Source organism: Apodemus sylvaticus, chromosome 1, assembly GCF_947179515.1.
Source record: "Apodemus sylvaticus chromosome 1, mApoSyl1.1, whole genome shotgun sequence".
Classification (NCBI taxonomy): Eukaryota; Metazoa; Chordata; class Mammalia; order Rodentia; family Muridae; genus Apodemus; species Apodemus sylvaticus.
The window spans coordinates 15651329-15939686 of record NC_067472.1 but is presented as its reverse complement, the minus strand read 5'-3'; the positions used below and the strand labels follow the sequence as shown (position 1 = coordinate 15939686).

Genomic DNA, 288358 nt, shown 5'->3' with positions numbered 1-288358 from the left:
CTGTCTCGAAAAACCAAAAAATAAAAATAAAAAACAGATTGGCTCAGAGGAGCAGGTTGTAAGGGCCTATGCCCCAGTCCCTAAGAACAAGCAGGACTTCTCTCCTACAGACAATTACCACATCTGTCTGCTGAGGGTCCGGGCCTTAGGCAGCCATATCTGCTTGAGCAAATGCAAGGTTGAGAGAAAGGCAGGCATCATGGGCACCTTGATCTTTGCCAGCTCCTGGGTGACCTCAGGCCCTCGGGCTACTGAACTGTTTCCCCAAGAAAGCAGTCTCCTTGGAGGCTCAGCGCAGTTTCTTCTTGTACCATTGAGTGGAATCGGTTCTCAAGCCTGAACTCAGGTGTCCCACCTCCTCTCCTAGAATCCCTCCCCACAGAAGCCACTGTTCCAGGGAGTGACATTGTAAAGCACCCCCGGACACTTCCCCTACTCCCGCAAACACTGATCCTGACAACTCTAATCAGATCCAGGATCTTCCCAGCCCCTGGTCTCTCTGACCAGCTGTTCTCAGCCTTTGGTTTGCAAGTCCTTTGGAGGCCAAATGACTCTTTCACAGGGGTCATATAACAAATATCCTGCCTATCAGATATTTACATTACAGTTTGTAACAGTAGCAAAATTAAAGTTACAGGAGCAACAAAATAGTTTTCTGGTTGTCCTTTCCACAGCACAAGGAATTGTATTAAAGGGTCATGGCATTAGGACGGTTGAGACTGTCTCAGGCTCCCCAGTCTACGTTAACTTTAGAAATTTTAGATACCACAAACTTAGGCCCTTTTAATCTCCAATCATTGTGGCTCATTCTGTCTCCTGACTCTTAAACGCTCAACTAACAAACCACACCTCACTTCTGGGTAAGCTTGAAGCCACTCTCCCTCCCTGGGCTGCTCCATCACATCCCTTCCCAGAAACCTCCGCGGGCAGCCCAGGGTCTGAGCTTCCAGCTTTCCCCTGGGAGGATCGGGACCAGTTTCAGGGAAGTGGCTGGACCTGAGCCCAAGCCCAGCCTCCACTGACCCGCCCGCTCTATGCTCTATCAGGACAGCCATCGGCAGGTCCGCCACAGTGGATTACCCACCATGAATGTTTCATGGGCTCGCTCTTAGGCACCGTGGAGAAGGCAGTGACTCCAGGGAAGGCTGTAGAAGAAACCAAAGGAGGCGGGGCAGGAGGCAGTGGAAGGTCGCAGTATAGCTCAGGTATTTGTCAGGATGGGATGCAGGATTTCCATGTGAAGAAAGATACCGTGGGAGTTGATGGTGTTTGTCAAGCTGAAATGGCTGAAGCTGGAGCCTTTGTCCAGCAGACACAGGGTCGAGGGGTCCATTCCGGAACCGGAAAGGGAGAAAAAGGGAGATAGATAGATAGATTGATAGACGATAGATAGATGATAGATAGATAGATAGATAGATAGATAGATAGATGATAGATAGATAGATAATAGATGATAGATATATAGATAGATAGATAGATGATAGATAGATAGATAGATGATAGATAGATGATAGATAGATAGATGATAGATAGATAGATGATAGATAGATGATAGATAGATAGATGATAGATAGATATAGATAGATAGATGATAGATAGATAGATAATAGATGATAGATAGATGATAGATTGATAGACAATAGATAGATGGATAGATAATAGATGATAGATAGATGATAGATAGATAGATAGATGATAGATGATAGATAGATGATAGATAGATGATAGATTGATAGATAGACGATAGATAGATACATAGATAGATGATAGATTGATAGATAGACGATAGATAGATACATAGATAGATAATAGATTGATAGATAGACGATAGATACATAGATAGATGATAGATTGATAGATAGACGATAGATAGATACATAGATAGATAATAGATGATAGATAGACGATAGATGATAGATAGATAGATGATAGACATGGTGTATACCTTTAAACCCAGCAACCAGGAAGCAGAGGCAGGTAGATCTCTGTGGGTTTGAGGCCAGTGGTATACATAAAGAGGGGACCGTGGACATTTAGGGGACTGCTGTGTCTTGAGTTCAGGTCCCAGACACCTCCCTGAAGTCTTCCATTTGTACGTTTGGGCAGCAGGACAGATGTCATTTAATGGTGACCCTGGTCACTCTTCCCCTTGAAAGTCACTGACCTGTTCTCCACACAGTTGCCCTGGGTCTCAGGGCCAAGGTGTCCAGGCTGCTGGTGGGGGTTAAGGATCCTCCCAGGCCCCCTTGCAGGCTTCAGGCTCAGGCATTTCCCAGAGGGAGGGGCGGGTTCCTTCAGGCTTCTCCTGCATCCCTCAAGGCAGCAGGCCTGGCTCTTGTTCTGAGCACTTCCGGTCAGGTCCTACACTTCAGCCATCTGAGCTTTAACCCCGGGAGTCAGGCCACGGATTCCTAGATGTCAGTGCAAAGGACCATGATCAGCTGGGCATAATGTCTGGACAGTCCTTTCTCTCTCTTTCCATGGACAGCCAAGCAAGGAAGGACAAACAAGTGTTTCCTGAATCAGCCCAGGGCTCCTCTTGTTTTTTGCTGAAGGATAATGTCCAGGCCTTGCTCAGGATCTGCCGGCCAGTGGGGGGGAGCTCACAAGCCATCAGATCTGGGCCCGCCCAGACGGACAGTCACTTCTTAGGGTGCAGAGACCCAGATGGGAAGGAAAACAGCCGAAAGGACCTTCTTGGCACAGCCTTCCAGAATGACATGGGACTTGGGGATCCCCCTGGAGTTCCCGCCAGCTCCCCATCTGTCTCCCCACCACTTACTCCTCCTCTCTTCTCTGCTCTCTGTCTTTTAATTCCCCACTCACCATCTTTGCTGAAGGCCCTTGGTTGCTATGGAAACCCAATGCAACCAAGGAAGCTTGGAGTTTGGAGGGGTTCTGAGGTTTCCAGCCCAGTAGATCCTGCTTTGATCTCCATTTCTCTGAGCTTAGGGGACATTATTTATTGTGCCTTCAGAAAATGGCAGTACATTAACAGTAGAGGTGTGACCCGGGTACCGTGCTTCACCCCTATAATCCCAATATTCAGTAAACTGAGATGGGAAGATTGTCAACAGCTCAAGGCTAGCCTGGGCTACATTGTGAATTCTAAGTCAGCCCAATCTTGTCTCAGATAAGTAAATAAGTAGGTAGGTAGGTAGGTAGGCAGCACAGCTTAGGTGAGTTAGGTGGTCAGCATACACTGTCAGCAATGTCGTGTCTGACATTGCCTTAGGCAATGAGCAAGTTACACCAAGGTTCTTGCTCTTTGGGAAGGTACAGCTAGACAGATCAGAATTTAATAAACAGAAACCAAGAAAATACCAGAGAGTGGGAAGAACACCATAGAAAATATGACAGACCTTGGTGGTGCCAGGCCTGTTGCTGGCTAACTGTCATCAACTTGACAGAAACAAGCCACCTGGGAAGAGGCCCTGTCTAAATAAATAAATGAATGAATAAATAAATAAATAAATAAATAAATAAGGTGGAGGCCAGATATTGGTGGCAGAGAGGCAGACAGAGACGCTCTCTGAGTTCAAGGCTGGTAGCTTGATAGTGAATGACATGGTGAGACACTGTGTCTCAAAAAGTAAAAGGGAAAGGAAAGAAAAGGAGAGGAGAGGAGAGGAGAGGAGAGGAGAGGAGAGGAGAGGAGAGGAGAGGAGAGGAGAGGAGAGGAGAGGTGGCTTGGAGCAGGGTGATGGCAACTGACAAGCTATTGGATGGAATGGACAAGAGAAAGTTCTGGAAGAGAAGCCAGCAGGCCCAACTGAGTGAAGCTCAACTGTGTGTTGGAAGAATCCAGGAGGCTCCAGATGAAGCCCTTCTTGGGTTTGGTCACTTCCTGGCTCTGGACTTGGCAGGTAGATGTGGAGGCAGCTAATGGACAATAAAACTCTTGACCACAGTTGGATTCCATGTTCCTGCTTCAGTATGTGGACAGTCTCCTGGGGCTCCTACCTTCCCCCAGGCCTCACTTCCTCCATCTTTGTCCGTGATCCCGTTCCCCTCCACCCCGAGGCTTAGGAGTCCATCTCTTTACTCTTTTAGCTCCTGCACGCCCTAGTCTGTCTCCTGGCTCCGAGCCTCGCTGTGTGTTCCACACTCCTATTACAGCACAAGAATGAGACCTCACCCTGGAATTCCACATCCAAGAAGCTCCCCTCTCACTGCTTCCTCTGGAAAACCGAGTCAGCACCAACCTCCCATGTCCAGATTCAGACTCCCGAGCCTCTCTGGAAACCCGGTTCCCACCTAGAACTGCCTCAGCAAACCACCTCAGCACAGCCAATGATGAGCACTTTCAGCTGCTCAAGCCTTCAAGGCATTGAAGCCACCTAGCCAGCCATCTTCCCTTCCTACCCAAACCATAGCCAAGCCCACCTGCAGCTCCTGCCATGGCTACCTGCCCCTCCCAAAACAAAAAAACAACAAAAATCCCCACCAAATTCCAATGGCTTCTCACCTCTCCCAATCCACTATTATCAATCACTTAGCTTCTCCCTGTCACCTTGTAACTGTCTCCCTTGCCCCCCCACTGTCTCTACTTAACACACAGCAGCCAGGCAATCTTCACATCCCTGCCTTCACATCATGCTGCTGTGCTGTTGTAACCTCACAATGGGGTGCCACCTCACCTCACCAAGGCTAAGGCAAAGTGGCCCTGTATGATCTGACCTCCACCGGGTGCCTTGACATCCTTGGCATGGCTGGTCATCAGCTCTGGTATTCAGGCGCTCCCTCCCCCCAACCCCTGTCAGCACACTCCTCAGCCCCAGGTTTCCTCTAACCTTTGTTCCAGCCACGCTGATCTCTCTAGTCCCCTCTAGTTTTTGAGCTAGCTGTTCCTCTACCTGGGTGTCCCCCCACCCCCCATCTAAAAGCCTCGCCCCAACAGGTGTCTGTTCAAACACGAAGTTCTCAGCAAGGCCTTCTTTGATCCGCGATGTTTACGCCAACCGGGACCCTTCACACTCATTCCTGTCTCTGAGGCTGTGTCTGATATGCTCTGTCCTGTTGGCTGTGCCCCCGCCTGCCTCCCTCTAGAAGCTGAACAGAAAACAATAGGGATTTTGGGTTGGTTTATTTTTTTTAACTTCCTGCTCTATCTCATCTGCCCAGAGCAGAGTCAGGTGTATAATAGACCCTCAGTAAATATTTATTGAATGAATGAACCGTATTAGGTGAGACCTACAGTCCTCAAGAGGCAGCCTAGACCTGGAAATGTTCTAGCGTTGACACTGTGTGACTGCTGAGCCACAGGCTGTCCTTCTGAGAGCAAGCCCTGAGGTCCTTTGCATGCATGCCCAAGCAGTGTCACAGAGATCAGGATGGGTGGACAGGGCCCATAGCTGTGGGAGAAGAGAACACTTGTTCATTCATTCCTTCATTCCAGCCAAGACCTGGGGCTGGTTCTTTGGTGTCTTTGAAATGAAACGCAAGTTTCTGATATAGACTTGGCATGGCTCTGGGAATCCCAGGGGAGAGGGTGAGCGAGGGTCTAGCCCACCCTGCTGAGGAGAGGCCTCACTGAGCAGTCACCGCCAGGCTTCTCCCTGTGAGGGCATCATGAGAGCACGCTAAAGGCACAATGTCTGGGAGGCATTCGGAGGAGGCTCAGGAGTTCAAGGCTATACAATGAAGCTGATGCCAGCCCATGAGACACCATCTTAAAGAAAGTGGACAAATGAGAAAGAAGAATCCAAGCAGGACGTGGTGAGGATGGGAGGGAGAGGCACTAACCTTGCTCCAGCCGACCCAGGGAGACTGGTCTGCCTTTTGCCTGAGTCTGAGCCCAGGCCTCCTCCTCTGGGCCTTGCTTCAGCCCCCTGCTTGTTTTCCCCAAAATAAATGGCTAAGCATATTGGGCCGGCAATAACCCCTTGAAATCAGTTGTTATCACAGTTAACAACCAGTTTGGCTTCAGTTCAGGCTGTTAACTATCAAACCACTAAGTACGGTAATGATTGATTCTTGGCCAGTTGCAGCTTGAGTGGGCTGTAAAACCCCATTAGTGAGGGCTCTGTGGAAGCAGCAACTCAAAGATAAACAAATTGCTGGGTGCTCCGGTCCAACTTCATCCTTACAGATCCCTGTTCAGCCCCCATGGGTCCCTGGCCTGGGGGCCTACTCGAATCTGCTCCTTCGCAAAGCCTCGGGCAGCCTCAGCAGATGCCCACCCTCCTGTCCACCTCTCTGGCCTCTCCCCTGTAGGGCATCGCTTCCCTCTTGTTGAAGGCAGGCCTGACCCTCTCTACTGCTCTCCTCCCTAGATGTGACCATACCCCAGTTCCACCAAGTACCTCTGAAGACTCTGATGCTGCCAGCGCAGAGGCCGAGGCTTAGCTTTGGCCTAGCTGCTGACCACCCTTGGCCCAGCCAGGCCTCACTTTGTAGCCTGGATCACAGGGGAAGAGCCTGACATTCCATCGCTGGTCCCCCCCCCCCCCAGACTCCCTCCCACCCTGTGGCTTTCTCCAAGAATTGCTCTCAAACAACTGACATGTGGGTAATTACTGGGCTGGGGGCTGGACAGGCGGCCGTGCAGATGAAAGCGTTTCCTGGACAGGCCCTCCATTTGCATGCCATCAGAAGCTGCTCAGAAGGTGTGACTTTTCCCACAGTGAGACCCCAGCTCCTCGCACAATAAAGCCAGGCTGCTCACCCAGAATTAATTAAAGGGGGAGGGGAACAGAGGATGAGGCACTGTGTGCTGGGGGAGCTGGAGGACCTAGCCGAAGCCCCTTCCCCAGATCCCCAGTGTCCACGCACCTGAAGATCCACACGCGACCCAGAGGCCTTGCGATGAGCAGGCAGGGCCTGAAAATCCCCAGCCTCTCAGTTTAAGCTTTCCAGACTTGGTAATAATCATGATCACCCTGGAAAGGCTGAGCCTGAGACTTCGGCTAGAACAACTCTGGAGTGCCCCGTGGTTAGGAAGCCTTTGGCTGTCCCAACTCATGCCAAGTGAGGTGCCAAAAAGAGGCCTACCAGGAAGAAGTTTCCAGATTGTACTAGTAGCTGGGCTTTAGGAACAGCCAGTGTGGAAGGCCTGCACCGTGGAGAGCAGGCCAGCTCTGGGCACAGGAATCCTGCTTCTGACCCTTCTTTAGTATGGCATGGTCCTCATCCCAGAAGCCTCTTTTCCACTCTTGTCCATATAGGCCTAGCTCTTTGCCCTGAAGGCCCAGGTTCCCCAGTTGGCCTCTTCAAGGACAGCAGTGCCTTCAGTTTTTCAGGAGTACCTGAGCCTGGACAGCCATGACCTGAATCTCCCAAAGTTGACTCAGCTCATGTCAACCAGCCTAGGCAGTGCCCACCATGCCCCACCCCTCCAACACTGGGCAACTGTTCTTCGGCTTTTGAAGTCAGATTCTAGAGACTATATAGAATCAGTCCTGTGGTCTCTGTCCTTTTACTCATATAGATTAGAGGGACAGAGCCAAGAAATCCCAGCCTGCCACCCACAGAGGGCTCCAGTGTGTTCATTTTGTCACTGGGCTGGACTTGGGAAGTTAGCAGAACAAGGTGGTCCCTATCTGAAAAATCCAAGGCCAGCTCAGAACCTTTCTGTCCCCCTACCCATCTTCCCCACAAAACCCTTTCAGTAAAAGGAGAGAGCTGGCAAACAGATCCTTAGATGGAGGGCGGCTTTGGACCTGCATTTGGGAGAGCACCGTGGGAAGGGGCTATTCCTGGCAGGACTCAAATCTCCAAAACACATTTCTAATATGCAAGTTAAATAAACGTTTCAGTCATTTAATAGTAACTAGAACACAACCACCTTCACTGACACCCACCCCTGAGGGACTGACCTAGGACTAATCTTTTTATTTTTTTTTTCTCCCTACCCCTGCTTGGGGTACAGAGTGGCCCTGGTCGGCCTGGCCAGGTGCTCCTGTCAGTCCTGGGATTTCAGGAGACCCGTCTGCCAGACCAGAGAGCCCCACAGGTACCCAGTCTTAGGTCACCAGTGGACTTTCCTGAGAGCTAAGAAGACAGACACCACAGCCAGTGGAATACAAAAATAGAGCCTCTCTTTTGTTTAAAAAAACAAAAACAAAAAAACCCAACAGCAAACAATATGCACATCTAGAAGGCTTCTCCCCAGCTCCTCCCCTTCTTCGCAGGGCGGCCGCCGGCCGAGCGAGATCCGCAGCCGGGCGGACGGGGAGGAGCTGGGCGAGCGCCTATCGGGGCTCCGGGGCCCAAGTCCTCTGGCTGCCGCGCAGGCTGCGCGTGAAGGGCGGGTAGTTGAGGAACTCGAAGCGCAGGCTCTGCTCGGTGGTGTGATGGCCCCGCGGCAGGCGCTTCATGAAGTGCACCTCGCGCTGGTGCTGGCGCGTCTTGGAGCCCTTGCGGGGCCGGCCCTTGCGGGTAAAGGCCATGTACCAGCCTTCGTACTTGGCGTTCTGCAGCGCCGTGTAGTTGTTCTCCAGCACGATCTCCGTGAACACGCAGTCCTTGCCTTTGCCGTTGCTCTGCAGGTAGTTGGGGGGTGGGGGGTGGGTAGGGATGAGGGGACAGACGAGGTATTCCGGAGCCTCCCTCCTTGTGAGACAGAGGGCCAGCGGCCCCAGACAGCAGGTGGGCACCCCAGCAGATGGTGAGGGGAGCCTGAGCCCAGCCCCACCCCCTACCCGGGCACCCGCTCTCTAATCCCTCACAACCCACAGCCCACCCGGCAACTTCCTGTCCTCCTGGGCAGCAGTGACACATGGTTCTCTACCGAGGGGTGGGCCCGAGGCAGAGGGGCCCAAAGCCTGCCTGTTCTGGCCTACTGCCCACCAGTCTGGCCTGGACTGCGGGAGTTTCTCCACCTGCCCCCCAACAGCCCCCCACCCAGCATCTCTGGACTCAGGATCAGCCCCCAGGACAGACACCCTATGCGGGGGAGGGGAAGCCTTGAAGGGACTCTGAGGCCCAAGCCCTGAAGCCTAGGAAGTGTGGAGCTTGAGACTGGAGAGGAGCCGTGACTAATGGGCCATTTGAGAGCTAGGCCGAGGGGCTGGGCCTGCGGCTTACTGAACATTCCAAATGCTGGTACCATGTAATTGGACATAATAGCAAAGCAATTTGGCGATTTGTTAAAAAGATATATGGAATTTGCCATCACCACCCCCAACCCCTTCTCTGGCCTTCATCTTCATAGGTTTTACTCTCTCTGGTTCTTTCTTTCTCTTACTCCTCCGTCGAATCACCAGGCAAGCCCTGAGGTAACCAAGGTACCACGCCTCTCCACCCACCTTACAGGGATTAGAGTGTACAAGAGAGGCTCAGTCGGTCCCCACCACCTCTGGAGGCCCACGGGCCTTCTGGGGCCTCACCTTGGCAATTAGCTTCCCCTTCTTGTTCATGCAGATGTAGAGCCCTGTCTCTGCTCCGCGGACTCGGACTCTGCTCCCAAAAGTATCGGTCTCCACAATGAGCTTTGCTGTCAGGGAAGTTATGGGATGGACGGTCAGTACTTCTGTGACCTCGATGCTCAATAGCTTTACCCGGTCCAAGGATGTCTTGTCCCTGGAACAACTGCTCTAAGGGGAAGGGACATAAAACGCAAGCTCCAGCCCAGCCCATGTGTGGATGTGTTGGGCAGCCCTCAGAAAGATGGACCCGAGACTCCACCTCTGGGCTTACATAGGGTCTGAGACAAATAACACTTTACGAGAGAAGTTTCATAGAAATGTTTGGATGCATCACATTCCTGATCCTTTAAACCCCCTTTCACGCCAGAAGCTTTTTTCTTTAAGGTCCAAATGCCAAGTACGATTTACGCTATGTAGATTCTGTAGGTATTAGAGAGATCTCTGAATGAATGGCCTTCCAACTTAGAATCTCATGAGCTCATAGCCCACAGACCATTAACATCTGGGAACAGTGGTGGCTTCCTATCATGAAGCTAAAGGTAAAAGCATCCTGTTCTGCTCTTTCGTAGTCAGTTCTCATCACCAGCCTGCGCTGTCCTCCGCCTCTTGGGCCTCCCTGTTCTGCAAAGTGACAGAGTGGGGCTGGAGAGACAGTTCAGCACACTGCTCCTGCAGAGGACTGGAGTTCAGTTCTCAGGACCCACATAGACTGGCTCACAACTTCTCTGGACATCTTGTGTGTGCACACATGCAAACCTCCCCCAATATATAATTTAAAATAAGAGAATCAAAGAGGAGGAAGAGGGTGTTTCTGCCCTACACACTGCCTTTAGCGGGCCGCCTTTTCTGGAACCAGACTCTCATCCTGCCCTTCTTCTTCAGAGTCCAGCTCCAACACACAGACTCAACAACTCATTGTCTTTTCTTTCTTCACCTCCATTACAGCAGGGTTTCTTAGGCACTGGCCAAAGCTTTCAGAGGTGATGTAAGCTTGGGCTGAGTTCTGTGCCCTCCTCTACTTCCTGTTCACATGGAGCTGCCGCCAGCTTGCCCCAGACCTGTCCTGACCACCTCTTTACATAACAGCCCTCTTAGAGGCTGCTACCAAGGAGAGGCAGAAAGAACTGAATTCGATGACAGGGCAGACGAGACTGAATCTCCTGCCTGCCCCAGTACAAAGCCCAGACGTTTTCCTCCTTAAGAAAGCAATTCTGTCTTGACATGTATGTCTCTCTATAACCAATGCCGAGGGCCAGGGTGCACAGGGACATCAGTGAAGTCCCCACACTGCCTCGCCTCTCACTGCCTAGTTCACCTAGACACAAAAGTGGAACCCAGAAGCTGAAGTCCTCAGTCTGTCCCCAAGTCAGCTGGGAAGTACAACTGTTTACCTCTCCTCCTATCACCTCTCCAGGCAAACTGTTCATTCCTCTTATGCCTGCTTTGTAGAGCAAGAAGCAATCGCTTCATGACCAGGAGAGGATGCTGGCTAGAGGTGGGTACAGGACCCTGCTCTGAGGATTCCAGCCGAGTGTCATACTGCAGAGTGGGTACCTCTGCCCATTCTTGAGTCCTAACATAGCAATTGGGACCTTGCATCTGCTCTCTTCAGTCTATATACCTTAATGCCTCTCTTATGGGCTTTTTGGAGCCCCAGACTCAAACTTCTGCCCTTCAGGCAGAGACCAGGGAATCCTGGAAGCCTCCTCTGGGTCTGAATGAAATAAGTGGGCATTTAACCTCGCCAATGCCTGAAGACCAATTTCACCACTGCCAGCCTGGTTTCTCCTTCCCACCCCAAAACCCAAGGATGCCGGGCCATTTGCTCCAGTAGAGTAAACGCTGGAGAGCCCGGCATTCTTTCCTTTTCCTTGTTGGGAAGCTGAGAAGGGCAGCAAGCAGCCAATTTGGAGGGACAAAGGGCCCGAGGACCAGCTCTGCCAGCCCAGCGGGGGAGCTCGGCCACCAGGCAGGCTGCCCCCACCCCCACCCCCACCCAAAGAGCCCCTCTCGTCTCCTTGGATCGATCAGGGGAGCCTGGCCGGGCAGTTTACAGAGACTTTCCCAACCAGGCTTTCCGAAAGCTTAACATTTTCGAACCTATTCTTCCACCCCAGTGACAGATTTATCCCAGGAAAATTATGTCTCCTCCTCTAGCTTTGAAGGGAAGTCAGCAATATCGATGCTGGGGGAAAAAATGCAGCGAGACATACTCGATCCCCCAAACTGGCTGGAGAAGAGGAGAAAGTATTCAGGAAATGTTAAAAAAGGTGAAAGTAAGAAGAGTTTTAATCGCTCTGCCAGACGCGGGGGTCTCTCCAGAGATTCCGCCTTTTTTTTTTTTTTTTTAACATTTACAGACTTGCAACCCCTTTCAAACTCTACATCTGAAAAAAAAAAAAGGCCTGGTTCTTTTTCTGTTTTATATCATTCTTCATTTTTCTTGTTCACTCTTCCACTGCCTCACCCTTTTATTACATTTTAATAGGGCCTTCCTTTCTCCTCTCATGCTTGTTTAAGTTGGTCATTATTTAAAGGTTTTTAAACTCACAATATTCCGCTCTCTAAAAACACCACCAGCCGCCCAGACAGTTTGCCTTCCTTGTGGTACATCCAGGAGTCTGGAAATTGGCCCCATTTCAAGACAAGAATATTGAATGTTTTAGAAATCAATCAGTCCTCAGCCCCTGTCCCATAGCTCCCGGTCCTCAGAAAACCCTCGGGGGAGCCGCCAGCCGACTCAGCCCCCTGGGGAGCCACCGTGGAGCACCGAGTCTAACTTCCAGGCCAGGCCTCCCCGTGCAATTGGCCCTTCTGATCAGTTAGCAGTTGTCTCCCTTTCAAGCTGGGCAAACTGGGGGACTTCTCTACTTTCTTTTTCCCACTCTCCTTTTGTGGGCCCTGGCGACATATCCTCTTTCAAGAACTTCCCTTAAATCTGGGCCTCTCCCCTGAACCGTCTGCCTCCACCTGCAGCTGGGAAGAGGTGTGTGAAGAGGGGGAGGTTGTGAGGGAAACTCTTGGATTCATTCGTTTGGGGAGCGGGGAAGAGAGGGCACCTGTTGGCCGCGATCTCCCCAGGGGTCCCTTCCCTGCTCTCCTCTCCAGCTGACCCCAGTGCACCTTTCCCCCTCAACTCCTTCCCTTCTCAGGTGGGAGCCCGCGGGCCTTTCTGGCCAATGCAGCTGGGCCGGCCGGCGGCGAGGTCCAAGCTGCCTCTGCTCTCCAGGGTGCGGGGAATGCGCCTTACCGAAGGGGTCTCCGTCTTCTGCCATGGCGTTGATACGCTTGTTGGCCAGGACCTGCACGTGCTTCCCGCTGGTGCGGCTGTAGAGCTGGTAGGTCCGGATGAGGCGGCGGCTGAGCTGATCCGTCACCAGACTCTGCTCCCTCACATGCTGTGTAAAATTAGGTGAGGACTGAACAGTTACCTTTAGGAAATTGAAAAATACACAGCACGCCATTATAATGCTACTCCGCCCAGGGGCCCTGAGTTGGTCCCCACTGCCCTTGTTACCCCCCACCTCCCGCCGCGCCAGGCAGCCAGCGGGGACTGGGGGCATCCCCACAACATGCCGGCTCAGGCCACCAACCCCCTCGGGGAAGTCGCGCAGACCCAGCCCAGGATGGATGGATGAACCCGGGATGAAGGAGAGTCTGGACCCACCTGTTGGGAAACACCCTGGGGCTCCCGGCCAGCTCGGAGCAGGGAAGCGGGCTCCCTGCCCAGCGCAGGCCCCCCGCCCGGGCCTTCCTAGAGGAGCAGGGTGCTTTTAAGTAGCGAGGCAACGCTACCCGACCCGTGACATTTATAAAGACAAATTTACGGAGCAAATGTTGAGAATGCAAAGGGCCTAGGATAACACGATCGTTGGCCCAAACCGGCCACACGTCTCCCCAGAGAGCAGCGGAGAGGCTATTTGCTACAACTACACCCCAACTACCCTTGACAAGGAACACCCGCTGACTCCGGCTCCCGCCTTCCTAGGAGGCCAGGTGTGGCTACAGGTAGCCTTCCCATCCACCCGAACTGGCTAGCGCGCCTTTGAGAGTAGCCGGGCTCAAGACCATTATTGGGTTCTAGTCTCTCCACTCACTCGCTGTGTGACTTTAGGCAGGACACTGTCTCTCTGTTCCTTAGATCTCTCCTCGGGGTAGTTTGGGGCTGGATTTGTAAAGTTCTTTCCAGCCCTGCTGCGCTGGCCGAAGGGTCGGTCCTCGTGTCCCTGCCCGAGAGTGTCAGCTGGGTCCCCCGCGCCCGGCCCCCGCTTCTGCGCAGCGCTCCTTACCTGGGCTTGGAGGCAGAGAACCAGCAAGTGCAACAGCCTGTGGGAGACAAAAGCGGGCAGGAGAGGGGCGCGGGGTGAGCGGAGAGGGCTCGGCGGGCGCTGGCCGACAGGGACGCGGGGGTGACCGCGGTACTCACAGGCAGCTCAGCGCGGAGCGGGGGCTGCCCATGGCGCGCGGCCCCGGGAGCACCGAGAGCCCGGGTGGGGTCACGCTGTCCCTCTGGAAACCGAGGGAGGACAAGCCGAAGATGCGGAGGCCGAGGAAGGTCGGGGTGCGGGAGCCCAGCGGCTGTCCCGACGCGGCTTGGCGGGTCCCGTGGAATGTCGTGCTCGCCGCGCGCGCCGATCGCCTCTGCGCCGCTGCCCGAGCCGGTGGCCGCTGGCTGCTCAGGAGCCGGAGCAGGCGGGAGGGTAACGGGCCTGTGGGGTGGGTGGGGAGGTGGGAAGGGAGGGGGAGGGCAGGGGCGGGGGGCGCCGCACCGGCCGCGAGGGGGGAGCGCGGGGCGGGCGGCCGGAGCCCGCACCCCCGGCTGGGCTCTGGGGCCGGGTCGCCGCCCGGAGCGGGGGCGGGGCGGCCCGGGGCGGGGCGGCGGGCAGAGCTGGGATTGGGGGGTCTGGCCCAGGGGAGGGGTCTAGGGACCCACGGGAGGGGCGGGGGCGACTGGTGTGGGCGCCTCCCACTACCCATGCCTGTCTCTTCCAGCGTTCCGGGGGCAGGATCGCCCAGGGATTGGGGGGCGCCCGGGACAGCATGTTTAGTGGGGTCTCGTACGCTTGAGACCTGCAGGTCTGTTTTTCCTAGGGTCGGGGTCTGCTTATCTCTGGCCTCCTCGAAGGTCTCTGTGTCGCCTAAACTGTGTTTCGGTTGCACTCGCCCCTCTTCGAAGCGGCAGCTAACACAGTGATCAGTGCCCCGGTGCTGAGCGTCCCTTGGGCGCTGCTGGAACCCGGAGCCTTCACCTTTCAGAGAACCCAACCCCGCTGGTTTCCTGTCTCACAGTCTCCAAAGAGGCTCTGGGAGGGAGAAATGCCCCTTGCCACCCCATCATCACCTTCAGCCTCGCTCCTGTCGTCCCCATCCAACTCCACTCTGAAGCTTTGAGAGGAACCTTGAGGGGTCTCTGTGGTAGGAGCTCAGGGGGCTCTGAAGGACCCACAGTCACTGCTTCTAAGCAATTAGCAGGGGCAAAACTAACTGCATTCCACAACGTGCAACGTTCAGGACGTGGACCCAAGCCACTTAGCCTTTGCCCTTCTGAGTTCCAGGTTTTCCTCTAGCAGGGACCTGGTATCTTGTGTCACTTGGAAGAAGGGAGACGCTGGTGAGAAGGTAGAACCTTCTGTAAGCCTTCTCAAGCCCCCACCCCATTGCTTTCTCCATAGGGCTTCTGGGAACCCAAGGCCACTATTTTGTTTCTGTGGGCACAAGCCCTGTAGGTAGATTCCCAGGCCAGGGGATTTTGAAGAGCAAGTGGCTCCACTGAGACACCACCCTTCATCCCGTCTCCTCTCTACAGACCCGCTGTGCCTCTGGGGCAGAGCTAGAGGTCTGAGGTGGCCCTAGGGGGAGTCTTTGCAGGCTAAAGAGGCAAGCAGGTCCTTGTCAGTCAACATCCGGTTTTGCCTGCCGCCCCCTTGCATCCCATCTTTCCCCACTCCCCGCTGCAAATGCAAGCACCAGCAATAAATGTAAGGTCAGGGGAGTCCGCCTCAGCCCTTCAAGGCTGAGCAATATGTAAGACTGATTCCAAGGAGTCAGTGTTGGTCCTCCTCAGAGTAGACTTCCTGAGCCCATAGGTGACAGTCCTCACAAATTCTGTTCCTCCCGGTTTTGATCCACACAGGCCTGGAGGTCAGAGGTCTGTCTTACAGGCTCCAGGAGTGCAGCTCATGGCGGAGCTGGGCAGAGTTGCCCCACAGGTAGTGTTGGTTGGATGGATGGGGGCGACCTGACTGAGTATTTAGACTGTCTTCCACCCATGGTGACTTTGCAAGGAGACTTGGCTTCACCTGCCAATCGATGATAGCTTGTATCCATCAGTGATTTCCCACTATGAAGGGGAAATGGGCTAGAGGGGATCCAGTGTCAACAAAGGCCAGCCCCTTTCTTTCGCTTTGCTTTGCAAACGGGCCTGGGGGATGGCTGGCAAAGGTGATGTCTGTTTGCTCACAGAATTTACTTCATGCGTGGAGCATAAGAGATTACTCAAGACTGCTTATTTTTTTTTAAGATTTTTATTTTATTTTATGTAAATACACTGTCGCTGTCTTCAGACACTCAAGGCATCAGATCTCATTAAAGATGGTTGTGAGCCACCGTGTGGTTGCTGGGATTTGAACTCAGGACCTTCAGAAGAACAGTCAGTGCTCTTAACCACTGAGCCATCTCTCCAGCTCAAGAGTGTTTATTCTTGAATGTATTAATGAGTGAATGCCAAAACAGATGGAAAGCTAAGTATGGGTTCCTCTGGAAAAGGAAGGGCCCTCTCTTCTCTGTGGACACAACACTTTGAAAATAAGCTTGAGGAACAAAGCCACAGGTAGGGATCAGGGAAGCAGCCTGTCAGTAGAGCCCGGGTTCTATCTAGTTCTTCCCAGGCATGCGTGAGTGCGTGCATGTGTGTGTGTGTGTGTGTGTGTGTGTAGGGTGGGGCATCTGAGTTTTAATAGGGCTATGCATCCTCCAGAGCTGAACCTTATTGATTCTCCATCTGTGAATCACCTCCCTCACCCTCAACAGACACCAGCACCCCCACTTTAGACAAGGTCCCAGGTCATGGTTTTACTCCTATTTTTGAACTCTGCTTCCTACCTCTCAGAGACCAAATTCTTTTACATGTGACAACGCCTATGAATTCACTAGAGCGTCACCTAGATCTTCGGGATCCTTCTCCTCTCCCCAAAATTCCCTGTTTTGGGGGGCGGGCAAGGATAGATGTGCCTCCCCCACGGTGGGCACCCAGAGCAGGCGGTGACTGACAGATGCAAATGGTCCATCGGGCTCCCGCAGGCCGCTCTCCCCCCCACCTCCTTGCCAGCCTGCCTCCCGGCCAGCTCCCTCCTTCCTTTATCTTATCAAAGCCCAGTAATTACAATTGCTATTTTGTTTCCTCGAATCTGCAATCAGAGCTCCCGCGCCTAGATGAGGGAGTGCCTGTCATCCTGATCTCTGAGTGACAGCCTGACCACCTTTGCCGCCCCGCCCCCACACTCCGCAAACACAAACACACACATGCACACACTCCCTCCTGCAAACACAAACACATACTCTTTGCCAACACAAACGGTCCTCTCTGCAAACATGCGGTGGTTGGGACCCAAACGCACCCGTCACCCGGCCCCAGACCCCTCAGATCCACACCCAGGCCACCATGCCTGCAGGACACAGCCTTGCGCGCTTCCAGCGCCTAGCGTTCAAAGTGACACAGACTCTGTCGGGATGGTTCAAATGCAAATCTCCGCGATCGCGTTAGCAACGGGGAGCTGGCGTTCTTGGTGTCTGTCCCCCACCCCATCTCGGGTTGCTCTCCTTTAAGCGTTCTTCAGATACCATCCTGCATCCCGATGCACGTTCTCAGAGGCCAGATAATTGGCAGCACTCCTGTTGTGCCCTGAGAGTGCAGAAAAGGGGTATCCCGAAAAGGTGTGATCTGGAAAGAAGGAAAAAACAATTCCCAGGTCTGTCTGCACCGCGCCGCAAGGGGCCGGGAGACTCCTGAACTAGAAGGCGAATGTGGATTGGGCCCCCACTGCGGCCTGGGCTGTGCTCTTAGTCTACCCGCCAGGAAAACAGGCCAGAAATACAATGGGCGATCAGTGGAGTCCCAGGGGGTACACTGATGGTGGGGAAGGATGAGCGTGGGCTAGGCCAGTGAGTTTGGAAGGCTTCCGGAGAGATGGCTAGGGTAGTCGCTGCACTTAACGCACCTAACAAAAAATTGGAGGAGGTAGGAAAAGTGAGTGCCACCAACTAACTCCTCTCCCGTAGCACGGGCGCTTCGGGTATGCACTCAAAACTTAAGTGATTTATTCCCTCCTACCCTGCCTTACATTTAGCTAACTTTGATCCGGAGTAGAGCGGTGCGACCAGGAGCAGTTTTAAACACGCCCGCCAGAGGGCGCCAGCTCCTCCCTCCCCTCCAATCCGACACTCCGCAATGGCTCCCCGCCAGGGCCGGCCGGCCGGGGAAGCACCTGGAGGTTAAGGTCCCGGCCTCTAGAAAAGGCACCCGCGACCCTGATCTCTGAAACACAGAAACACATCTCTCACTTGAGAAGAAGGGAGGCTGAAAACTTAGCCCTAACTCCTCACACAGATGGGCGAAGACTTTTACAGTCAGGAGGAACCACTTCCCCTCTGCCCCAGCCCTACCTCACGGAGCCCAAGCTGGGCTCCAGGTCCCACTTTTCTTGCCTCCTGTGCCACCACCCCGGGGCTAGGTTCCGCCTTCTGTGCCGTGGGGGACACTCTAGCTCAGGCAGCCTCTTTGTGTTGAGAGGCCCCCTGCGTGTTGGCCGGCTGGTGTGAATTGGCCGGGCTCAGGCCCTGCTCCCTGTCTGTCTTCAGCTGTCTGGGGAGGTAACCTTCTGTTTGTTTGTAGGGCGTCGCCCCCACCCATCCCTACCCATCAACACTGCTGAACTGCTGACCCCGGGTGCAGTCCTCACATAAGCAACCCCTTTTCTCTTCCTGGCATAACAGTAGCCAGGCCCAAGAACCAGCTCACGCCAGGGTAGGGCAGTATGGCGGAGTGCTGGGGCAGCCGGGAGGGGTGAGGCCTCCGCAGAGGAGGTTGATTCCCATGGGCTTCTTTCTGCCCCCATATGCCAGGCCACCCGGATTCTGGTTTCCCTGTCACCCAATCTGGCCAGTTCCCTCCATCTGGCCCTGGGAATCAGGTTTCTAAGGGCCCTCTCTACTCACCCTACCTCAAAAGACCAGAGGAGCAGAGGCTGGTCCCCACCCGTCACAGGCCCTCTCCCTGGGCTCAGTCCCTCAGGGGGCAGGGATGCACATTCCTCAGGTTTCCTAAGCCCACTTATCTGTCCCCTGCCCATCAGCCTGAGTGCTGACAGAGGCCCAGACCCCTTGTTTGGAAGCTGATAACCTCCTGCCTTCGACGGCCCTCCCCCACCTGCAGGAACATGGAACAGGCTGGACGGGAGGTCGGTCTGCAGCGAGGCCGAGCTTAGGCCTGCTGTGGGCCCAAAGCCCTGGGGAACAGGATCGCACAGCTCACCAGCCAAGCCCTAGGCCAACCTTTGTGCTGCCACAGTGCCACCTGGTGGTCCCTAGGGAAATGGAAATGTCACCTCAGCATTGAAAAAAGCCACACAAGGATTGCAAAACAACCATACACCACTTTATTTAGATATTTACCTAAAAATGTAAAAAGTGTTAAAAATGTGTTCTGAATTTTTTTTTTCAGTTCTGGGGACTGAATCTGGGTAGGTGGGTCAGAAGAGGTGTTCAAAGGTGGTCCCACCCCAACAGAAAAGAAAGGGAAGCCTCAGGAACCACACAGGACTCTCAGCACCCGGCCCTCCCACCCCATCCTCTGCATCCAGAAAACCATTCTTGAACTTGTCCGGGAACATGGTGCATGGCACCTGCGGCAAGCAGCGACCTGACCTGAGAGGACAAGACAGAAGTGAGCGTCTGCGGCCTCTCCTGCTCCCTTAACCTCCCGGGTCCTGCGGGAGCCCCGTCCCCTCCTCACCGAGGCTAGGGCCTGCCCCTATGCTTTTTGGCAGGAAGGATGCCACACAGCTTAATTTCTTCTTCGCTGTCATCGTCACTTTCTTCTTCTTCAGAAAGATCGTTGTTTATACACACTGGTGGATACACAGTACACACAGGTTAAAGCCAAAGGCCCTTAAACACCACAGGTCACTTACTAAGTGCCCTGAGCGGCTAGGCTGACAGGGAACCTCATCTCCCAGGGTTCCGAAGTCTCGATGGGAAGAACCTCAGATACCGAATTGGAAAAAAACCCCAAAGTGCCCAGCCACGTCGCTGGAGCTGGGCACCGGGGCAGGGCACCGGAGTCCCCGGGCCTGAATGCAGGACACAGGGGTAAGTCGGGTGGGGAGGGAGGAAGGCTGAGGAGAGGGCCCGCTCTTCTCACCGATCTGGTGCCGACCAGTGATCCGCACCGGGCCAGAGCCGGACTTCAGGCGGAAGGTTACAGGTGGCTGGAGCTGGAAATCATCCAGACTGAGCTGGAAAACAAGAACGAAGGCGGCCTGGCCCACGGTGGCCCAGCGTGGCCCGCCCCGAGCCGCCCCGGCCCACCCGTTTAGAGATCCATCCACACGGAAGTCCTCGATCCATCCCAGCTTGCCACAACTCACCATGGGCTGGCACGACAGCCTGAGGTTGGCCACAGGAACTGCAATCTCCTGGTGGTCGTGATCGCGGGCCACAACTTCCACCACATTACACTCGTCCTTGGCCCCCTCGGTGAGGCACAGCTGAAAGGCAGCCCGACCCTCAGCGTCGAGGGCTGACACCACAGCCACGGCGTCGGCCGGCCTCAGGGTACCCGAGGAGGGGACCGGAGAAGCAGCCCCGTAAGGGAGCCCCAAGTGCCTCAGTGCGAGCGAGGGTGGGGCGCGGGCGTGTCCGTCGCCCCAGCACCGCACCTCCCTGCGCACCCCCTTACCATGTTCAAAGCCAGCACGTGTTCCGTGTCTTCCTCTTGCTCAACCTTGAAGGTAAAGGAGCGGGTGTGGCCGGAGAGCTCACAACCTGCAAGAGCCAGTGCGTTCGCTGAGGTGCACTCGTGGCGGGGCAGCGCGCCGGGCGTTTCACAAACTCCGCGGTCCCTCCACCCGGGCGTGTGCTCCGCGGGGTGAGCCCGGCCGCCGGCCCACACCCACGCCGCCCAGCCGCGCTCCCCAGCCCGACGCCTCTCCCACCCCCCTCTCCCACCCCGTACCGCTCGGCCACGCCCGTGTTCAATACCGAAGAAGAAACTATCCATCGTGACCGGGCCCGGGGCCCTCAGGCCCCCGCCACCCCCTGCCCGGACTCGGCTCTCCTGGTTCAAGAACGCTAAAGCTGCCGCGGCGCCGGCGGCCATGCTGAAACGGCCGTGAGAGCCCCGCCCCCCACGCACCGAACGCAGCTCCTCAGCCAGTTCCGGCCCCGCCCATTAAAGGGGCCGCGCTTGCGCCTGAACCTGAACCGCCGCACGGGGGAGAGCAGCTGTCTTCTCTTCCGCAAGGACAGGTAGCAAGGCCTCAGACTTTTTCGAGCGGGCTTAATGTTAGCGTCCATTCACTGAACCCCTTTCTTCCAACCCGGGGATATGTACAGATATTAGTGTAAACCTTTCCTATTTCCAGTAAACTCCGGGTACAAGCAGCCATTTTTACTTTCCCCGGGAATTCCCACCCACATCCCTGGCCAAATTAGCCCCTCCTTACTAATCGCAAACTCAGATGTTGGAATCAACTACCATTACCATTACAGCCTCCTCTCTTCTTAGGCAACTTCCCCTAACCCCACACACCAATATCCCTCCATTTAAGGGGATCAAGCCATGTGCCCCCTACCTATTCCAAAGAGAAACTGAGTGACACCACCCAACTTCACACAACTTCTACCTGCAGTAAGAGTGCAACTTACTTAAAAAACAAGCGTACTTTTCTGAGAAAAACCTTTGCTGTGGAAGGCAGGAGGGGGAGGGCTGTCTTCAAAATCCAGCCTACACTGAATTTGGATACCTGAGGAATCAAGAGATGTGAGGAAAGAAGATGGGAGAAACCAGAGAAAAGGCAGCACACCACACACTCACTTCAAGTTTTATTGTGCCTCTTGCATGGTCTGCAGATAGTTTTACAGTTCGTTTTCTATAGGAACTGAGCTGTGATCCAAACAATCAATGAAATGTTATTCCAACCTTAATAAATAGAACCATCAAGATGGCATAGCACTTTATCCTACAGTGATGACAGTATAGACCTGGACATGCTCAGTTATGTCCAGAAGATCATCCCAAGTGATTACTGAAAGCCAGCATTAAACAAAAAAGCAACTTGTTTAAAATTCCTGATTCCGTATGAAACTCTGAAATCCTCCAAATAAAACGTAATTCTCACTAAGACATGAAATGTATTCAGAAAGCTGAGGAACATTTATATCTAGTAACAATTTTGCCCCTCACCCCAGCCTTCAAAACCAAACTTGATTTAAGTTTTTCCAACACATTCTATCAAAGGTTTGTACTCCAATGAGGTGGCATATTTCAATACACTCTTGGGTCTCTGGTGCAAGTCACTGGATCCATTATATATACTGCTAAACGAAAAACTATCATCTCACAAGCTCACACTGGAGTTCTAGAAAGGAAAATGTTTCAAGCTTCCTTTTCTCTCTCCCCCCTCAGCTCAAAGTTCAAAAGCTGATGTAAAACTGAAAGAAAGCAAGGTAACAAAATACTGTTGAAAATCTATAAAGTTACTAGATAGCTAGCCATGATTAAAAAATAATAATCCTGCGGAGAATATCTGCCAGCTTCATGCTCAAAACCCTTAAATTCACCAAATCTAAATTAAAATAACATGAAGTTTTCAGAATCTCTGACTAAAAGAAAAAGTATACTATGGTTAACATATACTTATCTTCTTTTAAAAATTAGATACAAACATGCAAGAATTAAAGACTGATTCAATTAAACCAGTAGTTAGTTAACAGGCCTTTGCGATTAAATGACAATTGTTCCAAAGGCAAATGAGACTATTAGTCAGTCCCCTTACCCTTACTTGACAATGTCAAAACATTTCACATGCGGATCTGCTATTAAGGTTAACTCCCAGAAGTAACTGCACTTCCAACAGATTTGAGTCATATGAAGTTAGGTGCTCATACCCCAAAGTCAGGGCCTATCCCTACGTGGGAGGCACTTCAAAAATAAAACTTCTTAGGAAGAAAGGGACAGATGTAAAGGAAATCCACCATCCTGGTTTACATTATTCAAAGTGCTGTCCTATCCAACACCTTTCATTTTCAAAGGGGAAAAAACATAATATATAAAACAGTAAACAAAGCAGTCGGGACACAGCTATCTATATACAGAGATGTACAAGTTTTGTCAGTTTAGGCCTCTGCCACAAACAAATGCACACTTGTCCCTAACAGAGCACAATGGCCTGAACCAACAGTTACATGAGACAGTTGCCCAGAACTTTACAAAAAGCAGAAAAATTGCCCCAAATTGAAACTCACTAAATTTTTCTCATTCCTGCCATGTCTCCAAAGAACAGAGACATTTCATTCTGCACACCAAGGAGAATAAAGAGAGTGATTGATCTTCATTGCTCTTAGGTGAGAAATGCAACCACACTGGATGCAGAAAATAGTGCTGACTACATTTATTTAAGAACCTCTCCCTAGAGAACCCCATAGAAGAGGCCCTGACACTGACACAAGACCCAAAGAGGAGCACACCAGCGCACGGGATACGCAGCAGTACTATCTTCTCCCAACCAGCGAGCGTCTGAAAGTGTGATGGATGCACGTTACAGTCATCTTTGTTTCCAAGTCAACTGGTTGATCTGCTGCCGCTCCAGACACTGAACTGTGTGAAGACCTCAACCACCAACCACAAGGTGGAGTTAAGAGACTTTTGGACAGTTCACAGTGCCAACAAGTGTCACAGGCTTCGACCAAGTATAACCACATCCTTTGGAAATCCTTCCATTTTCGCAATTTCAAAACAGCCTAACTTGCTGTAAAATTCCAGAATCCTTTTATCATCTGGTCTTACTTCACAGAAAGCTCCCCGGGAGCCTAGAAATGAAACAAATGTTTTAAATGTCAGTCAGTGTACCATAATGATATGAATCGTCATGTTTAATATAGATACAGCTTCATCTATTCCCTAAATCTCTATTACAACTTTTATAAATGTTTTGTCGTAATGGGGTATATAATGGGGTGCTCTGAGCTATATTCCTAGCCCAACAACTTCTTAAAGTCTTTGTAGTCTGGCTGGCCTAGAACTCACTAGAGCAGGCTGACTTTGACTTTAGAAATCCACCTGCCTCAGTACTGGTTAAACATACATGTCACCAAACCTAACTTTAAAAATATTTTTTTTTCACTCTGGAAGGCAGGCAGGCGGATTTCTGAGTTTGAGGCCATCCTGGTCTTCAGAGTTAGTTCCAGGACAGACTGGGCTACACAGAGAACCCCTATCTCAAACCCCCCACACCAAAATTTTTTAAAGATTTACTTATTTTATGCATATGAGTACACTGTAGCTGTCTTCAGATTCATCAGAAGAGGGCATCAGATCCCATTACAGATGGTTATGAGCCACCATGTGGTTGCTGGGAATTGAACTCAGGACCTCTAGAAGAGCAGTCAGTGCTCTTAACCACAGAACCATCAACCCAGCCCTGGCTTTACAATTCTTAATACTCAGCCAGCAGTGAGTGAGAAAAGTCCTTCCCACGAAAGAAAATTCTTGGTGGGTAGTGGCAGCTTGCACGCTCCCTTAGTCCCAGTGCTCGGGAGGCAGAGGCAGGTGTAACTTCTGAGTCCCAGGACACCCATGGCTACACAGAGAAATTGTCTTTAAAACAAAACAGAAAACAAACAAACAAAAAACACAAGTCAAAATAAAAAAGGATAGGGCTAGAGAGATGGCTTAGCGGTTAAGAGACTGCTCTTCCAAAGAACCTGAGTTCAATTCCCAGCAACCACATGGTGGCTCACAACCATCTGTAATAGGATCTGACGCCTTCTTCTGGTGTGTCTGAAGACAACTACAGTGTACTTGTCATTTACATAAAATAAAGTTTTTTTTTAAAAAAAAAAAAGGATAAAGGAAAAACAAAAGAAAAAAAAAGGCTGGTATAAAGGTAAAAACAATCAGTGATCGGGTGGTGCATGAAGGTACCTGTGACCATATTACTAGACATCTAACTCTGAAAATGGCTGACTAACTACTCGCTATTAGCTAAGGGCTAATAAACTGTTGTCAGATTCTCACTATGTGTCCTGGGCTAGCCCTGTTATCATCTTCTTACCTCAGACTCTCGCACTCTGAGATCATGCGTACTACAATGTTAAAGTCTTAAAATGTGGTCTCACAGTTTTTTAAAGGACTGCCTAAAAAAATTCAAGAAATACTATCTGTGGTACTCAGAGCCTAAAGCATCATCTTGCTCTATATAGATTTCATCCGAGTATTAATGTGAAAGAAGGAATTTTTGAAGGCCCCATTTAGGTAATATACTCCAAAAAAAGTTGCACAAATTTCTTCATTAGGTTAATTTAAACTTCAACTATTTATGGGCTTCTGAACAAAATAAAGTATCTCATGTGTTCATTTCTCACTCAACTGAGGCTCAAAATGAGTGTTAATGTTCTAAAAGAGCAGCCTTTGTCAAGACCAATGCGTACTAAACACCAGCTAATTCAAAGTAAATGAGCAAAAATGTGCAGACCCGAGCTACTTAAGAGAACAAGGCAGGAACATAGCTTGAGCCCAAGAATCTGAAGCTAATCTGAGCAATAGAGATGACACACTACCCAAAACACACACACACACACACACACACACACACACACACACACACACACACGGGGGTGGGGTGGGGATGTAACTAGAAAGAAAAATTACTGAGCCACAGCATATGATGGAGGCCAGAGGCCAACTCTGGAGTGGGTGCCTTCGGGAGACTGAACTCAGGCCATGTGTGTGTGAACATCAAAAACAAAACAAAAACACCCCAAAAAACAAAACAAAACAAAACAAAAACAACTTTGGTCAAGTCAGTTCTCATCTTTCACATTAGTTAATATGGATTCTGGGAATTGAATTCAGGTTATCAGACCTGCCTCTGAGAAGCAAGGACCCTACCCATCCAGTGTCACTGTCATCCTCACCCCCAGCTGGCCTGGTACACACAGCCATCCTAGTGCTTTAGCACTTGAGTCCTGGGATTTTAAGTGTTGAGTGACCAGACAACTCTATTTTATTTTCAATCCCAAAACAGGGCTATAAGGCCTGACGTAGCACAGGCAATCTTAGCACTTAGGAAGCTCTAACAGAAGACTGGATTCTACCCCAGACTGAGCGAATACATATAAGACCTTGTTGCAAAAATCCAAAACTAAACTGAATGCTTTAAAAGGTATGGATGGGGCTGCTGAGCTGGGTCAGTAAGAAGACAAGCTACCAAGCCTGCCTGCCTGAGTCTGATCCCCAGCACCCACACGGGAAAGGAATCAATTCCCTCATGTCCTCCATGGATACGCACCCATACACACACATGCACACAAGGCAGGTATAAAACACGGTAACAAAGACTTGCCCACGGCTTGTGCATACCGTTGGCCTTCAGTGATGACAGGAGGCAGGCCATCATGCTTTTGGCGACACTCGGGTCAGTGACTTTTTTATGAATATCCATCTTGATCAGAGAGGGGAAGTTGGCAAGGAAAGTTTCTGGCAACACCTCCTGCTCTTCATGGAAACTCAACATTATTTTCTGCAAAAGAAATATTAGAATCTTATACTTGAATCCAAAGCTAGCCTCATCTATACAGTAATTCCAAATCACCTATAAACAGACCCTATCTACAAAATGAAAGAACACAAACATAGACAAACACACATACCCAGACCAAGTTACCAAGCACTTAGGGACCTGATATCAGCAGTTACCAACACTTATTGCACAATTATGAGGACTGTACTTGAGGACCCCAGCACCCACTAAGATGCCAGGTATGTGGCACATGCCTCTAACCCTGCTTTGAAGAGGCTAGATATGGGGCTGCTGGCTTCCAACTATATAAAAAATATGAACCCTAGGTTCAACCTCGCCTCAGAAATATGCAGAGTAACAGAGTAACTTTCCCAGCTCAGTCCGGGCCTCCATGTATGCATACAGGTATACATATGCACATACACTCATACAGACACATACAAACACAAACCACTTTAAGAAATGATTTGTTTAAACCAGTATGGTTGTTCATGCCCATATCCCCGAGTCCTGTGAGTTTAAGGTAAGCCTGGTATGCCACCATAGTTGTGTGAATGCTGGGCTACTCATGGAGAGTCCATCTCAGAAGACAAGAGAGTCAATCTAAAGGCAGCAACAGAACACTTGCTTACATGTGTGGAGCTACAGATTCCATCCTCAGCAATATACAGACTTGAAAATAATAATCTAAGGCCCAGAATGATGACACACATCTGTAATCCCAGCACCTGGGCGACAGAGGCATGCGAATCTCTGTGAGCTCAAGGTCAGTTAGTTCCAGGACAGGCAGGCCTACATAGCAAGAATAGTCTTGAAAATCCAGAATGAATACACAAACTTAAAAAAAAAAAAACCAAATGGAAATCTGAGTCAGCTATTCAGGAGGACAGGAAGATCTTGAGTCCAGAAGGTTCAAAGTTAGCCAAGGCAATATAACATAATAAAATCCCGTTTCCAAGAATAGACAAATATTCATGTTGTTGAATAGTTTAGAATTTTGTTATTGATAATACATCAGCAGCGGTTTCTTAAGCTTGAGAAATGTTTGAACGGACAGATTGGAACTCTATACTGAAACTTTTACCTGGAAATCTATAAATTATATTATTTTTTTATTCGATATATTTTTTATTTACATTTTAAATGATTTCCCCTTTTCTGGACCCCCACTCCCCGAAAGTCCCATCAGCCCCCATCCCTCCCCGTTTTCCCACCCAACCCTTCCCACTTCCCTGTTCTGGTTTTGCCCTATACTGCTTCACTGAGTCTTTCCAGAACAAGGGACCACTCCTCCAGTCTTCTTTTTTTTTTTTTTTTAAAGATTTATTTATTTATTATATGTAAGTACTATGTAGCTGTCTTCAGACACTCCAGAAGAGGGTGTCAGATCTTGTTAAGGATGGTTGTGAGCCACCATGTGGTTGCTGGGATTTGAACTCAGGACCTTCGGAAGAGCAGTCAGTGCTCTTAACCGCTGAGCCATCTCTCCAGCCCCTCCTCCATTCTTCTTGTACCTCATTTGATGTGTGGATTATGTTTTGGGTATTCCAGTTTTCTAGGTTAACACCCACTTATTAGTGAGTGCATACCATGATTCATCTTTTGAGACTGAGTTACCTCACTTAGTATGATGTTCTCTAGCTCCATCCATTTGCCTAAGAATTTCATGAATTCATTGTTTCTAATGGCTGAATAGTACTCCATTGTGTAGATATACCACATTTTTTTGCATCCACTCTTCTGTTGAGGGATATCTGGGTTCTTTCCAGCTTCTGGCTATTATAAATAGGGGTGCTATGAACATAGTGGAACATGTATCCTTATTACATGCTGGGGAGTCTTCTGGGTATATGCCCAGGAGTGGTATAGCAGGATTTTCTGGAAGTCAGATGCCCAGTTTTCGGAGGAACCACCAGACTGATTTCCAGAGTGGTTGTACCAATTTGCAACCCTACCAGCAGTGGAGGAGTGTTCCTCTTTCTCCACATCCTCGCCAACATCTGCTGTCTCCTGAATTTTTAATCTTAGCCATTCTGACTGGTATAAAATTACATTATTAAAGTAACTCTTAAGTTTGTGTACTGTGTCTGCCAAAGTGTGAATACAGTTTTAACAGAGTAAAAGAATCATGGTTTTCCTTCAAGACTCGGATCTTTTTAACTAAGCTTTTATTTAAAGTAATAAAACAGAGTACTGTGGATTTAGGTCAGTGACAGGGCACTTGCCTAGTGTGTCCAAGGCCCTCAATATAACTGGAAGCACAGCAACAAAGTAAGTCTTCCTTGAGAGACCAGCAGCTAGTGGGTGATGTCATGGATGCCAGTAAAGCGTCTACACGGGATTCAGCTGCACAGGTACTCACAACACAAGTCTCATTGGAGCTGCAGGGCTTTCAGAACTAAAGCTGAAGACAAGAGGTAGATCCCCATCACCAAACCTGGCTGCCTGGTCAAGGACACGCATGAAGATGGGACCTGGAGGAAATCAACATCTTCTCCCAGCCCATGAAGAATTCTGGAATTATTTTTTTCATGGACACATCCCTTAAGGATGAGGTGGGTTTTTGTTTATTTCTGCCAGAACAAAAGCAGATTTAGGCTGACCAGACCAGACTTAGGGCTTGTGTCATTTCTGGGGGCTCACTGTATAGTCATGTTTGTCCTAGATGCTGAGCTCTTCAAAGTGGAGCTGTTGCTCTCCAAAGGCCGTGGCCATGCTTTTCATTGCCCTGTGGAAAGGCTACAAGGGGGAACAAGACTGACAGCCCTACACTGTCCCATGCATCGTGATAGGGTTCTGACACTTGCATCTTTTCTGCTCCTGTGTTCTAGAAACTACCAATAGCCAGTACTGATGATTACTACACATCAACTGGGGTCTGGACTGGTGCCCAGGACAGCTCTGCCAAGGCTTACTGCTATCTGATACCCCCAAGCTACACAAAGCTAGTCTCTCCATCAAGAATTCTCAGACCATCTTTTGAAAAGTCATACTACTCTTAAAAGCCACTCAAAAGACTCAAGACTCCAGCTGTGGCCATCAGACAGGATTTTTATAAAACAAAACTTAAGACAATGAGCTGCCAAGTGATAGGTCTCACCTATCACTTTCGATGGGTAGAAGGAAGAGGATCCGGAGTTTGTGGATAGCCTTGAGGACATGTGACTCTGTCTCAAAAAAATGTAATTCAGAGCAAAGGTGTCTCAGCAGTTCAAAGCTGTTGCTGTTTTTCAGAGGTCGTGAGGATCCACATTACAGCTCACAGCTATGGGATTCCAGTTCCAGATCTGATGGCCACAGGGAATAAATCCCAGGTACACATAGGTATCCATGCACACAAAACACCCATACAGACAAACAACTAAAAGGTTAAAACAAAACAAATAATAACCAACATTGTAACTGAGTGCATCACATGAAATAAACATGTTAGTCCACACAAAGCCATAAATTCAATCCCAATCAGCATGAAAATAAGAGTGTAAAAAAAAAAAAAAAAAAAAAGACACAATTTCCCCTGTCAATCTGGCTGGCCTGGAACTTGCTATGTAGACCAGGCTGGCTTCAATGCTACTTCTGCCTTCTGAATGTTGGACAAAAGTATGCACTACCACACTTGGTGATTTTTCAATGGTCATAATTCTAAACCAATGAGTTACCTCAGCCTCTGAGAGCTCTTTGTCACCATTCGGCTTGGTGTATTTCTCCTGCATGAAGGGAATCCAGGAAATTTTACACTTCTTAATGAAGGGGGTCACATCTACAGTGCCTAAGGCATAACCACAAATACCATCTTCATCTTCTAGGACGAAGCAGTAATCCAGGCTGAGGGAGAGCAGTCCTCCTACTAACCTGCTCAGAAGAAAGGAAGAAGCCAGAGTGAGCGTGTGAATTACTAACACGGAATTCACAAGCAGTGACACGAGGCCCAATGTACCTAGCTTATGAACACGACCTCTGGAATAACATTAATAAAAATAGATATAACATTCATTTTCATCTTAAGATTAAACTGCAATTTAAAAAAAAAACCCTTCCAGTCAACACCTCCCCTTAAGCCAAAACACTGGCTATTATAAGAAGTATATCTACCACCCAAGCCAAATAGGTATCACATACTTGTCTCCAATAAGGTCAGGCTGACTTTGAAAAGGTAAACCCACTCCATCATCATACATTTCTCTGCAAATCTTGTACACGGAAGCCTGAAAATATAATCTAGTTAGTCAACGCACCAAGAAAAATGTCAAAAAAAATGAATAAAAGCAGCTGTGTGTGGTGTACATAGAAAGCGGAGGCAGGAGGCTTGCAGGTTAAAGCCATGTTGCTTAATGGGCTACATGCTGAGTTTTGAGGCAACTCTGGATCACAAACTGTCTCAGAAAAAGAATTACAAGTTTAAAGGAAAAAAAAAGTGTGGCCTATCAGAAACATTAGCTGGGGGATGCAGAATCATCTCCATTGTATTATTAAATATTCTTGGTTAGGTCTGTAGCTCAGTGGGACCTAACACATACAAGGTACTGTACATTTGATCCCCAGCACTAACATTTTATTTATTTGGGTCACATCTGTAAAACCAGTCGCAAACAGCAGGGCATTAATCAAGACTGAGAGACCTTTAATTTTTACTACTATAAAGCTGTGCACACGTGTCCCGGTGTAGGGTAGAAACATATACGTACAGGCTCTCTAAGGTACCTCATTCCCCAGGGCACTAGTCACAGAAGTTGTGAGCTGCCTGAAGAGACTGGGCTGGGACTGAAATCTGGCCTTCCCTCCCACCCACCCCCTTTTTTTTTGGATTTGGTTTTTCAAGGCAGAGTTTCATTGTGTAGCCATGGCTGGCCTCGAACTCAGAAACCCGCCTGCCTCTGCCTCCCAGAGTGCTGGGATTACGGGCGCCACCATCACCCGGCTTCTGGCCTTCCTTTAAGAGGATAGAAGTGCTCTTAACCACTGAGCCATCTCTCCAGCCTAGGAGATGAGTTTTTAAAGTAAGTTGTGGATTCAAAAGCCAGTAAACTTTTATGAGTCTCTTCAACCTTTCTTCTTTGAGGACAGAGTCTCACTACACAGCCCAAACTTGTTCTAGACTAGAACTAGATCCTGGGATTTCAAGGCTCAAGTTCTGGGATAAACCCATAAGGACCTGCTAATCTTTCACTTTTTGAAAGAACAATTTCACAATACTTAAACATGTTACTGTCTTTAAAGAGACTTTCTTTAAATACCTGATTGTCAACAGCCAGGAAGCACTTTACAGCAGAAAATTCAAGGACATACAAGAGAAATAGCAGTCAAGGATAACACAAACTTAGGATACACTGGAATTTGTGAATTAGGCATTTTATTCATTTACTGGGCTTTTTAAAAACATTCTATTTTTTATTTTATATGGATCCGTGTTTTCCCTGCATGTAGTCTATGTGAGACTGTTGGATATTGGAGTTACAAACAGTTGTTGCCATGTGGGTGCTGGGAACTGAACCCAGGTCCTTTGGAAGAGCAGTTAGTCCTCCTAACCGCTGAGCCATCTCTACTAGGCTTTTAAAAACAAGGTTTCTTTCACCTATTAGCTCAGGCTGTCTTAGAATTCACTAAGGCCCAAGATGGGCTGACTCAACATCTTAAGTGCCAGGATTACAACCCTGTGCCACTCTTACCTAGCTGCCATTTGACTTTTAAATGGATACTTCTCTGCCTCCCCCAAATAATAGTGATTGAAAGAAGGGCTAGGCAAGACTGCAATCAATGAATACTTGCTATTAACTATCACCAATCCTCAATTTTTCTAAAGGTTGTAAATTTTACTTATGTGTTGGCCTGTGTGAGCTGAGTATGTGTACTATCTGTGTGCAGGAGCCATGGGCCAGAAGATGGTTCTGGATCCCCTGGAACTAGGATTACATACAGGCAATTGTGAGTTGCCATAAGGGAGCTAGCAATGATCTCTGCTTCTCTGCAAGAGCAGTGAGTGTGGATAACTAATGAGCCATCTCTCTAGTTTAAACCTTATTTTATTCTTTTAAAACTTTATTTTATCTATATATGAGTATATGATATATATGAGATATCTATATATATATATATCTTTATTTTATGTATATGAGTACACTGTCGCTGTCTTAAGACACACCAGAGGAGGTCAGAGGTCTATTACAAATGGTTGTGAGTCACCATGTGGTTGCTGGGATTTGAACTCAGGACCTCTGAAGACCAGTCAGTGCTCTTAACTGCTGAACCATCTCTCCAGCCCCCTAACTTTTTTAGACAGTGCCTTACCATGTAGCTCTGGCTGGCTTTGAACTCAGAGATCTGTCCATTTCTACCTCCCAAGTACTGATATGCACCAACACACATGGCACCATTTTGACTTTCTTCTTTTTATTTTTGGATTTTTTTTTTTTTTTTGAGACAGGGTTTCTCTGTATAGCCCTGGCTGTCCTGGAGCTCACTCTGTAGACCAGGCTGGCCTCAAACTCAGAAATCTGCCTCCTACTGCCTCCCAGAGTGCTGGGTTTACAGGTGTGCGCCACCACCACCTGGTCCATTTTGACTTTTTAAAGGTAAGAATTAAGAGACTCAGCTCAAGTTATTAAAAGTTCCAAAGGAGGTAAATAAGTTACTTAAGCTCCTCAAAAATTTCCTAAATTTAGTCCTCAGTGTTTTAGTAGAGGGTTTAATGTTTTAGTTAATTTCCTCAATTTCAGGGCAGTATTTTGAGGGCAGAGCCCCTCTGGAAGGTGCAGGCTGACTGAGCAACTCTTTCCTCTCTGGCAGCTCTACTCTGCTCTGCCACTGCACCGTGAAGATGAGGCGACATAAAGCATTGCAGTCCATAAACTGAAACCATGAACCAAACCCAGCCATATCTTCTGAGACAGCCTCACCCTGTAGGCTTGGATGGCCTGGAACACACTGTGTAGACCAAGCTGGCCTCGCAATCAGAGCCCTGCCTGCCTCGCTCCACACCTGGCTTTTGGGTTAGTTTAAAGGCAGGTTGAGGACTGCAAGCCTGAAGCTCAGTGGCAGCCCAGTCTGATCCCTAATCCCATAAACAAATTAATTGAGCAGTAATTTAAGACAGAAGCAATTCCTTCAACCATCTAGTTCAAAGGGAAGTCGTAAACATGCATATAATCATATACTAAGTTGATAAGCAAAAAAATTTACCTCATCTTTAGGGAAATAAGGTCTGATAGTATAAACTTTGGAGGTAGGAGTCAGTGGGGGTGGTTGAAAAAAGAGATCATTTGCTCCATCAATAGGCAGCAAACGCTGTAGGAAGGAAAAAAAGGGAAACAGATTAGTGCTGAGAAGACACTCATTTCTTTCAATGAGTGTGCACTGCAGATTACCAACTTAACATTAACTGGCTACTGCAGGCAGACCTAAAGAAGAGGGGTATACTACACTTTACTAATATAACACCTCTTTCCTGGGGGAGGGGTGTTTTCAGAATAGAAATTACCCAAACTGACTTACACAGCTTTAATGACATTATTAAAAGAAATCTAATTTTATAATCAAAACAACAACAACAAAAAAAATCTAGTCCAATTATGACATAAATATGTTTTTAAAACCAATTTTAAATGAACCATCTTTCTACAAGATGGCAGAACAGAATGTCAGGAGGAGAGGTTTGGTCTGAAGAGGGTTATCTGTCCAGGAGACACTTTATCCCCAAAGCAATGCGCTTCAGTTTGCTGTGCGCAGCAGAGCACCTGTTGGGGGGAGAAAAGTAGAGCACCTGAAAAATCCATGAACAAATTCCAGCAGCAAGAACACGTCTATCTTGTCCAGACTATCACCAGCAGACAAGTTTTTGTTTTAAGTATATTCTTTTTATTAAGTTACCAAGGAACTACCCTTTAGGCCCTTTGTCAATCACTTGCATAATTGGCCATCTTTTTTTGCTCATGGAGTTTCCTATGGCAGACAAGCATGCGCGCATTGTGCATTGCGGGCGCAGATTTAAATGCTGTGCGACCTGCAAAGAAACAATGTGAAGTGTAGACCTAGAGCCGCTGCGCTTCGCAGGCGCGGGGGATTGACAGCATCTCCTTCAGAAATTACTGTGAAAGAGGAGGAAAATTTGATTTAAAATCCAGCTATGTAACTAAATTGAATTTGGGACTAGAAAGCCTTCGGCAGACCAATCCTTCCAGCCATCAGATGCGCAACATAAGGTTTCTCATAAAACAAAGAAAAATGTCAATTCAGTTGTGAATTCATATTGATACCTGGAACTCTCCTGCTAGACCACCTCTAAAGGCCCAGGGTTCTTGGTCTCCAATTAAGAACTGTGCTGAAGAATGACTACGACACCCTGTTGAGATCAGATCCAAGCGGAGAACGTTACGAGAAAGGGGATTTCCTGGGGTCTCAAATGTCCAACAAACTAACACACACTGGAAATAGCTCTCTAAAAGTTCTAATCCAGGGTTTCAAGGCAAGGCTGTGATAATAATTATTTTAAAATTTATAATGGCATTTCAATACTTCTATTCCTTCCTTCTGTTAATGGAATCAATCAGTTCTACTCTTTAATTATTGGAAGGAATAATTATGTTATCCACATAAGTTTCTATGTTTCTTACATAGAGCAAAATCAAAACTGCTTAACTATTGTGAAATTTTGTAACTATACACTGAAACGAATGAGACACTTTATTATCACAGCCCATGAAGGAACTGAGTCACACCTGTCTGAAGTCACATTTTACATTTTAAGGAAGGGTACAGAACAGGAAAAGGGGTCAATCTTGTCAGAAAACTTAAGGTCAGCAGACACTGTTGACAAAAAATGAAATAATAAAGATTTTGGTTTCAGTGAACAAGAACCATCTAAATTCAGACATGGCCGGTTAAAATACTAATTTAACAAGATCTGAGAACTAAGGAAGAGCCAAATGAAATTCTTAATTTGTCAAAGCTCAAAGCACACTTTTCTTAAACAACACGACAATGTGTGCTTCTTTTAAGTATCTGCTAGAGCAGCACAGGTGACGGGTGCGGGCGGCAAACGGCAGGCTTGAAGACGGCCAACCTCACAGGCAGGCAATAAAGCCAACTTTATAACTAAAATAGCTAATGTTTGGAAACCAAATAGAAATGACCTGCCTAGTTTTCTGACAAGATATAGCAGCGCAATATAGTTCTTTTCCATTGGAAGACAGCCTTCTACCTCCTGTTCAAGTTAACAGTCTCATCAGTACAAGATACAGTGTGCTAGTCAGACAGTCCCAAAGCAAACCAAATTTTTGTTGACAATTCGGCCCATTAAAAAGATCACATCTAGGTTCGTTATGTTTTAAGGGTAGGGTTATTTATTAAAAAAAACAAAACAAAAAACAAAAACAACAAAAACCCAGCACACACATACACTCACACACACACAAAAAAAGAAAAAAAAGAAAAAGAAAAAGTGAACACAAGCCCCATAAAGTGTAATATTTGTAAAGTAAGCATGAAATGGGCCGCAATTTAAACTACAGCAAGAGCTTGCCCCATTCCATTCAGTGATTTACACTACAGGAAATAAAATGACAACAAAGTTAAAAAAAAAAAAAAAAGCACAAAACAAAAAAAAGTAAAATAAAAAAAAAAAACCACCAATATATTTCTCAAACTTTAAATTCAGCCAATTTCCCCTACCCTCCACTTTGAGACTCCAACATAACTAGCACTTCCAACTAGTACAGTAAAAAGCTGCATGTACGAAGGAAGAGCTGTGCAAATGAAAACATGGTTAACGCCTGAGACGCTGCGCAAACGTGACTTCAGTTCCTATCTACTGCCCTAGATTTATTCTATCTGAGCTACCTCACAGACAGCCTTTCAACTTAAACTAATTAATCATGACGCGCTGTGAACATCTGCCGCTGTCCATCCAATAGTAGTAGACACTTGTGCTGAGGATTCTCCCATCTGTACACAATGGGGAAGAAGATAATAGAAGTCGTTAGTCATCAGAAGTACTGCATAGCACATTCTTTAAAGGACTGAATGCCAGCTGGACTGGAGAAAGGAAGAAAACAGAAGAGTCTAACCCTAAGTCCCTGAAGTTGGTCATGATGTTCTCCCTGTTGTGGGCATCAGTACAGCCTCACAGGTGTGATGGTAGTTATTTAAAACTACAAGCGCTGAGACTATACAACTTGGGGAAATGAACCTCACTGTTGCCTATGGCAGAGATGGCTTAAGAAGAAAAATGAACACTACTGGATATAATAAAATTTAACTTTCAGTAGTTCTTGGATTTGGGGGGCAGGGTGTGATACTGAGGACTGAACCCTGGAATGGAGCATATAATATTTAAGTGATATATTTTCAAGCTCAGTCTGAATTTCAGGTTCAAAATCCCTAGGGGCCTTAGAATCTTACAATGTAAACCCCTAAAAGGATTAGTAACTCCCTGGCGAGAAGCCTGGAAGGCAAGTGCTATCATCCAACTATCAATAGAGATGTTTTCCCCTTTAACCTAAAAAAGAGATTTCTGCCCTTAATAGATGTCTAAGATAGAGGCACCTATTTTTCTCAAAGGTGCTAATTAAGGCTCCTGTGCTAATAGATATAGTTCTTTCTACATTTTAAAATCAGTAATCAAGATTTATTATATGTAAGTACACTGTAGCTGTCTTCAGACACTCCAAAAGAGGGCGCCAGATCTCATTACGGATGGTTGAGAGCCACAATGTGGTTGCTGGGATTTGAACTCAGGACCTTCAGAAGGGCAGTGTTCCTAACCGCTGAGCCATCTCTCTAGCCCCAGAAATTCTTTCTTAATATTTAAGAGGCCAAAGACATGTGGACAGAGAATTAGAAATCTGAGAACTTGGGAGCTGACTGTGTTCTGTTAGAGACCATGAGACCCCATTGCAGTCTTTGTGCCTACTATGAAAATGGACACAGGAGTTAGCTTTGCTGCCTGCTGTGTGCTGTACGCCCATTGCATGAAACCTGAAAATGAAAGGAGGTCCCTGGAGAACCTTGGCCATGCTGGTGCTTTTGTATCAAGTTTGGGAATTTCCAAAAGGGAAAAAAAAAAGAGGCACACAAAAGTCCATTAAGTGAGGCAGAGCTTATAGGGTAACTTCCATCCCGTGCTAAAATCAATTAGCTGGTAAAGGGACAAAGAGCAGCCACAGGAAGTAATACCAAGTAGCACCAGAATAGCCTTCCTTACTAAAGCTCGCATGCGCACAGGGCTGGGAGGACAGCTTCCTCTGGCCAGGCCCCTGAGGAATTTCAGCAGTTGTTCTATCAACACAGCACTAATGTTATCAAGACACAGCAAGCAGCAGAAAGCTTACAGAGTCACATCTCATAGAGTTTTATCTCCAAATCAGATCAGTGTCAGACTCAGGGTTCCATCCATCCAGGAAGCATTCAGTCAGAGCATGTTAAAGTCAGTACTTTCTAACATATTTTCAAGATATTTATTATAAAATTAGCCCAAGGGAGAAAAACTATTTTGCTCAATACAATTACTAAGGCTTTCAAGTTTTTCAATTATGTTCACCTTTGAGAAAAATCTAGACAAAGAACTGAAAAACATGGAAATTTGAGAATTCCCTAAGTGGTTTTCTCCCTGTGGGATAATTTTTAAAAGGACAATCTATATGAATGAGGAGATTACTGCTGGTGCACCTACCTAACCACTGCACAAAAGATTTCACCATAGACATTATACTCTTGATATCCCACACATAGGAGTACATGTCATAGAGGATCGTCCTGTTGGCGCAGTTAGAGAGCCGCGTGAACATCCCCATCACCAGTGCGCACATCTCTTCAAACTTGGCTGCTCGTGACCGCCATTCTTCAATCTATACGGAATTAAAAAGAAAAATGAAATGACTCATAAATGATGTAAGAGTTATACACTGAGTTGTTTATCAGGTATACACAATTTATCTTAAACATTAATCACTGGTTTAAACTGTAGGTGAACAATTAGTTTGTCTCCCCAAACTGACAAATACCTAAAACAGACTTTCCTCCATTTCTAACCAGAACATCAAACAAAGGAAGTGAAAGCATCAGATGTATAAAACTCCCCCGCTATTTTAAAGAACATATTCTAATTGTGGTCAAGTTTATACCAGTTACAATTATGTCCAATTAAAAATCTCAAGGGTGGAGAGATGGTTCAGCAGTTCTTGTAAGGAACTCACAAATTTGTTTCCCAGCACACACATAGTGAGGTTTCACTAACACACATAAACTCTAGTTCCAGGGAATGTGATGATGCCCTGTTCTGGCCTCAGTCACTAGGCACAAATGTGGTGCACACACATACATTCAAGGAAAATATCCATACATATGAAATAGAAAAAAATTTCCTCACAGCAATGTGGCTGAGGGGAGAAAAGGAAGAAATCAAACTTGGAGAGGGGGAGGGAGACAGGGTTTTTTGTTGTTGTTGTTTTGAGACAGGGTCTCCTATACTCCAGGCTGGTCAAGCCTGTGATGTAGTGGAGAACAACACTGAATGCCTGGATCCCTGATCCATCCTTAGGAAATGCTGCTTTGTGGCAGGTATGGTGGCTCACACAATCCCAACACTTGGGAATCTAAGCAGATAGGACCACTGGGCATTGGAAGACAGCTGGAAATCCGTCTCAAACCCAGCGACCCCATCAGGGGGCTCACAACACTTCTCAGTCTAACTCCAAGGGACCCAATGACTCTGTGGAAACATGTATTAATGCATGTACACACACACACACACACAGACACACACACACACACACACACACACCAGCACTTAAATACAAATAAACTTTAAAGATGGGCAGAAATGGTCCACATCTTTAAGCCACCACTTGAAAGGTGAAAGCAGGTAGGTAAGTATCTTTGAGTTCCAGAAGAGGCCAGGGCTACAAAGAGAAGCCCTGTCTTGAAAAAACAAAAACAAAAACAAAAAGCCACTGAAGGACAAGGAGCACACTTACCTTCTCAGAGTCTTTCCCTTTGCAATTGACACTGACAACACTGCTGTTTGCGCGAAGCCACTGGAATTCCCGTAACATCTGTGCTCCTTTGGGTCCATGCTCATAAGGTAGGTAGAAGAGATCAGCAAGTAATTGCAGGTCCTCTAGAGTCACTGGCTCTGCAGTGTACAGAGGCTTTTCATTAGGACCTGGCACAAACTGCTCCTTGTTTGTCTGCTCATCTGTCTGCATAGGAGCGACGTCATGAATGCAGTCTTCCTGCATGGACATCTCTGGGGACTTGGACTCTGCCACGCCCTCCTTATCAGTGTCCATTGGTCTCAACTCCTCTGCCATTTTTGCTTCAACAATTTCAGTTAGTATTTGGTTTTCATTCTTGTGCTCTGGCTCTTCTTGCTTTTCTACCACCATATCCATGGGTTCCTCATCTGGCTGTTTCTTTTCTTCTTCTTTGGTCAGCGCTGAGGGTTCACCACTCAAAGCTGCTCCCTGGCTCATAATGGGCTCCTGGTAAACTGTTGTAACTACAGTTGTGGCATTTAAAGAGGGCGCTGCAACTACGGGAGTCCCGTCCACTACACCTGTCTTAGCGCCACTGTGTGCAACTTGCCTACCTACAACGGGGAGAGGAGGAAGCAAAGGCATCAAGGTTAGAAACAACCCACTGGCTTCACTAGACTGTAGGATGCTGGCCTTCCACCCCAGGCCAGGAAGGCAGCCCAATGCGCACGACACTCCCCACCAAGCCCATGATACGGAGTTTGATCCCTGGGATTGACATGAAAAGAACTGACTCTGAAAATTGTGTCATAGTATGTACATGCCTGTGTGCACATAATAAATCAATACACTTAATTAAAAATTGTTTAAAAAGAGGACATGATGGCACATTTTTGTAATCTGTAGACAAGCATGGTGGCGCATGCTATTAATACCAACACTCAGGAGGCAGGCACAGAATCTCCCTGAGTTCAAGGTTAACCTATAGTTAGTCTCCAGGATAGCCAAAGCTACAATATGATACCCTGTCTCCAAATAAAAGTGTGTGTACTGTGTTTGCAGAGAACTTGAGTTCGGTTCCCAGCACCCATATCAGGGAGCTCTGACAACTACATGTAACTGTAACTCCAGGGGGATCCAATACCTAAAGAGTGTGTGTGTGTCTGTTTGTCTGTGTATCCAGAAGATGTCCTCAAACTGAAGTTACAGATGGTTGTGAGCTGGCATGTGTAGGGAACTGAATCCAGGCCCTCTGCAAGAGCAGGAGTGCTCTTAGCTACTGAGCCATCAGAGCTTAATAACTTATGCAGGGAGGGCCTAGTGCAAACACCTGTCCCTCCCAGCATACAGACAGCTGAAGCAGAAGCTGTTGTAGGCCAGACATACAATAAAACCTTGCCTCAAAAAGAGCACCGACTGTTCTTCCAGAGGTACTAAGCTCAATTCCCAGCAACCACATGGTAGCTCACAACCATCTGTAATGGGATCTGATGCCCTCTTCTGGTGTGTCTGAAGAGAGCAATGGTGTACTCATATACATAAAATAAATAAATCTTTAAAACAACAACAACAACAAACCACTGGCTGTTCATCTACAAAACCAAGATTCAGTTCCCAACAACCACGTGAAAGCTTAGAACGATCTGTAACTCCAATGCCAAAGGCTCTTGCACCCCTCTCACACCCCTCTCGCTTCCCGGCACTGCATACACATAGTGTACACGTGTACACAAGAACAATACAAATTAAAACATTTTTTGTTTTTATTTTGTTTTTTGTTATTTTCTGAGACAGGGTTTCTCTGTGTAGCCCTGGCTTCCCTGGAACTCACTCTGTAGACCAGGATGGCCTCGAACTCAGAAGTTTACCTGCCTCTGCCTCCCAAGTACTAGAATCAAAGGCATGTGCCACTACTGCCTGGCTAAGTTTTTTTTAAAGATCTGACCATGGTAATACATTCCTAAAAGCCCAGCACTGGGGAGGCAAGGCAGGAGTAGGAAGGACTCCAGGACACCTGTGGCTACACACCAAGTTCTAAGCCAGCCTGGGCTACACACCAGCTTAAAAAAAAAAAAAAATCCTATATTCCAAAAAACAGGTCTATATTTCAAGAACTCAAGAAGTAGAGGCAAGTGAATCTGCTGAGTTAGAGAGACCCTGTTGCAAAACAAAAGTTCAAGCTTGTTGGGTTCCATGTTAAATTAGAGGCCAATCTGGGTTCCATGAAACTTTATCAAAAAGGAAAGTCCCAGGTGGACAGTTTCTGAGGAATGACACCCAAGGCTAAGGCTGACCCTCTGGCACCTGTATACACAGCAAATGTGCATTTGCATGACCATTCATACACACATACAAAGGCATATACACAAACATGAATAGAAAACCCAAAATAAAACATAAAACAAACCATGACTCTAACCTCATCCCAGCCTGCCCCCACAACCCACTCACTGCTGTACTGATGAGGTACACCAAACTCCTGCAGCCACTCAGTTAAAGCCAGCTTTAAAGCCATCTGCGGGCTATAGAGCACATCAGTCTCAATGTCTTCGTCACTGCCTTCATTTTCTAACTTTATCTGTATTGATACAGTACTGTCTTCACTGTCAGCTGTGGGGGGAAAACACAAAAATAGTTTTTATTAGAAACCTCCTCATAAATGAAGATGTATGCCTAAGTTTCACTTGTAGTATGCTCAAAGCAGCATAAATAAATAAATAAATAAATAAATAAATAAATAAATCCTCAAATATAAAACACAAATACCTTCGAGGCCAGCCTGGGCTACAGAGTGAGTTCCAGGACACCAGGGCTACAGAGAAACCCTGTCTCGAAAAAAACAAAAAACAAAACAAAACAAAACCCCCACAAATACCAGATCCTCCAATAACCATCTAGAAAGTCACTTACTTGCTCAAGGTTCCAACTAAAATAACATGTTCACAAATACCAATAAAGAGACGGCAAGGTTAAATAAAAACATTACACTAACCTTTGCATTAAAACAAACAAACAAACAAACAAACAAACAAAACAAAAAACCTAGCCGGGTGGTGGTGGCGCACACCTGAAATCCCAGCACTCTGGGAGGCAAAGGCAGGCAGATTTCTGAGTTCAAGGCCAGCCTGGTCATCCGCCTCAGACATCCGCCTGCCTCTGTTTCTGTGTGCTGGGACTAAAGACGTGCACCACTACATCAGACTAGACATTTACAAACTCCAGTCTAGCATGGAACATAGCTGAGTTTGGCTAATCTAGCACCTATTATGTAAGTGTTATCATGACGTCGATGATACGTAGGATATGCAGATTATACTCCTAATTGTGTCTTTTACTGGAGTGAAACAGCAATGACCAAACCATAAAAGGCCTCACTTCAATGACAACTTGCAAGGGCACAGACTACAGCTACACACATGCACCATTCGTGATGACAGAAAACACCCCTATCCCAAATGTCATGTTAGCATGCTTCAGACTAACTACATTTTTAAATTGTTGTTCATCGGTATGTGTACCCCATGTCTGTGGGCACGGATGCCTTGGCACACACAGACCAGAGAACAACATTGTGGAGTTCCTCCTTTCCTTCCATTATGTAGATTCCAGACATTGAGTTTCAGGTTGCTGGCTCGCATAGCTGGCATCTTTTACCCTGAGGATCTCTTGCCTGCTCTAACTTCAAAGTGTTTATGACCAGTATTTTCCACTGAGCCCATATGTAGCAACACCTGTCCAGCTGTTTATCAACACTGCAAGTTATCACTGTTCCTACTACTATACTGCAGACAGGCATCACAGCATGACAGACACTACAAATACCTGCACGTATTCCCAAACTTAAGATTGTTTTTTCAAAAGTGGTACACTTAATTATTTCTACTTAATATCCAGGAAGAAGCACCTGTCACACAATATCACTGAATGCAAGTCAATAAACAGCCAACATTCTCACTTATAACTCTATTAGGGACTTTGCAAAAAACTAACATGTGCAAGACCACTCACTCTTTTCCTGTAATATATCTAAGTAAGAGAAATGAAGACACATTGTAACAAAAGCTGTACTGTGAGACCAAGGAACAGTCATACAGCAGGCCCCAGTCCACCACCAACCACAGGTACTTACTCATCACCACATCCTTCCTCACTCCATTCATGTTAGACTTGTACCAAGTGGCAAGGGTGTGGATGGCAACATAGTTAGCTTCAAATTCACAATTTGGATTAGTCAGTACTCCCTTTAGCCTTGGGATGAGCTCTGTGGATCTTCCTTTGTAGGGACCCAGGAACAGCCTCTTCTGATCATAATCATTAGCATGGATGTTATCCCAGATCACTGGAGCTCTTTTAATGATCTTAGAAACTTCTTCAATAGATTCTACTGGAATTTCTTTTGAAACAACTTTTGGACCTAGAAATAATTTATTAAAAGAACTTATTTACGAAACTTTCTACATGGTTCTTAAAATATACTATAACAGGGCTGAAGAGAAGGTTGGGTGGTTAAGAGCATTTGTCACTCTTACAGAGAACATGGGTTAGATTCCAAGCACCCACACGGTAATTCACAGGCATCCCTAACTCCAATTCAGGGAAATCTACCCCTCCTAACCTCCATGGGCACACAAGCATGCAGTAGATGCACATACATGCACACGTACATGAAGAAAAAAAGCTGCTTATGTATTTTAATTTTTTAATGCTTGGTTTCTGTAAGTGGCATATGTGTGTAAGCGTGTATTATCATGGTATACATACATGTGGGGGTGAGGGTACAACTTCTGATGCCATTCTCTCCACCCTGTGGGTCCTAGGATCAAATGTAAGGTCACTGAGCTTGGTGGCAGGCTCCTCAGCACCAGCTGAGCAGGCGCCGCCCCCTGGCTGTATTTACATTTTTCATTACACTTATGAGAGAGGCTGTGTGTCCCTCTCACAATAAACATAAAAATAAATACATCTTCGAAGGCAAGTTTGACAACCTAAGTTCAGTCTCTATGACCTACAGGGTAGACGGAAAAGCAAGAAGTCCCACAAGCTGTCCTCTGCATGAGAGCTCACGCACACAAACACCCCACCACCAAACAACCATAATTTTAAAAAAGCAAAGAAAAAAAGACAAGGAGCTGGTGAGATGGTTCAGTGGTTAAGAACACCGGGTTCTCAGCCGGGCGTGGTGGCACACGCCTGTAATCCCAGCACTTGGGAGACAGAGGCAGGTGGATTTCTGAGTTCGAGGCCAGCCTGGTCTACAGAGTGAGTTCCAGGATGGCCAGGGCTACACAGAGAAACTGTCTTGAAAAACCAAAAAAAAGAAAAAAAAAAGAACACCGGGTTCTCTTCTAGAGGTCCTGAGTTCAATTCCCGGCAACTACATGGTGGCTCACAACCACCTACAAAGGGAACTGATGCCCTCTTCTGGCATGTGGTATACATGAAGCCAAGAGTTCAAACATTACATAAAATTAAAACCTGTAAAGAGATGAAATGAGAGCTGGGAAAGGTTAGTAGTATGGCTCAGTATATAAAAGTGTTTGCCAGCCAGGTGGTGGTGGCGCACGCCTGTAATCCCAGCACTCTGGGAGGCAGAGGCAGGAGGATTTCTGAGTTCAAGGCCAGCCTGGTCTACAGAGTGAGTTCCAGGACAACCAGGGCTTCACAGAGAAACCCTGTCTTGAAAAACCAAATCCAAAAAACCAAAAAGTGTTTGCCCACCAAGCTGAATGCTACTGCCAGTACCCTCGTGGCGATGGTCTCAGTTCCCACAAAGTGTTCTCTAACTTACACACACATCCTAGAGCAGGGGTTGGAAAATGGAGCCCCCCACACACACACAGTCTCTCTCATAAGTGTAATGAAAAATGTAAATACAGCCAGGGGGTGGCGCCCGCTCAGCTGGTGCTGAGGAGCCTGCCATCATGATGCTCAGTGACCTTACATTTGATCCTAGGACCCACAGGGTGAAAGGAGAGAATGGCTTCAGAAGTTGTACCCTCACCTCCACATGTATACCACAATAACACATGCAACTACACACATATGCCACTTACAGAAACCAAGCAATAAAAAAATTAAAATACATAAGCAGCTTTTTTTCTTGATGTATGCACTTTCAAAGCTCCTCTCTCCACCCACCTGGTTTTTGAAGCAACAGAGATTAAACCCAGGGTTCCACATGTAGTTAAGCTGATGGGCTGCACTAAGCTGTATCTCATCTTCCCTGCCTCCCTTCTCTTCAGTTATTTATTTGTAAGGTTGGCTTCAATCTAATGATCCTTCTACTCCAGCCTCCCCAGCACGGAACAGCCACTATACACCACCTCACCCAGCTGCTCAATTTTTCTTCTTTAAAAAAAAATTTTTTTTTTCTTTTTTTTTGAGACAGTCTCTTCTGTGCAGCCCTGGCTGTCCTGAACTTACTATGTGGACCAAATTGGTCTTGAACTTATAAAGATCCACCTTCCTCTGCTTCCCAAATGCTAGGATTAAAGGTGTAATGCCAGTATGGCTGGCTTCAATTTTCCTTGCTGAACTAACATATCCTTTTATTCATTTTATAAAACAGAAGTTTCTTAAGAGTCTAGTGAGACAAATAAATGGTTAAGAGTTGCTAGCATACATGATGCCCTAGGTTTGATCCATGGCACCACAGAAACTGGGTCTATTAGATATAATTGTATTCCCAGTACTTCGGAGATAAGAATTGTTAAATTCAAGGTCATCCTTGGCTACACAGCAAATTCTAGGCCTGGAATATACAAGACCCAGTCTCAAAAGATAATACTTTTGTTTTCACCCAATAAAGAGAGACCAGATTCTCTAAGCCCTGGAAATGGACGTTTTACTATAGATTCTTTAGGACTTACCTGTCCAAAGCACCTCAATTCCAGGGAGCAGCTTTTCACCCACAGTCCTCAAGTAAGGAGACTGAGATACATTTGGATAACAGAAAGTGCCACAGTATTCTGAGTATAGAAGGGAAGAAAAATAGGTCAGGACTGAAGTGCTCATTTGCAACTGGGGAAAATGCTTACAAAGTCTATATTATTTTTATTCAAACAATAAAGGGCTCGTATCATACATAAAAGTAACCTTAAGCAGATGTTACCTATGATAGTTCATACAATCAGACATTCAAACCAGGTGGTGTGCCTGCCTGTAAACTCAAATCCAGAGTGCTAGACCCAAGTTTCCATTAGGCCGGTCTAGGTTCAACATACCAATGTCACAAACCAGCCTTTGTTATATGGAGACAATTTTTTTCTTTTATTTGGGGAACAGGGTCTGTAAGTAGCCACAACAGCCTTGACCTGGCCGAGGTTCACCTTCCTCTGCTCTCTAGTACTTAGATTACTGACAAGAATCTCCCTGCCCAGTTTCTAGAAACAAACCAAACCAAACAGGGCCTTCCTATGAAATAGTCATTTCTGGTTTCTTTGGAGACCCAGTTAGGTCATAATGTTTTGCTGTGGCACACAGGTGAGAGGAGGTTTTGCTAAAATGGACACATGATGTTTAGAGAGAATAAAAACAGGAGCCCACAGGCAGTGGGAGGAAGCTATCGCACTGGCTCGCTTTGCTTTGCTTCAACTGCTGACACTCAAAATATTGGTTTGCCTTGCCATCAAGTTGCTGATCCTCACTCATTTAGACTTCATGGAGTAACTTGCTAAAGAACTTCTAATGATAATCTGGCAGTTTCTGGCAGAGCCCTGAAGTTTATTCTGGATTGAGATGCCAATGCTGATCTGTGCAGGATCACAAATCAATGCTGACCTGTGTCTCGACAATGGACTGGACTGCAGCTGCTGATTTGTGTTGGTGTTTTGCTAGAAGACTGGATTGCTGACAACGAAGATGGTAATCACCTTGAACTATTTCTAAACAGGTCCACAACCCCCTTTACCCTGTTAACTTTTGTTATCCACTACCTCTGGTGGGTGGTGGGCTAGAAAGGAGATTGACACCTTTAAGAACCCTTATTAAGGGCTGGAGAGATGTCTCAGCAGTTAAGGGCACTGACTGTTCTTCCAGAAGTCCTGAGTTCAAATCCCAACAACCACATGGTGGCTTACAACCATCTGTAACATCTGACTCCCTCTTCTGGTGTGTCTAAAGACAGCTACAGTGTACTTATATACAAAATAAAGAAATCTTTAAAAAAAAAAAAAGAACTCTTATTAAGCTTTGAATATTCTAAGTGTACCTTTAGGCAGGGGGATTTCTGAGTTCCAGGCCAGTCTGGTCTACAGAATGTGTTTCAGGACAGCCAGGGCTACATAGAAAAACCCTATCTCAAGAACCCCCCTGACACCCCCCCCCAAAAAAAGAAAGATAAGAAAACTCTAAGCCTACAATCCCTATGATTGTAGCCTTACTCAGCTTTGAGAACCTAGATCTTAAAAACAAACAAAACCCTAGTATTTTTAGTAGTACCAAGCAATTGTTATGATCTCAGTCATTAGAAAGTCATTACAGGCCGGGTGGTGGTGGCGCACGCCTGTAATCCCAGCACTCTGGGAGGCAGAGGCAGGTGGATTTCTGAGTTCGAGGCCAGCCTGGTCTACAGACTTGAGCTCCAGGATAGCCAGGGCTATACAGAGAAACCCTGTCTCGAAAAAAACAAAAATCCAAAAAAAGAAAGTCATTACAGGCCAGGTGGTGGTGGCGCAAGCCTTTAATCCCAGCACTTGGGAGGCAGAGGCAGGTGGATTTCTGAGTTCGAGGCCAGCCTGGTCTACAGAGTGAGTTCCAGGACAGCCAGGGCTATACAGAGAAACCCTGTCTCGAAAAAAACCAAAGGGGAAGGGGAAGGGGAAGAAGGGGAAGGGGAAGGGGAAGGGGAAGAAGGGGAAGGGGAAGGGGAAGGGGAAGAAGGGGAAGGGGAAGAAGGGGAAGGGGAAGAAGGGGAAGGGGAAGAAGGGGAAGGGAAAGGGGAAGGGGAAGGGAAAGGGAAAGGGGAAGGGAAAGGGAAAGGGAAGAAAGTCATTACAAAAATTTAAGGTTTTTAAAGAAACAATTAGACCTGCCATGTGATCTATGCACCTTATGCACATCTGTATACAGCCCTGACTTGGGAGAATGAGGCAGGCTGGTGTTTAAAAGTCTGAGGCTAGCCTGTGATCCATGAGACCAAAATCTAATACCCCCACCAAAAAAGAATTCTGACTAAATTATTTCTTACAACTAACATCCATCCGTCCGGAACAAGAAAGGAAAGTGGGAGCCAAAGTTTTGTGCAGGCGAACCATGAGAGGCGACAGAGACTGACCCTCTTTCTAGCTCTGTGGTCCAGCTGCTGCACTTCATAGTGCAGACCCAGAGGCAGAGGAAGAGTGGGAGGAGTGAGAGGGAGAGATCAGAGCCATGGGAAGAAAGAGGAAAGAGGAACAAGTAGGAGGGAGGGAGACAGGGCTAAGTTAAAAGCATGAGAATTTGATTCTTTTCAAGCTTTCATTTCAATACTATTTTCCTTAACACTAACAATATAACGTTTACATCTAGTACTAAAAACCCAAAACATCTCTAACTTACTTCTTTGGTATTATAAGGTCCTAACTTTTTTCCTTTGTAAGATTTTGAGGAATGTCTTCTAAAAGAGCATCTCTCCTTTCACTCACAAAGGAATGAAACAGGTCCAGTCTAAGGGGTCCTTAAGTTATTTCAAGACTAATTAAATCCAGAGTTATTATATACAATACCTGTAGGACAGAAGAGGAAGGTTTCTGGCTCTCCCAGGTACTGATAAATTTCATTTGTGATGGAAACTTGTGCATGTGCAAAAGAACTGAACACCTCTTTGTCTGCTGCACACATATTATGGTCAATATCATCAAAAAGCAAAGCAAATGACCTGCATCCAAACTGAGAGACCTTAGAAAAGAAAACCCAACATGATTATTAGCTTATCACAGAGAGAAAATTCTTTTAGAATATATACTAATGGTTATCTGAAAGGCAAATATTTTACCTAGTATATCAAAGCATATCTAATCGTTTTACATTTTCAGTGGCAAAAACTCCAAGTTAATATAGCTAGCACGAGGTAGCTTTTAACTCTCGTGTTCTGGGACCCAATTTTAATTTTGGATTGGACTGTATAATTAATGCTTATACAAAGCAGCCAATCAGAGAGGGGTGGTGGTGCACAACTTTAATCCTGAAACTCAGGAGGCAAAGGCAGAAGAATCTCTGAGTTTGAGGCCAGCCTGGTCTATAGAGTGAGTTCCAGGACAGCCAGAGATACGTAGAGAATCCCTGTCTTTAAATAACAAAACAATCCAAAAGAAGTCAGCCTATGGGATTTCTGAGTTTGGGGTCAGCCTGGTCTACAGAGTGAGTTACAGGACAGCTAGGGCTACACAGAGAAACCCTGTCTCAGAAAAAAAAGAAAAAAAGTCAGGCTATCTTAGAAGATTCAAGAAACTCACAAGCTTACAAAAAAACATGAACAAGTGTACTCAATCTATGAAATACTTAGGCCTTGCTCTAGCCCCCCAAAACATACTTACCTAACCAGCTCCTTTTCAGATGCCTAACTAGGCATCCATCAGAATGAACAGTCTAACAAAGGACTAACGTCTCAAAAGTTCATTCATCAAAGTGTCATCCTAAAAGTATCTTGGGGATGTGACTACTGAAGTTAGAGCCTGACATACATACACTAAATACCCACCCACCTAGAGCTACACCCTTACTTATTTTCTTATTCATATGTATATATAAGTGTATACCAGATTGCACATGTGGTGATTAGACAAAAACATTTCAGCAATTGAACTGTTCTACCTCCTTAAAGTAGGGTTCTTTACTGTTGCTATCAATGCTCTGCACTAAACCTACTTGTCCCACTGAGCTTCTGGGTAATTTTCTCCTATATCCACATCTAGTTTCTGAGTAGGAATGCTGAGTCACTGCAAGCCACTGGACCCTCTTTTTAAAAGTGGACTTCAAGACTCAATCTGAGTTCTTCAGTGCCCCTGCAGCAAGAGCTTTGACTTACTGAGCCGTCTTCAACTGGTTCTTATTTTCCTTTTCCTAAAGATCTCTTTTTATGTATATGGTTTTGCCTGTATGCATTTCTGTGCACCACATGCATGCTATGCCCACAGACAGGAGCAGAGAGCACACACTCTCCTGGAACTGGATTTAAGTTGTGGGAATTAAATCCATGTCCTCTAGAAGAGCAGTCAGATGCTCATCTCTGCAGCATCCTACCTGATTTTTTAAGAGTATCATACTATAGGCCAGGCTGGCCTCAAATTCTTAGCAATTCCCCTGCTTCAGCCTCTCAAATGCTGGAATTATGGGTTACCAGACCCAGCTTCTATCTTAAGTTTTACTAGCCATGTGATGCCACTAGTACAGTGATATACCAGTGATGCCGTTACATAGTCTTTAAAGAATAAAACATGCATATGGAAAACCCACTAAACTTAAAAACCAGTGAGAAACTGGGAGTCCTACACTACTCAGAAATACAGTTAATACAAGTTAGATATGAATCAGTAAATGACAGTGTATATGCTATTTATCTATCTTCCTGCCTTTTCCTTCCTGACTAACATCTACTATGTACATCAGGAAACTGACAGCTATCATTTTTCTAACATCAGTCAAATATCCAATGGTATATGTAGCTTCTGAAAACACAGTTAACCTAACAGCATCACCTGAGCTAGTGTAAGAATTTGAATAGAGCCTCATAGCCACATCACTTTTACACTGCAGGGGCTGCTTTTGTGTTTTGTGCTTTGGGACTTGAATCCAGGACCTAACACATGCTAGGCAAAGCTCTACCATTAAACCAAGTCCCACCCTCCAGTCAACTGAGAGCTGCGAATTGGAACATGAGCAGCACAGGTACTTCTAATTAAGGTTTTGATCAGCAACTATTTCTCTACCCAAACTTGAGTTCCTTTTAACACCATAAAGCAAAACAAACAAACAAACAAAACCATAAAACCTCCACTTCAATATTGAGTCAAAAAATAAAAAAGAATTACCTGGTCCAATTTGCGTTTCAATGTTGATACTTCCTTGGGGTTAGAAAAAGTGATATCTAATCCTGGCGAAATAGCATAGATGAATTCTATTTCATATTCTCGTGCAGCAGAGATGAGAGTCATAAGTTGCTCTAGAGAACAGAGTCCATAATCATAAAAAGCAATAGGAACACTAAAGGAAACGACTTTCTACCTGAAGAAATCACCTCTCTATTTACAGTAAAGGAAAAGTTCTTTTTTTTCAAAAGTTAAAATTTAGAAAATACCACATTCCTGTAATGCATTTTAGTACACCCTGGTAATCTCAGAAATCGGGTATTTGAAGCAGGAGGATCAGATGTTCAAGACCAGCCTCATCAGCATAGCAAACAAATTCAATTGCCAGTCTGGGCTATATTAGTGATGATGTCTCAAGATAACAAAAAGAAAAAAAAGTCTATCTAAGGTGGTAACAGGCCATACAAAATGGCACAAGCTTAAAGTGAGCATACCAAGAGAAAAGAACAAGTTTCACAAGCCCAACATGTTGGTTCACACCTAAAATCAGCGCACTCAAGAGGCTGAAGCAGGAGACTGAGTTTAAGCCAGCCTAGGCTACACAGCAGGATCTGCATCAAACACACATACAGGGAGTGGGGGTGGAGTTTAATATCAGTAAAGCATGCTCCTTTTATTATTTTTAAATTTTTGTGTGTTCACTTGTCTGATTTGCAAAGTTGTTCTAGGAGATCCACCTATACCTCTCTGCCTCTTAAATGCTGGAATTAAAGGTGTGTGCCACCATACCTGTGGTACTTTGAATAAGTAATGGCACCACAGGGTCATGTTTGAATACTTGGTTTGGTCCCTGGTTAGTGGAACTGTTTGAGAAGGATTAGGAGATGTAGCCTTGTTCCAGTTTTGAGGCTTCCAAGCCCATATCCTTCCCAGTTGCTCCCTCTGACTCACGCATGCATGTGACTCTAGATGTGATTTCACAGCTATTGTTCCAGCTTACCGGCCTATTGCCATGCTCCCATGGACATGGACTCTAACCCTCTAGAACATTCTAAGTTGCCATGATTACAGTGGTTTGTCACAGCAACTGAAAACTAAAACAATGCCCCTCCCCAAATTAATTATACAAAATATCTCCATTCCTTAAACCTCAACGGTCCCTTAAATTTGCACTCAAAGCAAGCACCTTATTTCTTTGTCCAAATCCAATCCCTGGCTTCCTTCAGTATTTTGCCCACTACTCTGTGGTCTAAAGTCCACTAGTAGATGTAAAGAGTTCCCACGAGTCATGCTCAACAACCGAGGTGTTTAGTACCACATTTCAAATCTTCTCTAGCTCAGACTTGTTACCAGATAAAACTACTCATAAAATAAAATACCGTGTTTAGTAAGTGTAGTGTAACTACCTTAAAACAGTCCCTTCACCTATTCATAGGCCAAATTTGAACTCATAGATCAAAATTTAAAAGTTGCCACCATGCCAGCAAGACAGTTAAGGATAAAAGTACTGCCACAGAGTCTGGCAGACAGAATTAATTCCTGGAACCTTCAGTTGCAAAGAGAAAACCAACTCCATACTCAAGCACCTGTCTGCACAGGTGTGCAAATTCAGGCAGATGCAAACACACACACACACACACACACACACACACACGTGCGCGCAGATTACCAGCTTCTTCCACTGAATACATCTCTCGCCAAAACATCCTATGTTTGTAGTCATCTTTTGGAGCATACAAGTATGTATTTAATTCCCATTTTTGAAGCCTTTAGAGAGAAAAAAATTACATATGCATAAGTAGGCAGCAATAGCAGGCTACTAACCTCAATTTTCACTTTTTTTTGTGTACCTCTACTCATGACAAAGTAATATTCTACTTTAAAACTTAACATGGCCTCTTAATAAAGTATTACCAAGTATGTCAACCTGTTAAATCTTCAACAAAAATACAGCTCTGAATGAAGCAGGCAAAACCCCAAACCCCTCCAAACTTCCCCTTTCCCATGGGAAGGTTGAAAACCACTAGCTTAGGCAAAGTTGTAAAGGACTGAAAAAGTGACTCCTACACTAACACCAGGCTTTTCAGTGTCTCAGAGTCTCCTTTGCTTCACAGAACAAAACTTACCTTCTAAAGAGCTCTTTTCTCTGCTCCATAACCCAAGGTCTTCCATAAAACCCTAGATTTAAAGAAAAATAAAAATTTTCTCAGGTTTCAAAATGTGGTTCAGTTTTATTGAAAACAAATTACAAAATGCAGATTCCCTTCCCAAAAAGATGTATAAAGGTGCTAATAATGTGGTGTATTGGGGAAACAGCTAGCCCATCAAAGGCCCTGGATCTCAACCTCAGCATCTGAAAACCATTTGGTGACACACTGTTTATCTGTGAGATCAATTACTCCCTCACTGCTCAAATGTCTCTATTTCCCAGCAGGACATTTATTACTATTATTTATTATTATTATTATTATTCACACAGGCTTTTGTCTCATTGTGGAGCCCTGCCTGGCCTGGATCTTTTCAGGCTGCCCTCAAACTTGCAGCAGATCCAGTAGTACAGGAAATGCCACCATGCACAGCACTGACCTCTATTAAGAATCAACTCGCCGGGCAGTGGTGGCGCACGCCTGTAATCCCAGCATTGGGAGGCAGAGGCAGGTGGATTTCTGAGTTCGAGGCCAGCCTGGTCTACAGAATGAGTTCCAGGACAGCCAAACCCAAAAAACAAAAACAAAAACAAAACAAAACAAAAATCCAAACTTACCTTCCTTTTTTAGTAACTAAAATAAGGACACAAATACTGTTTATTCCCTCTGGGGATACAATTCTGTGATAAGAGCACTGGCTTAGTATTCCCAAGACCCCCACATTTCCAGTTACTCACCTAAGACAACACACATGCTGGAAATGAAATAAAACCTTGAACACACTAGGCATGCACTCTCACTGAATGAGACATTAAAGAGTAACTCTATCTTACGACAGGAGACTGACTAGAGCAAACCAAAGTGTTAACACTGAGGAGGGACTGAGATAGGCATGGTGGCTCTGCCTATATGTCCCAGTATAGAAAAGGTCAAGGCTGAAGTAGTTTGAAACCAGTCAGGGCTACAGAATTCCAGGCTAATCTAAGCTACAGTATGAGACCCTATCTCAAAAAAACTAAAAAGGCAGCTTTATTACTTCTAGAGAGGTGACTTTAAGAGCTAAACAAGGTAATAAAATCAAATTAAAAAAAGGTGTGCGACCCCCACCCCCCCACCTACCCACCCACCCACCCACCCACCTACCCACCCACCCACCTACCTACCTACCTACCTACCTACCTACCTACCTACCTACCTACCTACCTACGCCGCTTTGCAACAGAGTTGCTCTTTAATGTAGGCTAGTCTAGAACTTGTAGCCATCTCCCTACCTCTGCTTCTAAGTGCTGAAGCTCCAGGTGTGAATCATCACACTTGGCTAAGATCACCTTTTTAAAAAGTTCCTACAACAGAGGGGACCAAGCGAATGAATAAACAAGAGGTAAGCGTGAGATCACATTCACAGACCCAACAGTGGCACCGACCTCAATTCCACGGCCAAATATGAGATGAAGTTAGGGACTGAATTGATGTCCTAGTGTCCAGTGCAGGAAACAAACTTCTAACTCTTTTGTTACAACTATTTCTGCACTTAAATGAAAACTGCAAATACTCAAGATACTGTCTACAACACTGAAGCTCTCTGGCACTCTAGGAACACCTCAGCCTATCTAACCTTGCCCTCAACCTGCCTCAGCCCAATCACTAGCAAGAGGTAAGAAAATCTCAGCAGCCCCACTGAGATGGTCACAATAAGCACTCTAGGAACAGTGACGTGGCTGGGCAGATGAAGGTGCTGGCCAGTCCTGACAACATCGGGACCCACATGATGGAAAGAGAGACTCTTCAAACTGCCCTCTGATCTCCACAGGCATGCTGTGCCATGCCCACCTCCCTACAAAATACTCAAATCTTAGGCAGATACTCTGCACCCCCAAAAGAATGATAAACATCAGGAAACAGTAGCAGCACTCTCTAGTTTCTCTTCTTTTTCCTTTTTTCTTGAGACAAGGTTTATCTCTGTGTAGCCCTGGTTGTCCTGGAACATGCTCTGCAGACCAGGCTGGGGCTAAACTCCACAAATATCTGACTGCCTGTTTCAGAGTGCTGAAATCAAAGGTGTGTAAGCCACCATCCAACGAGAGCTGTTTTAACAGACTTCAGGGACTCACTTTTAGTACTACCAAGAGAAGGCACAGTAAACTACCTCCTTTCACTTCTGAGAACACATTGCCTTACCCCACTCCAGCCTATCTTCCACTTCAGACTTCCCTTTTTTTGTTGTTGCTAAAACAAGATCTTACTTTGTTGCCAGGGCTGGCCTCCCAACCCTAGACTACAGACTGTCAACATGCATGGCTAGCTCTGAATTCTCTGGTCTCCCCCAGAATTCTCTTCCTACCCTTCCCCACCCTAGGACCTCAGACAATACAAAACAGACTCCTGTGTGGCAAGATGACCTCAAACTGACTGACGGCTTGGGACACAAAGTGAGTTCCACAAAACACTGGCATAGTGTGGAGAAATTAAAACAAAAAACAGCAGCAAAAACTTACACCTACAGTAGTACGGGGCCTACTAGTAATCCCAGCAATCCAGAGGCCAGGAGAACACAAGTTTAAGGTCACTCAGTGCTTCATCCAGTTCCTGGCTCACCTAGGCTACAGGAAACCCTATCTACAAACAGGACTTCCATCTTTTCTCATTGACACAAGATTGCAGGGACTAACAAAAGGTAGTCATGCAGATCCTAGCACTCTGTATAACCCATTTCTGACCCATGGTTTCTGTCAGAAATGAAACTGTGATGAATGTCTTAAAAAAAAAAAAAAAAACAAACCATCCCCCCCCCCCCTAAAAAAAGTCTGTATTCTAGCAAGCCCAGCCTGTACAACACACAAAACACTTGTGTTTTTATAAATCCAGGCTCTGGGAACAGTGTTCCCCGAAATTTTGCTGAGTTGTTTCATGTCTTACTGTCGCTGCCAAGAATGTTGTCCCCTGCAATTAACCTTCATCAAACACCACAGTGACCATCTTTCTGTCTTTCAGACAGTGGAGAAGCTGGTGATCTCAATCATGGAAAGCCTACCTTTAGCCTTTTTGGTTTGAGCGTTAGTCTTTAAAAGGGGTTTTGGTTTTTTTAAAAAAGATCTTATCTATTTAATGTACAAGTACACGGTAGATGTCTTCAGACACACCAGAAGAGGGCATCTGATCCCATTACAGATGGTTGTGAGCCACCATGTGGTTGCTGGGAATTGAACTCAGGACTTCTGGAAGAGCAGTCAGAGCTCTTAACCACTGAGCCATCTCTCCAGTCCTGAGTATTAGTTTTTGTATTTTCTGGTAAATAAAAAAATGATAAAAGAGAGAAAGAAAATAAAAAACGTTGAGTTTGCCACCAAACAAACAAACAAAAAAAGGATAAGAAAAATCAAATTACGATGTACACAAGGAAGAACTAGGCTTTCCTGATTTCACTATATACTCGTTCTACCTCAGAAATTGCAATTAAGGTCTTCCGGCATCTTCCCTCACTATCAAAACGCCCTCATTCTTTTCAACTGTAAATGAGAAGACAGAAATCATAAAAATTAAGCCTTTCACTGAGTTCTAGCCTCACATCACAAATGCTTTGAGATGTGATATACTGATATTTACACATACATTCCCAAGTCAAAGAACAGCAATTGGTAATGGATGATACTTTTCTAGGCTGCAAATGAGTTAAGAGGGGAAAGAGGCTTGCGGGCTAACAAGAAAATAAAAACAAAAACTAAACAACCCTAAGCCCGGAGGAAATTGGTTATATTATAAGCCGACTGCGCTCCTCTTCACGCGTAAAAACACGCCTGTGTGGGGTGATTTTTTCCCCCGTTACAGGACGGGGGGGGGGGGGATGGGAGCGCTGCACAAATTTCCTCATTTGAAAGCAGGCAACCCTGAGGACTAGGATCCCAAGGTACAAAGAAGTGAAACGCACAGCCCGACGACAGGCTCATTGCCACCGCCTCCTCCTCCGACAATCCGTCTGGCTCTAAGCCAAAGGAGGGTGGGGTAAGGCTCAATAGCCCGGAGCCTGCGAAGCCGGGAAAAACCGGAGGTAAAGAAGTGAGCCCCTGGTCTACCCGCGCCCTCCCCGCAACCCCTTGCTAACCCCGTTAGCAAGGACACCTCCCGTCCTGGGGGCGGGGAGCCGCCTGAAGAATCACCAGCACGCCCCTCCCGGGGAGAGAGGCTGAGCCCGACGCGGGGCTGGAGGGCCAACTCACCTTCCACTACGCCGCACAGGAACCTGCGGGCCCCTCCGGCCGCCCCGGCCACGGCCGCCGCCCCGGCTCCCGAGGGGTTGTCTTCTCCGGGGCCCGGAGCTGCAGACGGCTCCAACGAAGCCCCCGAGGCGGCGGCAGGATTGGCGTTGCGCTCGCTCTCCCGCTCCTCCAGCGCCGCCTGGCTCTCCTTCTGCACCATCCTCCTGCCGCCGGCCGCCGCTCCCCTTCGGCCTCGGTCCGTTGGGCCACAGGCCCGGAGCCCTGCAAAGGGCCGCGGCTCCGAACGCGCGCCTCCTGGGCTCCTTCCCCTCCCCCTCCGCCCTTCCCCCTTCCTCTCGGCGGGGGCCCGGAGTGCCCGGATGAGAAGGGCGGCGGCACCGGCTCGAGCCCTTTGTCAGCCGCTGCCTCCGCCTGCGCTGGAAGCCGGGAGCCTAAGCGGAGGGCGAGGCCGCCACCGCGTCTTCACGGAAGGAAGGCCGAGGAGGCGCCTTCGTTCGTCCTCCACGTCCGCCGCCCTCCAAACAGCCTTATTTCCCCGGCTATCTCCCGCACTGGGGTCCCTAAGCTGTTTCTGCCGCTGCCTCGGCCACCCGCTTCCTGTTTATCCGCACTGCGCCTGCGCCACAGACCGGCTCAGACCGGTCCCTAACCCGGCTCCCCCTCCTTTCCTCAGGATCAGCCCATTGCGCTTTATTTGCTAGGGGGAAAAAGAACACAGGCGCCGTGAACACCGCGGAGGTGTGCGGCGGTGGGACGTACCATTTTGGCTTGTCACCCTCCAGGATGAGCGCCACACTCTGGGTCGGACCATTACCCCACCCGGAGGAGGGGAACATGGGAGAAGGCGGCCGGCTGGGGAGTTTGGGAGGAAGGGGGAGGAGGGCGGAAAGGTGTTTACTCTCTCAGTGCGCAGGCGCCTGGGCGATGCCTCTGGTTCTTAAAGTGGCAGGAAACACTGACCTACTTTGGAGACTGCCGTACCAGTTTGGCTCATCGGGGCTGCCTGACCCACGTTTGGTTCTGTGAAGACACCATGCCAAGGAGCTCAGCTCACCCCTCTGTCCTGACTCATTGTCTTCTACTCCCTCCTCGGAGTTAACCCTGTTTTAAATTGAGCAGGCAACTATTAAGTTTGCATCATCCTGGGCCTGTGGGACCATTATGACCTCATAATACGGTTAAAACAAGCTGTTACGTTTCTGCTTGATATACCCCTAGGTTTGGTTTGGGAGACGTTGTAGTTTTGAAATTCACCAAACTACCTATGGAGAAGGCTGCATTCCAAGCACGTGTAAAACAAGTCCCTTAAAAATATATATTTATTTAATATATAACATATTTATAAATATTTATAACATATACAATATATTTGTAATACATTTGTATTTCTATAATACATAATATATTTGTATAATTTATATATTATATATAACCGATATTTATGTCTCCCTATATATGTATATGCATATATTTAGGTTTTTTTTTTTTTCTTTCGATCCCACTCGCTCTGGCCCCGGCCCCGCTAAGTATGGAAGGCAAGTTTGTTAAGGCATGTGTGTAAGAGACATGACCCTGGGAGCTGGAGAGATGGCTCAGAGGTTGAGAGCCCTGACTGCGATCAACTCAGGTTGTCAGGCTGGGCAATCACCTTTATTGCCAGCCCCATGCAAGGTTTTTTTTAATGTGTTTGTGCCACGTTTGTTGGGGGTGGGGCAGAGGCAGTTTCGAGCAACTGAACGTGGTGTTTATTGGGTACTGAACTCAGGTCCTTTGGAAGAGAGCTGTACCGTCTGGCTCCAGCCTTCCATGTAGGAACTTGTACCAGTTCTTTCCGGTGCTGGGTTATTGAGTGGGGAGTTAGAGGAAACAATGAGTAATTCGTACTCTTTTCTCCTCCTGCCTCTGGCTTCACAGTGAGTGGTTTATAGGTATGAGCCCCGCCTGTGTCCAGCTTGTCTCCTTTAGTTTTGTTTTGTTAGTTTGTTTCTTCCATTTCTCTTTTGAGAAAAGGTCTCACTCATTAAGTAGCCCTGGGTAGTGTGAAAATCATTCCTGTCAGCCACCATTGCCAGGTGAAGAGCACTTATTTTTCCTTCAGTGTGGTAATCAAACCCAAGGCCTCATATATGCTAGGTAAGCACTCTACTTCTTTTTTTTTTCTTTTCTTTTTTTTTTTAAGATTTGGTTTTTCCAAGACAGGGTTTCTCTGTGTAGCCCTGGCTGTCCTGGAGCTCACTCTGTAGACCAGGCTGGCTTCGAACTCAGAAATCCGCCTGCTTCTGCCTCCCAGAGTGATGAGATTACAGGCGTGCACCACCACCGCCCGGCAGCACTGTACTTCTTTAGCTACGTCCCAAGTGTGAAAGGTGGGAATTTTTGTTGTTTTTGAGACAGGCTTTCTCTGTAAAGCCCTGCCTGTCCTGGAACTCACTCTGTAGACCAGGCTGGCCTCAAACTCAAAGAACCACCTGCCTCTGCATCCCAAGTGATGGGATTAAAAGCATGGTTGATCATCACCCAAGTTAGGATGTGATTCTGACTACTCCCCTGGTCCACATTTTCCATGCTACCCAATGCTTACCCCTGTGCCCCTACTCTATCTCCTACCAGAGGTACCAGTGGGGGCTGGAGAAATGACCCTGCGGCTAAGAGCACTGATGTGCCAGAGAACTGGGTTTGATTCACAGCACTCACTACAATACAGAGAAACCCTGTCTCAAAAAAAAACCAAAAAAAAAAGAGACCTTCAGGGGAGGAGATGTTTCATGAGCACATGGCCAATTCAAGTCCTCAAGCTTGAGACATAAGCACTTCCAAACGAGCCCTCTCAGCTGGGCAGTGGTGGCACATGCGTTTAATCCCAGCACTTGGGAGGCAGAGGCAGGCCGATTTCTGAGTTCAAGGTCAGTCTGGTCAACAGAGTTCCAGGACAACCAGGGATACACAGAGAAACCCTGTCTTAAAAAACCAAAAAGAAACAACAACAACAAAAAACAAAAACAAAAAGAGCCATCTCCCTAGTTCTGTTATTGGGACAAGGCTTCACTCTGTAGTCTTGGGTATCCTGGAACTCAACATGCAGATGAGGCTGCCCTGAAATGTGTGATCCCTCCGCCTCCCAAGTGTGAGGGTTCTAAGCTTGCATACCACACCAAGTCACACAGGTCTTTTTATTTTTATTTTATTTTATTTTATTTTAATTTTTTTTTTTTTTTTTTTTTTTTTTTTTGGTTTTTCGAGACAGGGTTTCTCTGTATAGCCCTGGCTGTCCTCTGTAGACCAGGCTGGCCTCGAACCACACAGGTCTTAACTCCAGGGCCACCCTAGACAGAGATTTGGGTCTGAGTCTAGTCTACTGTGCTACAAACTTCCCAGATAGCTTTGAGCTAGTCCACTTCCTCAGAAGGAGGAAGAACTAGAGCCCAGACATGACAGCTTTATACCTATGACCCTAGCCACTGAGCTGTGGGTCAGCCTGGGCTACATAATGAGACTGATTCTATTAGGTAGCCACTTAAGATGGACTGTTCCCTCACAATCAACTGTGGATCTCACCTCCTGTTTCCCTAGTAACTCTAAAACTGGGCGTGTCACAAATGCCTCTCCTTAGAAGTCAACACACTGGGGCCAGTGAGGTGGCTCGGAGCAGAAAGGCCCTGGAGCTCACGTGGTAGGAGGGGAATGAGACCTGGCAAGTTGTCCTCTGACCTCCACACATGGTACTGTGTGTGTGTGTGTGTGTGTGAGAGAGAGAGAGAGAGAGAGAGAGAGAGAGAGAGAGAGAGAGAGGAGAGAGACTAAAAGCCTTTTTAAGGTGTAAAATTCCTTATGAGAAGGCAGAAGTATCAGGACTCTGTAGAGGCCCTTTTAGGGAAAGCTGCTTTCTCCAGGTCTACGGGACAGACTCTAAGTTCTGCCTCAACATTGGAACATTCCATCCCACCTGCCTCAAGAACTAGAGTATTGCATACTGTCATCTCCTCCCTTAGGAATGAACCCAGCTGGAAGCTAATCGTAATTTTCTATATCTTCTTCGGATGCCAGCCCAGCCCTAAGCATGCTTGCCCGACTCTCTAGGCTTTATCTAGGTTTCTCGGAAACCTCCCCACCTCCCTCCCTCCCTCCCACCCATGTAGCTCTTTGCCAACCTCCCCTGCTGAACCTGCCAGATTTCTTGGGCCTTAACTCAAAAGACATGCCTTTGCTTTTCCTCACCTCTTTCCTCCCAGTAGCTAGAGATTTACAACCTGCCTGCCCTGGTTTTTTTTTTTTTTCCTAATTAAATTCTAATAAAATGGTCCTTGATCTTAAAATTCAAAATTCAAAGGGGTGGGGAATCTAATTGGGCCTGACAATCATCAGGTTAGGACCACTCATGAGGAAAACTGATTCACCTAAAGACATTAACAAAAAAAAAATCAGAGGAAGCTGGGCATGGTGGTACACACCTTTAATCCGAGCACTTGGGAGGCAGAGGTAAGTGGGTCTCTTGAGTTCGAGGCCAGCCTGGTCTTACAGAGCTTGTTCCAGGAAGGCCAGGGCTATACAGAGAAACCCTGTCTCGAAAAACAAAAACAAAGAAATGGGAGGAACAGCCATCTCCCCTCCTTCAGGAATGTGTGTGCTGATAGCTGCTGAGCCTGCCAGCACCTCATTTTTAACTCAAAATGTATAACTTTGCCATTTCCTCCTCCTCATTTGAATGTCAGCCCAAACTCTCAGCTGGTTGCTGTTACACTCTGAGCTTTGTTCTTTGGAAGACTCCTCCCTGTGCAGATGTCATTGCTGACCCCATCTCAAACCTTTCCTCCCCTCCTCCAAGCTGTGAAGATTCACAGTTTGCCTACTCTGTTGTTTTTCTCCCAGACACAAAATAAAACAGTCCTGAACTTCCTTCAGAGTGTGTCTCTAGGCTCATTTAACTTAGAACTCAGACTGAAACCCCAATTCCCAGGTAACAATTCCAGAAGCCACCGCCAACAGCAACAACATCAAAAAGATGGAAATCTGGGGGGGGGGGTGTACTCAATTCAAGGTTCTTTTTGTTTGTTTTGTTTGTTTTTTGGATTTTTCGAGACAGGGTTTCTCTGTATAGCCCTGGCTGTCCTGGAACTCACTCTGTAGACCAGGCTGGCCTTGAACTCAGAAGTCTGCCTGCCTCTGCCTCCCAAAGTGCTGGGATTACAGGTGTGCACCACCACTGCCTGGCGATTCTAGGTTCTTGACTTAGGCTCCGAGAATGAACTTCAGAGAGTGGGCTGGGGTACAGCTTGGTGACAGAGTGCTTGTACAGTATATGTACAGGACCTTGTACAGGTCCTGGGTCTCACACCCAGTAACCTCTCAGAACCAAAACAAACATTAGCCCACTCCGCACCCCCTTCTCAGCCACTGTGGATCAAACCCGACAGTTTTAATCAGATCTTTAATTTTGAAACCAAAGGACCAAAGGAACAGGGTTCTCAGATGAGATCCTCAGCAAACAGAAGACAAAACCACTCGGGAATTTAGATACTTTCTGTGATGCGGGCCTCCATAGTGAGTATTTACTCTAGTCCTACAAGGCGCTTTTGCTTCTCTGAAACCAAGCTCTCATTGACCTCATCAGTGTGTACAGGTAGGGAGAGGGCCTGACTTCCTCCTTTGGATGAGTCAGCACACACAGGAGTTCCTACCATTCACCACTCCCAGTAGGGCTGACTTCCGTAGTGAGCAAGCACTCAGAAAATCTGTCCTCCTTGCCTGCACCCAGTCAGTCCTTTTGATCACATGATCACTTACATAAAGGCAGCACCCATTTGCATTTGGTGGGTGAAATTTTTTTAATCAACTTGTGACTTGGTGACACGTGTGGAAATCAGAGGGTCCAAGGGATAGAAGTCAGGTTGTCAGGCTTAGGGGCAAGTCTGGCTCTGTCCTTCCACCTCGAGCATCCCAGGGATGGAACTCAAGTCACTAACTAGGCTTGACAGCAAACATCTTAACCTGCGGAGCCGGCTCACAGGTGGTGGACTCTTTAATCATGCCCAACTCTGCTTGGGTTAAGGCAGGAAGGAAGAGAGGGAGGACATCTCCAAAGGCAGCATTCTCAGTAACTAATTACTGTAAGTCTGAAATTCTTGATTCCAAAGTTAAGAATGTTTGCCAAAGCTGGGTGTGATGGTACATGCCTGTAATCCCAGCATCTGGATGACCCAGGTAGAAGGGTCAGGAGTTCCAAGGTCATTCTCGGTTATAAAGGGAGTTTGAGCCTGGCTACATGAGTTCTTGTCTTAAACATTAAAAGAAAAGGGGGTGGGGGGGAGAAGTGGATGTTGCCAAAAGAAGACAGCTTGCCTCTATGAAAACTTGAACTGCCCTGAGCAAAGATGGTTGATAATCAGAAGGCGGGAGCTGGTTACCTAGCACACTGGTCAGAAGACAAGTGTTTCTGTAAGCATACATGTGGCCACAGATGAAAAATCTGAAAAGCTCCCCCATATATACCATACCACACTGTGTCTCCAATGGAAATGAATAGCCTTGTCATTTGTATGTGGACAGAGTCTGTCCGAAGCAGCTGGTTCCTTATGTGGGCTGGTTCGGGGTGTTCACTCAGCTGTAAAACACCGAAACAAACAACGGTACCGCCTGTCTAGGATCCCAGCCCTGAGAAGGCAAGGTTTAAGAAGATTCAGAATTCAAGGTCATGTCCCTACAGAGTGAGTTTGAGGCCAGCCTAGCCATATGACACCCTGCCTCAGAAATCAATGCCCCAAGAGAGGAGGAAGAGAAACTGTGTCATTTGGATGTAAAGAAAGGGGGAAAGAAAAAAAGTGTACACTTCCTCTTATATGCAGAATCTAGATTTTACACGCACGCACGCACGCACACACGCACGCACACACCAAAACAAAAGGGAGACTACTGGGATGGAAAGGGAGACCAGCAGGGCAGGTGAGGGAGGGCAGCTGAGCGTGTGTATGGGAAGATACAGGGATAAATACTTATGGGGAGGAAGGCTCTGCTCAGCTGGTAGAGTACCTGCTGCTGACCTCCTGGGGCTGACCTCCAGCTGGGTTAGGAAGCAAATGTCATCTCTGCACTGGGCAGGTAGAGAAAGATGGACTTCTGGGAACTGTCGGGCCAGCCAGCCTAACTTAACAAGTGAGCTGCATTTTCAGTGAGAGACCCTGCCTCAAAAATAGGCTGGAAGACACTCAAGCATTGCCCTCTGCCCTTCATAGGCACACTCAGGAGCACCTACACCCACACGGAAAACGCCCACATACAAATAGGCACACAAGCCAAGCAGTGGTGGTGCACGCCTGTAATCCCAGCACTCTGGGAGGAAGAGGCAGGCGGATTTCTAGTTCAAGGCCAGCCTGGTCTACAGAGTGAATTCCAGGACAGCCAGGGCTATACAGAGAAACCCTGTCTTGAAAAAACCAAATTAAAAAAAAAAAACCAAAACAAACAAACAAACAAAACAAATAGGCACACACAAAAAGAGAGAAAGAAAATATCATAGGAAACCCTATTTTTTTTTTAATTTTTTTTTTTTTTAGCAATAATCATGCCTCGGATAAACCTCATTGGCTACGATACTGCCACTGCACAAAGCTAGGAAACCCTATTATTTTGTATGCTAACAACAAATTCTAAGGAAAAGATATTGAAGGTCATCCTTGGTTAGGAAACATTTTCTCAAAAAGTGAGAGAGGGGAGAGGGAGAGATATAACAAAGATTCAGACACCAATGAAGCTAAAAATCTGAAAATGTGTAAATGTATAAATGCATTATATATCTTTATAAGCATATATATTCATGTGTGTGTGTTTGCTTCAGTTTTCAGAATTCACATTCATTGCCGGGCTGTGGTGGCGCACGCCTGTAATCCCAGCACTCTGGGAGGCAGAGGTAGGTGGATTTCTGAGTTCAAGGCCAGCCTGGTCTACAGAGTGAGTTCCAGGACAGCCAGGGCTACACAGAGAAACCCTGTTTCGAAAAAACAAAAAAAAACCAAAACAAAACAAAAACAAAAAGAATTCACATTCATGTAGAAATGGAATGGCAAAATTTTCATATTCCAGAACTGGAATAAAATATATTTATGGCAAAAGGGTGGGGGGGGGGGGCAACATGCTTGGCACATACGGTCTTTAGACAGCATCCTAGCTTTCCCGCGTCCTCTCAAGTCATTTGATCTGTGCAGGGCTGAGGTCAGATGATTTCCAACCTGAGTCTTGGTCACGTGCCAAGCCACAGCCACACTTGAAAAGACGAGCACTTCCTCGAGTTTAAAAGGCTGCAGGCCTGTCGCTGCATCCAGTGGCAATTGTAGGGTAACGGGTTAAAGAGGCAGAGACAGCGGGCTGTGCATAGCCATGTGTTTTATTGGATCTGGTGTCTTTCTTATTTTACAAAATAGGTAGAAGAGCCCAAAATGCAAAGCAGTCAACAATGTCTGAAGGGAGCGGGAGTGCGGGGGGTCTTCCCCTCAGACCCTGGCTGACTGGGAAGGGGCGTGACTGAGACAAGCAGGTTTATTAATAAGGAGCAGCATAGCAGGATGCTGACAACAGGCTGGACCTGGATCCTCTGGTCCCTGCCCTCTAGGTGAGCTCAGGAGCATCTCTGGGTAGACTAAAGAGAGGGAGAGGGTCCCTAGGGCCCCTGGGCATGGTGGGGAGCCGGGCAAGGAGTCTAATGGGTACCCCCACACTGGGTTCAGATGGAGCACCCGTCTTCTTCCCATTCCCCTAAGGCAACCACTAGGAGTGATCAGACTCAAGTTCAGGAAAATCCCTGACTCACTCCATGCCTCTATATCTAGATAGGGGTCATGGAGAATCAAACAGCTGTCACCGGAAGGGCTGACAGCCAGAGGGTAGGTGGGGCCTCGACAGGCATCATTGATACACGGGTCACCCCTCTTCCGCTGCCAGTCACCACTCCCACCATACAAGCCAGGAGGAGGGAGAGGATTCAGGATGAACCAAACATCTGCATCCCGGGCTCTCCTAAGACACTGAGAAGTGTATGGTGAATTTCTGGGACATTGCTAAGGACATAAGGCCTTCTGAAACCCACACTATGCAGCGGCAGTCCTGAGGAACCAGGCAGTGACAGCCCACCCGGCCTCTCATAGTCTGCCCAGGCCTTCTGGTCTCTACTCCAGTCAATTCCTAGGACCTAACTGCCAGCTCAGGGCTGAGATTTTTCTGCTTTCTTGTCTCCCCCCGACCCCACTCCCTCTGGGCCCTCAAAGGCTAAGCTGAAAAGCCAGTCAAGGACATGGACAAAGCATGTTCTCTGAGAAGGAAGTCTTAGAGGAAAAATCTATGAGATTAGGGATGGGGAAAGCACCATAGCAGGAGACATTCTGTCTAATGTGGTTTCTAGAGTGGGGCTGGGAGGAGGGGGAGAACCACTCAGTCCCTACACCAGGGCTGCCCTCAGCACTGGGTCTAAGAGCTGTCGGGGGCTGGGAATCCACCCCCCAGACTGAACTTGCCTACTCTGGCCACTTAGCTCTGGGATCTAGACTGCTGAAGCTCCAGGAATTGAATCCCTACAGCCCCCAGGGTACAGGTAGGATGAGGACAGACCTGGGGAGAGGAGAGTTAGGTTCACCTGGACTAGGGCTACAGCGTGGTCACCCCAGGACACACTAACCCCTCCCCCTGGGGAGCTAGATGACATTATCAAAGAGTTGCATGGACCTCATGATGTTCTCGTCCTGTGGTCAGGGCATGAGGGAAGACAGGTAGAGAGAGAGAGAAAAAAAAAACAGCTTGTCAGAGACACAGAGAAGGACATTTACTCAAAGATGGGGATATTCAGGCATTAAGAAGAAGGTTACCTAGGGGGATCTGAGGCGGAGACAGGGCAAATCTGCCCTGGTCATGAGAGAGCAGGATTGGGAGTTGGGGTGTGACATTTTGTTGAGGGAGCCTTTTCCTGTTTCATGGATTTAGGTCTAGAGTTCAGAACAGGGGTGTGGAGAGGGTGGAGTCATACCTGCTGACAAGACTCAATGAATTCCTCGATGGTCACCACACCGTCCTTGTTTCTGTCCATCTTCTGTACAAAGGTAGTCAGGCAGAGGAATGAGGGGAACAATGGGAGAGGGAGGGAGAGAGAGAGACTTAGGGAAGTGACTTCTTGGGCCCTGGTGTCCCTCCCCTCCACCCCGCCCCCCACTCCCCCCAGCCACCAGCCTACTCAGACCCAGGCACCTGAAAGAAGCTCTCCACATGTTCTCTCGGGGCCTCCTCCCGGAGGGCAGGGTACGTGTGCTTGCCCATCATGTCATAGATGGACTTCATAATGTCAAGCATTTCCTGTTAAGCCAAATGAGATTTTTCCTAAGAGATTCCAAATTTAGGGGTCTGGGGCCAAGGATGGACCTCACCCACCCCTCAGTGCTGACACCTATGACACTTTCTTCTGGAGCACATTGTCACCCGGCACCCCACCCGCCACCCCCTTGCCCTCCGGTGGCCCTGCACCTCCTTTGTGATACAGCCATCCTTGTTGAGGTCATATAGGTTGAAGGCCCAGTTCAGCCTATCATCTATGGTTCCCCGAAGAATCACCGACAAACCAGCCACAAAGTCCTGGAAAGGAGGTGGAGGGCACTTTGCCAACCCGTTCTTTGGGTTTGGCATGGAAATCTTGCCCCCCCACCCTTGTTTGACCCATCTCTCCTAGCTCACCTCAAAACTGACAGAGCCATCATGGTTGGTGTCAAAGGCATTGAAGAGAAAAGTGGCATAGTTGCTGGAGTCTGTGGATGGGTGTGGGACAGACAAGACATGTTCTCACTTCTCCTCAGCCTTCAGTTTCTCAGCACTCCCAGACCTCTAAACCCTCTTCCCACCTCAGCCTAGGGATGGGCATCTGGTGCCCCCTTGGGTGTCTGACTCCTCACCTCCTTGGGGAAAGAACTGAGAATAAATTTGCTTGAAGTTCTCCTCATTGACAATTCCACTGGGGCATTCCTGGGCGGGGACAACCAAACTGAGCTGACACACAAACCCCACTCCCCTCCCACTCAGTACCACCCTTAGAGAGACTCCCAGAAGGAGGAAAAAAAATCATCTTGCCTCTGTGTAATTTACCACAGAGTTCTTTCTAGTAGGGACTGGCAAGCAGACTTCTTCCCCGTGTACAAATAAACACAAACTAAACCATCACAAGCCCAGCACCCGAACCTCAGGCTAGAAGTTGGGTCCCCCATCTCCCTCTTCAAAGCATCCAGGCCATGTTTGCAGCTAGTCCTCCCCGACTCAGCCCTTGTCCAGATGGCTATGCCCTCCACTCACATTCTTGAAGCCTCGGTACAGGACCTGCAACTCTCTGCGTGTGAACTTGGTTTGTTCCTGGAGCTGTTCCAGACCCTCAGGCCGGTGACACACCGTGGACAGTTCAAACTCATCCTCCACGCTGTCTGCAGGGAGTGGTAGGGGGATAGCTTTGCCTCAGGTCAGGCCCCTGAGATCGCTTAGGCAATCTTCAAAGTACCTAATCCATCCCCGCCACACCTTTCTCCCTGTCCCATCTTCCACACCCAGGAGAACAGTTTGCCTGACTCGGAGCTGAGAACGTCGGGTGTGTGTGTGGGGGGGGGGAGACACTGGTCAGCTTCGAGGTCAGTTGGAGCTACGGCTATGCCGGGCTCCAGACTCAGTACTGGCCCCTGGCCCGTGATGGGGGACAAGCCCTTGTTTTATCTTCTCAGTAAGAGGATAGAAAGGGGCCCAGGCACGCCAGAAGGTCGGAACCTTTCTTGAACCAATTTAAAGCTTCCCAGCCCCAACTCTCTGGAGGGCCCACAACCCAATCGAATCCCAATCAAACCCCGCCCATCCCAGCCATGCCCGAGCCATGCCCCGCCCAGCTCCAGCCAATCATCATTCAGATCGCAATCCCAACTCCGCCCTCAGTCCCACCCTAGTTCCCAACGTCCATTCCCCCCTCACCCGCCCCCCGCAAGTACCCCCATCCCGCCCCAACCAGGAGAGTAAGTCACCTGGGTCCAGCGGGCGGGCTCTGTGGGGGCGGAGGGAGGCTGGGGCAGCTAATGCTGAAGGGAGCGAATTGTCACCGAGAAGGCGGCAGAAGACCAGGCCAACTGCAGACACTCCCCTGGCCCCACCACACTCACAGGAAATCTCGCAGACTTGAGAGTTTCAACACACGAACCCCAGACCCACAACAAAGGCACATCACAGTGCGCACAGACATTCGTGATGAAATGGACTCCCCACAAACAGTTCCCTTCTTTTACCAAATTCACTCTCCATGGCAACACCATCTGAGTGATGCAACTTTAAGTGATCAAATAGCTACTGGGCCTTTATGGCTTACAACATTCGGTATGCTTTTATAAGGTGGACAAGACTCAGCGGGAGAAATGGAACCTATAGACAAAAGGAGGTCACTACTCAATCCGGGGCCATTTAGTTGAAGATCAGGCTAGCACAGGAAAACCTCAGTATCCTGACATCTGGGAAGGTGGGCTCCATCCTCTCCACCTGTCACCTGTTAAGGCACAGGTGACATACATTTGAAGGTCTGAAACAGCAGGGTGGGAGGCCACAGAAGTGCAGACCAGCTAAGCCACCACATCCCAGGCATGACCATGCTTTTGCGGGCTCGGGCTTTAGGCCTAACACACTAGCCCCTGCTCACCATTTTGCAGACTAAGGGTGCTCATGAGCATTCAGGATCTGAGTATACATTCCAGTTTGTAGCTACACCCTTCACATCCAGACCCAGCCAGTTCCCATTTCCCACCACACTGCACACATGCACGCACGCAGGCACGCACGCAGGCACGCACGCACGCACACCCCACCCCCAGAAGCATAGGAGAGGCACTTGCTTTCACTGACAGAGGGCAGGGCTTGGGGCCCGCAGCACGGCAGCAGCTTGAGGAAACGCTGCTTCAGGGCTTTTTTACTGGGCCCTGGAGGGTGGCCTGGGAAGAGAGAAGACCCCAGGAAGGTACATTAACTCCCACTGCCCCTCGGTTCGTGGTTTGCCTGTCTGCTCCCCCACCAATCACAAATCGATACTGGCTGGGGTGGGGATAGGAGATGAATGGGGGCTGTGTAGGCAGGTAGGATAGTTGAGGCCAGGTTGCCTAGTGGGTTGTATAGACAGGGAAAGTCAACTGGGGTCAGGCTTGGTCATGCTGCATAAGGACAAAAGCAGGCAAGAGGGAGGCAGCCTCAGTCTGCTAATGGCTAACCTGGGGTATTGTCTAAGGGATTGTCTGAATAAGGATTTCTCTCTCTCTCATGCACTCGCGAGTGCACATACACACACACATACACACACACACATACATATACAAACACACACATACATACACAAACACACACATACACACATACATACACAAACACACACATACACACAAACACACACACATACATATACAAACACACATACATACACAAACACACACATACACACACATACACACATACATACACAAACACACACATACACACATACAGACATACATGTAAGCACACACATACATGCACATACACACATACATATACAAACACACATACATACACAAACACATATACACACATGCATGCATACATGTAAGCACACACACATACATACATGCACATGCACACACACATACACATACACACACTAACATACATACATATATACATGCACATACACATACATATACACATATACACAAACACACACATATACACACATACATATATACATGCACATATACATACATACATATACACACATACATACATACACATACACACACACAAGCATGTTGCATAGTAACAATTTAGAATGGTAGGTGACAGAGAAGACAGTAACACTTGATGGCCTGAGCATGTTTCAAACACAAAGATAGAGACCTAAATACTCTAATATACACAAATATGACCAAAGTAAACCATGGTCACACATATGAGAGCCATATAGACCATCTCATGCCCAGCATGATCAAACCACGGAAAAGATACAGGCATCATAACGCTCTGTCTGAAGGATCTCAAGACTTAATGGCCAAAGTTATTATGACACATCTAACATTCTGACCTATATCGCTGTAAAGGTTAATATCTATTGTTAGCTTGCCTGGAGTTAGAACCATCCAGAAAGCTGGGCAGTGGTGGCCTATGCCTTTAATCCCAGCACTCAGGAGGCAGAGGCAGGCTGATCTCTGTGAGTTCAAAGCCAGCCTGGTCTACAGAGTGAATTCCAGCATAGCCTGGGATACACAGAGAAGCCCTGTCTTGAAAACAACAACAACAACAACAACAACAACAAAACAACAAAAATAATCTCCTAGGAGATACACCTCTGGACATTTGATTGAAGATGTCACCCACCCTGAATGTGAGTGACATCATCCCATGGGCTGGGGTCCAGACTGAATAAAGGGGGACAAAGGAGAAGGCAGGCTGAGACCAGCAATGTGTGTAACCCTCACTTCTGCACCTTCCTGATGTGATGGATGGCAGCTACAAAGGTCTGCCCATCACTTCTTCAGTGGGAAGCAACAAACACAGAAGACTGGTCCAGGAATGGGGTTATTACCACAAACCTGGGTGCTGTGTAGGCCTTAGAACCGGTGTATGAGAGAAATGGGGCGTCTGAAGCCGTGGGATAGAGAGGGCCTAGGACTTTAAGTTGGGCTTGCTGGGCCATTTCAGTGAGACCCCCGTGGCAGATGAGCATGCCCGCGGAAATGCAGACAGTGGGACTCATGACAGCTCAGTGGAAGAGTGCCTGCCCTTGAAGACCCTAAGCTGCACTGGAGCCCTCAGGATGCTGGGGATGCCAGAGCTATGGAAAAGTTGCAGACATTAAAGAGAGCAGGTCCAGAAGAGAGAGACTAAAAGTAACAGAGGAAAGGGACTGCCCAGACGTGCCCAGGCCATGCCACCAAGACCCCCAATACAGATGCAGCACTGCAGAACTTACTGTGTGCCTTGCTGGGCTTAAGTCTTGCTTTGGTCCAGCCTGTCCTTGGCCTGCCCCCCTCCCTCTGTTAAAATGAGAACAGTCACTCTGTACCATTGTGCACTGGAATCTCATCACTTCCTTTGACTTTACTGGGGTTCGCAGTTAAGAGATTGCCCTGAGTCTCAAAAGGGACTTTGGGATTTTTTTTTTTTAAACAAATTTAAAACTGTTAAGATTCTGGGAAATTTGGCGCCAAGGAAAAAGCTCACTGGGCAAAAGCATTGGCCATGCAAGTCTGCTGACCTGAGTTCAGTCTCTAGTACCCAGGTAAAGACTGGAATGTGTTGGCACACATCTGTAATCTAAGCACTCCTCTAGGAGATGGGAGGCAGAGACAGGGTAATCACTGAGAAACTCCCATGACTGCTCACCTGGAGTACACAACACGGCAGTAGCAGAAACCAGAGAAACCTTCACTCAACAGAAAGTGTGAATGGACTTCTGAAGGGTGACCTCTGACCTTCATCTCATGGTATGTGTAGACATACACATGCTTAAAAAAATTTGTGTGTGTGTGTGTGCATGCGCGTGTGTATGCTCATACAGATGAACTAAATACATTTGAATTATGAGGTAATCACACGAGCCTTTGAAGACCAGGGATAGAAAAGTTGACAAAGGATAGGCTTGTGATGACTGGGTTTAGAATCACCTAAGGATGCCTATGTGTGTTTGTGAGAGTTTGAATGAAAATGGCTACTATGAATACTTGGCCCCTAGTTAGTGGAACTGTTTTGGAAGGATTGGGACGTGTGGCCATGTTGGAGGGTTGGAGGAAGTGTGTCACTGGGGAGTGGACTTGGTTTGTTTCATTATTATTATTATTATTTTGTTGTTTTTCGAGACAGTGTTTCTCTGTGTAGCCCTGGCTGTCCTGGAACTCACTCTGTAGACCAGGCTGGCCTCAAACTCAGAAATCCACCTGCCTCTGCCTCCCAGAGTGCTGGGACTACAGGCGAGTGCCACCACCGCCCAGCCTTTTTTTTTTTTTTTAAAGGTTTATTTATTATTATATGTGAGTACACTGTAGCTGTCTTCAGACACTCCAGAAAAGGGCATCAGATCTCATTACAGATGGTTGTGAGCCACCATGGGGTTGCTGGGATTTGAACTCAGGACCTCTGGAAGAGCAGTCAGTGAACCATCTCTCCAGCCCCACATGGAGGTTTCAAAAGCCCACATTAGGCCTAGCTCGTGCTCTCTCTCTCTCTCTCTCTCTCTCTCCCTCTGTGTGTGTGTGTGTGTGTGTGTGTGTGTGTGTGTGTGTGTGTATACGCGCCTGCAGCCTGCGGACCAGGATGTAAAGCTCCAGCCACACACTTCAGTCCATGCCTGTCTGCTTCCCACCAAGATGACCACTGACCACGGCCTAACCCTCTAACTGGCAATCAAGCCCCCAATTAAATGCTTTCTTTTCACACGGTGTCTCCTCACAGCACAGGACCAGGAACCGTCCGCCTCTGAGGATATTTCTAAGTTGCTTTAACTGAGGAGGGAATCCCCACCCTGAATGTGGGGCAGCAGTATCCCACGGGCTGGGGCATAGACCGAATAAAAAGTTAAACAGGTCGGACTGGGCTCAACATCAGCATTCGGTTCTCTTTCCTGACTGTGGACACGATGCGACCAGCTGCTTCGGGGTCCTGCTGCCACAGCTAAAGACAACGCAGCACCCTGCCTTCCCCACTGTGGACTATATAGTCAAACTAGGAGCCAAACAACCCTTCTTTTAAGTTCCTTTTGCCTCAGCAATGAGAAAAGTAACGAATACAGTCACCACATACATGGCACCCCCACACTATGACTGTCCTTCAGCCACAACAGCCTAATTTGTCCTGGCACATCCACCCGGCCCTCTTTACTCTATTTATTTATTTATTTATTTATTTATTTATTTATTTATTTATTTATTTTGGTTTTTTCGAGACAGGGTTTCTCTGTGTAGCCCTGGCTGTCCTGGAACTCACTCTGTAGACCAGGCTGGCCTCGAACTCAGAAATCAGCCTGCCTCTGCCTCCCGAGTGCCAGGATTAAAGGCGTGCGCCACCACCGCCCAGCTCACCCAGCCCTCTTGAAATCCCCCCTCCATAGCACCTCAATCTTCCTTCTGAGGAACAAGGTTTCTTGTTCCCGAGTCTTTCACTGAATGACCAGCTCTTTGAAGGTGACATAGCAAACTATTACAAAGTGACAGATCTTAGCTGGATGTGATAGTTCGAGCCTATAATTCTAGCACAAAGGATCGGGGTTCCAGGCTAGCCTGCTGGTTGTGTCCTCCTCCTTGTTTCTACATGTGCCCTTCACTGCAGCTGAACCCCAGGAGACCCCTAACACTATCACATGTGTGTCTCGGCTGCACTCACTACTACTACAGCTCCACTGGCGTCGGGACTAGGGTTACTGGTACCTAGACTGCCGGACTAGGGTTACGGCATTCCTAGTGGGGCCCAACTCCCTTCAGTTATATTCCTCTTCTGACATAACTCTCTATGCCACACTGTCCTCCTAAGACAGGCTCTACCCAGAGGCCTGGCCCTCGCTCCAAGGGGGTAACTGTATAAGGTTACCACCTTCTCCCCTCCAGTCCATCCCAGCTCACCCAGGAGTTACTGAAAGGTAGTGGGGAGGCAATAGGCCAGGCCAGGATCGATGGTGGCCTGGCCCTTGGCCCAGGCCTCCATTAGCCTGGACTCTGGTTTCCCGAAGCTGGATTATATATACCCAGGGCCTCTGGTGGTGGTGTCAGCTACCCAGGTGGTAAATGGCTCTCCTGGGCCCCCACCTTCCTTGCTTCCCCATGTTGCCTGCTTGCACACTCCTAAGCCTCATGTGTCTCCTCTCTTGCATATTCCGTGGTAATGGGGGTTTCCAGATGGCCCTCGATCACCACCACCATCTAAAGGGGATGTGAATCAGAGGCAAATGACTTCATCTGTAATGAGATGGTCCTCAGTTGGTCTGGGTCTGACTCCTTGTTTCTACCTCTGTGGTGAGAGGATGGAGGTGCTCTTACTGAGCCCCAAAACAGGCAATCCCTAGACCCTCCTCTTGTCTTTGGCTTCTTTAACATCTTTCCAGTTCTGCCAGCTGTCTATCCTAGACTCCTCGCCCTCTTCCCTTGCCTGTCATGGTTCTCGCCTGTCTCTGGTATCACTGGGTGCCACAGATTCTTGCTGTGAAGAAGGGGATGCAGGTGGAGCGTGAGTGGTTCGCTGTACCTGGCAATGCTACCCTCCCAGCTGACATGGGACAGGACAGATGGAAGCCCTGGAGACCATTCTTCACTTCAAGGAATTTGGGAGGTGAAGGGCTTTAGATATCCAGGCTAAGACCTGATCCACTCTTGATCCCCAAGCCTGGACAGAGCCACAGATGTCTTGGCCACAATGTTCCCGCTCTTATGCCCCCCTGAATACACTCCCACCTATGCCTCAGTCTGGGGCTATATATCCTCTGGGAACACTGGGAACAGTTACACATTCAACCTGCTACCCAAGGAGGCTGGGCCATCTGTCCTGCCAGCCCGGGAACAGTAGCATCCACCATCTCACAAAGTCTTGTGACTCCAATATGCAGTCATGTCTGCATACACATACACATACACAAGCTTACACACTATCTCCTCTTACACATGAACATAGAGGGACACTCCATGTCTCACACAGTGAGTCTACCCCCCACCGCTTCCTGAAAACCTTTCAGTACCCAGACCTGGATACACATATCTCGAGAGTGACTTTGGGACCCTGGCTCCAAAACAGACTTATCCTGGTGTGTTCTCTGGTCCTGTGTGCCAGCTGGCTCCCGGTGTGCCCAGGTCCTCCTCACTCTCTCTCCATCCCCTCCCCGCCTCCGGATGCTAACCTCTCTTGCCTTTGTCATCTCCCATGAATCCTGTTGCCCGCATTGTCACTTGTCCCTTCTCCTAGGCGCCTCTGCCAAGCCTGCGCACTCTGCACTCTGGCATGAAGAGAGCACACCCCAGTCCCCAAACAGTAACTCGGACATGCCCAGCTACCTGGGTTACCTTCCAAGGAGACAGGCTCGAACAGGCCAAACTGTTCCAGAACCTTGACAAAGAGAAGCAGGACCACGAGTACAGCCACCACTTCCAGCCCTTGCAGGGGCATGGCCCCCACCTACTGATGCTCAGACGGGATGCACTGCTCCACACCTCTGCCCCTCAGACTCCCCTGCTTGGGTAAGGCTGAGTAAGACTGCCCTGCAGCCTCCCTCCACTCCCGCCCTGGGTCTCCTCCCTTCCCCTCTCTCTCTCCCCGCCTCTGCCCCACACACCTCCCAGCCACAGCCTCCGCCTTTCCCCTCCTCTTCATGCTGCTGCCTCAGCCTCGGGGCCAGCACAGCACTTCCTCCACCGGATCTTTTGGTGTGAGGGAGATGGGATTAGAAGAGCGACCTGCTCCAGTGTGGAGAGCTTCCCCCAAGACACCGTGATGCAGGAGGGGGCAGCTGAGCTTTAGAAGGCAGGCAGGGAGGATGCAGGGTGTGTGCATGCGTGTGTGAGAAACTATGAACTGTAACTGTACCCGGGTAAGTAAGAGATGGGGAAGAATATATCCTGAGTTCTGAGTGTTTTCCTATGTGTATAATCCCCTTTTATGTGCGTCTGTGTTTGTGTGTGATTGGGTGCTTGTCACAGAGGTGTGTTTGGAAGTATGATCGGCCTGGGTGTCTATGGAATATACATGTATGTGTCAAATCTGTGGGGATTTCTGAGAGTGTGGGGTGAGGTGTGTTTTAGGAGGCTTCTGGCCTGGGATCCTAGGTTGGGTAGACATGCATGTACTGTACAGAGAGGCAATGGGTCTATGGCTACATTAATAGATTAATATAGGATTGTGTGAGAACATAAGGGGAAGAGAAGTCGAGTGACCTCTCCTGTCAGAAGGACACTATCAGCATCGATTGCGGTTGTCATGGAGACTGTGAGGCGGGAAGCACTCTCTTCCCACAGGCCACAGGCAGTGAAACTGAGGCCCCGAGGATGGGAGGATTAGGTCTCACCACAGAAGCAGGGAAAAGGCCACTGGCCCTTTTATGACCCTCCAGGGCGGGAACTTACTGAGGCTGCCTCTGGGACTCAGACAGCTAGAACTCCTGAGGGAAGAAAGGCGGGAGCTGTGGTTTCCCTTCTTCAGGCTAGAGATTCATCCTGATATGCCAAAGCCTGATCCCTCCTCTGGGAGAAGCCCAGGATAGGAGGGAAATATGAACCCCCACAGTGTCGTCTCCCAACGCCTTGAATCATTTCTGAAGTCTCACCCGTCCTGCTGTGGGGCAGTGAGAGGGGGTAGAGAGGCCTTCTGGACTGTAAACCACAAGACAAAGGCCCTCTCAGTTAACACTGTTACCATGACATTCAACTGAGCACTCACTTCTACTAGATGATGCTATGTTATAACTTACAGATGCTATCAAACACATACCAAACGGAGCTCTCCCTACAAATCTTTGAAGGCATTCTCCCCTGCGCCCGAACCAGAGTAAGATTATGTCCAATGTCAGTGCCTCCACTTCAACCCAGTCTGGCTCTGAGCCTATCCTCTGTGGCTCCCTTCTTGAAAAGCTCCCACTTTTGGGGGGTGGCCCTTGCAAGGGTCCCACTCTTGGGTTGCTCCAGGATTATTGGGTCTCAGTTGGGCAGGTGGTCCCTTTGCTCCAGTGGAAGGTCCAACTGCACTTCTACAAAGCTACCACTGGGGGTCAGTGTCTACCTCATACCCTATCTTAGCCCTGTGTGTTTACCTGCCCTGGAAGGTTGGGGAGGAAGGTAGCTGTGTCCACTGTGCCTCAACACTCTGTTGCCCATCTCCCGATGTCGGTGGCAAGAAGGGAGTCAATTCACAGTTGGCTGCAGTTTCTCATACCTTAGAAGTTATTGCTTCACAGATGAAAGCAGTCTATATCCCAGGAGCACACCACCCCTGGCCTAGAAGGCCTTTAACATCAAGAGAGCCCTCAGTTTCAGCCACTGTCCCACAGGTGGTCCTACCTGAAGACCAGGGACTCATCACCCTCTAAGCCTATGAAGCCTTCCCTTTTTGCTACCCCAGAATCCAGGTGTCCCCCACCTTTCCAGGCAGCTGAATTCCTTTCTTTTCTCAGCCTTCAGACGACTACCCAATTCCTGGAGCTGGGTGGACTGAGGCAGCATATTCCTGAAACGCCAGCACCCTTGCAAATGGCTGCAGGAGAGTCAGACACTCAAGGACAGCCTTGGCTACACAGGTTATTTAAGGCCAATCTGGGCTACTTGAGATCATAGGTTTTTTTTGGTTTTGTTTTTGAAATCCTGTTGAATCTACAAAATGCAACACCTAATTCAATAATGTTTAATAAGCAGAAACAGGAGAGAAGAGAGGTGGTATCAGAAACTAAAAATGCCAGACTCCCCCGAAGTCAAATCACTGTAACTTGTACTCAACTGGGTGAACCCCCAACCTCCTTTATTTCACATTTAAAAAGCATTATTTGAGCTGGTCAGGGTGGCTCATTCCTTTAGTCCCAGCATCAGGGGTAGCAGAGGCAGGCAGAAGCTCTGAGTTCAAGGCTAGCCTGGTCTATAGAGTGAGTTCCAGGACAGCCAAGGCTACATAGAGAAACTATGTCTTGAGAACAAAAACCAAACCAAACCAAAAGAAAAAACCCAGTATTATTTGGGGGGAAGAGTTTAGGGAATTGTCATGGCACACGTGTGGAGGTCAGAAGACAACTTGTAGGAGTCTCTTTTACCTCTAGGGTCCCAGAGCTGGAGCACAGGTCAGGAGGTTTAGTGGCAACTGCCTTTGCCGGCTGAGCCATTGATGAGAGGTTTTTATTTAATTTTTTCTTTTTGTTTCTTGAGACAGGGTTTTTCTGGAATTTACTCAGTAGACCAGGCTAGCCTGAAACTCAGAGATCCTCCTGCCTGTGCCTGCTGAGAGCTGGGATCAAAGGTATGGGCCACCACCACCGCCGCCCTGCCATCACCACCACCTGGTCCCCTTAGCTCTTAGCATGTGTGTGCTTGTGTTTCTCGCCTTACAAAGCTTTCCATGGCAGCAAATGAACTAGAACGTGAACACTGGACAATTCCGTGAATGATGAACAAGCTTTACCACTATGACCAACAAGGCGTTAGGGTTCCACAGCACACAGGAGCTCACAGATGGTTCAGATTTGTTACTGTGATTTTTTTTTTAACTTTTCCCCCCTTTTAGATTAATTTTATGTGTATACGTATTTTGCCTGAATGTATATATGTGCACTATATGTACACATGGTGCCTGTGGAGGTCTGAAGAAGGGATCAGATCCCCTGAAATTGGAATTGTAGATGATTGTGAGCTATCCTGATGCTAGGAATCAAATCCAGATCCTCTGCAAGAATGATAACTGCTCTTAACTGTGAGCCGTCTCTCTTAACCCCTAGTCAGGGTTTTAACATAGCCTAGCCTGGCCCCAAATGTAACTAGCCAAGAAAGGCCTTGACTCCCAGATATTCCTGCCTCTGCCTCAAAAGTGCTGGGATTACAGGTGCGTTCCACCAAATTGAACAACATTCTCTTCTGACAGCTTTTCCCACTAGCAAGGTGCACAGTGCTAGTGGCTGTAAACTTCAAGTCTGTCATTAGGTGGGGAGACAGTCCTCACGGAGAAAATTGTTCTGTTGTGTGACTACTGGAGATAAACTGTTCTAGGCAGGCCACTGAAAGAGTTAGTTACATTGCAAATGTCTTCTGATTGGGAGGTCTAAGCTGGTATCATGGTACTGAGGCCCAAACCCAGGGTCTTGTATGTGCTAGACAACAGTTTTACCACTGAGCGGATGGAGAGAAGACTCAGTACCTAAGAGCAAATACTGCTGCTGCTCCAGAAGACCTGGGTTCAGTTCCCACACCCAACAGCTCTCTGCCTCCTGGAAAGCTAGCTCCAGGATACTTGGTGCCCTCTTCTGGCCTCTGAGGCCATCTGCACAAACATATACAAACATATATATATATATATAAAGTAGTTCTACCATCAAGCTACAGCCCCAAATCCCCAACCTTGAGTGTTTGGGTTTTTTTTTTTTTTAAAAAGCCATATCCTCAGACCAGGGTCTTGCTATGTAGCTCAGGGTAGCCAGGGTCTTCTGCCCCCACCTCCTAGGTGCTGGACTCACATGTGCTACTGGGTCTAGCTTTAAGCTGACCACACATGCCCGGAATACTAACACCTAAGGCTGAGGCATGCAGCTCTTGGAGTTTGAGGCCAGCTTTTACTACTTAGCTAACTGCAGGCTACCCAGCCATGGCTATGTAATGAGAATCCATCTTTAAAAAATGCTGGCTCAAACATCAACGGCCCACCTTAACAAAAGGATCAGCATTTGGTAAGCACACTAGTTATCAGTATGTATTATTCTATGCCACCTCCATGATAAACCTGAGAGGAACTGATATTCGTGAAATGACTTTTCCCAAGAAAGTAGTTACTATTCTGGTAAAGAATGACTTTGGTCACAGCCTGCCACCTGTTGCCTCTCTCGGGCCATCTCCGACCATCTTGGTAGTGTCAAGAAGACAGTTTATGGTGGGAGAGCTAAGGGTGACAACATTTAAAAGGGCTGGGTTCTATGACTGCTAAACAGACTACCTGGATGGAAAGAGGCACCATCTTTACATTAAAGCAAAAGGCGGCATCATAGCAGTGCCTCCTGTGCTCTGCTGCTGGAGAGACGAGGAGACAACCCCGTGTCCAAGCATCCTGTTCACGTGTCTTCTTTTCCCCTCCAGCTATGAGGCCTTGATCTAGCCTCCCAGTGACTCCCGAGTCTAAATCCACCAGGCTTCCTAGGTAGGAAGAGAAGGAGCTCTTCTCCAGAGTCCCCCTTCCTCCTACAAAAAACTTCAAGTCTTGAGAGCCCAACTGGAGACTGACACTGACTGACTCCGGCTGTTCCATGGGCTTTAATCGCCCCGTTTGCCGTGCTTGGGGATCAAACTCTGGGTCTGTCACCTGTGAGGCAAACACAAGACCCGTGAGCTGCACTTATAGCAGTCAAACAAGGAGGTGGTGGCACACACGTACTGGGGAGGCAGAGGCAGGAGAATCTGAGTTCGAGGCCAGCCTGGTCTACAGAGTTAGTTCTAGGACAGCCAGTGGTAAACAGAGAAACCCTAATGGTCTCTAAAAACTAAAACCCAAACCAACCAAACAAAAGAACTCACAGCAGTCCACCTGCCTCAGCCTTCTGGGTGCTGGGACTAAAAGTGAGCTCCCTTTCACCCAACCTGAATTTTTATTTTTTATTTTTTGGGATGGGCTCTCACTGTGTATCTGTAGCCCGAATTACCTGAGTACTCATCATGCACTTCAGGTTAGCCTCAAGTGCATGGCAATCCCCAGCCACAATGCCCAGACTTTTTTTTCTTTTGAAGACAGGGTCTTTATTTATTTCTCCTTCTCCTTCTCCTCTCCTCCTCCTCCTCCTCTTCCTCCTTTTCCTCCCCAGTTTTTTGAGACAGGGCTTCTCTGTTTAACAGCTGTGGCTGTTCTGGAACTTACTCTGACTCAGAGTTCTGCGTGGCTTCACTCCCCCCCCCCCCCAAGTTCACGGTCTTTCTATGTAGCCTTGGCTGGCTTGATACTTAACATGTGACCTAAGACAGTTTTGAACTCTCGGCAATCTTCTAGCCTCAGTCTCTTGAGTGCTAAGATCCCGGGTATGTGTGGCCAGACCGTCTCTAATGACATTTGTTTGGGTTGGTACTGGGGATTGAACCGAGGGCCGTGCACATGAGGTGAACACGCTACGACTGAGCCATATAGTGAGCTCCAGAGGGAAATCTTAATGGAACCACTTTAGGCAAAGTGAGAACTCAAGACTCAACTGTTAGGGCACTGGACCGGTCCTTCCCAGACATCTCAAATCTCACCACAGAGATGCTGCTAGCATTAAGTCATTTACTATCCACAGTTCAAGTCTGGAAAAATACTGCCTTATGGAGGAGCCCACACCCTAAGCCACCTGCTCTCCTCTGTCACTCCACCACCAAAGACCCCAAAGTCCTTGTCTCAGCCCCCCAGACTATTCCATCCCCAGCTAATCAAAAAGATCCTGCAGCCCCCAGCTGCATCAGGTGATTAATGACCTCCCTAGGCGTTGGGGCTATTTTGGGTCCTGGAAGTCAAGCCTGCAATGATTGAGAGCTGGCCCCGCCTGGCTCCAGCCATCTGTCACTGGAGACAAGCACGAGCAGGGGGCTTGAGGGGATACATGCTCCCCGAGAGACTTGTAAGCATGGCTCGCACCCGGCCCCAGCCCGCCGCCTCCTGAAGGCGCTTGGCCTGAAGCAGCCACAGGCCCTGCATGTACTGCAGGGCTCAGGTGGAACTCCAGGTAATGAGGCAGAGAACTGTCATGGGGCCAGATTGTTTCCGTTTCTTTGAAGGCAGATGGGAGAATTCCAAGTTCTGTGGGCCCAGATAGCCCTAAGGAAACCTAAGTGGAAGTGTATGCAAACCTCAATGGCACCACATGGAGCCCACGATTCACAGCATAAATCCACAAACTTCATGCTGACGTACGACTTCATGAAAGCTAGTTATCTGACTCAGGGTCCTCAAACCAAACTCCAAAGCATTATAACCCTGGCTGTCCCAGGATGCACAACCTTGGAGACACACAACTCCATCTGTCTGGTCTGGTCAGGCATGAACTCACCTGTGAGCTCAGCTTGTTCTAGCTTTTTTTTTTTTTTTTTTTTTTTGACACTGATAAGTCATTGTAAGACACCCCCCACCCTACCCCAAGTGATGGCGATACAGGGCTGCGCCTTTCCCCAGCCTAGTGACCAGCTTCTTCCTTCCGTCCCCGCGCTCTGCCCCTTCCTTGAGGCGTTACCTTCAATGAGCAGCCCTTTTCGATGTTGTGGGCCATGATGCCTGATGCTCCGTGAGTGATCCTTATCCCCTGCTCTACTCTGAGCGAACTTGCCCTCTTACCCTGCTCCCTCCGATCTCTGTGAGAAGCCCTTCTCTCCGGCTCTGTAAGGCTCCGATCCCGAGCCACTCACTTTTAGAGGAGTCCTCCCTTCCCCTCCTCATACCTGGCGACAGTGACCCAGTCACCAACTGGTAGAGAGATCGAGCTGCCTGCCCCAATGGGCTCCGGCACCTGCGAGGGCAGCGGTTCATGGCTCGGCTGAGAGCAGTGTCCAAGCTCCGCCCCCAAGGTCCCTGGCTGAGGGCGGCGCCGCCCCCATTAGAGTGGGTGGTGCGAGGGCAAGACTGACAGGCGAGTGTCTCAGAGCCTGAGCCTTTCAGATGCAGGCTCCTGGCCTCACAGGGGCACCTTGATCAGGTCATCTTAAGCACTCTGCACCCACCCGCAAAGCTCTTAGAGACGGGGGTGTGCCGGAGGGGCGGGGCGTTCTCTCCTCACAGCTTTCTCTCCAAACGTCTTCTGGATTTCTGGTAAGGAAAAGAGGTACACACGAATTTTGAAAGAAAACCTGGATGACTGAATGATGAATGACTTGTTTATTTTAGATCGGGTCTTGTCTGGCATTTGCGACATGATTCAGGCTGGCCTCAAATTCCCAAGTGCTGGGATTAGTGATGTGAGCCACTACAGATCTTATTTACCCTTTTTTGCTCCATTTCAACCCCTATTCCGGCTGTTTTCCCCACCCCCACTTATTAGCACAGGGACTCTACAGGGGTGAGAGGACATAGTTGTCATGGCAACTCTCCACACTTCCTGGACCAACGGGAGAAAAAGCAGGAAGGAGGAGAAAGGACAATCATTAGCTTAGTAAACCTAGTGTTGCCTCCTGGCTCCAGATCCCTTTCAAAACTATGCCTGTCCCTGGCTGTCCTAGAACTCACCCTGTAGACCAGGCTGGCCTCGAACTCAGAAACCCACCTGCCTTTGCCTCCCAAGTGCTGGATTCCAAGTGCTGGGATTAAAGGCATGCGCCACCACCGCCCTGCCAGTTTTCTCAAAAAAAAAAAAAAAAAACAAAAACAAAAAAACCCAACTCAACCATCACATGCTGGCTCCCAGCAAACTGCAACAGATAGAAGTCCCTCACCCATCAATCTCTGTGCAAACTCCTTTCTAGGACTTACTGCTATCAATAAAACCCTATGTAAATCCTTCCAGCACCTACACACAATTCAAAGCCATAGGAGATGTATGTCCCATTTCTTCCACTGGAAGCGAGCCTATATTAAGAGAAGACAACTACCACCAAACGCCACACCTGGTCCACCATTGGCAACAGTGCCCACGAGGAATTAGTTTCATACGCAGGGCTCTTTGGCCACATGGGGGCGCTCCGCCCATAGGAACGATACTTTAATTACCAAAGGAAGACTCCAGAGGCCCTGGGGCATGGCCAGTCAGGACCCAACTCTCATCTCCGCTTGTACTGTTCTTGCTCGGGTTCTTTTTGATTGGGTTACTGCTGAACGCTGATGCAGCCTTTCCCCGCTGAGCAGCACTGCCAAACAGCCCCACTCGGCAGGTAAGAACACGAAGAATTGGGGGCGAGGGAGCAGGCACACCTTACCCTAGCCCTACGAAACAGTCTTTCCCAACTGCTCCGAGCTTGGGGTAAGATTGCGACGGTCAGGGTGTATCCAAGAGGCTCCGAGTCATAACTTTAAGACCACTTTGCTGCCAGCATAATGAACCAATATGACAGAGATACGGCCTCTTCTTTCCCCTATCCCAAATCCAAGTGAGGAATCCCGCCTGCACAGGGAAGGGACGGGCGGGAGCACGCTTCAGCACCGTGGACAACGACTCTTCCTTTGGGCCTCAATCAGTGGACTCGAGTCACAAGATGAGCCTCTCTTTACCAAAGGAGAGGTCTCCATAGTGTTCCCCAGTCACGTGCAGGGCCATCTACGGCAAGGATGCTGATGATTGGAGCGTTTAAGGTTTGGGTCCAGCCTAGACTACAGAGTGAGTCCAAGGCCAGGACTGTGCAGCAAAACACTCTTCTCATGATAAATTAGTTAAAAATAAATGAATCAGGTTGCCCAGCAAGGAGAAGATTTCACTAATGGGGAGCATCGGGGTAGGAAGTAAACTAATAGCATGTTAATGGGGGCTCCTGGACCCTAACTGCTTTCAAGGATATGGAGTTGATGGTGGGTGCAGAGTAGAACCGGATCCCACACAGGTGAACATTCTTCCTTCTGGGGGGTCTTGACATTGCAACTAGGGTCTTCCCAAAGTCAGCAGCCGAGACTTATTCTCAAAGCACAAGATCCTGGCCCCTCCACTGCTCCCCAGGTTTTACCCTGACTCCACTGAGAAGGGCAAGGATTATGGTTTCCCCTTCCCCAACTCGTCCAGCTTTGCCTCTTAGGACAGACAGCCTCCCTCCTCCTCTTGGATGGAGTTCTTAGGCAGACTGCACAATGAGACACACAAATATGGAAATATGGAAATTTGGGAATATACAAAGGTGACAAAGTCATTTATATAAACAATCTACCTACCAAGCTCAGGACTCTACACATGCATACAGACAGACATACTTAGTCTCACAGACCCTCCCAAGGTGGGCCACAAAGTGTCAGGGGTGTTGGGGGGGTGAGGGGAGCCTTACTGCACTTCGTAGGCCCATAATTTCTGTTTTTGTTTTTTGTTTTTTCAAGACAGGGTTTCTCTGTATAGCCCTGGCTGTCCTGGAACTCACTCTGTAGACCCGTCTGGCCTCGAACTCAAAAATCCGCCTGCCTCTGCCTAGGCCCATAATTTCTATCTTTGGTTCTGAAGGAAAACAAGAGGTTTAGATGAAGTTCTAATAGGGTAATTAAAGGGGCTTTGCATGTCCAGAATGATAATGAGTAATTACACTCCAGGGTAGAAACTAACCCGGCACTAACTGGAGGCTCTCTACAGGGGCTAGGTGCTAGAACCACAGGGTGCCTCTGCTGGCCAGGCTGTTTGGGGGTGGGTCTCTTTTTGGGTCCTTGAGCTATTTGCAGGAAATGGAGAGAGCAAAGGGGGGTGGGGGGAGAGGGGAGACACTAAAGATCCTTGCTGACACCAGCAAGGCGGAGAGGCAAAGAGGACAGAAATGCCACTAACACTTACAGGGCCCCCATACATGAGAGGAGGCAGCACCAAATGCTGAAACGGCCCATAGACCACCATTACAAACACACTTTTAACAAATGCTCATCCCAGAAGTCTTCTAAAGGGACAGAACACCACCAAGTGACACCCTGATGCACTCTGGTGGTCACATGCCAGTTCATACAGAATCACTCAAAGCACATAGTTGAACATGTAACAGACATACGGTTCAAACAAACTTTACTAGTGCAGCCAGGGTCCTACGCAACCGCACTCAAACATCTGGCAAGACCATAAAATCGTACTGCCTCATGCAATAGCACTCACCCTGGCTGTCACCAGAGCTCAAGGCACATGGTGACTAGCTGTGGGAGGTGCACACATACATACACAGACACACAACGACAGGTGCTCACGCACGTAACACCTCCCACTCCAGACACACTCCTAGCCCTGTGTCACACACGCCTACACCTGCTGCCTCTCTACACCTGCCCCACCTGTTCTTCCTCAGCGCCCTAGGGACCCAAAGCTTTGAATCCCAGGGTCTTGCTCCCCAGACCAGCCTGGAAGGGGCATAGGAACCGGGCAGAGTGTGTGGAAGGGCCAAGCCAGGGTCAGAGAGATGGAAGGGTCTAGGGCGATGGAGTCTGCTCACCCTCCCAGGACCCCTGAGCCACCGACTCACCCGTAAGCTGGTCATAGGAGCCGTCCAGATCTCGGGATTCGGACAAACTCTCCTTTCGGCCTTGGCCCCGCATGGCCCCCGGCGCCCCGCTCCCGCTCGGGCCGTGGGAGGGGGCGCCGGGTGGCCGGGGTAGGGCGCTCACACAGCGCCCCCTGGCGGAACAGCGACCTGCTGGGGCTGGGGGCCGTGAGTAGGGGCTGGCAGGGCTTTTCTCTGGGGAGCGCTGGGTTTGGGGGCCCACCTCAGAGTCCTGGGGCAGGAGCAGGAGCCTTGGGCAGCAAGTGAGAGCGGAGCAGAAGGCAGAGTGGAGCCGAGAGCGGAGCCCGAGCCCAGCCGCCTCTCCTCCGCCCCCTCCCCGCGGCTGTCACTGCCGCCTCCCCCCTTAGGCGCTGCCGGGATTGGCTCCCCCTACCCCCGGCCCCCACCCTCTGCAGCTCGGAGGAGGCACCGGGTGAAGGGGTGAACTGGAAAGTGCCGGAAGGGAGAATAGCTTTCCAGCTACGCCACCCACTAAATTGCGGGGCTTCGGAAGAGGGGGCCAGAAAAGCCCCGCTGTGAAGAAACCCCGCCTCCAATTCTCAGGCACCCCTTTCCCTCCACTCCCCCCAGCCCCTGTCAGCCAGTCCTGGCTGCACAGCAGGGCCAGAGCTTGGGGTACATCTGAGTCCCTTGTTCCCTCTGGTCTTCATCTCAGCCTTGTTTTCTCGGTTGTTCCTCCTGCCGCGTGCTGCGTGCTGCCAGTCAGCAGCTACCCTTCTCCAGCGGAATGGATGCGGGGCCAGCCCGGCCCCTGGACGCAGGCTCACAGGTGGTACTGGGTAGTTGTCTCTCTGAGATCCAGAAGGGGCCTCTTTCCCAATGCCCTCTTCCCAGATCTGATGAGTCTTCCTCCTCACCCCCCTCCCCAGGCAACTGGGAAGGCAAAAGAAAAGTAGTGAACTTCATTGCTCCTTTCTCTTCCTACCTGCTGTTCTAGACTTTGTTTTCCAGCACATTTAGAGAGCTTCTGAAAGGTTTGGGGATCCCGGTGTGATGCAGAAGAGAGGTGTCTTTCTCATGAAGCCACCTTCATTTTCTGAAGGGAGGAGGAGCACTGCACAGAGCCCCCCACCTCATGTCTCCAGGAATGGCCTGTTGAGACCAAAGGTCTCAAATACCTCAACACATTGAGTCTTTTCAGTCAGATTTACTTTCCAAATGTCCAAATGCTTGAGGAGGTGAACTGTGGTGGGTGTTCATGTATGAGCCTGGGACAGGCACTGCCTTAAGGAGGCCTGTCTTTGGGAGGAACACTCCCAGAAACCACCACAGCTGTCAGAGGCACCAGCCACGCTCATTTCCAGATGTAGACTCCAGGTTAAAGGTCTTAGGTGTACAGGGAACCGACCAAGAGTCACCCGCCAGGAGTCGCCCACCAGGAGTGGGAGAAGGAATCCTGCTTGGGGCTGCTCGTCCTTGACTGGTCCTTGTTCCACCCTAGGAACCCAAGGGACCTGCTCATAACATTTCTCTTCTTTCACCCAGAGGCCAGGGAGACCATAGTTCTCTGAACCCAGCTGGCCTCCATCAGGACCAGGAGGTCCCTTTATGACACGAGACCAACACCTGTATTAAAGAGATGAAGAGGGGAAAAGACACTGAGACACTAAAGACACACAAATCAACTTTTAATAGCTTTGATTTGCCAGCAGCTCCAGCTCCAGCTGCTTTGGGTTTATCACCATGGGAAACACTAAAACCTCAGGTCAAGTTATCCATCTGTGACCAGTGATTAGAGATGACCCACCTCACAATGGCTTAAGATTCTATATCTATGTATGCCAGTCTGTCGATGAATTCTCTAGAACTATCACACTTCTGCTCCATCAGAACTCTGGCTTCCAGGGAGGGCAAGTATTCCAAAGAGACATGCTAACAGACAGGAGCCCAGAGAGCCCCAGGCCTCCTCAGCCTGGGCTGATTGCCCCTGTCACCCTAGGGCTTTACAAAGCTTTACACTGGAGAGACCTTAGGGCAGCAGCTATTTCAGGGGAAGCTGTGGGAAGGGAAAACCCTACAGTGGCTCCATGGAGACCATCTGATGACAGAATCCACAGGCCAGAGTCATGGAGGTTGGATGTGGCTAGACAAGATGGAGGCTGGAGGCACAGTGCTCACCAGCCTGTCTGTGAACAGCCCCCACCTCAGCAGGTGCTCCCCAGCACAGACCACAGCAGGAACAGATTCCTCCCCAGAGGAAACTCTTTGCAGGCTGAATGTAAACAACAGCAGGGTGAGGGGGTGGACCGACCACGTGGAGGAGCTAGGCTAGGCTCCCACTGGAGGGGTGGGTGGGGAGGGGGAGCTGCTGGAGAGGGAACCAGCAAAGTAGGCACCTTGAGGGCTCCAGAAAACCTGTCAATGTTTATTTCACACACACTCTTTTAAGACAGTTTAAAACAGACTAAAAAGGCGAGGCTAAAGTTGTGGGCCTATTGTGCTGACGAGTCAACGTGGGAAGGCAGGGGAAGGCGAACAGGTGCTCCTGGTGCCAAAACTGAAATCCAGAAGGAGAGGTGGGACAGCAGAGCACCAGGCAGATCCAGCTCCAATACCTCAGAGGTGTCAACTTCGAGTTTAGAAGACAGGAAGCAGGCGCCAATCCCTGACCTACTGTGCCTGAGCTGAGGACCTAAGGACAGGGCAGACCAGTGGGGGCAGGGGCCTTGTTCAGCCCCAGGTCCAAAAGGAAACAGGATGTGGCATCAGCCAAGATCAGTCATTGGCCTTCAGAGTGCTGGCATCACCTGAATAATCAGAAGCCAGAACGTGGAATCTCAACTGGAATCATGGGCAGTATCCAGGGAATGCAGCCAGGAAACCCCACACTTTTGGTTGCCTCTCCCATTACCCTCCCATTTCTCTCCAAATAAGACCATCCTGGGCTTGCCCCTGTTGTCCAAGCTCACTGAAGTTCGGCCTTCACCAAGAGCCTTGGGGTCTGTGCTTCTCTCCAACCTTGAAGGCAGTCCCCACTCCTTGTGCTCTCCCTCCAGCCCAGGAGCCTCATGGGTAAGGCAGTCAGTGGCTCTCGGGCAGTGCAGCCTCAGGAGATGGTGGAGAACTCCTTCAGCAGGGCTTCCTGGCTGAGAGTGTGGAAGGCCAGGTTCCTCCGGACGTTGGTACTAATGGACCGCACCTGGGAAGGGTCGGAGAAGGCGAAGGGCAGAGAAAACAGTCCATTACTGACAGCAGAGGGCAGGCCTGGGGCCCTGGGCCAAGACAAGTGGTTGGTGTTGGCAGTAGATAGACTTGTAAAGAAAGGCTGCGAGAGCCAAACTCCCAGCTCTGGGAGGCTTTATGAGGAACTCAGAGTCTCTCAAGGAGGCTTGTCCGTGGAAATAAGGATGCATTTTTATGAGGAACAAACCAACCACAGAGGGAAAGAATGTGTATGCCTTAGTCCTGGAAATCCAGGGGGCTTTTCTTTTTGCTTTGCTTTAAGAAAGTAAGTGGAGTCATCAGGCAGGAAGCAAAGAGGAAGAACAGCAGGCCACACAGGCAAATCCACCGCATTAAGGACTACAGCCTTGCTCCTCTGCCAGAGGTGCTCAGGAGTGAGGAAAGCAGAGGCAGGGCTGCAAGCCCAAAGTCCGCTGCTACTGCGGAGGTCAGGCCTGGAACCCCAGGCCAGACCAGGCTACAGTGAGATACTATATCTGAGAGACAGGCAGGCAGGCAGGCAGACTGATTCTAATTCTTCTTTGTAACCCTCTCCATGAGCTGAGCAGGGGTGGTGCACGCCTGTAATCCCAGCACTTGGGAGGCAGAGGCAGGCAGATTTCTGAGTTCAAAGTCAGCCTGGTCTACAGAGTGAGTTCCCAGGACAGCCAGGGCCACATAGAGAAACCCTGTCTCGAAAAAACAAAAAAACAACCAACCAACCACAACCCTCTCCGTAAGTCTTTCTCTTATTTCTTTCTGACACCCAGTAAATCCCACGTAGACATAAAAACCACTGCTCATCTCATTAAAGACACTGTGCTTTGTTATTACAAGGTGGCTTTCTTTCTTTTTTTTGATTTATTTATTTTATGTATATGAGTGCAATGTAGCCGTCTTCAGACACACCAGAAGTGAGCATTAGATTCCATTAGAGATGGTTGTGAGCCACCATGTGGGTGCTGGGAACTGAACACAGGACCTCTAGAAAAGCAGTCAGTGCTCTTGACCACTGAAAAATCTCTCCAGTCCTCATGATGGTTTTCTTGTTTACAACTAACTCACCACAGAAAAATCCTGAGGCCTTTCATGTGTGGGTCAGAGCTGGACTGTGATAACTGAAATCTAGCACCACAAACTTGGCTCATTATGGGAAAGCTTGGCTGATGAGAGCCTGAGTGGGTCCAAACCTCTCTGCCCTGGGCATTCACTGCCAGGGCCGTGTCAACCAGGAAGGCAGCACACCCACGGGGAGGCAGAGCTCTTCCTGGGGAGCTGAGTACAGAGCAGGAAAGGGACACTCAAAAGGGAGAGGTCAGCTGGGAGCCATGCTGGGAGAGACTGCGTGGAGAGAAATGGGAGTGGCCAGAGAAGCCTGCAGACCTGTAGGAGGGGCTCTCAAGTGAGGAAGAACGACTGCAGGGGGAGGAGAAAGACCAACTACTCTGTTTAGTTGCTCTACGAACAGGAAAGGGGGTAATGCATCATGGCTACCACTGGTAAACACAAGCCAGACCCTAGCCCAGCCCAGCCCAGCCCAATCCAGCCCAGCCCAGCCCAGCCCAGCCCAGCCCAGCCCAGCCCAGCCCAGCCCAGCCCAGGCATGCAAGGTTGTGTCTGTGGCAGCGGACGGACGAGGTGGTTAAGCTGGCTTGCCACTATCTGTCTCTCACTGCCTCATTCCAAACTGCTTTGGTAGAAAGGCTGCATAGCAAACCCTTTAGTTTTATTAATCTTTAGCAAACTGCAGACATACCCTAGAATACAGCAGATCCCAGTGTCTAAAGACACAGGCAGGGGTGGGACTGGGGAACTCACCAGCTCTTTGAAGAAGGCAGCCTCCTTGTGTTGCTCAGAGTAGCGTTCATACTGGTCCAGGCCGTCTTGCAGCTTCAGGGTGAGGGTGTCATAGTTGGCTCGTACTACCTCTAGAACCTGAGGGAGTTGAGGGTCAGCAGGCTCAGTCCTGGCAAATGACTTTGTAAAGCAAGGAGGAAGGATGGCAGGGGGAAACTCTTCTGGTTTATAGATTTTGTGTGTGTGTGTGTGAAAGAGAGAGACAGAGACAAGAGAGAGACAGAGGGAGAGAGAGAGAGAGAGAGAGAGAGAGAGAGAGAGAGAGAGAGAGAGAAAGAAAGAATATATTTCTCTGTAGTTCTGGAACTCACTTTGTAGACCAGGCTGGCCTTGAACTCAGAGATCCACCTGCCTGTGCCTCTTGAGTGCTTGGATTAAAGGTGTGCATCACCCGTCACCCTCCCCTGTTTTTGAGATGGGGGTTCATGTGGGAGGCTAGCCTTGAATTCTTTACCCTTAGGCCCTTGCCTCCCAAGTGCTCGTAATATAGGCATGCATCATCATGGCCAGCCTCTAGGACCACTTTTGAATCTCTTCCGTTCTCTGCCTTTCCTGACCAGACCAGCCTGGATACAAACCTGCGTACTCTGGTTATGGTCGCCACTGTCCCTGAACCACCGTGTACTCTCAGCCTCTGCATAAGTCTTCCTCTGGTCAGGCTGTCCCAGATATGAAGTAAAGCCTTTGCCAATGTCTAACTGCTTCTCCCTTTCTGGAAACCATCTTTCTTCAGCCCTGGATGTTCTTAGTACCATCTGCCACTTGTTTTCGTCTCTCAATGCCAACCCATCAGTCTTATCCATCTCCTGGAGCAAACTTTTGGGTATCCAAGCATGGAGTTACAGTGGACACTGATGGGGCGTGTGTGTGTGTGTGTGTGTGTGTGTGTGTGTGTATGCATCCTCAACAATGCTGCTCTGACTTTTGTTTTTGAGACAGGGTCTTGCTATATAGTCTAGGCTGGCCTGAAGCACACTATATGGCTCAGTTTGGTCTATAATTTTGTATCTTTATGTCTCACCTTCTGATATCTGGGCTTGTAAGTATCTACTACCACACGTGAGCTACTTGAGCTGACTCTCTATAGGGTGAGGAGTCAAAATTCAAATGACTTCGGGAACCCGGGATATCTGAGGTTAATAATAATCAAGGGTCTGAAAGCCAAACTCGATGTGACTTGAGTAAGACCCTGAATGAAACAAAATCAAGGGTGGGGAAGGTGGGAGGTGAAGTACTAGCCGAGTTAGTGGAGGTGGACAGGGCAGAGGAGAAGAAGCAGCCAGGAGGACGAGGACTCGCAGTCTGGTAACCCAAATGTAGGTATCTGATCTGCAGCACGACCGTGACATTAAGGAAAACCTTGCTCATTGGGGAAGTGGGAAGTTAAGTGTGAAAGACTTGGCTCTGACAGAAGACAATGGAGTCAGCCAGGGTCAGGACAACAGTGGGACAGAGGCCAGGCTCCCATGTGCAGCATGGTATGTCTCTGTGGATTGTTTTCAATTCTTTTTATTTTTTTAATTTTTGGATTTTCGAGACAGGGTCTTGCTATATAGTCCTGGCTGTCCTGGAACTCTGTAGACCAGGCTGGCCTCGAACTCAGAAATCCGCCTGCCTCTGCCTCCCAAGTGCTGGGATTACAGGTGTGTGCTACCACCGCCCGGCTGGATTGTTTTCTTTTTCAGATCAAATTTGTGGTTGGCCAGACATTACTTCTGCCTGCCCAGCCCCTGTGGCGATAAGGGAAATGGTGGACACTGAGAGGAGAAGCTCTGCATTTGGGTCTCACAGGAAGATGGCATGAGGACTAAGGCTTCTGCTCTCCTTCCCTCAAGCACCAAGTCTGCCTGCTGGGTCCCATGGAGTGGGCTGTTTGCTCTGCCTCCACTTCCACAGCAAAGGGACTGGTGCCCAACAATGGCAGGACGGCAGGCACACGGACAAGCCAGTCTCACACTGTGGGCAGCACTCACAGCTGGGGCAGCTGCAGCCAAGAACTTGGCATTCTGCCAAAAAGGGGGGGGGGTGGCAAAAATCCTCCAACATGGTGCCAAGCCCTAGAAACCAGGCAAAACAGAGTAATATATGCTTTCCTAAGCCCTAAAACCTGGGCAGCCTCAGCAATGCCTATAATCTGACACCTTGGCTTAAGTCCTCCCTGAGGAGAGTCAGGTACCAAACAATAAAAATCACACTAAAGCTAGCTGCTGACAATCAGGTGCAGCTCAGGGAGATAGCTGTTCCTCCGAGTGTGTCCCCAGAGCCTCAGCCTCAGAAACTTTCAGGGCAGCCTGGATATTCTCTTTCTGCCAGGTCAGAGAGGAGGGAAGGTGAGGCTCTGTGTGCTCAGAGCAGGAAAGGGCCTGCGGGTCCCTGTCGCCTCGGCGTCTCCACTGCGCTTTACTTCTTTTTTTTTTTTTTTTTTTTTTTTTTTTTGGTTTTTCCAGACAGGGTTTCTCTGTGTAGCCCTGGCTGTCCTGGAACCCACTCTGTAGACCAGGCTGGCCTCAAACTCAGAAATCCGCCTGTCTCTGCCTCCCAAGTGCTGGGACTATGGGTGTGTGCCACCACTGCCTGGCTTCTTTACTTGTAATAGACATAATTGGCTCAGGTCTGGCCTGAACCAGTGACTTTCCACTGTATCACTTTTAATATATCACTTTTTAAAATGTAGACTAGGGGCTGGAGAGATGGCTCAGCGGTTAAGAGCAACGACTGCTCTTCTGAAGGTCCTGAGTTCAAATCCCAGCAACCACATGGGATAGCTTCAGAGTAACTGAAGCTATTATTCAAATCCCTCTTCCAGTGTGTCTGAAGACAGCTACAGTGTACTTACATATAATAATAAATAAATCTTTAAAATGTAGACTAGGCTGGCCTTGATCTCAGAGATCCATTTGCCGCTGCCTCCCAAGTGCTGGGATGGAAGGCGCGCACCACCATCACTTGGACATTACTGTACATCTTACTTGAGCCTCAGCACTGGCCTGGCTCATGGCAAAGGCAGAGCTTGGGCAGACAGCAATCTTGCAAAGCTCCATGTGCCTAAACACACTGAGCTTCTCCACAGCTCGCACACAGCTCCTGCACCCAGCAGCTTGGCACGGCAGGCTCCTCTCCCCCAAGCGTGGTCTCTGTGGCGTAGGCCTTAGACTTGCATGCTCCTGACTTGAGACCGGAGGAGCTGGGGTGAGAGGCCTGTGTCACCAGGCTGAGCTCAGATCCCCTCAGACTATTCCAGTCAAGTGTAAATCACATACCTTTAATCCTAGCAGTGAGGAGGGAGAGGTAGATAGAAACCTGTGAATCTGAGGCCAGTGTGTCTACACTGAGTTCCAGGCCAGCTAGGGCTACTGAGTGAGACCTTATCTTAAAACACCACCACCACCACCACCTCCACCTTCTCCAGCACCACCACCTCCACCACCACCACTAACTCCACCACTACCTCCACCTCCTCCACCACCACTACCTCCTTCTCCACCACCACCTCCACCACTACCTCTACCTTCACTACCACCATCACTACCATGACAACAACAACAACAATATCATTAATACCACCAATACCATGACTACCACATAAATAGCCTATTCTCTAAACACAGGGCTACCTTTCTTCATACACAGCTGGGTTTGTAAGGCATCCTAGATCTATACCTACAATTTAGCCCACAATAGTTTCAGGGTAAGAAAACTACCGACTAGCCATGTTTTCTAAGGAATCTTCACAAACCACTATGATCCTGGGTGGTCAGAAAACTGAATCTGGAAAGGCTCTGACAGAGTAACTGAAGCTATTATTAAGATTAACTCTTTAAACAAAAAGATTGCCATTCAAAAAAAAAAGGGGGGGGGGGCTGGTGAGATAGCTTGGTGGGTAAGAGCACTGCATGCTCTTCCAGAGGTCCTGAGTTCAAATCCCAGCAACCACATGGTGGCTCACAACCATCTGTAATGAGATCTGATACCTTCTTCTGGTGGTTCAGAGACAGCTACAGTGTACTTACATATAATAATAAATAAATCTGAAAAAAGATTGCCACCAAAAAGAATAACTATAGCCCTCTTGCTACAGGAATTCAGATAATGCTTGACATCTTATGTCTATGTGCAAGTGCATGTGATCTATGCACAATAGTATGCAGGGGAGAATTCATGCTGGTGTGTGTGCATGCGTGTGTGCATGTTTGTGTGTGTATGTGTGTGTGTGGGGGGTGGGCGGCCAGAAGGCTATGTCAGGTGTGTGTGGGGGGGGGGCGCAGAAGGCCATGTCAGGTATCTGGTCCATCACATTCGGCCTTATTTCCTTGAGACAGGGGTCTCTGAACCTGGTGTTTTGCTGGAGGCCAGTATAGTAAGCCTCTTGTCTCTGCCCCTCACAGCACTGGGTAGCTTTTGAGAGGATGTGTACATTTCTAACTGTCACTCATTGTACTGGCTAGTTTTGTGTGTCAGCTTGACACAGGCTGGAGTTATCACAGAGAAAGGAGATTCAATTGGGGAAGTGCCTCCATGAGATCCAGTTGTGGGGCATTTTCTCATTTAGTGATCAAGTGGGAAGGGCCCCTTGTAGGTGGTACCACCTTTGGGCTGGTGCTCTTGGGTTCTATAAGAGAGCAGGCTGAGCAAGCCAGGGGAAGCAAGCCAGTAAGAAACATCCCTCCATGGCCTCTGCATCAGCTCCTGCTTCCTGACCAGCTTGAGTTCCAGTCCTGTCTTCCTTTAGTGATGAACTGCAATGTGGAAGTGTAAGCTCAATAAACCCTTTCCTCCCCAACTTGCTTCTTGGTCATGATGTTTGTGCAGGAATAGAAACCTTGACTAAGACAAACTGGTACCAGAAGTGGGGTATTCCTGTGACAACCTGACCATGTTTTGGGGAGGACTGTGGAAGGACTTTGGAATTTTGAGCTAGGAAAGCTATTAGAATATTAAGAGCTCGGTGGAAAGTTCTGTAGGAGCTTGGAGGACAATGTTAAGAACAGTGCAAAAGATGGAGGCCTGGCTTGTGAAATTTCAGAGGGAAGATTAAAGACTCTTAAAGTGGCCATGTTTTGATTGTGAAGATTCTGTGGTTTTGGTTAGCTTGGGCTGAGGAATCAGCTGTGAGTAACAAGATACCAGAACCACTAAAGCAAACCTTTGTGTTACTGGGACTGTTGATGCTGGTTAGCTGGAGCTAAGAAATTAGCGGTGATTAAGAAGAGACCAGCATCACTGAGATGAAATCTTCTGGGAAGTGTTTTCTGAGAGCACAGAGAGTGTGTTCCAGAGATAGCCAAAGCTGTATTTTGTGCTGTGGCTGGACTTGGTACTGTGTAAGAGTCACCCAGATGATACTGGTTTTGAAGGCATGAAGGGGTCATGAAGAGTAGCTGAGGCTCTTGGCACAGTGAGAGGCCATGGAAGGCCATTAGTGAAGGTGCAGCCTCAGTTGCAATTGATGGCCCAGGACTTGAAGGGGTCATGCATAGGAGCAGAGGCTTGTCACCATGAAGAGAGCCTATGGGAGGCTATTGGTGAAGCCTAATTACAGTAGAAGTCAGCAGTGTTTGGGAGATGCCAGTGCCATGAGATGACCACCAAGAACAGCAGCAGCAGTGGAGTACAGGCAGCTGGAGCCTAGAAGACAAGCTGTGTGCTACAAAGAGCAGAGCTGGAGAAGTGACCCACACCCTTGGAGGAGCCCAGAAGATCGTGAGTTGGATCCCAGACATTGAACCATTGGAGTTTGAGTTTTGCTTTTGGTTGTGACTGTGCCCTGATGTGTTTCCCTCTTGAAGGAAGAAAGTATTTTAGTGGAGCCCACAGTTAAAAGACTTTGAATTTTTAAAAGACTTTGAATTTTAAAGATATTAGACATTTTAAGGTGATTGAGCTTTTAATATGTAAAGACTGTGGGACTTTTAAAGTAATTTAGATCTTGGGGATGAATAAGAAAGTAAGGGTTGAGGCTTAATAGTGATGTGTTTGTGTGTCAAGTTGACAAGGGGTCAATTGTACTGGCTGGTTTTGTGTGTCAACTTGACACAGGCTGGAGTTATCACAGAGAAAGGAGATTCAGTTGGGGAAGTGCCACCATGAGATCCAGTTGTGGGGCATTTTCTCAATTAGTGATCAAGTGGGGAGGGCCCCTTGTGGGTGGTACCATCCCTGGGCTGGTGCTCTTGGGTTCTATAAGAGAGCAAGCTGAGCAAGCCAGGGGAAGCAAGCCAGTAAGAAACATCCCTCCATGGCCTCTGCATCAGCTCCTGCTTCCTGATTTGCTTGAGTTCCAGTCCTGACTTCCTTTAGTGATGAACTGCAATGTGGAAGTGTAAGCTCAATAAACCCTTTCCTCCCCAACTTGCTTCTTGGTCATGATGTTTGTGCAGGAATAGAAACCCTGACTAAGATACTCATGCTCACAGAGCAAGCACTTTTTCGCTGAGTCCTTTCCTCATCCGCAACAGTTGACATCTTTGCGCCTCAAGCCTTCTATGAAATGTAACTTGAATTTTCCTTTCTAAAATGACCTAGCAATAAGGTTTTGAGTATCATAAGGTTACCACAGTTGATGGAAACACTGGCATCCCAAATGGCTACACAGCTACTCTGACAGTTCCTGGATCTCAGGAGCATCTCCCTTTACAGGCCAGGAAGAACCTATTTTAAGAGTCTCACGCTCTGCCGACTGAGTTAGCCAGGCATTGGAAGTACCTATTTTAAATTCTCCCAAAGGTACTATAGGCCTAAATGATTCTTTATCACAAAGGAATGTTTAGATTCTGGTGAAAGATGAGACAGACAAATGGCCTGAGTTTCTAAGACCCACCTCAAAAAAACCCAAGAGAAAGCAACTAGGCACCTGTGTCTCGGGGTCTGGAGAAAAAGACAGGAGAAAACAGCAAAGTAATTAAGAACGTGGACTTTAAAGTCACAGTTCTGAATTCTGGTTTTACATTAAGCACTGATTAACTACATAAGTTCCCTGAGTTTCTGGCCGTTTAGCTCTAGTTTTTATAAGCTGTAAAGGGCTGAAACACTACCCGCCTCATCCAGCTGACGGGACACAACAGGAGACAGTGACTTTCCAGGATCTGGCGCACGGTAAATAGTTACTAATTATATAAAGAACGCTTTCTGGGGATGAGGGTTAGATGTTTTGGCTGTCCCCAGATGACCCTAACCATAGGCAGGAGAAAGGCCTCACAATCCTCATTCACTGGCAGGTTCTCTGCTAAGGACACCGGACTCTCCAATGCAGGGTAAACACAGGACAGCAGCCCCAAGTCAGAGAATGCCTAGAACCCACAGCTGGAGGTTAGACCTTGGTCATGCAAGGGGACACAGGTCATAGGAAAAGACACCTGAGGAGATAGGCTCAGAGAAGCCTGGCTGTTCATAGCGCAGGTAGGTCATGGGCTGTGTTTTATTTTGTTTCACTCTTTAAAGCAAGGCCTCTGACTCACTGTGGCCAGGCTGGCCTCAAACTCACTGAGATCTACCTGCCTCTGCCTCCCTAGTGCTGGGACTAAAGGCCTGGGACACTACGCCTGGCTTTAAAACAAGACATGACTCTAGCCTATCACAGTGAACAAGAATCACTAGGTTAGCTGCAAATTACTTCCAGTGGCTGACCTTTGAGCTGATTCTGATAAGAAAAAGCAAATGCCAATTCTTCCCCAGAATTAACATTTACAGTTCCTAATTCAGCACAGATTATGGCTGATCATTGAAAAGATGTTCACCCTGGCTGCTGGGCCTCCCTGCTCATGGGTACTGAAAAAAAAAGCTTCAATCAGAAGTATCTGGGAGGGCAACACTGCAGTTAAGAGCAGAGGTGAAGGGCCAGAGAACTGGCTCAGTGGGTAAGGTACCCTTATTACGAACCACGACCTGAGCTCGATCCCCAGAACCTACTAAGCAGGAGAGAAATGACCCGGGAGCAGTCCTCTGGCTTCCACAAGTGTGCCGTGCTCTGGCTTCCACAAGTGTGCCGTGGCACGATCATGCCAGTTTTCTTATTTCCTGGTTTGTTTTTGAGACATCCCTGGCCTGGAACCACACTGGTCGTGAACTCACAGAATCTGCCCACTGGTTGGAATTAAAGTATATGTTACCATACCCTGTGCAGTTTTCTTACCACTCGGGATAATGATACATTTATCAAATTATGCTAATTCTGGTGACCACATAGGGCAATGAACATAAGGTACCAGCCACCATGTTTGACACAGCAGTGCTTATATCTGCAGCTATTCCTACTGTTACTTTTTACCTGCCTGAACCTATCATTATTTTAGGGCCTTCCTCCCATTCCTTTCATAAACAAGCCCCTCCTACCCTCCTGATCACTGGAAGACACCTATATTTTTACAGGTGTCCCAAAGAGATATTTGCTGGTAGGCCCTCTCCTGGGGCAACAAACATGGGATCACTACCATTAATCTCCTTACTCAAAATTACCATCTTAGTGGGCGCTTCACTATCAACAGAGTCAGTGTGACTGTGGATTTCTCACACTGCCAAACAGAGTCCAAAGAACAGTAAACACTCAACAAGCTTGTGGAATTAATTTAGTAACACAGACTCAACTAAAAAGGTAAGGAATCTCTTGTTAGGGTCACATGGTAAGATCAGAATTAGCCCCAACGAGCTAACACTCAGCACTGCTCTTAGTACTCTGACAGGCTTCTGAAACCTTCAAGCCAAGTCCTGCCTTCAGGGAGCCAATAAGAAAACAGGGACTCAAATACATGTGGAGCTACGCAGGGTCAGGTGTGAGACAATGAATGTGCCCTAGGTTGAGATCTGCAACCTAGAATCGCAATTCTTTGAAATAGGGTTTCAAGTAGCCTCAGACTCCCCATGTGCCTGAGGCTGTCTTTGAACTCCTGAGTCTTTGCCTTCCAAGTGCTGAGATTACAGCCATGAAACCCTATGTCTGGCCATACACCTGACTTCACAGACGGGAATAAGGGGCTTAAGGTTTCTTCTCTTTAAAACAAAAGTTTACACTGTGTGTGTGTGTGTGTGTGTGTATGCACTTGCCATGACATGTAGAGGTAAGAGGGTAATTTGTTTGAGTTCATTCTCTTCCACCATGTGAGTCCTACGGACTACACTCAAGCCTTTAGCCTTAGTAGCAAGTGTCTCTCTCTACCTCTGAGCACTGAGTGCCAAGGTCTCTTTGGATCACCATCTCGTCCACTGTGTGCTTTATGATAGTTAACTCAGAATGTCACATTCTAGCAGGACAGGACAAGTGTGCCCTGCACTGACAGCTGCAGCTCCCATCAGGGCCAACCAGAAAGGCAGACTTTCATATACAAAGCATGGGGTGAGGAAGACAGAAAGAATGGGAAGGTCCCTTCATTCCACAAACTATACTTTAAGTTTCTCAGAAATCGGACTCACCCCATTCTGAAATGTCATACTGAGGTGTATAGTTAGGGACAATTTTCACAGCATAAATTCAACTCAAATGTACAGTGTACTCATTAGATAACTATGCCAACAAGCTAAGCAGACACACACACATGGTGATCTTCGAGCAGCCAGGTTCAAATACTTGCCGAGTTATTTTTAGCACTTGTTTACATAGAACAACTAAAAGATTTGCACCTCAAAGGACAAGAACAAACAAGGAGATTCATGAGTTCCAGGTCTAACTAGTGCCCAGAGGATACTAATCCGTCAGACACTGTGCCACATCTCCCCTCATTGCAGAACAGTATGTGAATGTGGAGTGTTTGTGGAGGTCAGAAGACCATGCGGGTCCCCAGAGCTGGAGGACAGGGCACATGCGTCCTCTCCTGTGATGGAACTGGAAACCGAATGCCAGTCCCCTGTGAGAGCAGGGAACACTCTTAACCAGAGAGGCATCTAACCAGTCTCTAGCTCAAGCTTAAAATTTTTTTAAAGATGGGTTTCTCTGTGGAGCACTGGCTGTCCTAGAACTTGCTCTGTGGACCAGGCTAGCCTTAAACTCACAGCTTCTCCTGCCTCCGCTTCCCAAGTTCTGGGGTTAAAGGTGTGTGTCATCCTGCTCAGCTCCCCATCTTTACATTTTTTCTTTCCCTTCTAAAAGAATTATTTTATTCTTGTGTGTGTAAGTGTTTGGACTGAACTGTGTAACATGTGTGTCCAGTACTTCTGGAGACCAGAAGAGGACCAGGGCTAGAATTACTGATAGTTGTGAGCCACCATGTGGGTGCTGAGAATTGAACCTAGACTTCTGAGCCATTTCTCCAGCCCCCTATTTTTTTAGTGAGTGAGTGTGTGTGAGTGTGTGTGTATGTGAGTGTGTGTGTGTGTGTGTGTGTGTGTGTGTATGTGTCTGGGTGGGTATGAACGTGCCGTGGCCCATGTGGAGGTTAGAGAACAACTTGCAGTTGCAGAACTGGCTCTCTCCTTTCATCATGTGGATTACAGGAATCAAACAGGCTGTTGGGCTTGGCTGTAAGTGCCTCTACCCACTGAGCCATCTTGCCAATCCTATAATGGTATGCTATGTCACACCATGCTGTGTCATGTCCTCATGAATGTGTCCTAAAATAGTCATGGTATCAAACAGATGGTTGAAAGGACAGAATACAGAAATCTAAGAGCTTCATGTTTCAACTCTCTTTGAGACAGACAGATAGACAGACACACACACACACACACTAAGAAAATATAAAAATAAAAACTCACACTGCATGTATATAGGTCAGGTAGACAGAAGGGATGTCTCAAGGTGAACAATTCTCAGAGTGCACAGGATACAGAGATATCTGAATTTTGACCAATCAACTGAGTACTATTTACCCACCCTTCAAAATCAGTACCAGGTGCCAGGTGGTGATGGCACATGCTTTTATTCCCAACACTTAGGAGGCAGAAACTGGCAGATCATTGAATTCAAAGCTAGCCTGGTCTATAGAGATAGTTCCTGAACAGCCAGGGCTACAAAATAAATAAATAAATACACTTGATCTTAGCCAAAAGGCTGGGAAGCGATATAAATAAATAAATAAATATCCTTTCTCAAAAACCAAACCAAACCAAAACCAAAGCAAACAAGCAAATCAGTATTATCAGGCAGGTTATGCTCTTGATGGTAACACTACCATAGAAGACGCAGATGGAGCATAGTGCTCTGCAAATTATCTGCCTTCTTGAATAAAGTCTAACACTGCTTAAGAAAACTAATGGAACTAACTGGTTAGATGCCTCTGGGAGTAAAGACGCTGGCCACCAGACCTGACAGCCTGAGTGTGACCCATGGGATTCCCATGTTGAAGGAAGAGAATCAATTCCCTCAAGTTGTTCCCACCTTCACACACAGGTTCACCCCAACTGAACACATGCAAAAAGAAAAATAGCAGGCACTAAGAATCAAATTCTACGACGGAGGAATCAACTCGCCATGAGACGTAACAGCCCTGCACGTGTGTGCAGACAGGAAGAGAGCTTCCAACCCTGAATGAGGCAAACCTGACAGACTGGAGGGAGAGAGCAAGGGATCTGCAGTTACAGCTGCAGGCTCCATCACTGCCCTAGGGAACTCACGGGACAAGCAGACAAAACTACCAGCCTACTTGACCTAAAGGGTATTTATAGAAAAACTCTACTCAACTACAGCAGAATACATTCTTCTCAAGTGCACACAGAACATTCAACAAGACAGAACATATGCCACACCATAAGCCAGATCTCAATGCATTAAAAGAACTGGAATCACACCAAACATATTTTTTGACCACCAGGGAATTAAATAAGGAGTTAATAACAAATATATCTAGAAAATCCCTAAATAATCAAAATAAAATGACACATTTCTAAATGTCATAAAAGAAACAAGAAAATATTTTCAGCTGAAAGGAAATACAAATAGAATTTATGGGATGTTAACTACAAGGAAAACTTAGGCCACTCAATTTCTGTATTTGAAAATATCCAGGCAGAGGCAGGCAGGTCTCTGTGAGTTTGAGGCCAACCCAGTATATAGAGTGAGTTCCGGGACAGTGAGGGTACACAGAGAAACTCTGTCTTAAAATAAACAAACAAACAGAAAAGGAAATAAAACATGGTCTAAATCAATCACCTGTTTCTGACTTAAGTTCGAGAAACTTAAACCAAAGTGAAGAGGAGGAAGTAAGATAACCTTATAAACCAATCAAGACAAAACAACCAAACAAATAGATGAGACTGAAAGTGGATTTATTGACATGATTAATAAAATGGATAAACTTCTAGCCAGACTGGTAAGGAACAACACAAAAAAAGTTCTACTTTACCCACATCATTAATGAGAGGGGACAACATTTAAATCCTATAGCCATATCAAAGCAAAGAGAACATGGCAATGAACCATCAGTAAATTCAATAACCTATATGAACAACTTTCTCACTTTCTCTCTCTCTCTCTCTCTTTTTGTTTTTGTTTTTGGTTTTTCGAGACAGGGTTTCTCTGTGTAGCCCTGGCTGTCCTGGAACTCACTCTGTAGACCAGGCTGGGCTTGAACTCAGAAATCCACCTGCCTCTGCCTCCCAAGTGCTGGGATTAAAGGCGTGCGACACCACCGCCTGGCTATGAACAATTCTCTTAAATAAACCTGGTGTGTGTCATATGCTTATTAGGAGGATCAACATCACCCTCACCTACACAGGAGCTCCAGGCCATCCTGGGGTACCTGAGACCCTGGCTGAGAAATTAATAAAATTGCTGCAAGCACAAAACAAAAACAAAAACTAAAAACCCCAGGGCTAGGGAGGATGGCTCAGCAGAAAAAGGTGCTTGCCTCTATGCCTGACACCTAAGTTCTACCTCTAGGAACTGCAAGGTAGAAGAGAACTAACTGACTCAGGCCAATTTTCATACTGTTAAATTTCAAACCTGAAGGGTGAGGTGCCTATTTAACATATTAAAGAGGACATGACCTCCAGGTTCCCAGCATCCCTCAGTTCCTACCAGCTCAGGATAAGGCTGGCACACCCCACCCTCTACTCACTCTTCCCTCCAACTCACCAGCCAGGGGCTGGGCCGTCCTTCCCCAGAGAGCTCTTTCCTATATAATCCAGCCATTTTGGTTTCCTGCCCCTTGTACTTTTGGCCTCCTGGATGCTACACCTGGCTCCCTCTCTGACCTCGCCCTTTCCCCTTCCCCATGTCCTCACACGCACGGCTCAGGGTCTCGACCACTCTGGACTCTCCCAGATGTGTCTGACTCTGGCTGTGTTCTCCCTCTCACTCCACATGGACGGGAAGTTCTGGGCAGAGCAATGAGAAAAGAGAAAGAAACTAAATGCATACAGATCTTAAAGAAAGGAGCAAAAGAACGCGTAAATCTGTATTACTCATATACAGCATGACTGAGAGCCAACAATTCTAAAGACTTAAAAAAAAAAACAGAACAAATGATAGGCACAGTGGATTATCCTGCTGTGGTTCCAGTAACTGAGAGGCTGAAGCAGGAGGGCAGTATCAAGATCAGGGCAGTATGAGACCTTCAAAATCAACAAAATAAAGGAAATAAATCATCACTAAGTCTATTCAGATTACACCTGGAATCCCAGCACTCAGAAGACGGGAGCAGGAAGACCTGGACACTGTTCAGAAATTATCTGATATCATATCTAATATACATACAATATAATATACATATATCTAATTCCCCCTCCAGCGATGGGCAGATAGCTCAGGTAAAAGAGTGACTATGCTGGTAGTGGTGGCTCACACTTTTAATTGCAGTATTTGGGAGGCAGAGCTCTGTGAGTTCGAGGTCAGCCTGGTCTATAGAGTGATTTTTCAGGACAGCCAGGGCTGCATAACACAATGAGACTCTGTTTCAAGAAACAAAAACAAAAAAGCAAAATTGAAAATACTACTTATATAACATAAATGTAAGATTATCATGGGAGAGACAGAAATAGGTGAAAATAAAATAGAAAATAGGTGAAAAATAATACCCTAAAAAGTATAAAACACTGATGAAAAAACCTTAAAAGATCTCCAGAGATCCACTCACAGACTTGGGAGACAGTGCTGTCATATTAAATGCTGAGTGCTGCTAACACTAAGCCCAAGTCCTGCGGACGTGAAGTGAATGCTTGACCACTGAGCTACAGCTCAAAAACATACCAAGACAGCAGCTCTCTCCCAAAGTTTCTACAATTATCACGATTCCAATCAAAATCCCAGCAGCTTTATTTTCTTTAATAAAAAAGTCATTTTTTGCTTTATATGTGAATTCGAAGGATCCAGAAGATTAAAATCAATTTTTAAAAAGAATGAGTATAGAAGACTCATTATTCCATTATTCCATTTCAAAACCCTACTACAGTCCTACGAAGATGGTGACAGTGTGGCTGTGGTGTGGAGGGTGCCTCAGGGGGTGGCTGTGGTGTGGAGGGCGCTTCAGGGGGTGAGAGCACTTACTTGCTCTTCTGGAGAGTTTGATTCTCAGCATCAAGGTGGTATCCCAAAATCATGTGTAATTCCAGTTCCAAAGGTTCTCCTGACCTCCACGGGCACTGTACACTCGTGGTGTACATATATACACATACATGCTTGCATGTACAAAAAAAAGTACATCTTTTTTTTTTTTTTAAAGATTTATTTATTTTATGCATGAGTACACTGTAGCTGTCTTTGGACACACCAGAAGAGGGCGTCAGATCTCTTTACAGATGGTTGTGAGCCACCATGGGGTTGCTGGGATTTGAACTCAGGACCTCTGGAAGAGCAGTCAGTGCTCTTAACTGCTGACCCATTTCTCCAGCCCAGTACATCTTTTTAAAAAAGACATTGTGTCCAGGTCTAGACATATAAACCAACAGGACTCACTTCTGAATGGACTTGCACGAGCCTGGCCAACAGGCTCTTTAACAAACCAGGGCATTTAAATAAGCTGTCCATTACTCACTTGTTTATCCATTTTGGTTTCCTCTTTTTTTTTCTTAAAGATTAATTGTTATATCTAAGTACACTGTAGCTGTCTTCAGACGCACCAGAAGAGGGCCTCAGATCCCATTACAGATGGTTGTGAGCCACCATGTGGTTGCTGGGATTTGAACTCAGGACCTTTGGAAGGAGCAGTCAGTGCTCTTAACTGCTGAGCCATCTCTCTAGCCTCCATTTTGTTTTATTTATTTATTTATTTATTTTTATTTATTTATTGGATATTCTCTTTATTTACATTTCAAATGTTATCCCCTTTCCTGGTTTTCCCTCTGAAAAAACCCTATCCCATCCTCCCCTTCCCCTGCTCACCAACCCACCCACTCTCCCTTCCCTGTCCTGGCATTCCCGTATACTGGGGCATCAAGCCTTCTCAGGACCAAGGGTCTCTCCTCCCTTTGATGTCCAACAAGGCCATCCTCTGCTACATATACAGCTGGAGCCATGGTTCCCTCCATGTGTACTCTTTGGCTGGTAGTTTGGTCCCTGGGAGCTCTTGGAGGGGAGTCTGATTAGTTGATACTGTTGTTCTTCCTATGGGGTTGTAAACCCCTTCAGGTCCTTCAGTCTTTTCTCTAGCTCCTCCATTGGGGACCTTGTGCTCAGTCCAATGGTTGGCTGAGAGCACCCACCTCTGTATTTGTCAGGCACTAGCAAAGCCTCTCAGGGGACAGCTATATCAGGCTCCTGTCAGCAGGCACTTGTTGACATCCACAATAGTGTCTGGGTTTGGTGACTGTATATGGGATGGGACCCCAGATGGGGCAGTTTCTAGATGGTCTTTCCTTCAGTCTCTACTCTACATTTTGTCTCTGTATCTCCTCCCATGGGTATTTTGCTCCCCCTTCTAAGAAGGATCAAAGTATCCATACTTTGGTCTTCCTTCTTGAGCTTCGTTTGGTCTGTGAATTGTACCTTGGGTATTCCAAGCTTCTGGGCTAATATCTACTTATCAGTGAGTGCATACCATGTGTGTCCTTGTGTGACTGGGTTACCTCACTCAGGATGATATTTTCCAGTCCCATCTATTTGCCTGCGTGCACCACCACTGCCCAGCCCATTTTGTTTTCAAACTAGGCTTCATGAAAGAGTGGCCTCAAACTTATTCTCTAGTCCAAGCTGGCCCTGATGTCCTGATCTTCCTGCCTCTACCTTCTAAGTGCTGGGATGACCAGTGTGTGGTACCACACCGGGTTTGTATAGTGCTGGGGATCAAGTCCCCAGTTTTGAGTCTGCTAGGCAGGTATTCTACCAACTGAACTAGATCTTTATCTTTCAAGGTATTTAAATGGGGGAAAGATCAGTTGTTAGAAGAGACAGCAATGGAAGACCTGAGTATTTGAAGGGAAATGGATATTTACTTTTACTATACAATAAACACACACTCCTTGAAATAAGTCACAGATCTAAATGTAAAAGTCTGAATTATGGCAAGATGGCTGAGAGGGCCACTTGTCACCAAGTATAAAGGCCTAACTTCAATTCCTGGGGCCCATAGAGTGGAAAGACGGAACTGACTCCTGCAAGTTTTTCTCTGACCTTCACACACAAGCATCCCTTCCCACCTATAATAAACAAATGCAATTTTTGTTTTTTGTGACAGGGCTTTTCTGTGTAGCCCTGTCCTGGAAGTCACACTGCAGAACAGATTGGTTTCAGATATCTGTCTGCCTTTGCCTGTGCTGGGATGCTGAAATACTAATGGCCCTACACTTAAAAATGTCTGACTGTCAAACCTGTGTGGATAGAGCAGTGGCCCTCAACTAGGGAAAAATTACAGTCACATGAGCAGGCGGTTCAAACTCATAATCTTCCCACTCTGGCAAGTTGAAACTGGGTGGAAGGACTCAGAATGGGGAAGAAGCACCCACAAAGTAGCAAAAACCAGCTACAAGTGGCGCCACAATGTGGGGCTTGAAAGTAAGGATACAAATGGGAAATATGATTTCAAATGCCACAGAAGCAGGGGATGAATTTTTTTTCAAGAGGCCAGCTGCTATTTCTGTTTTGTTCCCAAAGGGGATTTTTCTGATCTGATTTTTTTCCTTTCCTTCTTCCTTCTTCCTTCTCCTCCTTGTTCTTTTTTTTGAGACAGGGTTTCTCTGTGTAGCCCTGGCTGTCCTGGAACTCACTCTGTAGACCAGGTTGGCCTCGAACTCAGAAATCTACCTGCCTCTGCCTCCCGAGTGCTGGGATTAAAAGCGTGCGTCACCACTGCCCGACTTTTCCTTTTCTTCTTAAAGTTTGAAAGACTGAGCAGTTGGAAAAATTCTGAGTGGAAATGGAAGAGCCTGAGAAACAAAAATTGGCTGAAATGGGAAAAGAAAAGGGGGTGGCTTTACTCTCTCTTTTCTGAAAGGGCTGCAGAGTTGGCTGCACCGCTGGAGAGGTTGTGGGTGGAGATGGGAGCTCCTGGGAGGCAAGGAGCGCTGGGAAAGGGACAACAAAGGGAGCCAGTCCCACGAGTGAGCAGGAAGTGGGTGTTTCATACAGGAGGACAGAGGGGAAGAAGCAGCACTTCTTCCACCAGGAGGGTGGTCGAGTCAGAGAAAAGCTGAAACAGCCCATTTCAAGAGAAAGGGTTAATCTCAAACTAACCACTCCACCAGAGTGGGAGGGTAGGAGGACTGGGTTATGACATCACCAGCAGCTTTCCACTGGTCTCGCAGCAGATGCCTGCTAAATGGTAGGACAAGGTTGTGACAAAGTAGAATGGCATCCTTTGGAAATGGTTAATCTAAGGCATCTTAAAGAGGTTATGATTTCATATGAGATGTGTGCCTTATCTGAAACAAATTCTAAATAACTACTCAAAATAGACTTATTCAGCAAGCCCGGAAGGGGCTGTGACAGCTGTGTCAGAGGCTGGCCCACAGCTGCAATGGTGGAGGGAAGAATATTCAACAATGAGACAGTTTGAGGGAATGAATACAGTAAAGACCCATGGCTGGGTGAAGGGCAGGGCTCTATCACAAGAACAGATTCGCTTTGATGATGCGACTACAGACCAATGCTGCACTGTGGCTTTACGAGCTTGGGAAAAGTCCACCTCATTTACAAAGATCACACAAAGCTCTGGAGAAGCCTTCACTGATTCTTTATGATGATTAATCTCAGCTATGAACAAAGCCATATCAGACCCTGATGCAAGACAGGTGTTGATAGAGACCTTGGGGTATGAAAATGCAAATACCAATGTAAAAGGTTATTGGACCATGGAAAGTGTGAACAGTGCTGACAGGTGAACAGAAAAGGGATGGGACTGATATTGGTTCCAATGCATACCATGCTAATACAATAGGTCAAGGTATAGCTTCAGGTTCCTGATACCAAAATGCCTAGTGCTTCAATTGCAGGAAATACGGTCATTTGCAAAGAGACTGTGACCAAACCATTAACTGCAAGAAATACAACACTTGACACTGGAAAAGGGAACAAGCTGTTTTTAGTTGCAGCAGTTTTCCTAACCCTCAAACAGAAAGCACGCTTAGGCATCCCTGGGTGTGTAAGTGATATGGAAAAGGCCAAGCAGGGCTCAGGAATGCACATCCAAAGATTCAAGGCAATTTCTGTCAGGAAATGGCCTTGGGGGCCTGGCTCAGGGCCAGAGCAAAAATTACCAGCCATTTCAAGCCAAGGAGCAACATGCTACAAAGAAAAGTAAAAAAACCCAGACATAGAATCAATAGTGTTGTTAACTTTAAATTTTCTAAATGTTAATGAGAAAGGAACAACAGCATCGAGAGACATTGGGTTACATAAAAAAAACTGTGGAAGTAAATCAGCCTTTATACTGTAAGGGTGTGTTAACATTAGAATGAAAGCCAGCAAAATGTGTTGGGGACACAGCTTATATATTCACAGAAAATGAAAAGCTGTGGATACTATTAAAACAGATAAAGATCAGAATTGAGCAGGAGGGGTTCAAAGAAAACCTTGCCCACTGTCCTGAAAAGTGCTTAGTTCATTGAAAATATCTCTGTTTATAATTTGTCACTACACACCGCATAACTAATATATTAACAGGGAGGAAATATCATGATAATTCTGGAACTTTAGTTTCTTAAAAAAAATCTACAGAAATATTTTAAGAATATGTTTTATTTTAATTCCAGGTATGGGGATATGGGGTTGTTTCAGACTGTCTGCAACAGCTATGTTTTACCCCCATGCTCTAACAGAGGTATGGTTTTGCCAGCTGCAGATAGTTTCTGCAATTGTGTGATGTTTGAAATTCTGGAAACTTATCAGAGTGTATATAATGTGAGAGCCCCAAGGTGGTTGGTGATCATTCAGGGGGATTAGTTAGGGTTTGATCAAAAAAAGCTATGGTCAAAGAAGAAACAAAAAGAAAGACATTAGATTCAAGGATCTGTCTGTCTGTCGTCTGTCTCTCTCCTCTATCTTTCTTTCTCTCCTATCTAGTGAGAGGGTATAAAACCAAGGGATAAAGGGTTGGAAAAAGAAGAATCCACAAAGTAGCAAAACCCAGTGTACTGGCTAGTTTTGTGTGTCAACTTGACACAGGCTGGAGTTATCACAGAGAAAGGAGATTCAGTTGGGGAAGTGTCTCCATGAAACCCAGTTGTGGGGCATTTTCTCAATTAGTGATCAACTGGGGAGGGCCCCTTGTGGGTGGTACCACCTTTGGGCTGGTGCTCTTGGGTTTTATAAGAGAGCAGGCTGAGCAAGCCAGGGGAAGAAAGCCAGTAAGAAACATCCCTCCATGGCCTCTGCATCAGCTCCTGCTTCCTGACCAGCTTGAGTTCCAGTCCTGTCTTCCTTTAGTGATGAACTGCAATGTGGAAGTGTAAGCTGAATAAACCCTTTCCTCCCCAACTTGCTTCTTGGTCATGATGTTTGTGCAGGAATAGAAACCCTGACTAAGACAAATTGGTACCAGAAGTGGGGTATTCCTGTGACAACCTGACCATGTTTTGGGGAGGACTGTGGAAGGACTTTGGAATTTTGAGCTAGGAAAGCTATTAGAATATTAAGAGCTCGGTGGAAAGTTCTGTAGGAGCTTGGAGGACAATGTTAAGAACAGTGCAACAGATGGAGGCTTGGCTTGTGAAATTTCAGAGGGAAGATTAAAGACTCTTACAGTGGCCATGTTTTGATTGTGAAGATTCTGTGGTTTTGGTTAGCTGGGGCTTAAGAATCAGCTGTGAGTAACAAGATACCAGAACCACTAAAGCAAACCTTTGTGTTACTGGGACTATTGATGCTGGTGAGCTGGAGCTAAGAAATTAGCGGTGATTAAGAAGAGACCAGCATCACTGAGATGAAATCTTCTGGGAAGTGTTTTCTGAGAGCACAGAGAGTGTGTTCCAGAGATAGCCAGAGCTGTACTTTGTGCTGTGGCTGGATTTGGTACTGTGTAAGAGTCACCCAGATGGTACTGGTTTTGAAGGCATGAAGGGGTCATGAAGAGCAGCTGAGGCTCTTGGTACAGTGAGAGCCCACGAAAGGCCATTGGTGAAGGTGCAGCCTCAGTTGCAATTGATGGCCCAGGACTTGAAGAGGTCATGCATAGGAGCAGAGGCTTGTCACCATGAAGAGAGCCTATGGGAGGCTATTGGTGAAGCCTAATTACAGTAGAAGTCAGCAGTGTTTTGGAGATGTCAGTGCCATGAGATGACCACCAAGAACAGCAGCAGCAGTGGAGTACAGGCAGCTGGAGCCTAGAAGACAAGCTGTGTGCTACAAAGGGCAGAGCTGGAGAAGTGACCCACACCCTTGGAGGAGCCCGGAAGATCGTGAGTTGGATCCCAGACATTGAACCATTGGAGTTTGAGTTTTGCTTTTGGTTGTGACTGTGCCCTGATATGTTTCCCTCTTGAAGGAAGAAAGTATTTTAGTGGAGCCCACAGTTAAAAGACTTTGAATTTTTAAAAGACTTTGAATTTTAAAGATATTGGACATTTTAAGGTGATTGAGCTTTTAATATGTAAAGACTGTGGGACTTTTAAAGTAATTTTAGATCTTGGGGATGAATAAGAAAGTAAAGATTGAGGCTTAATAGTGATGTGTTTGTGTGTCAAGTTGACAAGGGGTCAATTGTACTGGCTGGTTTTGTGTGTCAACTTGACACAGGCTGGAGTTATCACAGAGAAAGGAGATTCAGTTGGGGAAGTGCCACCATGAGATCCAGTTGTGGGGCATTTTCTCAATTAGTGATCAAGTGAGGAGGGCCCCTTGTGGGTGGTACTATCCCTGGGCTGGTGCTCTTGGGTTCTATAGGAGAGCAAGCTGAGCAAGCCAGGGGAAGCAAGGCAGTAGGTAACATCCCTCCATGGCTTCTGCATCAGCTTCTGCTTCCTGACTTGCTTGAGTTCCAGTCCTGACTTCCTTTAGTGATGAACTGCAACATGGAAGTGTAAGCTCAATAAACCCTTTCCTCCCCAACTTGCTTCTTGGTCCTGATGTTTGTGCAGGAACAGAAACCCTGACTAAGATACCCGGCTATAAGCAAAGAAGAAAGCAGAAGAAAGAAATTAGAATCAGATCTTTCTTTCCCTCTCTCGCTCTCACTCTCTCCTGTATCCTTCTTTCTCTATCTAGTAAACGGAGGTGAAGTGGGGGGTGGGGGTGGGGGAGGAGTGTGAGAATAAAGGGTGGGAAAAGAATCCACGAAGTAGCAAAGAAGAAAAAAATTAGATCCAGGGATCATTCTCTTTTCGCCTCCCGCACTCTTTTTTCTCTCCTATGTAGGGAGACAGGGGTGAGACAAGGGGTTGGGGAGAGATAAAGGTGGGGTAAAAAAAGAGCCCACAAAGGAGCAGAGACCAGCTACACTGGGATCAAAGGCATGTACCACCACTGCCAGGCTAAACAAATGTAATTTAAGAAAATTATAGAAGAAAATAAGAGTTGAAAACTTTTGCAACTAGGAATAGGTAAAAATGTATACAGAATGCCCTGGAACTTGTTATGTAGCAAGGGGTGACTCTGAACTCCTGACTCCTGCTCTGTCTCACTGGTATTACAGGAATGAAGTGGGGGCGTCCTTAAGATGGACATGGTGGCACATGTCTGGACTCACAGCACTTGGGAAGAGGATACAGAAGGATCACAACCAGTTTAAAGCCAGCATTGTCCACCTATTGAGTTCTCATCCAAAGATAATTATGCAAAGAGCCACGCTGCACACGGCTTCTTGGGGCAGATGCAGCTTTGGAGTTTGTGTAGCTCCTAGATTGGTACAGGAAGTACTTCTGTACTATCTGCACAGAAGAAAGCTGGGAAGAGTCAGCCTAGGCAGGCACATATTTCCTGTCTTGCACCAAAGAGGCTCTGAAGCAGGGAATTCTCAGACAAAAGCAGTTCCTGAGAATTTCCTTCAGAGGTAAGTACTTGTTCTTTTTCAGAGTACTTTAGCTCAAAATGGCTGAAAAAGGAAAGAAAGGAACAGAGAGGAAAACACACACACACACACACACACACACACACACACACACACACACACACACACGTATATATGTAACCCACATGCACAAAAAAATAAAAAACAAACCCAAAGCCAAGAGCCAAACAGCCAGCGGTCCAAGGCCAGCCTGTTGCTGAGTATCTGTCCTTCCACTGGGTACTTTAAGTGACTTTCTATCTGATATAACTTGATTTTCTCCCAGGGAACTACTATTTAATAATGGCTTGCTTGGAAACAGGGTAGAAGCCAACGTCTTGGCTCTCTGAGAAACAGTGTTTGAAAGGGCACAGTTTGCTGCCTGCGGCTGCCTGCATACAATATGCACAAGTTTGTTGTTTTGCTTTTCTTCCCCCCACCCCCATCTTCATCTCCTGTACTTCAGGAACAAACTCAATTTTAAAACCAATTTAAGCTGCCCTGGTCTCACAGTTGGTCTATGTCTTTCAAGGCTGCTACCAAAGGGCTTTCTAGTACCTTGAGACTTATTGATTTGACAGGCTATACCTGCCCTTCAGCAAGGTGGACCAGGTAATGAACCTCACAGTGGGTGATTAGTAAGAGGCTGCCACTAGGGTAAAGGATTGGTGACAGTGACTTTCCTTAATTTCCCTGGGCAGCCACCCCACCTCCCTGTATCTGGCTGAGACCATAGACAGCCCTATGAAGCTTTTCCATAGACAGCCCTATGAAGCTTTTCCATAGACAGCCCTATGAAGCTTTTCCATAGACAACCCTATGAAGCTTTTCTTTGCACTAATTGCATGCATGTCCAGCACATTCACCCAGACCCAGGCCCTTTATGAGCACGGCACCTAATCATGTCTGTAAGGTAATGGGAGGGGAGGATGCATAAAACCTCCACCAGGCCTTCCTTACACACCACCCAGATCCAGCCAACAGGCAGATGTGCCTGAAGTCCCCACCTGCAGTCTCTTTCCTTGGAAAAGGAGAATTTGGGAGAGTTCAACTCTGAGCTCAAGAGATCATCATCTGTTGCCAGACAGAGCGGCACACAGAAGTTTCCAATCCAGCCCTTGGGAGGTGGGAGGGAGCAGGATTAGGCAGGATTTCAAGGCCAGCTATGGTGACACACAAGGTCTGAGGCCAGCCTTTCTGACTAACTCACCAGTCTGCCTCTGTGGCAGGGTCTCGCTTTCTCCCAACCCCCCCCCCCAACCCTATGTGTGAGCCATGCTCAGTGTCCCTTTTAGCTGAGTGCTTTATTCAGATCTCAGTTATCACAAGATCACAATTGTTATGAAAATCAAAATATTGTTATGGTTCCCGAAACAATTTCAGCTGGAGAAATGGCTTGCCAGTTACAGCACTTGGTCGCCTTACAGAGGACCTGGGCTTGCTTCCCAGCACCCGAGTGGTGGCTGTAACTCCAGTTCTAAGGCTCTATCATCCTCTTCTGGCCTCTGTGGGCAACGGGAATTACATACATGGTGCTCAGGCAGACATACAGACAAAACACACAAAATAAGAATGATGAGAATATTTCAAGTCAATATAACTTTAACAGAGATACAACTTAGCAAAGGGTACTTCTAGTCTGCTACTATCAGTGACAAACCAGGCTCTTCCATACCTCTTGAAAGTTCTCAAGAACTTCCTAGAAGAGATGGTGGTGGAGATAAAACCATCTTCCCACAAATCAAATGGAAGGAAGTGGTTGAGACCACCCTTAGTAGAGGGGAGTGGCCCTGAGCATTCCCCGCTATCCCCAGAGCAACTGGAGGGAGACCCTTCAGTGCAAAGGAAGGCAGAGCACTGCTCTGAAATTACTCTGAGGATGACAAGGTCCTCAGTGCCGTCTGTCATTCTCTAACACTGTTCCTTCCGCACACTGACAAAATGGCTTCACAGCTGCCACACGGAGGAAGTCCAGACACTAATGTGGTGGCCATTTCAAGGCTGTTCTGCAGCTAAGAAGCATGTGACAGCAGCAGACTCAAAGGATGAACTGAGCGCAGCAGCATCAGGGTGTGGCCTCCGACCTTCAGCCAGCCTGGCTGTGTGTGCAGGACTAGACTTGAATGAAAAGACCACAGCAGTTAAGAAGCTGGATAGAGATTGAGTTGTCAGGAAGCTTGGCCAGCACGGCAAGGCCTGGGCTAGATCCCCAGTACCATAGAGAAGAGGCACGCTAGGTAGCACATGCCCTGTAATTAGAGCACTCAACAAAGTGGAGGCAGAAAGGCCAGACATGCAAGGTCGTTTTTAGGTACAAAGTGAATTCCCAAAGGGTGATTAAGCTTTAGTGTGAAAAAAATGTGAATATATAAAAAAATCTACTTTGTAAATAAAAATGTTTATAGAAAGTCACCACACCCCTCTGGCTTGGAGGAAAACTTTCCTAGGATACCTGTTTGGAATAAAGGGACTCATTTCATTGATGAAGTTGTCACACCACGTTAGGACCCTCTAGACAGATATTTGTGGCAAGCAAACTCTCCAATGGATTGGTACTGTGTATCCTCAGCTAAACACCTTCTAAGACTACCTTCTAAGGCTACCTTCCAGGAAGGGAACCACTTCCACTCTCCTGCTTTTTGCTCCGTCATAGCCCGGGCTTACCTATTCCTTCAACCTATGTCATAGACTCAAGTGGTCATACATGTCTCAGCCTGACAACACAGAGACACGTAGACACTGGAGAGACCGGCCTAGCTACGTCTGTAGCCTGAACAAGTCTGTTCTCTGTAGTGTTCACACCCATAAAATGATAACTATGTCTAGCCTTAATATTTTTCTTTTTTCCTTTTTGTTCTTTCTTTCTCACTTTCTCTCTCTCTCTTCTCTCTCTCTCTCTCTCTCTCTCTCTCTCTCTCTCTCTCTCTCTCTCTCTCTCTCTCTCTTGGTTGCTTGTTTTTTTTTTTTGTTTTGTTTTTTTGAGACAGGGTTTCTCTGTGTAGCCCTGGCTGTCCTGGAACTCACTCTGTAGACCAGGCTGGCCTTGAACTCAGAAATCCACCTGCCTCTGCCTCCCAAGTGCTGGGATTAAAGGTGTGTGCCACCACTGACGAGCTGGCTTATCATCAATATTTGATAGAAGATTAAAGTAAATAATCCATACAAAAGTATTCCCTCAATAATTATAAAGTGTTCCTGTCCATTGTGTATTTGCATCTGGTTTAAATCCAAGATACTTTCTCTCCTACACAGATCTCTGATGGTATAGTCAACTCCTGGTCCAACTAAGACATTCACCCAGGAGCTGGCTTTCTTCTGTGGGGCTTCTCAATATGCCTATGGGGTATCAACAGCATGCAGGAACCACCCTTCCCTCTGACTTTGTGTCTTTCTTGCTTAGGGAATGAATTCAGTGAACTAGCAACTTCATTGAAATGTCTTCTGCCCAACAAGTCAACTGAAATGCAAGAACACAAATAAAGGCAGTAAGGCAGGCAGGGGACCACTACAGTCAGGGTCACTGTCTCCCTCAGCCAGAGTTCCAACAGCACACAGCACTCATGGCTACAGAGAGGCAGTGCTTGGCTATAGGCTGTTGTAGGCTGCCTTGCTCTAAGAGGAGAATACAGCACTTGGGAGACTGCTTCTCAGAGGCCGCAACCACCCTGTTTAAAAGGCAAAAGCATCATAGGACATCCTTTTTACTTTACTTTAGTTCTATTTTGGGAGAGACAAAGTCTCTGTGTAACACTACCAATTCTGGAACTTTCTATATAGACCAGGCTGGCCTTCTGCCTCCCAGTGCTGGGATTAAAGGTATGCTCATAGCCAGGGTTGTGGCACACGCCTTTAATCCCAGCATTTGGGAGGCAGAAGCAGGCCGATTGATTTCTGAATTTGAGGCCAGCCTGGTCTATAGAGTAAGTTCTAGGACAGCCAGGGCCACACAGGGAAACCCTGGCTCAAAAAAGCGGAAGGAAGGAAGGAAGGAAGGAAGGAAGGAAGGAAGGAAAGGAAGGAAGGGGAAGGAAAGGAAGGAAGGAAGGAAGGGGAAGGAAAGGAAGGAAGGAAGGAAGGGGAAGGAAAGGAAGGAAGGGGAAGGAAAGGAAGGAAAGGAAGGAAAGGAAGGAAAGGAAGGAAAGGAAGGAAAGGAAGGAAAGGAAGGAAAGGAAGAAAAGGAAGAAAAGGAAGAAAAGGAAGAAAAGGAAGAAAAGGAAGAAAAGGAAGATAGATAGATAGATAGATAGATAGATAGATAGATAGATAGATAGATAGATAGATGTGCTCAACCATGCCTGGCCAGGGAGAGTTTTTACAGTGGTGGCTCCCATGAGGAAAGTGAACCAACTGTATGAACTTCCTGCTTAGAAAAATCCTGATAGGAACAATTGGCTTCATCTTTTACCCATGGCAGGAGCTTCACACCAAAACACACAAATCAGCCCTCTCCACTGCTCACACTCAAAGAAGCTGTTGCACACTCACACAACACACCAAGGGGTAGCAGCAACTCTGAAGATGAAACAGCAGCCTTAGTTGGTCGGTGGTGGCGCCCGCCTGTAATCCCAGCACTCTGGGAGGCAGAGGCAGGCAGATTTCTGAGTTTGAGGCCAGCCTGGTCTACAGAGTGAGTTCCAGGACAGCCAGGGCTATACAGAGAAACCCTGTCTCAAAACAAAAACAAAAACAAATCCAAAAAACAAACAACAACAACAAAAAAGAAACATCAGACTTGGTTTTCCTCAGAGGACTTTAAGTTTTAAGGCTTTCTACCAAAATTTTTCTGAGAAAGTTTTCTCACACAAAGTATTCTACTTGGGCCCCTAAAGACAAAGTGCCACACAAAGTGGGGTTCCCCTTTTATTAACATTTCATTTTTCACTGAAAACAAACCAGGCTGGGCCTGGTGGGTCAAACTTCTAATTCTAACACCTAGGAGGCTGAGGCAAGAGTACGGTCACTAGTTGGAGGCCAGCCTGGGCTACATGAGGAGTTCCAGGTTTGCCTCAAAAAACCAAACCAAACCAAACCAAACCAAACCAAAAAAAAAAAAAAAAAAAAAAAAAAAAAAAAAAAAAGCTAGGTATCATTTGGATTTCTAAATACCTAGCAGTCATTGGTAGTTTTTAAGATTTATTTTTATTTTATATGTATCTGTGGGTATCGGCAAGTATGTATGTGAACCGAGCACATGCTGGTGTCTGTGGAAGCCTGATAAGGGCATTGGATACCTGAAGCTAGTTACAGGCGGCTGTGGGCTGCCTAAAGTGGGCTCTGAGAACCAAGTCCTGATCTATAAAAGCAGCGAGTGTTCTGAACTGCTAAGCCATTTCTCCACCCTTCCGCAGGGTGGAGAGCTCTTAGGATCAGGAGAAACCAAATGTATTTAGAAACCTTACTGAAATAATACTTAGATGCTTTCAATGCTACTCTGCTTGTAATAATACTTTTAAAAAATGTCTTGTGGGCTGTCAAGATGGTTCAGCCGATATAAACATTTGCCACCAACCTTGACCACCTGAACCCTCAAAGCCTATATGGTGGAAGGGAAGAACAAACTCTTGAGCATACATACACACATGCCCCTACACAATATGCACGTATGTAGTATGTGCATAGGTACATGTAAAAGTGTCTTATACAACTTTATATAGGATTCCTCTGGATCCAAAACCCAAAACCCAAAGCTCTAGGTAGAGTAGAAGAAGAGAAGATAGAAATGCAAACCTCAGCAAAGATTGCTAACACAGCTGGCCCATACCTATAATCCCAGAATTTGGGAAGTCCGAGATAGGAATTTCACCAACTCACTGTCATTCTCAGTTACAAGGAAGTTAGTTCTGGGGTAACCTGGACAATATAAAACCTTGACTCAAAAACAAAACAAAACAAAACAAAAAACAAACAAAAAACAAAAACAACAACAACAACAACAAAAACAAAGGCAGGAGGACTGGAGAGATGGCTCAGTGGTTAAGAGTACTAACTGTTCTTTTAGAGGTTCTGAGTTCAATTCCCAGAAACCACATGGTGGCTTGCAACCATCCAATAATGGGATGTGATGCACTCTTTTGGCTTCAGTGTATTCATATAAATCAATCAATCAATCAATCTTAAAGACTAAAAAACAAACCAACAAGGCAGGAATGTAGTAAACATGAACTAAAAAACACTAAAAAAATAAGGTAAATAAATCTAAAACAACAAACTGATTTTGATTATGTCATAATACTACAGTAACAATTCCTATCATAGAAAACAAGAGGATCTGACTGCATCAACCTAGGGTCTATAACGCCATGGGTCCCAACAGAATTTCTTTCTCTCTAAGCATTTTTTCTTTGGAGCGGTGTACTGGGAAATTAAACCAGGAGTCTCCAGAATGCTAGGCAAAGACCCAAATTCTGAGCTATAACCCAACCCTTAAGATTGTCTCAGAAAATCTATAACTTTGTATGCAGAGGAATTTTTAGCAAGCTCTAGGCCACTGGGGTGAAAGCAAAGCTTCAAGATAGGTTTCTCTACCCTTGGAAACAGAAAGTAGGATGATGGTTGCCAAGGCAGCAGGCGAAGAGGAGCAGGGAGTTGTTCAGAGGACAGAGCTTCACTTCTGCAGGATAGAAATGGCTCACAGGGCTGTGGCACAACAATGTACGTGCTGTTAACTTTGCTGTTTCATACCCCAAGAAAGGGTTAGGGTGGCAAATATTTTTAACTGCAAGTTCAAAAAAAAAAAAAAGGTTTGTCCATCAGGCCTCACCACATGCCTGGCATCCATAGGCCCTTAATAAGTGTCTGTAATCAAATTAAAAGCAAATAATTAGGAAGAGACTCTGGGTATGGTGGTGCATATATGTAACCAGAGTATTCAGGAGGCAGAGGCAGGTGGATCTCTGTAAGTCACACCAGCCAGAGTTATATAGTTACATGCTACATTTTAAACATTGCCTGTTAAAAAGAAAAAAAAAGGTGGGGGTAGATCTTGTGCATTGTGTACTCAGATGCTGATTTCTGTGCTCGGAGATCTTGTTACAGTGTAGACGTTGGCATTGTCATGATTATTGAACCAGTTCCTATATCTACATGATGTAAAGAATGTTCTCCCATTGTCTCTGATTGGTTAATAAAGAACTATCAGCCTATGGTTCTAGAAGTGGAGAACAAATAGTTGTGAGGTACCATGTAGGTGTTGAACTCAGGTCCTCTGGAAGAGCAGCCAGGGCTTTTAACTGCTGAGCCATCTCTCTGGTCCCCAAGGACTTTTCTTAAACATCAGTGGGATCTGCTGGCACAGGCATGTATGTATCCCCAGGCACCAGGAGGCCTGCAGCTTGCCTGGGCTACACAGCAAATTAAAGAACAGTCTAAGCAAATTAGTAAGACCCTATCAAGACAAAACATAGAAAGGGGGGCTGGGGAACATAGCTTAGGGCAGAGCCCTTGCTTAGCTAAGTGTGTGAACCGCTGGGCTTAACTGCAGTACAGGAGGAAGGGTCTCCATTATATGCCTTCAACCCACATTAATTAGTACAGATAAAGTATCACTGAAATGTCTCAAGGAAACATATAGGATGTTTGATTCAACTACCCTATGGGAATGAAAACCAGGGCCAGGGCAGTAGTGAGGGAAGAGACAACTCACGATGACTTAAAAGGGCAATGGGCTGAAGTTGCTCTTTCTGTGTCCTTTTAAAAGGACCGAGTTCTTGAAGTGAACACCAAGGAAAGTAGTTGTGAGAAAGACAAGACTCAAAGCCAACGCAAACCTGTTCAAGTCAGAAAGTTCTTTGCTGACATGCATTTTGACAGGGTCTCATTCTACAGCCTGAGCTGATCCTGACCAACCATTCTCCTGCATGCTGAGATTACAGGCATGAAGAACAGTGACATCATTTTAGATTTATCTTTTTAAAGATTTGTTCCTTGATGATCAAGGAATTTTAGTGTCTACTAGGTAGGCATGAATGTTTACTGCCAAGCTACACGGGAGAGAAGAGGTAAGTCTCAGTTGAGGGCAGATAACAGGACTGAAGAGTGATTTCTCTAACTGTTCTAGAAATAGCTATACCTCACAGTTTCACTATTGACAGTACACTCCCTTTTGTTTTGTTTGAGACAGGGTCTTATTATGTTGCTCTGACTGTCCTAGAAATCACTCTGTAGACCAGGCAGGCCTCAAACTCAGAGATCCACCTGCCTGTGGTATTAGAAGAGGATACCACCACATCCAGCAGGATTACAATAGTGTTCCACAATGCCTAGTGTGCACAAAACATTTAAACTTATAAAAATAAACAAATCTTCAAAAATCTACCCCAACCTAGGGGCCATGGTGGCCTGTCTCTAATGCCAACACCTGGGAGGCTGAAGCAAGAGAATTCTGTGAGCTGAAGGCCAGCCTGAGCTACACAGTGAGTCCCAGGTTAGCCTAGGCTAATTCTGTCTTTTAAAAAAAAGGATTCAGCCGGGCATGGGGGCACACACCTGTAATCCCAGCACAGAGGCAGAGGCAAGCGGATTTCTGAGTTTGAGGCCAGCCTGGTCTACAGAGTGAGTTCCAGGACAGTCAGGACCACACAGAGAAACCCTGTCTTGAAAAACCAAAACCAAAACCAAAACCAAAACCAAAACCAAAACCAAAACCAAAACCAAAACCAAACAAACAAAAAAGATTCAGAGGCAGAGGCAGAGGCAGGCTGGTCTCTGTGAGGCCAGCCTGGTCTACAAATCGAGTTTCAGAACAGCCAAGACTGTTAACACAAATAAACCATGTCTTAGCAGGGCGGTGGTGGCACATGCCTGTAATCCCAGCACTCTGGGAGGCAGAGGCAGGCGGATTTTTGAGTTTGAGGCCAGCCTGGTCTACAGAGTGAGTTCCAGGACAGCCAGGGCTATACAGAGAAACCCTGCCTCAAAAAAACAAAAACAAAAACAAAAACCCAAACAAACAAAAAACAAAAAAACCCAAACAAACCAAAACAAAAACGTGTCTTGAAGCCCTCCATCCACCAAATAAGGATTCACAAGTCTTTTCTAGGAACAAAACAGAAAGTTGGTAGGCAGAGCTAACAAGGAGCCTGTCCTGTCTGTCTAACGTACTAAATGCTGTAAATCCAGCTAATGCCTAGTAACAGGTTTTAGGCTTTATCTTAGAAGAACTTTAGAATCTACTAGAGATTAAAATCCTGTTTTGTCCCCCACCCCCAGGGTTTCTCTGTGTAGCCCTGGCTGTCCTGGAACTCATGCTGTAGACCAGGCTGGCCTTGAGCTCAGAAATCCGCCTGCCTCTGCCTCCTAAGTGCTGGGATTAAAGGTGTGCGCCACCATTGCCTGGCGCTTTTCTTTTTCTTTTTTTCCTTTTCCCTCATTACTATGTAGCTGTTAACAGCTGCAGGGCCTCACTGCCCTCAAAGCCAGCTCTTTGGGAAGCTGTAAATCCTCTTGATTTTGTAGCATTAGTATTAATGAATTAGTATTCATTAGTATAATGAATGAATATTAATTCATAACTAATGGGCGAGTACTCCACATGTTGGAGACAGGCAAGGCAAATCAAATGTCTCTAACCTGATAAAAAACAAGTGCACGTTCTGTTGCTACAGAGAGGAAGGGGGGAGGGAAGAGGGAGGGGAAGAGAGTAGGGGAGGAGCAGGGGAGAGGGGGAGGGAGAGGGCCATAGTGTAGAAGCCTTCAGAGGCAGCTGGGGAAGAGAAGCAAGCATTCCGGGAGCAGCGGCTGATAGAGGAGATAAGCACAGGGGTGCACAGTAACCATGACTGCGGAGAGGACACTTGGGCTTGTCACCAATGGTCCTCACTGCCCTTCATCACCGAGGACTGCTCCTCTGGCTGTGCTGGGGAATGAGTCAGCACTTCATACATGTTAGATAAGCACTTACACGCACCTCTTCCCTGTTACTGAGTAAGCTGAGCTCCTTCCCTGGGAGCCGCCTCTCCTCTGCCTTGTGGACCCAAGGACCATTTTTATCATCACTTTTAACCCTGAGCGGAGGTGAAAGAGGATGAGGATACAGCTTGTCAATTTTCCCTTTTCTGATGTTCTCATGTACCACATGTTTTTTTATTTTTATTTTTTGTCTTGTTTTGTTTTAAATTATTATTGGATGGTGGCTGCTACTTCTGGAGAAAGATGTCAGCTGTCCTTCCCAAGCTGCTGCACGTGGCTTTCAGGCTGTTCAAAGCTTACAGCAGTAGGAGGGCCATATTCTTCCCTTAACATACAGAGTATAATATACAGACATTCTGTATGAAAATGACACAGACAGCTCCAATATCAAAGGAACAGGATCTGCTCTGCTACACAGGGAAAAAAAGAAAGTGAAAGCCATTTATAAAGGCAGCTTTAAGTGTGAGGATGGAGCACACAGCTGGCATCACAAAAGAGAACAAATATTGACTAGGAAACAACTGACAGATTAATAGCGCTCCATCCATCTGGCTGCAGAGAGCTGCTGGGGGAGCACTGAGAAGGCTCTGTCAGAGAAAGCTTGCCTGCTGCCGCACTGGGCGAGAACACTGGAGCACATGGTCACAGAACAGTTGCTGGCTGGTCCTGTCAGTTAAGAAACTCAGAAGAGCTACAACGATGCACTGGCAAGAAAAAGACACCAGAATATACAAGGTTTGGAATTTATTCCTTGGCTTTTCCAACTTAGAAGAAGGATGAAATGCAAAAAATGAGATTCGGGTATGTACAGACATATGTATGTATGTATGTATATGTGTGTATGTATATATGTATGTATGTATGTATGTGTGTGTGTGTGTGTATGTATGTATGTATTTAGTGTGGATATGTACAAGTGAGCATGTGTGGAGAACCAGTTCATGACCTGTGTCTTCAACTGCTTTTACCTTTTGTGTGTATGTGTATGTTGGAGTCTCTCACTAAACTTAGAAGTCACCTGTTCAGCTAGACTGTCTAGCTGGCAAGCTCCAGGATCCACCCACCTCTGCCGTAATGCTGGGATTACAGGCATGCCAGGCTCTTATGTGGACGATGGGGGCTGAGCTCAGGCCCCACGCTTGAGCAGCGAGCACATCACCCAAGTAAGACATCTCCATAGCTTCTTATTCTGTGCTTTTGATACAGGACACAAAAGCCTCAAATGAAAGAGCAAGGTGGGAATCCCTGCACTGGGTGGGCGGGAAAGGCAGGAGGCCAGGAGCTGAGGGTTAGCCTCAGCTACACAGGGAATTTAGCTATACACATGAGCTAAATTCATATAGCCAACGTAGGCTATATGAGTCTGGTTTTATATCTTTACTTTGTAGCAGCAGTTTTATATAAAGTTATACACTTATCAAGCTATACTCTAATAAAGACGAGAGAGAGAGAGAGAGAGAGAGAGAGAGAGAGAGAGAGAGAGAGAGAGGACTCAGATGGAACAGTGGGTCTGACTCCATGCCATGCTGATTCATTCGCATCTGTACTTTTCCATGGTATAGAGCTGAGCATGTGTGCTAACTGAGAAGGGGAAATCAGGCCAGACTCCAGGAAGACAAATGTCCAAGGCTATCTGCATCCTGGACTCAAAGCTGCCCAGAAGTAACTGTTCAGGGCAAAGAGCACAATCATGACTGGCAGTCCATCTCCTGAGCTCTCAGTTACAGCCAGAAGCCTTCATGGCGATCTGAACTCAAGTGTTCACATGGCTGGGATTTATGTCCATTTCTAAGTTATCGTGTCTTACTTTCTTTTGGTTTGTTGGAGTTTTAAGACAGGGTGGCATGCAGCACAGGCTGTTACTGAACTCACTGTGTAACCAAGGATAACTCTAACTCCTGCTTCCACCTTTCAAGTGCTGGGATTACAGGTATGAACTATCCTGTGGACATTTCTGACTTTCAGAAATCAAAAGTCACTGTGACTGGGAGCTCCACAATGAATGCCTCATCACCTGCTCTAAGACAGCAACCCATCAAGTTCCGCCCATCCTCTCCCTACAATGAAACAAACCCTTCAGACAGCAAGAGTGAAGGAGGCATTACCGCGTTTAAAGAACCAGCAAGCAATCTTGCACCGACTCTTCTCACCAGCCTGGTTTGACACCACCTCACCCCTACCCTTGCTCAAAGCTCTGTAACAGAGTCCCATCACTATAAAGAGCTCCCTGATCCTCCCCACCAGCGAGGTCATTGTGAGGAGAACAGTGACTTACCTGTTCCTCCGACAGTTGAGATATGTGATTCACAGCAGCATAGGACTCAATTTTGGGATTAAAGTGATTGATGATGGCTCTGAAATAAAGAATTAACATTACTATGGTCCCAGAGGGAAGACAGTGATAATCCAGATAATGACTGAGTATCCTTGGGTTTATTCTCATAAACTTGACATAAGCTACAGTGTCAAGCCTCCATCACACTGGCCTCTAGGCAAATTCTTAACAAGATTTCTTTGATTAGTGATTATTGATGTGGTCCTAGAGAGTAAGAAAGCATGCTGAAGTTCTAGAGAGATGCCTTGGTAGTCAATATTGACTGCTGTCCTTACAAAATACTCGGGTCAGTTCCTAGCAGCCAGCCAGTCACACAGGGTAGCTCACAACTGTCTGTAACACCAATTCTAGGGGGTCTGCACCCTCTTTAGGCCGCAAGGACGCTGCATGTGCCTGGTATATACACATGGGCAAACACACACAGACACAGAAATAAAAGTTAAAGTTAGGAGGGAAGGAAGGAGGGAAGAGAAAGGAGGAAGGAAGGAAGAAAGGAAGGAAGGAAGGAAGGAGAAGGAAAGGAAGGAAGAAAAAAAGAAAGAAAAAAGTATGCAAGTAAGCAAGTTGGGCAAGCCACAAAGGCCTATGAAGGCCCACGGCCTGTTTCAGCCCCAGCCTCAGGTTCCTGTCCGGAGTTCCTGCTCTGACTTTGCTCTGAGGGAGTGAACTGGGAGCTGTAAGATGTAATAAACCCTTATCTCTACAGTTGCTTCTGGCCTCGGTGTTTATCACAGCATTAGAACAAGGACCACAGTCCTTTTCCTAACTGTGAGGTTACAAATGGTGTGAACTGGAAACAAAGTGGGAAGGATTTACTAACCTACTGAAGAACCGAATTAAATGCCTCCAATGTGCAAATGAGCTACAGAGAAAAACATAAAAACAAAAATCATGCTAAGATTTCCTGAGATGAAAAGGGCCCAGGAGGTGTCCACTAGGGGGCCATGGTGCTCTAGTCAGAACGTGGAGTATAGGTGGGTACTCTGAAAGTAGACCAACAATGTAGACCAACAAAATACAGTCTCTGAGGAAGCTAAGCCTTATCAAAGGTGACATTCAGTCTTTATGCTTGTTAGTATTAGTTCCAAACCATAATTTAAATTCCATGCATTGAAACCAAAATCAAGTCTATCGCTTGATCACATCTAAAGTCATCACATCTTGTTAAATTTACCTCTCAAAAGAATCTCTGAGGGTCTGGAGAAAAAGTGCTTGTTAAGCAAACGTGAGAACCTGAGTTCAGAGCCCCCAGCACCAGTATAAGAGCTGAGCACAGTTGTGTGCTTGAGTCCCCAAATTGTGTGTGTGAGCGTGCGCGCGCGCACATGCGCACACGCACATACTCATGCAGAACATGTGTTGATGCAGACAGAGAGTTGGGTGCTAGTGTAGTGAAACATAATGAACTCCAGATGCAGTGAGACGAGATTGTGTTTTTAAAAAATTAGGTTCCCATGGGTACAGTAGTGTTGTGAATGTGAACGGTAACTACTTTCTGCTTGGCTATAAAGGCCTGCTGCACAGTCAGAAACACATGTCTAATACTGTAAATCTGGCCAAGAACCCGAGGTTGAAGAGCTCAAAAGTCCCAGGGATGAACCTACTACTACTGTTGGCTCAATGAACTTAAATGTCAAACTGCCCTACAAATCGGTATCTCTCAACCATGGACTAGTACGGCGGCTCTCAGACCTCATCAGAGAAGAAACTCACACTTGGTCAAGCACAGAGAATCAGGGTCAGTGGAGAGCTCAGCTACAGACGGGACACATCTATCTCACCCCTATCCATCAGGTTACGGGGTCACCATTGAAGATGGATAGGAAGACTCTGAGAGCCAAGATCAAGGCGAGGAGAGCAAAATGCTATCTTCTGAATCCTATCAGCTGGAGCTGCCTGTACAAATCCAGCCATTCAGTCCTGTAGCACGAGTCCCCATTCCAAACTGAGGAGTTGTGAACAGATGATAGTTTCTGGGGGAGGGAGAGGGTTTTATTTAAGGTGTGGCTCCTGGAAACTTGACCACACTCTGGTAATGGTCTCACACCCATGGGCAGCACAAACTGTAGACAATAGGTTATTTTTTTTTTAAAGAGGATTATACCCCAAGTCAAAGTTAGGGGTGTATTAGGAAGGGGATGTGGATCTGGGAGCAGTTAAAGGGAAGAGTTGGGGGTACATATGATTGAAGTACACTATAAAATACTCAAAGAATTAGCACAAGTATTAAAACATACATAGTGGAGAGGAGCTGATGGGGGAGGGAGAAACATTTTCTTCAGTGGTGTATCCACCAGGAAGGAGCCCATGATCTATAAAATAACCTTCACCCATGTTTATGTAAGCACCCTTAACTAAACTCGATGGGGTCACACCTGCCAGAAAGGGCCATTAAGGTTGAAGGGACTGAAAGCGGGGCAAGAGAAGGTAATTAGGGCACTGATATTACCAAAATACAGTAGATACATATACAAAAATATCCTAATAAATCAATTATGTTAACATATGCAAATAAAAATAAAAATACAAAATTGTAGGCAATATAGTTTACTGAGAAAAATGTAAATTGCTCCTCTCATCCATTATGAATCTGGCACAACTCTTCCATAGACGCAATTTCCCAGGTCTAAGATATATCACATGGATGAAACATACAGAAGTTTTTTATGAAACAATAAATAAATCATAGTTTTCATTCAGGAGCCCAGAAGAGAACAACTGTTTCCATCCCTGGGTTCCCTGGAGGAATCAGCAGTCTCTGAGACTGTGTAAGCCCTTTGGGCAGGAACGGAAACAAAGTCAAGGTGTTCACTGCAAAGATTCTTCAAAGTTTTACACTAAGATGATCTCTTTAAGATCGCCAGATTTACATTAAGAGTCTGAGGGGACACAGGTGTGGCAGCAAAAAGCAAACACCAAGTCCTAGTGCAGGCAACTGCCTGAAGGTGCTAAGAGCTTGGACCCTTAAGCTCAACCTTCAGAAGAGGTTCAGTCCTTATTTTCAACTGTGATCATCAGGGAAAAGGTCTCCATTTTGTTTACTGGGTTTTGGTCATATGGAATGCTATTTCTCTTCACCACTAAAAAGCTTGAGTCTTATTTTTTTCCAGGAGGCCTAGATAAAATAACACTGTTTCCATGAACATAATGAAAAAGAAACAAAACAAAAAACAAACAAAAAACCCAAACCCAAGGACTTTAGATGTGGAGAAAGAAGCCCCCCCAGTGCTTAGAGTCCTGACTCTTCACTAAGCACTGTGGCACATAGCTATAATCCCAGCACTCAGGAGGCCGAAGGATTTAAGGCCAGCCTGAGAAAAGGAGACTCTATCTCAAAAATACAGGATCGGGATGTATCTCAGTGGTAAAGTATCCAGCTAGCATGTGTAAGACCTCAGGTTAGATCACTTAGTAGTGGGGGAAATCTTGACTCTTCTACTTATTTGCTGTAAGAATTAAGCACTGGGTTTTTCATGTTTTCTTATACACCATCTCACTAACTTGGCCCAAAGGGTAGGTATGAGTGAGTGTGTATCCCTGTGTGTGTGTGTGTGTGTGCATCTCTGAGAGTGTATGAGTCTGTATGTGAATGTGTGTATATATGTGTGTGTCTCTGTGTATATATGTGTGTCTCCGTGTGTGTGTGTGTGTGTGTTTGTGCATGTATGTGTGCCCCGGTGTGTGTGTGTCTGTATGTGTTTATGTGTCTGTGTGTGTGTGTCTCTATGGGTGTATGTGTCAGGATATGAGTGCGTTTGTGTCTGTGTGTTTCGCCACTGATTACCAGTAAGCTAAATCCTCATCTGTTTTTTGTTTGTTTTGTTTGTCTGTTTAGTTTTTTTCTTTTAAGCAATTTCTCCTTTCCTTGACCATTCTGTGATATAGTATACAATATACTACAGAGAGTATTCCTGGGTATCTGGTGATCATAAGTGGGGAAAAACATTCTATGCTTTTAAATATTCCTAAAGTAGAAACCTTCACACACACACTGGCCTCTGAGAAGAGGGGAAGGCACGACTGAGTAGTGTGTGTCAGTTGATAGTTTGTTTGAGGTTTAGTTCTTTTAATTTTACACTAACTTTTCTTTTCACCTTCACAACTTCACACACACTCCCATTTCATGCAATAATAAACTTCTTACCTTATGGAGCCAATGAATCTTTAGCCCATACAATTCAATAACAAAAGCAACAAAAAAAGCAATTTCCCTTGATGCCAGTTAACAGCAGTGCATTACAAGCCTCAGAGCCTCTACTGATTAACATTTAACAAAATAAATCCGCAAATAACAATTCCTTTCAACCTTTTCACTTTGAAACTATCTAAGCAGAAACTTCCTCTACTGACTTGTTGGGCGTTCCTCTATGCTATCCTCGAGCTTTGTCCGTTCACACCAGTGCCCTCCTTACAAGCCTGCCCCTGAGGCCATTCTTCTCAAGACCAAAGACCAAAATAAATAAGTAAATGCACGCACTTTTAAACTTAAATGGAAAAAGGGAACCCTAGTAGGAAAGGCACTATGACAACAGATGATGAAGCCCATGAAAACAAAGATGGCGGTCCAGGATGTGGGCGGAGCCAAGATGTGGGCAGGGCCAGGGTGAGAACATGCAGGAGAGGGTTGGTGGTGTGGCTACATTGGTGCAATGCTTGGCTAGCGGGAAAGAAGTCCTTCATTCAACTCCCAGTCCACATTGACTAGGTGTTTGTGATGCCACCAAATGGGAGGTAGAGGCAGGAGGATCATGAGTTCTGCAATAAATATAAAAATAATCAAAGTGATATCATATTACATGCACATGTGAAAGGCCGTAATGAAGCTCCTTATTAACATGATAAAAATAAGAGAAACATCCTAATTAACATGATAAAAAGGAGATGAATAGGCATTTTGCCAGCTGACAAGAAGAATCAGCCACTGGCCAGGACAGCTAGTTGCTGGCTTGCTGTACTAACTGGTCAAGGGGCCTAAGACACTATTGTTGTTGTTGTTTTGAGTTTTTTGTTTTGTTTTGTTTTTCTGAGACAGGTTTTCTCTGTGTAGCCCTGGCTGTCCTGGAGCTCACTCTGTAGACCTCGAACTCAGAAATCTGACTGCCTCTGCCTCCCAAGTGCTGGGATTAAAGGCATGCGCCGCCGCCGCCACCGGCGCCACCGCCACCACCACCACCACCTGGCTATTTTCCTGATTTCTAAGTGGAAAACACATGTGTCAGGCCAGGGAAGTTACCTGCCTACTGTCTTCATTTTTCAGGGGAATGAAGGTTCACAACTTGCTAAACTGGAGACAGCAGGGGGTTGACATGTATGAACATGTCCTCCTGGCAGCTGCCGCCTCTCCGAAGCTTGTGCGTGACTGTCTAGCTGGAGAGTGTAGGCTTTCTACCTTAACACATGGCTTCACCTGCTGGAAGCCAGGCAACAAGCTATAGCTACTTTCCTTGAAAACGATTGGTTTATTCTTATTCCTTGTGTCTGGTGGAGAACAAGCTGAGTTCTAGTTCTTGTGTCCTCAAATCACAGATTTCAGCCGAGTAAGACACCGCAGCCTTTACTTGGCTAAGTCACCTCTTGCACTTCCTATGAGACAACAGACATGTCTTCCTGCGTTAGCTGCTAGCTTTACTTTTTTTTTTCTTCAGTCTTTGCCATCAATGCCTATGAAGAATTAGCCACAGAAGCTGAAAGGCCCGTCCTCTGCCTATAAAGGACATAAGTTACACATTCCTCTCAGAAACGTCCACTTTCTTAGAAAATCTTTCCCTCAATAAGTGAACAAAATAAAATCTTCCTAAAGATAAATGACTCATGTGATGGACCCAACCTGTTCAGATTCTATTACTCTGTAATAGAGGATGCTCCTTCCCTCCATCTCAAAGACAGGATTTCTCTGCGTAGCTCTGGTTATCCTGGAGTGAACTCTGTACACCAGGCTGGCCTTGAACTCATAGATACGCCCCCTGCCTCTGATGGAATTAAAGACGTGCCATCACCACCTTGCCTTTAATTACTAATTTTTAGATTTATTTTTATTTTATGTGCACATTTTCCCTGCATGTATGTATGTGTGAGTGTATCGGATCCCCTGGAACTAGATACAGACAGTAGCTACCACGTGGGTTCTGGGAATTGACGCTGGGTTCTCTGGGAGAGCAGCAGTGCTCCTAAATGCTGAGGACTCTGCAGTCCTCAGGCTCCCTCTGTCTCTACTGGCAGGTCAGGAATAGCTTGGGAAATGCTCCTGAGGCTAGAAAATAAAACTGTTGGAATCTGGCCCTCGGTTTCCTCCCTGGAAGCAAGATCTTGCTTTACTCTCAGAAACACCTACAAAAGGTAAAGAAACAAAACAGGTCATCTGGAATTATATATTACATTCTTCTGTTTTTCTTGAGAAAATAAAAAGCCCTAAACATACCTGGCAGAAATTCTCAAGAGTGACAATCAGCTAAAAATCCCAAGAAGCAACCTAATTTTAATTAATAGGAAACATTTTAACCTTTTGAAAATGACTTGAACATGTTCCAAAAATGACATGGGAAAAAATCCTGAGATACTTTAGTTACATCTTATTCTTATTAGCCCAACTAATCTATTATTATAGAAAAAAATTAAGCATGAAAAGTGAAGGAGGCAAAAAAAACAAGGTTATCACTTCAAAAATGGAGGCAACTTTTAGCAGTTTACACACTGGGAATGGAGGAAATACTCAGTGGGTCCTACACCCATGAGAGAAGAGGCGATCAGCTAAGCAAATACCACAGATACACTCAGTGCTAGAAAGGAAGAATCTCATTATTGAGCCCGGTGGTGGTGGTGGCAGCGGTGGTGGCGCACACCTTTAATCCCAGTACTTGGGAAGTAGAGGCAGTCATATCTGTGAGTTTGAGGCCAGTCTGGTCTACAGGCTGAGTTTCAGGATAGCCAGGGCTACACAGAGAAACCCTGTCTCAAAAAGCCAAAAACCTAAAACCAAAACCAACCAAGCAAACCAAACCTGTTTGTGAACAGAGGAGGAAGCCAGCTGCCAAGCTCTACTGCATGAGCAGTTCCAATGCTTGTGCATAGAGAAGCAGGATGGTGGGCCATGTGGATCCCAGGCTGGATCTCCAGGGCACCAAGGAAAGAGTGAAATGACACTAAAAGACATGGAAAGAGGGCTGCTCTCTATCCCAAGGGAACCCTTTGGATCTCCTTAGGAAAGGCAATCATTGAGATTGCCAAAGTAATTAAGCAAGTGAGCACTTGCCGTAAAGCCCACATCAGTTAAGTGAGCAGAGATGAATCTTATTACAGTGCACTGTCAGCCCTGAGCCTGCAGGCGCTAACCACTGAGCCATGGTACTGCTCTGCCCTGAATACTCGCCACTAAGGGTGACAGAGTGCTTTGCCCTTCCTGCCAGCTCTGATGAGGGCTGTTGTCACCTGCTTTGGCAGTGACATATTTAGAATCCTGACACTGTGGTTTCCTATAAGCCACAGTACTGCTTCTGTGAGCAGGTGATGGCTGGCTGGAAAAAGCCGCGCAAGGTGCAGAGGATCAGCGTGCCCAGTAAACTAAAAAATAAATGGAGAACCAACTCTAATTAAGACTGTCTCAAAGAGAAAAGTTGACACCATCTGTCGTAAACTACCTGCTTGGAAAAAGAAATAATACCAAGGACACCTTTCCACACCAAGGGCGCATCAATATTAGCTTTGCTCATGAGCTGGCGTCAGAGACTGATTTTCAACAGCTTAATGGGTACCACCGTTTAATAAAAAAGGTTTACTAGAGGAAATGGCTATTTATCCTAAGATTTACAAATGGCACCTCAACACCTTTTGGTTCTATTTTGTCCTATGAATAGTTTGGGGAGCTGAAATGAAAGCTCAAAACGGACTAAATGACAGCTTATTGTCAGAGACTCAGCCACAGGAACTCTCAAAAGGGGAACAGTAGAAAGGTAACTGTGGAGACAAATTCAAACATCAATTAAACTCATTCTAAAAACTGCATCAAAGACCATATGTCTATTGCTCCAAGGAGAAAATTTGAATAGACAGAGGTAGGTAAGGCTGGAATCTAGAAACCAGTAACCTTGTAACTCACTGTAGAGTGGACCCGGCGGCACTGCTGGGTAACAGACGTGATACTTTACTAACTGGGTTTCAGCATGAACCAGATGCTGGGGCGCTGAGTACACATGCACCCTCACACGCACACCCTCTGCTCACACACATGATTTAAAATAAAATAATACATCTTTTTGTTTGTTTTTTTGAGACAGGGTTTCTCTGTGTAGCCTTGGCTGTCCTGGAGCTCACTCTGTAGACCAAGCTGTCCTCAAAGTTAAAGAGTCACCTTCCTCTACTTCCTACGTGCTGGGTTTGAAGACACATGTCATCACACTAATTTCCTTTGGTTCTCTGTGGACTTACACGAGTAGATATTTGGGAGGTAGCAAGATAGTTCAGTAGGTATGATGCTTAGTTTTGGGTTTCTTACAATTCTTTGTTTATTATATATACCTTAGAGTATGTATGTATGTATGTCAGGGTCAAAGGTAACTTAAAGGAATCCATTGTCTATCATGTAGGTCGGGAGAGATCAGACTCAGGTTGTTACACTTGGCGGCAAGAGCTTTTTCTCACAGACTCATTTTGCTGGCCCTGATAGTTAGTTCTGATTGTCAACTTGCCATAGTCCAGAATCATCTGGAAAAAGTCTTAGTGAGAGAATGTTTAGACTAGGTTGGCCTGTGGACATGCTCATGAGGAACTTTTTGTAATTGCGGTCGGTCGCCAGACTCACCCTGGATGAGAAAGTACCATTCCCCAGGCTTGGCTCTTGGACCACATGGAGGCTGAGCATAAGTAATGCACACGGACATTCTCTGGCTGTAGGGGTATTTGGGGGCGGGGCAGGGCGGGGGCGGGGCAAAGACTCATTACATAGTCCTGGCTGGCTGGCAACCCACTCTGTAGACCAGGCTGGCCTCAGACTCATAGGAGTCCACCTATCTCTGCCTCTAGGGCTGGGATGAAACCGTGTCCCCAGCTCTCCCTGTGGCATGATGAGTGGCTTTGACTTCTAGCCTGGGTTCCATGAGGTGCTGGACTAGCACCTAGAGTTGAGAGCAAAGAAAACTTTTCTCCCTTAGAGTTGATTTGTCAGGGTGAGTTAACCACAGCAGCAACAACAACAACAACAACAAAACTAACACAAGCAGGTAAGGGTCTTATCCCCAGGCCTGATGACCTGGATTTGACCTCTAGATCTGGCAGCAGCTGCCCTCTGATTTCTACAGGTGTGTCCTCTCCCGACTCAAAATAAATGTAATTTGAAAATGTAAAGAAGTATGCACGGGAAGGGCCTCAGTGAAAGATGACAGAGGCGATGCCTCTAGAAAGAACCTCAGCAAACAGCTCACTGCTCTAGACACCTAAGTCAGTGGCCCATGACAGCACAGAACACACAAACTCCTTCTGCAGGGCCTCTACTTTACAGAAATGAGAAAACCTAACATTTAGTCAGTGAGGGTTTCCAAAGGCACTGTTAAAATTGCTTATAATTCAGTAAATCGGCAAAGATTAAAAACAGTATTAATTGCCTTGATATGTTGCTTAAAACAGATGAAAAACAATAAGCAATGCTATCAATAATTCACTTTACAGTAGCTTTAGCTGTCTCAAAGTCCCCATTTGGATAATTAAAACTTTCTGGCTCTCCTCTCATTATTCTGGAGTGATTAAAAGCCAGTAAATTTCTACTGTATTGGGATAAACAATCCAATTCATCACCAAGAAAGGAAACTAGTGACAATTCCAAAACCCATATCACACCTTGGCTACACTAGGTTAGTACAGGGCCTGGCCATGATTTCTTACTGACTACTAAGAACTACAGAGACTTTTAGAATGAAACCTCCATAGTGTGCTTTAATTTTGTCTTAATTTAAGATTTATTTATTTTTATTTTATAAGCATGGGTATTTAGCCTGTATATATTCTGTGTATCACGTGACTGTCTGGGGCCAGAAAAGGCCAGAAGAGGGTGCTGATCACCTGGAGCTGGAGTTACAGAACCTATCAGGCACTATGTGGGTACTGGGAATTACACCTAGGTCCTCTGGAAGAACAAGTGCTCTTAACTGCTGAGCCATCTCTCCAGCTCCCTGTAAGCATTTCTTGATTATCTCAGTATTCTCTCGATAGCCTAAGGTAAGGCAGGCTCAGGTAGGGTAGTTACTCTGAAACACAGTACTTTGGTTATTTTTCCACTGCCATGATAAAACACTGTGACAGAGGCAATTATAGAAAAAAAAGTTTATTTGGGACTTGAAGTTTCAGAAAATCATGGCCATGGCCAGGAGAAAGGCAGCAGGCGGTAGGCATGGTACTGAAGCAGTAGCTGAGAGTTCACACTGTGAGACACACAAGAAAGACAGAGAGCTAACTGGCAACAGCATGAATCTTCTGAAACCTCAAAGCCTACCCCGGTGAGGTGGAGACAGAGTATTCAAATACTCAGTCTATGGGACCAATGGAGGTCGTTCTCACTCAAACTGGCAGCGTCAGAGCCGGTTTAAAGACCTACAAGATGAAGTCATTCCTTCCAGCTCTCCATGTACTGTACTGTGGGGCTGGAAGGCTGTGCGACCAGGGGAGCCAGTCTGGAGGAGAGTGAGGTCGAGCTGTATCTAATCCCCCAAAATCTTGTCCTGAGACCAGCAGGAGTAGGACTACTTCCTTCCTGCTCTGGGCCTGCATGCTCCAGAGCATGTAGCCTTGTGGTCTTCCACTTCTGTCCCCTGTGAGGTAGTCAGGTAGCCTGGTGGCCAGGTTACAGGTTAAACTTCCTCTCTCCTTATAAGGATATGTCCGGCAAGCACCTGGAATTCTTCATGCATACCAGGCCCCAGCCAATGATGTACACTCATCCCCCAAACTCCTACCCATTCTCTAGGGTTTATAGAGCCTTTATTCTCCCCAGTAAGGAGAGCTGTTTCACTGAAAACTGTCTCTGGGGGAGGCTGTTTCTCCTGTACGCTCTGAGCCAGATCCTGCCTAAGCCACCTGTCCCAGCTAAGCTCCATCCCCTCCAGTCCAGCCCAGTGCTCAATGTGCTTGGGAATTTGAAAGGGAGAAACAGCCCCAGGGTGGCACTGTTCTATACTGTTCTATGCTAGGAGCAGAGGTTACAAAGGAAACTGAGATAACCAAAAATCAGGGTTCCTGTCCTTAGGAAATGGCCAGCTGTGACCACAGACATATGAAGAGCCACATCAATGTGACAAATGTTTTAAGTGAGAAATATACAAAGTCCTATGGCAATGCAGGTGTGAATCATTCTGCCACAAAGAATCCAGGATGTTTTTAAGAACAGTAATCGCTGAGCTAAATTCTGAAACATAAATAGAATTTTGTTGGGTAAAAAGAATATTGGCAAAGCCTTCTGGGTAAAAGCATGTACACAGATCTACTGTGAGACTCTGGCCAAGTCTAATGTGTCCATATTTTGGGACAGACAAAAGAGAGACACTAATGGCAGGAAGTAAATTGGGATCACAATGACCTGTGGGAACTCTGGACATCATCCTATCAGTCAGAGAGTGAAGGAAGCTTAAAGCGCGGAGTCTTTCTAATGAGATAGTTCAGGAATAGGGAAGAACATACTGAACCCCTCAAACGTGGGGCTGCCACCTACGACTCTCATCAGTGGAAAGACCTACACTTCTCCAGCCCTTGTAACTGAGCAGACTAGATGGTGGCTACTGGAATAGGACGAAAGAAATATTCTGAAATACCTTGCTCTCTGTGGAAGGTTACAAGTCCTTATATAAAAACAGTGGCTGTAGGAATGGAGAGGAAATTGAAAGAACCTACTGATTTAAGGAGAGCAGTGAAAGAAAAATCTTGTCAGTTTTGAGATTTCTATGTTAGGTACTGAATGGTTAACAGCATCATTAGCTGAAACAACCCAGAGAAGGAAAAGATCCTGACTTGTGAAGTCAACACCTATTTTTTATAAGGTCATGTTGAAGGACCCATGAGTCACATTAGGTAGCATGTGAAGTCCAAGAGGCAAGGCTACACTAGTAGTAAAGACTGGAACCCTGCTCACGTGGGGAACTGCTGGGAATCAAGTGTGTAGACACAAATCAGTTAAGGAGATAATAGAAAGAATGGTACTCTAATAGTGTCTCCACCTCAGGGTGGAGGGAAGCCAGTCCCACACCCTGCGACACCGGGTAGTTTCTAACTTTCAACTATTTCTGAATGTCATTCTCCACCTGTCTAGACTGATACCTCCTGCTGGAGATAACAGAGGAAGGGATGAAAGAAGACAGGTTCGTGTCCTAGACCTTAGAGATACCAAGTTGTGCTTCAAATATCTAGCAAAGGGGAAAAGAAATGGCATCCTGCTCAAAAAGGAAATAAGTCTGTTTCTTCTAAATGTAGCCTGCTTACAGATGTATTCAAATTTCCTGTGCTTTCTGAGTTCACCCATTACTTTTCTAGAGCCATAGAGTGGTGCTTTTCTTTTGAGAGAAATTTCTGAATTGTGACCCTAATTACTTTTTATTTTGTTTGCAGTGGGGTTTGTACAGGTTATTATTCTCAGTCACTGTCATGAAGGACCTGATGAAAAGCAGCTTAAGGACTGAGGGGTTATTTGGCTCACAGTGGATGGGGTGACACAGTCCATCACAGAGGAAAGCCATGGGGGCAAAGGTGCCAGGCAGCCAGTCACGCTGCCTTGGAAGTCGGGAAGCAGAGTGGGCACCCTATTACTTTCTCTTTTTCTCTCAGTCTAAGACTCTTCTTTAGTGTCACTGATATTTGGGTGTGGAGGTGGATGCCATGTCTTCTTTCTTCAGTTAAGTCTCCCTGAAAAAGCTCTCACAAGTGTGCCCAGATGCATCTACCTAGATGATATTAAATCTTGAAAAGTTGTCATTTGTGGTATTTTGAATGAGAAATGTCCCTTATAGTCACTCAGAGTATGTTCTTGCTTGACTAGGCAGACTAAGGAAACAAACTATCTTAACCAAAATCAAAGGCCATAGGATCCGGCGGTGCTGTTTGGGGTTTAGGTACTGCAGCCTTGCTAAAGGAAGCCTACCAATGGGAGCCTCCGTACCGCACTTTGCTCTTTCTGCTTCGTGTCTATGGCTCACAATGTGAGCACTGTTTCCTGCTCCTGCCCACGCTTGCTAACGTCACATGGACTCTACTCTGCACAACCATAAGCCAAAATAAACTATTTCTACAAAAAACTGATGAAACAATTGGCTTGGATGTTTTATCACAACAATAGAAAAGTAATTAATATTGTGCTAAAGACAAACTACTATAAGCTTGGGACATTGCAAAGACAGGCCCTGAATCCTAGGCTCAAGCAACCCTCCAGCCTTTGCCTCCTGAGTAGCTGAGTCTTCAGATGTAACTCACTACACCTTGCTCTGGTAACTTTTTCTTTCTCTTTCTAGTTTTTCCAAAGTGCGACCAGAAACCCAAGAACTGGGATAATACTTTTGATCCTGTAGTATTATATATCTTTTGTGGTAGTTTGGATAAGAATGGCCCCCATAGACCAATCTTGTTGTGCATCTCTCTCCAGCACAAACTCTGCCTATGTGTCACCATGTTTCCAGCTGTGACGATAATGCCAGTCCCAGTTAAAAGTTTCCTTTATAAGAACTGCCATGCTTTACAGTGGTAAACACGGATATAGACACCTGCATACAGGAATAGGTAAAAATCTATTAGGCCATCAGTGACAGGCCTGTTCTTCAGCTATAAGTGATCTAGGAAAAAAACATGATGAAGAATCAGGGTTATGAGGCCAGAGACTTCAGAGTTCCATAATACATGTTCTCTGGAAGGACACCTAAGACAGAGAGGGGGAAAGGAATTTTTGCTCTGGGAGTTATCTTGTTGTTTGGCAGGACAGATAGGAAACAGACTATCTTAACAAAAGTCAAGGACAACAAAAGTCAGGCTCATATATTTGAATACTTGGTCCTCAGTTGGTGGAACTGTTTGGGAAAGTTAAGGGGGTATGCACCTTGTTGCCTAGGTGCACCTAGCCATGAACTCCTGAGCTGTCTGCCTCTATTTTCTACATGCTGGATTTCAAGTATGTATACTCCATAATGTTTGGTCTTAATAAATGAAGCGTTAGCCAGCAGTGATGGGACACACCTTTAATCTCAACACTGGGAAATAAGAAGCAAGAGGATATCTGTGAGTTTGAGGCCAGCCTGGTCTACAGAGTAAGTTCCAGGACAGCCAGGGCTACACAGAAAAACTGTCTCAATAAAATAAAACAAATAATAAATGACGCTTTAAAAGAGAAACTAAACTCAGCATGTGACACATGGCAGCATTCAGCAGGTGGAGGCCAGACTGCTGTGTATAGCCTGCTCTAGGCCAACCAGGGCTATATACCAAGAACCTGTATTGGAAACAAACCAAGTCTAAATTATATCATAAACCTTGAATAACTGGATGCAAGCCCCAAGCTGGGGAAGTGAGCCCTCATGCATGGCTGCTGGCCATCAGCGCGAGGCAACCACTTTACAGTGAGCCGTCCTCCTCGGAGCAACCCTGCACTGATTTATATAATGCTCACATATGAGACACACAGGAGTCCTATCCTCCCATTGTGTCTCCCACTCAAAAATATACAAACCCTTAAAACCTAGAAGAAATGTGAAGAAAATCTAAGCACTTAAATTCTAACTCTTTCACTAAAACTATTTTCAAAAGGTTGTCACACACAAACATGGGAGCAAGTGCCCTAGGTTCAGTCTTCCAGGAAGGACACAGCGCCTCAAGCCTGCAGTCTCAGCACTGGGAAGCGAGGACAGACAATCAGGTGCTCAGGGTTACCCTGAGTTACACGGCCAGTTCAGGGCCAGCCTGGGCTCCACTAGACTGCTTTAAATTTTTTTTCAAAGAAAGATGAACCCCTTATATATCCTTTTCTATGAATATCTTTTTTCCCTGATTCTAAAAATTATAGTACAGTTTTCATACAGTAAAATGCACCTACTCCAGTGATATGACGGCTCATTTTTAAATGTATTTTTCACTTAAACCCTCTTTGTGGTTTGCACATGTATGTGTATAAATGTGTATGCACATGGTATGTGTTGAGGTGAGAGTTTAACTTTGGTTGTCATTCCTCAGGAGTAGTCCACCTTGATTTTGCTAAAAATAAATCTCTCCATCCGTATGCATATCTTTATTAGTTTGTTTGCCTACACAATTCTAACCACCACAATAAACACACAGTTTCCCAAGTTTAGAAAAAGGTGCATCACTATGAACTCACTACAATCAAGATGCAAAACAGTTTTATCACCCCAAAAGTTCCTCGGTGCCTACTGAGAGTCAATCTGTCTCAACTCTAGTGTCTAGCAACTGATCTAAATTCTGTCCCTTTAAGATTGACATTTCCAGAGTGTAATATAAATGGAATCATATGATATAGCCTAGATTCTTTTATTATGTACAATGCAATTAATTCATCCATATTACATGTACCACAGCTACTCTTGAGTGTTAAGTGGGATTTTGATTACATGGACATTCCACAGTTAGGACACATTTGGGTCCTCTCCAGGGTTGACAGCTTATGAATAAAGTCACTGTGGACACTCATCTAAGCCCTGTCATTGCCACATGTATGTGGGTGCTTATGAGAGGACGGAGGCTGGAGGGTCTGCTTTACGACACATCAGCCTGGCTTTGTTCACGCTCATGCCTTTTCTGTATAGCAGAGATCCTTGGAGACGCCTCTCTCCCTGGTTTGTTCAGAGCAATGCTCTGCCCTGACTCTGGATCACTTTCAGGTTCCATTCATGCTTTGCTTACTTTAGTCCCAGATCATTAATAAGAATGCCGACTGGGCCTGGGTGCCTCACAAGTGCCCTGCAGCACCCCGGGAAATGCCATCTCCCCAGCCTGCACTCTCGGTTTTACACATTTCACAGCTCATTCTTCGACAACTTCTCCTCTGTTTTGTTTTCACAGGGTCTCACATAGCCCATACTGGCCTTAAATATTAAGAAATATTTAAGCGTGGTTTTGAACTTTTGATTCTCCTGTCTCAGCCTTCTGAGTGTTCAGGTTACAGATGTGAACCAGCATATCCACTGCTATCCCTTTCGACAACTACAGAAAAATGAAGCTGAACTTTCCCAACTCATTGGCAGTCAGTGTGCTTGTCACAAATCATGAATATAAACTAAGGCTAACATGGAGTATATTCAGAAAATTCAATGCTGTTCCCTAACATTGGTTTAAAAGCAACTGTGGGCTTTGCTGTCCCTAAAACAGACAGCACCCAGTCCTTTAAAAGTCTCTTAAAGAAATGCTATATTAATTAAACTAGAGGGAAGGGGGGAAAAGTCAGCATAATTAACATACAAAGCAACACAATGGCCCAATTAATCACTATGAAGAGCAATTGAATAAAATACTATGCATTTTTATGGAGCAATTTAATCTGGCAAGTAATTAATCACAGAAACACTGAGCAAAACAAATGGATTTCCCTTTAAGGAAGTCACATTTATCATCTCTAATGTATCCCAAACCCTAATTTGTTATCCCAACTCAAAATTGTCTAGAAGACAATGAATTGTCAGCCTTAGCAGAAAATGGGTTTCTAATTAAAAAGGAACCCTTAGCTTTTCAAGGGAAGTCATGGTTCGAGGGCACCCAGGGAGCTAAAGCAACAGGGACAGAGGCCTGTAACAATCAGCACGGAGGCCTTAACTTCAGGAGCTCTATGTTTAGATCAGTTTAATGAAATCCACAATTGTTAAATAAATCAATATTTAATAAGAGAAGATACTTAGCATTAACAGTAAACATTACTGGCCACAAATATTGCCAAAATACTTCCGAAATGGAAGGCAACAGAGTGTTCTTCAAAACAAGCAGAGAGGTGGGGATGGGGGACACTTGACTGTCCAGAAATTTAGCTCAAAGAAATTCTTCCTTCTTCCCTAGCTCTGTAGACCAGGCTGGCCTCAAACTCTCAGAGATCTGCCTGTTCCTGGCCCCTGACTGCTGGTATTAAAGGTGTGTGCCATCAGTGCCTGGACCTTTCCGTTTTAAAGTTTTTTCTTTTTTTTTTTTTTCTTTTTTGGTTTTTTGGATTTGTTCCCCACCCCCACCCCCCCAAGACAGGGTTTCTCTGTATAGCCCTGGCTGTCCTGGAACTCACTCTGTAGACCAGGTTGGCCTCAAACTCAGAAATCCGCCTGCCTCTGCCTCCCAGAGTGCTGGGATTACAGGCGTGCGCCACTACCCAGCTGATTCTTCCGTTTTAAACAATAAAGCATTTCTTGAAGCTCAGGCAGCCTTGCCAGTTTGATTATCAACAGGCAGATCTTTTCGAGACAAGGTCACTCCGTAGCTTTGCTCGGCCTAGAAGACACTATGTAAATTAGGTTGACATTGAACTCAGAGATCCTCCTGCCTCTGCCTCCTTAGTTCTGAGATTAAAGGTATGAATCACCAAATCCCACTAACAGGCTGAAATTTAAAATAATTTTAAGTCATAGAAATAAGCACAAGCTAAGAATGTATAAGAGATATCTTCCCACCTCCTCCTAGCTCCTTCTGTGAAATACATGTGACTATACAACCTGCCTTTTGTTTGCCAAGAAAGCTTATGATATTATCACCCCCATGCCCTTTCCTATTTGTACCAATATCAAAGGATTTAGCTTCTCTTTTTAGAACATCCCTACAGACTAAGGCACCTAGCAGAACCTCATGTCTTTGAGGGTTGCTGTTAGGATTCTGTCTAAGCTCACAACAGTTGCAACTACAATGTTTTCTTTACTGGTGTTCTCTATCTCCAGGCCTAGACCCTATGGCTTCTTAAACTGTTGTAGCTTTCCCAATTCTTTCGCTTGGGAAAAGTTGTTGCCAATATCCTATTGATCCCAGGCCATTGTCTTTTACACTAACTCTTACATCTTCCACATTGTGCAGGTGTCTTTGGCTTGCACCACTGGCTTGACCTGGGTTCTATTTCGTCTTGCCTTTCGGTGGATTTCTTAGTGGTTGTGTTTGCTGGCATTTTTGTTCAGACTTTCTCTGAGCTATTGTCTCTGAACTGTCTTATTGCTTTCCTTCATTATGTGAACTTCCAAATACCATTACATCCTGTCCATGCCACATCAGGCCTGGGTGCTGTTTAGAATCTCTAGATATAAGAAAGAAACTCTGTTTGCTGATCTATATTCAACAAATAATCAGCAAAGCCAAGCATAGATACCACCTGCCTTCAAGAGACCTCAATAAAGGAAAACAGAACACCAGCTCCTCGGGAATACGGTCAAGCTTGTTTGAAAAGCCGAGCTGAGCTGAATATGGACTTTGAAGAGACAAGCTGACACACTGGCTAGGGACACTCCAGAAAAGGATGAGACCTATCAACAGTTTATCCAGAGAAATGCATATGGGTCTCTGGCTTACCCACAAAAGCTAGCATATCAATATCTACCTTTTCTAGACTATCAAAGATGGAGGCTGAGCTTGGTGATATATGCCTATAATCTTCCAAGTCCCTCTTTTAACTAATCGAAGAGATCATTCTTTTTACTAAAGAAAATAGTTCAACCATGCATGATGACTCATGGATGTAATCTCAACATTTGTGAGCCTGAGTCAGGAGGATTGTTGTGAGTTTCAGGTCAGCCTGGGCTACATGGTAAAACTATCTCAAAGAAGAAAAGAAAAAAGCCAAGGGGCTGGAGAGATGGCTCAACAGTTAAGAGCACTGGCTGCTCTTCCCAAGGATCTAGGTCCAAGTCCCAGAGCCCACATGGTGGCTCACGACTGCCTGTAACTCCAGTTTTAGATGATCTGACACCCTTGGCTGGTCTCCACAGGTACCAGTCATGCACTCGAGACACAGATACATGCAGGCAAACATAAACCCAAAAACCTTTGCTGAGGAGTTCAAGGCCAGCTCTGTATGGGAGAAAAGGAGGGAAGGAGGGAGGGAGGGAAGGAGACAGAGACACAGAAAGAAAGGAGGGGGGAAAGGATGGAAGGAAAGAAGGAAGGAAGGAGGGAAGGAAGGAAGGAAAGAAGAAAAGAAGGAAAGAAAGGCAAATCATATGAGATAAAAGTAGATTTTAATCCCTCTCTATCTCCAAGTCCCACTATAATGACCAACCTGACAAGATCTAGCATCACCAAAGAGACAAGCTTCTGGGCAGATCTGTGAGGGAATTCAGGATTATGTTACCCAAACTGGAAAGACCCACACTACAGTGAGGAAGGCACCACTGCATGGACTGGAGCCTTGGATTACATTTTAAAGGCAAAGGAGGAGGAAAGCTAAGCAGCAGCATTTAACCCTGTGCTGCCCAACTGTGGAAGAAGAGAGGCCAGCTGCCCCAAGCTCCCGCTATTAACCTTCCCCAGATCCTCCCCCTTTTAAGTTGGTTCTTGTCAGCAAGTCCATTTAATAAATTATCCCCAAACTAAGATGAGGTATTGGAAAAACTATAGAAATCACGGATGCTCCAACAGCACAGTCAGCGCCAATGCAGAAGCTGTTTCTATATGTTCTCAGGTGTGCTACCAAACTGACTATTGGGAAATCCCATCATGGGAAGATATAAGTGAGAAATGAATTTCTCTTGTGTGAGGGTCTTGGAAATATATCAGCACATCTTGAGCTTCACATCCTGTTCACATGACTAGTTTTCAAAGAAATTATATAGAAACCAATTACAACAACAACAACAACAAAAATCTCATTAAACCTGTTACTACAGGAGCTCACTTTGCTAGAGCATGCTAAATATCTGAGCTCCAGGGAGAAATGTACAATTGACATAAAATTAATCAAACCTACATTAAAAAGACAGTGTAAGAAGAAAATATTTTCCTCAGAAATTCCTGAAGTCTGTCACTAAGTGCATAATTCTGTTTATTATTATCTTCTACAATGTAAACCTGTATTTATAATTAGGCTGATATTATAGTAAAATGACAGTACCATGTAGACACAATTCATTTAACAATTAATCTACCAGAGCAAAAGATTCTTAGCATGTCATTAATTGCCTGCTTATTAAACCAGCGTTTCAGTTTCAGTTTCAGACTATCGCATCCTTGTTACAGCCTCAGGGAAACACAAGCACACTCACGGGACAATTAGCAAGTAACAGGACCCCAACTCTGAAGACCACAGAGAGAGCAGGGAAGCCTTCCTTGGAGAGCTCTCCATTGCCCTCCCTCCCTCTCCATCTCCTCACTGCCCTTTCCCTGGGCCTGCATCCTCACTTCTCCAAGGAAGAACCAATAATGTCTGCTGCAACCTTTGTTCTTAGTTCTTTTTAAAAAATTTTTTATTATTTTATACACTCTATATTCCCCACCCTGCCAACTCCTGTCCACCATCGGACTGTTCCACATCCCATACCTCCTTCCCTCTCCTCTCCCCCTCCCCATCTCCACATGGATGTCCCTACCCCTCCCCACTCCACCAGACCTCTAAACTCCCTGGGGTCTCCAGTCTCTTGAGGATTAGGTGCATCATCTCTGGATGAACACAGACCCAGCAGTCCTCTGTTGTATGTGTGTTGGGGGCCTCATGTCAGCTGCCTGTTTGGTGGTCCAGTGTTTGAGAGATCCCTGAGATCCAGATTAATTGAGACTGCTGGTCCTCCTACAGGGTCGCCCTCAGCTTCATTCAGCCTTCCCTAATTCAACAGCAGGGGTCAGCTGCTTCTGTCCACTGGTTGGGTGCAAATATCTGCATCTGACTCTTTCAGCTGCTTGTCCTGCTGGGGTTTTGAGAGAGCAGTAGAATAGAGGAGGATCTGAACCACACCATGAAGGTCATCGGCTACTGTTATTCTAGTTTGGCCGTGGATGAAGACTCTCTACCCACAATTTTTCTTCCCAAAGGGCTTTGCAGTTGACTCTTCAGGAATGTTTTCAGGCCATTTTATATAACAGTAACAAAGCAGAGCCCAGAATGGAGAGAGATTAGTCCCAAATCATCTACCAAATCAGGAGCAGAGTCAGGAATAGATCAAAGCATCTGGACAAAGATTCTGAAGACACATTTAGGGAATGTGCTGACGATACAAAGCTGCAGAAGATCCCAATACACAGAATGACATAATCAGGATCCAAACATACCCTGATAAGCTAAAATGACGGGTTGAACATCAAAACAAATTAAACAAGGATAAAGTGTGGAATACAGGTTAGATACAAAAGGGAAAAAAGGTATAGAAATTGAGAAGGAGGTTCACCAAAATAGTGACCAAAGCTCTATTGAAGGGTAAGCCTGTAAGTTTTAAATTATTTTTGCTCTGTTCTTTATACCTTTCTTCTAAGTTTTTATACTAAGTACCACACAGCTAGCAAAATGTTCCTACCAATTGAACAAGAACAGGGAGCAGGACTGAGGAGGAGAGTCACTGGAAGCAGTTCTGAAGGTTCTCATGGACTCTAAGTCATCTGTGAGCTAGCTACACAATTCACCTGACAAATAATCTAATGCAGGTCAGGCATGGAGCTTATGGGAGAGGGTTTGCCCAGTGTGCAAAAATCCCTGGTTTCAGTTCTCAGCACAGGAAGAACTGAACATTTGTATACTTCCCAACATTTTGGAGGTAGAAGAATCAATTGTTTAAGGCTGAGGCTAGGATGGCTCAGTGCGTAAAGATACTTGCCAAGCAAACCTGGTGAACTGAGTTCGATTCCTAGAGATGAATGTGGAAAAAGAATAAGTTCTGACAGTTGTCTGCTGACCTTCAAATGTGCAATGTGCCAAATACATCATACACACAGACAATTAAAACAAACTAAGTTAAAAGCCACCAACCAAAGAGTACACATGGAGGGACCCATGGCTCCAGTTACATATGTAGCAGAAGATGACCATTTCAGACATCAATGAGAGGAGAGGCCATTGGTCCTGTGAAGGTTTGATTCCCCAGAATAGAGGAATGCAAGTCAGGAAATGAGGGGGATGGGATGGGGGGTTTTGGAGGGGTAACTTGGAAAGGGGATACCATTTGAAATATAAATAAAAACAAATATCTAATAGAAAATATATTTGTGGACAAAATTTAAAAAAAAAGAATTTCAAAGTAATCATCTATATATTTTTGTTTTGTTTTGCTTTGTTTTTTGTTTTTGTTTTTGTTTTTTTCTGAGACAGGGTTTCTCTGTATAGCCTTGGCTGTCCTGGAACTCACTCTGTAGACCAGGCTGTCCTGGAACTCAGATATCCGCCTGTTTCTGCCTCCCAAGTGCTGGGACTAAAGACATGTACTACCACTGCCTAGAGGTAATCAGCTATATTGAGAGTTGAAGGCCAGGATAGACTATATGAAACCTTATCTTATGGGGCTGGTGAGATGGCTTAGAGATTAAGAGCACTGACTGCTCTTCCAGAGGTCCTGAGTTCAAATCCCAGCAACCACATGGTGGCTCACAACCACCTGTAATGAGATCCGATGACCTCTTCTGGTGTGTCTGAAGACAGCTACAGTGTACTTAGATATAATAATAAATAAATCTTTAAAAAAAAAAAAAAAGAAACCTTATCTTAAAATTATGTAAATAGGGCTGGAGAGATGGACCAGAATTGCTCTTCCAGAGAACCCAGATTCAATTCCTAAAACCCACATGATAGCTCAATGACCTGGTACCACAGATACACACAAGGTGCACATACATACATGCAAGCAAAATATCATAACCAGAAAATACAAAAATCTAAATCTTTAAAAAACCCAAGTAAAGAAAGCAAGTAAAATATAACTATTTCATTGGCTCTGAGTATCCTTTATAATCTGTGCCACGTATCTGGCTCCTGCCTGATAATCTGTGCTAGATAGTTTCATGTCAGCCTGATACAAGCTAAAAGTCATCTGAGAGGATGGAATCCCAACTAACAAAATGCCTATATACTGACTGTGGAGGGGCCCAGTCAGTTGTGGATGGCGCTATCTTTCAGCTGGTGGTCCTGGATTTTATTAGAAAGCAGATTGAGCAAGCTACGATGAGCAAGCCAATAAGCAGCACCCGTTCATGGCCTCTGCGTCAGCTCCTGCCTCCAGGGTCCTGTCGTGTGAGATCCTGTCCTGAACTCCTTCAGGGATGAAAGTGCTGAGGAAGCTTTAGCTAAACAAACCCTTTTCTCCCCAACTGGCTTTTTGGTCATGGTCTTTCACCATTGCAATAGAAACCCACACTAAGACAGGACTATTCACTATAATAAACATTTTCTTAAATATTTCTTTAGTCAGTCAGGCAGAGGTGGCTCATACCTTTAATCTCAGCACTCAAGAGGCAGAGGCAGATAGGCCTCTGTGTTCAAGGCCAGCCTAGTCTACAGTGTAAGTTGCAGGATAGCCAGGGATATGCAGAGAAACCCTGTCTCAAAAAACAAAAACAAAAAACTTTGATGAAAGACACACCTTGACACCATATAGTAGGAGTTAAACTAAGAAATTAAATATGGGATCCCAGCATGTTGGTACATGCCTTTACTCCTAGTACTCAGGAAGTAGACACAGAGGAAACTCTAAATTTGAGGACAGCCAGGGATAATCAGTGGGATTCTGTCTTTGCAGGAAGAATGGAAGGGTGGAGGCAGGGAGGAAGAAAGGGAGGAAATACATTAAATTATTGGCCTGAAAAGATGGTTCCATGGGTAAGACTGCTTCCTGCAAAAGTCTGAGGATCTTAGTTCAGATGCCAAGAGGCACATTAAAAAGTCCACATATGACCACACACACCTATAACCCTGCACTGTGTGGTTAGGATAGGACTCCCTGGAGATTTCTGCCCACCAGCCTAGCCCAAGGTTAAGTGAGAGAGCCCGTCTCATGGAGTAAGTCAGAGGGTAACAGAGCAGGGTGCCTGACGTCATCTTCTGGTCTCTGGAATAGAACAGGGGTCTCAAGACAAGACTTTCAGGATAATTTCTGTAGTTTGAGAAAGGGTCTCATGTAACCCAAGCTGTAGTGGAGAACTGGTTTTAAAGTCCTTAACCTCTGCCTCTCTACCTCCTTAGTTCTACTATTAGAAGTCTGTTCTACCACACTGGGCTTGGAGCTGTATTTTAAGATTCTGGGTTCATAGTCTAACATAAGGAAGTGATCTTCAGGATATAAAATATTGGGTAGTTTGAAGCATCCAGTATTAAGCACTATGTCTCCAAGTAAAAAGAGGGGCGAGAGTCAGAGACAGACAGACAGATTGTAGATAGAGTATCATCTTGGGTGTTATATGGATGCATCACCTGTCAATTACAAAGCCTATGGCTTAGGTAGGAAATGGAAGGTGAAACATCCCAGAGGAGAAAGAATTCTGGAATAGAGCCAGAGATTCACCCGGGAAGATGTAATGAGATGGACACATGGTAACCAGCCACGCGGCAGAATGTAGATTCAAATAGGGGATATTTTAAGTCAGATCTAGTCAAAGAAGAGCCTAGCTATAAGGTCAAGGTGCTTGTAAATATATTTTGAATCTGAGTCTTAATTCTGGGATCATGGGCTGGAACGAAGAACCAGTCCTACTTTCTATGGTTGGTAGGTAGGTAGGTAGGTAGGTAGAGATAGAGATATACTTGGTTTTTCAAGACAGGATTTCTCTGTCTAGCCCCAGCTATCCTGGAACTCATTCTGTAGATCAGACTAGCCTCCAACTCAGAGATTCGCCTGTCTCTCTCTGCCTCCTGAGTGCTGGGATTAAAGATCTGTGCCACCACTGCTCACTGGTGGGGGTGGGGGGCTTGTTAGAGGAGTTGAGACACTCTCAGGAGGGCAGGCTCTCTGAGAGTTTGAAAACTGGTACCATTTGTAGTGTGCATTGCTTCCTGCTTGTCCCCTCAGCTCTGGTTCCAGCCGCCGTGTGTGCTGCTGCTGCTGCTATACTGCCCTGATGGACTCTGAAACTATAAAGCAAGCAAACCCTTCCTTCTATAAGATGCTTTGGTTATGGGGTTTTATTACAGCAATAGAAAAGTTATTCAGCCCCTGTAGCTATTATATAATGAGCCAATTGGAAACACCTTTTCCCTGATAAAAAAGAAATTCTAAGTTGCCATGACTGATCCTATGGAATAGTTTCAAAGATAAGGAGACAACAGTGGAGCAGGAGAATAAAGGCACAAAGCCCTCCAAATCCCCCCAGGGCAAGCACATTACAGGGCCTCTTCATTCTCTGCCCATGTCTGATGCTTACCTACAGAAAGTAGGGACAGCCTACGGTGGACGTTCTCCTGAGTAAAAGTTTGGAATAAAGGATACACCTGACATTGTTCATCTCAGTTATTCATAAAATTTAAAGTATTTATAGTTGAAATTATGAATAGGAGAGCTTACTAACATATACAGGATGCCTGTGTTGTCCTGAAAAGACACCTGGTATATAAGTCACAGCAGGATATACAAACACATAGAAGGCCTTGGGTTTGATCCCCAACACTAAAAAGGGAAGGGAAAAAAGGCTGGGGCTGAGGTCAGGAATTTGCTCTCTTGCCAAGTGGAGGTAATTCAGACTCCTCTCTGGGGCTGAGAGCTTCTGCACCGACCTGGGAATCACCCTTTCTCCAGTGCCCTCTGCAATTTCAGCTGCAACAGTGCTCAAAGCATCACATTCTAACTTACCTCAAGGCCCAGAATGCTTGGTTATCTTAAGTTACCAGGAAGTAACTATCCTACCATCACCAACTCAGACACAAAGGTATTTCTTATCAACTACTGCCAAAAAAAAGTCAGCAAATATTTGCGATAAGTCATGAAACAAGAGAAAAATGTCAGTGTAATTAGGAAGCAAACAGATTATTTGCCAAAACAACAAAGTAAGGTTTCTAGATTTAAATAAGTAAGATTTCTTTGAACTAAATCATGACAATAAAATGCTTTTATAATTTTTCTGAAGTTGGAGCTAGCAAAATGTTTCAGTGTATAAAAGTGCTGGTCATAGCCGGGCGGTGGTGGTGCACGCCTGTAATCCCAGCACTCTGGGAGGCAGAGGCAGGTGGATTTCTGAGTTCGAGGCCAGCCTGGTCTACAGAGTGAGTTCCAGGACAGCCAAGGCTATACAGAGAAACCCTGTCTCGAAAAAAAATCAAATCCAAAAAACAAAAAACAAACAAACAAACAAACAAAAAAGTGCTGGTCGTGCAAACCTGACAACCTGAATTTAGTTTCCAGCACCAACAGTGGAGACTGGCTCCCAAAAGCAGTTCTCTGATCTTCATATGTGCTCAGTATCGTACACATGCCTACACTAGCATGCTCATCACACACACACACACACACACACACACCCCAAAACAATAACAATAAAACTAAATAAACCTCTACAAAGGTGAGCCTTTAAGTGAGTGTCTCAGAGTACATGTGTGTATTTGGACCCTGCTAAGGATAGGCTTCTGTTTCAGTCCAATAGCTTGATTCAGGCTCAGCTCAAGGTTGACTCCTTTTCTCCTAGGAGCAATATTCCAGAAATAGCCCCTTATTTGAACCAATAAAACAGGCTGCAATCAGTAGCCTTATTGGAAGAAAATGAGATGCAGAAGGCAGAGCACACAAGAATATCTTCTATAGACCAAAGCTGACTCTAGACATTTAAAAAGCACACATAATAACTCCTTCAGTCACTCCACATCAAAGTACTCTGTCCTTTGAAAATCACAGACCCCACACAAACGTTAGATTAGTCGTGCTACTTTTGAACCAGCTTTTTTCTTTGTTATAACACTCAACATGCAGGCATCAAAAGCCAATGAGCTCTGACTGCTCAGATCCTGAATACAGAGAAGAAACAGCTATAGGCTATTAGCTCACTGGGGAATGCTGTGCTTAACACCTACATATGAGAAAATCTCCCACAAAGGAAATGTTTGTGTATAAAACCAAATCCAAACTTCCCCACTCTCACAGGGCTCCAAATACAACAAAGAGAGCAGTCAGAGTCCGCCTCACTTGTTCTGAAATCAAGAAATTCCTTTTGTGTTTTTTATCTTTCTTTAAAGCAAAAAAAAAAAAATTACTGAGATGAATGTAGTATGTATATATTATTTAGAGCTGCACAGAAATTCCTATATTTCACTGCAATTAAATTAGCATAAATCTTGGCTGGGCATAGTGGTATGTTTTCTATAAAAAAGAAGATATAATTTCCAGAGTGCTTGTACCAGTTTGCAATCCCACAGCAGTGGAGTAGTGTACCTCTTTTTTCCACATTCTTGCCAGCATGCACTGTCACTTGAGTTTTTGATCTCAGCCATTCTGATTGGTGTGAAGTGGAATCTGAGGGTGGTCCTATGGTTGAATTAGAAGAAGGGTTGAAGAAGCTGAAAGGGTGAGTGCTCCCATAGGAAGGCCAGCAGTCTCAACTAACCCAGAGCCCAGAGAGCTCCCAGTGACTGAGCCATCAACCAGGATCTTGTACAGACTGGCTCCAGGTGCCTAGCACTCATGTAGTTGAGGTCCACCTGGTCTGGCCTCAGTGGAATCCTCAAGAGCCTTGAGGCCCCAGGGAAGGTGGAGGGCTGGTGACAGGAAGAGCTCAGAGGCAAGGGGGAGGAGGACTAAAATGATGAACTGTGGGAAGGGGGACTGAGGGGGGGGGGGCAATGACTGGAATGCAAATAAATAATTTAAATTTAAAAAAAAGAGAAGAGGAGAAGGAACCCACAATAAGATTAAGTGTGGATAAACTGAACAGTTGAATGCAGCGCCTGTCAGAGCAGACCGCCTGCAAGACATGGCAATGCATGCCTTCAACCCAGTCCTTGGGAGGCATTGTTCTATGAGTTAAAAACCAGCCTGGTCTACACAGAGTTCCAGGCCAGCCAAAGCTACATAGTGAGACTCTGTCTGCAAGAGAAGAAAGAAAGAAGCCATATCCAACTATCTATCAGAAATATTTAGAAAGGTAAAAACAGATAAAAATAAAAGAGTAGAAAAATATATATGTCACGGTAAAGAAACTTAGCAAAGAAACTTAAGAGTTAACATTTTATATATATTTTAAACATCTATAGATGCTTTCTAACCCTCCAAACAAGAGTGGAATGTTTACACAAGGTGCATCATTTGTGAGGCAGTGAACCAAACCAGTTTAAAAAAATTTTGGTTTTCTTATATATTTTTTTTTTTTGAGTGTATCTTGCAGCTCTTGAGCAAGGGTTTTTATGCACAGAGAAACAGGTGTTCAGTGAAGCAGTACAATAGAAGGGACATTGCAGTCATCATTCATTACAACAAAATACAAAGTCATCAAAGTATTAGAACTTCAAAAAAGGTGTTTCCAATAAAAAACAGCCAGGTAGAACAGACATGATCATTTGGTACACCAAAATATAAAAATCATCTAAGGCTAGTCACAAATTCCCAAGAATAAACTAATGAATTTTTATGATCAGTTACTGTTTAGCTTCTACCTGTTTTTCTGTAAATCTTCATAAATTTAAACTTTTAATTCTTTTTATTTAAGGCTTTCTTTTTTTATTGTTATTTTTTTTTATTCGATATAATTTATTTACATTTCAAATGATTTCCCCTTTTCTAGCCCCCCCCCCCCGACTCCCCGAAAGTCCCGTAAGCCCCCTTCTCTTCCCCTGTCCTCCCTCCCACCCCTTCCCAGTTCCCCGTTCTGGTTTTGCCAAATACTGTTTCACTGAGTCTTTCCAGAACCAGGGACCACTCCTGCTTTCTTCTTGTATCTCATTTGATGTGTGGATTATGTTTTGGGTATTCCAGTTTTCTAGGTTAATAACCACTTATTAGTGAGTGCATACCATGATTCACCTTTTGAGTCTGGGTTACCTCACTTAGTATGATGTTCTCTAGCTCCATCCATTTGCCTAAGAATTTCATGAATTCATTGTTTCTAATGGCTGAATAGTATTCCATTGTGTAGATATACCACATTTTTTGCATCCACTCTTCTGTTGAGGGATACCTGGGTTCTTTCCAGCATCTGGCAATTATAAATAGGGCTGCTATGAACATAGTAGAGCATGTATCCTTATTACATGGTGGGGAATCCTCTGGGTATATGCCCAGGAGTGGTATAGCAGGATCTTCTGGAAGTGAGGTGCCCAGTTTTCGGAGGAACCGCCAGACTGCTTTCCAGAGTGGTTGTACCAATTTGCAACCCCACCAGCAGTGGAGGAGTGTTCCTCTTTCTCCGCACCCTCTCCAACACCTGCTGTCTCCTGAATTTTTAATCTTAGCCATTCTGACTGGTGTAAGATGAAATCTTAGGGTTGTTTTGATTTGCATTTCCCTTATGACTAATGAAGTTGAGCATTTTTTAAGATGCTTCTCCGCCATCCGAAGTTCTTCAGGTGAGAATTCTTTGTTTAACTCTGTACCCCATTTTTTAATAGGGTTGTTCGGTTTTCTGGAGTCTAACTTCTTGAGTTCTTTATATATATTGGATATTAGCCCTCTATCTGATGTAGGATTGGTGAAGATCTTTTCCCAATTTGTTGGTTGCCGATCTGTCCTCTTGATGGTGTCCTTTGCCTTACAGAAACTCTGTAACCTTATGAGGTCCCATTTGTCAATTCTTGCTCTTAGAGCATACGCTACTGGTGTTCTGTTCCTTATATATATTTTTTTAAGATTTATTTATTTCATGTATATGAGTACACTGTAGTTGTCTTCAGACACACCAGAAGAAGGCATTGAATCCCCATTACAGATGGTTGTGAGCCACCATTTGGTTGCTGGGAATTGAACTCAGGACCTCTGGAAGAAGTCTCTTAACCTCTGAGCCATCTCTCCAGCCCCCTTGTAATTTTTTTTTTAAGATTTATTTATTTAATTTATTATATGTAAGTACACTGTAGCTGTTTTCAGATACACCAGAAGAGGGCATCTGATCTTATTACAAATGGTTGTGAGTCACTATGTGGTTGCTAGGATTTGAACTCAAGAACTTTGGAAGAGCAGTCAGTACTCTTAACTGCTGGGCCATCTCTTTAGTACCTTGTTTTTTGTTTTTGTGAAAGGATCTCCAGTATTCCGGGTGGCCTTGAACTCAGCATATAACTGAAAATAATCCTGCCTCTATTTTCCTGTCTCTGCCTCCAAGTGCTGGGATTACAAGCATGTCATGTGTGTGCAGGTACTTGCAGAGATCAGAGGCACTGGGTTTTCCAGAGCTGGAGATACTCATGTTCACCCCAAGCCCAGAAACACACAAACTTAGTTAAAAATATTAAGACTAATGTAAGAATAAATGAACAATCTGAAGAGGTCTATAACAAATAGAGGGATTAAATCACTTATTTTAAAAACCTACTTCTGGGGGTTGGAAAGATGGTTTAGTGGTGAAAAACCCTGGCTTAACTAGGTGGTTCTTCCAAAGAACCTAGGTTTTATTCCTAGCATTCACACGGCAGACCATTATCCTCTTCTAGACTACATGGGCATCAGGCACATACATGGTGCATACAGATTTCAGGCAAAACACCCTTACACATAAAAACTAAATAGTACAAAATAACAATATTTGTGAAAAGAACATCAAGTTCTAATAAATTCTACCAAACACTTAATATTAATCCTTTCCAAACTCTTCCAAAAACAAAAGGTAAATGAACACACCAATTTATTCCATAGTGCCATTATTACTATGATATTAAAATAAAAAACATCACATGAAAACTACAGACCAATACCTATATAAGAAAAAAATTCAAGGCTACTTAAGAGTCAGTCTGGGAAGCGATGAAAACATAATGGTTAATATCGTCTCAGTTATATGCATAATCATTTTGAAACATTATTTTATCATACTATAGCAAGAAGGCAAACCTCTAGAATAAAACTAGGTCAGAAATCCTTTGAGCAGACTCAAAGTGAAGGAGAACACAAATCACTTCCCCACATTACTCTCCCATCACTGACAGACAGGAAGAGGCTGACAGCCTACGTTCCCAAATGGTCTCTAATGCCAATTTGTCACTGACATCATTTTACATCTCTGGTCTCTCCAGGTGCACATGAGTAGGGACCGAGACAGAAGGAAACTGGATATGAAAGGGCTTAATCCTATGGACTGAGTTCTCCCTGAGACCCATCCAAACGGAGACTATACAATCTGTACACTTGTACACTCACAACAATTTTTTTTAATTCGGTATATTCTTTATTTACATTTCAAATGATTTCCCCTTTTCTGGCTCCCCACTCCCCAAAAGTCCCATAAGCCCTCTTCCCTCCCCACAACAAAATTTTTTAATAAATTAGTAAATATTTGTGTATATGCCATTTACTAGTCTCTTAAATAACTCAAACTTAGCCTCACTTTGTGGCTGAGACAAATCAAACACAGGGTGGCTGAAACACTTGCCCAAAGGAAGAATGGAACTGGAACTCAAAACTTAGACACTCTCTACTCTGAAGCATTTTATTACACTGTCTCATAAACCACACTGGAATGAGTAAACCTACAAAGCAAAAACTAAGGGGGCAGCCCGGCGGTGGTGGCGCATGCCTGTAATCCCAGCACTCTGGGAGGCAGAGGCAGGCAGATTTCTGAGTTGAGGCCAGCCTGGTCTACAGAGTGAGTTCCAGGACAGTCAGGGCTACACAGAGAAACCCTGTCTCGAAAATACCAACCCCCCCCCACAAAAAAAAAACAAAAAAAAACCCCAAAAAACCCCAACCAAATCCAAAAAAACAACCAACCAAAGAAAGAAACAAACAAAAAACTAAGGGGGCACGTGGAACAACTGTAGAGAAACTAAATCTCTGTACCAGCCTGAGTGAAGATGAGAACTTAAGAGCTGCTTAAGAATGTGCATGTATCAATGGGAGAACTTGCCTGCATGCATGCAACCATGAGTTCCCTTCCCAGGAACTCCTCAAAACCTTCTAGAATTATCTGGTATTATTGTTAAAAAAGCAAAGTGGGTGCTAGTGAAACTGCATACCACATACAAGGACGTCAAGCTGGGCCCTTGGTTAACTGTGTGTAGATCAGCTGGAGCTCAGCGGCAGAGTGCCTGGCTGTGTGAGCACTGCATCTGATCATCAGCACCACAGGGCTCTAGTATGAAGCGTTCAAAGATGGGACAAGAGACTGGGAGAACGGGGACCGAGGCAAGGGGATTGGGTGTTCAAGGACAGCCTCTAACACACAGTAAGTTTGAAACTAGTCTCAGCTACACATTATGGTACTTCAAAGGTGGGTGGACAGACACAGTGGCATACCCCTGCCACACTCCGGACGCTAAGCATAAGAATCACATGAGCTTGGGAATTCAACTCTTCTTGAGTACGCAGTTTAGGACTGACCACACAAAAAGATCAAACCCTTCTATGTACCAAAGGAACTGGTTTGTTTTGTTTTTGTTTTTGTTTTTTTTGTTTTTTTGTTTTTTGGATTTGGTTTTCTTTGAGACATATAGCCCTGGCTGTCCTGGAACTCACTCTGTAGACCAGGCTGGCCTAGAACTCAGAAATCTGCCTGCCTCTGCCTCCCAGAGTGCTGGGATTACAGGCGTGTGCCACCACTGCCCAGCCCAAAGGAACTGTTAAAAAAAAAAAAAAGGCAACTCACAGGATAGGAGAAAATAACTGCAAATCATCTGATAAAGGATTGGCATATACATTACATAAAGAATGCCTAAAATCCAACTACAAAACATAACTCAACACCCACTGACTAGTGGATATTAGCCCAAAAGCTCAGAATACCCATGATACAATTCACAGACCATATGAAGCTCAAGAAGAAGGAAGAACAAAGTGTGGATGCTTCAGTCTTTCTTAGAAGGGAGAACAAAATGCTCACAGGAGGAAATATGGAAACAAAGTGTGGAGCAGAGACTGAAAGAAAGGCTATCCAGAGACTGCCCACCTGGGGATCCATCCCATATACAGTCACCAAACCCAGATGCTATTGTGGATGCCAAAGTGTTTGCTGACGGGAGCCTAATATGGCTGTCTCCTGAGAGGCTCTGTCAGAGCCTGACAAATACAGATATGTATGCTCGCAGCCAACCATTAAACTGTGTGTGGGCTCCTGGATGGAGGCATTGGAGAAGGGACTGAAGGAGCTGAGGGGGGTGCAGTTCCATGGGGGAAGTAACAGTGTCACCCGGCCACACTCCCTGGAGCTCCGGGGAACTGGCCCACCATGTGCACATGGAGGGACCCACGGCTCTGGCTGCATGTGTGGCAGAGGATGGCCTTGTTGGACATCACTGGGAGGAGAGGCCCTTGGGCCTGAGGGGATTTGATGCCCTAGTAGAGGGGAATGCTAGGGAAGGAAAGTGGGAGTGGGTGGGTGGGGGAATACCCTCATAGAGGCAGGGGGAGGAGGCATGGGATAGGGGGTTTCCGGATGGGAGACCTGGAGAGGGAATAACATTTGAAATGTAAATAAAGAAAATATATAAACAAAAACAAACAAAACCCCACAAGTCAAATTAGCTGAACATAGTGGCACAGTCTTTAATCCTAGCACTTGGAGGCCAAAGCAGGAGGATCTCTGTGAGTGCTGGGTCAGCTTGGTCTACAGAGTAAGTTCCTGGACAGTGGAGTTACAAAGTGAGCCGATGTCTCAAAACAAACAAATAAACCCCTTTCAACTAGCACTGGAGGGCTCAAGTGACAGCTTAGCAGTAGAGTTCTTTGCCTGCCATGGGAGGCCCTGAGTTGACCCTTAGTACTACAGAAGGTAGAGGTGGTGGGAGGGGTAGATACAGTGTCACAGCCTGTAATCCCAGTAGCAGGTCAGTCTGGGTTACTCACACATAAGTAGTCACTGTCACCCTACCCCCAACCCTACCACTCCCCCATAAAAAAGAAAAAGAGAGAGAGAGAGAGAGAAAGAGAGAGAGAGAGAATGTGTTGTGTGTGTGTGTTTGGGGAGGAGGATTTGAATAGTATTTCTCCAAGGAAGAAGTATAAATGCCTAAGAAAGCTTTTAGGTGGCACATGCCTTTAATACCAGCACTGGGGAGGCAGAGGCAAGTGAATCTGTGAGTTCATGGCCAGCTTGGTCTACAGCATGAGTTCTAGAACACTCAAGACTCTACACAGAAAATTCCTATCTCCAAAAAAAAAAAAAAAAAAAAAAAAAAAACCCAAAACAAAACAAAAAAGTTTTGTTTCAACATTATTATTAGTCATTAGAGAAATGCAAATTAAAACATAATGAGATACATCTTTACACCCATTACGATGGGTAGTGCCAAAAAAGGGGAAAGTATTAGTAAGAATGTGTAAAATTAGAATGTAAAATAGTGCAGCCACTTTGAGAAACACTGGCAAGTTTTCCAAATGTCATACATAAATTATCGTATATTGTAGTAATTCCACTTCTGAAGCATGCGAGGTATTGAAGAGATCTATGTATAATCCTGTTCATATAAGTATCATTCACAGCATCCAAAAGGGAGAGGCATCTCAAGTGTTTTCACCATGACAATAGAGTAACAAATGTGCTGGATACATACAACAGAACACTATTTGGCTCACAGGAGAAACTTTGACAAATGCTAACACACAGTGCACATGCTGATGCTTGAGGACAGTACATTACATGAACTAAGACAGTCACAATGGACAAATAGGATTCCTCTGAGATAAAGTTCAGGGCAGTCAATCAGAAAATCAGAAAACAAAATGGTGATTGCCAAGAGCGAGAGGAGGAAGGAAAGGGAGAAGGGAGTGCAGTGAGCACACAGTCTGGGTGGGGAGTCCAGCCAGGTGTTAAGGGGCTGGTAACCTACACCAGCTCCACTTTCAGTCCCCAGTACCATTCAGGAATACAAAAGTTCTAGAAGTGGGGGGTAGTGTGATTGTATAACAATGCAAATATACTTAATGTAAAGGAACTGTATGGTTAAAAATAATTAAAGATGGGGCTGGAGAGATGGCTGAATGGTTAAAAGCACTGATGCTCTTCTAGAGGTCCTGAGTTCAATTCCCTGCAACTACATGGTGCTCACAACCATCTGTAATGGGATCCGATGCCCTCTTCTGGCATGCACCATATATGCACACACAGAACACTTATACATAAATAATACTTAAAAAAGTAATTGAGACCTGGAGCTGAAGAGGTGGTTCAGCAATTAAAAGCACTGGCTGCTTTCCCAGAGGACTGGGTTCAGTTCCCAGCACCCACATGGCAGCTCACAACTATCTGTAACTCCAGTCCCATGGGATCCAATGCCTCTTCTGACATCCTTGGGCACTGCTCACACATGATACACAGACATGCATGCAAGCAAAACATTCACATGATGACAATGAAGATACAGAGGAAGCAAAGTGTAGAAGTATTCCAAGGGAATTTTAAGCTGAGGAAGTTTAAGAGGGGTATACTAAAATCACCTTACCTATAAATCATTACAGACCCAGACAAAAATCTTAGTATGCCATTACAAATACTTGGTTTTCCTAAACCAAGATTCGTAACTTCACTGCAGTTCACCAACCCAAGCTATGTCCTTATGTAAAGTCTCACTTTGCAGTGTAAATCTCGCTGCAGTCTTAGAAGGCTGGGAAACACTGAGTAAACAATATTCCTGTGGCTTCATCTTAGTGCTTTCTTGTAGTGTGCACACTGCTTCTCATTCTGTCTAATGGCGTGGACCAGGTCTGGTCAACAAAAGCAGGGCTGTCACTGATAACTTCTAACTTAAGTAGTAATCTAAGCCTCGGCAGACAATTCTATGGTCACATACTCCCCGCTACTTGCAAGTCATCAATTCAGTGCCTCTGCTCATATCTCTACTTTACTCTGTACCTCATCCTCTACTTTAGTCCAAATTCATTTCTCAGTAACTAAGTTGCATCCTTCTACTCAAGTGCCTGGGCATCAAACTGTGCCTCCTCCTCTCCCTTCATCCGTGCTCATCTCACCAAGAGAACCTCGAAGTAGGAGGAGGACACTGAAAGCCAAACAGGTACATGAGCAATGAGACTGGGAAGACATCAGTGGACGGGGACTTCACATTTCTTTCTCAGCGCTAATTCTGCCTCCATTAGCAGAGATGACTAGGTGAGGGGTGGTGGTGTGCACCTGTAATCTCCATACCAGAGAGAGGTGCAAGCAGGAAAGATCTTATATTTGAGGCCAGCCTGGACTGTGTACTAAATTCCAAACCAGCCTTAGCTACTAGCACTTGGCAGGTAGCAGAACAAAGATCAGGAATCCAAAACCAGCCTTGAGTACAAAGCAAGTTCAAGGTCAGCCTGGGATACTGAGACCTGTCTCACATAGACAAATAAATACCATGGAATGTGCAGGGAGAAAGGAGGCAAACCCTCTAAATGAACCTTAAAGGTGCTATAATGTATTTTACTCTTCTTATGAAAGGGCACAACAAGCTAGGCAGTGGTGGCGCACACCTTTAACCCCAGCGCTTGGGAGGCAGAGGCAGGAGGATTTCTGAGTTCAAGGCCAGCTTGGTTTATAGAGTTCCAGGACAGACAGTGCTACACAGAGAAACCCTGTCTCGAAAATTAAAAAAAAAAAAAAAAAAAAAAAAGAAAGAAAGAAAGAAAGAAAGAAAGAAAGAAAGAAAGAAAGAAAGAAAGGGCACAACAGTTCCTATGGGGAGGAACAACATGGGTTCTTCTTTGACATCATGAGTTCCAGTTACAATAGCAGCTCTAACCAGCTGCACCGTCAGAATTTGTTGAAGATAAACAGGTAGAGATGCTTGTTCAAACATAAATAACTAAAGAACCAGCATGACTAATCCACAAGAGACAGAAAAGCAGAGCATCTGAAACTCCATGTTTGTGGAAATACTTCAACTTCCACTGACAAAACCCATGCTTCAAAGAACAGAAAGGTCTGTGGTCTTTCTGCGGCTCCCCATCTGTTAAGGGTAGCCAATAGACCTACCACATGCCAGGAGACCCAAAGACACAGCTTTACACTGTCATCTGAAAGCTGGCCTTCAACTCATCTCTTCCTGGAGATATCAAATAACATTCTAAGACAGGTAAGACAGATAAGAGTCTGTTCATGCTGCCTTAGAAATCCTTCTCATGTACACATCAGCACACATAACCTTTAGAAACAGCTAAATTAAATTGTGCACACCACAGTTTTCCTCTGAGCCTTACTCCATGGTATCTCCTGGAGACCTGGAAGTGGGATTGCTGAGAGAGGCTCTTGTTTTCTCAACAATCCCAAAGTCATAGATGTACATCACAAACTGGAAGAAAAGACAAAACAGCATGGAAGCCTGGCTCAGTTGTGCCTTTTTTTTTTTTTTTTTTTGGATTTGGTTTTTTCGAAACAGGGCTATATAGCCCTGGCTGTCCTGGAACTCACTCTGTAGACCAGGCTGGCCTCGAACTCAGAAATCTGCCTGCCTCTGCCTCCCAGAGTGCTGGGATTACAGGCATGAACCACCACCGCCCAAAGATTGATTTACTTTTTTTTTTTTTTTTTGATAAGTACACTGTAGCTGTCTTCATACACCTCAGAAGAGGGCATCAGATTCCACTACAGATGCTTGCGAGCCACCACGTGATTGCTGGGATTTGAACTCAGGACCTCCAGAAGAGCAGTCAGTGCTCTTAACCACTGAGCCATCTCTCCGGCCCTCGGTTGTGCCTTTTTTTTTCCTTCCTCGGTTATATAACTACAGAAAATGACACAACTTCCTTGGTCATTCTCATTCAAAGCCATCAATGTCCATCTACAAGGAAACCCAAAACATTCTAACTTTCACAGAACAGAAAAATAAAAGTATCTAGGAATTACTAAACAAGCTTCACAATAAAGGCCAGGGGAGCGACATACGCCATTCATCCCAGCACACATCAGGCAAAGGCAAGTGGGTCTGAGTTCAAGGCATGTCTTGTCTACTACTGATTTCTCGGCCAGCCAGGGTACGCAGTGAAAGCCTGTCTTAAAGTTAAGGAAGGGGTATGTGTGTAGAGAAATGGCTCAGCAGTTAAAAGCAATTGTTGCTTTTTCAAGGACCCAAGTTCAATTCTTAGCACCCACCTGGTGATTCGCTATCTGTAACCCAGACCCAAAAAATTCCCTCCAGTGTCACCAGGCACACATGCTGTCCATACATGTAACATAAACTTAAGAAAGAAACCTAAAAATCAGCATGGCAACTCTTCAAAACCAACAGACAAAAACCAAAAACCACACTGGGCAGTGGTGGTACACGCCTTTAATCCCAGCACTTGGGAGGCAAAGGCAGGCGGATTTCTGAGTTCTGGCCAGCCTGGTACAGAGTGAGTTCCAGGACAGCCAGGGGTACACAGAGAAACCCTGTCTCGGAAGAAAAAAAAAAAAAGGAAAACCAAAAGCACCCTAAACAGAGAATTACTATATGATACAGCAACTCCTCATCTGGGCCTATGCCTCAAAGAAATGAAAGTAGGGCCTCTTTATCCCTTATAAGAGAGCCGTGCTATGTAGCCCAAGATGGTCTAGAAATGCTGATCCATCTACCTACCTCAGTGGTATGAACACCATACTGGTCTGAAAGCAAGCTCCCAAATACAACTCCTACTCATAGAAGCATTATATACAAAACCAAAAAGGTAATGATAACTTAAGTATCCATCAACAAATGAACAGATAAAATATGGTAAATAAATACCATGAAAATATTAGTTGGCCTAAGAGAAGGAAAGACATGCTGGAATCTTATGTGTATGAGGACATTCTGGATGAAATGACTACAATTTCAGTTTATCAGGCTAATGGCTGGTGTCATCATCCCCGTTTAAGAGGTGGTAGAAGAGGTCCAGAGGAGGTCATTTGCTCAAGGTCATGTAGCAAACAGCTGCAGCTTCTCTGACTGATTCACCCCTGCCTTCTAGGCTGCAGAGAAAGACAGTACAAGGCATCTCTGTGAACCTGGAACATTACATCCTGACAGGAAGAGTCTGGGCTCACAACTTTGCCACATAACAAAAGCAGGGCCTTCCAAAAGTTACTCTTTAATCTTTAAGAATTAGTTTCTTTGCGTTTAAGGGTATTTTGTGGAAAGTGTGGTGATAAACACATGTAATCCCAGCACTTCAGTAATAGAGCAGGGTGACCATTGGATACATACTGAGTTCAAAGCTACGTGAGAATGTTTCAAGTGGCAAAAACAAGCAGCATATATTTTAAGCAGCATATATTATACTCTACAGAGTTTGAAGATTGAAAGATTAGGGCAATAGCATATGGAAGAATATCCCAAGCCTGACATTTAGTAAGGGAAAAGAGATGTCAGTAGGGAGCAAAGGTATACTGTTCTTAGTATCATCATACGTGTTCCTGGTCTGGGTTTAGTGGGATAAGATTCCCACACATCTTTCCAGCAATCTCTCAGGGAGCTGAACGGGGCCTTGCTACTTCAGCCAAACACTTACTTAGCAATGGTGAGGTGTATGTGCTGAGGCTCTGCAGGAAGCCCAGCCTGAGAACTGGGATGAAAGCAGGGAAAGAAGCAACCGTGCTGATAGGCATCTTTTCCAGGCTCAGCCTGATTCCTTTCGTTATTCAGAGGAGGCAGGGAAAGTAAACCAGCTGCCTGGTGGCCCTTGGGAAGAACAAGGACTGCAGCCAAAGCAGGAATCATTGAAAGCAAAGGAACAAAGTAGAAGATACAGCAAACGGGCCCCAGATGAAAAGCCGAGTGAGGAGCCCATGCAAACATACGGTTAATAAATAACCATGCTACATTCTTACGTACTTCATACACCAACCCAGAACCTGGTGCTGCATTCCAACGTCCACATCTGTCTCACTGCCCTTAGGTCATAACGGGGTGCGTGGCAGAAGAGTTTGTAATGACAACTTCTTTTAGAAACTGACATTTATCATACAGACTAACAACAGTGTCTTGACTGCTAGGTGCAGATCTGCACTTATTGATGAGATTTACAAAATTGTGTTTGCTGCAAAACGTCTCTGGGTGTAGGCAGGCAGTCCAACCTTCCCCACTGTGTCTTGTTAGCACATCTCACCCCATGCTCCCTCGTCCCAGCCCACCTAACACTCACATTTCACAGCTTCCCTTTTATTCCCAGATGTGACACACTGTAGTAAATCACTGCAGAGACATGATTTACTTTAATAGAAAGATAGCAATAAACACCACACCTCTGCTCTCTCACACATTAGAATCTATACAAAGTTGTAAGTACACATTACTATTATTGGAGTGTCTGGCAAGCCTCACATCTGGAGCTAAATCAAGTTCCCCATCTGCTGGTTTTGCCTCTTTTAATCAACATTAACTTCTTGATTGTTTGTGAAAACAACTTAATAACCACTGAGAAAAAGGAAAATCATAGGACCAAAGGGAGGAAACAATAGGAGAAAACCTGAGATCTACCACGTAGCCCATCCCCTCCCCACTTACAGATGCACATATTCCTGTGAGGTTACTGCTTCCCCCGGCCCTGTGAACACCACCTCTGACACAATTTTACCTAATATATACAACACTCTGTTTTGCTATTTCATAAGAAATTAAATATGACTTAGCCCCCAGGGCCTTTGGTTGCTTATATTTACCATAAATAGAAATAGCTATCTATAGTAAAATGTCAAAGTTCTAGATCCCCATGAAGAAACGCTGGTGAAGAGCCGAGGGACCCTTAGGGGAAGCTCGCCAGTAGCTGATGCACACAGCACACTTCAGCAGCGAAGGTGCCTGAAAAGGGCATGCAACCATCTCGGGGCAGAACATTCACAAACCAGCCAGCACTTTGAGCTATTTCAATACGACAAAATGAGAGCCTCATGTTCTCCTGCTTCTGGATCAAGTATGACAATTTCTTCCACTCCTACAGACATCAGGGCTTAAAATAGCAGTAGTGCATAGAGCGTCCTCCTTGGGAAGGAGCAACAGAGCTCGCGATGAGCAACCAACTCTGAAAGGAACTGTCGCTCCTTACCTGATGTTCACCAAGGCGTGTGTCACCTTGCTCGCGGCTTCCTTCCACTGGCCAGCGTTGGTGGAGAGCCGAAGGACTGGGGAAGACAGCAGACAGACCTGTCAAGCTCCTGACACAGAACGACGACACAGCTCGGAACACAGATACAGCTCAGAACAGCACTTTACAAACACCAAACAAGATCTGTGCCAACCTTGTTTTTAAAATGACAACAAATGAGGGCTTCTAGAATCTTTCAATTATTTCCTCCAGGAATTTTTCTTTCTCTGACTTCTCACTTTTCATCAAAGTAGTCACTACTCCTTTTCTGCCTCGGGCTGTTTCTTGCCCCTTCCCTGGTAATAAGCCCCAAAATTTCCTTTCTATATTAACTTAATATACAAAGAAAATGAGGAGATGGCCCAGTTGGCCACTGGAGCAGAATGACCTGAGTTAGAGCCCCAAAACCCATAGAAAAATGCCTGGTGTAGAGGCATATGCCTCTTTTCCCAGCACTGGTGTAGGGGTGTAAGCCTGTCATCCCAGCACTGGTGTAGGGGTGTAAGCCTGTCATCCCAGCACTGGTGTAGGGGTGTGTGTAAGCCTGTCATCCCAGCACTGGTGAAGCAGAGACAGATGGAACCTGGGGCTTGCTCCTGACTAGTCAGCTTTGTCTTCTGGGCAAACCCAGGTCAATGAGAGGCCCTGCTTAATAATGAAGTAGACAGTTCCCATGTAATAGCCTGAGATTGACCCCTGGCCTCCATGCACACATGCCTGCACAACACATGCATACTCGTAGATATCTATTATAGGAGTGGCATTGTGAGGGTAGCCTGGTTGCCGTGTTTGCCATTTCCATAATGGCAAGGTTTATACTTGTTTGGCATGGAACTATGTAGACTAGGCTGGCCTTAAACTCATAGCACTCCTACTGGCTGAGCAGATATCCCTTCTTGTTCCGTGTACATCTTAATAAGCCAGTCATACATGCAGCCAAATAGGATAGATAACCTTTCCAGATAGAGAATAATCATGTTTCAAACAAAGAATAAGCTGTTTTGCTTCTCTAACTTACATGGGTAACCTGCAAAATGAATCAATTGAAAACATTCACTATCTGACCAAATTATCTTTTTTTTTTTTTAAAGATTTATTTATTTATTATATGTAAGTACACTGTAGCTGTCTTCAGACACACCAGAAGAGGGCATCAGATCTCATTACAGATGGTTGTGAGCCACCATGTGGTTGCTGGGATTTGAACTCAGGACCTTTGGAAGAGCAGTCAGTGCTCTTAACCGCTGAGCCATCTCTCCAGCCCCAAATTATCTTTTACAAACACATTCACAGTGGGAGAAAAGATTGAGAAATACAAAAGTGAACATATCCCTTGACAGATATGCTTTCAGGCCACACAAGTATTATAACCATGCCGTTTAGAAGAGACACAACAGCACAAGCACTCCCTGGATGATGAACAGCAGGCATTCAGTTAAGGTTTTGTTTTTGCTGTCTGTATGCATGCATGTGTGCAATCACGTGTATGAGAACACGTGCACATACATGTGCACATACATGTGCACATAAAGAGCAGAGGTGAACTTCGTCTTCTATCACTCAGTAGCTTTAAATTTCTTTTTTACTAATTTATTTTTACTAATTTTTACTAATTTTTTTTTTTACTAATTTATGTCTGAGTGTCAAAGTGCATGCTTATGGAGGTCAGAGGACAATTTGTGAAGTTGATTTTCTTCTTCTAATGTGTGGGTTCTAGGGATTGAGTTTAGGCTGTCACACTTAGAGTCAAGCCCCATTACCTGCCAAGCCATCTAGGTGGCCCCTTTACCTTATTTTTTGATATATGGTCTCTTACTAAACTTGAAAGTTATTGACTGACTAAACTACACAAGACAGGCCTTGGATCTGCTTGTTTCCATCTCCCCAGCATGGAATTATGAGCACAACACATAATATGTGTACTGCTGATTCAGGTCTTCATGCGTGGGCAACAAGGATTTTATACACTGAGCCATCTCCCCAGCCCCCAAATATGTTCTTAAAGACTGTTTGATTACAGAAGCAAATATGTGGAATGTTTGCAAAGTGCTAGGCACTGGACAAAGGTTTTATCTATAATAAAACATACAAATAGGTGTTATGTAACTGTTTCCTCCAAAATCAAAACATTTCATGCGGCATAGAAGCTTTTGAAGCAGGAAGAACTACTCAAGATACTTCAGGAAGTCCCTAAAACTGACCAGATTCACCAAGCCCCTCCCTGCAAGAGTTAACAAGACAAGTTCCTGAGAGTCATTCTCAAACAAGCCAAGTGAAAAGTCTCAGCTGGGCAGTGGTGGCGTACACCTTTAATCCCAGCACTTGGGAGGCAGAGGCAGGCGGATTTCTGAGTTCGAGGCCAGCCTGGTCTACAGAGTGAGTTCCAGGACAGCTAGCGCTACCCAGAGAAACCCTGTCTCAAATCCGAAAAGAAAAGAAAAGAGAAGAGAAGAGAAGAGAAGAGAAGAGAAGAGAAGAGAAGAGAAAAGAAGAGAAAAGAAGAGAAAAGAAGAGAAAAGAAAAAGAAAAGAAAAAGAAAAAGAAAAGAAAAGAAAAAGAAAAAGAAAAAGAAAAAGAAAAAGAAAAAGAAAAGTCTCTTTAGATAAGCCAGATAAGCCAAGCTATAAAGAAGACCCAAGAGACCAGGCTAGCTGCCCAGGAGAAGCAAAACCAGCTGAGCTGCCTGAAAGAGGTTTAGACCAGAGTCACTTAGAAAGGACATTCTCTAACCTGTTGAGCTACCTGTAGGCTGGGCAGTATGTTCCAGGTTCCTGGCTTTTGTTAGCTGTCACCTGTGCTGGGGTCGACATTAGTGATGAAGCTGTCTCTGAGTCATTACTGTTCCTGTAACTCCTTATCCACTCTCTTATAAGTAACCCTAATAAAACTTACTGGTTCACCAAGTTGGATTTTGTTGGTATCTGTACTTTGGTCTATCCTGGGCTTCCTATCTAGTGTGAGTAGACATGCATGCTGTACCTCCTTCCCCCAAAAAGTCTTGTCACACAACAGGAACACAGAATCAGAGAAAACAAGTAATTGTGATTATTCATAGTTGTTTTGTGGTGAGCATATGTGTGTGTGAAGAGGTCTAACAGGCCCACGCACAGAAGGCATGGCTCTAGCAGGCCTTCCCCTTTCCCAACCCGCTTCTGCTTTACTCGACTGTTAGATGATGCCCTAAATCCAGCCTCTACATCCCTCTGAGAATGTCTCACCAAGGTCCAGCTATCAAAGTAATGTAGTTCAGCAATTAAAAGTCCCCTTTTGGCTGCCCTAATTAACATGCCCTAATCAAAACAAACTGACTCTTTCCAACAGTTTCCCCCTTTCCCTTTATAAACTGCTATTTGCCTGTGAGCCACATCTGTGGCTCAGGGGAGGGCTCAGTGGGTGAAATCCCTGCTGCCCAAGCATGGAGCCCTGAGTCATCAGAACACACAGAGGCAGCCCTTTGTGCCTCTGGGAAAAACATCATTTCCCTCTTTCCCTTGCTCTTTTTCTCTCCTCTCCCTTGTTGCCCTCCTCTTATCCCTCTTCCTCTGTCTGACTTGTCTTTTTTAGATTTATTTTATGTTGTGAGTACACTGTTGCTCTCTTCAGACACACCAGAAGAGGACATTGGATCCCATTACAAAGGGCTGTCAGCTATCATGCTGTTGCTAGGAATTGAACTGAGGACCTCTGAAAGAGCAGTCAGTGCCCTTAACCGCTGAGCCATCTCTCCAGCCCCTGACTTTTCTCTTATTCCCTGTGCTAATCTCTTTGTACTAAAAACTTGGTCTTGGGGTGTCTTTAGCTGACTTCACGGGGGTAGTAAGTTTTGTTTTGTTTTCAAATATTTATTTGAGGGATCGAGAGAAAAACAAGTGTGCACATGTGCACATGTGTGCATGCATGTGTGTGTGTGTGCTCCATCTTTAATGGTCTGGGAAGGGCTGGGGTGAACAATCCAAAGCATGGACAGCAAAACGCAATTTGAAAGTTTGAAACCGTCATCACTACCTTCATTTGGGATAGGAGGCACACACAGTAAATAGATCTGAACTTCAATCACAATTGATCTCTCTCTCTCTCCTCTCTCTCCCTCTCTCCCTCCCTCCTCCTTCTCTCCTTCCTTCCAGTTGAAAATTGAACTCTGGTCCTCATACTTATAAGCACATTACCAATTGATCTGTCACCCAAGAACTTTATAGCCCTGGCTGTCTTGGACTTGCTTTATAGACCAGATGGCCTCAAACTCACAGATATTTGTGAGATATCTGCTCTACTTTCCAAGTGCTGGGATTAAAGGCATTTGCCACCACACACAGCCTTATTAAACACATCTTACCAAGGGATCAGTGGTTAAGAGCAGGTATTGCTCTTCCAGAGGGCCTAGATTTAGTTCCTAGCAGTATGTCAAGAGTCTCACAACCTCCTATGACTCCAGTTCCAGGGAATTCCATGCCTCTGGCCTCCATGGGTATCTGTGTACATGGGGCATACACTCACACAGACAGACAGACACAGCAGATAGACACATATGATTAAAAGTAATATAACTCAAAAATTTTAGAGACATTTTAATATAGACTTGAGCAGAAGGAGAGGAGATACAAAGGATCTCAGAAGAATTAAGATATACCCATGTATCTTCCCTTCCCTTCTCAGGGAATACTTAATACTTTTTAAGTTTTCTTAAACATTTATTTTAGTCAATTAAGTGTGTGTGTGTGTGTGTGTGTGTGTGTGTGTGTGTACATCGAGTGCAGATGCCTGTGGAGGTTGGAAAAGGACACCGGACCCATGCTCAGGCTGCAGCCATGTCTACACACCAGGACACCCTCAATGCTGAGGTTGATGCTATGTAATACCTGGATTCCCTGATGCCCTCTTCTGGCCTCTATGCACATACATGACCATAGAAATGTACATGTACATGTATATGCACACATGCACACACTAAAAGAGATTTTAAAACCTACACCCCAAGACAGTGCCTCCTATAACTCAGGCTGGATTTGAGTTTGTTGTAAAGCCAATTATGACCCTGAACTCTTAAAAGTCCTGTTTCTACCTCCAAGCTGCTGGGATCAAATCCAGGTTTTCTTGCATGTTAGGAAGCACTCTACTAACTGAGCTATATCCCCAACCCTTCATTCTATAGGGTAAAATATATATATTAAAAAAATTTTTGGCCAGGCAGTGGTGGCACACACGTTTAATTCCAGCACTTGGGAGGCAGAGGCGAGCGGATTTCTGAGTTTGAGGCCAGCCTGGTCTACAGAGTGAATTCCAGGACAGCTAGGACTATACAGAGAAACCTGTCTCAAAAAAACAAAAACAAAAAACAAAAAACAAAAAACAAAAAAAAACAAAAAAACAAAAACAAACAAAAAAAATTGGATATAGTCTTATGTAGCCCAAACAAACCTTGAACTTGAATTTCTCCTGATTTAACTTTTCAACTGGGATTACATAGCTACTGTATCTATACTAGATGACTGATCTTAGGTCCTTAGATCTAAGCTAGGCAAATGTAGCTGATCACTGATCTTAGGTCCTTAGATCTAAGCTAGGCAAGTGTAGCTGATCACTGATCTTAGGTCCTTATGTTCGCTAGGCAAATATTTTACAACTGAGCTGTCTCCCCAGCCAGTCTACTGCTGCTTTTTGAGACAAGCTCTATGTAGCCCAGATCAGCATCGATCTCTTTATGTCAATGAGGATGACCTTGAACTTCTGATTCTCCTGCTTCTACCTCCATGTGCTTAGACTACAGGTGTGCGCTAGGACACACACACTACATAGGAATCTAGAGTTTCCTATGTTCTAGGAAAGGTACTCTATCAACTGAATTGTATCCTCAGTCTAAAATCCCAAATTGGGGTAAGTTTCTTCAGTCTTTCTTTCAAAACTTTAATAGTGTATTATATTTGTTTTCCACAATTTACTATATAAATAATAGCTTTAGTTTGAAGTATAATTACAATGTGCATGTAGGTGTCTGATGGCTACTTTTGAGAATCTGTTCTTTCCTTTCACCATGGGTTCAGTGACTGAAATTAAGTAATCAGGATTGTAAGTGTTGTTACTACCAACTGAGCCACCTCATTGCCCTGTCCCCTTTAACACACTTTTAAAAACACTTTTGTTTGTATGGGTTTGTTCCTGTATGAAATTATATATACCACATACATACGCTCATGTACCTGTAGAGGCCAGAAGGCACTGGCTTCCTCTAGAACGTATTTTATTATTTATTTTACCTCCTAATTTTTTCATAACATAGGATCCTAAGAAGAGGCGAGGCTTCTGTTTTGTTCTGCTTTGTTTTTCAAAGGGTCAACAGGAGAAGGGTAGCAAAGGGAAACAAGAGAGGAGGCTGTGGCTCAATGGATAAGAGCACTTGCCTAGCATGTAGGATGTAATTCCTCAAGGATGCTATCTACCTCTGATTTGAGACAGCGACTCTCAATGGCCTGCAGCTCACCAAGTAGGCTGGGCGAGATGGCCAGCACACCCCAGGGATCTATTCATCAAGCTGCTCTGCCTCTGCCATTTGAGTGCTTGAATGAAAGTCATTCACTATCATGCCTGGCTCTGATCTATTTCTTTCTATACCATACGAAGGTACCACCCAACTACAGAATCGTTTATAGCATTTTCCTGTTACTTACTGGACAGGGGTCGGAGAATGACAAGAAAGAAAGAGAAGAGCTTACCCATGGAGTAGAGGTTGTCAAAGCTCTGGTGCATGCGGATAATTTCATAGTAAAGCTCATCATAGCTGCTGGGGGTTGGCAGGAATGTGTCACCATATGTGATAAACATATTAAATAGGTTCACAATCTGAAAAAGAAGCAACAGCCCATATCCAGGCATCAGGCTGGGAAGATCAGAAAAGTATTACTAGTGGCCCACTGTAGGCATCTCTTAATGGCTTCCAGATATACACTATTTTGTGGACTTTGTAAACTGGCTGTAAAACAATTATTAAAAATTCACTGAGCCGGGTGGTGGTGGCGCACGCCTGTAATCCCAGCACTTGGGAGGCAGAGGCAGGCGGATTTCTGCCAGCCTGGGAGGCCAGCCTGGTCTACAGAGTGAGTTCCAGGACAGCCAGGGCTACACAGAGAAACCCTGTCTCGAAAACCCTACCCCTCAAAAAAAAAAAAATCACTAATTCTTACTTATTCTCTACCTTCATTCTTATCTGTGCTCTGGGAACGAATTCATGCATGTGGAGAGAATATGGGTGTCCCAATATGGCTTTGTTGTCATGCTCAGAGATGAAACTGGCCATCTTGGGCAGAGTTCTACAATAACAGATACTACAAAATCAGGATGTTCACCCCCACCAAATACTTAACATTTACAAGTTATATAGACAACTGAAAGGTTTGGTGCCTCCTTCTCCCCTGAATTACTGCCAGATAAGTATTGCTATGTACCCTTCAGAAGCCAAGTACAATGATGATGGAACCACTTATCTGTCAGGAGGCCTCTAGAAAACTTACTATTCACCCACATAGAGACTGCAAAAGTACAGTAGAGATTCTTAGCTGTACCCAAACTCAATGTTCATAGAGATGTGACCTGTACCCATACCTCCCTGGACAAATGCATAAGGAAAATACAGCTTAGATCCCAGACCTTGACTCCTATTACAAACCAGCCCATTTCTGCCTTAGTATATTGGTTTTAGAAAAACAAATATTTTTATTAATACTCACCATAAGGGCCAATGTAAAAATGTTGTGTTTGGCCAAAAGTACAGTTTCATTTGACATAAGGAACTTCAGCAAGTTTATCAAGGCTTTAAAGAAAAAACAACAACAACAACAAATTATTCAAATCATAATCAATATAATCAATAAAGTAAGGGCCAGCACCGATGGCCCAGTGGCATCACTGAGTGTGGTGACTGCAGTGGCTTCAAGATGCACATAGTAGAAGGAGAGAGCTGGCTCCTGAAACATGTCATCTAACCTCCACATGTGCTGACATGGATGTGTCCACATACAAATACACGCATACAAATAAAGAAATAAATGTAATGAAACAGTAAACAAATGAAAGCAGAATAGCTGTACAGAAACCACAGGTTGGAAAAGTCTTAGCATCCAAGGCTATAAGGAGTGGAAGAGGTATAAAGGGAGGGGTGGGAAAACAAGAGAGACTAATAGAATATATGTGACATGAAAGTAGAAGAAACTGTTTATCAGGGAGAAAGGAACCAGCAAGGGAAGGAGAAATCCATTCTTTGGTATGGTAACTAAAAAACCAGTAAGACAGGAAAGAAACACACAATACTTAGACTAACTTATGGGTTACAGTGTGCTATTTCAATGTATGTAAAAAAGGGGGGAAAAAAGACAAAATCAGGGTAATTAGTATTTCCTTTCCCTTGTTAGTTATGTTTAGAACCTTTGAGCTTTTGAGAGCTTCCAAGTCTTAAAAAGCTAAAAGTTTTTAAAAGTTAAAATTTTTTAAAAGTTAAAAGTTAACAAAAAGAACCCCCCTGTGTATGTATGTTTATGTAAAATAGGTTGTTGTAAACCACAACATGGTATGAAACACTAGCACCTAGTTTTTCTATCCAGATGCCTTTCAATGCCCATTATCAAATAGCTCTCTGTCCTCCCCCAATTACCAGTGTCTAGTAATTAACAGTCTACATTAAGATCAAATATTTTTAAAAACTTCCATGTCTAAGAGACTATGGCATTTTTCTTTCTGTGTCGGGCTTATTTTCATTGACACACATCCTCTAATTCCATACCCCTTTTCATTTGGCTACAGACGACAGGAGGAATATCCCACTCCTCTGTACACCATGTCTTTGGTAGTAAGAGGGAGCTGTTGTGGTTGGAATGAGAATGGCCACAAACAGGCTCATACATTGAAATGTTTGGTCTCAGCTGATGGTACTGTTTGGGAAGAGTTAGGAGGTGTGGTCTTGTTGGAAGAGGTGTATCACTGGGGGTGGGCTTTTACGGTTTCAAAGCACTGGCACCATTCCCAGTGTGTCTCTGTCTGCCTTCTGCTTTTGGATCATGATGTGAGCTCAGCTGTTCCTGCTTTTGCTCAACCTTCATGGACTCTTAGGCTGGCTAGTTTTATGCCCATTTGACATACATTATCTGAGTTATCTGAGAGAAGAGACCCTTAACTTGAGAAAATGTCTCTATAAGATTGGGCTGCAGGCAAGTCTGTAGGACATTTTCTTTATTAGTGATTAATGGGGGAGGGCACAGCCATTGTAGGTGGGGCTAATCCTGGGCTGGTGGTCCTGGGTTCAATAGAGCAGACTGAACCAACTATGAGGAACAAGCCAGTAAATAAGCCAGGAAAAGCCTCCAGGTTCCTGCCCTGTGTGAGTTCCTCCCTGACCTCCTCTGAGGACCAAAGATGCAGAAACTTAAGCCGGAAAAACTCTTTCCTTCCCAAGTTGCTTTGGTCTTGGCATTTTATCACATCAGCAGTGATCCTAAGACAACTCTAAATTAAGAAATCATGGCCCAATAAAATAATGGCTGGTTATGGCTTTGTCACAGCAATAGAAGAATAAGACAGGAACACAAGACAATCTAGCTAATAGCCCAGGCTAACCTCAAATTCATGATCTTCCTGCTCTGTCTCTAAGTGCTGTGATCACAGAAACATACTACCATGTCTACTGTACCATATAAATCCATGTGTGTATATATCACAGACTCATGCCTGGGGAAGGACAGGCTGACCTCCAACTCACTACAGAGCTGGGAATGACGCCCAGTTTGAGAGAGCCAGAGCTATGTAAGTCCTAAGTGTGTTCCACCTGAGCTACACCTCCGACTCCTGTCCAGTTTAACTGCACCTTCAGTCAGTTCCCCCATCCATGTGTAAAAGAGAATCTCATTAGCCCAGGTTAGCCTCAAGCTTGTCTCACACAGAGGCTGGTCTTAATTCTTGATGATTCTGCCTCCACCTCACAAATGCTAGAATTACCACATCTGAAACACTTGCTCACTTTTAAATTGTATGATTTTGTTATGTTCTTGAGTTCTATATAACTTTTAGGTATCAATCTTTTGTCAGGAAGTCAGAGAGATGGACCAGCAGTTAAAAGCAGTTCTTGCAGAGGACCCAAGTTTTTTTCCCAGCACCTATGGGAAGTGGGCTCTCACAACTTCCTATATTTCCAGCTCCAATGGAATCCAATCCTCTGGCCTCAACCAACACCAACACACACACACACACACACACACACACACACACGCGCGCGCGCGGTCTATGGGTCTATGAAGCCCTGACTGGCCTTGAGCTCACAAAGATCCTCCTGCCTGTTTCCCTAGTGCGGGGATTAAAGGCCTCTACCAACATATCCAACTCAAAAAGCAAATTACTGAGTAACTTTAACCTTTTGGTAGATGAACAGTTTAACAATCTCTCTCCATTTTGTAGATTGTCCACATTACTTCTATTTTTGCTATGTATAGTCAAATATAATCCTATTGTCTATTTTTTGTTTTTATTGTATGGACTCTTGCGGCCTTTTATTTATTTGCAATAGTGGAGACAGTACCTAGGGCTTTGTATCTGCTAAGTAAGTCTCTACTATATAGTCCTTTTTGTTTGGTTGGTTTTTGCTTTTTGTTTTTTGAAACAGGGTTTCTTTGTGTAATAAATAGCCTTGGCTATCTTGGAACTCACTTTGTAGACCAAGGTGGCCTCAAACCGACAGAGTGCTGGGATTAAAGGTGTGTACCACTACTGCTCAGCTACAGTTTTCTTGTGTTTGTGTATGTGTGTGTGTGTGTGTGTGTGTGTGTGTGTGTACGCACTACACTTAGCAAACTTTTACCTGGGCTCTGATGACTCAAGCTTGGGTCCTCACACCTGCTCAGCAGTACCTTAGCCCTTGAAACACAGCCCCAGCTCTTTATTTTTTATTTTGAAACAGGCCTAAGTTGCCCAGGTAGGCCCTGAGCTTACTCAGGGTATTCTGATTCGGGGTATTCTGACAAACAGATTGGAATCGCCAAGGAACTACTTCCAAACAGGTCCACATCCCTTTGTCCTATTTACCATCTTTCCTCTACTACCTTTGGACTGTGGGCTAGAAGGTGGGTGGGTGGGGGTTTAAAGCATTTAAGACCCCTTATTAAAAGTTGATTTTGAAAATCTAAGCCTACAGGTGGTGCCCAGTGTGGCTAAGGTATAATGAGTAATTCTACTTAGGAGATGGTAGAGGAAAGATCAGGTTATGTGAGGTTAACAATGTCCTTTAACGAGGTCAGAAAAATAGCAGCTAGCCGGGAGGTGGTGGCACATGCCTATAATCCCAGCACTCTGGGAGGCAGAGGCAGGCGGATTTCTCAGTTCGAGGCTAGCCTGGTCTACAGAGTGAGTTCCAGGACAGCCAGGGGTATACAGAGAAACCTTGTCTCGAAAAAATCCAAATCCACAAAAAAAAAAAAAAAAAAAAAAAAAGAAAAGAAAAGAAAAGAAAAAAGAAAAAGAAAAAGAAAAATAGCAGCTACCATAGAAGGGAAGTCTCCTACCCTGTCCCCAGAGGGGGTTTTGGGATTGGGGGAAAGCTGACAAGTCTCTTCTGTCAGAGAAGACTACAGAGTTGCTAAGCACATAGAGACTGCGAATAGAGGTAGAAGTGCTTGGGAAGCAAAAAGAGCAAGTGGGAAGAAAGCGACAGTGAAATCCAGCCTGTGCTAAATGACACCATGTTAAAAAAAACCAAACTAATCTTCCAAGGTGCACATCTTCTTATCTGCCCATTTAAGGTTTTAAAAACATCTACTTCTTTTCACTGCTTCTTACAAGCAATTAAGCTCAGAGATGTGACTGCTAAACTGACATCTTAGTGTTCCAAATGCACTCCCACACAGTGATCTCCACATCAAACTTTCTCAATTTACACGTGAAGAAGTAAGGGCCCCTTCCACCTCACACTACTAGTATCTCCTGTCCACATCTGTTTCAGACAGCAATGCTGGTGAGGCCAAGCTTACCATGATATCTGAATGCTTACCAGACATGGCAGTCACACAGAAGAACCCAGAGCAGTACTACCACCCTGCGGGAAGACAGCTCATCAAAAGATGAAGAAGGCCTGTCAGCTGAGCTGACACATGCTTGCTGTCCCAGCTACGTGGGGCCTAGGACTAGGGCAGAGGCAGGCTAAGCCAAAGTTTAGGCCTACAGAAGTGACTTACTGTGACCCTGTATTTAAAGGGCTGGGCTTAGGAGGACAGGCAAAAGGACTGTTGTGAATTTTAGGCCACCTGGGCTATATAATAAGTTACAGGCCAGCACAGGTTATTGAATGAGACTCTTTCTCAAAAACAAAAACAAAATCAACCAACCACCACTCCCCACACCCAGTCACAGCAATATAGCTCAATTATAGATCACTTACTTAGCGTGCATGTACCTATGCTCAATACCAGTACCAGAACAAGAAAAAATGCTTTTTTATTAATTTTTTAAAAGATTTTTTCATCGTGTATATGTGCACATGAGTGTCTGTGCCCTCGGACCCCTGGTACCTGGAGTTACAAGTAATTGTTAGCTGTCCAACATGTGTCCAACATGGACTCAAATTCCAGTCCTCTTCGAGAGCAGCCACCATCCCTAACCAATGAACACCCTCCAGCCTTCTGCCACCTGGGATGGGTGGGGTGGGATCTTATGCATTCTAGTTGGTCAAAGGAAAAGTGTAGCTTGTTCTGTCCACTCACAGCAACATTTTCCAGAAAGAATTTTCTCTGCCTAACAGTCAGGAAAGAGGTTGCCCAAACTGAGCAATCATGATAAATATAAAGTACTGCCAAGTCCCTAGGACAACTTTGCAATTTTAAACAACTTTTTGAAGAAAGAAAAAGAATGAGTTGCCTTGTTACTCACTCACCTGGGACAGCGGCTCCATCGCTCCTAACACTCTAACACTGCGGTCCTTTACTATGCAGTCCTCATGCTGCAGAGACACCCAACCAAAAAAGTAGATCATTGCCACTTTGAAACTGTAATTTTGCTACTGTTAGGAATCATAACATAAACATCTGTGTTTTCCAGTGGTCTCAGGCACCCTCTGTAAAAGGGTCAGTTGACCCCTGAAGGAGTTTTGACCCACAGGTTGAAAACACTGACCTAGAACATTTGTCCTAGGACATTTGAATCAGATCCAACTTCCGTGCCATCCTACCTCGCCCTGAACCTACCACCCTTCTCAGTGGGAAATGCGGAAGCCAGTTGATGCCTACAGTTCTCTCAGAGCTGGGATTATAAGCATGCATTGGTACCTGATTTGTGGTGCTGGGACTTGAACTCAGCTCCAAATGATTGTGCAAAAAGTTCTCTTAACTGCTAAGTGATTTCTCTAGTCCCTAATTTAGTTAAGTTTTTGAGACAAGATTTCAAGGTAGCTCAAGCCAAACTGGAATCCATAATCTTCCTGCCTCTGCTTCCCCACCAAGTACAGGGAATACAGGAGCACACCACCACACCTGGCTTCACTTGTGAGGTTCACTGTTCTTAGAGAAGGGCTACGTACTTTGATTTGGAACAGTAGGGAAAGATGAGTGGAAGTGACCTGGCAAAGGCAGCCTGCCACACAACAATCCTCGCATGCAGGCCTCTAGGAGTTACTCAAACAGCAGACAAGGACAGGACCGGAGGAGGCTGGCTGCACCTACATTCTGTTCTAAAGGTTCGCTATTCCCTCAAATAGCAAGGAGAGAGAGATGAAGAAGGAGGCCGGTGCCCTGATTCATGTGCTCTGTTCCTGTCTGGAGCAAAGTTCTCTAGGGTTTTATGTTGGAAAGACAAATGTCAGTCAGCTTGCCTCTGTGCTGGTGTCTGTTAACAGGTGACTAATGGAGTGGACTCAGGCAGGGGTCTGGGACGCTCCACAGATACCCACAACAGATCACACACAGGCTTCTTAGCTCCTACTAGACACTCCGAGAATACAGGCCGAGCAGGTAAGAACCATATAAACATGACTGACCTCAGTCCAAACCTCCATCCTTGCTGAACATCACCGGCTCGGATGTTTGGTGCCGCCCACTGATAGAGCGCTGTGGCTGTGAGATTACAGCTGGCCTTCATCAGCATCCCACAAAGAAGAGTCTGTTGGGAAAACCTATGTCCCAGGATAATCCGTTTTATCTCGAACAACTTCAGACAGGAGAGACTGCAGATCCACACAGCCCACCCCCCCAGGACTGCAGCAATTTACTTGTTCCAAAGCCCCTCACCCCATCCTTATAAAGGGGTCGCCCCTTGTCAGGCTCCTCAGTTTCCCAGAGGAGAGAGGTTAATACCCACTGAGTGTGCTGATCAACAGTCTCCTCTGAAGGTCAGATGCTGCTCTCCTTTTGCTGACTGTCTCTTTACTCTGCCTCAGAAATCTAACACCCTTCTCTCCCTCAATCCTAGCACTCACAAAAGTACTGTGAATGGATGAGCACCTGACAGAATTCATTAACTCACAGGGACAAGAGGAAGAGAGGGAAGAACATGAGGAGTAGAGAAAGACATGGCTCCTACATATCAATCCAGAGCAGCAGAGATGCAGCTTCAGCAGTGCCTGTGTGGTAATTAACAGGCAGAAATCAGGACGGGAACGGAGAACAATTTGTTCCCGTGATGGACTTCTGACAGTCATGACCCTGGGAGTAAGAGTTAGGAATGACAAAGTAATAAAGTAAGAGAGTAATTCTAGCACACGCCAGCAGGCAATTTGTGTCCAAACTGATGCAAACACAGGCAGAGCAAAACAGTAGGGAAGACAGGTTAGATGGATGCTTTGAATGGGTGCTAGATGCTTTGCGTGTAAGCACTACAGAGACATGTTTATCCCTGATGATTCAGGTCACATGTCACTCTTCTGTCGCCCAAAGGTCACTAGGAAGTGAAACAAGCCCTAGAGCAGCAGTTCTCAACTGGTGGGTTGAAGCCTCCTAGGGACCTTCTCACCATGTTGCCTAAGACCATCAGAAAACACAGATAATTATATTATGATTCCTAATAGTAGCAAAATTACAGTTATGAAGTTGCAACAAAAATAATTTATGTTTGGGGGTTATCACAAGATGAGGAACTGTATTAAAGGGCCACAGTGTTAGGAAGATTGAGAGCTACTACCCTAGAGGGTATTTCTTTTTGTTTGTTACAACACTGGGAACTGAGCCTGGTACTACTCACACACTAGGTAAGTGGTATTAGTAGGTATGGCCTTGTTGGAGTAGGTGTGGCCTTACTGGAGAAAGGGAGTGACTACGGATGTGGGCTTTGGCTGTGAATGTCCTAGCTGCCTGGAGGTCAGTATTCTGTCTGCTTATGGATGAAGATTCAGAACTCTCAGTTCCTCCAGCCCTATGTCTGCCTGGACGCTGTGATGTTCTCTCCTTGATGTCAATGGATTGACCTCTGAATCTGTAAGCCAGCCCCATTTAAATGTTGTCTTTTATTAGAGTTGCCTTGGCCATGGTGTCCCAAGGGAAGGTACCTAACATCTGTAAGTGCTGCTTCTCCCCAACCCCATCATCTCACTGACTTTACATATCACACCATGCACATAGCCTCTTCCCTCTTCAGACTTTCAGATTTACAACTCCCCTCATACTAAGGCTGAGAATAAAATTCCAGAATTTAGGATCTCAAGAGATCATTTAATCCAATTTCTCATATTTTAGAAAAGAAAAACCCATACGCATTCCCATTCCCACCCACTAATGGTTAAACAAATTAACAATGGTGAGTCAATTTCACTGGCTTTAGAATCACCATGGAAACAAACCTCTCCATATATTTTATAAGGTGTTTTCAGAAAAGTATAGCTAAAGAGGGCAGACACACTCAATGTGGGTGGCAGCATGAGGGGTGGGATCCTGGACTGAAGTAAAAGGAGCAACAGCGCTCACCCCCTCAGCCACCTCCTGCTGCAGGCACACTGAGTCTAGCTACCTCGCCAGCGTGTTGCTGAGCTGCCCTCATGGCCTCAGTACCTAAAGTAAACCTTCCCCCGTATGATTATCTCCCATCAGATATTTGGACATAGTGAAATAAAATAACATGATGCCAAATTAGGTAGTGATAAAGCCAGAACTAGAAACTGGTCTCAAACTCAGTGTTGCCTGTATCACCAAGTCAGTGGGTCAGACCTGGAGTGAAGGAGCACCACCCACTTACCATGAACGCTGGGTCAGAACTGTTGGCTACACTGATACTACTTTCTTCCAAGGTGCTCCTGGATATTTTTCTGGCTTTTCTGTCCCCATTTGCACTTGGTCCTTGTGCTAGTTAGTTGAATGTCAACTTGACACAAACTAAAATTATCTAAGAGGAGGGAGCCTCAATTAGGAAAAGGCTTCCTTAAGGCTGAGCTGTAGGAAAGTCTGTAGGGCACTTTCTTAGAGAGTGAGTGATGGGAAGGGCTCAGCCCAGTGTGAATGAGGCCACCCTGGCCTGACTGATATTCTGACACAGAGTCTTATGTAGCCAGCCCGTGTTGACTTCAAACTTACTACAAAAAGGAAACTAGCTTTGAACTCCTGATCCTCCTGCTTCTAGTTCCCACAGGCTGGGATTCCAGAGCTACACCATTATACTTGGTCCATTGTCTGTCTCTCCCACACCTCACCTTCTTTCCTCCATCCCTCCCTCTTGTGTACATATGTGAGTGTGTGTTTGTGTGAAGGTCTGCATACACATGTGCATTCATAACTATGTGGAAATTCATATGGATGCTGGAAGACAGTCTTGGATATCTATCCTTAGGAGTTGTCTACCTCAGTCTTTTGAGGCATGGTCTCTCACTAGGATCGATCAGGAACTTGATTAGGCAAAGCCTGGTGGTCAGCGACCAAGAGATGTCTCTGCCTTCCAAGTCATCAGGTTGCAAATTGGCACCTTGACATTCAGCTTTTTACATAGGCAACTTGGATTCTCATGCTCACCCAGAAAATACATTACTGAAGGACTTCTCTTTTTTAAAACATATAATTACCAAGTTAAATTGTTTCTAATTTCCTCACTCAGAGTGGTCTCTCAAAATTATGTCCTATACACAGAATATGATTATATAATGGACTTTACAAGAACTCAGAGTAACCTTCATGCAAGATGAGAACCAACACAAATAAAAACTGGGCATAAACAATTAATATCAAAGTTTATTCCTATGCAATTAAGGCACAGACCTTTGCCCAGAACTTACATAATAGGCCAAAGAAGTGACCTTATGTTTGGGGCAGTTACAAGGACAAGAGAAACCGTGCAGTCAGGCCCTTGATGCCAGCACACAAACAGGACAGAGACTGTGCTGGCTGCTCCTGGCTCACTCTCTCCATACACATCCAATTTTAGAAAACTGCCCTTGATCAACTTGTCCACTGGATGCCAACTGGGCACATGACCAGCCAAGCTATTCCTAGGATAGTCACAAAAGTACCAGTACATGGAGAGAATAACTAAGATAACCATAAAAGTCAAGGAGGAGCGATTGAATAAGCACTTAGCCATGTGTTTGTAAGCACTTGCTATCATGTGTTTGTAAGCACTTAGCCATGTGCTTGTAAGCACTTGCTATCATGAGCTGCACCTTGTAGCCACTGAGAAGATCCAAGAAGCACAATGTACTTTTTTACTCTTCCTTAGTTTAACCCTTTAAATGATCATGTTTCTCACTGTTAAATACTTTTTAAGAAAGCAGGGATGGGAAGGAGTAAACACAGCCTCTTCCTTACTGAAGGCCCAGCACTTTTGATTCCTGTTCTGAAAGATTTTCAAAACAACCATTATTATGCAGAACTTAAATAAGTTAAAGGTCTGGTCCCAGCCAGGGGTCTGGTCCAAGATCATGCCTTTAGTCCAGCTCAGGAGGCACAGACAGGCAGATCTCGGACTACACGCTTGGCTTGGTCGCTTGGTCTGCAAAGCAAGTTCTAGACTACCCAGGGCTACAGAACGAAACCTTATCTAGAAGCAAATGAACAACAAAAGAAGTTTTGTCCAATGAGTGAGAAATCATTTCTCATCTTTCAACAAAAATGATGTAGCTCACTGTAGATAATATCATTTTGATGTTTTGGTTATAGAGAGAATCTCTTAGGTATTATGTGGTAGCATCACCTGTCAATAAAAAGCCGATGGCCTATTAGCAAAAGGCAAGAAATAAGAGATGGGAGTTCTGGTAGAGAGAGAGGGGGGACTCTGTGAGTTAGTGAGAGGCAGGAAGATTTACCACCAGATGCTGAGGTGACAGACATATGAAACTGAGGCGAGGTGATGAGCCGTGTGACATGCATAGAATAGAATAAGTAGGTCATATAGGTTACGGGCGAGTCAGGGGACAAGCCCAGGCTTAGGGCCTGGCCATGTGTTCATAAATAATTAAGTCTCAGTGGCTATTTGGGAGCTGGGGCGCTGGTAGAAAGGAATGTGCACACTGAATATGTGGCTAGAACTTCCAGAGTGGAAGAGTTTTCTAGCCACAAAATGTGAACCACAGAGAAGCAGTGTGGAAGGGGCTCTTTTAAAACAAAAGCCCCGGCTGACAAGGAAAGCCAGCTCTTCTACAGCACCTCTGTGCACTTCTCCTGTAACTGCGGAGCCAAAGTGTCATCTTTCTGACTGGAGCTTTAGCGCTCTAGGTATGGCAGAAGGAATGAGCAGCCTGGGTCCAAGAGAGACTCGCCTGTGGGGATAGCCTGCAATGGCCGGAAGCCAAAAAGACAGCAAAACTCTGCAGCCAGGAGCCACCACTCCAGAGTGTCCAGGCGTTAGGGCAAAAGTGGCTTCAGGCCAAAGACCAGCAAAGCAAGCCTGCAAGACCTAGCCAGGTGGTGGCAGTACTGCCATCTCATGTCAGGGACAGAGGTGGGGATCTCTCTGAGTCTGAGGCCAGCCTAAGCTACAGAACTAGTTCTAGGGTACGCAGAGAAACCCTGCCTCAACAAAGCCAATAAATTTCCCCTAAAGTCTTTAACTTTACTTTCTGTCCCTAATTTATATAAGGATTGTTGTGGGTGCTGAACTCTGGCATTCCTCGCCCCAACCCTCTCCCCAACCCGCTAAGGTACTCTCCCACCACAAACCGTGAGCGGGGAGAGATGAGTGGGGAGAGATGGCGCAGCATTTAGGAGTGCTTGGTGCTTTTGAAAAGGACCAGAATTCAGTTCCCAGGATCCATGACAAGCATCTGACCATTGTGTGTAAAACACTAGCTTGAGGGGACCCAACACCCTCACCAGGCCTCTGATGAAAACCGAACAGACAGACTTATAAATGAAAATAAAATAATCTTTAAAAGAAGGAAATTATGTTAATGAAATAAGCTAGTCATAACAAGCCAAAGACAGGTTTAAGAATTAAATTTAGTTTATTAGGAACTACTTGAGTAGTCATGGAGACAAACTCATAGAGACAACGTAGAATAGAAACTCCTCACGACGTGGTGCTACAAGCCTGTATCCCAGCACTCTGGAGGCAGAGGCAGAAGGATCGGAAGTTCAAGAATGGTCTCACCTACACAGTAATTTCAAAGCCAGCTTAGGCTACATGAAACTCTGTTTCAAAAAAAGAAAAAGAAAAAGAAAGAAAAAAAACAAGGCTGGAATCAAAGCTAACTCTACTCTTTTTTTTTTTTTTAAATAGGAGGTGGCGTGTTCGAGGCCCCAGGGTTGAGGCCCCTTGGTGTTGCTGGTCTCCTTTTAAGATTTATTTATTTATTTATTTATTTATTTATTTATTTATTTATTTATCTATTTATTATATGTAAGCACACTGTAGATGTCTTCTGACTCCACAAGAGGGTGTCAGATCTCATTACGGATGGTTGTGAGCCACTATGTGGTTGCTGGGATTTGAACTCAGGACCTTCATAAGAGCAGCTCTTAACCACTGAGCCATCTCTCCAACCCCCACGATGTAATCTTAAAGGACCCTGAGTGTGTCTTCTAGTCTAGCCTCTCATTTATTAGCAAGGCTCTAGATACCTGGCTCCAAACACTATAACCCTGAATGAATGAAAAAAGTCTTCCATCCTCCACAAACACGTGTGCAGAAGAACCAGGTATATGCCCATAAATATACTTAAACTTAAGGTAACTGGCTGCTTTAAATATACTTATTTGTTCATCAGAAAGTTGTTTTCTACAACAGTCCTTGGAATCTTGGTTTCTGGGCATTTGTCCAGAACCTGGCACTAACTGCTGCCTCTTCTGATACTGCTGGAGGCAAGTAGCTGTCTCATTTGTAGCTTCAGCCTTTGTTCCCTTCCAGTGAGGTATGTGTGCATCATACTGGTAAACAGTGCACCAGCACTGCCTAGAACATACATTGTCTAAGCTCTAGAAAGCTAAGCCAAGACTAAGTATTATGGTAATTCTTTAAGAGTCAATATTCAAAGAGAGCAGTAGCCAATCTAACTGCCAAATAGAAGGTTCAGTATCACCCACCTGAAAACCTCCATCCTCCATCATAGAACAGAGAACAAGGCTCTGAATAAAGAGCTGTTCTTAGTATGCATGTGCTCGGAACAATGAGGACTTCCCAGATTTGGTTCTATCCTGCTTTGGATTTGGTGGGGGGGGGGGGGAGGGAGAGAAGAGCAGCAAACTGTGTTGCCGCGTAGGAGTGGAATGAATAATGGACTCGGGAACCTGTCCAGGACCGAAGCCTGTCCCCACAGAGAGTAAGCCAGGTGCAGGGAGAACAAGCCAGCCACAGGAAGACACATTGAGAAGGCTCAGCCTTCTGCCTTGGAGAAGCAGAGGGGAGGCTTAATTGTAAAAAAAATTAAATGAATGACATTTAAATAAAATTAAAAACAGGAAGGAGACAGACTCCTATTGAGCACAAATCGGTGTCTCTAAAGAAACAGGTCAGAGAGAGCCATCTGCATAGCTTTTCTATACAATGAAGATCAAAGGCTATAATGGGAAGGCAGGACTTAGAGCCTATTTTGTGGTGTGGTGTGGTATGGAGCTAGGCTTGGGTGCCACTGAACCCAAACCACAGCACAGGGAGATGCATAATTTCACAGTGACCAATAGACAGGGAATATTAGTATCTCACTTGCTTAAGAAAGAAGCCAAGGAAAAGCCATAAATAGCATTGATATAACAAGCTAAAGCCACCAAAACCCTGGAGGCCCCATAAACTCCAGCCAATTCCAGCATCCCTGGAGAAAACTCACCAACCACCCAGGGACAGTGGCAGTGAGTGATCATCAGGCTCGCTGTCAATCAAGAATGGTGCAAAATTCTCTATCTATCTATCTACCTACCTACCTACCTACCTACCTACCTACCTACCTACCTACCTACCTAATGTATCTAATGTGGTGTCTGACACACGCCCTGTACTCCCAGCAACCAGGAGGTAAAGGAAGGCATCGAGAGCTCAAGATCATTTTCTGGAACATAGTGTGTTCAAGCCTGTGCTAGGTACATGAGACTTTGTCTCAAAACACAAAAGAAAGGGAAAAGTATTTAATAAAAACACATTCAGCCACTTGTCTGTGTATCTAAGCACTTCACCAACACAGCAGTAAAAGAATCAACTATAAAATGAAACGGCTCCACGGTGTTTGCTTGTGCTTGAGTCTCCAGGTGAACACAACACATGGGCCAGTAGAACAAACCTTTCTTTAATGGAAGTCAGAGCTCTGCATTTCCCTAGCTATGAATGTGTATCGGTCATTTCCCATCCCCTGCTTACTTGGGAAGGATGCAACCTTCCAATTACCGCCTACCCTCTTCTTAAAATGAAGTTTTTAAATTAAAGTTCCCAGGCTCAGCCTATATGTACCTCTATAATTCTAGCAGGGGGAAGCACAGACAAGACAACTGCTTACCACTGGAGCATAGCATGGGCTCAGGGTTAGCAAAACCCTGTCTCAAAAATGACTAAAGTGGCTGGTTGACCTTTTATTCCAGCACTCAAAAGGTAGAGGCAGGGGTACCTCTGAGTTTGAAGCCAGCTTGGTCTACAGAGCAATTTATAGGACAGCCAAGGCTACTCTGAGAAATCCTGTCTCACAGAGGGGGGGGGGGGAGCTAAAGTGAGGCTAGAGCGAGCACACAGCAGTTCAAAGACCGAGCTGCCCAGCTACTCCCCTGGAGACTAGTCGGCTTCTCAATTCCCACATGGCAGCTAACCACCATTCCTAGCTAACCACCATTCCTAGCTAACCACCATTCCTAGCTAACCACCATTCCTAGCTAACCACCATTCCTAGCTAACCACCATTCTTAGCTAACCACCATTCCTAGCACCCTACTCCAGAGGATCTGATGGACGCCACCAGTGATGAACACATGTGGTGTACAGACTTAACAAGCAGGTAAAACTCCCATACATATGAAAATAAATAAAGAAAAATATAAACCCTTTAAAAAAGAAAAAAAGGAGAGGGAGAAAAAGAGCGGAGGAGGAGGGGAGAGGAAGAGAGCGCCTAGAGCCTAGCCATGGGGACGTCGGCCTCTGCAGCCCCCATCACTAAGCTCAGGAGCCTCCTGCAGTCCCTGCTTCTTTCCCCACCCAACATGTCCAACTGAGTGATAACAAAACTCACTCTATGAAATACAGCAGTCAATGAAACAGACCATGTCCATACTACACCTGCCATAGAACTAAGAGGTTTTGGTGGTGGTGGTGGTGGTGGTGGTGGTGGTGGTGGTGGTGGTTTGGTTTGGGGTTTTTTTTGTTTTTTGTTTTTGTTTTTGTTTTTTTGTTTGTTTGTTTTTTGGATTTGGTTTTTTGAGACAGGGTTTCTCTGTGTAGCCCTGGCTGTCCTGCAACTCACTCTGTAGACCAGGCTGGTCTCGAACTCAGAAGTCCACCTACCTCTACCTCCCATAGTGCTGGGATTACATGCGTGCGCCACCACCGCCCTGCTAGAACTAAGAGTTTTGATCTCTCTCAGACTACAGGAACACCAATATCCGGTCTGTCTTGCCCAGGCAAGAGATGTAGAAGAATAACACCTATCAAGCTTACCTCTGTCTCACTTTAAAACCAGGAAACTAGTTCAGGAATAGCAGCAAAAGCAGCTGCTCCTTTCCGCACCCCATTCTTAACCTGACAAGATACTGATTGGCCTGTGGAAGGTAACTCTTCTCATAGAAAGTAACTTTCTCTTGCAAAGAAAGAAGAAAAATAATTCCTGGCTCTTTTGGAGCTTTACCTTTTGTGAGAATCTTTTTCCAGTTTCCCTTCCCTCCAAAACAGGGTTTTCTCTGTGTAGTCCTGGGTGTCCTGCAATTAACCATGTAGACCAGGCTGGCCTGCCTCTGCCTCCCAAGATTTGGGATGCCTACCTTCTCCTTGATTCTCTTATCTTTGGCTTCTGCCAAGTTTCTGAGAGAATGAAAGAGGATTCAAAAATGTTTAAGTTTCAGATTTAGCCAATGTAATGCTCTAACAAGGAAAACAGTTCCCTGGTAGTCTTTTCCAGGCCATGAGCTTTCTATACTACCATAGAGGCTATTCACAACTAAGTAACAGAAAATCAGAGGTGATGTCTGACAGGACTGCATAAAAACACTCTAAGTTTAAGAGCTTGGTTATCCATGGAAGCAAGTCTGCCTTTTACACATGAAGACTAAAGCAGTCTCAATGCACACACAGCTTTATAGTCTGTGAAACACTCCCCTAAATCAGAGAACATGTTAAAAATAAGTGTGGGAGATGGTTTTGTTTGTTCTTCTCTTTCACTTGCTAAGAGTGATATGATCTCCCCTATCTTATAAAACTTGATGCAAAGGAATTCAAATCTTTTCATGGCCACCACCATATAAATCTTTCTAAGAATCTCAGTCTCCTGACCTCACCAGGACTTGACGGCCTAAAACAGCTCACCCTTGCCCGTTTCCTTTATTTCCTTTGCTCAGATGCTTTTAAAACGAATTCTTCCTTTCACCACATTTGCTTATTTATTTATTTATTTATTTATTTATTTACCTATTTGTTACTGAGTGTGGAGGTCAGAGAACAACTTTTGAAAGCCAATTCTCTCCTTGGCAGCAAGGGCTACCTGCTCAACCATCAAACAGCTTACCCTCAACCTTCAATCTCTAAACCTCCTGTCTCCTCCTGGCTCTGAGACCCTGGAATTCTGTCTCTCCTGTCTCCTCTTCTTGAGTGTTGAAATTAGATAATTTTTACAAGCATGCTATATTCTTTCCCACCTGCATAACTTCTTCAAATCTAAAAGGAGTCAACAACTGTCTGAGCTGCCCCCTTTAGAGGAGACTGGGTGAAAGGTGTAATTTTACTATTTTTAGAGGAGGGTGGGGAAAGGTATACTTTTACTATTTTTTGCAACTTCCTATAAGTCTATAATCACATCAAATTACAGTTTAAAAAACAAACTAAACCAAAAGAAGCAGACAACTAAATGTTCACAGATAAGTAACTACGCATTGGGAAGGGCCACCACACTGCCAAAGCCAAACCTACAGGCAGAATTGCCAGATAATGATATACATCAAACAAATCAGTTTTTCTCTTGAAAAAAAAATTCAGTCCTGAGCTGGGCGGTGGTGATATATGACTTTAATCCCAGCACTCAGGAGGCAGAGGCAGGTGGATCTCTGAGTTCCAGGGTAGTCTGGTCTCCAGAGTGAGTTCCAGGACAGCCAGGGAAACCCTGTTTTGAAAAACCAAAAATTAATTAATTAATTACTTAATTAATTAATTAATTCAGTTCTCTGCAACACCCACAATGACATAGCTTCCAACAACAGGCTCTCAATTACCAGCCTCAAATTGTTCCTAACCATGAAGGCACAGGTTGTACCAGTAACGAGAGAGCCAGCTGGATCCGGAAAACTGTGACGCTCTATGGGTGTTCATGGTTCCCAGTAGGTATCTAAAAGGTCAGACCATGTACAATTCCCTTTGCAAAGCTACATGCTTGGGATGCTATCTAGCACAGCGAAGCTTAACAGACTGTTTGGTGCTTTGGGACCTTCCTTCCTGCAGGGAGGCAAATGTTGCCTAGTGATCTACATCTTAGCACAGAAGTCAGGAACTCTAAGTTCCAACCATGACTGTTTGGAATCTGGCTCCACAGTCCTCTGTGAGTTAATTAACCCTTGTGTATCTCTGCTCCCTTCCCCCAGATAGGGATTTACATAATGGCTGCCTTCTCACCCTGAGACATGGCACACTGAGGGGGAAGGACTTTGATCTATAGACAAATGCTGAATAAAGCTGCGTTTAAACTGTGTTTTCAGACTGTGGAAACCACATATTTAGATGCAAGCTGCTTTCCCTGTGCTCCTTCTGCCTACTGTGGAAGTAAAATAAGCTGTCTCCAGGAGGCTCTGCTCAAGTAGCTCCTATTCCAACAACTGCAAGCTTCTCTTTAAACACTCCACCTATTCTTTGGTTAACGGCTTAGAAGTCATCAGAGTTTGCACACTTTTAGTTGTTTAAAAGTAATTCATTTATCTGTATGTGGAAGAAGCACAGCAGGGAAGAGAACGTGCTCTGCTTCCTTTGCATCTCAGTGATTCAGATATGCCTTAGTCAGAGATGTCCTGTCCAGAGATGTCAAGCAGCATCGAGTTAGAAGCATTACAACACACACACACACACACACACACACAATATCATGTTCCAGGGTTCTATTACAGTTGTTATTGTTTTAAGGTAGAAACACAACATTGTGTTGTTTTAGGTGACTGTTAATTCATTATTAATGAAATGTCCACACTGTCATTTGTGAATTTATTTATTCATTCAAATATTTTCTAAGTCCCTATTAAAAGCCATGTAGTCAGGGCTGGAGAACTGGTCAGTGCTTAAGAGTGCTTGCTGCTCTTCCAGAAGACCCAGGTTCAGACCCCAGAACCCACAAAGAGCTACACGAGACTCTAAATTCATAGATAGACACACACACACACACACACACACACACACACAGCCCAAAGTGCCATAGGGACAAACAAGAAATTAGACACAATAAGGAAAATTTTTTATAGCCTCAGAAAGTTCAGAGAGAAGCTGGCTATGGTGGTGCATGCTACCTTTGCTTCCTGAGTGCTAGAGTTAAAGGCATGCACTGCAGCACTCAAGAAACAAAGGTAGGTGGATCTCTGAGTTTGAGACCACCATGGTCAACAGAGTATATTCCAGGCCATCCATGTGATACAGTAAGACCCTTTCCCCAAAAAATAAAAAAAGTTCAAAGAGAAGATGGTGCTAAAAGTCCACATAGATAGTACCAGCAAGATGCGTTAAAGAAAAAAGCTTAACCAGACACTAGGATATCTGTGAGAAACGAATTCATTGTGAAGACATGGAACATAAAGTCAGGGTAGCCATCTCTTTTCCATGTGAGATGATGGCTGACCCCCTCAGGGCTCCCTGTAGCATAGGAATGCACATACACATTTTTTGGGTGTGCAGAGCACTGGTTTCATTCTGAGTTCATAGGTACAAATCTGTGCCATCTGCCCCAAACCTCATTTTCTGTTTTCATCAGTAAGATTCTGCTCGGAGACTGGCATTTAAAGATCATAAGAGGATTCCCAGCCGGGCGGTGGTGGCCCATGCCTTTAATCCCGGCGCTTGGGAGGCAGAGGCAGGCGGATTTCTGAGTTCGAGGCCAGCCTGATCTACAGATGAGTTCCAGGACAGCCAGGGCTATACAGAGAAACCCTGTCTTGAAAAACCAAAAAGAAAAAAGAAAAAGAGGATTCCCAAACTTCCACATCTTTGGGAAAACAATGGTTCCTAAAAAGAAGGGCAAAGCAGACATACAGGACTTCCTTCTTCCATACTGCAACTGAAAGGAGCACAGATGTCCTCCTACACACTCAGACACCATGGCAACAGCCATTGTACAAACAAGTGCAGCAGGGAGCGGGAGGGTCAGGCCTGGTGCATGTGAAGCCGACTGCAGGGAAGGATAAAGCAGGCCTGAGCCCCTAGCTCATACAGCTGGCTGTTTCCCCTCCCAATCTACTTTGGAAATTCATCTTAGAAATTTTGGAGACTTCTGGCAACTTTCCCCCAAAACAAAGAGGAATCACAGAAATAAAAATTAACACTCAAGCAATACAGTGACACTGAGCACCCACATTCCAAATACAGAGGCGTCTGGACCCTAACTAAAGATCTCCTATAAGCTCGAAGGCTGTTCAAGCTAACCATACATGCCTTGTGTGCTTATTTATAAATAAAATTCATTTATAATTCACAACCCATACATGGGCAAGCATTTCTCTACAATGGTTTATTTGCCATGATGAGTTTCCACACCTCCCTCAATTCCATCTAGAGGCAAAGAGAGAATGAAAACATGGGCACTCCGACATATGAGGGTAGTGCCAGCCAAGGCGTGGGTGGACGAGCACAGCCACACTTGTGCTCTCTGGATGCAATATTACACATTACTATGGGCTCTAACTGCACAGGGTGGAGCGTTGTATTCTGCAGCTTTCCTTAACACCTGCTGCTCTTCATCTCACAGCACTCTCCATGTGTGAACACACAGAATCAGGTTATAGGCGAGCTCACTCCGTCACTGTAAGGAAAGAAGGGCTCCGAAGGTAAAGGTGCTTGCCACCAAACCTGACAACTTGAGTTTTATCCCTGGTTCCAAATGGCGGAAGATGATAAATGACTCTAGTAAGTTGTTCTTTTATCTTCACAAACATGGGTAACATGCACACATAATCAATCAATAAGTAAACGTGGTTTTTACAAAAGAAGAGAAAGTAACCTCACAAAACACAAACATCTATGCCTTCAGAACAAGCAGTCACTAATTGCTCTCCTACACAACTCCCTTTAATACACCACAGACTGCTGAACATTAAACAAGTGACCGCCAAGTAGAATACAACAGAAAGTTCTCAAAGACATAAAGTCAACCAATCAACAACACAGGACAAAGAATTGGTTTTTTCTTTATAGATTACTAACTAATCTGACAAAATGCTAGTGTCCTCCAGTTACAGTTACACCTATGAGCAATTCCAGCACTTAGGAGGCAGAGGCAGGGGTGAGAGCCTCCTCCATCTTGATTAGAAGCCATCTTATTACACGGTAAAGTCATTCCTGTTTCCTGTAAATCCTACCTTCTCCTATGTTCAATGCTGTTCTTTCAAACCCTACTCTAAGGAAACAGGCCTGTGTGACAGAGAATAAAGCTTGCTTACTTCTAGTAAAGGAATTTGGGTAATGGTCTTTACTCTCTTTCAGTAGGATTAACAACAGATCTCTGAGTTCAATCAAGGCCAGCCTGGTCTACAGAGCAAAACACAGAGAAATCATGGCTATACAGAGAAACCCTTTCTCAAAAGAGAAAAAAAAACAAATAAATGAGTAAACGAATAAATGACAAGAAAACTGTGACAGGAAATATGAAATGGAAGCAGAACAGTCGGAAGCCAGAAGCCCTGAGAAAACACACCAGGGCAAAGTGGAGAGCAGGGAGCCGCAGGCAGTGGAAGGCGAGGGCATGGACAGGGAACGGGGAGGGGCCAGCTAACCGGTCTGCAGGGGCCAGGGCGAAAATGACCAAAAAAAGAAAAGATAAAACTAGATGAGAATGGGAAGCTGTAGACAACTGCTGCTGCCACAGAGCTGCTAAACACAACCACAGCATCATCTCATGACAGACTCCAACCATAGGCATTTGTTCTGTCCTACAACTGCCCCAAGTACACACCTCTGTACTGTTTTCATTTCCTTTTACATTCTAGACTTTCAGAGCTCTATAATTATATTATTATCTATATGTGGGTGGCACATGCCTATAATTCCAGCATTTGGGAGGCTGAGACAGGAAGACTGCCTTTAGTTTAGGGCTACAAAGCAAGACCCAGTCTCAGACAAAACACAAACACACACACACACACACACTCACAAAACATCATTTCACTCTCTTTTAATATCTCTTCCAACCTTCCCTCTATTTCACATCCTCATGACTATATTCTTCTCTCCTAAAACTCCAACTAAAATTGTCGCTGCTGCCATTACTGTGACGGTCCTGCCCTCCCTTTTACCATCATACACAGTAACTGCTGAAAAACTTCCTAATCCATTAATTAAAGATCTCTACTTCCCATTATGGAAGTCTAAATTTAGAAAGCCAAATTAAGCTGGGAGGAAAGCATGTGTCACAACAAGGGAGATGAATTCCACGGCAGGGGCTGGGCTCCTGGCCTGCTGTCTTACAAAGCCCCTGACACTAACACATTCTCTTCTGCTCAGCATATAGAGAAACATCCCACCGGAGGGCAGCCACTCATCACTGTAATCATCTGGAGAAAACTATTATCCCATCAGGTCACAAAGCCACAGGACATCAGCAAGCAACTGCCTCTGAGGACAATCTTTGCTTTTCCCAAACCTCCAATTTAGTCCCACAAAAGAAAGGGCGGCAGGCTAGCACTAACTGTGCCCTAAGAGAAGAGCCACCTCCCGCCTGCAGGGGTGGCAATGACTTTACTGGGTTACCAAATAGATATAAAGACAAAGTAAACATTGTAATTTTCTGTTTTGTCTCTGGCACAGGGGGAGTGGTACCATCTACACAGTCTGTAAACAGTAATAATGCCAGATGTAACAAAAGAACAGGGTTCCCCCCTTCTCTCCACCCCCATCCCCACCGCCTAATGCCATTCCTTCTGAGATTACTCATCTTGAGGAAACACACAGAAGCTTCCCTAGTCCATATGCTGCGACCAAATGGAAGTGGGTGAGAATCCAAGTTTGCACTGATTCCTCCTTGCAGTAACACAAAGCCAGAAGAATATTTGAGATTCAAGACATTTTTGTTTGGTTGATTTTTTTTTTTTTTTAAGACAAGGTATCACTACATGGCACTGGATGGCCTGGAATTCACTATGTATCCAAGGCTAGCCTAGAACTCACAGAGATCCACTTGCCTCTCCCTCCAGTGCTGGGATTTCAGATTTATGCCATTATGCCTAGCTAACAAATTATAACCCTTCATGATATATTTTTTTTCTTTTTCCTTTTTTCTCACTGCTAGGGATCAAAACCCAGAACCCAAGAAACCATCAACTGTTTCTAAAGGCTGACAGACAGACAGAGTACAGGGCAGGTGAAGGAAAAAGAAAGCAGGTGTGGACCACATAGCCTGCTGAAGTCTAGATTCAAACAAGACCGAAACGTAAAAAATAAACAATACAAGTGAAAACAGAATATTTCTAACGAACTGTAAGGTTAAAAGGGCTACAGTCTGAGCCTGAGCCTAGAAATTCAGAAAAAGCACAGAGGAAGAGGACAAACTCAAGAAGGAACATTACCTGACCAGAGTTCCCGCCAGGTATAATGAAGGCGAACTCTACACTTCTTCTGGTAACACAGCAGTTTATGCACTACCTGGACACACCGCCTGCAATAAGGAAGAAGACCAGGATGAGCTTCAGATCCCAGCACAGAGCACCTGTGCTCTTCCTGTGGGGAGGCAGCTTGGCTGGGGCCAAGTCTGGGGTCACGAAGACTGGGGTAAAAAAAAAAAAAAAGAAAAGAAAGAAAAGAAATGAAAGATTCCTAGCAAATTTCCTCTGTCAGTCTCTTTCACACACACATACTGACTTTCCAATCCCAACCGCCCCCCCCACACACACACAATTTGTGCTACTCATGGGACTACAACCACTTAGAGGCCTATACTGAGGTACCACTGAAGGGGCTATCAATGGCTCTTCCAGAAGACCTGGGTTCAATTCCTAACACCCACATGGCAGCTAACTACTGTGTGTAACTCCAGTTCCAGGGAAACCAATGTCTTCTGGCCTCTCTGGATACCAGGCATAAATGTGCTATACAAGGGCACATCCAGGTAAAACACCCATACACATACAACATTTTTAATTAAAAAAAATTTTTAAGAGAGAGAGAAATGAATTGGACATAAAAAAAATTAAACACATTAAGACTCTAGATCAAATTGAATTTTAAGAGATGGCTCAGCAGATACCAGGTTTCAACAGATTCTCAGAACCTACACAGAGAAGCTTACCTGTGACTCTAACTCCAGGACCTGACACTTTCTGGCCTCTAAAGGCACCTGTACAGCAAGGTCCAGGCCAACATGGGTTAGGTGAGACTCTGCCTCAAAATTAAATAAACAAGCTGAGTGGTAGTGGATACCTTTGGCTCTAGTATTCAGGAAGCAGAGGAAGGTGGATTTGTGTCAGCCTGGTCTACAGAGTAAGTTCCAGGACAGCCATCGATACTCAGAAAATCCCTCTCTCAAAAAACAAAACAAAACAAACAAACAAACCGAAATCGATAAATAAAAAATGGAAATAAAAAATCAGCCTAGGTGTGCAAGGAGCACATATAGAACCAGTTCCTCAGCTGCACGAACCAAGGAACCAGTTGCAAGTGCTGCAGCAGCTGCCGAGGTGTCCAGTCACCAGGCTCCGGTGATACGCATCACAACAACACAAGGGTTTGTTTGCAGTTTTAAGACAGTATCTCATGTAGCACCAGTTTGCCTTCAAGTTAATATTATACCTAAGAATGACCTTGAACTCTTGGTCTTCCTGGCTCCACTCTCCAAGCACTGGTATTACAGGTAGTTTCTTTGCGGGGTACTGGAGATGAAATCCAGAGCTTCACGTGTGCTAGGCAACTATTCTACCAAATGAATTATATCCTCGGCCTGTTTTGTTTTGTTGAAACAAGGTCTCATGTAGCCTTGTTTCAAGGTCTCAGACTAGCCTTGAACTTGAAATGTAGCCAGGGCTAATGAGGCAAGGAAAAAATATAGGAAAAAAATTATGAGGACATGGAAAGGAAAGACAATCCCTCACTCCTGGTTGATTCTAACTGAACACTCACCCCGGCTGAGAAGCAAGAGGTTACTGGCACAGATAATTCTAAAACAGCAATGAACCAGGATTAAGGCCCAAATGTGTATGACCTTGGGTAGGACCACATTCCACCCCAGATATTTCTGGGGATCTCAAAATTAATTTTGTTTCAGTGGAGACTCTTAACTTTCTGCACTGTATCCATGTGCTCCAGAGGTGACCTTATTCACCGAGCATCTCATTTAGATTTCTAGCAACCCTTTGAAGAAAATTGTTTCAAAAGCCACCAAACAGTCCAGCTGGCTCCTCTGAGTTTCAAAGGCTGTCTCCTGGGGATGCCCACACTCAGGCTTTCAAGTCTTTCTTACCTTCTTGCCCAATACTTTCTCTTAAATCTTGGATTTAATATCTATTTTATAAAAAACTATTTCCAGAGTCTGGGGCTGAAACACCTAGCTTGCCTAACCTGAGTGCAATCTAGGTTCAGTCCTGGGCACTGTGTACACGGACACAATAGCAAGCATCAGTGATCCCAGCTGTGTAGGTAGGGCAGAAGGATGCCAAGGAATGAACTTGAGCTTACATAGTGAGTAAGCAAACACCCTTCATTGTGTTTGTTTGTATTGCTGTGTGATTAGGCACTTAATTCCTCTAGCTTGGTGGTTCTCAACCTTCCAAATGATTCAGTTCCTCATATGTGGTGACCCCCAATCATAAAATGATTTTTGCTATCTTGCTATCTGCAGTTTTGCCACTGTTTGAATTGCTGTGTAAATGTCTGTGTTTTCTGATGGCTTAGGCAACCACAATCTTAAAGCAGTCGTCACAACACACAGCTTGGGAGCCGCTGCTGCTCCAGCTGGTCTTTCTGGCTCTCACCTCTCAGAGCACAGTTAGCACTGGTTTTTCTGTTTCTTGATTTTTTTTTTTTCTCTCTGAGGCAGGGTCTTACAATGTAACTTTGGATGTTCTAGAACTCATTATGTAGACTTTCAAATTCACAGAGATCCTCCTGCCTCTGCTTCTCAAATGCCTGGATTAAAGGTATACACCACCATGCCAGGTCCTTTTCTTTTTTCTTTTCTTTTCTTTTCTTTTTTTTTTTTTTCTGCTTATTTCCCCTTTGCAAAGAGGTCCAAGAAATTACCCCAAAGTGAGTTTGGACCAACCTAGGATACATGAGATCCTGTCTCAAAACAAAACAAACCACCACTACCAACAATAACAATGACAAAACTGGGGGGGGGGGAAAGAAAGAAGGAAATAAGGAAGGAAGGAAGGAAGGAAGGAAGGAAGGAAGAAGGAAGGAAGGAAGGAAGGAAGGAAGGAAGGAAGGAAGGAAGGAAGGAAGGGAAGAAGGAAAAGAAAGGATTTTATTGAATTCCAAATCTACTACATATAGGCTTGTCTTGAAATTCTTTTCTACAAGGCAGGAAAAGATCTGATCTTATCTGAACTGAGGTCCCTAAAAGATGAGAGGAAGTCCCCAAGCTGCTACAAGTAACACCTTGTTGTTATCTAACTGTTGTGGCAGGGTTTGTTTGCTCAATAGCCCAGGCTGACCCTCATCTTCCCTAAAGCTGGGATTATAAGTACAGGCCTCTATCCCAGCTCAGGCCAAGGCTTTGTATTTATTCATTCACCAAACACTGGCTGAACTGGTACTTAAATCTTACTGTATTTAAGTTCTAAGCAAATTGGTACCAGATAACCTACCAGTTTCAAGCAAATTAAAAGGTTCCTTTCTGTGAAAACTGTCCTAACATGAAAACTGTTCTAACATTCTGTGATAACTGTTCTAACAAGGGAGAGAAAGTCAAAGTGGAGGAACCAAATAAGCAAGGCCAAACAGCTTTGCAGGGAGTGGCTCTGGTCCATCTCTCTTGGTTTTCAGAAGCTTTCTAATATAGTCAAGACCACTTCAATTGAATGGCAGCTTCAAGTAGAGGATACTTCCTGAGATAGAGTTGAGACTCTCAGATTCTGTGCCCTTAATATACTACAAGGATGCCTGAAACACTGCTTACACTCCTCTCTAGGGACCAATCTGGTCACTGACTAAGCTACACTCAGGGTAGCTATTCTTACCGGCCTCCCATCAAAGGTGAAAAGAATCAGAAAGAACGCTAACCTCCCTCTGAGAGGTCAGAGCCAGAGACAGGCTACAGGCAGTAAAGGACCTAACAGCACACCAAAGACAAACACACTGACCTGTGCTTGCTCACTCAATATGTAAACTGACATTCTAAATTTAAGCCAGGTATGGTGGCATATGCCAGTAATACCAGCCTGAAGAAGGATTGACAAGAAAACAAGGCCAGCATTGACTACATAGAAAACACTAGGCGTGGGGCTAAAGAGATGGTTCAGCAGTTAATAGCACTGGCCGCTCTTCCAGAGGATGCAAGTTCAAATCCCAGCAGCCAATGGCAGCTAACATCCATTTACAAGTCTAGTTCCCAGAGGCCCAATGCCCTCTTCTGGCCTTCTTAGGCAGGGCATGTGTACACATGCAGGCAAAACACACATGCACATAAAATGTTTAAGAAGAAAACATTAAGCTGTCCAAAGCTACCCTGCAAGACTTCTGTCTCAAAACAACAAAATAGCAGGCCAGCGAGATGGCTCAGCAAGTAAAAGCACTTCTGACACAGGCCTGGTAACCTGAGTCCATCCATGGACCCAGGAAAGAAACCCTGAATACAATGACACACACAAAAAACAAACTGCTATGAGGTGAAGACAGAATTCCCAGAACCTGATGAACCAGTAAGCCTCAAGTACTCAGTATAGTAGAAACAACAAGACATTCTGCCTCAACAAGGCAGGAGAACCAACTCCTTAAAATTGATGGCTGATTTTCATAAGTTCACCATAACACATATACACCAACATAAAATATTTAGCAATCACACAAAAATATAAAGTAATACCTAAATATACACATCAAGAAATTTTACATAATTTTTTTACCCTCAAGAAAAAATCTAACCTGTATTCAAACTGCCTACCAAGTAATACAAACTGCAAATACTGGAATCCTTCCAGTTTCCAAGTAATTTCCTTGTTTTTTAGAGATGGTGGCATGATCTCATTTGGTGTAGTTGCCATCTGTTGAATGATACTCCCATTTGACTCAATCTTAAAAAATTAATCTTAAAAATTACCCACCTATAAAAACTTCTATCAACTTCTCCATAAAACTTACAGTGATCAGGTCCCAGCTGCTAAAGCTGTGTTGCAGCCAACAAGGACAGCTGGAAGTGTCGGCCGTGACCACCGTGGGGGCTGATCCTGGCAAACACACCTTAGCTGCTGTGGAGAGTGACAGCGCCTACCTGTGCTCCTGCGCTATGTGCCTTACTTACAGGGTACACACTTCACTCCAGCACTGCTCATAGGCTCTCCTGCTGTCTCCAGCCACCCCACAGGTGCTCTGCCAGCCTTGTACCCACAATGACTCACACTGTTTACCACATATAATGGTATTTTTTAATAAGTGGCAGGTATTTTCCAAGGGAGGTAAAGCACATTATGATCCCCAGCACTCAGAAAGCTGAGGCAGGAAGCTGGACAGTTTGAGGCCAGCTTGGGTTATATTACAAGACTGTCTAAAAAAGAAAAAGAAACAAAAACAAATTTAACAACTGTGACATCCTTAAAAATCCATACTGGCAGAATGACTCCAGATTCACTGCTCCTTGGGGTGGGCTCTCTCATGCACACAGTGGTTTCCTATTCTAAGAAAAACAGCCCTGCTTTCTCCTGACGTTCCCTTTCTCCTGTATCTTTTAGACCCTGTCTCAAAAAAGAAATGGGATAGGCTTGAGTTTCCATGTGAGAGTAACTTTGAAGGGGTTATTTTCCTGGACTCTTCTCTCCTCCCTCTCAAACGCTGTGGTAAGTATACGAATGACAACAAGAAACCAGCAGACCAAGAGTGGGGATTGATTGGTTAGCTTGGGATTTTTTCCCACCACTTCCTGCCCACAGCAGGCAAGCACCTTCCCACACTCAGTGCCTACAGCACCCACACAAACCAAGGCGCGCCCACATCTGCCCGGACCCTGGCTCCGGTGCTGTCTTTCTGTTCTCCATGCTTCTTCACACTTCACCATGAGGATTATGGACTTATCTACAACGGTAAGAATTCATTTTGCTTTCAGCTCCTCCTGTGCCGCATGCTGCTAAGGGGCCATACATAATGAAAAGGGAGAGCAGAGCCTGGCCTGCTTCCCAGCGAGGAGCAGACAAGCTCACCTAAAAAGGACTTGACGCTCCAAATACCAAACTGAAAAAGGAGATGGAGGTAGGGGAAGGGAATCTGGAACATAATCCACGGATACAGGCTTGGAGAGAGTAAATGCACATGAGGGTGGTGTACTTCTGCCTAACCTTCTTCTCATCATCTTCACCATCCATAACCTCAGAACATTCAAGGAGGAAGCAGGTGGAGAAAAGGCAAACTGCAAAGAAAGCAAAGCAGTGGGGAAGACATCCTAAGACACAGCGAGGACGCAAGGTCAGGGGTGTCAAGTCTAGAGCATCCACCGTAAGCCAGGTTAAAAGGCTGCATAGAGAGATGTATCCTCACCTCTCCAGTTGTAAGGACACAGTCCTATCGAGCACTATCCACTGTCCATGTTTTCTCAGGCAATCTTTCCTTCTAGTCTCACCCTTCCTCCATACCCTGTTCTCTAACTATGCAGAATTTACACTCCTCTCCAAACACACGGCATGTGAATCTACTACACCCCTGAAATGTTTGTGCAGAGCCCCTTCCTGGGATGAATGCCCTTTCCCTACTCATCCGCAGAGAAAACTCCCAAGGGTTCTCATGGATTAGGTCAAATGGAAGGAACCTATTCTGGGATCCTATCAACATGGGCGCGCGCTCTCTCTCTCTCTCTCTCTCTCTCTATATATATATCTCCGTTGTTCCTTATCACAAAAAAATGCTGAGAGTATAATCTAAGATCAGGAGAAATTAATTTGAATCTTGCTTCTACAACTGACTAGGCCATGCAAAGGAGGTACCAGTATGCAATATGATTTCTGGCAACCCTAGCCCCCTAGAACTCACATCTTTTGTCTCAAATAAAATAATTTATAAGGCAATGTGTTCCTTGTAGAGTCCAATGTCAAAGTGCTAGCACCTAAGAAGGGGGCTCTTCTATGCACCATTCCCAGTGGACAGCAGAGAAACAAGGACAATAAGCTTGCACACAGCTGTGCATACAAACATGCACAAAGGGCTGAGAACCCGGAGGGAAGCAAGAGGGTGCAAGTGATTGAGGTCACAACCTCTAGCTCTTTTTTAATTGGCACTAATCCACTCGTGAGAATGGTGTCTTCATGATCTAAAGGCCTCTCATTAGGATCCACACTGTGCCCTGGAGATTAATTTTCCAACAAAAGATTTAGAAGAGGCACAATCAAACAATAGTACCCTTGCATAATCCTTCCCACAATATATCCATGTGGTATTCAGTTACAACAGATACTGCATATCTTCCACTTTGGGCTCTACACTCCTTTCTCTTACTTGCTCTGAGGAAAGCTAACGGCCTATAAACATACTAAACATATGTTTAAAGAGATCCAGGTGAAGAACTGAGGCTTGTACCAGCAAAATGGCTCAGCAAGTCAAAATGCCTGCCACCAAGCCTGAGATACTAAGTTTGATGCCCCAGGATCCACATGGTGCAAAGAACTGAATGCTGCAACATGTCCTCTGACCTACACATGTACACACACACACACACACACACCTACACAGGCTTACCAGCAACTCTTAAATGAGAATGAAAACAAGTTCTTCAACCACAGAACGTCACTAGCCTTTAGCCCCAACTAACACTTTTTTCCACTGAGGCAAATCACACACTTAGGCTATACAAGTTCCTGCCAGGGCAGGTTCAGTTGGTAGAACACCTGCCTACATGCACACAGACCTGGGTCCATCCCTAGCACTACATAAAACCAAGCCTGGTAGCATATGTAATCCCAGCATTCTGTAAATGGAAGCAAAAGGATCAGAAACTCAGGGTCATCCTTAGTTTCATAACAAATGCCAGCCTGTGATGCATGAGAGACAGTCTAAAATAATAAATTATAGACCCTAGAGGGCTAATATCCAATATATACAAAGAACTCAAGAAGTTAGACCCCAGGAAACCAAATAACCCTATTAAAAAATGGGGTACAGATCTTAACAAAGAATTTTCACCTGAAGAAATTCGGATGGCCCAGAGGCACCTTAAGAAATGCTCAACATCATTAGTCATTAGGGAAATGCAGATCAAAACAACCCTGAGATTTCACCTTACACCAGTCAGAATGGCTAAAGTCAAAAACTCAGGAGACAGCAGGTGTTGGCGAGGATGTGGAGAAAGAGGAACACTCCTCCACTGCTGGTGGGGCTGTAAGATGGTACAACCACTGTGGAAATCAGTCTGGAGGTTCCTCAGAAAACTGGACATGACACTTCCAGAGGACCCTGCTATACCTCTCCTGGGCATATACCCAAAGGATTCCCCGGCATGCAATAAAGACACATGCTCCATTATGTTCACAGCAGCCTTATTTATAATAGCCAGAAGCTGGAAAGAACCCAGATGCCCCTCAAAGGAGGAATGGATACAGAAAATGTGGTATATTTACACAATGGAATACTACTCAGCAATTAGAAACAATTAATTCACAAAATTTTTAGGCAAATGGTTTGATCTGGAAAATATCATCCTAAGTGAGGTAACCCAATCACAAAAAAATGCACATGGAATGTAATCTCTGAAAGTGGATATTAATTAGCCCAGAAGCCCTGAATACCCAAGGCACAAATTGCATAACAAATGACTCCCATGAAGAAGTATGGAGAGGGTCCTGATCCTGGAAAGGATTGATCTAGCATGGGAAGGGAATATAAGGACAGAGAAAAAGGAGGGAGGTGATTGGAGAAGGGATGGAGAGAAGAAGGTTTATGGGACATATGGGGAGGGGGGATCCAGGAAAGGGGAAATCATTTGGAATGTAAACAAAGAATATAGAAAATAAAAATATTAAAAAAATTATAGACCCATGAGAAGTCTTATGTTAAAAATATCCAGTTGAACTTTTCAAAGATTACCCACAGAAAATATAAAATTATGACTAGTCATCTTAAACTAACCAGGTTCTGGAACTACACTAATAGAGAATACATTTGGAAAGAAAGAAAGAAAGAAAAGAAAAGAATAGAAAGGAAAAGAAAAGAAAAGAAAGAAAAGAAAGAAAAGAAAAGAAAAGAAAGAAAGAGAAAGAAAGAGAGAAAAAGAAAGAAAGAGAGAAAGAAAAGCGACAGCCCAACACTTACAGGAAAAAAAAATTGGAGTTAGATCTAGTGGTGCACACCTTTAATCCTAGCACTCAGGAGGCAGAGACAGATGCAGCTTGAAGTTTGAGGTTAGCCTGGTCTACAGAGGGAGTTCCAGGACAGCGTAGGTTACACAAAGCAAAAACAAAATAAAACAAGTGCATTGGTCTAGCATGATGGAGAACACCTGCAATTTTAGCACTTGAGAGACAGAAACAGAAGGATGAAAAATTAAAGCCATTCTTATCTACATAGGGGGTTCAAGACCATCCTGACTTGGAACCCATTTAAAAAATAAAAAACAAACAAACAGAGGGAGGAAAACTGGATTCATGCACCACCATGCCTAACTTATAAATAGCATATTTTAAAATTAGAATGTGGCCGGGCGGTGGCAGCGCACGCCTGTAATCCCAGCACTCTGGGAGGCAGAGGCAGGCGGATTTCTGAGTTCGAGGCCAGCCTGGTCTACAGAGCGAGTTCTAGGACAGCCAGGGCTACACAGAGAAACCCTGTCTTGAAAAAACCAAATCCAGAAAACAAAAAACAAAAATATTAGAATGTGGGGCTGGAGAGATGGCTCAGCGGTTAAGAGTACTGGCCAGGCAGTGGTGGCGCATGCCTTTAATCCCAGCACTTGGGAGGCAGAAGCAGATGGATCTCTGCATGTCAAATCTAGCCTGGTCTACATAGTAGTCTACATAGTAAGTTCGAGGACAGTACTACATAGTAAAGCCCTGTCAGAGAGAGAGAGAGAGAGAGAGAGAGAGAGAGAGAGAGAGAGAGAGAAAGAAAGAGAGGGAGAGAGGGAGGGAGGGGGAGGGGGAAGAGAGGGAGAGAGGAACAGAGGAACAGAGGGAGAGAGGGAGGGAGGGAGGGAGGGAGGGAGAGAGGAAGGAAGGGAGGGAGGGAGGGAGAGAGGAAGGAAGGAAGGAAGGAAGGAAGGAAGGAAGGAAGGAAGGAAGGAAGGAAGAATTAAATTTAAAAACAATGAACAAGAAATGAAAAGAAGGAAAGGACATCAGAAAGTCTATACCAAAAATATATTTAATCCCTAAGGTACTGGTTGGCGTTCACAGATTCCATCTAAAATAAGCCAAAATTCATCTGCTACGCTTTATAAAAAGTAGTTTCATTGGCCTTTGAGTTAAAATCAAGCATCAGACTTCTAAACCCAAAAAGTATGGCAAAGTATAAATTACTAATCCAAAAGTAAAATTCAATATTATTACACTAGACCCAGGAAATCAAGACATATTGAGGCTGTAAGCAATCTGAAATCTGGTGATCTGCTCTATGTAAAGCCCTGGACACGTCTCCACCCTGACACTGGGATAAAGTATGCCAAGGCAACACACCAATGGCACGCTCAGAGGCATCAGTTCTGTTGTCAGACTGTGTGTGTGTGTGTGTGTGTGTGTGTGTGTGTGTGTGTGTGTGTGTGTGTGTGTAAACAAGGTCTCCAATAACTCAACTTCACAAAGAATGACCTTGAACTTCAGACCGCCCCGCCTCCACTCCCCAAGTGCTAGTACTGCAGGCGTGCACCAATACAGGAAGTGTACATATCTAGAATGCCACTGATGCAGTACAGCTGCTCAAGAGTGTTGAAAGGAAGAATGAGACATCAGCAGGGAGTACAGGAAATTAAACGGCCTACCTGAGTCCCAGGAAAATAGGACTTTCAGTAACCTCTCATGTTCTCACGTAAACAACTGTAGTGGATAACCACATCTCCTTAGGGCTTAGCACGGCCACTGGCTACACGAGCCTACCTAACAAGGCTGTGGGATATCAACAGTACAGGCTAAGGACAGAGCTAAAGGTAGTTCTTGACCTCTCCCTCCCCTCTAAACCTTAGTGACTGCTTTGATGCTCGCACAGAGAAAATGAGATGACAGGCCAGTCCCCATGTCTTGAGAATGCAGTAGCCTCCAGAGATCAGCTCCAAGGCCCCCTAGACCTCCACCCAGGAAGCTTACAAGTGATAATGAAGAGACACACAGAACCAAAACTGCGGCTTGGGCTTTCTCCCTTACAAAAGAAAACAACAAACATATTTCTTGTTACATCTTCATACACAAATGTTTCCTTCCTTTTTTAAAGAATCTTGATTTTCGGTGGGGAATGGTGGCACACGCCTCTGATCCCAGTACTTGGGAGGCAGAGGCAGGCGGATTTCTGAGTTCGAAGCCAGCCTGGTCTACAGAGTGAGGCTCCAGGACAGCCAGGGATACACAGAGAAACCCTGTCTCGAAAAACAAAAAATTAAAAATTAAAAAAAAAGAAAAAAAAGAATCTTGATTTTCTTTCCTAAAGATGTAATTTTACTAATGTATATGTATGTGGGTATATACACATGAGCGTAGGTTCCCACAAAGGCTAGAGGTGTCAGACACCCTGGAACTAGACTTACAGGCCATCGTGACCCCATGCTGGAAACTGAACTCTCGGGTCCTCTGGGCAGGTATGCGCTCTTAACCACTGAACCATCTCACCATCCAGAGGGTTTTGGTTTTCTTTTCTTTTTTCTTTTTCTTTTCTTTTTTCTTTCTTTCTTTTTTTTTTTTTTTTTGAAGCAAACAGAACATACATTTTCCATCACTTGATTCTTTACAATAAATCTGCACATATAAAATAAAACTAACCATGGTACTTACACATAGAGATCCATAGGGAATTCCTTCATCATGTGTGTTACAATGAACTCCACCATCAGGTCTAAAAGGACAGCGGAGAAAAATTATATCAATCACAATAAAATTTACTCCTTACCTTTGAGTTGGGGGAAAAAGTTTCCCAAATTTTGTGCCTGGTACTCACACTGAGTGACATCCCCTGCTAACATCTATCTTCGTGAACACAACTTATTTTCTATACCAATTTTAAACACTTGTCACTTGGAAATTAGCAAGCAAAATGCTTCAGGCACTATTAAGTTTCAGTAAAAATGTTCACTCTGTTGAAGGTTAACAAGATAAAGATTTTACTCTCCTATTAGATTTTACTTTCCTATCTAGAAAGACCTGCCAATAAATTTAGAATCAAGGGAGGGGCTAGAGAGATGGCTCTGAGAACTTAGGACCCTGGTTCAATTCCCAGCATCCACATGTCAGCTTGCAACTGTCTATAAGTCTAGTTCTAGAGGATCTGCCAACATCTCCCAGACATGCATGCTAACAAAACACCAAAGCACATGAAATAAAAACAAACAAATCATTTTAAAAAGAAAAAATGTAGATAGAAGGGAAATTTCATTGTTTGCATCTCTCATACCACACATAAGACAAATACAAAATTCCCAAGGAAAATCTGAAACTAGATAAATGAAGCAAGCATTCACACAAGCAGAGATTCAGCTCTAAAGCTGTCAGTCTATCCCAGGTCATTATCAGGCTGACTGACATATACTGCCTGAAATGGGCTGTGCCACTTTGGTCAATAGAGGCTTATTATATACACAGTATACATTACAGTTTCTAAGACCGGGCACACTCAGGAACTGAGGTAAGAAGTGGAGGCCAGCCTGGGATTCAGGGCAAGTTCCAGGACAGTCAAAGCTACAGAGAGACCCTGTCTCAAAAAAGCTAAAAGAAAGTGCCACTAACTCCTCTGAGTAAAATGATTTCTGGACACCGAGAATGGCACAAGACCTGACCTACCAGATCTGTTAGTCCCATCTCAACTTACTCGAGGGAAGTTTTCCATGTTTGATTCTCAAATTACAAAACGTCTGACCTTTGACACATCAATACAGACCATAAAAGAGAGGTAAGAATTTGAAAACTTGGTGACAAGTAAGACATTCATTTTTGTCCTGCCCCAGGGAAGTTGTTTGTTTGTTTGTTTGTTTGTTTGTTTTTTAGTAACAGCACCCTTGTACTGAGCACTCTAGTCATTGGGGTGATCTGCAGAACATAACAAGAAACAAAGCTTCTTCTGTAACAATGCTGAGGACAAAGCTCATCAACCAGTATCTTCATTGTGAAAATCACCCAGGCTTCACAAGCATGCCATCCCGACTGCGCACTCACCCAGGACTGCACACACCAGGGGACGGCAGGGAAGATTCTTGTCAGCAGCCTTCTTCCTGTGTCTCATAGGCTTTAAAAACACACACAGAAAAGAGGGAATTAGCAGACACTTGAACTGGAATCCAATGGCTTATCATGTTTCTCATACAAATAAAACCTCTACTACAGTAGAGATTCACTCTACGTCCACCTTGTCTCTCTCTTTCTAGTGGGGGCAGGAAGGTGCAAGCAGGGCAGGCACAGGGAAGCGCTTCTCAGTTATCAATGAAGGTGTGTGTGACAAAACTCAATTTACAGCAAGTCCAAAGGACACACTACAATAGGACAAATGTTGTTACTTTCATTTATCTATGCTGTGCATGTGGCACTGTTAACAAAAAGGTATAATGGTACTTTTCTATAATAATAGAAACAATGAAGGAAAAAGAAGAGGAGGGACTGGAGAGATGCTTCCATAGGAAAAGGCAAGAAGAAGTCCAGCCCCGGAAACCACAGAAAGCCATTCATGTGGAATCCCAACGCTGGGTTGGTAGAGTTAGGCAGATTCCTAGGAGTCTCTGGCCATCTCGGAACAACACCTAAGGCTGTCTTCTGACTACCATATGCACCTGCTCAGACACATAAAAGAGGTCAGGTCATAGAGAGATGGCGCAGCAATTAAGAGCACTGGCTGCTCTTCCAAGGACCTGGGTTCAATCCTGAGCACTCACATGAGGGCTCACAACTTCCTGTAACTAGAGATCTGATACACTTTTTCTGGCTTCCTCAGGCACTTACATACATGCCATACATATAAGATAAAAAACTTTAAAGTAAAAGATAAATAAAGAGAGGGAAGGGGCAGTAGCAGTCTCCAGTCAGCAGTTGGGGGGAGCTAAATGTCAAATCTAAGCCATGCTGTAATACTTTTATCACACTTCTAGCCTGATCCTCATCTTCCATATTCCATTTTCTCTACATTTCACCTCTCAGGTGAATAAATCAAAGCAGACCATAGCTTTGTATGATAGAAACTATACTATACAGTTGAGCGTGATGGTGGTAGACACCTGTACTTCTAGCATGAAGAAGCTGGAAGCAAGAGACTCAGGAGTTCAAGGCCAGCTTTGGCTACATGGTTGAGGTCAGAGTAGGCTACAGAGAACTCAGTGTCTAGGAGGAACAGGGCTTAAAAAGTCGGCTTGGCAGTTTAAGGCACTTGTTGCCTTCAACTTCCAAGACCTATGTGATAGAGAGGGTCACCCCTGCAGGCTGTCCTCTGACCTCCACGCTCACACGGTGCCTCATTCACATGACACCTTTCTGAAATCTATGTTCTTCTACTGTGCAGTATTACTACAACCGCTATTTGGTTGTAGATTTTTCTATCTTCAGGGGAGCAAAGAAACAGCTCAATGACCAACAAAAACATCCTAAAGGGCAGATAGAGATGCTGAAAAGCAATCATGCCCTGAGCCCTTTAGGCACAATTATCCAGCTACATTTGTTATGAAAGAATCATCCTAACTGTCCAACACACAAAAACTTGTCTATTAAAAACAAGAAGTAAATGTAAAGTCACACCTACCATTCTATGTAAGTTTACTCGAAAATTCATGTTGTCGTCATGTAAAAATGCATTGGCATACTGATCCTAATGAAAATAGAAAAGGCAAGAAAGGTATGGTAACTGCATTTAAGAAATTCAACTGAGTCGGGCGGAGGTGACGCACGCCTGTAATCCCAGCACTTGGGAAGCAGAGGCAGGTGGATTTCTGAGTTCGAGGCTAGCCTGGTCTACAGAGTGAGTTCCAGGACAGCCAGGGCTATACAGAGAAACCCTGTCTCAAAAAACCAAATCAAAAAAGAAAGAAAGAAAGAAAGAAAGAAAGAAAGAAAGAAAGAAAGAAAGAAAGAGAAAGAGAAAGAGAAAGAGAAAGAGAAAGAGAAAGAGAAAAAGAAAAAGAAATTCAACTGAGCGTGGAGGCACATATCCGGTCTTCAGCATTTGGGAGGCAGAAACAGGAAGATCGGGAATGTGAGGTCATCCTGAACTACATAGCCAATTTAACCTTAATGTGGGCTATATGAGACTCTGAGGGAAGACAGAAATACAATAAAAATAAAAAACGAGAAAGACCAAGAAAGACAGGACAGAAGGAGCTGGTGAGATGCTCACTCAGTGGGTATACACTTGCTACCATATTTGATGAACAAATTGAGTTTGACCCTGCAGCCCACATTGCTGCAATCCAAAACTATCCTCTGACCTTCACATGCAAGCCAAGACACAGAAGTGCACATGTATACAATCATACGCACATAAACATAAACAAACAAATATATTTTAAAAGACAGGAAGAAAGATGGGATAGAGGTAAGAAGGAAGGGACAAAAGAAGATAAGAAAATTTAATGAGGGTGGGTTTTGGTTTTTTGTTTTGGTTTGTTTTTTTGGCTTGGTTTGGTTTTGGATTTTTGAGACAGGGTGTAGCCCTGGCTGTCCTGGAACTCACTGCATAGACCAGGCTGGCCTCAAATTCACAGAGATCCACCTACCTCTGCCTCCTGAGGGCCGGGATTAAGGTGTCCAGCACCACCCAGCAGAAAGGTAGGAAGAGAGGAAAGGAGGCATGAATGCATACGCGAATGCATACATTTGTAATTATACATCCTATAAGTCCTTCCTCTCTCCTTCCACAAACCCTAAAGCACGGGTCTCCAGACTAGGCTGGCCTCCAACTCACTATGAAGCTAAGAACAGCTTTGAACTTCTGACCCTCCTGCCTTCACCTCCACCTCTGAGTGCTGGGAGTGTAGGCACATGGGTTTCATGCAGAGGCAGAGACTGAACCAAGTGCTTGCCCAACTGAAACATAACCTCAGTCCAAATCCTTGGACCTTCATGAACTACTTTCAGGATCAGTTGGAGAGCTAAAGGGATAAGCCTGGAGCCTTTCTCTCAACCCCTTACCAACGACATGAAACTGAGTAGTTTCCCAGTATGCCTTTCACTGGTAGAAGATCTTTGAGAAAATTAAAAACAATAAAGATTAAAAGCCAGGGATTTGGGACAAATGCTGAGAGGAATCTGCTTTCCTATTCTCTCTTCCTTTCCATCTGCCCCAGGAATCAGCTGGGTCTGTGACAGCTTGGAGGCTCTCATAGGGGCAAGACAATGCATGTGCAAGAGCCTCATGAGGCTTTGGAATGAGGCAGGCCTGCGCTCTGCAGGGGATGAGCTCTGCACAACAGGAAACAACTGCTAGACTGGCAGCACAGGAGCAGGCAAGACCCCATCTCTCCCTGGCTTTTAAAGACTGAGGGAAAAACCAAACTCTTCCCACAGTGGACTGATTGGAAAGAAGCACCCCTTGGCCCGTTCCCAACTCCGTCCTGAGATCTGACATGCCTACAGACTCCAATTACTAGGAACTGTTACAATCTGTGCAGGATTTTTGAAGAGCCTCACACGGGCCCACAGTCAATAAGCAGCTCTTCCAGATCTGGCCTGCCCCCGCCTCGGGAAAAGAGCTCATCTTACCAAAGAGAAAACAAAAAGGGAGTCCTTGAGAGACCACTACACCCAGTGGATTACCTTGACTATTGACTAAAAAAACAAAAACAAGGACAGGGAATGCAGAAAGCAGGGGCTGAAGCTATAAATTTAGCTCTAACCTAGCTCAAGTTCCATCACGCTCTTAGATTCAGTCTTCCCACAAGGAAGCAGAAGCTTTCCATAGTTAATCTTCACTAACAATCTGACTAGTTTTCAAATCACTGCTAAGACATCCTCCACGCATGTCTATGAGGGTGTCGTCCAAGAGATTAAATTAAGGAATTAAAGACCCATCCTAAATGTGTCTGGCACTACTTTATGGGCTAAGGACTCTGAAGAAAAAGAGACAAGCCCACATGTAGCCAGCCAGACTTTGGCTACTTTTGGGTCCTTTTTTCTTACACCCTTTCAACCCCTAACACTAGACAGGAGAGGAAAAGGGATAGAGGGGAAAGGGGGTATTATTATTATTCCTGCACTTTAGGAGTGTCCTTGGGGCAAATTTTGTCTTCAAAGTCAGGATATCTAATTTCTTCTTGTTTCTTCATTGCAAACAACTACTTAACAAACCACAACCGACAGTAACCTATCACCGACCAAAAACCCACATGCCTCCTGGGGCCCTAGCTTTATATTCCCTCTCAGAGTCCCCAGAATTCAAAACATCACACACTTGCAGAAACCACCTGCAGCTCTCAATAGCAGGCCGCTGCTAGTTCACAAGGCAAATTACAGTCAGCTGCTGTGGACAATCTGAACCAGCCCCACATCCCACACCTGAAATTAAAATAAAAACATATCCTTATAATATTTCCGTGTTTTTAAAGAAATCAAAATTCTCAGTCTACCAGCATTCACCCCTTCCTGCTTCCTGCTTGCAGAGATGCTGTAAAACAGTGCCTTGGGCTGCTGCAGTCATGTTCCACAGCCATGGCTTCCCCTCTGTAACAGGCTATATCACCTCAAACTGACTCAAAAGAAATTCTCTTTGACGTCTCTTTTTAAAAAATTACACTATTATGTGTGGGAATATGTGCACATGCACCACAAGTTTACATGTAGAGGTCACAGGACAGCTTGCAGGGGCCAGTCAGTTCTCTCCTTCCATCATGTGGATCTTAGGATCAACCTCATGTCATCAGACTTGGTAGCAAGTGCCTTTACCAGGGGAACCATGCCTCCCACATGTAAACTGCTACTTATTTGGAATTTGGTTACAGAAACGTAACTCATCCCCACCTCTTCCTCCTTCAGGTCTTACCACCAAAATACAACCACTCTCCTGTGTCTCTTTTACTCTTTTATCTCCAAGACACCTTAGCTCATTTTTAACTCACTAAATACAAGACACAACATGGGCAGCTCCAAAGGGAAATGATTGGTTTTTAGAAAAATTTAAATCTTTTGGTTAGAACTGTTAAAGGCCAGAATACAGACAGGGATCTAGCTCAGTTGAAGTAGTCTTGTCTAGCATGCATAAAGTAATCCCAAAACCACATAAAACCATTTTTGGCAGTACAGTGTGCCTGTAATTCTAATACAAAGGATCAGAAGTCCAACAAAAAGATCAGAAGTTCAAAGTCATCCACAATTACATAGCTCAAGGGCAGCTTGGATGATAACAGAGCTCTGTCTTTTAAAAAAGGTAATGGACGGACGGAGTACCAGCCAGAACCACCCATCCGGTCTCAACTACCAAAGTTACAGTACCAGTAGTGTTTTATCTTAAATGGAATCTTATATATTCCATGTTTGCCATAAACTCAGGATTACAGCAAGGAAAGCCTTGACATTCTAATCCTCCTGCCTCCACCTCGAGAGTGCTGAGAGTATAGGCCTATAACAGGCCAGGCTTTTTAGACGGTACTGGGAATCAAAGCCAGGGCTTTGTGAATGGAAGCTACATTTCCAGCACCTTGGGGTTCACTTCTAACTCATCTAATGAACGCTGAATCTAGTGAGTGTGCCAGATAAGGAGAACTGAGCGGTGCTGAAGGCAAAGACCATGTTATCTCAGCTCACATTCTGGAGGAAGGAGATGGGCAACACAAAAAAACCTTCAAGTCATGACCCAGAAGTGGGTGGGCAGAAAAGAGCTTCTGGAAGACATCAACGCCCAGCCAGGACTCGCAGTAAGACCTACCTCTGCAATACATGTGAGGATAATCAGACAGAGCTTGCCGCTGTGAAGCCTGTGTTCATCTGTAAAGAAAAAAAAAAAACGCTTCTTTGTCCATAATCCAAACCAACGTGTCAAGGAGAACAGAGGCTCGAGTCCTAAAAAGGAGCAGCTGTCACTCTCATTCCATAAAGCCACGAGGAGGGCTGGGCGGCAGTTCAGTCAGAACGTGCTTGCCTTGCAAGCATGTGGATTTCAATTCAATTTATGTAAAACACCTGCAATACACACTTGGACCCCAGCTCTGTGAAGACAGAAGCAGGAGACCAGGATCCCTGAGGATCTAGCCAGCCTCGACAAGCTCTAAGCTGAAAAGAAACCTGTCTCTAAAAAAAAAGGTGGATGGTGCCTGAGAATGACACACAACACAGACACACACACACACACAAACGCACGCACGCACGCATGCACGCACACATGCACGCATATGAATCAAAATCAAGATGGTACTAAAGTCTTGCTTCCCTCCTAGGCAAAGGAATTACTACAGAAGATGTTTTTAATCCTGTAGCTTGTATCATATCTGTCTAGCATGTGCCCCTTGTACCCACTCCTATGATCATGCCCCTGCCTTTTCTTCCAGGACTGGGGTTGACCCAGAGCACCACATGTGGTAAGCAAGAGCCCTACAACTGAACTGCACTCCCCAACCTTAAGATTTTAAAGATCAAGCAGATTTCCCTTTAAAGTAACAACACCAAAGACACAAATACCAAGGATTTTTTTTTAAACAAGGCCTAAAAAGCAGGATGAAAACATAAAATTCCAGAGAATGAACAGAAAGGAATGACAGAGGAGACGGCTTCAACAATATAATAAAATCTGTTTTTAAAAATTGAATAGGGCTGGGCAGTGGTGGCGCACACCTTTAATCCCAGCACTTGGGAGGCAGAAGCAGGCAGATTTCTGAGTTCAAGGCCAGCCTAATCTACAGAGTTGAGTTCTAGGACAGCCAGGGCTACACAGAGAAACCCTATCTCAAAACAAACAAACAAACAAACAAACAAAAAATTGAATAGATAACAGGGGGGAGATGGCTCAGTGGTTAAGAGCACTGACTGCTCTTCCAGAGGTCCTGAGTTCAATTCTCAGCAACCACATGGTGGCTCACAACCATCTATAATTGGATCTGATGCCCTCTTCTGATGTGTCTGAAAAAAGTGAGAATGTACTCATATACATAAAATAAATGGGAACAAAATACTCATGGGAGCAAATACAGAGACAAAGTGTGGAGCAGAGACTCAAGGAAAGGCCATCCAGAGACTGTCCCACCTGGGAATCCATCCCATATACAGTCACCAAGAGCAGACACTATTGTGGATACCAAGAAGTACTTGCTAACAGGAGCCTGATATAGCTGTCTCCTGAGGGGCTCTGCCAGTGACTGACAAATGCAAAGGTGGATGCTTGAAGCCAACCATTGGACCAAGCATGAGGTCCCCAATGGAGAAGTTAGAGAAAGGATTGAAGGAGCTGAAGGGATTTGCAAACCCATAGGAAGAACAACAATATCAACTAACCAGAATCCCCCACCCCCACCCCAAGAGCTCCCAGGAACTAAATCACCAACCAGAGTACACATGGAGGGACTCATGGCTCCAGCCACATAAGTAGTAGAGGATGACCCTGTTGGGCATCAAAGGGAGGAGAGGCCCTTGATCCTATGAAGGCTCAATGCCCCAGTCTAGGGGAATGCTAAGTTGGGGAGGCAGGATTGGGTGGGTAGGTGGGGGAACACCCTCATAGAAGTAGGGGGCGAGGGAATGGGATAGGGAGTTTCCAGGGGGCGGGGAAACTGGGAAAGGGGATAATATCCAAATGTAAATAAAGACAATATCTAATAAATAAATAAATAAAATCTTTTAAAAAAAACTAAGTAGGAGGTTCACTTTTATTACTATACTATTTATTTTATAATACTTTATAACATACAAACCAACTAGAAGCATTTTACAAGGTGCTGCAAAGACATGTCACTGGTTAAGAGTGTTTTTTCAGAGGACCGAAGTTCAGTCTTCAACATATATGTGAGTGTGAGACAGCATACACAGTCTGTAACTCTACCTCCAGGGGATCTGACAATCTCTTCTGGCAACTATGTACACATACATACATATATACATACACCCAAAAAATGAATAAATAAATAAATCTAAGGGAAAGCACTTTATAGATATCAACTGATACATACATTTTTTAAAGGGATCTTAGAGCCAGACATGGTAATAAACACTTTAACCCCAGTCAGCACTTGGATGGCAGAGGCAGATGGAGCTCTGTGAATTCAAGCCTGGACTACATAGTGAATTCCAGACCAGTCATCTATAAAGTGGGAAACTTTCTCTAACAAAAACAAAAGAAAAAGATGTCTTGTGAAACAGTTCTGCTCTCCTGCACTCATGATGTGAGCCTGGGGGTGTGGTTAGTGGAAGAGCATTTGGTTTCATGGGAAAGGCCATACATCTCATCCCCAGCACCACAGGAAAAAAGCATAAGAGTTATAATAATACTAGCAATGATAATGCAATCCTGTAGCCAGGGCATGGTACTAAGACATGGAGAGAGACTGACAGAAAAAAAAGCCACAAAACAGCCATTTTTGAAATTAACTATTCATCATACTTAACCTTATCCTTAGTCATATTTAACCTGCTTGTTGGCAAAAATGCACTGCATTCTACAGACACTGTGACTATCCACATTGGCTATTAATTAGTCTTTAAGCTTGTATTTATGAACATGAAGTGACCACGACAGAGGCTTATAAAACTGTTAAGAGCTAAAAATACATTCTAAGAGCCTCAATTCACTATGGTATATCAAGCAAAGTCAAAGTTCATTTTTCTGGGTCATATGCAAGCAATTCCTTTCTTCTGTGGTTGCTGCAGTATCTGCAGAGAAAGGAAGAAGCCAGCCATTTCCATAAAGAAGCAATAGCCTCAAGAAACTCAGACACACAGCAGTCTTGTTATCCTTGCCTGCCAGATCTCACTTGGCCAAGTCTCAAAGAGCCAACCCCGGCAGCAGCTCCCAATGGACCGTTATTTAGGATTTGGTAGCACAGAGTATCTGCATGCAGTTAACCTGTGTGTAGCTCTTATTCTTGAAAGAAAAGTCCATTTTCCAGGCAGAAATCTCCACTAGCAAATGCAGTGTCTGACACAGCATGGCTTGGCCTCACCCCCACCCCTCCCCAGGCTCTGGTCCTTCTCCATTTCCCATATGGCCTTTCATCTTCCTAATCTCTGTCTACCAGTTTTTTCTTTTCTCTCTCCAGAGTCCCTGAACCTGCCTTTTCCTTCAGTTCTAGAACCCTTGAAAACTCTCATAACAGAAACCTGCTCACTTGGCAAAGGAAAGCTGTCTAAAGTACAAACCATGCTGAGGGGATCTTCAGACAACCTCAGAGGCAATATAGAGTCTTTTCACAAAAAGCAAGGCAGCAAAACAATCAATTTTAATACTGTTGGCTCTATAACAAAGTTGGCATTTATATCTACGAATATGGCGTTACTTATGGGCTATAAGCACATAACACGGCGGGCACGGTGGTGCACACATAGTTCCAGCACTTGTAAACAGACAGGAGGATCAAGAGGGCAAGGTTGGCCTCTACAACAGAACAAGTCTGAGGCAGCCTGGAACATTTGAGACCCAGAAAGAAAAGAAGAGAAAAGAAAAAAAAGAAAAGAAAAGAAAAGGTAGGGACAAGGATAAGGGAAGAGGGGAAGAGGAGGAGAGAGGAAGAAGAGGGGAGGGGAGGGGAAGGGAGGGGAAAAAACAATTATGTTTATACCTACCCATAGACTGGAGTTCAATCTAGCCTTTATCAGAGAAGCCTCTTATCTCAATAGCCCTTGGTAAGGCGGCCCACAGGGCATAGCACTAATAGGAGGTGTGGCCTTGTTGTAAGAAGTGTGTCACCAGGAGTGGGCTTTGAGGTTTCAGAAGGTCTAGCCAGACCCATTCATATTCATTCATATTCTCTCTCTCTCTCCCTCCCTCTCTCCCACCCTCCCTCCCTCCCTCTCCCCTGCTTCCTGCAGATCCAGATTAAAAGTCCTTTTCCAGCACTATGTTTGCCTACATGTTGCCATGATTGCTGCTACAATGATATATGGACTAAATCTCTGAACTGTAAGCCAGACCCAGTTAAATATTCTTCATAGGAGTTTCCATGGTCAAGCTGGGCAGTGGTGGCGCACGCCTTTAATCCCAGCACTTGGGAGGCAGAGGCAGGTGGATTTCTGAGTTCGAGGCCAGCCTGGTCTACAGAGTGAGTTCCAGGACAGCCAGGGCTACACAGAGAAACCCTGTCTCAAAGGAAAAAAAAAAAAAAAGAGTTGCCATGGTCACACTGTCTCTTTACAGCAATAGAAACCCTAATGAAGACACCATGGTTAATGCAGAAATCCATAACTGACAAAAGTGTCAAAAATAAATAATGGTAGAGTACTCTAAACAGTACAGCTATATCATCTACTCCAAGGCTCAGGAAACATCAGAGAAGAAGAACAGAAAAAATGTAAGAGCCAGAAGATAAGGAAGCATGCAGCAAAAGGGGATCTTCTGCATATGACATACAATTACATTCATGAACTCACCATAGTTGTGGTTATAGCAAGTGACCTACACCAGACTGGACATCAACATTTCATCAAGGATATGGAAGAACTACTGACAATTAACAGCTATTGGGAGTGCTCTTGCTCTAGAAAATAACCTGCCATCCACACTTGACTGAGAAATTTGAAATTAAGCTGGGAAATAAAGATAACCTGGGTTCCATTTCCAGCATCTACCAGACAGCTCACAACTATCTATAACCCCAATTCCAGGAGTTCCAACACACTCTTCTGACCTTCATAGGCTCCTGCACAATAGCACAACATGTCATTGATGCACAAACATGATCTAAGGCAGGCACACATACACACACGCACACACACACACACACACACACACACACACACACACAGAGAGAGAGAGAGAGAGAGAGAGAGAGAGAGATACAGACAGACAGAGACAGACAGAGACAGAGAGACAGAGAGAGAGAATCAAACAAAAAAATCACACAAAATCAAACACATAAAAGGAAGTACATGGGGGATGGGGTGCATAGAGGTATACAGAGACAACTCAGCAATTAAAAGCACTGGATACTCTTCCAGAGGGCCTGAATTCAATTTCTAGCACACTAAGGTGGCTTATAACCTTCTGTAACTGTAGTCCCATGGGATCTGATGCCCTCTTCTGGTTTGCACACGTGGAAACAAAACACTCCTATCCATAAATAAACAAATCTTTAGAAGAAGAAAGCCACATGGGGACTTGCCTTTAGTGGGAAGAGAAAGACCAAAGACCAGGACCAGACACGCTTCTGCACGCTTTAATCCCAAGGAAATAGAGGCAGAAGTAGGTAGATTATGCAGGGAGCCAACAGGTATATCTTAGCATATTTGACTCCATGTTTGATTCGCTCCCAGGGCCAAGCTTCTATGTCTCACGGATTGAATTGCTTTTTGGTAATCAGCTGACCCTTTTGTAGTTAGGCAGTTTGTAGATGGCTGCCCTGACAATACATCCTGCTTGGCGGAACCCCCTGCTCCACCATGGGAACTTCCCACCCTGGACAGTTAGGAGTTTCCTCCTTGCTTACTGCTTATAAGCCAGTAAAAAATAAAACTTCTTTGGAGCTTCATCAGAGCACCTGTCTTGCTCTCATTCTTCATGTCTCTTGCGCCCCACCCCCCATTCATCAGTTCTCTCCTCAGGTTCATGCTGAAGACCCCGCTGGCCGGGGGAAGATTATATGAGTTTAAGGCCAGACCTGTCTACATAGTGAGTGCCAGGCCATATAGGGCTACACGGTGAATCCTTAACTCAAAATTCAAATACAAAGAAAATTTATATCTGACCAGAAAACTACTCCAATTTCATTACATAGATGTATGAAACTATTAATTTTGTAAAAAGAAAAAGAAAAAAGACTTGAGGGATAACTAAAGAAACTTAAATATGGACTGAATTTTATATACTATTAGAGAGCCACTGTTTTTTTTTTTTTTAGATATAATAAGGCCATTTTAGATATCTAGAAAAAAATTTTCAATTTTTAAAGGTGCACACCTCAGTACTAAGTACTTGTTGTTTGTGATTTCCTTTAAAGGAATACAGTCAATCAAGAGTAAAACATGAAAAGGAACTTAAAGGCAAACCAAATACAGCAAAATGTCAGTGGAACACAGGTGAGGTTCTTAGAATTTGGTTCAGAAGGGAATCCCCACGCCTGTTACTCCCACCCACCCAACTTTACACAAAAAAAGAGCCTGCATCCACTTACCACAACTTGCTAAGAAGGTTAATAATCTTTGTGGGGACCAACTTTTTCCTTTTTTATTCTTAAGCACTTTCCTCCAGCTCCAGGTTCTCCCACCGCCCCCTAGTTATCACCCAGAAGTGAGAAATCACTGATTCCCAGAACACAGGTCCATCACCTGCACAGAAGGCCCCAAAGATTCATCTGTCAAAGCCCCAAATATGGCCACTGCTCTTTGATGTGAGCCACCTGCCACACCTCGCAAAGCATCCCTTACCTTTCGTGTCCTGCATGACGATTGAGCTGTACTTTAAGAAGGTTATCAGTAGATTACTGGTCTGTACATCTGCGTCCAATGAGAGCTCCACAGAACTTATAACTGGAATAGAACAAATAAAACACTTAGCCATAACATATTCCACCTAACACTTCTACCCACACAGCCAATTTGCCAGCAGGCAAGAAAATGACTAAATAAGCTTTTCCCTCAAGAGAAGGAGGACCCAGTACTTTCCATAAAACGTTTAGCTACTCTTCCTAGGCCTCTACAGCCCCTCTAGCCCACACTCCCCCAAAGCCTGTCAATTTCCTTTCTCACCTAGTAGAGAACATCCTAGAAAAGGATATTGATTCCATTCTGGCCCCAAGTAATCAACAGCTCAAGGTCCTCTGAGAGAGACTGTCATTTCTAACTAAAGGAAAAAGTTATACTGAACATAAATGAGCTTTACTTTATTTTAAGTCTCTCACTTAAAATAAAGAGTTCTTCCAAATAAAGAGAAATTTTGCTCAATCTTTTTTTTTGTTTTGTTTTGTTTAATTTTGAGAACAAGTCCTTACACTGACACACCCAAGACGAAAGGAGCTCAGGCTAAGGAAGAACTAAGTTCAAACTCTGTCCTAGGAGGGACCCTGGAAGGCGGGTCAGACGGAAAGCAGGCGGACATCCCTGAGAGCAGCTGGAACTGGAAGGTGACACTCCCAGCCTCTGTTTGCAAGAGCAGCTCCTGCTTACCCTCCCACCCTCTCTGAGACAAGGCTCCAGACAACAACGGGAAGTCAGACCAGAACTGACCCAACCACAACAGCTTTAACTTAGAACTCCCAAGATTCAAAGACTTTAAATTAGAATTAGTCAGCTTGTTAAGTGTTTTAAATGTCTAAAACAGAATACATATACAAAAAGAACCTCAAGATGGCACAGGGATGTTTGAAAAACTATAGCTTTCTGCTATATTTTAAACTATAAACACACTGCTAGGTTTGGGGTATTAGTCATAAAATGTATTCATAACCATTACAGATCCCTCGGGAGTTATTACAATGCAATGCAGAGAACATTTATTAACAATGGGAAACACTGTAGATTATGGTTCCACAATACGCAGCAAAAAAAACTATGAAAAGAAATTAGCATGTCCAATTTTGGCTCTTTTCCTTACAGTTTGGCCGCAAAGAACAAATACAAGATAAATTTTGTATTGAAATATTAAAATATTTCCTAGCCAGACTGAGCTACAGAGTGATACCCAGTCTCAAAAACAAACAAACCTAAAAGGTTTTAATTCATGTTAGAGCATAGGCTATCATCTCAAACCACAGCCATTTTGAACTCAGAACCCATAATCATTCCTTTGTTATCTAACTAGTAAGTGGAAGTTTTACCCTACTCATACACAGTGATAACTAGAAAACTCTCTTACATAATATAGTAGAAATATAGAACTATATGTATTTTTAGTTTACCAGAAAGTCCTCTCATGCCAAGGCGGAGTTGTCAAATGTCAAGTCTGAGCTGCGAACAAATGTTACAGCTAACTGCTGGCTTTTAAAAATAATAGTGCCAGTGACATACCTTTAAATATAACTGGGCTACAGAGCAGCACTATAATTAAAAACCAAAAATTGAAAATAAGACTATAATACTTAGGACCCCACAGAATGGAAGTGAGGGGAGAATAAAAAAAGGAAAAATAAAATAAAGACAGAATCAAATCCCTCCAAATTAAAATCTCCTTCCTAAGCAAGCTTCATTCCTTAATCATTGGCTTCATAATTCTTCCCAGTAGCTTTTGTCAAGAGAGACAGTCATCTGAAAGTGGGCTGAGCTTCCCACTAGAACACTAACGGCTCAGTGGTTGTAGGTAAGCACAAATCCTGCCCTTGCATAATCAAGTGTGTGGGTGAAGTGTTCACAGTCAACAGTTTGAAAGGCAATGCTCTGAAGCATCCAAACCCCAACAGCACAGGGAAGTGAGATATATATACACTCACTCACACTCACAATCACACATCTAAGCTTTGGATATCCATGGTAACCAAGCAAGCTTCATCCTTAAAGAGGAAGTACAGTGTTTCCATTGGCTTATCCAGTGACCTGAATAAACAAACGGGTAGGCAGGCAATCTGCACTACACTTCTTCTCATTAAGATATTTTAGAATTTGGCTTTCAATTCTAAACAGATCCAATTCGCTGTCATAGATCTGGATATCAATGAGACACCTCCATGCTGTACTTCTCTGCTTTATATACTGCCTTAAAATGAATATGTACAAGTACCAGATAAAAATGTAGGGGCTAGGGCTGGAGAGATGGCTCAGTGGTTAAGAGCACTGACTGCTCTTCCAGAGGTCCAGAGGTCCTGAGTTCAACTTCCACCAACCACATGGTGGCTCACAGCCATCTGTAATGGATGCCCTCCTCTGGGGGGTCTGAAGACAGCTACTGTTACTGTATACTCACATAAGATAAATAAATAAATCTTTTTGTTTGGTAGCCCTGGTTGTCCTGGAACTCACTCTGTAGACCAGGCTGGCCAAGAATTCAGAAACCTGCCTAAGCCGGGCCGTGATAAGTGCTCACCTTTAATCTCAGCACTCTGGAGACAGATGCAGGTGGATCTGTGAGTTCCAGGACAGCCAGGGCTACACAGAGAAACCCTGTCTTGGGATGTAGGGAGAGCCAGAGTGGAAAAACAGCTTGATAATTATGTGCAAAGCACGAGTTAGGACTGGAAAAAAAAACTTTCAAAGAAACAAAGAGTGACATTTTACTTATGAGCCAGACACATAAAGGATCAAAGTTAGATTTCTTAACATTTAAAAACCAATATTGGGCTGGAGAGGTGGCTCAGTGGTTTAGAGCACTGACTGCTCTTCCAGAGCTCCTGAGTTCAATTCCCAGCAACCAGCTCACGACCATCTGCAATGGGATCTGATGCCCCCTTCTGATGTGTCTGAAGACAGCTATAGTGTACTCATATAAATAAAACAAAAATAAATCTTAAAAAGAAAACAAAAGAAGCATGACTAGTGTTGCTCGTTGAGCTCATGTGTTATGACACGCACATGAAGGTGAGGGGATGTCTCTCTCTACCATATGTCCACAGCGAGGGATCTACTGCAGGTCCTCAGGCCTCTAGAGCAAGAACTTTTCCTCACTGATCCATCTTGCCTATCCCAAAGTTGGATATTTCTTATACTCATTACACAAAACGAGTTCAACATTTGAAGAATAACATCAAGTATTAATATTTTTTAATTGTTTCAGACAGTCTCATAAAGCCCAGGTTGATCTCAAACTCACTGTATAGCTGAAGATGATCTTGAACTTCTAATCCTCCTGCCTCCACATCCATCACCATGTGCCACCACACTGACTTTTATAAGGTACTAGCAATCACGCACTCTGCCAGTGAGCTACAGCCTCTGCCATATATATAATAAAATAATATATCTCCCCTGAGCCTCTCAGCCAGCCCATGAGTCCTTGCAGGACAGACATTAGTCAGTGGTGCAGTCACTTTCCGCTCTTTCAGAATTCTAAGACTACTTGAGAAGGACAAACCAAGCTTATACTGTTTCTTGGGTTGTGTTTGATTGTTTGGGGTATTTTAAGACAAGAACTCTCTATGCATACCTGTTCTGGCACTTACTATATTGACCAGGCTGGCCTCAAACTCACAGATTTCTACCTGCCTCTACCTCACAAGAGCTAGGATTAAAGGTATGCCACTACTACAACCATAGCTAGTAATTTTTTGAGATGTTTTATGCAGCCAAGACTGGCCTTGAACTGATCCTCCAGCTGGGATTACAGGTATACACTACCACACATAGCTTTAAATGGTTCCTTTCTTTTTTTCTTTTAAGATTTAGTTTTAGTCAGGTGGTGGTGGTGCAGGACTACACAGAGAAACCTATCTCAAAAAAAAAAAGACAGAAAAAATATTTTATTTTTAGTATTTTTAAGTGTGCGTGCACGTGCACGCATGCACATGAGTCTACAGGGCTGAAGTGTTACATTCTCTGTAAGTTACAAACAATTGAGAGATGCCTGATATAGGTGATGGGAACTGAACTCAGGTCCTCTATAACAGAAGTGTGTGCTCTTAGCCACATGCAGCCCCACAGGTTTCTCACACACAGAAGAAACATTCCATTCAACTATCTTTCCAATTTTTAATCTGGAACTTCGGAGCCTAAAGCATATCATCACATACTCCCTTTTTTGTTTTGTTTTGTTTTTGTTGTTTGTTTTGTTTTTTGAGGGGAGGCACATTGGTGACAGGTGTTTCTCTTTTTTTAATTAATTAATTTATTTATGTACATCCCAATGCTGCCTCCCCACCTGTAACTCAGAGTCCCTCACCCATCCCTATGCCTCTGAGAGGGTGGTGCCCCTCTGAGTATCCCCCAACCTGGTGCATCAAGTCTCTGTAGGATTAGGCATATCATCTCCCACTGAGGCAAGTCAAGGCACTCCTCTACTACATATGGGGCATGGAGAGAGGGGCTTGGTTCAGCACATGCATGATGCTCTTTGGTTAGAGACAGTCTTCTTTGTCACCTGGGCTGGTCTCAAATCCCTGTGCTAAAGTGGTCCTTCCATCCCAGACTCCCAAATGCTGGGAATACTGAGCATATGACACAGTCCCCAAATCAAACAAATTCTTCCTTTCTTTTTCCTTTTCTTTATCTTTCCCATTTTTTTCTCCTCCATCTTGGGGATTAAACCTAGGGCTCATGCATGACAGGAAAGCACTCTGTCACTAAATTATACCTTCATTCCTTTTTAAATTTTAAGTTGACTGGTAAAGCAGGCCTTGAACTTGTAATCCTTCTACTTCAGCCTCCAAGTAGCTAGAATTACAGATGTGTACCAACACTAATTACCCATTTACACAAATTAAAAGAATAATTAAAAGGATTAATAAATGTATTCTTGGCACGCAGACTTCTGAATTGGAGGCCAGCCTGGTCTAGAGTGAGTTCCAGGACAGCCGGGGCTACACAGAGAAACCCTGTCTCAAAAAACAAACGAACTAAAAAGTGAGAGAGAAAGATCTAAAATCAGGGTTGGAGAGATGGCTTAGCAGGTAAGAACACTGACTGCTCTTCCAGAGGTTCTGAGTTCAATTCCCAGCAACCACATGGTGGCTCACAACCATCTGTAATGAGATCTGATGTTCTCTTTTGGTGTCTGAAGATAGCAAAAATGTACTTACATATCATAAATAAATAAATCTTTAAAAAAAGAAAAGGAAAAAAAAGATCTAAAATCATATTAATCAAGAACACAATCATAAAAGTGGTGGCCTCACCGTCAGAGGAGGGCGGTGTAGTCCCAAGCGGTGTGACTGGGGTTGTAGGAGCAGGGCTGACAGGGGTTGTCACCAACCCTATTTCTGGATGGCTCTGAAAGAGGACACATATGGGTAAGAAAACAGAAGTCTACTTCCCCAGAAGTCTCCTCTACCAAATATGGTTTTCCACACTCAAAATGAGACTGGCAGCTCAGTGTGGACCTGTATCTAGTGCTCCTGAATACTTGGCTACAATCAGTGCCTGCTGAGCTAACAAGAAGCACTGAATTAATTTTCATTATGAAATTTGGGTTCCATTACAGATTTTTCTGTTGAGCCATACACATTTAAAAAAATAAAAACAAATTATTCAGAAGTATGGACTACGTTCATGACCACAGAACTGATAAATAGACATACGTAAACCAAGGGATGCTGGGAGCCATGAAAGTGCTATTCTGACTGCAGCCTTGCTCTTCCACCAGAAACAAACAAATGCTCAAGGCATGTGAGCCAGCAAGATGGCTCTAAGGGGAAAGGTACTTGTTGCCAAGCTAGTGACCCAAATTTGGTCCCCATGACCCACATAATAGAATAGAACTGAATCAGGAAGGTCATCCTCTGACCTCTGTATGCACCACACTTAAACACCCGCCCCCAACACACACATAAACAAAGTAAATAAACATAAGGAACAAAGCATGCAGGGGTGTGTAAGTGCCGCGGCAGAGGCAAAGAAAGACATCTAGTATAGACAGCACAGAAGATGGCCACTGCATCCTTGGTTTTCCTGGCCACCTCAGCTGAGAGAAGGAAGCTCAGAAGTAACCAACATTTCCAATAGCCCTGCCTGGGCTTTCCCACGTCTTCTAAAATCATTTATGGAATCTGACAGACAAGAAACTTGGTAAAAATAGTACATAAATTTTCTTACATTATCTTATAAAACCAGTAAGGGTCCAAAGCACACCCCAAACCGCACAGCTTTACTTTTTGGTTAAAATTCTACTAGTAGATTACTTTAAAAGAAATATACACACCAGGCATATGGTGGCATATGCTTTTAATCCCGAAGTTCAGGAGGTAGAAACAGGTGGATCTCTGAGTTCAAGAAGAGCCAGTCAGGCATACACCATGAAATCCAGTCTTACCAACAAAAAGGGTGGGGATGAGAGGAGGATATGAAGAAAGAAACTTACAGATTTTAAACAGTGTGCCATTAAGATAAAAACACTTCTGTCTTTTAAGATAGTTTCCATGGACTTGATCTAGTCCCTTCTTGCGCCAACCACTGAGGACACACCCCTTAGGCAAGTAAGTACCTTATGTCTTCTTAGTTTCAATGTGTATACACTATTTTGTCTGTTAACAGCTAACACGTCTGGTTAGAAAGATTTTTGACTTTTGTTCTCTGAAAACTGGTAAGATAGTAAGTAGCATAAGTGACTTGGCCTATAGTATCCCCAGTTGTAATTCCATAAAGACTTAGAAAAAAGACAGAATAACAGAAAACTCCAAAAACTATGAAGAACAAATAATCTCTGCAGACTCTGATAGGTAAAATGCAGTAATCTCAACTCTTTCAAAGGGTAACAGAATGACCGATTAGTGCAGCCACGAGTTCTGTATGCACCAGTTGAACACGTTCACTTGAGGACACGGAGCATAGGCGACTGGTGCCACTCTGTCACTACCACAGATTACCTTGGCAAAGCAGAGGTAAGACACAGCCACAGCCAGATGGGCTCATTAACGGAAATTCAAGGCGAGGGCTTGAGGATACAGCTCAGAGAAAACATTTGCCTAATATGTATAAGGTCCTGGATTTGATCCCATAACATCACAAAAACTAAAGATAAATAAAATGAAATTTGATGGAGAAAGGGATGGGGGAAGCCTTACTTTGTAATCCTGGCTGTCCCAAAACTCAGACCAGACTGTCCTAGAACTCAGAGATCCACCTGCTCTCTCTCCCCAATGTTAGTATTAAGGGTGCAGGCCACCACCCCCAGACAGGATTGGGGTCACCAACCTGAGCTAAAACTGTGATGAAGTTTCGATTTAAATGGACAGCTTCATAAAGTGCCAGAAGAATGGCCTCATTGGTTCTAAAGAAAAAGAAAACAAATCAGATTCCTTTTAAAGAGCAGATGACATGGAACACATTATAACTATCAGGAGCTCCTCATCGCCAGCCCCTTCCCTCCACTCACCCTTTAGACTCGTGCAAAGGAGCATAGGTGAGGACCTGAAACCCTAGGACCAGTTCTTCCCACCCCTCATCAACTAACCCTGGAAGAGGTGGATACCCAGTCCTCAGTCACCTCCATTCCAAAGCCAGTAATGGTGACCTTAGCACTCAGGAGCAGAAGCAGGAGGACTGCTGCAAGTGTAAGGCCAGGAATATTCCCACAGAGAGTTCCAGGGCAGCCAGGATTGCACACAGCAAGATCATGTCTCAAAAAACATTTTTTAAGATAGGGTCTCACACTGCCCAGACTGGCCTCAAGCTCACTCCATAGCAGAGATGTTTGTAAACTTGTGTGCCTCTCACCTCCACCTCAGGAGTACTGGAGTAACAGGCTATGCCAATCACACTCAGATTGTTTAATGTGAATGACCGAGCAGAGGGCTTAGCAAGCTAAGCGAACATTCTACCAAGCCTAGCCTCTAAAGCAAAGATCTAAGAACCAACCCGTTGCTGCTTAAAACGCAAAATAAATAAATAAATAAATAAAAATAAAAAATAATAAAAAAAACACTTCACAAATCATAAAAAACTTTTAATCCGAAAAATGTTGACAAGAGGTTACATTTTCTGCTCTCATCCTCAGCAAGAGAGCCCACACTAAAGTCCAAGTACTTACTGTACTGAGATTTTCTCATGGGCGTCTGCTATGAACATGCTGCCCACCTGTGGAAGAAAGGAGGAATAGCAGGTTTCATACAGGGGGACAGGAAATGAGCTCAGTCCCTAAGAACTGAATCCATGGAAAAACAATGTTTCTGGTAGCAAAGAACAAGGAACTCTGGACAATGAGTCATACTTTGAAAACAGTAAAAGACTTATAAGTAATAAGTGTAAAAATGAGATTCCTACTAAATCATCTAGCCTTTCAATGTATACGTTTTAACAGTGTCAAGGTACCTGTCAGTCTATGTATTCTAATTGCTGTATGTTTCCTAGAAGCTGTTTACTGCAGTCAGAAACTAAGTCACAAAGAACTTCAAGCTTGTCCTGAAACTACAACTATAATCCGAAACTCAGATGTTCAGGATCAGTCTGGGCTACATAGGGAGTAGGAGCCAGCCCGAGCTACAGTATCAAAACCTGTCTCAAATGGAAATAGAAGAAAATAATTAAACTTCAGAGAAAGTAGGCTGATACCAACTATGAAAAACCGTTTTCCTTTAGATCACACAATTTTAACTTACACACTGCCAGGGAAAGCCAATAAATAACTGACACAAGCTGCCTCTAATACACATGATTCCAGAAGTGAGATGTGGTGGTGCACACCTGCAAACTAAGTCCTCAAGAAGAGGAAGGATCGGGAGTTCAAGGTCATCTTCAGCAATATAACAAGTTCATGGCCAGCCTGCATTTCATGAGACTAGGCCTAAAAAATTGAAAATGTCTGAGAACAATATAATTATATCTAATTCACATAATCAAGTATTAATATAAAATTCACACTGCTATAGCCTATGAGACCCTTCAGAGATTTATGCCTTAGAGGTAAAGCATTTATAAGATTCTTTTGAAATCTGGCTCTTAGAAACGGGGTAAGGGATACATAGGCACCAAGAGAAAAACTGCTGAGGGGCGGAACAGTTATTTTGTGCAATAACTCAAAAAGCTGGATAAACTCTAGGGCACTTGTACACTAACACCCCCCAAAATGGGTTCCAAATGTGCCTACACTTTAGGACCCACTGGGTTTATTTATTTCCCCCCTTTCCCCCCTTTTTATACCTTTAATTTTTTTTTATCTTTTTTAAGATCGATTTTATTGTCAGGTAGTGGTGGCACACACCTTTAATCCCAGCACTCAGGAGACAGGCAGGCAGATCTCTGAATTCAAGGGCAGAGCCTGGTCTACAGAGTGAATTCCAGGACATTCTGGGATACAGAAATTTCAAAACCCTGTCGCAAAAATTTTAAAAATATATTTATTTTATTTTGTGTGTATGGGTATTTTGCCTGCGTGTGTGTGTGTGTGTGTGTGTGTGTGTGTGTGTGTGTGTGACATGTGTGCAGTGCTTATTGAGGCCAAAAGAGGAAGTGTAAGCTCCTGGAAACAGTAATGGACAGCTAACTGACAGTTGTGAGCTGACACATGGGTGCCAGGAACTGAACGTGGGTCCTCTGCAAGAGCAGCCAGTGCTCTGAACTGTTGAGTCATCTCTGCAGCCCTCTCTTTTGTACTTTTGAGACAGGGACTCAGGATGTCCTTTGCCTCTGCCTCTCAATTGCTGGGATTAGAGGTATTTGTCCCATTCTAGATTTCTGTCTCAAAGAACAATCTCATTGGCTGGGGATATAGCCCCAAGGGTTCAGTGTTTGCCTAGCGTTCCCAAAGCTCAGGTTCAGGCCTCACCGCAGCACCATATAAACAGAGCATGGTAGTGATATACCTCGCCCAGCTACCAGGGATCTGCACTAGGGAGGGCTCACATCTACACACCTGCATAGTACACATCTGTGCTCCATCTAGTCAATGGAGCCAACCTATTCTCGAAGCAGCGTCAGTCTAGACCACACACTCAAGATGGTCTTGAATACGTAGACTGAGGTAAGCCTCATCTACCATGCAGCCCAGACTGCAAGATAGGACTTTTATTGGTGGCTGGATTTGGGTTCTGGTTTTTTATTTTTGTTTGAGAAAAGAGTCTCTCTACTTAGCTTTGACTGGCCTAGAGCTCAATGGATTCAGCAGGCTGGCCTCGCATTCATAGAGATCTGCCTGCCTCAGCCAAAGTCTATGTTAATGTGTACTGTTTCTTTCTTTCCTTCTTTCTTCCTTTTGCTTATTTGTTTTAGGTTAGTGCTGTTGTTGTCGTTGTTTTTAAACAGGGTCTCATCGTGTAGCCCTGGCTAGTCTGGAACTCCCAGAGATCCTCCCTTCTCAGCCTCCCAGGTGCTGGAATTAAAGCTGTATACCATGCCTGCTTCTTTCTTTTGTGAAACCACATTTCTTTATGAAACCCAAGCTATGCTCCTACGTTTCTGCCTCAGTCTTCCCAATGATGGAATTAAGCAGCCACTAGGTCAAGTTGTACTTTTTCTTTACTAATTAATCAGGGAGAAAAAAAAATCAGTCCCAGAAAAATCAGAGCTGCCCTCTACCCTATTTAACCTGGTTTTGGAACTTACTAAAAATTAAAAATGCTGTGGTTCTGGCGAGGGTATGGCAGCCCACAACTGTAACCTCAGCGTTTGAAAGGTTAGGGCAGGTCTATCATAAGTTCCAAGCCAGTCAGAATCTTAATCTGTAACTATTATTCATTTAATGATTTACTTATTCATATTTCATGTGCACTGGTGTTTTGTCTGCATCTATGTTTGTATGATGCTGTCAGCTCCGCTAGAGTTACAGACAGTTGTGAGCTGCCATAGAGGTGCTGGGTGTTGAACTCAGGTCCTCAGGAAGAGCAACCAGTGAGTTCTCTTTAGTAAAGAAATGCGGTTCCAGATAAAACCTAATCTGTTCTCTCCTTCTTATACCAGTACCTCAAACATACCTGAACTCCTGAGCCCAGATCTGCCCACCCCTGAAGTCTTCCTGTACTTCTCAATAGGAGGGAAAACACAAGCAGAACTTACCATATTTGTTAAAGCAGAAAAAAAACCGCTCTGATGTTCTTCTTCCTTGTCTTTATACTGCCTGAAAAGAAACTAAATTAAACTTGAGATTTTTTTTTTTTATCACATATATATTCAACCCTGACATTCTAGGGAATCAGGGCAGAGTACTCTTAGAACGTCTGACTCTAGAAATCTGAAGCGCGATGACGCTCTAACCATGGCAGTTCCCCCGCAAGCTGAGAGGAACCCATCTGCTCTGGAGGTACTGTGTACCAAAATGCCTGGCTACTTTGGGAGAGACTTAGAAAGCAAGCTGCACAAGTGTGAAACGCTCTAGCATATGGCTGATCCAGTTATTTCCCAAACAGATGATTACTTGAAAACTATGGCAGTGAAAATTCTTCCAGGCTGTGACAGTGAAAACCTTGTTTGTGTTTGAAGAAGGAAGAAAGTTGAATGGCTAAGACATCTGAGGAGATGGGACACACTTGGAGATTTAAAACTCAAGTGTCTGTGAGGAGTATGTGAAGAAGCAAGAAAGATCCTGCAGGCCTTCGCGGGCCTTCAGCACTTCTGGTTTCCTCCAGGGAACCCCAGATCCTTCCCTATCTAAGGGATGAAAACCAAGCATCAATTATGAGACCCTGAGACTAAATACGGACAGATTCTGGGAAGTTGAGTCACTAATGACAAAGAAGCATTGGTTCAGGAGTGTAGTTCAGTAACAGATGCTGTTCTTAACTTGCATAAGGGCCTGCGTTCAACTCCCAGAGGAGGGAAGAATGGAATAAGAAAAATTTTGCACATCTGTCAAATGAGCTCAACCCAATGCATCTTCTCTTTTTATTCTTTTAAAAATTTTAGCTGGGGGAGGAAAAGGGGGCTAAAATTAAGAGTTAAGAGCACTGGTTGCTCTTCCTAATGCCCTAAGTTCTATGTCCTGCACCCACACGGCAGCTCACGACTGTCTGTAACTCCAGCAGATCTGAACCATCATACAAACATATATGCAGACAAAACACCAATGCACATAAAATATAAATAAATAAATAAATAAATAAATAAAAGAATAATTTTAGTTGGGCGGTGGTGGCACATGCCTTTAATCCCAAAACAGGTAAAGGCAGGAAGATCTCTGGGTTCAAGGTCAGCTTGGTCTACAGAGTGAATTCCAGGATAGCCAGGGTTACACAGCAAAACCCAGACTCAGAAAACCAAAAACAAACAAACAAACAAACAAAGAATTTTAAAGTGATAATGGCATTTACATGACACACTGGGTAAAAGGGTAAATCCTGCTTTGTATCTGTAAAGCTAGTCAAATGTTCTAGAACAAAATACCAAAGGCTAAAACAGAACATGCCTAACCCCTGAACTAAAGGTGGAGGCTGACCTGATGGGTGCTTTTCCCTGGTGCGAGCAAAAAAGCTCTTTGGACACATCAAGCTGAACTAGAACAAATGCATCTGCATGCAGCTATACCTTTATTCTTTTGGGATAGGTTAGGAATTTTTACCTAAGAATTCTAACAAACCTCTTCCCTACTCACCCTGTTCAACTGAAAATTCGCCTTTTTCCCTCTGGAAAAGCACTTACCTGTTGTACTCAGATAAAGCCTGAGTGATCACAAGCCCCATTCCCTGGAAGAAAAAAATACAACACTCTGAAATAAGCAAGGAGCCTGACTGGGCAGTGATGGTGCACGCCTGTAATCCCAGCACTCTTGGAGGCAGAGGTAGGCGAATTTCTGAGTTCAAGGTCAGCCTGGTCTACAGAGTGAGTTCCAGGACAGCCAGAGCTATACAGAGAAACCCTGTCTCGGAAAAAAAAAATCAAAAAAACAAAACAAAACAAAACAAACAAACAAACAAAAAAGCAAGGAGCCTTGAGGTGCTTCTCAAGATGCTATAGCTCAGCCAGGGGAAACAGCGAAGCCTACAGTCTGTACCCGGGATGTTCTGCCTGAGATCTGACATGAAGGATGGAAATTCTTAGTAGATTTTTGTTTGCTTGTTTTGTCAAAGCAACAAAACTCCTAAACCAGGAGGGGTTAGGGAACATCCTCTTAGGAAAGATTGTTTATCTAATTATTTTGCTTAATGTTCCCACAAACCTTTTAAAATTGAGTAACGAGAGACCAGACAGGCCAGTGTGGGTTATTGACAGTTCACTGGCATAATTTCCACTTCTGAAAGGGGAGTAAGTGAGAAAGACTCAAACAAAAGGAACCCATGGATTGCAAACAGCCAGAGCAAGAGCGATAGTGAGTCTCAAGTTAAACGATGGTAACTATAGTGAAGCCACTCTCAGGACATAAGAAACAGGACAGGGAGCTGGAGAGAAGCTGGCTCAGTGGGTGAAGGCGATTGCCAGGAAGCCTGAGCTCAACCACAGGACCCACAGAGTGAAATAAGAAAATGACTCCTGCAAGTTATCCTTTGACGTGTGTGTGTGTGTGTGTGTGTGTGTGTGTGCAGATAAGTGTGTCTATATGCACACATACTTGTCATGTGTGTGACATATATGTTTGTCATATATATAAGACATATGTCACATACATACATATACACCAACACTCATACTCTAAATAAAAAGCAATTTTTTTTTGAGACAGGGTCTCACTATAAAACTAGCCTTGGCTATCCTAGAACTTACTATGTAGACCAGGCTAGCCATGAACTCAAAGAAATCTGCCTGCCTTTGCCTTTCAAGTGCTGGGATTAAAGGTGTGTGTTACCACAGCCATCATAATTCTTAAAATGTAATGAAAACAAGAAGTGAAAGAAAAGAAGTATGGAATGTTTAAATGAACTGTCCCATTTTATTCAGAATCTGTGAAGCACATCATAGAGATCTATTAAGGTCACAAGGATAAGTCATACACATACTTTTTAATAAGAGAAATTAAAAGAAATAAAAGGAAGTAAAGCCAAATATCTGGTAACGTCTTCCTCCCTATATCCAGAAAACAGATGTTATTTTACAAAATTTTAAGGACACATATAACATGCATATCTAGACATGCACACACACACACACCATCCTTCATGTCTCAGCCTCCTAAAGTCAGGCTACAAATTGTATCAAGCCAATTCTTTTCTTTTCTTTTTTTTAGAATTATTTATGTTATGTATGTGAGTACACTGCAGCTGTCTTCAGACTCACCTGAAGAAGGTGTCAGATCCTATTACAGATGGCTGTGAGCCACCAGGTGGTTGCTGGGAATTGAACTCAGGACCTCTGGAAGAGCAGTCAGTGCTCTTGAGCACTGAGCCATCTCTCCAGCCCCAAGTTAGTTCTTTAAGAAGAAACTTCAGGGCTGGAGAGATGACTTGGCTGTAAACAGACCTTTGTGCTCTTGCCAAAGACCCAGATTTAGTTCTCAGCAAGCACCACATGATGGCTCACAACCATCTTTAATTACAGTTCTGGGAATCTGGCGCCGCCTTCTGGTCTTTTCAGACACCAGGCAACACACGTGGTTGTACATGGCACACACTGGTAATTCCACACTGAAGCAGGAGAATCAGGAATTTGAGGCCAGCTGGCTAAGGCTAAACAGTGGGACTGTCTCAAAAACCAAAAACCAACTCATAATGAAGCACTTTCTTCCTGGGATTCATTTTTCATTTGTTTGTGTAGCACTGGAAATTGAACCCAAAACTAGTAAGTTATATCCCCAACCCATTCTTTTCGCTAGAGATAGGTCACACCGTCTTACAGGATGCCTTAACTTGCACTTTTCCTACCAGTTTCCATTATCAGCACCACTAACCCCGCTTCTCTCTTCTTAATCTCCATTGGAAACAAGGCCTCTGCATGTAAGTAAGACAATAGCAAAACATCTAGATTCTAGATACTCACGTTCAGTGTAGCCTCATCATCCACAATAGACAGCTTCACAATGTAAGGATTCACAGACTATTAAGAGAAAAGAGTGAAAGTAAGTGTGAGCAAGTTAAGAGAGGCCGCTGGCTAATTAGGAAAGTAATAACACAAATGCTTCTCTAAGCCCTCTTTCCACAGTGATGTTCCCATACCCAAACCCAAAGCATCCTGCTGCTGACAGCCCTCACTTCCAGACAATCTCTGAGCTCAGCCAGGCACTGGTCAAGTGCACTTGCAAGGACACACACACACACAAATGTCAGTGCTGGTATACCTGCACTTCCCTCTGGGCGAGCTCATGTTTATCCCCGTCTACCTCTCCTATTGTTTCTTTCTTGCATCTAAAAAGTGAATACTCTGAAAACTCAATCTGTCCTGCCCTACTCAGTCCTCAGAGATAGCTGTCCGCTGGGGAAAATAACATCTTCTTTCCCTTAAGACAAGTACTGGTAAGCTGCTAATTTACACTCTCCTCCCAAAGGCTCCCTAACCATTTCAGAGCTACACAAGGACTGACTCACCCACCCGGAAAACAAAGCCACCTCAGGGTGGGAAGTGGCAGCTGCTTAACAGCCAGTGAGGCCATTTGTGGAGCTCTGATCCCCGCGTTACACTGCAGGGGGTACTGAAGGAAGGATGTTATTACCCAGGCAGCAATCTGGTGAGGACACTGGGGTCTAATGTCTGTCCCATCACTTACAGCACTGGGGGCTGACTTGAGTTTTCCCAGAGCCAGTCGCAGCTGGGCACATATTCAAACTCATTAAAGATATGGCTACTTCTTAAAGTGGGATGAGAGCCAATGACCTGCTCACCCACAGGATGTGTGGAAAGTTCTCTTCAGGACCAAACACCAATTCTAGCCCAAGGAGGGTGAGTAATCAAAGTGTTCAGACTGACGATTTTTACATCTACCAAGAAAATTTTTTATTAAGAAACCTAAAACCAAAACTGAAAAACTAATCACCCACATATATCTCATTTAATCAAGTTTCAAAGCACATCTTTCTCATGTAAACTGAAACAGAAAAAGGTTTTACTTCCTTAACAAGCCAAATGTTTGCTGTGTTTTATATGACACTATAGACTGTCACTCGAGACCCAATGCAGGTGGGTCCTTGGAAAAGAAGAATCAGCAGCTGGCTGACCTACAGGTCTCACCATGTTGACAGCAACATTAGAAAAAGCAAAGCTTCTTTTCTTCTCAAGTCAGGACCTCACTATGTAGCCTCAGTTTCCCTAACTCTTGCTCTACTGTCCAGGCTGGCCTTTACCTTTCAGAGACGCCTGTTGGCTCTGGCCTCGCATCACTCTCCTGAGAGGGGGAATTAAAGGCATGCATGCTGTCCATGCACAGCACATTTTCTTGACATTATTTCTGCAAGTACTAGTCACTCACCTTTCCAAAAGGCAACAGTAAGGATTTGGGAAGTACCAAGACTAGTATGTGTTTGAGTAACAGTTGAGGAACAGGCAAGGTTTATGCTCTAATTCCCCTTACTGATGTTGAGGTGCTACACAAACTACCTAATTTAACCTTCAGTCTCCTCTCCCCTGGTGCTCTGAGCTTAGTTAAGACACGTAAAACCCTTAGCAGAGCATCTGACACACTGTACGCACTTTTACTTTGTTCTGTGATAGTCAGAGGAAGTTCTACATTTTTAGAGGGGGGAGGAGAGAGAGAGAGAAAGAGAGAGAGAGAGAGAGAGAGAGAGAGAGAGAGAGAGAGAGAACACAGTTTCTCACTGGAACCTAGGACTTGAGGCTCACCAACTAGGCAAGGCAGGCCAGCCAGCAAGCCCCAGGATCCGCTTGTGCCCTCCTCTCCAGCCTGGGATCACACATGCATGGCAGCGCACTACCCTTTTCTCAGAGTGCTGTGGACTGCAATCACGTCTGTCATGTGCATGCATGCTTTACCAATAGGACCATCTCCCCGACCCAGGAAAGTTCTTTATGAAAAAGAGTAAGGGGAAAGAAAAAAAAGAATGAAAGAGAATGAGAGAGGGAAAGAAGGGAGAAAGGAAGAGAGAGAGAGAAAGAGAGGAAGAAAGTAGGGAAGGAGGGGGAGAGAGGGAGGGTGGGAAAAACTTACAAATAGATACAATTTAATTTTTTTATTTTAATTTAGGGAAACAACATGCTCAGGGCAGTAGATGGGTTTTCAATCAGTTCATCTCAAAAAACCTGGCCAGTCTGGAAACCAGGCTCTTAGCCCTGTAAGAATCCCTTTCTCCTGAACACTAATTGCCTCTAACACACCCAGAATGATCCTCTTTTTGAAACAGGATGCAATCTCTTTTCATCCACAAGAGAGGATTAAAGAAACGCAGTCGGAAGTCACTAACTACACTTGCTGCTCCTTCCTTGTTAATTGTTTCTTTAACTTTGGGGTCCTAGATTTCCGAGTTTTCCCCCATCAGTTTTCACTGTCTCTAAAACAGAAAACATTATTAAAATGAGGAATCACTGTACATGATATCCTTTCCTGATTTATTTTTGTTTTGCTTTGCTTTGGTTTGGTTTTGGGGGACAGACTCTCTCTGTGTTAGCCTAGCTGTTGTCCTGAAACTTGCTCTTGTAGACCCGGTTAGAACTCAGAAATCCACCTGCCTCTTGCTATCAAGTGCTAGGATTAGGTGTGCCCCAGCACACCAGCTCTCTCCTTATTTCTTTTTTTTTTTCTTTTTTTTCTTTTTTTAGATTTATTTATTGTTATATTTAAGTACACTGTAGCTGTCTTCAGACACACCAGAAGAGGGCATCTGATTTCATTACGGATGGTTGTGAGCCACCATGTGGTTGCTGGGATTTGAACTCAGGACCTTCGGAAGAACAGTTAGTGTTCTTACCCGCTGAGCCATCTCTCCAGCCCCCTCTCTCCTTATTTCTTATACCTAACACACATCTGTCGTCGCTGCCTTTAGCTAGTCTCTGATACCTTTACCTCTTTCTAGAAAGTATTATGCCCTGGAGAGATGGCTCAGCGGCTAAGAGCACTGACTGCTCTTCCAGAGGTCCTGAGTTCTAGTCCTAACACCCACAAAGAGTTATAGGAATTGGGGGCTGGAGAGATGGCTCAGTGGTTAAGAACACTGTCTGCTTTCCCAAAGGTCTTGAGTTCAATTTCCAGCAACCACATGGCTCACAACCATCTGTAAAGAGATCTGATGCCCTCTTCTGGTATGCCTGAAGACAGCTACAGTGTACTCACAAAAATAAAATAAATCTTAAAAAAAAAAAAAAAAAAAAAAAAGGCTGGGCAGTGGTAGCTGGATGCCTTTAATCCCAGCTCTTGGGAGGCAGAGGCAGGTGGATTTCTGAGTTCGAGGCCAGCCTGGTTTACAGAGAGAGTTCCAGGACAGCCAGGGCTACACAGAGAAACCCTGTCTTGGGGGGGGGGGGGGGGGCAAGTATTACAACTTGCCTTACTGGTCATGGGCTTGCCTACTGTAGTAGCTAAAACATTCTCCCTAGCACACCTTCTCGTGCTAGCTAGCATTTCACTAGCCTTTAACTCTGTTATGTTCATCTGGGATCTCTGGTACTCTTGTCAAAACCTTTCTGTTCTACTGTAATTAAACTTCTTTAATACTATCTGGTAAATGAAATATTCAAAACTGCAAATCCCAGAGAAATCATGGTCACCAGCCTTGCCCTTGCTGGGTCTATTCATTCTTCTGCAGTTTCGGACACAGCAAAGATACAGAAATACGGTTTTCTCCGACTGCTGGCTGGTTCCCATTTTCAGGCTGACTTTTCGGCCCCACTGGGCTAAGGCAGGGTTCAGTTTGCACGTAGAAAAGCCACGCCACTGCTTCAGAATGGCTGTATCCACTAGTGAACACTCAACACTGACGACAGCACATTCCTGTCACACAGAACACAACTTCCTAACTTTCCTCAGCTAGGAAACTTAACTTTCCTCTATTGCTGTTATAAGGATCCATGAATCCTGGGTATCTTTCTATCTATCTTTGTTTCTTTCTTTCTTTCTCTCTTTCTTTCTTTCTTTTTTTCTTTCTTTCTTTCTTTCTTTCAATCTTTGTTTTCCCCTTCCCTTCTCCCTCTTGCTTTGGCCCCTTTTTGCTCCAGCCCATAGGTTTTTTATTTGTTTCTCATTACAGATGGTTGTGAGTCACCATGTGTTTGCTGTAATTTGAACTCATGACCTCCAGAAGAGCAGTCAGTGCTCTTAACCGCTGAGCCATCTCTCCAGCCCCAGGGTATACTGTTCTAATAAGGCCTCAGAAGCTTTTACACATGACAGCAAACATAACAGCTACCTTACCAGCCCTTTCAGATTGCCAGTAAAAGCAGGTACTGGTGATAAACTGCCTGTTTCTCTGTAGATCTGTACTTCTTCATCAGTTCTGCCAAGAGAATAACAGCGGCCTGCTCTTGGGATTGCTAACTCATCAATATGGCCCCATACATTCCAGTCCCTCCAGGTACTTCCTTCTCACAGCCTCTCCTCCTTACAATAAGCTACCCATCTCTCAGGCTACCTGAACTACACTTAGTGATGCGGCACGATGGCACTAGTCTGTGGGCTGAGGAGGCTGAGGCAGGAAGATTCCTAAAAGGTAGAAGCCAGCTTACACCACAATACTGACAGGGGTCTACAAACCACAGAACTGAGTCAGGATAGGGAGAGAGGATTTGCAGAGGCAGGAGGATCACCCTTGAGTTCCAGACCAGGCTGCTCTACATACCTCAGTATATATATATATATATACTATATAGCATCTATGCTAGTCAGGACTATATAGCAAGACTCTGTTTTTAAAAATTAATATGGGGGGAGGGGGACTAGAGAGAGGGCTCAGCAGTTAAGAGCACTGGTTTCTCTTCCAGAGGATGTGTATTCCATCCTAGCACCTATACCACTCCCACCACAATTATGTATAGCTCCAATTCAAGAGGCTCTGATGCCCTCTTCTGGCCTTCATGGGAACCAGGCACATACATGGTGCACAGACATACATGCAGGCAAAATACCCATACACATAAAATAAAAATAAATAAAACTTTTTAAGTTAAAAGAGAAAAATATAGTTTGCCAAGAACATGTCTCCCACATTAAGCAATCTTTTAGAAAGTGATTATGGAGAATAGCAATTGTACACTCGGGGCCCACCTACCTCATATTTTCTGTAGTTTACCAGCAGAGCCAAGAGGACCACAGCATCATGCCCATGCTCTCTACGGCTTGGGGGATGGGACAGGATCTGTAAACAAGAGGCAGAGGGTATAACTAAGTCCTGGTTCCTGGGAAGGCAGGTGAAAATTTTTAAGTGATAAACTATCTAAAACCAAAAAGTCATCAGGAAGTTACGTACCTGTAAAATTGCTTCAAATATACTGTTGATCATTACATATTCCAGGATAGTGTTCTGACTGATATTATCTGTAACCTGAATGTAATAAAAATCTTTTGAAGGTCTGTAAAAGGCACACAACATCTCATGTGTATCTCCCGCCATCTAAGTGAGACAGAAATGTTCAAGAGCAAACAAAAATATCCCAAGAATCAGAATCCCAAAAAACATTTTCAAGTGAGACACAATGAAAAGGAAAACGCAGACAATCTAAAGATGGTAGTTCTCCTGGAACAGCCTTCTAACGTGGTGTGCATCAGCGGGGACACGGTTCTACAGATGAAGACACTTGCCACCAAGCCTAATGACCTGAGTTCCATCCCGGGGCCCACACGGTAGAAGGAAAAAAAAAACCAACCCCTGAAAACTGTGACAACATGACTGGGGGGGAGGGGAAGGAATACACAAAGTAAAAGTAAAATAAAAAATAAAGTGGTAAGTATCATAGAGCCTGCAGGCTAAAAATTGTAGCATCTACTCCACAGATTAATTTCCAAAAAGCAAAACTACATACAACTAACTTCCTTCTCTACGTTCAGACCAAAAGGAATGATATAATACCCAAAGAGAATTTCTCTTTTATTTTTGGGAGGAAGTATTCACTATGCTTGATTCAGCTGTGATGAAGGAATACCCTTGACAAACACAGAGGTAGTCACTTACAGTCACCAAGCAAAGAAGAAGTTTCAGACATAAACTCTTCAGACTTTCAGAACCTTCTGCACAAAGTAATGAATCCAAACTCTCCATCAAGTTCTGGGGAAAAGAACCATTAAACATTAAAGCAAACCAAATAACGCATATACCCCATGTCTTACCCAGTACTATACCATGTTACAAAGGATAATGTGAATAACTCGAAATCAACTGTAACATTTCTCTAGTCCAGGCATTGTAAGAGCAAAGAAAACACTTCAAGTCTAACTGCTTGGGGGAAAATGTTTTAGAACAACTGCAGAGAACAATAAGGATTCACTTATACTACATGAATGCTTGAAGCTTTATACATATGGAAACTTTAAGATCAGAACAATGAAGTAATTTGAAAAAGGGAAACCTAATGGTTTAATAACTATACATGAACTTCCTTACTTGTTAAAGAAAGGTGAAGGCGCACTAAACAGGTGACAGACACAGTATCAATTCACCACAGAGCATCAGTGGCATCTGAGCAGTCCAACAAAGCTAGGTGGGTTCATCAGGACCAACTCCAACTGACAGTGTGACTGGAATGTGATGCTTGAACTAAAAAATAGCCTTTAGACATAAACTAATCAAAAGATGAAACCTTCATACTATGACAGAGGGAGAAAGGAAAAAATAATCTACATTATATAAAGGAAATGAATTCAAAGCTGGAGAAATGGCTCAGAGATTAAGAGCACTTGTTCTTACAAAAAACCTGAATTTTTAGATCCCAGTAACCACATGGTAGTTCAAAGCCAGCTATAACTCCTCTTGCAGGAGATATATCACTCTCTTCTAGACTCTAAGGACATCAGGTATGCACATGGTGTGCATAAATACATGCAGGCAAAAAACAAAACAAAGCAAAACTTTTTTCTAAGAATATACAAATAAAACAAATAAATCTTTTTTCTAAGAATAAAATTAAGAGGCCGGGCAGTGGTGGCACACGCCTTTAATCCCAGCACTTGGGAGGCAGAGGCAGGCAGATTGCTGAGTTCGAGGCCAGCCTGGTCTACAGAGTGAGTTCCAGGACAGCCAGGGCTACACAGAGAAACCCTGTCTTAAAAAACAAAAAACAAAAAACAAAAAACAAAAAAAAAAAAAAAAAATGAGAGTCAAATTAAGGACTCAGAATGTTGGAGTCCTTCAAAGTAAGATGTTTCAACTAGATGTGGTGATGCATACCTTTAATACCAGCACTGGGAGGCAGAGGCAGGAAAAGTTCTGTCTAAAATACACAGCAAGTCACTGAGTTCTAGGACAACCAGGACTATGAAACATAAAAACCCTGTCTCAAAAATAAAACAAAATATAAGATATTTCAGTTAAATTGAATGTGAGCATCTACCCTATACTTTCAAAGTAAGACCTGGAAATTTACTTTCAACAGGTTTTTAGTTTAACAGGAAAGAAAAGAAAACAATTTCAATGCCTCTGACCCCCACACATATACCATGGCATGCATGTGCACAAACACACACACAAATCAATAAATGTAATAAAGTTTATTAATAAAATAATAACAGGACACTTGATATCAACTCCTAGCCTCAACTGACATGTATACACATACACACACCCCAGAAAAATGTAGATTTAGCACAGCGGTGCAAACCTGTAACCCCAGCACTAGGAAAACAAAGACAGAAAGACCCTGGGGCTTGTGAACCAGCTAGTCTAGCCAAACTGACAAGTTTCAAGGTTCTGTGAAAAACCTTGTCTCAAAAAGTACAACGATATTTGACAGAAGACACTCGGTGTTGACCTTTGACCTGGGCTACACCAAATGCACCCACACACAAACACATACACAGGCACCTCTCCCTTCCTCCTTCCCTCCCCTCTCCACACTTTCTTGAGAAGGAAAAGGACACCAGATAGACTTTAGAATACTCAAAGACACGTGAGAAGAGGCTAGAAACGTGATATTTGACAAAATGCTTATCTAGCTTTTATAAGGCCCTGGGTCAATCCTGAATATAAGCCAGACACATGTCTATAATCCCAGTAGTCAGAAGGAATGTAATTTGGGGTGGAGGAAAGGCAATTAAAACTGGTTTTAAAATTAATACTGGTGATACTTGGTCAATTTAAGGATCAACTATATGATAAGTGAATTATCAAAGTGTTATTATAAAAAGATAGTGTTTTAGTGTTTAAGCTCTGTCTATCATGCACCATGAATGAAGCCTTAGCTTCAGTCCCCAGTGGGGGGTAAGGGGAGAAGCAAAGAAAAACTAAAATAGTTTAAAACAGTGGATATAAAAATCCAAGCCAGGTTACACAGAGAAATCCTGTCTTGATCTTTTTATTATTTTGCTTTTGTTTTGTTGTTTTGCTTTGTTTGGAGCTGAGGACCGAACCCAGGGCCTTATGCTTGCTAGGCAAGTGCTCTACCACAGAGCTAAATCCCCAGCCCCGAAACCCTGCCTTGAAAAGAAAAATAAATAAATACATAAAAGGGCATAAGGCTGGAGAAGTGGATCACTTCAGTGTCTAAGAGCACTGGAGGCTCTTGCAGAGGACCTATGCTAGAGTCCTAGCACTGTCATAATAGTTCCCAACCATCCATAACTCCACATCCACCTTCTCTGACTTCCAAGGGCATCAACCATACACATACAAAACACTCACACATAGCATAAAAAAATAAATTTAATAAAAAAAAATTTCAAATGAATGTCAGCAAGTGAAAAAAAGCACTTGCCTAACAACCAAAGTTCATTACTCAAGACCCACACAGTGGAAGATCAGAACCAATTTCTCAACTATTCCACATGTTTGCAAGTGTGCAACTAAATAAATGCATAAGCATAATTCTAAAAAAAAAATCAATTCAAGGGATTGGAGAGATGGCTCAGCCGTTAAGAGCATTGGCTCCTCTTCCAGAGGTCCTGAGTTCAATTCCCAGCACCCACTTGGTGGCTCACACCCATCTGTGATAGAGTATGATGCCCTCTTCTGACATGTAGGCACAATTACAAATGGAGCAAGCACTCATATACATTAAATAAATAAAAGGATAAATAAATAAATAAATAAATCTTTTCCAAAAAATGTAATTCAAGTCAAACATCATAGTATATGCCAATAATCTGAGCCTACTTAAGAGTCTGGAGCAGGAAGAATTATTTGAACTCACAGGTTCAAGACCAGACTAGGCAACATAACTAGACCTATTTCAAAAGGAAAACTGGTGTGGTCATGGTAGTGTGCACACATAATCCCAACAGCTAGAAGATGGAAGGAAAAAAAAAATCAAGACTTAAATGTCTAGTTCTCTCAAGTGGCAAGAAGAGACACAAAGTCTGAAACATAGCAAAGGATATAGTCAGCAAACTGCAAATACCAAGAGGAGCTCTCATTAGACTCAGCAAAAATGAAAAAACTTATGTGAACATGAGAAATGACCAAGGTCTCCAGTGCAGACTATATACTTAGGACCAACATTAGAAGACACTGGGACTACTTCAGAAACTGATGAAGAGATGCATAAACCACCAACAGAATACACAATGTTCTTTGCCCAGATGGTGTCATTTCTGTTGCCTCATTGAGAGTTAGCTCAAACAATAACTTATCCTGTGTACAAACTTGGAGACTTTGTATAATTGTCTCTTCAGATGTATAAGGCATACAAAGAAAGACACTTGTATACATTTTGGTACATAACAAAAGACCTGAGGAAGATGCTCAGCAAGCCAGCAAGATGGCTCAGCAGGTGAAGATGCTTCCACACAAGCCTAATGACCTGAGTCAAACTGGCCTGCCCATGGGCAGCATGGCATGTGTGCTCACAAACATTACAGACACTGGCACACAACACTTTTCCCAGTGGCAGGGGATCATCCCCTCCAAGATGAGTTCAATGGTAAGTGATTCCCAGACTGTCAGGCTCAGGGCACTTCTGCTTCCTCTGACCCTCCAGTAACCATCACTAAGTTGCTTTTTAGGAGCTGGTTTACCCTCTGTTTGCACAGTTGTCTCTGATTGCTTTTCTTTAAACCTAACGTTTTTTTTTTTTTTTTTTTTTTTTTTTTTTTGTCTTGTTTTGTTTTAACTTGAAAGAGATAGGCTGACAAGATGGTTCAGTACTTAAAAACATCTGTTGTTACTGCAGAGGATCCATGATCAGCACCCACAAGAGGCTCAAAATCATTTACAACACCAATTCCAAAGGATCCCATACCCTCTTCAGACTTTTCAGGCATCAAGCATACATGAAGTATACAAACTTACATGCAAGCAAAACACTTACACACATAAAATAAATAAACCTAAAAATAAAGTATAAAAAATATTTTTTAAAAAGGTTCTACCCTCTGTAATGTAAGTCTGAAGCCAACCTCAACTACATAAGACCCTGTGTCAAATACCTAAATGCGGACAAGGGTTGATCCTGAGTGACAGAGCACTCGCCTTCCATGCAGAACATCATGGATTCATCACCAGAACCACAAAATAGCTGACCTTTTCAGCTATTTTCATACTTTATCTAAGCTCATAAATGTCATACAAAGCTGGGCATGGTGGCTCACACCTTTAAACCCAAAACTCAAGAGACAGAGGCAAGTGAATCTCTGTTAAGTTTGAACCAGCCTTGTCTACATAGTGAAATGCAGGACAGCAAGGGCTATGTAGATAGTCCCTGTCTCAAAAACAAAAACAAAAACAAAAACAAAAACAAAAAAAAGAAAAGCCAGGGGGTGGTGGTGCACACCTGTAATCCCAGCACTCTGGGAGGCAGAGTCAGGCAGATTTCTGAGTTCGAGGTCAGCCTGGTCTACAGAGTGAGTTCCAGGACAGCCAGGGCTACACAGAGAAACCCTATCTCAAAAAAAACAAAAAAACAAAAAAAAAGAAAAGAAAAGAATATAAATCTTGTAGTGTGTCTGCCTGCAGGCAGTACTCACGATCAGCTAGCTGTCAGACAGCTGCTCATAGCTGCGCACATCTCGAGCCTCACCTTCATACACAGCTCTGCCTTGTCAAAGCCCATTAGCATATTGATGATGTCAAATCCAGATGTAGATTTATTCTTCTGGTGGACTCCTCGAATAAGTGCACACAAGGTCTGCAGAGATGAGAAAAGAATTCTTTCTAGAGAAGAAGTCTCCACACTAGGTGTACACTTAATCGTAGCCCCCCCTCCCACTGCAACTACAGAACTGTCTTGACAAGCCAGACCTTCAATTTCTGTTACTCTGAATTTGAAAACAGCTTGAGTGTTAACATATTAAAAAACACAAGATTAATAAACAACAGCACATCTGTAATGCCAGCACTGAGGAGACGGAGGAGGAAGAATCAGAAGTTTATGGTGAGGGTCAGAGAGCTAGCTGAGCAGATAAAGGTACCTGCTGCCCAAAGAACCAATTCCCACAGGTTGTTTTCTGACTCCACAGATGCCTGTGACACGAACATGCATACACATATACATACAAATACACACACATGAGTGTACACGTACACAGGAGGATTGCCTGGCTTTCTGGCCACCAACCTAGCTAAAAAATGGTGAGCTATATATAGCTCAGTGACCAGACCTCCTGGGAATAAGGCAGATGGTAATAGACATATCACTCCTATCTCTGGAGGAAACAAAGTGAGGCGTGGAGAGATGGCTCAGACGGCAGTGCTTGCCCTGCGAGCCTGGTGACCGGCTGGATACCTGGACCCAGGTACACGTAGAAGCAAAGAAGCAATGTCACACAGTTGTCCTTTAGTCTCTAGGAACACTGTGGCATGAACACTCCCCACATATATTAAAGTAGATAGTTTTTGTTATTTTGCTTTTGCTTACTTTGAGACAGGATCTCACTACATAGATATGGCTGGCCTGAAACTCCGTGTATAAATCAACCTAGCTTCCAACTCACAAAAGTCCACCTGCCTCTCTCTCCCAGGTACTGGAATTAAAGGCATACCCACAATAATTTTTTTTAGAGAATTATCTTTTAGTTTATATGTATAGATGTTTTGCCTGCATGTGTATATATGAAACCACTCTGTAAGAAGAAGAAGGATTGAATCCTCTGGAACTGGAGTTACAAACAGCTGTCAACAGCCATGTAACTGCTGGGAACTGAACCCAGGGCCTCTGCAAGAGCAACAAATGTTATTAATCGCTAAGCCATCTCTTACGCCCCCTCCCCAATAAGTTTTATTTTTTAATTAAAAAAATAAAAATAACAAGGTACAAAGTAATTTTGGAAGATACCCAGTATTCACCTCTAGCCTCCGCACAAACAAACATATACACATATACCACACACATAAGAAAATAATAATAATAAAATAAAACAGGAAACCATTTAAATTAGACTGGAGAGCTGGGTTAGTGGTTAAGAGTACATGCTGCTCTTTCAGAAGACCCAAGGTTAATTCACAGTACCCATTTACAACCACAATTACAGCACCAAAGATTTCTATATCCTCTTCTAGTTTACAGACAGATACCTGTACTCACATGACACAAAGACACATAATTTAAAATAATAGTAATTAATGTTTTAATTATTTTTATTCACTTTTATGTATATGGATGTTTTACCTGAATACATGTCTGTGTACCACATACATGCCATGTGTCCACAGAGGCCACAAGAGGGCACTGGATCCACCAAGACTGGAGTTTCAGACAGTTCTAAACTGCCATATGGGTGCTGGGAACAGAACGGCTGGTTGTCTGCAAGAGCAGCTAGTACTCTTAAGGAATAAGCTATCTTTCCAGCCTTTAATAAATGTTTAAAACTAAATATAACAAGAAGATGACTAGCATGAAAGATGTTTTCTTTTTAAAAAATTAGAACTAAAAAGGAAAGAAACCCAAACCAAATCTGACACCTAAAGGCAACTCTAGGTCCTCGGTTTGTAGCCAATGAACGAGCGGCACTCCAGTTTCCCCGCCTCCCAGCCTGTACTCTGTACCTGCAGTGCATTGACAACTCGGATCGGATGCTCCTCCCCCAGGGCCTGGATACAGTGTTGAAATAAACAATTAATGTTGTCCTTGATCTTCATTAACTCCTCACCATCCAGAGATTCCAGCTTGCCTTCCAGATACTCTAGGTTCACCTGCCAGAAAACAGTAAGGGCCTGAGCAGACTTCCAGCAGCACTGAGAACACAGAAGACACGCTTACCAGACACTCTTACCTACCAGAGAGCTCCAACATACCAACCGCCCTTACCTTCATGAGGAAGAGCTCCTCCCAAAACCGAGGACTACACTTACTGGGGTCCTCTGTCTGAAATCAAAAAATAAGTATGTTCAATTTTATTGCAAACTCAAAAAGCATCAAAACATACTGTCAACTTTACTTGTCATATTTAACTTTGAAAATGTTTTCTTATCTTAAACTACAACAGAGAAAGAGAACAACATTTTCTGTAGGCAGTATATGGATATATATTCTCTACACCATAAACAAAAGAATGGCTCAAAACATTTCCTTTAAATACCTCTCTTTTAAATAAATAAAAATTAAAAGTTAGGCCAGCAGACATAGTAGTACATGACTTCAAGCCAGCACTTGGGAGGCAGAGGCAGTTGGATTTCTTATGAGTTCAAGGTCAGCCTGGTCTACATATCTAGTTCCAGAACAGCAAGGAATACATAGAAAGATCTTGTCTCAATCAATCAATCAATCAATCAATCAATCAAAAGATACAGGCTGGAAAGAACGCGGGCTATTCTTCCAGAAGACCTGGGTTCAATTCTCAGCACCCACATAGCAGCTCACAAAAGTCAATAATTCCAGTTCCAGGAAATCCAAATGCCCTCTTCTGGCCTTCTCAGGCACTGTGCACACATGGTACACATACATGTAGGCAAAATACCCTCACACATAAAACAAAAATAAGTTTTTAAAGTAAAACTACATACACAAACACGCACACGCACACACCCGTCACCCTCAGGTACCTAACAAGGCCAACCTGTGACACATAAACTCTGTCTCAAAATAGGAAGTAGTCCTATTAATATTCCACTATCAGACGGCTCAGTGGTTAAGAGCACTGACTGCTCTTCCAGAAGTCCTGAGTTCAATTCCCAGCAACCATATGGTGGCTCACAACCATCTATAATAGGATCCGATGCCCTCTTATGGTGTGCCTGGAGATAGTCACAATGTACTCATATACATAAAATAAGTAAATAAATCTTTAAAAAAGAGAGAGAGAGATTCCACTTATTTTTATCTGCTCTGCATAGCCACTCTGTATTTGCTTTCAATAAACCAGACATGGTGCACAGGACGGCAATCTGAGTGTTTAGGGTGCTGAGAAAGGACTACCATTAAGTCCCAGGCCAGACTAACAAAATCCTGTTTCAAAATGAAAAAAAGAAAAACAAATTTTGATTTTAAGGCTTGCCAGTAATTAGAAGTGTTCCATCTGAGTGCACTGTCGATTCTGAGTGTGGCAAAGCTGAAAGCTGGGGGTTAGTTACAAGTCAAGATGGAGCTCCGGCCCTCTGTTCTGAGACAATCACTTCATCTATGAAATGGGAGTACTGTGACCAGCAGCCTGGCTCAGCAGCTAAAGGCCCTTGACACCGGCCCTGAGTCTGACCCCTAAGAACCACATGATGGAAGGAGAGAACAGCTGTCCTCTGACTCCTCCACCCACCCAACCACACAAATAGGGAAAGAAAATAAATGTCTAAAATTTTTGTTTGCTTTTTGGTTTTTTGATACAGGATCTCACTAAATAGCCCTAAATGGCCTGGAACTCTACATATATATCAGGCTGTCAGCCAACTCTAATAGAAACCCACCTGCCTCTGCCTCCAAGTGCTGGGACTAAAGGTGTGCACCACTACACCTGGCCTTAAAGATTGTTTTTAATGAGGGTATTAACAACACCAATAAAGATTTCTTGTCAGGATTGGAACTAATATGTTTAGTAACATAGCAGTTTAGCATGCTGGTAGGCATACAACAGAAACAGAAACATATGCTCTTTATAAGTATTATTCTAACTTACATTTGAAGGCTGAAATAAATCTCCAATCCCATTTATAATAATTCATAATAGTCACCCCATATAACTAGAGAATGAGGATGTCTAATTACTTATTCTATCTACCAACAACTTGGGATAGAATGTAAAAACACATCTTTTTTTTTTTTTTTTTTTTTTTTTTGGTTTTTTGAGACAGGGTTTCTCTGTGTCGCCCTGGCTGTCCTGGAACTCACTCTGTAGACCAGGCTGGCCTCGAACTCAGCAATCTGCCTGCCTCAGCCTCCCAAGTGCTGGGATTACAGGCATGCGCCACCACTGCCCAGTACAATGCATCTTTTTAAAATATCTGAAATTGAAATTGTAGAATTCAAGGTACAAAAGAAAATTCATAGGACATCTATCATTTTTAAAAAGGAGGGTATCTTTAGGTAAGAAAAAGAAACAAAGGGAGGGAGGGAGAGAAGAAGGGAGGGAGAGAGGAAGGGAAGGAGGGAGGGAGGGAAGGAGGGAGAAAGAAAGGGAGGGAAGGAAGAAGGGAGGGATGGAAGGAGGGAAGGAGGGAGAAAGGAATTGAAGGAAGGAGGAAGGGAGGGAGGAAAGGAGGGAGGGAGGGAGAAAGGAAGGAAGAAAGATAATCATAAAAAAGTAAGTCACGAGACTGAAGAAATGACTCAGTTAAAACCACTTGCTGCTCTTCCAGAGGACCAGGGTTTCATTCCAAGCACCAACATCAGGTGGCTAACAACCACATATAACTCCAGCTCTAAGGTATCTGATTCTGATTCCCTCTTCTTACTTTTAGTCAACCAAGTGTTTCTCTGTATAGCCCTGGCTGTCCTGGAACTCATTCTATAGAACAACTAGGATGACCTTGAACTCTTAGAAATCTGAGCTTGCCTCTGCCTGAGTGTTGGAATTAAAGGCTTGTGTCAACACCTCCACCACCCAGTTGACAAAATCTTTTTTTTTTTTTTTTTTTTTTTTTTTTTTTTGGTATTTTCGAGACAGGGTTTCTCTGTGTAGCCCTGGCTGTCCTGGAACTCACTTTGTAGTCCAGGCTGGCCTGGAACTCAGAAATCCGCCTGCCTCCACCTCCCAAGTGCTGGGATTAAAGACGTGCACCACCATCGTCCAGCCAAAATCTTTTAAAAAAGAAAAAGTTGTTATGGGACATATGGGGAGGGGGGATCTGGGAAACGGGAAATCATTTGGAATGTAAACAAAGAATACAGAAAATAAAATATTAAAAAAAAAAAGAAAGAAAGAAAGAAAAAGTTGGACCAGTAGGATAGCTCAGACAGTAAAGGTTCAAAAACCTGGTAATCTACATTCAATCCCTGGGACCCACATAAAGGTGAAAAGACAGAACATACTTCCACAACCTTGTCCTCCTCTAACCACCACACATATTCCATGGAAATTATGAATAAATAATATTTCTTAAAAAATATTTTGGGAAGCTGAAAAGATATCTCAGAGGTTAATAGCAATTTTCACTCTTGCAGAGAACACCACAGTTTGGTTCCCAGCACCCTCAAGGCAACTCACAATCATTGCCCCCGCCCAACAAAGCTGTAGCTATTTTGTTCCATACCTTCCAGTCATTGACACAGAAAAATAGTTTGACTCAGAGCAGGATGCAGGATCAAGCTACCCACATATCCTGTTATATTCTGAAGTGTGTGTATATATATATATATATATATATATATATATATTCTGAAGTGTGTATATATATATATATATATTGGAAATTCCCGAACCGAAGCCTTCTCTCAGGGTCAAGCAAGATAGAGGTCAGTTTGTACTGTTAGAGCTAAACTGCTAAAGAAACTTGGAAGAAGGCTGACCATCTTGCAGCCCCTTTATCTGCTTATGGTTTTTCCCTATATAAACTGACCCTGGATTTTCATTGTCACATCTCCTGCCTGAGTCGGAAGCTGTTTCCCTGATCGATCAGTCTTAGGGTGTTCATTCAATAAACTACCCCTGGGCTGGAGAGATGGCTCAGCAGTTAAGAGCACCAACTGCTATTCCTAAGGTCCTAAGTTCAAATCCCAGCAACCACATGGTGGCTCACAACCATCTGTAAAGAGACCTGACTCCCTCTTCTGGAGTGTCTGAAGACAACTACAGTGTACTTACATATAATAAATAAATAAATAGATAAATAAATAAATAAATAAATAAATAAATAAATAAATCCTAAAAACAAACACACAATAAACTACCCCTGTCTGATTCGGTGTTCATGTAATTTTCAGGGCAACTCCTGAACCTCAACAACTATCCATAACTCCAGTTACAAGGGATCTAATGAACCCTTCCTACATTCATGAGCACCAAACACAAATCTGGAACCCAGACATACATGTGAGTAAAACTCTCATATACATAAAGTAAAATTTAAAAAATATAAAATATATAAAGATGGATGGACCTCTAGATATATTCATACATACATAAACAGACAAACACACAGACAAGCCAGGCAGTAGTGATGTGCACCTTTAATCACAGCACTCAGAGGCAAAGGAAAGTGGAATCTGAGTTCAAGGCCAACTGGGTCTACTAAGTGAGTTCCTAAGACAGCATGAGCTACATAGAGAAACCCTGTCTTGAAAAACCAAAGGGAGCTGGAGAGATGGCTCAGCGGGTAAGAACACTGGCTGCTCTTCTAGGCTTCCTGAGTTCAATTCCCAGCACCCACGTGGTGGCTCACATCCATCTATAACAGGATGCCCTCTTCTGGTGTGTCTGAAGACAGCTACAGTATATTTATGTAAATAAAGTTAATTTTTAAAAGAAAAACCAAAGAAGACAACAAAGAAGAAGAGGAAGAGGAGGAGAAGGGGGAAAAGGAGGAGGAAAAGAGGAAGAAAAGAAGAAAAGAGGAAAAGGAGGAAGAGAAAGAAGGGAGAGGAGGAAGATGAAGAACAACTACTACCACCTAGATCCTGGAAACAATGCCCAAGGCCTCAGCATCTGGAAGATGGAAGCAGAAGGCTCAGGAGTTCAAGGTCATCACTGACTACATAATAAGTCTGACGCCAGCCTGGCCATCTCAGAAAATAATAACCTTCAGTGATCACTACATGATCATAAATGTCGTCTCTGAGAGCTGGCTCACATTAGCCCTTGAGCTCTCCTCTGGACTTACACTTACGATGCAGCAGGGTAGTCGTGAACTTATCCTTCTACCTCCCATGTAGGAGCTCAAGTATGCACTGCCATGTCCTCGTCAACAGGATATCAAACCCAGACAAGACAAGCACATCTACAGCCCACGCTTCACCTTTTTTTTTTTTCCGAAGTTCTGTAGCCTACAAAGAGCTATAAAATACCATGTAGCCCAGGTTGGACTCAGACTTATGATGATCTTCTTACCTCAGCCTCTTTTTTTCCTTTTTAAATTTTATTTTATTTGTATGGATGTTTTCTCTATACGCGTAGGTGTGTCTACTGCCCATGGAGACCAGAAGATGTCAGATTTCCTGGTACTGGGGTTACAGATGATTGTGAGGTACCATTTAGGTGCTGGGAATCGAAACTGGATCCTCTGGAAGAACAGCCAGTGCTCTTAACCACTGGGCCATCTCTCCAGCCCTTGGCTCAGGCTCTTGAGGGCCAGTGAAAATGGCAAACACAAAGGTTTTGTGGGTCATTATTTGTTGGTTATTTGGGGATGGACATCTGCATGTGTATTGTATACATACATATAAGTACATTCACGTGTACAGAACCAAACAAGTTTTCTGGCATGCATGTGTATTCAAAGGCAGACATCAGATGTCTTCTTCAGTCAGACCCTATTTACTAAGCAGGGTCTTTAGCCCAGAGATCACTGCTTTGGCAGTCCAGCTGGCCATCTTGTCCAGGGCGTCCCATCTGTCTGTGAGCACTGGGATAACAGGTTGGCTGCTGGACCCATCCTGGGTTTTAAATGGGTGCTAGGGAGCCAAACCCTGGTCCTCATAAGTAACAGCGGGCAGTTTATACACTGGGCCATCTCTCCAGTCCCAGTAGAGCTGCTTCTGATTAAGATTATTGGGAAGGCTTGAGAGATGGCTCAGCAGTTAAGAATACTAGCTGAGCAGGCAGTAGTGGCGCACACCTTTACACCCAGCCCTTGGGAGGCAGAGGCAGGGGGATTTCTGAGTTGTAGACAAGGCCAGCCTGGTCTACAGAGTGAGTTCCAGGACAGTTAGGACTACACAGAGAAACCCTGTCTGGGGGGGGGGGGGGAAGATTACCAGCTGCTCTTCCAGAGGTCCTGGGTTCAATTCCCAGCACCTACATGGCAGCTCACAACTGTCTATAACTTCAGTTCCAGGGGATCTGACACCCTTCCACAGACACACATGTAATATAAGGAAAGCACCAATGCATATAAAATTAAATAAAAATTTATTTTGTTTTTTGTTTGTTTGTTTGTTTGTTTGTTTGTTTTTCAAGACAGGGTTTCTCTGTGTCGCCCTGGTTGTCCTGGAACTCACTATGTAGACCAGGCTGGCCTCAAACTCAGAAACCCACCTGTCTCTGCCTCCCAAGTACTGGGATTAAAGATGTGTGTCACCACTGCCCAGCTTAAATTAGATTTTTAAAAAAGAGTATATGGGGGCTGGTGAGATGGCTCAGAAGTTAAGAGCACCAACTATTCTTCCAGAGGTCATGAGTTCAAATCCCAGCAGCTATATGGTAGCTCACAACCATCCATAATGAGAAACAGATAAAGAACCTATGGGACTGAACAAGTGGGCTTCAGAGCTAGCGGGGCAGGAGCAAGAGGGTGAAAGGGAAGGGGAAAAAAAAGGAGTATTTGGACTAAAAAACTGAAGAGTCAAGGCTAGTATGGGTGGCTCCTGCCTATAATGGCAGCACTCAAGAAGATGATGTGGCTGGAGGATCACTGAGTGTAATGATAGCTTGATCTACACAGTGAGTTCCAGGCCAGCCTGAACTACACAGCCAGACTCTTGCTAAACACAAAGGACCAGCTAGATGACTCTGAGTAAAAGATCCAAGCCTGACAGTCTGAGTTCAGCCTCAGAACCTAAATAGTGGGAGGTCTGTTCCAAGTTGTTCTCTGACTCCATACATGTACCACGGCTTGTGTTCTTCTGCACTTGTTCAAACACACATATGTGTACACACATAGAGATAATAAACACAACTTTATTTTTTTTTTTTTTAAGAAACAAAAAAAACCACTCTAGCTGTGCAAGATAATGGGAACTCAAGCCTTACCATGAAAATCTCATCATACATCAGCACCACTTTTTCCTTCAGTGGTTTTTTTGAGGCTGAAGATTTCCGGAGCAAGCCTCCCCGTTTCTCTACTTGAGCCATGGCCAGAGAACCTGTAGAGTAGGGTGAGACACATTTTAGGATAATATAAATACAACGCCATAACAGAAGAGACACGTTGGGATGCATCTGTTCAAACCCACAGAACATCCAGCCAAGGATGCACCTAATGCAAACATGGACTTCTGGTGGTGATGAAGTGTAAGTCAGTGTAGATTTACCAGCAGTAACAAATACATAATGGGACAAGCTATGGACATACAAAATCACAGGATTTAGGGACCACCACCTTTCTCTCAATTTTGCTATGAACCAAAAATGCCTATAAAACACAAAACTCATTTGAAAAACAAACTGGTACATTGGAGCATTGGTGATTCATGCCTGTAATCTGGGAGGTGGGGGGAAAGACAAGATGATTCAAGGTTCAGGGTCATCCTTAGCAGTACAGAGTTCAAGGCCAGTCTGAGCTATCGGAAACACTATCTTAGCAAACTGGAGATGGCTATGAGTTCAATTCTTAGCAACCACATGGTGGCTCACAACCATCTGATGCCCTCTTCTGGTGTTCAGGTGGCACGTGCATAGAGTACTTAAATACATAAATTAATAAATCTTAAAAGAAAAAAACAAAAATCGGAAGGAGAGACGGGGGAAGAAGGGTGAACAGGCAGACAGGCAGGGCCAGGACCAGACACTTTAGGATACTACAGAATCTACTGAAATATCAATGAGAATTTTTTTAGGAAGAAGTAATGATAAATAATGGCTATAGATCTTATTCATTAGTCCCCTCTCCAGACCAGACTTAAAATATTAATTGCCCTATAGCACAATACATTTTAAATCCATAAAAAGTGCCAGTAGCTGAGCCTAAAGCTGGTCTAGAAGCAAACAGGAACGTGTAACTAGCGCCATCTGTAAGCAGTCTGGCCACACATCTGAGAGACAGAGAAGGAAGGCTACAGAACACGCAGGGCCCACAGAACAATGGTGAAGTTAAATTTCAAATATTGATCGCACTAAGGACCATTAGGGCAGGAAGTATACTACAGACTGACATGCTCCATCGATTCCCCAAGTAAGCAGGCCCTCATCACTGCAAAGCACTTGCCCTTCACTGCCTCGTAAATCACGCTGCACTTGGCTGTCTTCAGAAATTCCTCTGGAAAGAGACTATAGGCAGAAAACAGAAGTTAAGAAGCCAAAAATAAATCTGATTTCAAAATAATATAGTAATGTCACTTTCTAACTTAATTGCATAAATTTATAAACTATTGTAGATTAAACTTCAACTTTTTTTTGGTCTATAGAAAAGCAGTTCTAGAATCTTTACATCTTTACGGACTCTCAACTTTTTTCAACTGGGACTTAAAATCCCAGGAGTCTCCAGTGCAGATTTATACACACGCCCTCAGCTGTCTCACTTGTTTTCTTTTCTCTTTTCTTTCTTTCTTTTCTTTTTTTTTCTTTTCTTTTTTTTTTTTTTTTTTTGAGAGGAGGGGGTTGAAACATCTTCTCTTTGTAACTCTGGCTGTCCTGTCCTGGAACTCACTTTGTAAACCAGGCTGGCCTCGAAGTCAGAAATCCGCCTGCCTCTGCCTCCCAAGAGCTGGGATTAAAGGCGTGCACCACCACTGCCCAGCTTCTCACTTGTTTTATTAGCCAAGTTCCATCTCTCTTAAATCCTAAATTCTGTGTACGAAATCTAGGTCCATACAAGACAAACAGAGTACTAGGGAAAGGCCTGATTTTACCTCTAGATAAACTCAAAAACACTGAACTCATTTTATAAAATTAATTTTGAAAATATACATTACCTCTCAAGTCAAAACCAAACTTTTACATAAATAAGAGATGCACCCAATAGTACAAAAGATTCTTAGATATCATCTTGACCTAATACTTAGAGCCAAAAGGGGAGATTCCCACCTCTGACCATGTACCAAGCACAGATAACTCCTCCAAACAGGTATTAAACCCCTTTATCGTAAGAACTACATCATACTTCTCTTAGAAACACTTGGTTCATGGGAACATTCAGCACAAGTTGTTTACTAGTTCTGAAATGAGAAGGAATACTTCTCAAAAGTCTTAAGTGTGGTCAAACATGGTGGTGCACACTTACAATCCAGCTGAGCCTGGGATATACACAGAAGTTCCAGGATAGCCTAAACCACATAGGGAGATTCTGTCTCAAACCACTGCCAGATGGCCAGGTGACATGGCTCAGTGGGTAAAGGCACTTACTACCAAACCTGACCAAATAAGGTCAAAAATGACCTTATTTCATCTCAGGAACCCACAAGGTACAAGGAGAGAACCAACTCCCTGGTTGTCCTCTGACCTCCACATGTATGCCATGGGTCACATGCACCCACACAGACTTAATTGTAATAAAAATATTTGCACTCTGACCAGATGTGATGGCACGCATCTCTAATCCTACCTCTCAGAAGCTGAGGCAGGAGGACTAATAAGGGTTCAAGGTAGGGGGCTGGAAAGATGGCTCACTGGTTAAGAGAACAGACTGCTCTTCCAGAGGTCCTGAGTTGAATTCCCAGCAACCACATGATAGCTCACAACCATCTGAAATGAGATCGGATGCCCTCTTCTGGTGTGTCTGAAGATAGCTACAGTGTATTCGTATATAATAAGTAAATCTGTATATTCATATATAAATAAATAAATCTTAAAAAAAAAAAAGTTCAAGGCTAGGCCTGGAGAGCTGGCTCACAGTTAAGAGCACTGGCTGTTCGTCCAGAGGACTGAGGGTTTGGTTCCCAGCACATACATGGCAGCTCATAAGCATCTGAAACTCTGGTTCTGGGGAATCTAATGGCATCTTCTCTTGTTCTAGGGAATCTGATGGCATCTTCTGGCCTCTGAGGACACCAAGCACACACTTAATGCATAGACATACATTCAGACAAAGCACCCATACACATAAAATAAAAACAAATCTTGAAAATAAAATTTAAAACCAGCTTAGACTACAGAGTAAGACTCTGTATCAACAAAAATAAATAAATAAAACAAAACCCCAAGCACAGAGATACACACTTAGAACTCCAACACTAGGGAGATAGAGATAGGAAAATCAAGAATTCATGATCATTCTCAGTACATAGCAAGTTAAAGGCCAGCCTGGCATATATAGGCTCTGAGTTTAATCGTACCAACAACAATAAAAAGTCCGAGGTCAGACCTAAAATTTTACTTAACACCTGTTTCTATTATTTTACCAAGCTTCCAATTTCTATTATAATCTAGAGAAAACTGAGAAGAAAATCAAAACAGAAGACTCAGACATTTTCCATTATATTGATCACAGCTTTGTCTTAAAATATGAAATACTGTTCCTTATTTTGGGGAGATAACTTAGAAATCAGGAGAGTCCAGTCAAAGAGGTCGTGAACAATGCACTTCTCCTGCACTGGGTGTAGATCGGGCGTGTGCTCAGCTTCTCTGAGCTGATTAGCAGGAACATCACGGACCATAAGTTCCTAATGTAGAAATCACATGTTTACAAACATCTCCCTATAAGGATCTACACTTGGATTACAGCTAATCAATGTCCACTCCAAATCTAATAAACTCTCTATTTTAGGATCAATTCTTTCTAATAAGTAAAGGGGAGTAGAAGAGAAGGGGAAAAATAATTCTGATCCAAACTACCAAATTTTCATCCTTCTCCTTCCACGTGAAAGGAGAATAAATACAGCTCACTAGTCCGTCATCACCACAGAGCTCCCTGGATCTGCCCCCCAGACTGCCTGGAAAGTAACTTGAAACCAAGACCATAAAGCCTCCTCCTGCCAGTGCTCCTGCCATGGAAGTCAGCAGAGAAGCATAAACTGCTCACACGGTTTTCTTTAGGTCTCAGAAATTAAAATTGAACTTTAACTTGAAAAACCGTGTCTTGTAGCTAAAGAGCTGGCTCAGTTAGGAGCACTGGCTGTTCTTCCAGAGGACCCAGGTTCAATTCCCAGCACCCACATGGCACTCACAACTCTCCGTAACTCCAGTCTCAAAGGATCCTATGTCCTCTTCTGGACTCCTCATGCACCAGGGACACACATGGTTCATAGACAAACAGACAGACATTTTTAATTTATAAAAAGTATCTTGGGGTCGGAGACACAACTTAATTGGTAGAAGGCATCAGTGACCTTGAGGCTGATCCAGACTACATGAAACCATGATTAAACCCCAAACCTACCACCTCCACCCCAGAAAAAAAGTTTCATCTGAGAAAAAAAACAAACCAACTGCTATAACCAACTGTGAAGGAAAGTGCCCTAAAAACAATTCAACCACTAACAGAAAAGTTAAAGTGAAATCTTTTACAGTGAGGAGGAGAGTGGCAGCTGAGTGGCAGACCTTGCCTTGCCTGGCATGTGAAGGGCCCTGGGTTCCACCCATAGCACAACAAACAACTAAATAAAAGCAAATCAATAGATAGAAAAGAAGCAAAAGCAATAAAAGTAAATGTTGAGAAAAGTTTAGGAAGTAAAATACAAGTACAGAGTAGTCAGTCATTTATTCATTCAACAAATACAGCGAGCATTCTTTTGGTGTCAGGCACCTGAGATGCAGCAAAATACAGAAGGAAAGACCGGAGGAGTTTTCATCCCAGGAGAGGAAACAATTAAGCGGAAGATAAACTGCCTCGGGGGACTACTTAGGAAATTAGAGAAGATCTCAAGGAGAAAGTGACACCAGGTGGGATGGTTTGGATAGGTTTGGCCCCATAGATTCCAGAGTTTGAATGTGTGGCCACAGGGAGTGGCACTAGGAGGAAGTGTGGCCTGAAGGGAGTAGAGGTGGCCTTGGAGGAAATGGGTCTCTGTTTAGGCGAGCTGTGAGGTGTCCCTATGCTCAGGCTCTGCCTAGTGCGAAGGCACCTCCTGGGTGCCTGCAGAAGAGTCTCTTCCTGGCTGCCTCTGGTGGAGATGTAGGATTCTTGGCTCCTCCAGCATTATGTGTGCCTGAACCTCTGAAACTGTAAGCCAGCCCCTATTAAATGTTTTCCTTTGTAAGAGTTGCCTTGGTCATGATATTCCTAGCCCTCGCTTTTCAAATACATAGAGAACTCAAGAGATAGCAAGGTTGCTCAGTAGGAAAAGGTGCATTTTGGGATCACAGGAATGGATTCCTGCAAGCTGTTCTCTGATTTCCACATGTGCACCTCAGCATACATAAATAAACACACACACACACACTAAATGTAATAACTTTTTATAAGTTTTGGGGGGGCTGGAGAACTGCTCAGTCATTAGAAGAACTTGCTGCTCTTGATGAGAGTTTGATGTCTAGAACTTAACAGGAGACTCATAACAGCCTACAGCTCTAGTTTCAGGACATCTGATGCTGCCTTCTGGCCCCCACTCTTTGGCCTCAGCAAGCAACTATTCATGTGCACGCATACATACTCATAGACACACTTACACATAATAAAATAAATATTTAATATTCTTTTAAAAAGAGTATTGAAGACAGCTGGGCAGTGGTGGCGTACACCTGTAATCCCAGCACTTGGGAGGCAAAGGCAGGTGGATTTCTGAGTTCGAGGCCAGCCTGGTCTACAGAGTGAGTCCAGGACAGCCAGGGCTACACAGAGAAACCCTGTCTCAAAAAAAAAAAAAAAAAAAAAAAAAAAAAGAGTATTGAAGCCGGGCAGTGGTGGCGCACGCCTGTAATCCCAGCACTTGGGAGGCAGAGGCAGGTGGATTTCCGAGTTCGAGGCCAGCCTGGTCTACAAAGTGAGTTCCAGGACAGAGAAACCCTGTCTCGGAAAAAAAACAAAACAAAAAACAAAAAACAAGAAAAACAAAAACAAAAAACAAAAAAAGAGTATTGAAATATTTATTGGCAGAGAGGCTTAAGAGATGGTTCAGCCATAAGGACTTAAGCTGCTCTTGCAGAGGTCCTGAGTTTGGATTCCAGCACCCAGACTACAGGGTTCACAACTGCCTATAACTACAACTCCAGAGGATCCAACAACCTCTTCTGGCCTCTGGGGGCGCTTCATTCACACGAACAAACCAACATTCAAACATAGAAACATACATATAATAAAAATTTAAAAAATCTGGGCAATGGTGGCTCATGCCTTTAATCCCAGCACTTGGGAGGCAGAGACAGGTAGATCTCTGAGTTTGAGGCCAACCTGGTCTATAGAATGAATTCCAAGATAATCAAGGCTACATAGAGAAATACTGTCTCAAATAATTATTATTAAAAATATTTGAAAAAAAATATTTGAGAAGTCTACAGAGTGAGTTCCAGGTCAGCCAGGGCTACACAGAGAAACCCTGTCTCAAAAAAACCAAAAAAAAAAAAAGTTTCTGAGCAAAATGGAAAAATTATACTATAGTCATACAATTGAATATACAGAAATTTAAAAGAAGACATTAGTAATACATGAAACATGGGGGTCAGATAGATGGTTAGTGGACTTCTAGAGGACCCTGGTACAATTCGCAGCAACCACATGGCAGCTCACAACTGTCTGTAACTTCAGTTCCAGAGGATCTGGCACCCTTACAAAGGCATACATACATCCACACAAAACACCAACGCATATAAAAATAAAAGTAAATGAATAAATCAGCTAGGGTTGGAGGAATGATGTCACAGGCCTTTAATCCCAGGACTGGAGAGGCAGAGACAGGCGATCTCTGACTTTGAGGTCAGCCTGGGCTCACTACAGAGTGAGTTCCAGGACAGCCTGGGCTAATACAGAGAAACCCTGTCTCAAAAAAACAAAAATATAAAAACAAATAAAAAGTGATACATGAACCAGCAGTTATGCCGGGCAGTGGTGTCGCACGCCTGTAATCCCAGCACTCTGGGAGGCAGAGGCAGGTGGATTTCTGAGTTCAAGGCCAGCCTGGTCTACAGAGTGAGTGAGTTCCAGGACAGCCAGGACTATAAAGAGAAACCCTGTCTCCAAAAAACCAAATCAAAAAAAAAAAAAAAAAACACACATAAATAAATAAATAAATAAATAGATAGATAGAAAAATATTAAAAAAAAAAAAAAAAACAGCAGTTAACCTCGCAGAAAAGGCTAACTACAGGAGTACAGCCTGCTGGTCCCATTTCTGTAGGAGCAAAAGACTAAACACTGACAGAGTTGGAACAGCAGCAGGGAGACTGTGGAGGGAGTTCAAGGAAGCCGTCTGAGGTACCAGGAATGCATCGCTCTGGGGTCAGAAAGAGTTAAGCAAATAATTTTTAATGATTTGTTTATTTTTATTTTATATGCATTGATGTTTTGCCTGTATGTATGTCTAGATGAGGTTATCGGAGCCCCTGGAACTGGAGTTACAGACAGCTGTGAACCACCATATGGGAACTGACCCCAGGTCCTCTGGAAGAACAGCCAATGCTCTTCAACTGCTGAGCCATCTCTCTCTAGCCCCTAAGCAAATATTTTGTTTCATTTTATTTTAATTCACTAACTTAAGCCAGGTGTGGTGACTCACACTTGCAATCCTAGCAGAGGATGGCTATCTCCTGCCTAGAAGAGGCAAGTTTTATATACATATATATTTGCCTTAATGAACAAACTCTAGATTGTCCAGACTTTGGGGAAAAGCTAACAGTACTGGGAACTGAACCCAAGGCATCATGAATACTAGGCGAGTGCTCCACCACTGAACTAAATTCCTACTATATTATAATATGGCTTAAAAAATATTTCAAATTTTGTGATCTGTTTTGTTTGTGACACAGTTGCTATATATAGTCCTAGCTGTCCTAGAACTCACTCTACAGACCAGGCTGGCCTCAAATTCAGAGATTCATCTGCCTCTGCCTCCCAAATGCTGAAATTAAAAGGCATGCACCACTACCACTATTAGATTTATTCATTTTATGTATAAGAGTGTTTGGGCTGCATATATGAATGTACTACATGCTTGGTCCTGAAGAGATCAGAAGAGGTTAGCAAATCCCATGAAATTAGATATGGATGGTTGTGAACTACTATGTAGATGCTAGGAATTAAACCTGGATCCTCTGGATGAGCAACAAGTACTCTCAACCTTAAGCCATCTCTCCAGCCCCTTGTAAACATTACTTAAAAGGTTACATCACACTACCTTATTTAAGACAGGACCTCTTATAGTCCAGGCTCACTCAAACTGTGGGTAACTCTGAACTGCTGATCCTCCGGCCTCCACCACCCAAGTGCTGAGATGACAAGCATGTACCACTATGCCCAATTTTGCGCATGCTTTAGTTTGCTTTCTGTTGCTGTGAAAAAGACTACAGCCAAAAGCATCTTGGGAAGGAAAGAGTTTGTCAGCTTACAGTTTATAGCTCATCACTAAGTCAGGGCACAAACTCAAGGCAGGAACCTGGGGGCAGGAGCTGAGGCAGGGATCATGGAAGAGCAATCAATACTCATTCACTGGTCCCCTGGCTTGCTCAGCCGACTTTGTTACAGCACCTAGGACATCTGCCTAGGACAGAACAGCCCACAGAGGATCGGGCCTTTCTGTACCAAGAAAATGCCCCGAGACTTGCCTACAGGTCAATCTGAAGGAAGCAGTCTACCAATTGAAGTCCCCTCTTCTCAGATGACCCTAGCTTGTGTCAAATTGAAAACAAAAACAAGCAAAAAACTAACTAGCTCACTGCTACTATGTTAATTGAACAATTTTAGTCCTCTAGGCATAATTATCTACCAAAACTTGATTATAAATGGAAAGACATTGTCTTAGGGTTACTAGCACTGTGATAAAACACCATGGCCAAAAGCAACTTGGAGAGGAAAGGGTTTATTTGGCTTGCACCTCACAGTCCATCATTGAGGAAGTCAGGACAGGAACTCAAGCAGAACAGAAACCTGGATGCAGGAGCTGATGCAGAAGCCATGAAGGGAACCTGCTTACTGGCTTGTTTCACATGGTTTGTTCAGCCTGCTTTCTTATAAAATCCAGGACCACCAGCCCAAGGATGGCACCACCCACAATTGCTGGGTCCTCTCCAAAGAATCACTAATTAAGAAAATAGCCTACAGGTGGGCATGGTAGCACACCCCATTAATCCCAGCTCTCGAAAGGCAGAGCCAGGTGGATCTCTGTGAGTTCCAGGACAGCTGATCTGGGTTCCAGGTCAAGCAGGCTATTCAGAGAAACCCTGTCTTTGAGGGGAGGGGGGTAGAAACAAAGGAAGGAAGGAAGGAAGGAAGGAAGGAAGGAAGGAAGGAAGGAAGGAAGGAAGGAAGGAAGGGAGGGAGGGAGGGAGGGAGGGAGGGAGGGAGGGAGGGAGGGAAAGAGGGAGAGAGAGAAAGAGAGGGAGAGAGGGGGGGGGAGGGAGGGAGAAAGAGAGAGGCCCTACAACTAGATCTTATGGACGCATTTTCTCAGTTGAGGTTCCCTCCTTTCAGATAACTCTAGCTTGTGTTGAATTCACATCAAACTGTGCAGCACAACACTATAAACCAAGAAGAGGAAGATGAAATGGGGACTAATTCAAGTACAGGTCTGAGAGCACATTCAGTACTACAGAACCATGATTCCCTGATTCAGCTTCTCCTAGAGTACCTCCTAACTATATAGACTCCTAACCCTTCCCACTACTGAATCAGGCTGTTAAGATAAAGACTAGGAGTCTCCATTTTTCTCTATTGAGGTACAGTCTGTCTATCTGGCTATCCAAAGCTCAAGAGAGAGTTCTAAAGTTTTAACAGTCACTCCAGATCACTGGATCCTAACTGCCCCTGAGGACACTTGTCAATGTCTAAAGACATTTCAGATTGTCCTAACCAAGAGAAGTATCAATGGAATCTACTGGATAGAGACCAGAGACCAGAGACCAGAGGCCAGGGGTATTGCTAAGCATCCTACAATGCACAGGAAACCCTCTCCAATAGGAAGTGCCCACCCCATTATGCCAAAAGTGAATGACCAGGTTAATGAACCCTATTCCAGAAGTCCTATAAAGCTTGTGAAGGGCTCATCTAACCTGGGTTCCTGGCAGGTACTTGTAATTCCAGCATTAATGTGGTGTTTAAGGTCACCCTCAGCTACATAAAGAGTTTGAGCACCTGTACTCCCAACACTGGGAGCTGAACCACCTCACGTTCACGTTCAGGGGAGAGACCTGTATCAAAAGACAGAATATAAATATCAATGTCAGGTATCCACACCTGACACACGGGCAAAGGTACGTACAACATCAGGTTACATGATGTGTCTGTAATTGCAACATTCAAGAGGCTGAAGTAGGAGGGTCACTGCCAGATCAAGATCAGCCTGAACGTGTCAAGAGCCTGTCTCAAAGTACAAAAATAGGGCTGGAGAGATGGCAGTAAAGAGCACTGACTGCTCTTCCAGAGGTCCTGAGTTCAATTCCCAGGAACCATGTGGTGGCTCACAACAATCTGTAATGGGATCCGATGCCCTCTTCTGGTGTGTCTGAAGAGACTGACAGTGCCATCCTTAGTTATGTTCCTATACCCTTTGCAAGACCCACCACACACATCACGAAGGAAATGCAGGCTTTGCTCCCTCTGCAGCTCTTCCCTTTCAAGCTACCTCCCATCGGAAAGCCTGTGGACTTGGCAGACTTTCACAGAACCTTGGCACGGGTTCTCTTATTAGTATGGACAACAGGTCCTCCTACTTCCAGCCCAAAGACTGGTAAACAAATATGGAACACCATCTCTATGGCTATTCACACCATGTTGTAACCAACTGAGCTAACAATCCAGGCATGGCCAGTTACTCCAAGTCTTTCTTCAAAATGAAAACAGAGTAGATCCAAATTCTATTTGTTAATTTAGTTTGGGTTTTTGTTTTGCTTTGTTTTGTTTGGGGTGGGGGAGTGTCAAGACAGGGCCCTTTGTAGTCCTGGTGGTCCTGGAACTCACTTTGTAGACCAGGCTGGCCTCAACTCAGAGCTGCCTGCCTTTGCCACCGCTGTGCAGCTTAGGCCTGTGGTCTTGAATCCCTTCACTCGGCCAGGACAGAATGCCCGCTTCACGCAGTCTCTGCTGCTCTTTTATTTCCTGGATGTGGAAGTCTCCAGTCAGTCCCCCTTATCCTCAGAGCACTGCTTCCGTCTGGTGGGAGGTGATATTCACTAAGATAACACTCCTGAGAAGTTACTATGCACTTGGCACTATTCTCTGTGCTTTAAATACTCTGCATTTATTCTTTACAATAATCAGATAAAATAAGCACTGCTGTCATAATTTTATATGAATTTTTACTTTGCCCAAAATAACACAGCTGGCAAATAGTAAAGACAGTAAATGTTACTCTCTGGTAGCCATATGCTCTATCAGAGTCTAGAGACGGCTCAGCAAGTAAAGGCACCTGTCATAAACCCTGACAACCTGAGTCGGATCCCCATGTCAGAAGGAGGACTGACTCCCACAGTTGTCTTCCGACCTCTACACATACACTACAGCATGAAAACGCCCACAGACAGGAACATATACAAAATTAACAAATACATACATACATACATACATATACATACATAAAATATACATAACAAATATATTTTAAAAGAATGTTTTGTGAATACAGATCAGGTTCTAGGAATAGTAAATTATTAAAAAGCAGACTGAATGTGAGTTACAACCTTAGAGAGTGAGTGGGCAATGCTTAAAACTGAATGCAGGACTCTGAACACACGGAAACACTCTACAGCGGAGCTGTATCTTCAGACCTTATAATTAATTCAAATCCAAATTAAACCATAAAATCAAAACTCCCACTTTATGCAAAAAAATCTACTAACTCAAGACAACACTTAAAAAAAAAACACCGTCTCTATTTTCTAGATAAGCACAGATGCAAACTGACTAAGCACACGAGCCAATAAATGTCCAGATTCCACGTGTGCCGTAAGCAGTGCTTACCTCAGACTGTATTTGGTCTGTATTTAAAAGCAGAAGTAGAGGACAGTAAGATGGCTCAATGGGAAAAGGTGCCTACTGCCAAGCCTGAAGACCCGAGTTCAATTCCAGAAACTCATAAGGTAGAAGGTAAAAATCAGACGAGAAAGTTGTCCTTTGATCTCCACATGCATGGCATGACACAGGAAATATTCACACACGCATAACACATAAAATAAATAAAAGCAGAAGTAGCTGGTGGTACATGTCTTTAATTCCAGCACTTGGGAGGTAGGCTGGTCTTGAATCTCTGAGTTTAAGACCAGCCTGGTCGCTGGTGGCAGCACTTGGGAGGCAGAGGCAGGCAGATTTCTGAGTTCAAGGCCAGCCTGGTCTAGAGTGAGTTCCAGGACAGCCAGGGCTATACAGAGAAACCCTGTCTCAAAAAAAAAAAAAAAAAAAAAAAAAAGAATGAATGAATGAATGAAAGGAAGGAAGGAAGGTAGGTAGGAAGGCCCAGCCATGTAGCACAAGCCTTTAATTGCATCCTCAGGAAGCAAAGGCAGGCAGATCTCTTTGAGGTCAAGGCCAGTCACAGATCCAGGTTCCAAGACTGCCAGTGCTACATAAAGATACACCCTATCTCGGTGGGATTGGTGGTTCACCACAGAGGAAGAGACATGAGGATTAGGACTTCCAGGTCTAGGACTGGAGAAAGGGTTCCGCGTTAAGAGCACATTGTTCTTACAGAACCTGTTCCCTGCACCCATTTCAGGCAGCTCCCAACTGCTGCTGCCTCTCTCACCTCCTTGGACAAATACACAGACACACAGACATACACATAAATTAAAAAAAGAAAGTTCAGGATCTATATCCTCATGTAACAAATTTGACCAGCAATCCAGGCTACATGAGTCCCTTCTTCAAAAGAGAAACAAACATTTTAAGAGGTAGAGATAGCTGAAGAGCTGGCTCAGCAGATATGAGAATATATATTTTAGTGGGGGGGCGTTGAGACAGGGTTTCTCTGTGTAGCCCTGGCTGTCCTGGAACTCACTCTGTAGACCAGGCTGGCCTCGAACTCAGAAATCTGCCTGCCTCTGCCTCCAAGTGCTGGAATTAAAGGTGTGCGCCACCACCGCCCAGCTTTTTTTTTTTTTTAATTTTAAATTTTTGGTTTTTTTTTTTTTAAGATTTATTTATTATTATATGTAAGTACATTGACGCTGTCTTCATACACCCAAGAAAGAGGGTGTCAGATCTCATTACAAATGGTTGTGAGCCACCATGTGGTTGCTGGGATTTGAACTCAGGACCTTTTGAAGAGCAGTCAGTGCTCTTAAGTGCTGAGCCATCTCTCCAGCCCCAGATATGAGAATTGAATTGCAATCCCCAGTACTCACATAAAAAGCTGGGTGAGGCTACACACAAACCTCCAACCCCACTACCAGGAAGGACAAGGTCAGAAGCTACTCACTTTCCTCCAACCCCAGCACCATGAAGGACAAGGTCAGGAAGCTCACTGGTGCTTGCTGGCTGCAAATCTAGCTCCAGATTGAGTGAAAGACCCTGTCTCAAGGGAATAGGGCAGAATGATAGGATACCCAACATCCTGTTCTGGCCTCCATAACACACACATAAATGCACACACATATAAATGCACACACAAAAATAAATAAATAAACACAATAAATGTTTGTAGAAGAATAGCTCTGACAACAAAGTGTGTGCCTTGCAAGAATAAGGTGATGACTTAGACACCCAGAACCTACATTAAAAACAACAAAAAACTGGCGTAGTGACACACACTTATAATCCCCACTCTGAGGAAGGCAGAGACAGGTGGATCCCAAGGCTCATTAGGCTAGTTTTATAAAACAGGACAGTCTTATAAAAATAAATAAAAAGGGGGACTGGAGAGATGGCTCAGCAGTTAAGAGCACTGACTGCTCTTTCAGAGTTCAAATCCCAGCAACCACATGGTGGCTCACAACCATTTGTAATGAAATCTGATGCTTTCTTCTGGAGTGTCTGAAGACAGCTACAGTGTACTTACATATAATAAATAAATCTTTAAAAATAAATAAATATGGGGGCTGGAGAGATGGCTCAGTGGTTAAGAGCACCGACTGCTCTTCTGAAGGTCCTGAGTTCAAATCCCAGCAACCACATGGTGGCTCACAACCATCTGTAACAATATCTGATACCCTCTTCTGGTGTGTGTAAAGACAGCTACAGTGTACTTACATATAATAAATAAATAAATCTTTAAAAATAAATAAATAGCCGGGCAGTGGTGGTGCACGCCTATAATCCCAGCACTCTGGGAGGCAGAGACAGGCGGATTTCTGAGTTCGAGGCCAGCCTGGTCTACAGAGTGAGTTCCAGGACAGCCAGGGCTATACTGAGAAACCCTGTCTCCAAAAAACCAAATCCAAAAAAACAAAATAAATAAATAAATAAACAAACAAGTTGGGTGATGGCTGCACAGCCCTTTGATTGCAGCACTCAGAGACAGAGGCAGGTGCATCTCTAAATTTGAGGCAAGCCTGGTCTACAGCATGAGTCCCACAATAGCCAGGGCTACACAGAGAAACCATGTCTATAAAAACAAACAACAACAAAAAACCCTGATAGACTTTATACTAGTATAAGCATGGTATAGGACAAAAGATACCAAAGCATTACAAAATTATGACCGCTGCCTTGAGAATCCACCATTAGGTAGAAAAAGATACATATCAGGCTAAGCACACTTTTACACCTGGCACTTGGAAGGTAGAAGCAGGACTTCTGTGAGTTCAAGATCATCCTGATCTACATAGTAAATTCCAGGTCACAAGGCTACACAGTGAGATTCTGTCTCAAAAACACAAAACAAAAAAAAAAGCTACACATATTGATACTTCCTAATAACAAGTATTTTCCCCGTCATTATTGCTTTTCACATATCCCTTCTTCACTCACTGCTACTGCCAACCTACTCAGCTCACTGAACTTGAGTTGCAGTTACTTACGGACACCTACCCTTGAATGTCCCACAAGCAATTTGACCTCAATACACTAGACAGTCCCAAGTAATTTCTTTCCATAACCACCTAACCTTTAAAAGTTGGCTCTGGCCAGGCAGTGGTGGCACACACCTGTAATCCTAGCACTCTGGGAGTCAGAGGCAGGCAGATTTCTGAGTTCAAGGCCAGCCTGGTCTACAGAGTGAGTTCCAGGACAGCTAGGGCTATACAGAGAAACCCTGTCTCGAAAAACCCAAATCCAAAAAACTAAAAGTTGGCTCTGGGGCTGGAGAGATGGCTCAGTGGTTAAGAGCACTGACTGTTCTTCCAGAGGTCCTGAGTTCAAATCCCAGCAACCACATGGTGGCTCACAATCATCTGTAATGGGATCCAATGCCCCTTTCTGGTGTGTCTGAAGACAACTACAGTGTACTCACATATATAAAATAAATAAATAAATCTTTTTTTTTAAAAAAAGTTGGCTCTGCTCAAGGATATAAAATAGTTGTAGGGATAATCTTTTTGTGCACGGTGTAAAGGCTGTCCTTGCATTATTCAAATGCTGGTTTCTGAAAGCGGCAGAGATCTGATTATAGGCAGGACTTCTGTATTGTTATTCCAAATATTCAACACTTGCATCATATTTTGTAAACACTCCTTCTCTCACCTTCCAATTGGTTTTAGTTAAAAAAAAAAAAAAAAAAAAAAAAAACAAAAAACAAAAAACTGTTGGCCTTTGGTTTAGCAGGAGGGGACAGGCTGGGAAAGTCAGGCCTGGGAACATTCCTAGTCCCTGTACTAGAGACCAATAGGTAACAAGCCATGTGGCAGACAGAGAATAATATAAACGGATTAACACGAGTTGTAAGTGCTACTTGGGAACTAGAATAACCAAAGGACTAACACTATTTTAAATAAATAAAAGTCTCCACATCATTTTTTAGAGGTTGGGCTAGAAAGGCCTTATGGTTGTAAATAATGGTAAAGCATTTGCCCATTACCAACAAGCCTCTGGGTTTGAATGCCAACAGCAACAATGTTCTTTTTCTGTATCCTAGAGTACAGACTCCGAGTTTTTATATCCAAATCCTAGCAAATGAAATCTTCTCTGCTCCATGCTTGAAACCTTAGCCCATTCTCCCTACTCATGTCTCGGCTACCTCAGAACTATTTCTAACATCATTCCGTTTGTTCTCTTCCTTACCAAAGCCAAGTTATTCAAGTCTTACTCAACTGTAACATCTGTAGACTTGCCTTTCATGACCTAGAGTTTTAATCTGCACTCTCCCCCCCCACACACACACACACACACACAGGGTTTCTCTGTGTAGCCCTGGCTGTCCTGGAACTCACTCTGTAAACCAGGCTGGCCTCAAACTCAGAAATCCACCTGCCTCTGCCTCCCAAATGCTGGGATTAGAGGTGTGCACCACCACTGCCCCACTATCTGCACCCCCCTTTTTTTGTCACCACCCTCTAAAACAGTTTCTGGCAAGATGGGTGAGCTAGTAAGAGCTGGCGGCTCTTCCAGAGGACCCAGGTTCAATCCCCAATTCCCACATGGCAGCTCAAACTGTAACTCCAGTTCTAGGGGATTGGACACCCTCATACAGACATACATGCAGGCAAAACACCAGTACACACAAAATGAAAAATACAGAAAAAAAATAAAAAAGAATACTGGGTTCTTAGCTGGGAGGCGGAGGCAGGAGCATCTCTGTGAGTTTGAGGCTAGCCTGGCTTACAGATTCAGTTCCAGGACAGCAAAATTAAACAGATAAAATAAATTTAAAAAAAAAAAAAAAAGATCAGAAAAAAAAAAAGAGAGAGCGAGAACCAGGGCGCAATTCCTAGCACCCTCATGGCAGCTAGCCATTTGTAGCTCCAGTTACTGGGATCTGATGCCATCTTCTGGCCTGTGTAGACACCAGGCATACATAAGGTATGTACAGAGACCTACAAGCAGCACACATACACATGAAATAATAGCTTATTTTTCTTTTAAGTTTCAATGGCATCCTGCCCTCCTTTAGAGCAAACCTCCAGACAATTCCCCAACATACATCCTGTTTTGGACGAAATTTTACCCCCATAAAAATACCATGCTGGTTTTTCCCTCTTCATACTTTACTCTGCAAAGGCTGCTCTCTCCTACACAAACACCTTATTGTGCAAGCTCCTACTTAACCTTCAACACGTGGTTCAAACATGCCTTCCCTACAAAGCTCTCCTGACTTTCTCTGTGTAACACACACCCTGAGAAAACTTTGTCCAAATATGTCTCTCTGATTGTTTGTAAAACCTGACTCTAGGGGGTGGAGAGATGGCTCAGTGGTTAAGAGCACTGACTGCTCTTCCAGAGCTCCTGAGTTCAAATACCAGCAACCCCATGGTGGCTCAAAACCATCTGTAACGAGATTTGGTACCCTCTTCTGATGTGTGTCTAAAGACTGCTACAATGTATTCATATAATAAAAAGAAACAATTTTTTTTAAAAAAATTTCACTTCTGAAGTCAGACACAATGATGCATGCTCATGATCATCTGAGGCAGGAGGATCACTGTAAGTTCAAGGCTAGCCTAAGCTACACTGCAAGACTCTGTCTCGGTTACATGAATGTTCAAGACTTGTATGATGAAATTATTCACCACTCAAGCCGGGCGGTGGTGGCACACGCCTTTAATCCCAGCACTTGGGAGGCACAGGCAGGCAGATTTCTGAGTTTGAGGCCAGCCTGGTCTACAGAGTGAGTTCCAGGACAGCCAGGGCTACACAGAGAAACCCTGTCTCCCGAAAAAACCAAAAAAAATTTTAAAAATTAAAAAAAAAAAATCACCAGTTAGATGAATCATAATCCTCTATGTGCTGTGTAAAATATAGCAAAGATTTTTTTTGGATATTATTTTTCTGTCTCTAATTGAACTTCTAAACTATTGTCCACAGCAATGTGTATGGGAAATTTTATTGGATATACTAGAAAATAACTATGCTGTGATATTAATTTGCTACTTGATGACTGCCTTGAAGTTGGACTTGAATACTGTGAAATTGAAAAATAAAATGGGAGCCAGGCAGTGGTGGCACACGCCTGTAATCCTAGCACTTGGGAGACAGAGGCAGGCAGATTTCTGAGTTCGAGGCCAGTCTGGTCTACAGTTCCAGGACAGCCAAAGTTATACAGAGAAACCCTGTCTCGAAAAAACCAAAAACACAAACAAACAAACAAATAAATAAATAAATAAAATGGGATTGTAGGGGGGAAAAGACCCTGACTCAAGAAAAAGAAAAGCAAAACTGACTCTAAAGTGTTAGTCTGAGTCAGTGCTCAATAATGAGTGCTGAAGCAGCAGCTCCCCTCACATATCCGGAATCCACTTTCCAGGTTTTATGGATTCCTAAATTGTGCTGTGTGAAACCCCAAATTCTGGGTTGGTTCCTGTTGTTATTTTGTCTCTTTTTTTTTGTTTGTTTTTGTTTTTTGGTTTTTTTTGCTTTTTTTTAGATTTATTTATATGAGTATACTATAGGTGTAGGTGTCTTTAGACACACCAGAAGAGGGCATCTGATCCCATTACAGATAGTTGTGAGCCACCACGTAGTTGCTGGGAATTGAACTCAGGGCCTGTGGAAAAGCAGTTGGTGCTCTAAGCCTCTGAGCCATCTCTCCAGCCACATGCTATTGCTTTTTAATAGGTGTGTCTGCGTCAGTATGTAGGTGTGGGTTCGAGTGCAAGTGCTCACAGAAGTCAGTTACAGGGAGCTCTGAGCCAGGAGCTACTATTATGCTAGCTGGAAACCACATTTAGGTCTTCTTAAACCTCCACGCCACCACGGCAGCCCAAATGCTGAGTTGTTATCTAGGGTTTGGTTTCATTTTTTATGTTTTCTTAGTACTAAGCTGTTCAGGCTGGCCTTGAACTCAATGTGTATCTCAGGCGGATCTCTCTGAGTTCGTGGCCAGCTTGGTCTACAAAGAAAGTTAACAAGGGCTACACAGAGAAACCCTGTCTCGAAAAAAAAAAATTAAACATGACATGGCACAATGACTGTCGTAATAAGAACACATTGAAGGCTTGCTAATTCATTAAGAAAAGAAAGAGGCCGGGCGGTGCACCCTTTAATCCCAGCACTTGGGAGGCAGAGGCAGGCGGATTTCTGAGTTTGAGGCCAGCCTGGTCTACAGAGTGAGTTCCAGGAGAACCAGGGCTACACAGAGAAACCCTGTCTCGAAAAAACCAAAAAAAAAAAAAAAAAAAAAAAAGAGAGAGAGAGAGAGAGAGAAAGAAAGAAAGAAAGGAGAACGAGAACTCCCTTACCTATTCTAAGTTATCAAATCCTTTGTTAGATCTGCTATCTTGAAAGCCTTCACATCGAAATGACTACACATTCAGTCAAAAACATACCAAAGCTAATTCCAAGTCACTCTGTGCTAAATCACGGACAGGAGACAAGACTAGCACGGCGAGGTTCACTGAAACCCCAGCATTTGAGAGGGAGAACAAGAAGGATCTCTACAAGTTCGAGGTTAACCTGGTCTACATGGCTAGTTCTTCCGAACCGGCCAGGGATTATAAGGCTACACATGATGGCTCTAACACAACCCATGTTTAAACACCACGCTTGCTCTATTTTCAAGGAAAATGCACTTACGTTTCAAACTTTTTCTATAAACAAGAGTTGGGGAGTCCTGCAACATTTTATTAGGACATGGCTGCAGTATCCACCGTCCCACTAGCCAGGGACAACTTCCCCAGTGACTGTCTTCCTTCGCCCTGCCAGGGAAGGGGTGGGTTTCCCGACTTGCACCCCCTCAGCCCATGAAAGCGCAGTGTGTTTATTAACTCTGCAAAAAGTGGGTGCTAAAGACTGAAGCGCTCAGGACGCGGCCCCCTCGGAGGAGCAGCTCTCCTCCAGGAGCTCACCGACTCCGGGGCTGCCCCGCGCTGGGGTCAAAGGTCAGCGCCTCGCCGGCCCCGAGGCTCCAGCGGGACCTCTGAGAGGCAGGACCAGGCCGGTAGCAGGCGTTCGAAGGCAGCGAGGCGCACCCTAAGGTCCCAGGCCCGACCCTCCCGCCGCGAGCAGCCCCGGCAACCGCAGCCCTCCCCCTGCCCTGTCACCCCTGTCTCCGCGGCAGACTCAGGCCCCGCCCCCAGGGCCGCCTCCGGGTCCCGGCCTAGTAGGGCGGACCCGCAGAGGTTGGTCAGGTCCGAGGACCCCGCTGGGCCCGCGCCGCTTACCGAGCCCCGGCTTCTCTAGCACCCTAGCAGCTGGCAGGCCTGCTCGCTCCCGACTCCGGCGACGCCGCCACTGCTCCGGAATCACGGGCGCGTTCCCGACCTCCCGACACTTTTCCCTAGTCTGCCGCGCCCCGCCGGGTCCTAAAACCCTCCTCTCCGCAGGTTCTTTCACGCCTTCTTCCTGAAGCGGGCTCAGACCACGATTCCCAGCAAGCCTCGCAAAAAACTACAACTCCCGACAGACACTGCGAGAGAACTAGCCCTTCACCTGAAGCCATTGGCTTCAAATCCGCTCTAGAAGAGGTTTTTTTGTTTTTGCTTTTGTTTGTTTGTTTGTTTGTTTGTTTGTCTTCTGGGTTTGTTCTGGGTTTTGGGTTTTTTTTTGGGGGTTTTTTTTTTTTTTTGAGACAGGGTTTCTCTGTATAGCTCTGGCTGTCCTGGAACTCACTCTGTAGACCAGGCTGGCCTCGAACTCAGAAGTCTGCCTGCCTCTGCCTCCCAAGTGCTGGGATTACAGGCCTGCGCCACCACTGCCGGGCTGTTTGTTTGTTTTTTTTAATTCTGACCAGCTCTATATTATGGAGGCATTTTCTTATTTGAGGTTCTTTCTGTATCAAGCTAACAAAAAAATTAGCAAGCACAGGTGAGAGAGAAGAGCTGCAATCTAAAAGAATATAATGTAGATAACCAAGAATGATGTTTCACATCTGTTAATCCCAGCCCTTGGGAACTAAAGCTAGGAGAATTAGAGATTCACATGAAATCCATCTTTATAGCGAACTCAAGGGCAGCCTGTGCTAAAAGAGACCCTATCCTTTTTTTAGATTTTCCGAGACAAAGTTTCTCTGTGTAGCTCTGGCTGACCTGAAACTTGCTCTGTACACCAAGCTGGCCTCAAACTCAGCTATCCACCAGTCTCTGCCTCCCAAATGCTGGGATTAAAGACATGTACCAGGGCTGGAGAGATGGCTTAGTGGTTAAAAGCACTGACTGCTCTTCCAGAGGTTCTGAGTTCAATTCCAGGCAACCACTTGGTGGTTCACAACCATCTGTAATGGGATCTGTTGCCTTCTTCTGGGGTGTATGAAGATCAATGTACTCACCTACATAAAATAAATCTTAAAAAAAAAAACCAAAGTAAAGATGTGTACCACCACCACTTCACAAGAGATCCTATCTGCAAAGAGAGATGGAGACAGAGACACTGAGGGAGAGACAGGCTGGAAATATGGCTTAGCAATTAAGAGCATTGGCTGTTCTCACAGAGGATCCAGGTTCAGTTCCCAGCTTCCATGTGGCAGCTCACAACTGCCTGTTACTCCCATCCTGAGACCATCTCTGGCCCCTATAGGCACCAGGCACACACAAAGAACACATAGAAAAAGGCAAAGCACCCACATACATTTAAAAAACAAATCAAGCAATAACGGTAAATGAGGACACAATTTGAATTTAGTAATTAGGTACAATTTCCAAAGGCTTTAACTCTGAGTCAGTCAAGAAATGCAAAGGTAGCAGTGCCTTTAATTGAACACACTGAAGGCAGAAATAGGCAGATCTCTGGGAGTTCTAGGCCATTCTGATGTTCAGGGCAAGTCCAGGACAGCCAGGACTGCACAGAAAAACCTTGTCTTAAAAACAAATAAAAAGGTGGAAAAAAGGAGATCTATGGCAACACAAGCCACTGGAGGAAAAACTACTTTAGGCAGGAAGATGATATTCGGGCACATTAGAATTAAAACGTCTGGGAGATGTCCAGACAGAAATATCTAGTAGACCGCTGGATGCTCTTTATTGGTACTCAGCCCAGCTGTTAGATTGTAACTAAATAATACTGTAGAGTCATTGGCTTGAAAGTAATGGCTCAAGCCAAGAAAAAAAGGGATGGCATAGGAATGGAGAAGAAGATAAGCCAAAGAGAAGACTAAAAATTGAGAATAATAATATCTAAAAGCCAAACAAACAAAACCACAGTGGGAGAGACTACAGTATGGACTTCCAGTAAGCTGTCAAATGCTTCAGAGGAAAAAGGAAATAGAAATATCCTTGAAGCTGTGTGTGGTATCACAGGCTTGTGATACCAATACTGGGGATGCTGAGGCAGGAGAATGCAGAGTTAAAGGCACAGGTAGGCTACAAAGAGAAGCTGACCTGCTTCAGAATTCAGAGGCTGGAGGGATGGCTCCACTGTTGTGAATACTTGGTGAGCCAGACAGCGGTGGCACACACCTTTAATCCCTGCACTCTGGAGACAGAGGCAGACAGATTTCTAAATTTGAAGCCAGTCTGGTCTACATAGTAATGAGTTCCAGGACAACCAGGGCCACACAGAGAAACCCTGTCTTGAGAAACAAGAACAACAAAAATAAGACCAAAAAAATTAATAATAATAAAATAAAATAAAAATCAGCGAATGCATGGTGCTCTTACAGAGGACCTGAGTTGCATTCTCAACGGTGTCAGGCAGTTCACAACCGACTGTGACCTCATTCCTCTCCGATACAGCCAATACAGCTGGGAAGGGCGCAGAAGTGCACACGCTTCAAGGACAACCCATGCTATGAAGGGACAAGACTCCTGTTTATCTGTAGCTTTCCCCAAGGTCTCAGTTCCTCACACAGCTTCCCTCTGTAACCGTGTTCAGAGCATCAATCCATTAGCATCATTGGCAGAGAGTGTGGTGATACATTCAGCAGGGAAGCAGTAGCTAAGAGCTACGTCCCCATCACAAGGCAGAGGGAGAGCCTGGACCTTCCATGGGGTTTTGAAATCTCAAAACCCACTTGCCAGTGACACACTTCCTCCAAAGATGCCCACATAACTAACCCTAATTCTTCTCAGATAGTGACATTCTCTGATGACTAAGTATTCAAATATCTGAGCCTGTGGCAAACCACACTTAGTCAAACTGCTACAGGACCTATGTGGTACAGGGCAAGAACCAGCTCCAAAGAACCTGTCCTTCGGCCTCCATGTGGGTGTTGTGACATACGCCCATAATCTCTGGTGCTCAAGAGCACTCACACACCACACACACACACACACTAAGGTTAATATAAATTTAAATTTAGTTTAAAATTTTAATAAGAAAGGCAATGAACAGGAACAAAGTATGATAATATGTGTGTGTGAAAATGCCAGCCGTAGTTCAGTCAATAAAGTGTGTATCACAAAAGCTTAAGACGCTAATTCTATCCTCAATGCTTGGTATTGTGGTTTGAGTCTATAATCCCAGCGTGGGAGACCGGAGCAAGAGGATCTCTGGAGCTCATTGGCTGACTAACATAACCTAATGGGTGAGAGGTCCCAGTGAATGAAGTTGTCTCAAAACAGGGTAGACAGGTGGCTTCGGAGGAAAGACACCGAGGCTGACCTCAGGCCTTCACAGGTGTACGCAGGAATAAGCATATATATGGAGGAAGGGGGTGCTATAATGAAACTCATTACTTCGTGTGCTAACTTCAAATTTAAAACATATGTATAAAGTCCAGGGGTATGGTGATGAACGCCTTTAATCACTTGGGAGGCAGAGACAGACGGATCTCTGTGAATTCGTGGCCAGCCTGGTCTACAAACACAGTGAGTGGAGGGTTAACCTTACAGCTTTTCCACTAAATTTCCAGGAGGTTGAGATTTGCTATTTGGTCAGGACTGATACATTGTCAGGACTCAACTACAAATCACATGAAAGTGCGAGGTTTAGAAAGAAGGGACGCTTTGAGACACCCTCGCAGTGCCTGGGGAACTTGAGTCCAGAGCAGGGACCCTTGGGTGCTGCGGATGCTCCTCCCTCGATCTTCCCACAGCTCCGCCCACAGCGCGCAACGCTAGCGGGGCGTGCCCTGGGGGCAATCCCGGACCTCGCCGGGCGGGGCGGGGCCGGGCCGGGCGGAGTCGACGTTCAGTCCAGGGCTTGGCTCACCTCATTCACCAGGGACGGAAGTGTCAGCCCAGCACTCCCCCGGGTACCAGGGACTAGCAGCCAGGCCTCGCCCCACTGGGCGATCAGGCCTTGGCAAGCTCCTGCGCCAGAGGCGTCATGAAGCGTGCAGGAACTCTGCGCCTGCTTTCGGATCTGAGCAACTTCAGCGGCGCGGCCCGGCTCCGCGAGTTGTTGGCGGGGGACCCAGCCGTCCTAGTCCGCTGCAGCCCTGACGGCCGTCACTTGATGCTGTTAAGACCCCCCGGATCGCCCGCCCCGCAACTTCTAGTGGCTGTGAGTGGGCCGGGCCTGCCGCTGGAGCGTGCCTGGCCGGAGGGCGACCCCTCGCCGCTGGACGTCTTTTTCGTGCCGTGGCTGGCGCGACCGGCGCTGATCTTGGTATGGGAGAGTGGCCTAGCAGAGGTGTGGGGCGTGGGCATGGAGCCTGGATGGAAGCTACTTCAGAGCACTGAGTTATGTCCGGATGCTGGAGCCCGCGTGATGGCTGTAGCAGCAACCCGAGGTCGCCTAGTTTGGTGCGAGGAGCGTCAGCCCGGCGTTGAGGACCAACCAGGACAGCTTTCAATGGCCTTCAGCCACTATGTGTGCTTCAAAACCCTGGAAACCAGCGGGGAGGCTGGAACCAAACTAGGCTGCACCCACATCCTGCTACACCATTGCCCCTCTTTTGGACTGATAGCGTCGCGCAAGGACCTCTTCCTGGTGCCTACTACCAACACTTGGCCTGGTGTGGCCCATGTTCTGCTCATCTGGAGCCCAAGCAAGGGGAAAGTGATAGTTGCTGCGCCATCTCTTGGTCTTTCTCACAGTAAAAGCCTGAATCCCAAACAAGGGGATACTTGGGACTTTCGGACCCTGCTGCGTGGCCTTCCTGGATTCCTGTCCCCTAGGGAGCCACTGGCTGTGCATACTTGGGCCCCATCTTCGCAGGGCCTGTTAATGCTTGACTTGAGCGGTAAGGTGAGTCTAGTGCAGTGCCATGGTGGTACTCGACTGGTGGGAATCCTGCAGGAGGCCCCTGTAGGCCTAGAAGGATCTGCTGCCCTGGGAACGTTTCATGGCACTTTAGCCTGCGTCCTGGGCTCCACCTTGCAACTACTGGACATGAGCAGTGGGCAGCTGCTGGAAAGGAAGGTTCTTAGTACAGACAGAGTACATCTGCTGGAACCTCCAGCCCCTGGCATGAAGAACGAGGAAGAGTTGGAGACCCGAGGAGCTCTCCGCTTGCTTTCAGCCTTAGGTCTCTTTTGTGTGTGTTGGGAAACTCCTCAAGGCCTTGAACAGCCCTCAGACAAAGATCTGGTGTTTGAGGAGGCCTGTGGGTACTACCAGCGTCGGAGTCTTCGAGGTACCCAGCTGACCCCAGAAGAACTGAGACACAACACCATGTTTCGGGCACCTCAGGCCTTGGCCTCCATCCTGCAGGGCCACCTGCCCCCATCTACACTATTGACTACTCTGAGGGCTGAGCTTCGAGATTATCGGAGTATAGAACAGCTCAAGGCCCAGCTGGTGGCTGGCGACGATGAGGAGGCTGGCTGGACTGAGTTAGCGGAGCACGAGGTGGCCCGACTGCTCAGAACCCAGTTGACAGGAGACCAGCTGGCCCAATTCAACACCATTTTCCAAGCCCTTCCTACAGCAGCTTGGAGTGCCACCCTCCAGGCCCTGCAGCTCCAGCCAGATAGGAGTGGCAGGCTGAGGACCCAGGCGCCCCCAGATGTGTGGAAGAAGGTACTAAGGGCTCCAGCAGCTGGAAAGGAACACCCCAATGGAATACTGCCACCCTTTGAACTCCTGTGTCAGTGCCTAGGCCAGCTAGAGCCTCAGTGGCTCCCCCCATTTGTGAAACTGGCACAGCAACAGAGCGGTCCAGGCTGGGGTGCTGAAGGCCCCAGTCTGCCGCTTTATCGCCGAGCCCTGGCAGCGCTGGGTGAGGAAGGGAAGAGACCTGAGGCTCTAGAACTCGAGCTGCTTCTGGGCAGTGGGCGCCCAAAAGCCGTGCTACAAGCCATAAGGCAGCTGATAAAGAAAGAACTGTGGGAACGGGCCCTGGAGGCCGGCCTGGCCGTGGACTCCTCCAGCCCCCTGCTTCGAAGTGAGATCTTTAAGCTGCTGCTGGCAGAGTTTGCCCAGCACCGCCGCCTTGACGCACACCTCCCTCTCCTCTGTCGCCTGTGCCCACCGGATGTGGCTCCAGACGAGCTCCTGCTTCTATTGCGGACACATCTCCCAGAAGATGTGGGAACCACTCCTTTCCCTGGACCTGGGGCGGAGCCCCCTCTCACAGTGGGCTTGGTCAGAGCCCTACTAGAACAAACTGGGGCTCAAGGAAGGCCCTCTGGCCCAGTTCAAACCACCTATGAGGACATCCTATGGGATCCAGGCACCCCACCCCCGACTCCACCTCGTGAACCTATTGCAACTCTCCAGGCATCAGACCTCCCAGGACAGGAAGCCTGGGTGCCTTCTGGACAGGGGCTCGGTGCAGCTAACACAGGAGTTCATTTGTAGTGCACAGAGGTGTGCAGGGAAGGGTACCTAGGCTTGGAAGGCACAAAGGTGGGACTTGTGTGTGCAATACAGTCTGCTATGGAAGGATTTTTAAAATATATGCAAATGCCAAAAATATTCACAGGGTTGTTTGTTTTTGTGCGTGTTAGTTTTGAACAGCTAAGGGTTGTAGCTTATAGAGGGAATGGTTGAACCTGGATCTCTTGCATAAATCAGCCACTTCAGGTCATGAAGACAATAGTCATGAGTGTTCCCTATGTGCTAGGAAACCTGTTGATCTTTATAGAATCCCTCCTTTAATGCTTCTCATAACTTCCCTGGTGAAGTAGTAATGTCTCCATTTTCCAGAGGGAAGAAATAGCTGGCGAGAAAGATTAAAGAGCTTGGCCAAGTTTATTACCTAGAACACAGAGGCTTTAACATGTGAGCCATCTCACTCCATAGCCCAGCACTGCCTGCCCATTTGGACCTGCAAAGCTTCTTACCTTGTGCTGGCTTCTCTGGGACTTCAAGGAGAGGATTCCACAGAACTGCAGCATTCTTTGCCTGGGTCTCTTCTGCCCTTGGGTGAAAGGCCCATGATCGTGGTGAGCCCATGCTTACTTCCCCCAGATATTCTTTTTTTTAAATGGATTTATTTTTCATTTAGGTACATTGCTGTTTTGCCTGCATGTATGTCTGTATAAGGGTGTGGGATCCCCTGGAACTGGAGTTACAGTTATGAGCTGCCATGTGGGTGCTGGGAATTGAATCCAGGTCCTCTGGGAGAGCAGCCAGTGCTCTTAACTACTGAGCCATCTCTCCAGCCCCTCCCCCAGGTATTCTTTTTTGTTGTTGTTTTGTTTTTTGTTTTTCGAGACAGGGTTTCTCTGTATAGCCCTGGCTGTCCTGGAACTCACTCTATAGACCAGGCTGGCCTTGAACTCAGAAATCCCCTGCCTCTGCCTCCCAAGAGCTGGGATTACAGGCATATGCCACCACCACCCAGCAGAATGGACCCATTCTTATAGTAGAATTTTCTGGGGGTTTGTTACATCCCTTGTTTCCGATTAACCACAGGGTGTTTCTCCACCCTCTGCAACCTGTTCTAGCTCCCAAATGGTAGACATAGAGACCTAATATTTTTATTAACAAGCTGCAAGCCCTAAACTGGGCCGGTTCTGAGCTATTCTAACCCTCTAAGAGATCTATATCCCAACCACAGGCCTTGTGTTACTTGTACTTAGTGTCCACTTGGCTCGCTCTACTGTAGCTGTCTGTCTCCTGGAGAACTCACTCCCTTAGTGACATTCATCCTGACTCCTCCTGGACCCTCTACCTCATGGCCACCTCTTAGACCCTTCCTTCCTCGAGGTCCCTGCCTCCCCAGGACACACACCCCTACAGCCAAATCAGTAGTCCTTCTCTATTCTCTTCTGCCCAGATAATTGGCTGATCAGCTCTTTATTGACCAATCAGAAGGTACTGGAGAAGGATGTTTACAAAATACTGAGACAGGTGATGCTTCATAAAAATAGCAATACCAAATTCTGGCCTGTACTCAACTCTTTGCCAGTATAGAAATCAGCATTTGAATAATACAAAGACAACTTTACATAGTGCACAAAAAGAGTATCCTGGGACTGGAGAGATGTCAGAGGGACTCAGCAGTTAAGATCACTGCTCTTCTAAAGGTCCTTGGCTCAAAACTATCTGTAATGGGATCTGATGGCCTCTTCTGGTGTTTCTGAAGACAGATACAGTATACTCATACATAAATCTTAAAAAAAAAAAAAAAAAAAAAAGATTATCCCTGTTATCCCCGTGGTCTCCCTGCCAGCTCATGGTTTAGATTAGGACCCAGATGCTAGGACTCATCCCCGGTACCAACTAGTCCGTGTCCAACTTTGTCCTCAGAACCTACAGCTCTGATCCTGTTCATCCTCACTCTGGGCCTAAATTAGACTTAGGTTCCCAGTGGTCTAGAGACCATTCCTCAGCCTCTCAGTTCCTCAGAGCTTCTGAGGCAAGCCCACAGATACTTGGTGTTAGTTCCTCAGTCTTATGGAGATCCCACGGCAGCTAGCTCATGTGCATGGCCTGCTGGAAATACTTTCTTAGCCTCAGTACAATCTTAGGATTACACTTCGGTCTCATCCAAGGCTGGGATGGCTCTTGTCCTGACCTGACTATCTACCAAGGCCTAGAATCAAGCTACTGGACTTTACACTGCTTTTCCCGGAACTAGGAACAGTTCCCTTGGTTTCTATACCAGACCTTTCCATTATATCTCCTCAGTGGAAAGTTCTTTCCTGCTTGTAATACTGTTGAGTTATAATCTTCTTCAAGTCTTTGGGTTTGGCTCTGTGCCTAGAAAAGAAAGAATTATACTTGTTGGCCCTAAGGAACATACAGGCCATCTTTTTGCTTAGACTTGTATGACTTGAAATCCTTTGGGGCTACCCATTACTGAGGTTTTTATGTATGTGGCTTTTTTGTATGTATGAGGTTTTGAAGGTAGTAGGCAGACTTAGATGTGACTTTTTACCTCCTTTTTGTTTGCTTTTGGGTTTCAGATTTGGGTTGTTTGTTTTGTTTTTTTAAAGATTTATTTTATGTATGTGAGTACACTGTTGCTGTCTTCAGACACACCAGAAAAGAGTAGCAGATCCCATTACCAATGGTTGTGTGTGTGTGTGTGTGTGTGTGTGTATACACTACATGTATGCAAATGTCCTCTCAGAGGTGGGAAGAACATCTGAGATTCCCTGGAACTGAAGTTAGAATAGACTGTGAGCCACTAGACGTGGATACTAGAAACCCTAGAAATCCTAGAAACCCAACTCAAGTTCTCTGCAAGAGCAGCGACAATCTTAGCCACTGAGTTATCTCCTCCTTTGTAGCCCAAGCTGGCCTGGAACTCCTTACTAGTCCTAGAGGACACAGGACTTCAGTCTCTGCAGGCAGGAGCCACCATACTGAGTTTCACTATCTTCTTAGGCACTGGCTCCTCCTGGTGGGCATCTCTTGTCACTGCCAGCTTCACCCATCAAATGTTCCGGAACAGGGGTTTCTAGAGGCCAAGAGAAAAGAAGGAAGAGAGGATGCCAGGAGAAAACTCAGGAAACAGAGTCA

General features: G+C 45.0%; 6 protein-coding genes and 1 non-coding gene across 14 annotated transcripts; 1 reads left to right on the top strand and 6 right to left on the bottom strand.

The window, feature by feature from the left end:
* Window positions 1–8114: 8114 nt before the first annotated feature.
* Fgf8 (fibroblast growth factor 8) lies at window positions 8115–13826 on the bottom strand. Of its 6 annotated transcripts, none has more exons than XM_052172287.1 (6): window positions 13795–13826; window positions 13466–13694; window positions 13036–13122; window positions 12619–12799; window positions 9330–9436; window positions 8115–8483 (listed from the first exon to the last, which is right to left on the bottom strand). In XM_052172287.1, the coding sequence occupies exons 1-6, from the start codon at window positions 13824–13826 to the stop codon at window positions 8193–8195; spliced, it is 927 nt and encodes a 308-aa protein (XP_052028247.1). In that variant the 3' UTR covers window positions 8115–8192. The 6 variants fall into 6 exon arrangements, with proteins under 6 accessions (XP_052028247.1, XP_052028248.1, XP_052028252.1 ...); XM_052172288.1 differs by having other exon boundaries at window positions 12619–12766; XM_052172292.1 differs by having other exon boundaries at window positions 13658–13694.
* A 5172-nt stretch (window positions 13827–18998) lies between these two features.
* On the bottom strand, window positions 18999–20772 carry Npm3 (nucleophosmin/nucleoplasmin 3). The gene is made up of 6 exons (XM_052184805.1): window positions 20625–20772; window positions 20323–20408; window positions 20012–20131; window positions 19786–19879; window positions 19378–19492; window positions 18999–19289 (listed from the first exon to the last, which is right to left on the bottom strand). The coding sequence occupies exons 1-5, from the start codon at window positions 20740–20742 to the stop codon at window positions 19383–19385; spliced, it is 528 nt and encodes a 175-aa protein (XP_052040765.1). The 5' UTR covers window positions 20743–20772; the 3' UTR covers window positions 18999–19289; window positions 19378–19382.
* A 682-nt stretch (window positions 20773–21454) lies between these two features.
* On the bottom strand, window positions 21455–58355 carry Oga (O-GlcNAcase). The gene is made up of 17 exons (XM_052184798.1): window positions 58255–58355; window positions 57496–57756; window positions 53261–53312; window positions 52804–52901; window positions 51138–51268; window positions 48834–49005; window positions 45999–46097; window positions 43259–43543; window positions 41581–41739; window positions 39130–39743; window positions 37827–38001; window positions 34414–34499; window positions 33341–33445; window positions 30284–30369; window positions 29824–30016; window positions 26005–26164; window positions 21455–23453 (listed from the first exon to the last, which is right to left on the bottom strand). The coding sequence occupies exons 1-17, from the start codon at window positions 58304–58306 to the stop codon at window positions 23317–23319; spliced, it is 2865 nt and encodes a 954-aa protein (XP_052040758.1). The 5' UTR covers window positions 58307–58355; the 3' UTR covers window positions 21455–23316.
* A 6607-nt stretch (window positions 58356–64962) lies between these two features.
* LOC127676798 (U4 spliceosomal RNA) lies at window positions 64963–65099 on the bottom strand. Its single transcript, XR_007976218.1, has one exon. It is a non-coding gene; the product is annotated as a U4 spliceosomal RNA (small nuclear RNA).
* A 670-nt stretch (window positions 65100–65769) lies between these two features.
* Kcnip2 (potassium voltage-gated channel interacting protein 2) lies at window positions 65770–87549 on the bottom strand. Of its 3 annotated transcripts, XM_052184792.1 has the most exons (10): window positions 87279–87549; window positions 70368–70463; window positions 69513–69614; window positions 68806–68930; window positions 68412–68481; window positions 68197–68267; window positions 67990–68097; window positions 67717–67821; window positions 67499–67561; window positions 65770–67217 (listed from the first exon to the last, which is right to left on the bottom strand). In XM_052184792.1, the coding sequence occupies exons 1-10, from the start codon at window positions 87349–87351 to the stop codon at window positions 67170–67172; spliced, it is 861 nt and encodes a 286-aa protein (XP_052040752.1). In that variant the 5' UTR covers window positions 87352–87549; the 3' UTR covers window positions 65770–67169. The 3 variants fall into 3 exon arrangements, with proteins under 3 accessions (XP_052040752.1, XP_052040736.1, XP_052040744.1); XM_052184776.1 differs by lacking the exons at window positions 69513–69614; window positions 70368–70463; window positions 87279–87549 and adding an exon at window positions 76527–76704 and having other exon boundaries at window positions 65771–67217; XM_052184784.1 differs by lacking the exons at window positions 69513–69614; window positions 70368–70463; window positions 87279–87549 and adding an exon at window positions 76536–76704 and having other exon boundaries at window positions 65772–67217.
* A 1379-nt stretch (window positions 87550–88928) lies between these two features.
* Armh3 (armadillo like helical domain containing 3) lies at window positions 88929–278968 on the bottom strand. Its single transcript, XM_052184763.1, has 26 exons — window positions 278788–278968; window positions 258617–258729; window positions 251593–251649; window positions 251331–251477; window positions 249367–249474; window positions 244374–244466; window positions 243672–243746; window positions 243474–243560; window positions 238306–238362; window positions 236038–236081; window positions 234460–234520; window positions 231500–231546; window positions 230665–230740; window positions 228651–228744; window positions 223324–223425; window positions 216689–216747; window positions 212576–212641; window positions 211009–211078; window positions 209635–209695; window positions 198103–198191; window positions 175534–175616; window positions 174523–174649; window positions 167777–167852; window positions 126792–126870; window positions 92298–92414; window positions 88929–90456 (listed from the first exon to the last, which is right to left on the bottom strand). The coding sequence occupies exons 2-26, from the start codon at window positions 258716–258718 to the stop codon at window positions 90364–90366; spliced, it is 2070 nt and encodes a 689-aa protein (XP_052040723.1). The 5' UTR covers window positions 258719–258729; window positions 278788–278968; the 3' UTR covers window positions 88929–90363.
* Window positions 278969–282678: 3710 nt separating this feature from the next.
* On the top strand, window positions 282679–285361 carry Hps6 (HPS6 biogenesis of lysosomal organelles complex 2 subunit 3). The gene has a single exon (XM_052184757.1). It carries the CDS (start codon window positions 282827–282829, stop codon window positions 285242–285244), a length of 2418 nt encoding a protein of 805 aa, XP_052040717.1. The 5' UTR covers window positions 282679–282826; the 3' UTR covers window positions 285245–285361.
* Window positions 285362–288358: the final 2997 nt, after the last annotated feature.

What these genes read in the sequence shown, in the direction of transcription:
- Oga (XM_052184798.1), bottom strand. Translation starts at nt 58,306, where the DNA reads ATGGTCCGACCCAGAGTGTGGCGCTCATCCTGGAGGGTGACAAGCCAA. An exon ending in CCTGTGCGGCGTAGTGGAAG is followed by an intron (nt 53,313 to 57,495) that starts GTGAGTTGGCCC and finishes CTTTAAATCTAG; the next exon opens with GGTTTTATGGAAGACCTTGG. An exon ending in AAGGGAAAGACTCTGAGAAG is followed by an intron (nt 38,002 to 39,129) that starts GTAAGTGTGCTC and finishes AATTCCGTATAG; the next exon opens with ATTGAAGAATGGCGGTCACG.
- Armh3 (XM_052184763.1), bottom strand. Translation starts at nt 258,718, where the DNA reads ATGGCTCAAGTAGAGAAACGGGGAGGCTTGCTCCGGAAATCTTCAGCC. An exon ending in AGGAGCTCTTCCTCATGAAG is followed by an intron (nt 251,478 to 251,592) that starts GTAAGGGCGGTT and finishes GTTTTCTGGCAG; the next exon opens with GTGAACCTAGAGTATCTGGA. An exon ending in CCTGGTGTGTGCAGTCCTGG is followed by an intron (nt 209,696 to 211,008) that starts GTGAGTGCGCAG and finishes CTGTCCTTTTAG; the next exon opens with ACCTGATGGTGGAGTTCATT.
- Fgf8 (XM_052172287.1), bottom strand. Translation starts at nt 13,826, where the DNA reads ATGGGCAGCCCCCGCTCCGCGCTGAGCTGCCT. An exon ending in CCCAGGGTGTTTCCCAACAG is followed by an intron (nt 12,800 to 13,035) that starts GTGGGTCCAGAC and finishes AATTTCCTAAAG; the next exon opens with GTAACTGTTCAGTCCTCACC. An exon ending in AGGGGAAGCTAATTGCCAAG is followed by an intron (nt 8,484 to 9,329) that starts GTGAGGCCCCAG and finishes AACTACCTGCAG; the next exon opens with AGCAACGGCAAAGGCAAGGA.
- Kcnip2 (XM_052184792.1), bottom strand. Translation starts at nt 87,351, where the DNA reads ATGCGGGGCCAAGGCCGAAAGGAGAGTTTGTCCGAATCCCGAGATCTG. An exon ending in ATGGCTCTGTCAGTTTTGAG is followed by an intron (nt 68,098 to 68,196) that starts GTGAGCTAGGAG and finishes CCTCCTTTCCAG; the next exon opens with GACTTTGTGGCTGGTTTGTC. An exon ending in ATGGCTGTATCACAAAGGAG is followed by an intron (nt 67,822 to 67,989) that starts GTGCAGGGCCAC and finishes TTGGCTTAACAG; the next exon opens with GAAATGCTTGACATTATGAA.
- Hps6 (XM_052184757.1), top strand. Translation starts at nt 282,827, where the DNA reads ATGAAGCGTGCAGGAACTCTGCGCCTGCTTTCGGATCTGAGCAACTTC.
- Npm3 (XM_052184805.1), bottom strand. Translation starts at nt 20,742, where the DNA reads ATGGCCGCCGGCGCCGCGGCAGCTTTAGCGTTCTTGAACCAGGAGAGC. An exon ending in GATGGATAGTTTCTTCTTCG is followed by an intron (nt 20,409 to 20,624) that starts GTATTGAACACG and finishes TGGCTCTTGCAG; the next exon opens with GTTGTGAGCTCTCCGGCCAC. An exon ending in CACTGGTCGGCACCAGATCG is followed by an intron (nt 19,493 to 19,785) that starts GTGAGAAGAGCG and finishes TGTATCCACCAG; the next exon opens with TGTGTATAAACAACGATCTT.